This window comes from Salmo salar, chromosome ssa19 (assembly GCF_905237065.1).
Source record: "Salmo salar chromosome ssa19, Ssal_v3.1, whole genome shotgun sequence".
Lineage (NCBI taxonomy): Eukaryota > Metazoa > Chordata > Actinopteri > Salmoniformes > Salmonidae > Salmo > Salmo salar.
This window is the reverse complement of record NC_059460.1, coordinates 67,114,835-67,403,192: the sequence shown is the minus strand read 5'-3', so window position 1 is coordinate 67,403,192 and position 288,358 is coordinate 67,114,835. Positions and strand designations below refer to the sequence as shown.

The 288,358-nt window shown below is 42.2% G+C and overlaps 3 protein-coding genes and 1 pseudogene across 11 annotated transcripts; 2 read left to right on the top strand and 2 right to left on the bottom strand.

Annotated features, from left to right (window-relative positions):
• Positions 1-39,930: 39,930 nt before the first annotated feature.
• LOC123728971 (uncharacterized) lies at positions 39,931-40,855 on the top strand (annotated as a pseudogene).
• Positions 40,856-53,713: 12,858 nt separating this feature from the next.
• Positions 53,714-57,114, top strand: LOC106579425 (gamma-crystallin S-1). Of its 3 annotated transcripts, XM_014159328.2 has the most exons (4): positions 53,714-53,807; positions 54,974-55,028; positions 55,458-55,700; positions 56,165-57,114. In XM_014159328.2, exons 2-4 carry the CDS (start codon positions 55,017-55,019, stop codon positions 56,450-56,452), a joined length of 543 nt encoding a protein of 180 aa, XP_014014803.1. In that variant the 5' UTR covers positions 53,714-53,807; positions 54,974-55,016; the 3' UTR covers positions 56,453-57,114. The 3 variants fall into 3 exon arrangements, with proteins under 3 accessions (XP_014014803.1, XP_045558580.1, XP_045558579.1); XM_045702624.1 differs by lacking the exon at positions 53,714-53,807 and having other exon boundaries at positions 54,974-55,023; XM_045702623.1 differs by lacking the exon at positions 53,714-53,807 and having other exon boundaries at positions 55,005-55,028; positions 55,443-55,700.
• On the bottom strand, positions 56,850-78,823 carry p5cs (Delta-1-pyrroline-5-carboxylate synthetase). Of its 2 annotated transcripts, NM_001173831.1 has the most exon segments (19): positions 56,850-57,026; positions 62,752-62,989; positions 63,237-63,332; positions 63,583-63,769; positions 65,452-65,573; positions 71,021-71,216; positions 71,524-71,661; positions 72,560-72,780; positions 72,936-73,035; positions 73,195-73,268; positions 73,546-73,690; positions 74,003-74,127; positions 74,218-74,308; positions 74,778-74,936; positions 75,678-75,782; positions 75,887-76,036; positions 76,327-76,478; positions 76,842-76,952; positions 78,549-78,638. In NM_001173831.1, coding segments are annotated over 17 exon segments (2,343 nt in total). In that variant the 5' UTR covers positions 76,942-76,952; positions 78,549-78,638; the 3' UTR covers positions 56,850-57,026; positions 62,752-62,807.
• A 36,749-nt stretch (positions 78,824-115,572) lies between these two features.
• LOC106579423 (actin-binding LIM protein 1) lies at positions 115,573-284,382 on the bottom strand. Of its 6 annotated transcripts, none has more exons than XM_045702618.1 (24): positions 283,954-284,382; positions 229,682-229,816; positions 208,181-208,364; positions 207,746-207,858; positions 199,068-199,194; positions 198,780-198,873; positions 166,723-166,810; positions 166,445-166,509; positions 164,257-164,334; positions 163,079-163,237; positions 162,635-162,679; positions 162,453-162,485; positions 162,189-162,315; positions 154,873-154,995; positions 153,369-153,473; positions 152,950-152,997; positions 138,875-138,963; positions 137,850-137,964; positions 125,204-125,256; positions 124,969-125,029; positions 124,636-124,643; positions 123,912-123,986; positions 117,062-117,142; positions 115,573-116,885 (listed from the first exon to the last, which is right to left on the bottom strand). In XM_045702618.1, coding segments are annotated over exons 1-24 (2,121 nt in total). In that variant the 5' UTR covers positions 283,955-284,382; the 3' UTR covers positions 115,573-116,771. The 6 variants fall into 6 exon arrangements, with proteins under 6 accessions (XP_045558574.1, XP_014014793.1, XP_045558573.1 ...); XM_014159318.2 differs by lacking the exon at positions 283,954-284,382 and adding an exon at positions 259,632-259,824; XM_045702617.1 differs by lacking the exons at positions 162,453-162,485; positions 283,954-284,382 and adding an exon at positions 259,632-259,824.
• Positions 284,383-288,358: the final 3,976 nt, after the last annotated feature.

The following is a 288,358-nucleotide window of genomic DNA, read 5'->3' as shown; positions in this document are numbered from 1 at the left end:
ATTGATTGTTTATGCTTTCATTCCTTTGACACTTAGCAAGTGATAGAGCCATAAACAAGTTCCCCATACAACCATCACTTAGTGCCACAATGCCGCTCATTTGGGAAGAAATGTAATTATGTACTTAATGAGTGTGCATGCGTTGTTAACATCTGCCTAAATTACTGCCTAGATCCACCAGACTGGACGACCAGATGAAGGGTCTGGAACGGCAATCCCAATCCGGACAACCGCTGCCCATCCTTGTGGTAGCCTGCTTCTTTTGCAGAAAACCTACCTGGGTCAACCACCAGAGGGGGACCGCAACGACGATTCCCAACTAGGACATCCCCTGACCATTCTTGTGGTGGTTTGCAGCTTTCAGAGAGCCTACCAAGGTAAACCACCAGAGGGGGACCACAACGTTGATCCACAACCAGCACTTCACGTGGTCGTTATTTGTGTGTTGGCTTGCAACTTACAGGATAATCACAAGATTGAACCCACCAGAGGAGGACTGTCACGATGCGCCATTTTTGGGTGAGGGTCATAGCCCTCTCTCTCTACAGTTTTATGACTTAACGTCCAGTCGTAAATTCTTAGAAAAGACCCTCTCCCTCTTTGGACATGCAGTAAGGGGAGAGAGCATTTTACAGTGGAACAAAGAGGCTGATCCCACAAACTCCTACATTCACAAAATTTGAGAATTAAACAATATTTCTAATATTGAGATTTTGGAACCGGTCGGTGGGAAATCAAGGAACAGTCATGTCGAGTTTGTTTCATGTGACTTTATCCTTCTAAATGATAGTATGGGTTTTCATATAAAGTTAACTAGTCAGTGGCCATGCCCCGTGAACATAGATATTACACGGCGTCATGGTACTCTGAAGTATCCATTCTAACAACCTACGACTTTGATCTCTGGTGGACAAACCAGAGGCCCTCTGTCGACTGACTCTTCAGCAGAGACCGGCAATCGCAGAGAGGGACAACAAAGGCAGACACTCGTAAATTGCAATTTTTTTTCGAATGAGCGGTTGTTCATGTTCAAAGTATTAGCAATTTCTATGAGTGTAGTAGTCCTCTATGAGTTTCCCGCTCTTGAGCGGTCCCCAGCACCTTTCCTTTGTCTACCAAGCCGTCATATCGGTTTCGTCCGTTAGGGACTTTCTTTGTATCATGTAGTAACCCATGTATGAACTATTTGTGTGTGTGTTTATGTAATTCTGTGATTGATTAAGTTAGTTAGTAAATAAATAATTAAGCCAATTTGTACATCCGCTAATTAATGATTCTATGCTAGGGTTTGTGCAGATATCCAGGCTGTTAGCCAGCCTGCCAGCTTAGTGGAGTCTGCCACTAGCACAGTCAGCGTAGTCAGCTCAGCTTTCCCCATTGAGACCGTGTCTGTGCCTCGATCTAGGTTGGGCAAAATTAAAAATGGCGGTGTTCGCTTTAGCAATCTCACTAGTATAAAGACCTCCTCCATTCCTGCCATTATTGAAAAAGATTGTGATACCTCACATCTCAAAATTGGGTTACTTAATGTTAGATCCCTCACTTCCAAGGCAGTTATAGTCAATGAACTAATCACTGATCATAATCTTGATGTGATTGACCTGACTAAAACATTGCTTAAGCCTGATGAATTTACTGTGTTAAATGAGGCCTCACCCCCTGGTTACACTAGTGACCATACCCCCCGTGCATCCGGCAAAGGCGGAGGTGTTGCTAACATTTACGATAGCAAATTTCAATTTACAAAAAAAAAAACAATGACGTTTTCGTCTTTTGAGCTTCTAGTCATGAAATCTATGCAGCCTACTCACTCACTTTTTATAGCTACTGTTTACAGGCCTCCTGGGCCATATGCAGTGTTCCTCACTGAGTTCCCTGAATTCCTATCGGATCTTGTAGTCATAGCAGATAATATTCACATTTTTGGTGACTTTAACATTCACATGGAAAAGTCCACAGACCCACTCCAAAAGGCTTTCGGAGCCATCATCGACTCAGTGGGTTTTGTCCAACATGTCTCTGGACCTACTCACTGCCACAGTCATACTCTGGACCTAGTTTTGTCCCATGGAATAAATGTTGTGGATCTTAATGTTTTTCCTCATAATCCTGGATTATCGGACCACCATTTTATTGCGTTTGCAATTGCAACAAATAATCTGCTCAGACCCCAACCAAGGAGCATTAAAAGTCGTGCTATAAATTCTCAGACAACCCAAAGATTCCTTGATGCCCTTCCAGACTCCCTCTGCCTACCCAAGGACGTCAGAGGACAAAAATCAGCTAACCACCTAACCGAGGAACTCAATTTAACCTTGCGCAATACCCTAGATGCAGTTGCACCCCTAAAAATTAAAAACATCTGTCATAAGAAACTAGCTCCCTGGTATACGGAAAATATACGAGCTCTGAAGCAAGCTTCCAGAAAATTGGAACGGAAATGGCGCCACACCAAACTGGAAATCTTCCGACTAGCTTGGAAAGACAGTACCGTGCAGTATCGAAGAGCCCTCACTGCTGCTCGATCATCCTATTTTTCCAACTTAATTGAGGAAAATAAGAACAATCCGAAATTTCTTTTTGATACTGTCACAAAGCTAACTAAAAAGCAGCCTTCGCAAATGGAGGATGGCTTTCACTTCAGCAGTAATACATTTATGAACTTCTTTGAGGAAAAGATCATGATCTTTAGAAAGCAAATTACGGACTCCTCTTTAAATCTGGGTATTCCTCCAAAGCTCCATTGTCCTGAGTCTACACAACTCTGCCAGGACCTAGGATCAAGGGAGATACTAAAGTGTTTTAGTACTATATCTCTTGACAAAATGATGAAAATAATCATGGCCTCCAAACCCTCAAGCTGCATACTGGACCCTATTCCAACTAAACTACTGAAAGAGCTGCTTCCTGTGCTTGGCCCTCCTATGTTGAACATAATAAACGGATCTCTATCCACCGGATGTGTACCAAGCTCACTAAAAGTGGCAGTAATAAAGCCTCTCTTGAAAAAGCCGAATCTTGACCCAGAAATTATAAAAAACTATCGGCCTATATCGAATCTTCCATTCCTCTCAAAAATTTTAGAAAAAGCTGTTGCGCAGCAACTCACTGCCTTCCTGAAGACAAACAATGTATACGAAACGCTTCAGTCTGGTTTTAGACCCCATCATAGCACTGAGACTGCACTTGTGAAGGTGGTAAATGACCTTTTAATGACGTCAGACCGAGGCTCTGCATCTGTCCTCGTGCTCCTAGATCTTAGTGCTGCTTTTGATACCATCGACCACCACATTCTTTTGGAGAGATTGGAAACCCAAATTGGTCTACATGGACAAGTTCTGGCCTGGTTTAGATCTTATCTGTCAGAAAGATATAATTTCTCTCTGTGAATGGTTTGTCCTCTGACAAATCAATTGTACATTTCGGTGTTCCTCAAGGTTCCGTTTTAGGACCACTATTGTTTTCGCTATATATTTTACCTCTTTGGGATGTCATTCGAAAACATAATGTTACATTTCACTGCTATGCGGACGACACACAGCTGTACATTTCAATGAAACATGGTGAAGCCCCAAAATTGCCCTCGCTAGAAGCCTGTGTTTCAGACATAAAGAAGTGGATGGCTGCAAACTTTCTACTTTTAACCTGTTAGGGCTAGGGGGCAGTATTGACACGGCCGGATAAAAAACGTACCCGATTTAATCTGGTTACTACTCCTGCCCAGTAACTAGAATATGCATATAATTATTGGCTTTGGATAGAAAACACCCTAAAGTTTCTAAAACTGTTTGAATGGTGTCTGTGAGTATAACAGAACTCAAATGGCAGGCCAAAACCTGAGAAGATTCCATGCAGGAAGTGGCCTGTCTGAGAAGTTGTGTTTCATCTTGGCTCTTTTTATTGAAGACTGAGGATCTTTGCTCTAACGTGACACTTCCTACGGCTCCCATAGGCTCTCAGAGCCCGGGAAAAAGCTGAACGATATCGAGGCAGTCTCTGGGTGAAACACATTATCGCTTTTGGCAAGTCAAATCAAATCAAATGTATTTATATAGCCCTTCGTACATCAGCTGATATCTCAAAGTGCTGTACAGAAACCCAGCCTAAAACCCCAAACAGCAAGCAAAGCATGTGAAAGAAGCACGGTGGCTAGGAAAAACTCCCTAGGAAAAACTCCCTAGAAAGGCCAAAAACCTAGGAAGAAACCTAGAGAGGAACCAGGCTATGAGGGGTGGCCAGTCCTCTTCTGGCTGTGCAGGGTGGATATTATAACAGAACATGGTCAAGATGTTAAAATGTTCATAAATGACCAGCATGGTCAAATAATAATAATCATAGTAGTTGTCGAGGGTGCAACAAGCACGTCCGGTGAACAGGTCAGGGTTCCATAGCCGCAGGCAGAACAGTTGAAACTGGAGCAGCAGCACGGCCAGGTGGACTGGGGACAGCAAGGAGTCATCATACCAGGTAGTCCTGAGGCATGGTCCTAGGGCTCAGGTCCTCCGAGAGAAAGACAGAAAGAGAGAAAGAGAGAATTAGAGAGAGCATATTTAAATTCACACAGGACACCGGATAAGACAAGAGAAATACTCCAGATGTAACAGACTGACCCTAGCCCCCCGACACATAAACTACTGCAGCATAAATACTGGAGGCTGAGACAGGAGGGATCAGAAGACACTGTGGCCCCATCCGATGATACCCCCGGACAGGGCCAAACAGGCAGGACATAACCCGACCCACTTTGCCAAAGCACAGCCCCCACACCACTAGAGGGATGTCTCCAAACACCAACTTACCGTCCTAAGACAAGGCCGAGTATAGCCCACAACGATCTCCGCCATGGCACAACCCAAGGGGGGGCGCCAACCCAGACAGGAAGACCACGTCAGTGACTCAACCCACTCAACCCACGCAAGTGGCCGATCAGAGTATTATGGGCTTAGGCGCGTGCCCGAGTCAACCGAATGCTTTATTTTCTTTCGTCTGTTTACCTAAACGCAGATTCCCGGTCGGAATATTATCGCTTTTTTATGAGAAAAATGGCATAAAAATTTATTTTAAACAGCGGTTGACATGCTTTGAAGTACGGTAATGGAATATTTACAATTTTTTTGTCACGAATTGCGCCATGCTCGTCACCCTTATTTACCCTTTCGGATAGTGTCTTGAACGCACGAACAAAACGCCGCTGTTTGGATATAACTATGGATTATTTTGAACCAAACCAACATTTGTTATTGAAGTAGAAGTCCTGGGAGTGCATTCTGACGAAGACAGCAAAGGTAATAACATTTTTCTTATAGTAAATCTGACTTTGGTGACTGCTACATTTGCTGGGTGTCTAAATAGCTAGCCCTGTGATGCCGGGCTATCTACTGAGAATATTGCAAAATGTGCTTTCACCGAAAAGCTATTTTAAAATCGGACATATCGAGTGCATAGAGGAGTTCTGTATCTATAATTCTTAAAATAATTGTTGTGCTTTTTGTGAACGTTTATCGTGAGTAATTTAGTAAAATCACCGGCAGTGTTCGGTGGGAATGCTAGTGGCGCGATATTCAAATACCTCAAAAATGCAAAAACTTCAATTTTTCAAACATATGACTATTTTACACCATTTTAAAGATAAGACTCTCGTTAATCTAACCACACTGTCCGATTTCAAAAAGGCTTTACAACGAAAGCAAAACATTAGATTATGTCAGCAGAGTACCCAGCCAGAAATAATCAGACACCCATTTTTCAAGCTAGCATATAATGTCACATAAACCCAAACCACAGCTAAATGTAGCACTAACCTTTGATGATCTTCATCAGATGACAACCCTAGGACATTATGTTATACAATACATGCATGTTTTGTTCAATCAAGTTCATATTTATATCAAAAACCAGCCTTTTACATTAGCATGTGACTAGCATGTCACTAGCATTCCCACCGAACACTGCCGGTGAATTTACTAAATTACTCACGATAAACGTTCACATGTTGGTTTGGTCCAAAATAATCCATCGTTATATCCAAACAGCGGCGTTTTGTTCGTGCATTCTAGACACTATCCTAAAGGGTAAATAAGGGTGACGAGCATGGCGCAATTCGTGACAAAAGAATTCTAAATATTCCATTACCGTACTTCGAAGCATGTCAACCTCTGTTTAAAATCAATTTTTATGCCATTTTTCTCATAAAAAAGCGTTAATATTCCGACCGGGAATCTGCGTTTAGATAAACAGACAAATGAAAAGAAAGCATTCGGTCGAAGCGGGCACGCGCCTAAGCCCATAGTACTCTGAGTGGCCACTTGCCAAAAGCGATAAAGTGTTTCAGCCAGAGCCTGCCTCGATATCGTTCAACTTTTTCCCGGGCTCTGAGACCCTATGGAAGACGTAGGAAGTGTCACGTTATTACACAGATCCTGAGTCTTCAATAAAAAGAGCCAAGATGAAACACTACTTCTCAGACAGGCCACTTCCTGCTTGAAATCTTCACAGGTTTTGGCCTGCCATAGGAGTTCTGTTATACTAACAGACACCATTCAAACAGTTTTAGAAACTTTGGGGTGTTTTCTATCCAAAGCCAATAATTATATGCATATTCTAGTTACTGGGCAGGAGTAGTAACCAGATTAAATCGGGTACGTTTTTTATCCAGCCGTGTCAATACTGCCCCCTAGCCCTAACAGGTTAAACCACATTAGGAGACCACTTTTGAGGTCTGGGAAAAAAACTGAGATATTTCGATTTTATGGGTGTAGTTACCCTTTAATTCAAATGAGCACCTAACAAGAAGCTGTTGTTTAGAGGTGTTTGTAGCGCATATGTGATGGTAGAGTTGCATAACAAATACCCAATGAATTGATTAAAATAATGTTATTCGGCCAAGTAAGCAAAGGCTACTTTGCAGTTAACATTTAATTGAGAAGGTTTTGGGAAAGCCTTTCCATCTACCAGAAGACTGTTTTCATTAGCATCATGGCTAACGGCTACACAAAGTGGTAGATGCGAGCACTGCACACACAGACATCCTCGTTGCCTTTTCAGAAAGTTGCAGGAAATACAAATCACTCATTCTGTGTTCCTGTCATGATAAACTTGGGCTTATTAATTTCAGTACATTTAGTTGATTCTCTACTAAGGTCAATAAAAAAAATATATTGTTGAATTCCATTTTAATGCCTGGATTCCGTGAGGGCCTTATCATATTTGGACCAGAATGAGGCTTCCACAATATACAGTGGTTCCTCCTTTAAAAGTTGAGAGTCTACACAGCGGGACTTAGGGATACACAGCGTCATGGCTTCATTGCGCCAGACTACCACAAGGGGGAGTTAAAGCACTCAATATGCATTTGGGTCCCAAGGTTTTTATATGACCAATCATATCGAGTGGTTCCAGTGACGAATTTGACGCGGGCCACCCGTCCCTGGTGACTTCAGCAAAGATGGCTGACAAAACATTACGGGGAAGCAAATGTATGTACAGTTGAATTTGGAAGTTTACATACACCTTAGCCAAATACATTTAAACTTAGTTTCACAATTACTGACATTTAATCGTTGTAAAAATTCTGTCTTAGGTCAGTTAGGATCACCACTTCATTTTAAGGATGTGAAATGTCAGAATAATAGTAGAGAGAATGATTTATTTCAGCTTTTATTTATTTCATCACATTCCCAGTGGGTCAGAAGTTTACATACACTCAATTGGTATTTGGTAGCATTGCCTTTAAATTGTTTAACTTGGGTCAAACATTTCAGGTAGCCTTCCACAAGCTTCCAGCAATAAGTTGGGTGAATTTTGGCCCATTCCTCCTGACAGAGCTGATGTAACTGAGTCAGGTTTGTAGGCCTCCTCGCTCGCACATGCTTATTCAGTTCAGCCCACAAATATTCTATAGGATTGAGGTCAGGGCTTTGTGATGGCCACTCCAATACCCTGACTTTGTTGCCCTTGAGCCATTTTTCCACAACTTTGGAAGTATGCTTGGGGTCATTGTCCATTTGGAAGACCCATTTGCGACCAAGCTTTAACTTCCTGACTGATGTCTTGAGATGTTGCTTCAATATATTCACATAATTTTCCTTTCCTCATGATGCCATCTATTTTGTGTAGTGCACCAGTCCCTCCTGCAGCAAAGCACCGCCACAACATGATGCTGCCACCCCGTGCTTCACGGTTGGGATGGTGTTCTTCGGCTTGCAAGCGTCCCCCTTTTCCCTCCAAACATAACGATGGTCACACATTTCTCAAAAAATTACTATCTTTGTCCACATGTGTAGTTGCAAACCGTAGTCTGGCTTTTTTTTATGGTGGGTTTGGAGCAGTGGCTTCTTCCTTGCTGAGCGGCCTTTCAGGTTATGTCGATATAGGACTCATTTTATTGTGGATATAGATACTTTTGTACCTGTTTCCTCTAGCATCTTCACAAGGTCCTTTGCTGTTGTTCTGGGATTGATTCACACTCTTAGCATCAAAGTACGTTCTTCTCTAAGAGACAGAACATGTCTCCTTTCTGAGCTGTATGACGGCTGCGTGGTCCCATGGTGTTAATTCTTGCGTACTATTGTTTGTAAAGATGAACGTGGTACCTTCAGGAATTTGGAAATTGCTCCCAAGGATGAACCCGACTTGTGGAGGTCTACAACTTTTTTTTCGGAGGTCTTGGCTGATTTCTTTTGATTTTCCCATGATGTCAAGCAACGAGGCACTGAGGTTGAAGGTAGGCCTTGAAATACATCCACGGGTACACCTCCGATAGGCTAATTGACATAATTTGAGTCAATCAGAAGCTTCTAAAGTCATGACATAATTTTCTGGAATTTTCCCAGCTGTTTAGGCACAGTCAACTTAGTGTATGTAAACTTCTGACCCATTGGAATTGTGATACATTGAATTAGAAGTGAAATAATCTGTCTGTAAACAATTCTTGGAAAAATTACTTGTGTGATGCACAAAGTAGATGTCCTAACCGACTTGCCAAATCTATAGTTTGTTAACAAGAAATTTGTGGAGTGGTTGAAAAATGAGTTTTAATGACTCCAACCTAAGTGTATGTAAACTTCCGACTTCAACTGTAGTTATAAGGTCATAACAGTCAAGCAAAACATTTACTATTGAGAGGAATATGTTAGTTAATTTGGAGACAAGCGATTATGCATATATTTTTTGTCATAAAGTTCATTTCTGAAAATCGCTAGTTAGCAAAATTTTTTTCAGCCATATCCAATACCAGGTGTATCAAACTTATTCATTATAGCAAGCAGGGAGCAGGTTTTGAAACCTCAACATTCTAGCCCGAAGTCCAGCACGCTATCGACTGTGACCAAATGTATTAATTGGGGTTGGGAACCGTATTTTATCTAAATATTGCTATTAGATTGCACAACCTTCAATGTCATGTCATAATTACGTAAAATTCTGGAAAATTAGTTCGCAATGAGCCAGGCGGCCCAAACTGCTGCATATACCCTGACTCTGTGTGTAATGAACGCAAGAGAAGTGACAATTTCCCTAGTTTAATATTGCCTGCTAACCTGAATTTCTTTTAACTAAATATGCAGGTTAAAAAAAAATATACTTCTGTGTATTGATTTTAAAAAAGGCATTGATGTTTATGGTTAGGTACATTCGTGCAACGATTGTGCTTTTTTCGCAAATGCGCTTTTGTTAAATTAAATCATCCCCCGTTTGGTGAAGTTGGCTGTCTTTGTTAGGAAGAAATAGTCTTCACACAGTTCGCAACGTGCCAGGCGGCCCAAACTGCTGCATATACACTGGACTCTGTTGCACAGAACGCAAGAGAAGTGACAATTTCCCTAGTTAAAATAAATTAATGTTAGCAGGCAATATTAACTAAATATTCACGTTTAAAAATATATACTTGTGTATTGATTTTAATTAAGGCGTTGATGTTTATGGTTAGGTACAAATTGGTGCAACAACAGTGCTTTTTTCACGAATGCACTTGTTAAATCACCCGTTTGGCGAAGTAGGCTATGACTCAATGATAAATTAAGAGGCACCGCATTGATTATATGCAACGCAGGACAAGCTAGATAAACAAGTAATATCATCAACCATGTGTAGTTAACTAGTGATTATGTTAAGATTGATTGTTTTTTATGAGATACGTTTAATGCTAGCTAGCACCTTACCTTGGCTCCTTGCTGCACTCGCATAACAGGTAGTCAGCCTGCCATGCAGTCTCCTCGTGGAGTGCAATGTAATCGGCCATGATCGGTGTCCAAAAATGGCGATTACTGATAGTTATGCAAACTTGAAATCGGCCCTAATTAATATTCTCCACAATGTGTGGGTGAAGCTCTTAATTTGGCATTGGGGAAAACAGTGGATGAACTGCGACAAAAAAATACTTGTTAATGCTAAAGAACACTCTGTAATGTTCACAACTATATATACTTTGAACTCGCGAAAAGTGGGAGATGCGGTCAAGAAACACTGGCATGTTTTATTTACACGATAAATTGGTCCATGCCAACTGCCAGCCACAAAAGGAAATCACCCAGAATGTTTTGGGATTTTCACCCTCCAGACATTATTTCCTAAAGGTCTTAATGATGAAATGCCTATGTATGTTATGTTGTAAATTTGAACATGAATTATGCCCTTATTTCAGATTACTCTGATGTTTTTCTAACACTGTACCCAATGATTTATGAAAACTTGCTTGGTAGGTCATGTCCTCATTGTGGTTTTACAGACGTCTTTAATACGTTTTATGTACACTATTTTAATATTTATGAAATGCATATTAAAAATAAATTTAGAAATCTATATTATTCAATTATTGCACCCATACTGCTCGCGTGTGCCAACGAGCGTCTGCATGCCAAGGGCTAAAATAGAAGTCAGTTCTATTTGTGACGCAGATCGCGCTACAAGTCCTGCCTCTCCCATCTCATTGGTTTATACCCACGTGCCATCTCCTCATTGGTTTTACCCACATGGGTGACTGAAAGACAAACGAGGACAGTGGCGGTAATGCACCTAATTTATAAAAGTTGCCAATCGCAATATAAAGTCAAGAGAAGAAAAGGCCTGGAAAGAGGAGAGATGACTAGAAACGATTCGGTTGACGGTTTTATGTGTGGATTCATTGGCGGAGGACCTTGTGCATTTCAGGTAAAATAATAACTCAATGTTAATATCCCAGGACAAATGATCTAGAACAGCAAGCTAGCTAGCTAAATGCAAGCAAGCTAGCTAGCTAAATTGCCATAAATGTTTAATGTTTTTCGACCTGTCCCCAAATTAATATAATTGGTCCAGAGTTTGTTTTGATATTTTAACCTGCGTGTCGTGATCACATTTGGTGGGTGGGGGACAAAATACATTTATGCACAATGGCGCACGCACGCAGTCGGTTTGGGTTCCGTGTAAGAGTGCTAATTTAAAAAAACTCACAAAAGCTCTGACGAAGGCCGATATGTAAAGCTTATTAAAGATCAGTGATACGATCAAGAGCAGTGTGCAAGTTTCTTCTTATTTTTCCTCATCTTATTCGGTTGTTGCCATGCACCTGCAAAAAAGATAGCTCAGATGTGCGAGTGCCTTTTGAATTTCGTTTTACAAACAACAAGCGGGCTTAATTGGAGTCTATTTCTTCAGAGCCTAGACCTATATAAAATTACTTAACTGGCTGAGGTAGGCTATGAGGTTTAACAGCCTAATAGAAGTAGGATTTTTTTATTAGACCTACTTACAATTGCAACTGGTAAAAAATGTAGCATCCTACATAAAACAATCATTTAAAGAAAAAAAGTCTGCACGTTCGAACTAAAACAATGTAACTAAAAAGAAAGCACACATTTGTAATTTCCAAACTCTAAAAGTAATTGGAAAGGTTGATACAAATTATGTATGACATTGTGGTTACAATAAACAATGGAGCCCATCATGCAAATTATTCCTATTAGCAGGACAATATTTTTTATAGCCCGGCTACTGTTGTGAAAATCCCTCAAATTGCAATGCATTCGATGCTTAAAACCTCTCTAGGGTCGGCGGGACGAAATCGTCCCACCTACGTAACAGCCAGTGGAATCCTGTGGCACGTTATTCAAATACCTTAGAAATGCTATTACTTCAATTTCTCAAACATATGACTATTTTACACCATTTTAAAGACAAGACTCTCGTTAATCTAACCACACTGTCCGATTTCAAAAAGGCTTTACAACGAAAGCAAAACATTAGATTATGTCAGCAGAGTACCCAGCCAGAAATAATCACACACCCATTTTTCAAGCTAGCATATAATGTCACATAAACCCAAACCACAGCTAAATGCAGCACTAACCTTTGATGATCTTCATCAGATGACAACCCTAGGACATTATGTTATACAATACATGCATGTTTTGTTCAATCAAGTTCATATTTATATCAAAAAACAGCTTTTACATTAGCATGTGACGTTCAGAACTAGCATACCCCCCGCAAACTTCCGGTGAATTTACTAAACATTTACTAAATTACTCACGATAAACGTTCACAAAAAGCATAACAATTATTTTAAGAATTATAGATACAGAACTCCTCTATGCACTCGATATGTCCGATTTTAAAATAGCTTTTCGGTGAAAACACATTTTGCAATATTCTCAGTAGATAGCCCGGCATCACAGGGCTAGCTATTTAGACACCCAGCAAGTTTAGCACTCACCAAAGTCCGATTTACTATAAGAAAAATGTTATTACCTTTGGTGTTCTTCGTCAGAATGCACTCCCAGGACTTCTACTTCAATAACAAATGTTGGTTTGGTCCCAAATAATCCATTGTTATATTCAAATAGCGGCGTTTTGTTCGTGCATTCAAGACACTATCCGAAAGGGTAAATAAGGGTGACGAGCACGACGCATTTCGTGACAAAAAAGTCTAAATATTCCATTACCGTACTTCGAAGCATGTCAACCGCTGTTTAAAATCAATGTTTATGCTATTTTTCTCGTAAAAATGCGATAATATTCCGACCGGGAATCTGCGTTTAGGTAAAAAGACAAAAGAAAATAAAGCATGGGGTCGACTCGTGCACGCGCATAAGCCCATTGTCCTCTGATCGGCCACTTGCCAAAGGCGATAATGTGTTTCAGCCAGAGGCTGCCTCGATATCATTCAGCTTTTTCCCGGGTTCTGAGAGCCTATGGGAGCCGTAGTAAGTGTCACGTTACAGCAAAGATCCTCAGTCTTCAATAAAAAGAGCCAAGATGAACAAGAACTTGTCAGACAGGCCACTTCCTGTTCAGAATCTTCTCAGGTTTTTGCCTGCCATATGAGTTCTCTTATACTCACAGACACCATTCAAACAGTTTTAGAAACTTTAGGGTGTTTTCTATCCAAAGCCAATAATTATATGCATATTCTAGTTTCTGGGCAGTAGTAATAACCAGATTAAATCGGGTACGTTTTTATCCGGCCGTGTAAATACTGCCCCCTACCCCCAACAGGTTAACCTGTTAGGGCTAGGGGGCAGTATTTGCACGGCTGGATAAAAAAATGTACCCGATTTAATCTGGTTACTAATCCTACCCAGTAACTAGAATATGCATATACTTATTATATATGGATAGAAAACACTCTAACGTTTCTAAAACTGTTTGAATGGTGTCTGTGAGTATAACAGAACTCATTTGGCAGGCAAAACCCTGAGACATTTTCTGACAGGAAGTGGATACCTGATGTGTTGTATTACCTTTAAACCTATGCCATTGAAAAACACAGGGGCTGAGGAATATTTTGGCACTTCCTATTGCTTCCACTAGATGTCACCAGCCTTTACAAAGTGTTTTGAGTCTTCTGGAGGGAGATCTGACCGAACAAGAGCCATGGAACAATGATGGCCCATTAGACACCTGGCGCGCGAGTTCATGTTGGGTACCCTCGTTCCAATACGTTATAAAAGAGAATGCATTCGTCCACCTTGAATATTATTCATGTTCTGGTTAAAAAAGGCCCTAATGATTTATGCTATACAACGTTTGACATGTTTGAACGAACGTAAATTTATTTTTTCCCCTCGTTCATGACGAGAAGTCCGGCTGGCTTAGATCATGTGCTAACAAGACGGAGATTTTTGGACATAAATGATGAGCTTTTTTGAACAAAACTACATTCGTTATGGACCTGTGATACCTGGAAGTGACATCTGATGAAGAGAATCAAAGGTAATGAATTATTTACATAGTATTTTCGATTTTAGATCTCCCCAACATGACGGCTGGTCTGTATCGCAACGCGTATTTTTCTGGGCGCAGTGCTCAGATTATTGCAAAGTGTGATTTCCCAGTAAGGTTATTTTTAAATCTGGCAAGTTGATTGCGTTCAAGAGATGTAAATCTATAATTCTTTAAATGACAATATAATATTTTACCAATGTTTTCTAATTTTAATTATTTAATTTGTGGTGCTGACTTGACTGCCGGTTATTGGAGGGAAACGATTTCCTCAACATCAATGCCATAGTAAAACGCTGTTTTTGGATATAAATATGAACTTGATAGAACAAAAAATGCATGCATTGTCTAACATAATGTCCTAGGAGTGTCATCTGATGGAGATTGTAAAAGGTTAGTGCGTCATTTTAGCTGGTTTTATGGTTTTGGTGACCCTGTCTTTGAATTGACAAAACATTACACACAACTCTTGTAAATGTACTGTCCTAACATACTCTAAATTTATGCTTTCGCCGTAAAACCTTTTTGAAATCGTAAAACGTGGTTAGATTAAGGAGATGTTTATCTTTCAAAGGGTGTAAAATAGTTGTATGTTTGAAAAATTTGAATTTTGACATTTATTTGGATTCAAATTTGCCGCTCTTGAAATGCACCTGCTGTTGATGGAGTGCACCACGGGTGGGACGCTTGCGTCCCACCTAGCCCATAGAGGTTAAGTACTCTAAAGTGTTAAATTTCTAACTCAAAACAGCATTTCTTCATCAAATCTTTATGCTTTCGTTAATCCTCTTTATCTTCTTCCTTTTTTTCTGTAGCAATTTTGAGCAAATTGCTCAAGGGCCACGGTTGATTTATCTGTGAAGATTACGTTATTGAATGTCTCGCCAGCTTTGATCCATGCCTGGGCCGGCAGGATGCAAAGTTCTGTTTGTCAGACGAATCATTGGGTCGAAACTACAGAACAGTACAAAACAAGCGAGCACACATGGTTAATGTTCTGAGAATTTAAAATATATATATATATATATATAAAAAAAAAACATTTCTTACCGAGCCGTGTTGCCCGCAGATTACAGATTGCCTTTGCCGATCGCTCATCATCTTCATTCATCAGTGAGTCAATGGCTTGAATAGTCATTGACTCACTCACGCGTTGAAAAAGAACGAGATGGCGTCACAATCCATGCCAGGCATGCCTGTGAGCTCTGGAACTCCACCCCCTCCGACGAGGCAAAGTCAACATACAGTACGTGGCAGGTTCATCAGGTTTTCGTTTCACCCTAACATTTCCATTCCTCTTCTGACAACACAACTTCACCAACTGCTCACCAGGCACAGCAAGGGCCGCCCGGACCGTTATGCTGTTTTGCTATTCCAAGGATGTGTAATCGAAGAGATACCACGAGTGGGTACAGAATGCATAGCCTTCCCGCTGTGGCCGTCTATTTCAGCACTGTTTCGCGTTGCTCTAAGACAAGCATGGAGAAACAAAAATGTTCAAATATCCCATGATATTCTTAAGATATGTGTTGACTAAATATAAGCAAGTGATGTCTGCTAAATAATCATTTTAGATTTCTCCAGAAATAAATAATTTAAAATAACCGGCTTTATTTACAAATGAATGTCTCACCCCATGTTCAAGAACTGCCTTTTTCCTCACTCACTCTAGGTTAAATGAAAACGAAATCTCCAAAATGCCGTTACTTTTTAAACAATGCAATTATTTTTTGAAATTAATTTAGAATGATATAAAAGCCCCTGAGATATTCTCACAGATCCTAATGGAAAATGCCCCTTAGTTATTAATATAGAGTCCTCCAATCCTCTAAATGTAATTATTGGCGGGCTACTGTTGTGAAAATCCCTAAACTTGCAATGTATTCATTTACATTACATTTCTGTCATTTAGCAGACGCTCTTATCCAGAGCGACTTACAAATTGGTGCATTCACCTTATGATATCCAGTGGAACAACCACTTTACAATAGTACATTTATATCTTTTTTGGGGGGGAGGGTAGGGGGGTTAGAAGGATTACTTAATCCTACCCCAGGTATTCCTTAAAGAGGTGGGGTTTCAGGTGTCTCCGGAAGGTGGTGATTGACTCCGCTGTCCTGGTGTCGTGAGGGAGCTTGTTCCACCATTGGGGTGCCAGAGCAGCGAACAGTTTAGACTGGGCAGAGCAGGAACTGTGCTTCCGCAGAGGTAGGGAGGCGAGCAGGCCAGAGGTGGATGAACGCAGTGCCCTTCTTTGGGTGTAGGGACTGATCAGAGCCTGAAAGTACGGAGGTGCCGTTCCCCTCACAGCTCCGTTGGCAAGCACCATGGTCTTGTAGCAGATGCGAGCTTCAACTGGAAGCCAGTGGAGTGTGCGGAGGAGCGGGGTGACGTGAGAGAACTTGGGAAGGTTGAACACCAGACGGGCTGCGGCATTCTGGATGAGTTGTAGGGGTTTGATGGCACAGGCAGGGAGCCCAGCCAACAGAGAGTTGCAGAAATCCAGACGGGAGATGACAAGTGCCTGGATTAGGACCTGCGCCGCTTCCTGTGTGAGGCAGGGTCGTACTCTGTGAATGATGTAGAGCATAAACCTACAGGATCGGGTCACCGCCTTGATGTTAGCGGAGAACGACAGGGTGTTTTCCAGGGTCACGCCAAGGTTCTTAGCACTCTGGGAGGAGGACACAAGGGAGTTGTCAACCGTGATGGCGAGATCATGGAACGGGCAGTCCTTCCCCGGGAGGAAGAGCAGCTCCGTCTTGCCGAGGTTCAGCTTGAGGTGGTGATCCGTCATCCACACTGATATGTCTGCCAGACATGCAGAGATGTGATTCGCCACCTGGTTATCAGAAGGGGGAAAGGAGAAGATTAATTGTGTGTCATCTGCGTAGCAATGATAGGAGAGACCATGTGAGGATATGACAGAGCCAAGTGACTTGGTGTATAGCGAGAATAGGAGAGGGCCTAGAACTGAGCCCTGGGGGACACCAGTGGTGAGAGCACGTGGTGCGGAGACGGATTCTCGCCATGCCACCTGGTAGGAGCGACCTGTCAGGTAGGACGCAATCCAAGAGTGAGCCGCGCCAAAGATGCCCAACTCGGAGAGGGTGGAGAGGAGGATCTGATGGTTCACAGTATCAAAGCTAGCAGATAGGTCTAGAAGGATGAGAGCAGAGGAGAGAGAGTTAGCTTTAGCAGTGCGGAGAGCCTCCGTGACACAGAGAAGAGCAGTCTCAGTTGAATGACCAGTCTTGAAACCTGACTGATTTGGATCAAGAAGGTCATTCTGAGAGAGATAGCAAGAGAGCTGGCCAAGGACTGCACACTCAAGAGTTTTGGAGAGGAAAGAAAGAAGGGATACTGGTCTGTAGTTGTTGACATCGGAGGGATCGAGTGTAGGTTTTTTGAGAAGGGGTGCAACTCTCGCTCTCTTGAAGACAGAAGGGACGTAGCCAGCGGTCAAGGATGAGTTGATGAGCGAGGTGAGGTAAGGGAGAAGGTCTCCGGAAATGGTCTGGAGAAGAGAGGAGGGGATAGGATCAAGCGGGCAGGTTGTTGGGCGGCCGGCCGTCACAAATCGCAAGATTTCATCTGGAGAGAGAGGGGAGAAAGAGGTCAAAGCATAGGGTAGGGCAATGTGAGCAGGACCAGCGGTGTCGTTTGACTTAACAAACAAGGATCGGATGTCGTCAACTTCCTTTTCAAAGTGGTTGACAAAGTCGTCCGCAGAGAGGGAGGAGGTGGGAGGGGGAGGAGTATTCAGGAGGGAGGAGAAGGTGGCAAAGAGCTTCCTAGGGTTAGAGGCAGATGCTTGGAATTTAGAGTGGTAGAAAGTGTTTTTAGCAGCAGAAACAGAGGAAGAAAATGTGGAGAGGAGGGAGTGAAAAGATGCCAGGTCCGCAGGGAGGCTAGTTTTCCTCCATTTCCGCTCGGCTGCCCGGAGCCCTGTTCTGTGAGCTCGCAATGAGTCGTCAAGCCACGGAGCAGGAGGGGAGGACCGAGCCGGCCGGGAGGATAGGGGACATAGAGAGTCAAAGGATGCAGAAAGGGAGGAGAGGAGGGTGGAGGAGGCAGAATCAGGAGATTGGTTGGAGAATGATTCAGCAGAGGGAAGAGATGATAGGATGGAAGAGGAGAGAGTAGCAGGAGAGAGAGAGCAAAGGTTGCGACGGCGCAATACCATCTGAGTAGGGGCAGAGTGAGTAGTGTTGGAGGAGAGCGAGAGGGAAAAGGATACAAGGTAGTGGTCGGAGACTTGGAGGGGAGTTGCAGTGAGATGGGTAGAAGAACAGCATCTAGTAAAGATGAGGTCAAGCGTATTGCCTGCCTTGTGAGTAGGGGGGGGGGGGGGGGGACGGTGAGAGGGTGAGGCCAAAAGAGGAGAGGAGTGGAAAGAAGGAGGCAGAGAGAAATGAGTCAAAGGTAGACGTAGGGAGGTTAAAGTCACCCAGAATTGTGAGGGGTGAGCTATCCTCAGGAAAGGAACTTATCAAGGCATCAAGCTCATTGATGAACTCTCCAAGGGAACCTGGAGGGCGATAAATGATAAGGATGTTAAGCTTGAATGGGCTAGTGATTGTGACAGCAAGCTTAAGTACTCTAAAGTGTTACATTTCTAACTCAAAACAGCAGTACAGGAGTACAGTATTTCTTCATCAACATCTTTATGCTTTCATTAATAAAATAAAATAACGAGAAAAAAGGACATTCAAATGTTTATATTTCATATTCACATTTAATCTCCATTTGGGTATTGGTTAGACAAGAATTAGAAAATTAGGGTGCAGAAATGTTATGCTCTTAGTGTAACCTTTATTTAACTAGGAAAATCAGTTATAAACAAATTCTTATTTACAAGGACAGCCTACTCCTTCCTCGTAAATAGCTCAGTACTGTACCGCCGACCGTCATTTTCCGTTCCAGCAAGTACCAGTCAAAAGTTTGGACACACCTGCTCATTCCAGGATTTTTGTTAGGCTACTGCACAGTCTACAATACATGTAGTTAACATGGGAAAGTGCCTAATTCCTTACATAAGGGAGAGCAGGCCATGTCTGTACTACAGAATGCAGGGCACGTGGGAGTCCGGTGTTATTTCATAGTTGATGTCTTCAATATTATTCTACAATGCAGAAAATAGTAAAAATAAAAATCCTGGAATGAGTAGGTGTGTCCAAACTTTTGACTGGTACTTGCTTAAAACCTGTTGGGGCTAGGGGGCAGTATTTTCACGGCCGGGTAAAAAACGTACCTGATTTAAACTGGTTACTACTCTTACCCAGAAACGAGAATATGCATAGAATTAGTAGATTTCGATAGAAAACACTCTAAAGTTTCTAAAACTGTTTGAATGGTGTCTGTGAGTATAACAGAACTCATAATGGAAGGCCAAAACCTGAGAAGATTCCATGCAGGAAGTGCCCTATCTGACAATTTGTTGTCCTTCTAGGGCATCTCTATCAAAAAAACAGGAGTGTTTGTGAGTGGTCAGGCAGGGAACACTGACACTGGAGCGCGCGTGCACGAGAGGACTCCATTTTTTTCTTTCTCTCTTTGAACGAATACAACGTCGCCCGGTTGGAATATTATCGCTATTTTACGAGAAAAATCGCATAAAAATTGATTTTAAACAGCGTTTGACATGCTTCGAAGTACGGTAATGGAATATTTTTTTGTCACGAAATGCGCCCGCGCGTCACCCTTCAGATACTGACCTCATCGCACGAACAAAACGGAGCTATTTCAATATAACTATGGATTATTTCGAACCAAAACAACATTTGTTGTTGAAGTAGAAGTGCATTCTGACGAAGAACAGCAAAGGTAATCCAATGGTAATCCAATTTTTCTAATAGTAAATCTGAGTTTGGTGAGGGCCAAACTTGGTGGGTGTCAAATTAGCTAGCCGTGATGGCGGGCTATCTACTCAGAATATTGCAAAATGTGCTTTCGCCGAAAAGCTATTTTAAAATCTGACACCGCGATTGCATAAAGGAGTTCTGTATCTATAATTCTTAAAATAATTGTTCTGTATTTTGTGAATGTTAATCGTGAGTAATTAAGTAAATTCACTGGAAGTTTGCTAGTTCTGAACATCTAATGCTAATGTAAAAAGCTGGTTTTTGATATAAATATGAACTTGATTGAACAAAACATGCATGTATTGTATAACAATGTCCTAGTTTGTCATCTGATGAAGATCATCAAAGGTTAGTGCTGCATTTAGCTGTGGTTTTGGTTTTTGTGACATATATGCGTACAGTACCAGTCAAACGTTTGGACACACCTACTCATTCAAGGGTTTTTCTTTATTTTTACTATTTTGTGCGTTGTGTAATGGTGGTGAAGACATCGGGACTGTGGAGCAACACATATGGAATCATGTTGTGACCAAAAAAGTGTTAACAAATCTAAATATATTTTACATTTGAAATTCTTCAAAGTAGTCACCCTTTGCCTTGATGACAGCTTTGCACACTTGGCATTCTCTCAACCAGTTTCACCTGGAATGCTTTTCTGAAAAGTCTTGAAGGAGTTCCCACATGCTGAGCACTTGTTGGCTGCTTTTCCTTCACTCTGCAGTCCAACTCATCCCAAACCATCACAGTTGGGTTGACGTCGGGTGATTGTGGAGGCCAGGTCATCCGATGCAGCACTCCATCACTCTCCTTCTTGGTCAAATAGCCCTTACACAGCCTGGAGGTGTGTTTTGGGTCATTTTCCTGTTGAAAAACAAATGATAGTCCCACTAAGCGCAAACCAGATGGGATGGCGTATCGCTGCAGAATGCTGTGGTAGCCATGCTGGTTAAGCGTGCCTTGAATTCTAAATAAATCACTGACAGTGTCACCAGCAAAGCGCCATCACACCACCTCCTCCATGCTTTACGGTGGGAACCACACATGCAGAGATCATCCATTCACCTACTCTGCGTCTCACAAAGACACAGCGGTTGGAACCAAAAATCTCCAATTTGGACTCATCAGACCAAAGGACAGATTTCCACCGGTCTAATGTCCATTGCTCATGTTTCTTGGCCCAAGCAAGTCTCTTCTTATTGGTGCCCTTTAGTAGTGGTTTCTTTGCATGAATTCGACCATGAAGGCCTGATTGACACAGTCTCCTCTGAACAGTTGATGTTGAGATGTGTCTGTTACTTGAACTCTGTGAAGCGTTTATTTGGGCTGCAATCTGAGGTGCAGTTAATTGCCTCATGTCGTAAAGTAATGATGGACTGTCTTTTCGTTTTGCTTATTTGAGCTGTTCTTGCCATGCTATGGACTTAATCTAAATAGGGCTATCTTCTGTATACCGACCCTACCTTGTCACAACACAACTGATCGGCTCAAACACATTTAAGAATGAAAGAAATTCCACATGGCCTTCCCTGTGGCTCAGTTGGTAGAGCATGGTGTTTGCAACGCCAGCATGGTGTGTGCAACGCCAGGGTTGTGGGTTCGATTCCCAGGGGGGCCAGTACAACAAAAAATGCATGAAATTGTATGAAATGTATGCATTCACTACTGTAAGTCGCTCTGGATAAGAGCGTCTGCTAAATGACTAAAATGTAAATGTAAATATGCATGCTTTGAAAATGGCTGTGTGATTATTTTTGGCAGGGTACTCTCCTGACATAATCTAATGTTTTGCTTTCGCTGCAAAACCTTTTTGAAATCGGACAGTGTGGTTAGATTAACGAGAGTCTTGTCATTAAAATGGTGTAAAATAGTCATATGTTTGAGAAATTGAAGTTATAGCATTTATGAGGTATTTGTATTTCGCGCCACACGATTCCACTGGCTGTTGACTAGGTGGGACGTTGCCCAGGGAGGTTAATTAATTAGAATAATATTATGGTGTTTCTATTCCACTAAAAATGAAACCTTCCGGGTTTCCGTTAGGATGGAATGGAAAATATCTGCATTTTGAAAGAGTATTTTTTTATCATTATTTTATTTACGAAATGTGTTTATTTGTTTATTAGGCTACTGTGCAGTCTACAATACATACTGTAGTTAACTTGGGACTCTTTCAAAATGCAGATGTTGATTTAGTTATGGATCCATAACAAATTACTATGGGAATAAATATCACTGATTTACAGAAATATTGGAAGAAAGTTCTCTAATGAAGGCAAACAATTTAGAATCCTCCAATCCCGTAGCTTACTCCCAACCTGTCACGACTTCCGCCGAAGTCGGTCCCTCTCCTTGTTCGGGCGGCGGTTGACGTCACAGGCCGATCCACTTTTCATTTTCCATTTGTTTTGTCTTAGTCTTACACACCTGGGTTCACTCACCCAATTACCTGTTTATTATTTAACCCTCTGTTCCCCATGTTTGGTTGTGAGTGATTGTTTGTTGTATTTTCGGTCTGTCATGGTGTGTGTGTATTTGTTACTTTGTATATTTGACATTTTGAGTAAAAGTATGTTGATTACTCATATCTGCTGTCCTGCGCCTGACTCTCTACACCACCTACACCTAGGACCCTTTACACAACCATGATGCTGTACATCGCCATATTTTCCATTCTATCCTAACGGAAACCCTGAGGTATTTGTTTTTCTCTGAATAGAAACACCATAATATTAAATCAAATTAATCCCATATACTATGTTATTACAAAAAAAAATTACATTCTATGGTAATGCCAATACAGAATACTATCAAATGCTTCTCAAAGATGCCCTCTGGTGGTCAAACTAGCAATGACTTGCAGTAAAAGAAAAAATGTCAAAATTAAATGACGTGCACAGAATGCTGCGGCAGCACGCAAGGTGTGCCGCAGTATGACGCAACTTTTAAAGGAGGAACCACTGTATTGTTTCTGCAGTAACGATTTACCATCTTCACCAAAAAGCCTACCAAAATTAGGGAGCCAATTGCCAAATGAACGGCTCTCACGGACACGATTCAGAAGGCTACACTGACTGATGATGGTCATTCACTTTAGCATCACTAGCTGGCAAACCCTGACATCCTAGGAAAGGAAACCTAGGAAATCCTTTGGTTTCCTGATGCAATACCATGGACACAGTGGTTCCTCCTTTAAAAGTTGCATCATACTGCAGCACAACTTGCGGGCTGCTGCAGAATTCTATGGCACATTATTTAATTGTCAGTCATTGTTGCCATTAATGCTAGTTAGTGCAAGTTTGACCACCACAGGGCATCTGAGAAGCATTTAGCCTTCTATAGTGGCTGTACTCGAGAATGTAAAACCTTTTTTTTAAGAACATAGTATATGGGATTGATTTTAAGAAATTTTGCTTAATTAATTTGCTTAATATTATGGTGTTTCTACTCCAAAAAAAACGAAACCATGAGGGTTTCCATTAGGATGGAACGGAAAATATGGTACTGTACAACGTGACGGTTGGGCTACAGTACTAAGAGCATACCATTTCCACACCCTAATTGTAGTCTAACCCAACACCCAAACGGAGATTGTGAAAATAAAAATCTCATTGATTTATCAAGACCAGTCCCCATGCTTGTCTGAGCAGCGCGAAACGGTGCTGCAATAGTTGACCACAACGGGTTGGCTATTGCTTCAAATCCTATTGTTTCTAACTTCAATATGCTTTTTAAATAAACAAGATCTACACCACTAATCAGCACATTACTCAACACCAGTGAGACTCATGTCGCCAACGGTAGGCCTACAGTATATCGAAGAAAGAAATCCAATGACGTGACTCTCTGCCAATAATTACATTTAGAGGATTGGATTAATATCTAAGGGGCATTTTTCGTTAGGGCAAATCTGATCTGAGAATATCTATGGGGCTTTTATATAATTCTAAATTAATTAATCAGAATCACTTTGTTTAACCTCTTGGCGTTCCCCTAGGATAGGGGGCGCTAAAGCGATTTTTGAAAAAAATTTATGCCCATTTTAAACGGCCTCCTACTCAAACTCAGAAGCTAGGATATGCATATAAGTAATACTTGTGGATAGAAAACACCCTAAAGGTTCTAAAACTGTTTGAATGGTGTCTGTGAGTATAACAGAACTCATATGGCAGTCAAAACCCCGAGACCGATCGTAACAGGATGTGGAATTCTGAATTGTGGACTCAACTTCACATCTTTGCCTATTAATCACACCGTGAGCTATGGTTCATTGAGCACTTCCTATTGGTTCCACTAGATGTCCCCAGTCTTTACAAAGTGGTTTGAGTCTCCTACTGTTAAAACTGAATGAATGAGACGCTGTTGAAATTGGTCACATGAGGAGGGCCATCACTTTTATCACCATTATGACGCCGGCGGCCCTGTCTACCCTCCCCTTTCGAAATGTTTTGAAACACAATGCAATCGTCCCCCTCGAATCTTATTGGCTCTCTTGTTGAAACAGGCCCTGAAGATTTATGTTATACAACGTTTGACATGTTTGAACGAACCTAAATGGAAAAAAAATGCTTTTTCTCAAAATAGCTGTCCCGTGGCCGACGGAAGTTTTGGAGCAGCCCTCAGACGCGCTAACAAGAACAAGCTCTTGGAACATAAAGGAGTAATTTTTTCGAACGAAAATACATTTGTTATGGACCTGGGATTCCTGGAAGTGCTTTCTGATGAAGACAACCAAAGGTTAAGGGATTTTTGACAATAGTATACAAGACTAGATGTGATATGCGATTGTTCCAAGATGGCGCAGACCTGTATTTACTAGGTAATTTTCTGAGTATCGCATCCCCTTTTATCGCAAAGTGTGATTACCCAGTAAAGTTATTTTTAAATCTGGTATTACAGGTGCTTTCAAGAGATATTCTTCTATAAATCTTAGAATGACAATATTACATTTTAAAAATGTTTTCGAATAGTAATTTAGTAAATTGTAGCACTGTTTCACCGGATACATTTGAGGGAAAATAGTTAGTCAACGTTACGCACCGATGTAAAATGCTGTTTTTATATATAAATATGAACTTTATCGAACAAAAGAATGCATGTATTGTGTAAGCCTTTTTGAAAATCGGACAACGTGGTTCGATTCAGGAGAGGTGTATCTATAAAACGATATAATTTTTTGAATTTTTTTTTATTATTACATTTTTGTTTTGCTAATGGCGATATGATTTTTCGCTGGATGTCCGTCCCGAGGCCGCACAGGGGTTAAAAAATAACTATTTTGTAGATGAGCAACAAAAAAGGCCATTCTTGAACATGTGTGCAGAATTCACAGCCTGCTTACACTTGTGAAATACAGGGTTAACTTCTCTGGGGTACGTGGGACGCTAGCACTCGACAACAACCAGTGAAATTGCAGGGTGCCAAATTCAATACAACAGAAATCTCATAATAAAAATTCCTCAAACATACAAGTATTATACACCATTTTAAAGATACACTTCTTGTTAACCTGTTAGGGCTAGGGGGCAGTATTGACATGGCCGGATAAAAAATATAAGATAAAAAACGTACCCGATTTAATCTGGTTACTACTCCTGCCCAGTAACTAGAATATGCATATAATTATTGGCTTTGGATAGAAAACATCCTAAAGTTTCTAAAACTGTTTGAATGGTGTCTGTGAGTATAACAGAACTCATATGGCAGGCCAAAACCTGATAAGATTCCATGCAGGAAGTGGCCTGTCTGAGAAGTTGTGTTTCATCTTGGCTCTTTTTATTGAAGACTGAAGATCTTTGCTATAACGTGACACTTCCTACGTCTCCCATAGGCTCTCAGAGCCCGGGAAAAAGCTGAACGATATCGAGGCAGCCTCTGGCTGAAACACATTATCGCCTAGCCCATAGAGGTTAATCCAGCCACAGTGTCTGATTTCAGAAAGGCTTTACGGCGATAGCATACCATATGATTATGTTAGGTTAGCGCCTAGTCACAAAAAGACATATAGCCATTTTCCAGCCAAAGAGAGGAGTCACAAAAAGCAGAAATAGAGATAAAATTAATCACTAACCTTTGATGATCTTCATCAGATGGCACTCATACACAATACATGTATGTTTTGTTAGATAAAGTGCATATTTATATCCAAAAATCTGTTTACATTGGCGCGTTATGTTCAGTAATGTTTTGCCTCTAAAAAACATCCGGTGATTTTGCAGAGAGCCACATCAATTTACAGAAATACTTATCATAAACTTTGATGAAAGATACAAAGGTTATGCATAGGATTATAGATACACTTCTCCTTAATGCAACCGCTATGTCAGATTTCAAAAAAGCACACCTTGCGATAATCTGAGTACAGCGCTCAGCCACCAAAACAAGCCATACAGATACCCGCCATGTTGTGGAGTCAACAAAAGTCAGAAATAGTGTTATAAATATTCACTTACCTTTGATGATCTTCATCTGAATACACTCCCAGGAATCCCAGTTCCACAATAAATGTTTGTTTTGTTCGATAAAGTTAATCTTTATGTCCAAATACCACCATTTTGTTCACTATTCCAAATGCACAAGGTGCACGCACTAAGTCCAGACAAAAAGTCAAAAAAGTTATATTACAGTTTGTAGAAACATGTCAAACGATGTATAGAATCAATCTTTAGGATGTTTTTATCATAAATATTCAATAATATTCCAACCGGACAATTCCTTTGTCTTTATAAATGAAAAGGAACGGAGCTCGTGCACACGGCTGCGCACGATAAACTCATAGCTTTCAGCTGGTCCACTTACGCAAGGTGGTCTTATTCTCTCCCCCTTTAACCTCTCTGGGCTAGGCGGGACGAATTCGTCCCACCTACGTAACAGCCACTTGAAGCCTGTGGCGCGATTTTCAAAACCTTAAAAATCCTATTACTTCAATTTCTCAAACATATGACTATTTTACAGCTATTTAAAGACAAGACTCTCGTTAATCTAACCACGCTGTCCGATTTCAAAAAGGCTTTACAACGAAAGCAAAACATTAGATTATGTCAGCAGAGTACCAAGCCAGAAATAATCAGACACCCATTTTTCAAGCTAGCATATAATGTCACAAAAACCCAGAAGACAGCTAAATGCAGCACTAACCTTTGATGATCTTCATCAGATGACAACCCTAGGACATTATGTTATACAATACATGCATGTTTTGTTCAATCAAGTTCATATTTATATCAAAAACCAGCTTTTTACATTAGCATGTGACGTTCAGAACTAGCATACCCCCGCAAACTTCCGGGGAATTCGCTAACATTTTACTAAATTACTCACGATAAACGTTCACAAAAAGCATAAGAATTATTTTAACAATTATAGATACAGACCTCCTCTATGCACTCGATATGTCCGATTTTAAAATAGCTTTTTGGTGAAAGCACATTTTGCAATATTCTAAGTACATAGCCCAGGCATCACGGGCTAGCTATTTAGACACCCGGCAAGTTTAGCACTCACCATAATCATATTTACTATTATAAAAGTTTGATTACCTTTTGTTGTCTTCGTCAGAATGCACTCCCAGGACTGCTACTTCAATAACAAATGTTGGTTTGGTCCAAAATAATCCATCGTTATATCCAAACAGCGGCGTTTTGTTCGTGCGTTCCAGACACTATCCGAAATGGTAAAGAAGGGTCGCGCGCATGGCGCAATTCGTGACAAAAAGATTCTAAATATTCCATTACCGTACTTCGAAGCATGTCAACCGCTGTTTAAAATCAATTTTTATGCCATTTTTCTCGTAGAAAAGCGATAATATTCCGACCGGGAATCTCCTTTTCGGCAAACAGAGGAAAAAAATCACAAAGACGGGGGCGGTCAGGTCACGCGCCTAAGCCCAGAGTCCCTTGATCGGCCACTTGAGAAAGGCGATAATGTGTTTCAGCCTGGGGCTGGGATGACGACATTCAGGTTTTTCCCGGGCTCTGAGCGCCTATGGACGACGTAGGAAGTGTCACGTTAGAGCAGAGATCCTTAGTAAAAGATAGAGATGGAAAAGAAGTTCAAGAAATGGTCAGACAGGCCACTTCCTGTAAAGGAATCTCTCAGGTTTTGACCTGCCATTTGAGTTCTGTTATACTCACAGACACCATTCAAACAGTTTTAGAAACTTTAGGGTGTTTTCTATCCATATGTAATAAGTATAAGCATATTCCAGTTACTGGGTAGGAGTGGTAACCAGATTAAATCGGGTATGTTTTTTATCCAGCCGTGTCAATACTGCCCCCTAGCCCTAACAGGTTAAAATAGAAGCCTGAAACAACGTTCTAAAGACGGTTGACATCTAGTGGAAGCCTTAGGAAGTGCAATATGACTCCACAGACACTGTATTGGATAGGCAATCACTTGAAAAACTACAAACCTCAGATTTCCCACTTCCTGGTTGGATTTGTCTCAGGTTTTCGCCTGCCAGAAAACCAGCTAAAATTATGCACTAACCTTTGACGATCTTCATCAGATGACACTCCTAGGACATTATGTTAGACAATACATGCATTTTTTTGTTATATCAAGTTCATATTTATATAAAAAAAAAACATTTTACATTGGCGTGTGACGTTCAGAAAATGTATTCACCCCAAAATTGCCGGTGAATGGGCACATCAATTTACAGAAATACTCATCATAAACGTTGACAAAATATATAACAATTAATTAAAGAATTATAGATAAACTACTCCTTTACGCAACTGCTTTGTCAGATTTCGAAATAACTTTACGGAGAAAGCACATTTTTCAATATTCTGAGTACTGAGCCACATCATCAATCCAAGCTATACAGTTAGTGGTCCAGCCACGGCATCCACAAAACTGAAATATGTTTAAAATATTTTCTTACCTTTGCTGATCTTCGGCTGAATGCACTCGGAAGGACTCCCACTTCCACAAGAAATGTTCATTTGTTCGATAAAGTCCATCATTTATGTCGAAATAAATCCGTTTTGTTGGCGCGTCCTGATCACATTCCAAAATGCATGAAGCGCGTCTATCCACCGTCGACGAAAAGTTATAAAGTTCCCTCAGCGTTTGTAGAAGTATGTCAAACCATGTTCACAATCAATCTTTAGGTATTTTTTTTACGTAGAATTGCGATAATATTAAAGCCAGACAATAGCACATTCATTACAGAAGAAAAAGAAAAATGGCTAACCCTTCGTGACCGCGCATGAGGTAATGAAGTGACTCCAGCCAGACCACTTACTGTTCCGGGTATTATTAAATCAAATTGCATTGTAGAAGCCTCAAACAAGGTTCTAATCACTGTTGACATCTAGTGGAAGCCTTAGGAAGTGCAATATGACATCACAGACACTGTCATTTGAATAGAACATAATTTGAAATGACTACAACCCTCAGAGTGCCCACTTCCTGGCTGGATACCTCTCAGGTTTTTGCCTGCCATATGAGTTCTGTTATACTCACAGACAGCATTCAAACAAACTTTAGAGTGTTTTCTATTTAAATCTACTAATAATATGCAAATATTTGACTCTGGGCCCGAGTAGTAGGCTGTTTAATTTGGGTACGTTTTTCATCCAGCAGTGGAAATACTGCCCCCTATACCACAACAGGTTAAACAATGATGTATACCGGTAAAATAGTCTACCTAGCTACATTTTCAGATATGACACATTTCTAATTTTGACAGAAAGTGGTTTAATTTCAAGTGTACTGTTAGCTAGCCAACGCTAGCTAACATTGTGTATGATCGTATTCTTCATCTCTCAGACACATTTGCTTGACTAGTTATAGCCATAGAACCTGGTTGGTTACCCACCTGCAGATTCATGAGTTGTGATTATGGTCCATTGTTTAGCCTGTTAGCTTGGGTGCTTTACTGTCATTGTGAGGTCAGAGCTTTCGGAACAACCCTACTTATTGGTCAGAGCATACGGTGTGCGCTCTGAACGCGAAACGCTCTGAATTTACGAATGGAAAATCTGACAGCACAGTCACTAACCCTCTGAATAACATACTGTAACAGCCTAACCAGCTCTGCTAGGGCTAGTAATGTTCAGTGAGCTGTCCTCGCTCTCTTAGATGTCTGGAAGTAGCTGGCAAGTTGGTACGGATCAACCCTTAAAAGAGATGGGTGGGGCTAAGGCTTAAGAGGGTGTGAACAATGCTGAATGGGTGTAGACAAAGAAGGGCTCTCCAATAGTAGTATCAAAACATTGAAAGACGGTTTTCTCAAAAGTAAGTTTACAACTTGATCAACTTTCAAAGCAGAATTATTTTCCCATTGTTTCCTAAAATGCAGTGTATGATATACCATTTTGTAGCTCTGAGTCTCTACCTTTAGCCAATGTAAAAACAGAAATTCAAATGTTGCAACATAAGACCAAATCCACGTGGTGAGTCACATATGAGTTTAATCACAATATTTGGTGTATTATTTGTTCTGTCTTTTCTGGTGGATTAAACTGAAATTGTAACCAATCATGTCCGGTTGTGATACAGCCAACCTAACTAATACATTTGACGATAGAATTCTCCCCCTACCCTCATTCTAGGCAAGTCTATTGTCCTGCTAATAGCCCTGCTAATACCCATAATGGCGCTGTACAACGTGACCGTGTGTGTGTTTGAAAAAGTATTTTCCAGTAAGCAACAATTTGTTGACCTTCATTAGCCTACTTTGTTCCAATATTTCCGTCATTCAGTGATATTTATTCCCATAGTAAATTGTTATGGATCCATAACTAAATAAACATCTGCATTTTGAAAGAGGGTTTTTATCATCATTTTATTTTAAAAAAGAATAAAGATGCTGATGAAGAAATACAGTAAGTATATGCTTTATCCGACATTTTGTGGTTGCATGAGTTCACCCACACGGACTTTAAACATTTGGATAATATAGCATTTAAAACATTTTGAAGGTAGAAGCCACCTGCATTTGTTAATTAGGCTATTGGCAATTAAGATGGTGCCGGAGAAGGCGGCGGACGTTTTACGTGCCGCCAACCGATTGTGTTTTTTTTTGTTCATTTATTTGCGTTGTTTGTAACTTATTTTCTTACTTATTTTGTACATAATGTTACCGCTACCGTCTCTTATGACCTAAAATAACTTCTGGACATCAGGACTGTGATTACTCACCACGGATTGGCAGAAACCTTTTTTCTTTTAACGAGGCTGACGCGAACGATATACTGCTTTCTCGGGAACAGGCCCACATCCCCGTGATTTGCATGAAGAGGAGGCGGAGAAAAAGAGGCCGGAGGGTGGCTGCCTTCTGAGAATTCGTAGGCAATCGAATAAACCCCCACTTCTTTCCATTCTGCTAGCAAACGTGCAACCTTTGGAAAATAAAATAGATGACTCCACGGAAGATGAAACTACCAATGGGACGTTCAAAACTAATGTCTTATGCTTCACGGAGACGTGGCTGAACAACAACACTATCAACATACAGCTGGCTGGTTATACACTGCACCGGCAGGATGGGGCAGCAGACTATGTATTTCTGTAAATAACAGTTTACAGTTCAATTTTTTCAAATGAAGCAGATGATAAACTACAGGACTGTTTTGCGAGCACAGACTGGACTATGTAATCTCATAAACTTCTGAGATTACTAATGAACACCCAGAGGTTCACTGGTAAGACACATTTGCCTCTGGATCCATCCCAGTTGGTATTCTGTGTCCACTCGTGGTATCTCTCTTCGGTTACACATCCTTGGAATAGCAGAACAGCATAACGGTCCAGACAGCCCTTGCTGTGCATCGTGAGAAGTTGGTCAAGTTGTGTTGTCAGAAGAGGAATGGAAATATCAGGGTGAACTGACTACCTGACGAACCCGCCAGGTACAGTGAGGGAAAAAAGTATTTGATCCACTGCTGATTTTGTACGTTTGCCCACTGACAAAGAAATGATCAGTCTATAATTTTAATGGTAGGTTTATTTGAACAGTGAGAGACAGAATAACAACAAAAAAATCCAGAAAAACACATGTCAAAAATGTTATAAATTGATTTTCATTTTAATGAAGGAAATAAGTACGTTACCTGTATAAAAGACACCTGTCCACAGAAGCAATCAATCAATCAGATTCCAAACTCTCCACCATGGCCAAAACCAAAGAGCTCTCCAAGGATGTCAGGGACAAGATTGTAGACCTACACAAGGCTGGAATGGGCTACAAGACCATCGCCAAGCAGCTTGGTGAGAGGGTGAGAAGGTGACAACAGTTGGTGCGATTATTCGCAAATGGAAGAAACACAAAAGAACTGTCAATCTCCCTCGGCCTGGGGCTCCATGCAAGATCTCACCTCGTGGAGTTGCAATGATCATGAGAACGGTGAGGAATCAGCCCAGAACTACACGGGAGGATCTTGTCAATGATCTCAAGGCAGCTGGGACCATAGTCACCAAGAAAACAATTGGTAACACACTACGCCGTGAAGGACTGAAATCTTGCAGCGCCCGCAAGGTCCCCCTGCTCAAGAAAGCACATATACATGCCCGTCTGAAGTTTGCCAATGAACATCTGAATGATTCAGAGGACAACTGGGTGAAAGTGTTGTGGTCAGATGAGAGCAAAATGGAGCTCTTTGGCATCAACTCAACTCGCCGTGTTTGGAGGAGGAATGCTGCCTATGACCCCAAGAACACCATCCCCACCGTCAAACATGGAGGTGGAAACATTATGCTTTGGGGGTGTTTTTCTGCTAAGGGGACAGAACAACTTCACCGCATCAAAGGAACGATGGACGGGGCCATGTACCGTCAAATCTTGGGTGAGAACCTCCTTACCTCAGCCAGGGCATTGAAAATGGGTCGTTTATGGGTATTCCAGCATGACAATCACCCAAAACACACAGCCAAGGCAACAAAGGAGTGGCTCAAGAAGAAGCACATTAAGGTCCTGGAGTGGCCTAGCCAGTCTCCAGACCTTAATCCCATAGAAAATCTGTGGAGGGAGCTGAAGGTTCGAGTTGCCAAACGTCAGCCTCGAAACCTTAATGACTTGGAGAAGATCTGCAAAGAGGAGTGGGACAAAATCCCTCCTGAGATGTGTGCAAACCTGGTGGCCAACTACAAGACACGTCTGACCTCTGTGATTGCCAACAAGGGTTTTGCCACCAAGTACTAAGTCATGTTTTGCAGAGGGGTCAAATACTTATTTCCCTCATTAAAATGCAGATAATTTTATAACATTTTTGACATGCGTTTTTCTGGATTTTTTTGTTGTTATTCTGTCTCTCACTGTTCAAATAAACCTACCATTAACCTGTTAGGGCTAGGGGGCAGTATTTACACCGCCGGATAAAAAACGTACCCGATTTAATCTGGTTACCACTCCTACCCAGTAACTAGAATATGCATATACTTATTACATATGGATAGAAAACACCCTAAAGTTTCTAAAACTATTTGAATGGTGTCTGTGAGTATAACAGAACTCATTTGGCAGGCAAAAAACTGAGAAGGTTTCATGCAGGAAGTGGCCTGTCTGACAAGGTGTCGTTCTTCTTGTCTCTGTTTATTGAAGAGTGAGGATCTTAGCTGTCCCGTGACACTTCCTACGGCTGCCATAGGGTCTCAGAAGGCGGTAAAAAGCTGAATCGTGGCTTTGCAGGCTCTGGCTGAAAAAAAGTAGCGCGTTTGGGTAGTGGCTGGTTACAGTACTGTGAGACTCAGGCTCGTGCCCGCGTCGACCGAAAGCTTTGTTTACTTTCCTCTGTTTAGCTAAATGGACATTCCCGGTCGGAATATTATCGCTTTTTTACGAGAAAAATGGCATAAAAATGGATTTTAAACAGCGGTTGACATGCTTCGAAGTACGGTAATGGAATATTTAGATTTTTTTGTCACGAATTGCGCCATGCGCACGACCCTGATTTACCATTTCAGATAGTGTCTGGGACGCACGAACAAAACGCCACTATTCGGATATAACGATGGATTATTTTGGACCAAACCAACATTTGTTATTTAAGTAGCAGTCCTGGGAGTGCATTCTGACGAAGACAACAAAAGGTAATCAAACTTTTATAATAGTAAATCTGATATTGGTGAGTGCTAAACTTGCCGGGTGTCTAAATAGCTAGCCCGTGATGCCTGGGCTATGTACTTAGAATATTGCAAAATGTGCTTTCACCAAAAAGCTATTTTAAAATCGGACATATCGAGTGCATAGAGGAGTTCTGTATCTATAATTCTTAAAATAATTGTTATGCTTTTTGTGAACGTTTATCGTGAGTAATTTAGTAAATTGTTAGCGAATTCCCCGGAAGTTTGCGGGGGGTATGCTAGTTCTGAACGTCACATGCTAATGTAAAAAGCTGGTTTTTGATATAAATATTAACTTGATTGAACAAAACATGCATGTATTGTATAACATAATGTCCTAGGGTTGTCATCTGATGAAGATCATCAAAGGTTAGTGCTGCATTTAGCTGTCTTCTGGGTTTTGGTGACATTATATGCTAGCTTGAAAAATGGGTGTCTGATTATTTCTGGCTTGGCACTCTGCTGACATAATCTAATGTTTTGCTTTCGTTGTAAAGCCTTTTTGAAATCGGACAGCGTGGTTAGATTAACGAGAGTCTTGTCTTTAAATAGCTGTAAAATAGCCACGCGCTATTTAGACACCCGGCAAGTTTAGCACTCACCATAATCATATTTACTATTATAAAAGTTTGATTACCTTTTGTTGTCTTCGTCAGAATGCACACCCAGGACTGCTACTTCAATAACAAATGTTGGTTTGGTCCAAAATAATCCATCGTTATATCCGAATAGCGGCGTTTTGTTCGTGCGTTCCAGACACTATCCGAAATAGTAAAGAAGTGTCGCGCGCATGGCGCAATTCGTGACAATAAAATCATTTACTAAGGAGCAGAGATCCTTAGTAAATGATAGAGATGGAAAAGAAGTTCAAGAAATGGTCAGACAGGCCACTTCCTGTAAAGGAATCTCTCAGGTTTTGACCTGCCATTTGAGTTCTGTTATACTCACAGACACCATTCAAACAGTTTTAGAAAATTTAGGGTGTTTTCTATCCATATGTAATAAGTATATGCATATTCTAGTTACTGGGTAGGAGTGGTAACCAGATTAAATCGGGTATGTTTTTTATCCAGCCGTGTCAATACTGCCCCCTAGCCCTAACAGGTTAAAAAAAAGATATCAATTTTATCACGCAGTATTACTACACATTGATAGGCTAGATACATATTTTTTAAAGAATATGCACTGAAACCAAAATATCTTTAGTTTTGGTGATCCTCTCAGCTCCGGCTCATTTTCAAGTCCTCTGGTGGTTACGGTCCTAACCCTGGAGCGGGTAGCACCATAGAAAGAAGCTAGCTAGCTTGATAAAAACAAATGTCCATTTCGTCTGTTCTCTTTGGTCGCAATGTCTTTTTTTTTTAGATAAACAGCTCGTTTTTGAATGGTAACTGTTAAGGATGGAGTTTGGGGCGGGTGAGGAGTACTGGAAAGGTGTGACTTTCAGCTTACAATAGGCCATAAGTATACAGCAGATTGATTGTCCTCACTTTGATGATTATGCTGTAACAACATACTGTAGCACCATGACCAGGATCTCTATTCATTTGAGTGAGCAGATTAGGGCTTTCAGGAGGAACAGAAAATCTAATGGAGACATTTCAAAAATACTAGTAGACTTGGGGATTTTGGTCACGGACAGTGCTCTTCGCAAACAATATCATCAGATGCCTGTGTTACGCCGAAAGCGCAAGCCCAGGAAAATGAACAGGTACAGTAGGCGACAATACTATAAAGAAGGCCTGATAATGCAAAAAATAATGCTTAAAGAAATCGACTGCTGGTATTTACTATGTGCTGCACATTTTTTACATTGTATTCCATTTCCAGTGAGACTATTCAAGCCATTGACTCACTGACGAATGAAGATAAGCGATCGGCAAAGGCCATCTAATCTGCTGGCATCACGGCACATCAACATCGCTCTAATCACAGTCAGAACACAGTTTAAGAAACTTGCGTGGATTTATGAAAGGCTCGCTAAGACATGATACAAACACACACGTTTGGGGTCACTTAGAAATGTCCTTGTTTTTGAAAGAAAAGGAAACTTTTTTGTCCATTAAAATAACATCAAATTCATCAGAAATACAGTGTAGACATGGTTAATATTGTAAATGACTATTGTAGCTGGAAACTGACAATTCTTTTAATGGAATATCTACATAGGCGTACAGAGGCCCATTATCAGCAATCATCACTCCTGTGTTCCAATTGCACGTTGTGTTAGCTAATCCAAGTTTATCATTTTAAAAGGCTAACTGAACGTTAGAAAATCCTTTTGCAATTCAAATCAAAGTTTATTTGTCACGTGCGCCGAATACAACAGGTGTAGTAGACCTTACAGTAAAATGCTTACTTACAGGCTCGAACCAACAGTGCAACAAATGTATTAGGTGAACAATAGGTAAGTAAAGAAATAAAAACAGTAAAAAGACAGTGAAAAATAACAGTAGCGAGGCTATATACAGTAGCAAGGCTACATACAGGCACCGGTTAGTCGGGCCAATTGAGGTAGTATGTACATGAATGTATAGTTAAATTGACTATACATATATGATAAACAGAGAGTAGCAGCAGCGTAAAAGAGGGATTGGGGGGGGGGCACACAATGCAAATAGTCCGGGTAGCCATTTGATTACCTGTTCAGGAGTCTTATGGCTTGGGGGTAAAAACTGTTGAGAAGCCTTTTTGTCCTAGACTTGGAAGTCCGGTACTGCTTGCCATGCGGAAGTAGAGTGAACAATTATGTTAGCACAGCTAAAAACCTTTTATTGCTTCTTTAAATCAGTACAACTGGCCTTTAGACTGGTTGAAAATCTGAAGCATCAGCATTCGTGGAAAATGGCCAGAAACAAAGACCTTTCTTCTGAAACTCATCAGTCTATTCTTGTTATGAGAAATGAAGGCTATTCCATGCGAGAAATTGGCAAGAAACTGAAAATCTCGTACAACGCTGTGTACTACTCCCTTCACAGAACAGCGCAAACTGGCTCTAACCAGAATAGAAAGAGGAGTGGGAGGCCCCGGTGCACAACTAAGCAAGAGGACAAGTACATTAGAGTGTCTAGAAACAGTCGCCTCACAAGTCTTCAACTGGCAGCTTCATTGAATAGTACCCGCAAAACACCAGTCTCAACGTCAACAGTGAAGAGGTGACTCCGGGATGCTGGCCTTCTAGGCAGAGCTGCAAAGAAAAAGCCATAACTCAGACTGGCCAATAAAAAGAAAAGATTAAGATGGGCAAAAGAACACAGACACTGGACAGAGGAAGATTGGGGAAAAAAGTGTTACGGACAGACAAATCTAAGTTTGAGGTGTTCGGATCACAAAGAAGAACATTCGTGAGACGCAGAAAAAAAGAAAAGATTCTGGAGGAGTGCTTGATGCCATCTGTCAAGCATGGTGGAGGCAATGTGATGGTCTGGGGGTGCTTTGGTGGTGGTAAAGTGGGAGATTTTTACAGTGTACAAGGGATCTTGAAGAAGGAAGGCTATCACTCCATTTTGCAATGCCATGCCATGCCCTGTGGACTGCGCTTAATTGGAGCCAATTTCCTCCTACAACAGGACAATGACCCAAAGCACAACTCCAAACTATGCAATAACTATTTAGGGAAGAAGCAGTCAGCTGGTATTCTGTCTATAATGGAGTGACCAGCAGTCACCGGATCTCAACTCTGTTGAGCCGTTGTGGGAGCAATTGACCGTATGGTACATAAGAAGTGCCCATCAAGCCAATTCAACTTGTGGGAGGTGCTTCAGGAAGCATGGGGTGAAATCTCTTCACGTTACCTCAACAAATTGACAACTAGAATGCCAAAGGCTGTAATTGCAGCAAATGGAGGATTCTTTGACGAAAGCAAAGTCTGAAGGACACAATTATTATTTCAATTAAAAATCATTATTTATAACCTTGTCAATGTCTTGACTATATTTCCTATTCATTTTGCAACTCATTTCATGTATGTTTTCATGGAAAACAAGAACATTTCTAAGTGAGCCCAAACTTTTGAACGGTATTGTGTATATATACAGTTGAAGTCGGAAGTTTACATACACTTAGGTTGGAGTCATTAAAACTCATTTTCAACCACTCCACAAATGTCTTGTTAACAAACTATAGTTTTGGCAAGTCGGTAAGGACATCTACTTTGTGCATAACAAGTCATTTTTATAACAATTGTTTAGACAGATTATTTCACTTATAATTCACTGTATCACAATTCCAGTGGGTCAGAAGTTTACATTCACTAAGTTGACTGTGCCTTTAAACAGCTTGGAAAATTCCAGAAAACTATGTCATGGCTTTAGAAGCTTCTGAAAGGATAATGGACATCATTTGATTCAATTGGAGGTGTACCTGTGGTTGTTTTTCAAGGCCTACCTTCAAACACAGTGCCTCGTTGCTTGACATCATGGGAAAATCAAAAGAAATCAGCCAAGACCTCAGAAAAAAATGTGTAGACCTACACAAGTCTGGTTCATCCTTGGGAGCAATTTCCAAACGCCTGAAGGTACCACGTTCATCTGTTCAAACAATAGTACGCACGTATAAACACCATGGGACCACACAGCCGTCATACCGCTCAGGAAGGAGATGCATTCTGTCTCCTAGAGATGAACGTACTTTGGTGCGAAAGTGCAAATCAATCCCAGAACAACAGCAAAGGATCTTGTGAAGATGCTGGAGGAAACAGGTACAAATGTATCTATATCCACAGTAAAACGAGTCCTATATCGACATAACTTGAAAGGCCGCTCAGCAAGAAAGCCACTGCTCCAAAACCTCCATAAAAAAAGCCAGACAACGGTTTGCAACTGCACATGGGAACAAATATTGTAATTTTTGGAGAAATGTCCTCTGGTTTGATGAAACAAAAATAGAACTGTTTGGCCCTAATGACCATCGTGATGTTTGGAGGAAGAAAGGGGAGGCTTTTGCAAGCCGAAGAACACCATCCCAACCGTGAACATGGGGGTGGCAACATCATGTTGTGGGGGTGCTTTGCTGCAGGAGGGACTGGTGCACATCACAAAATAGATGGCATTATGAAGAAAGGAAAATTATGTGGATATATTGAAGCAACATCTCAAGACATCAGTCAGGAAGTTAATGCGTGGTCGCAAATGGGTCTTCCAAATGGACAATGACCCCAAGCATACTTCCAAAGTTGTGGAAAAATTGCTTAAGGACAATAAGTCAAGGTATTGGAGTGGCCATCACAAAGCCCTGACCTCAATCCTATAGAACATTTGTGGGCAGAACTGAAAAAGCGTGTGCGAGCAAGGAGGCCTACAAACCTGACTCAGTTACACAGGCTCTGTCAGGAGGAATGGGACAAAATTCACCCAATTTATTGTGGGAAGCTTGTGGAAGGCCACCTGAAACATTTGACCCAAGTTAAGCAATTTAAAGGCAATGCTACCAAATACTAATTGAGTGTATGTAAACTTCTGACCCATTGGGAATGTGATGAAATAAATTAAAGCAGAAATAAATCTTTCTCTATACTATTATTCTGACATTTCACATTCTTAAAATAAAGTGGTGATCTTAACTGATCTAAACAGGGAATTTGTACTTGGATTAAATGTCAGGAATTGTGAAAAACTGAGTATTTGGCTAAGGTGTATGTAAACTTCAACTGTGTGTGTGTGTGTGTGTGTGTGTGTGTGTGTGTGTGTGTGTGTGTGTGTGTGTGTGTATATATATATATATATATATATATATATATATATAAAATCCCGAACATTAATCTTGTGTGTTCGCTTGTCTTGTCCTGTACTGTAGTTTTGACCCGATGATTCGTCTGACAAACAAAGAACTTCGTATCCTGCAGGGCCAGGAATGGATCAAAGCTGGCGAGACATTCAATGATGTCATCTTCACAGATGAATCAACCGTGGCCCTTGAGCAATTTGCTCAAAATTGCTACTGACAAAAAGGAAGATCAAGGAAGCCGAGTCCCAAGCATCCGCTCAAACTCCATGTGTGGAGGGTAATTTCTCGCCAGGGACCAGGACCATATTTGATTTTTGATGCTAAGTTTGGCTATTTACAAAGCAAAAGGTACATAAAATATTGTAGCCTACACCTCACAGACTGCTATGTGTTCAACAATAATTCACTGTTGCCTCTGTTTTCAGGTATCATGGCTCGAGATTTGAGGAAGAAATCATCAAGAGATATGCTGGACCCTATGTCAGCGAGGGGTTTCTGTGACCACATCGTTTCGTTCAAGGTAGGATTATAGCAATATTTTGTTATGTTTAGGCCTATTTACATGTATATTTCTAGTATTGCACCTAATGTTGGCTGTTAGGCTAAATGTATTTTTTTCCTTCTCCAAATGTAGACAATGACCCAAAACACACTGCCACACGGGTTTGCATTGCAAATGAGGGCATAAACTGGGTCAAGATGCCAGCAAAGTAAGTAGACATTTATGTAGTAAAATAAAGGTTAAATAAATATAAAGACCTACAGTAGGCCTCGAGTATATCTAAAAATGTTTTTTTCATCTCTACATGTAGGTCTCCTGATTTAAACGAGATCGAACTTGTTTGGCATCAACTGAAAATATTAATCTGTAACTCTGCCAAGCCGACAAGCAAAGATTTTGGCTAGAGAAATTGACGATACAACAATGCAACAAATACATTGATCATCTCAGCAAGGTTTTACCCATGGTCGTGGAGCTGGTTGGAAGTGCAACTAAAATGTAGTTTAAATGAACATCTGCATTTTGAAATACTTTTTTCTCGTTATTTTATTAATGAAATCATAAAGATGAAGAAATACAAAATTCCTTCAGCTGTCCATCACTACTGTAAATAAAAACAGCATCTTGTTTACATTCTTTATTGTAACCACTTTACAAATAATTTGTATCTACCTTTCCAATTACTTTTAGAGTTTGGGCTTCACAAATGTGCGCTTTTCATGTAATTTTTCATTAAATCCAGTTTGGATTTAAGTATAACTTTTGACTGACGGCTTTAGTGAGAGGTCCAACGCTTTAATATTTAATCATTTCTGCCCTCCAAATTCATGTCTATGGGACACTTTTCACGACATTATTAGTTACATTGTTTTAGTTTGAACGTGCAGACAGGCACTAAAAACAGCGGGAATGTTTCCCTAGGCAGCACCATTATTAGTACAATGCCCCTTAAAGTGTTGCTCTGTGCTACCCAGTGGCGCAGGGTTGAAAAACCCTAATGATGAAAAACACTAGATCAAGAACTGAATAATTAACATAGGCCTACTTAATTTTTAACAGCCTAGCATAACTTTCTGTGAAAGACGGTATTGTTCTCGCTTAGTTGATTAAATGCTGTAGCTAACTACCTTCATCGTAATGATGCCTTAGCTAAGGAGCTAACTATAAAATAGTGGTTGTGTGCTTGACTAACATACAATTTTGGGAAAGTATTTGGCAAATAGGGTAGAAAAAAATGTAGAACAAACTTTTCTTACACATCAGTGGTATCAAAGTGGAAGTGGAGAGCTGCCATCCAGCTCGAGGGAGGAAAATACGTCAACGGGGGGGGGGGGGGGGAGCTATTATTTTTCTGCGTATTTTAGGGTTGTTTTTTTGTACCAGCGTAAAATTGCATGCATGGTACACAAAATGTGTGTAGATTGGTAGGCCTGTGAATGAATACTGACGTCCATGGGCGGGGCTAAATGTGTAGCCCCGTCCACATTGAAGCATGCACATGTTCTACGGCTCTGCAGTGAGGTGAACTTGGTTCTTGTACTCATGCCCATCCCTAGTACAGGGAAGCCTACCAAATATAAATGTGACATTTATTAGACAGCTTTTCAAAAGAAAATATTCTCTTACCATCGCCCTGTTCCATTGGTATCTCCCCTTTGAACAGAAACTTGCACATCTTCTTCAGGATCTTCTTGTGGGTTTTGGATGGCTGAAAGTTCAACGAATGACACCTTCACAGAGAGAACAAATCATGTATTAGTGAGTTAGTGGACACCTAAGGTGTGGATGGTAAGTTGGTGGTTGGAGATATCCCTCCAGTGGTGTGGGGGCTGTGTTTTGGCAAAGTGGGTGGGTTTATATCCTACCTGTTTGGCCCTGTCCGGGGGGTTCATCGGATGGGGCCACAGTGTCTCCTGACCCCTCCTGTCTCAGCCTCCAGTATTTATGCTGCAGTAGGTTATGTGTCGGGGGGCTAGGGTCAGTCTGTCACATCTGGAGTATTTCTCTTGTCTTATCCGGTGTCCTGTGTGAATTTAAATATGATCTCTCTAATTCTCTCTTTCTCTCTCTCTCGGAGGACCTGAGCCCTAGGACCATGCCTCAGGACTACCTGGCATGATGACTCCTTGCTGTCCCCAGTCCACCTGTCCGTGCTGCTGCTCCAGTTCCAACTGTTCTGCCTGCGGCTATGGAACCCTAACCTGTTCACCGGACGTGCTACCTGTCCCAGACCTGCTGTTTTCAACTCTCTAGAGACAGCAGGAGCGGTAGAGATACTTTCAAAGATCGGCTATGAAAAAGCCAACTGACACTTACTCTTGTGTTGCTGACTTGTTGCACCCTCGACAACTACTATGATTATTATTATTTGACCATGCTGGTCATCTATGAACATTTGAACATCTTGGCCATGTGCTGTTATAATCTCCACCCGGCACAGCCAGAAGAGGACTGGCCACCCCTCATAGCCTGGTTCCTCTCTAGGTTTCTTCCTAGGTTTTGGCCTTTCTAGGGAGTTTTTCCTAGCCACCGTGCTTCTACACCTGCATTGCTCGCTGTTTGGGGTTTTAGGCTGGGTTTCTGTACAGCACTTTGAGATATCAGCTGATGTAAGAAGGGCTATATAAATACATTTGATTTGATTTTATTGCTTATAACGGAGTAAAGCAGGGGTGTTAAATTCATTCCACGGAGGGCCGAGTTAAAAAAAAGAAATTCAATTAAGAACTAGACAACCAGATGAAGGGAGTTCCTTACTAATTAGTGACCTTAAATTCATCAATCTAGTACAAGGGAGGAGCGAAAACCCACAGACACTCGGCCCTCCATGGAACGAGTTTGACACGTGGAGTAAAGGGTCATCTGGGTCAAGTTCATTAGGCATCAAATGAAAGAAATCGATAGTTACCGGAGTGTAACTCCAGTTCTGAGTGGAGCGGAGCCCCATAGGGGAGCTCTGCTCCTAGTGGTTTACCCCGCTGCCTAGGCAGCGAATAGCCTGAGAGAAAATTATGCACACACCTGCAGCCAATAGGAGTATATAAGGGTACGCTTCCCCTCAATCAGCCTCCCGAAAAATTATCTTCAGCGAGACTAGGGGTCGGCAGGGCCTTAAGCCCTATGGGGCTCCGCTCCACTCATAGAACTGGAGTTACACTCTGGTAACTATCGTTCTACATCGTGGAGCTCCGCCCCATAGGGGAGCTCTGCTCCTAGTGGTCTAAGGCGGAGCGAAACGCTCCCAAAATGTACTCCCTGCCAAGCCAAACACTTTCCACTTAAGAAAAGGTCAGCTCAGCAATGGCTGCAACCAATTCCCACAGTACTGTAACTTACTGTGAACCACACTAAGTTACAATGTGCTGTGTCTTTGATCTAATCCGCTCACTCAGTCTAAAGGCAAAGCCAATGACTAGTGAGCAGATCATAGAATATGAGTCATACTAACTGTACCACAGATAGATGAACTCAACTCTATTGATATTCAGATTGGTCTAATAGTACTGTAATATCAATTACAAAAATATATCCCTAATCCCTCTGCCCAACACAGTCATAGACTGGTGGGCAAGATATAACACATGACTCAACTGTGCCATTCAGCCAGGAGTCATGTCCTGCAGTCCTTCTAATAAAGGAAAAAACGGACCTGATGGAAACCCTGTCCATTAATCCTGTGTTTTCCCGCCTTAATTCTAGCCTTCACGTCAGCAAAGCTGAGTACAGGCTGAACCAGTTTAGAAGACATGCTCACTGCTTTCTCAGTGTAACCCACCACACTCAATCCATAGGCAGAGCCAATGATTCGTGGGCAGACAATAGAATTTAGGCCAACTATTCTGCCTCAGCAGATGGATGATGCCTCAATATTCCCTCAACTTTAGTGACCGGTCTAATAGTCAAGTAACACTAGGTTACAGTACTATTTCCCAGCACAATGACAGTGTCAAACAAAGGCTGTTACACGTGTCTCTCTCTCTTCTGTCAAAAAAGAGCGGACCTAATGGGAACACAGCCCATTAGTCCTGCAACCTTTCTTAACTCAAGTTCTGCCCTCAACTACGCTGAGTACAGAACGAGCTAGAGAGTTAGACGACATGTCCAATAGGTAGAATCGGATAAAAGGAGACGGTGACGACCACGATGCCGCTGCACAAATATCCTCTACCCCAATTCCTCTGAAAAGTGCCGTAGACGCCGCTACTCCACGAGTGGAGTGGGCTCTTACGCCATGAGGCATTGGTCGCCCTGCCGTCTCATAAGCCGTCTCAATGCCTTCGCAAAGCCAATGAGACAGCCGCTGTTTTGAAAGTGGTCTACCCAGTGCATTAGCACCGTGACACACAAACAACTGAGGTGATGACCTAATCATCGCCGGGCGCTGCACGTAGCACGCTAAGGCGCGCACCGGGCACAGGCGATGAAGTCTCTCCTCTCTTCGCTCCTCATGAGGAGGGGGGAGAAAGCCCATAGCTTAACAGTCTGTGACCTGTATGAGCTCTTAATAACCTTCGGCTTAAACGCCAGGTTAGGACGTAATACCGCTCTGCTCAAGTCACCATTTATGGCAAGGCAGTCGGGTCTCGTCGAAAGAGCACAAAAATCATTGACACGCTTGGCTGTAGTCAAGGCAAGCAACAGTGGTTGATGCTAATTTATGAAACCTTCTTAGGCCTCACTCCCCCCTATCTGAGATATCTACTGCAGCCCTCATCCTCCACATACAACCCCCATTCTACCAGTCACATTCTGTTAAAGGTCCCCAAAGCTCACACATCCCTGGGTCGCTCGTCTTTTCAGTTCGCTGCAGCTAGCGACTGGAATGAGCTGCAACAAACACTCAAACTGGTTAGTTTTATCTCAATCCCTTCATTCAAAGACTCAATCATGGACAGTCTTACTGACAGTTGTGGCTGCTTTGCATGATGTATTGTTGTCTCCACCTTCTTGCCCTTTGTGCTGTTGTCTGTGTCCAATAATGTTTGTACCATGTTTTGTGCTGCTACCATGTTCTGTTGCTACCATGTTGTTGTTATGTTTCTACCATGCTGTGTTGTCATGTGTTGCTGCCTTGCTATGTTCTCGTCTTAGGTCTCTATGTAGTGTTGTGTTGACTCTCTTGTCGTGATGTAAGATTTGTTCTATATTTGTGTTGTATTTATTTTTTATTTTTAATCTCAGGCCCTCGTCCCCACAGGAGGCCTTTTGGTAGGCCGTCATTGTAAATAAGAATATATTCTTAACTGACTTGCCTATTTAAATACAAGGTTAAATAAAATAACTATATAGCTATGTGTCATCATCTAAAATAACCCTAATTTATAAGACAGTTCTTATTTGATTAATGGTGGTCGGACCCATCTATGTGAAGCTAGCCACAATAAGGATAAGCTACAATAGTGGACTTGGCGATCAGCCTTCAAAATAAAAGTATGGCATTCTCCTATTTGTGTTAATTTGCATCACTGTCAATGACACTTATTTTGTAGGCTAACCGCAAATTCCACTATTGTGCCTAATCCTTATTGTGGCTAGCTCCAAAACACATAAACCGGTCCGGTCGAGCGTCACTAGCCAGATTAAGCTAGCTGGCTGCAAATAATGTTAGCTTTGGGCAACAGGGTTAAGTAGCTGGCTAGCTATTTATTTTCATGAACTGAAGTTCAATTTCAATAGGCGAACAACAAGTGGCAACCTAACTAATACTTACTCACAAGGATTCCTAAATCATTGCTAAGAATAATGAAAATGACTGCAGTTCCTACATTGTTTTCAGGCTGATTGTATTGGTGCTAGCTAGGTAGCAAACTAAAGCTAGCTACCTCAGAAGTTGCGGTCAAACAAATTATGCTTTATTACCAACGCGGTATTGTAAGCACATCGTTTGTGGCCGGTGTTTGCTTGTTTGCAGACTTTTTTGTACAGCTTTGACAGTGCTACTGTATCTTTTTTGACACGCAAAGACCCAAACGGCATTCCATAGTATGTATGTCGTGAAGCTAATAGCAGTAACGCTATTACTGTGTAACTCTGGTAGGACAACATCTGAAAAATAGCGCACTTGGTAGTGTTTACCGGTGCTCGACCAGTCAGCGAAAGCCAACATCACCCACGACAGAGAACGGTTGATTGTCAAGGGCAATTAATTCCATTATCTTGGATTTAATGGATTTCACCTTTGAGTTGTCTCGCTGAAAATGTCTTACTCTTTCAAATGACTGCTCAATCCACACAGCAGACATTGTGTGGGCTAGGTTAGGAATGCTGTGTTGCACGTGTAGCACAAAATTTTACGGGGCGTCATTATGTCATGTACCTACATTATATAGGTATGCACGGTAGCTTTGATGTCGGCATTAAACTAGACATCGGGCCGATACCGATGTTGCCATTTTTAGCTAGTCGCTCTGGCTAAGAGCGTCTGCTAAATGACGTAAATGTAAATGTAGCTAATATCGTCCGATTCTGATATGTTCACCGATATATCATGCATCCCTCATTCAGACCGACTTTTTCCACTTTGTTACGTTACACTCTGATTCTAAAAATTGATTAAATTGACAAAGAAAAAATACAATCTACATAATACCCCTTAACGACCAAGCAAAAAACAGGATTAGACATTGCAAATTCATGAAAAAAAAGAAACTGAGCATTCTGGAGCACGTTTTCATCAAGGATCTCTGCTCTCTTCATCTTTCCCTCGATCCTGACGAGTCTCCCAGTCCCTGCCACTGAAAAACATCCCCACAGCATGCCGCCACTACCATGCTTCACCATAGGGATGGTGCCAGGTTTCCTCCAGATGTGACGCTTGGGATTCAGGCCAAAGAGTTCAATCTAGGTTTCATCAGACCAGAGAATCTTATTTCTCATTGTCAGAGTTTTAAGCTGCCATTTGGAAGTGTGTGCCTTCCATCTGGCCACTCTACCATAAAGGCCTGATTGATGGAGTGCTGCAGATATGGTTGTCCTTCTGGAAGGTTCTCCCATCTCCACAGAGGAGCACTGTCAGAGTGACCATTGGGTTCTTGGTCCTCCCTGACAAAGGCCCTTCTCCCGTGATTGCTCAGTTTGGCAAGGCAGCCAGCTCTAGGAAGAGTCTTGGTGGTTCCAAACTTCTTCCATTTAAGAATGATTGAGGCCACTATGTTTTTGGGGACCTTCAATGCTGCAGACATTTTTGGTACCCTTCCCCAGATCTGTGTCTCGATGCAATCCTGTCTCGGAGCTCTACGGACAATTCCTTTGACCTAATGGCTTGTTTTTTTTCTGACATGCACTGCCAACTGTGGGGCCTTATATAGACAGGTGTGTGCCTTTCCAAATCATGTCCAATCAATTTAATTTACCACAGCTGGACTCCAAATCATATTGTAGAAACACACAGGATGATCAATGGAAAAAAGGATGCACCTGAGCTCAATTTCACATCTCATAGCAAAGGGTCTGAATACTTACGTAAATAAGGTGTTATTTTTAATACATTTGCAAAAATGTCTAAAACCTGTTTTTGCTTTGTCATTATGGGGTGCTGTGTGTAGATTGACATTTTTATTTAATCCATTTTAGAAAAAGGGAAGGGGTCTAATACTTTCCAATTGCACTGTATAACAGATTCAATAAATTAAGTAAAGTATGATGGGGAGAAAGGGTGAGTTGAAAGAGGGGAAGCGAATGATGCATAATTATGTAATCACCAATTGTGAATGAAGAACAGGGCAGGCCATTCTACACTGAACAAAAATATAAAAATGCAACAATTGCAAAGATTTTACTGAGTTACAGTTCATATAAGGAAATCAGTCAATTGAAAGGAATTTATTAGTCTCTAATAAATCAGTCAACTGAAAGGAATTTATTAGTCTGTAATAAATGTATTAGTCTCTAAATGACTGGGAATACAGAGATGCAACCATTGGTCACAGATATCTTTAAAGGGTAGGGGCATGGATCAGAAAACCAGCCAGTATCTGGTGTGACCACCATTTGCCTCATGCAGCGTAACACATCTCCTTCGCATAGAGTTGATCAGGCCATTGACTGTGGCCTGTGGAATGTTGTCCCACTCCTCTTCAATGCTTATGGTTGAGAAATTACACTTTCAATTCTCTGGCAAGAGCTCTGGTGGACATTTCTGCCGTCAACATGCCAATTGCATGCTCCCTCAACTTAAGACATCTGTGGCATTGTGCTGTGTGACAAAATTGTACATTTTTAGAGTGGCCTTTTATTGTACCCAGCACAAGGTGCACCTGTGTAATAAACATGCTGTTAAATCAGTTTCTTCATATGCCACACCTATCAGGTGGATGGATTATTTTGGCAAAGCAGAAATGCAAACAATTATGTGCAAAACATTTTAGAGAAATTTGCTTTGTGTGTGTATGGAAAATGTCTTGGATCTTTTATTTCAACTTATGAGACATGGGACCAACACTTTACATGTTGCCTTTATATTTTTGTTCAGTGTACCTATAGCCTACAGTAAAAAACGAATGAAATTGCTAGTGTTATACAAAAAATACAAAATAAATTAGTATTCTAATGGCCTTCTTAAACACAACCATTTTTAAAATCATTTTAGAATGTTGCCATTAGAATGACTGCCCAGTGGTTCTAGTGCTAAATTATATAACCATTTATCTTTTCCACTGATGAAGACATGGATGTCTCATGGTATGGTATGCAAAATGGGTCAACTTTGACCACCTTTATCCCTTGTAGGGCTGACCCCATTTAGTCGACTGGTAGATTGTTTGGGCAATAGGCTGTTGGTCGCCCGAGATTTCTTTAGTTGATATATATATATATATACACACATGGTGTACAAGACACCTGTCTGATTTGCGCATGTCTGAGTGGACTGATCCATTGTGTAGGCTGTTGGGATGCCACAGTCAATCGGTCTAAGACATGTGCTATTGAAATAGTATATGGTTATATTATGTAAGAACAACAATGGTGCAATACAAATTATATTTTATAACAGTATGCGCTTTCTCCTGCATCGGATAGTGGTCGCTGTCAGAGGTTCAGAAACAGTGCGCTGTTGAATTGGATCCTTTTCCTAGACCTTGTTGCAATATGAATAATAAACAGCATATTGGTGTTGAGAACAATGTGGCGGAGGTAGCAGCAGAATTAGGAGACGAGAAAACAGCTCAGCTTAAATTGTCTAAGAAAAGTGAGGAAACCAACTTAAAATTAGGTCTCTAATCAATAGCCTAACTGTTATGTGCCAGGTTTTATAAATCATCCATATATCTATCTACAGAAATAAGACAGATCCTGCTTCTGTTTGAGTGTTTGGTTGATAGCCTACTGATTCCGTGAGCATCAAGCCTCACGCAACAATTTCACAAAAATCGGCTGTTTTAAATATCTTTGCAATGCTGTAAAGGTTTCGTTAGACCAGCCTTACTGGTATTATTTAGAATGTGTTTAGCATTGTTTACACTGTTCCAAATTGTCAAAAAAATTATATTTATAGGGCCTCCCGAGTGCTTTCATCTGTGAAGAGCACAGGGCGCCAGTGGCGAATTTGCCAATCTTGGTGTTCTCTGGCAAATGCCAAACGTCCTGCACGGTGTTGGGCTGTAAGCACAACCCCCACCTGTGGACATCGGGCCCTCATACCACCCTCATGGAGTCTGTTTCTGACCGTTTGAGCAGACACATGCACATTTGTGGCCTGCTGGAGGTCATTTTGCAGGGCTCTGGCAGTGCTCCTCCTGCTCCTCCTTGCACAAAGGCGGAGGTAGCGGTCCTGCTGCTGGGTTGTTGCCCTCCTACGGCCTCCTCCACGTCTCCTGATGTACTGGCCTGTCTCCTGGTAGCGCCTCCATGCTCTGGACACTACGCTGACAGACACAGCAAACCTTCCTGCCACAGCTCGCATTGATGTGCCATCCTGGATGACCTGCACTACCTGAGCCACTTGTGTGGGTTGTAGACTCCGTCTCATGCTACCAATAGAGTGAAAGCACCGCCAGCATTCAAAAGTGAGCAAAACATCAGCCAGGAAGCATTGGAACTGAGAAGTGGTCTGTGGTCACCACCTGCAGAACCAATCCTTTATTGGGGGTGTCTTGCTAATTGCCTATAATTTCCACCTGTTGTCTATTCCATTTGCACAACAGCATGTTAAATGTATTGTCAATCAGTGTTGCTTCCTAAGTGGACAGTTTGATTTCACAGAAGTGTGATTGACTTGGAGTTACATTGTGTTGTTTAAGTGTTCCCTTTATTTTTTTGAGAAGTGTATTTAAGTACATAACTATAGAGAACATCGAAAAAATAGATATATTTTTTACATTTATACACTCCCAGGAAGGTCATACATGGATAATTAGCTTCCCTACAGGAAAAACACTAACCTTCCCACATCTAGATAGCCGGGCAGGGTGAGGCCAGAAACAGCAGGGGTTCAAACTATAAAACCCAGTTCGTACATTTGAATATAAAAATGGATAACAAATCAGAGCAAGATTACTGAATGTAAATACATTATTTACCTTTACTGGTGAATGTCTCAAACCAGTTGCCGTGATGTGTTTTGCAGTTTTATTGCTTCTTTAATCAGAACAGTTTTCAGGTGTGCTAACATAATTGCAAAAGGGTTTTCTACTTATCAATTCACCTCGTAAAATGATAAACTTGGATTAGTTCACACAATGTGCCGTTGGAACACAGGAGTAATGGTTGCTGATAATGGGACTCTGTACGCCTATGTAGATATTCCATAAAAATAAAAAGCAGTTTCCAGCTACAATAGACATTTACAACATTAACAATGTCTACACTAATTCTGATCAATTTGATGTTATTTTAATGGACAGAAAAATGTGTTTTTCTTTTAAAACAGGACATTTCTAAGGGACCCCAAACTTTTGAACGGTAGTGTATACCAGGAGCTGTGCCAGGCCCGCCACGTCTGTTGACTCATCTAGCTGGTTTGAGAATTGAGTACGCCTACGAGGCTGAGCTGGCCAGCATTTATCTCTCTCAGGGAGTCCATCTATATACCTTCCCTGCTTTTAACTTACTATTTATAAATCAGCCATTGCTTTAAAACCAACCTAGCTCCGTAAAGGTTCCATCATAAGACTTCAAACTCACTATTAAAGTGAAACTCCAGTCTAGCCTAGTTTAAATCTGGTGTTTCTAAGGTCAGTTCTCTGAACAGGAAATAAGGCCTAAACTGGCTAGCTCTTCTCTGAATTATACCTCAGAGGATATAGATTGCGCAAGTTTCTGACCGTCATCATGTCGCTCTAAGCCAGACAGAGGGTGTTAGATGTTCAGGGTTGGCTTAGTGCCATTGTCACCCATGACAGTATGTAGCAGTTGGCAGTGTCAATTAGCCTGGTCCTCAGATGACCAGACCAACCTTTCGGTTCTGGTGACATGCATTGAAACGTGCATCTTTCTTGTGGCTTTTTTTGCGGAATAACTGAGTTCTAAGACTTATTTGCAAATAATGATCAACATAACATTAATGTGTAGGACATTTACTGTATTACAGAGAAGAATAGCAGGTCTATTTTGCTCCAGAGAAGTAGCTCATTGTTCCCTCGTTAGTGCAGACGCTAGCCTAGCTTCTAACTAACGTAAGCTAGATTTCAAGCTAGCCAGGTTTCCTTAGCAGCTTGAGGAGTAAGAGTAGCCTACATTACTTCCATGACCAAAGCTGGTGGGAGTACCGTTAAGGGCAGTGGTGTCTCGCTATCACAGTTGAAGGTTCTTTTAAAATATCAAAAAGAGTTCTACAAGCAGTTGTTACAAGAAAATACACTACATGACCAAAAGTACGTAGACACACGCTTGGCAAACATCTCATTCCAAAATCATGGGCATTAATATGGAGTTGGTCCCCCCTTTGCTACCATAACAGCCTTCACTCTTCTGGGATGGCTTTCCACTAGATGTTGGAACATTGCTGCGGGGACTTGCTTCCATTCAGACACAATAGCATTAGGGAGGTTGGGCACTGATATCAGGCGATTAGACCTGGCTCGCAGTCGGCGTTCCAATTCATCCCAATGGTGTTCAATGGGGTTGAGGTCAGGGCTCTGTGCAGACCAGTCAAGTTCTTCCAAACCGATCTCGACAAACTATTTCTGTATGGACCTCGCTTTGTGACCGGGGGCATTGTCATGCTGAAACAGAAAAGGGCCTTACCCAAACTGTTGCCACAAAGTTGGAAGCACAGTATTGTCTAGAATGTCATTCTATGCTGTAGCGTTAAGATTTCCCTTCACTGGAACTAAGGGGCCTAGCCTGAACCATGAAAAACAGCCCAGACCATTATTCCTCCTCCACCAAACTTTACAGTTGGCATTATGCATTGGGGCAGGAAGTGTTTTCCAAACTCTGTAGAGTGTTGCAGAGAGGACAGACAATTTTTACACACTACGGCACTTGGCGAACCCATTCTGTGAGCTTGTGTGGCCTACAACTTAGCAGCTGAGCAGTTGTTGCTCCTAGAAGTTTCCACTTCACAATAACAGCACTTACAGTTGAGCAGGGCAGCTCTAGTAGGGCAGACATTTTACAAACTGACTTGTTGGAAAGGTGGCATCCTATGATGGTGCCACATTGAAAGTCACTGAGCTCTTCAGTAAGGCCATTCTACTGCCAATGCTTGTCTATGGAGATTGCATGGCTATCTGCTCGATTTAACACACCTTTCAGCAAAAGGTGTGGCTGAAATAGCCGAACCCACTAATTTTAAGGGTTGTCCACATACTTGCGTGTATATTGGCTCTGCCATTAGCTAGCTTGATGCAGTGACATTTTTATAAACATTTTTACGCTGGGGAAGTCCCAGTCCCTATGTAAACAGACATTGATTTCACATAGGCCTAACTAACGGAAAGGCTATACTTTGAAGGTCCGCTGTCAAAGTAGCCAACTTGGCTGCCAAGTCACCACAGTGGTACCAAAGATTTTTACAACTAGCCCAAGATAGATCAGAGCCTGTCGTTTCCAATGGGAGTAAATTAATTATAGTGGGCAGAATAAACAAGGTGGGCAGAGGAAGCATGAGGTAGTGACATCCTATCAGCACGTTCTAGCATTTATTTGCATATTTCCATTAGGGAACACCTACTCTGAAGTGCCTTGTGCAGCAACTCGATTCGCCCTTGCACTCCTAAACAGCGAAATGTACAGAACTTTAGCAAAGGGTAATGTCTACAAAATGCAGTCCACTCTGTTACAGATTATAGTTTAGAGAACAGAAAACTGTATGGAGATCAAATGTTTCATAAATTAGAAAATTTGCAGAATGTCAGCCATAATCCATCTTGCGCCATCTTCTCCCACTGCAGGCCACTGTGATTCCTCGCACCATCATATTCAGTTGTAAGCGAAAACGCCAAATGGATGCTTAAGAGTTTAACATCTGGTGAAATATCTGGCTCATTGTTCCATCTGCGGTGGTAACACAGGTAGAAGAATGATTTACATTTTTGGGGGGTGCTACCGGCGTTAGCTAACTAATAAGGTTAACTTGGTGTGCTTGACTAGCTAACGTTAACAATATGTTTAACTATGAAGTTGTAAACCATGTGTCAAATAACTTGCCAAATATTTCAACTACGTAAGGTTAGCTATGTGTCTAGCTAAAATTATGTGATGGCTAGCTAACATTAGATAGCCAGCCATTTTCCACTAGCAAAGAGTCCGCTAAGAGTTAGTAAGCTAACTAGCCAGCTGTCAACGACGAGGCCTTCACGAAGGACAGTAAAATAAAGTTGACCCAGCAATTTTACAAATCAACACCTACAATGAGAGAAGTTCCCCTTCTAATTTTTACAATAACCACAGCGGTAGCCGTCATCGCCCCCGAAATATTCCACTAATGTGTAGGACCTACCCGCTGACATTTCTGACAATAGATTTGCAGCAAACCACCCGCCGTTTTTAGGAGCGACAGAGCGAGCTGAGCGTGAACACCATAGAAGACTGGAATTATTACAAAGATGGAAAAGGCCTATTGCACCCCGTCTCCTAAAGTGGGAATGCACTTTAGGACTATAATAAACATATTACAGTATGGATAAAATATAGTACTCTGTCTCTACTTTTGTTTGACGTTCTAAATCAATAGAGTCCCGAGATTCAAGTTCAATTATTACATTTTCCACAAAGAGGAAGAACCCATAATGGTTTATTGTATATGTACAGTAACAGAAATATGTAAATGCAGTATATGAGGATATTCCAAGACGGAACCTGAAAACTGTTTACTTGAACAAAGATTATTATACATCCGAGCCCATCATTAAGAATTATTTTTAAAAATATGGCTGTGAGAGTAAAACAGGTGGGGGGCAGACGGGGATGTTTGTGAAGTCCAGTTTTCCAACTAACCTTTTTCAAACCTGTTCTGAGCAATGTTTTCCTCGGGACCAAACACCAAGTGTGCAACTCTATTGTCCGGACCTAGTAAATAGTCTGAATTCCATTGTTATGCAAATACAGTTAATCTAAAGGGAGCATGAGGTTGACATGTGCTCAGTGTCATAGGGGCAGATAGAACAGTTTGTGCTGACATGATAACTCACCTGATTTTAATAACAATGCTCTATCCTTTTTCTCTGACACATAAAAGGCTCTGGGATGAGGACAGGCCTGTCCTGTTGACCTCCACAGTCATGATGGGTAAGGTAAGCAGAACATATCATTTTCCAAAGAAAAAAAACATTACAGACCGCCTTTTCAAGTCTATTGCCGTTCCATTTCAGATTTAGTCATGAGTTTTGTCTGAAATCATAATTGTAGTATGATCCCAGATATTTTTTTGCCTGGTTCTAGATCTGATTGTGCTGTATAACCAACTCCTATGGCCGTTGTTTGGCATGACAATGACGATAGGTGTTGGTGAGACAGCACATTCAGAGCTGGGACCAAGGCTAGGAAAATAGGTGTTCTCCTATCCTTTGTGCCATTCTCAAATATATTTGCAGAGTCAATTTCATGTGTAAACCCAAACACAGCGGTGTTTTTCACCCAGAAAGGTTCTAAGCTAGGTTGATTAAAATGTAGAGATGTGCTTCTGCCTGTATTCCCATTAACTTTAGAAGCTCTCTGTTCAGATCATCTTCTACGAGGGCAGGAATTTTGAGGGACGCCACTATGAGTGCAGTGGTGACTGCGCTGACATGCACTCCCACTTCTCCCGATGTAACTCCATTCGGGTGGACAGTGGGTGCTGGATGGCCTATGAGAAGCCTAACTTTTCTGGGTACCAGTACATGCTGACAAGGGGGAAGTACCCTGACCACCATCGCTGGTCCGGCTTCAACGACTGCATCCGCTCCTGTCGCATAATCCCAGCTGTGAGAACGGCTATATCTTGACCGTCATGACACAACATAACACAAACAAATGCTCTTGAATCTGTTTTACCTTTGTAAACATTTATAACAGCTGGTATAAGTTTTACATGGTAATAGGCAATTGACTTGACACAAACCACTATTTAGGAATGTTTGTAGGAGGTATGCCTTGCCAATTGACCAAAACAACAGTTGTTTTGTTAGCCCTCCATAACATTGCAGGAGATGTCTTTCAGGTGGAAGCTGTCAGATGTTCTCAGATTCAAGATTCCCATAAGCTTACATCAGCTGTCATGACAGTTTACAACAGCTGTTAATTGTTATGACAATATTCTGTGTAGCTAGGGAGTTCATGTAAAGTTTCCCAAACTTTCCAAGCCTTCATACAAAGTTCAGGCCTAAAAGTCACATTGAAAAAACATTATTTCAGTTCTATGAAGTGAATACATTTTCTCCTCGCACAGTACAACGGAAACTACAGGATGAAGATCTTTGAGAGATCAGACTTTGGGGGAAAGATGATGGAGCTGAGCGACGACTGCCCCAACCTGCAGGACCGCTTCCACCGGAGAGACATTTCCTCCTGCAATGTTATGGAGGGCTACTGGATCCTCCACGAGCACCCAAACTACAGGGGCCATCAGTACTTCCTGCGCCCTGGCGAGTACAACAAGCACAGCGACTGGGGCAGCATGAGCTCCACCATCGGCTCAGTGCGTCGCGTCACAGAGCTGAAGCAAAACAACCAATAAAGCTGGCTCTAGATCGCTCTGTCTAGCCAGGCTAGATCTGTCTGACAGCCTGCAGAAGTCTATACATATGTAGAGGGGATGCCAACATGAGTCAATCTCAGAATATGGTTGATATCAGGGAATAATGAGATTGTCCTTCAGTAATTAGACCACTTACTGAGAATATGGCTGGGCTGAAGAAAGCAAGCATTGGATTGGAATCCTGGTGTAGATTTGTATACAAGAACATTTAAAGGGCTTTATGCAGACATAAGTCAATTTATACATACCATCCCCTCACATTGAATAATAAACCAGTGGACTGCAGGGACAGTATATTTCATTGTGTCACTAATGCAGCATGCAGCAGCAAAGACAGTTGCAATTTCTTCCAACTGAGCCTGCTTAAATTGAGGTGTTTTTTTTTTTTTTTTTTACATTATTCTGACCTATATCGAAACAAGTGAACTTCATGTGTCTATGACAAAGTAACTTTGTTAACTTGTCAATGTAGCACTGTTTGGAATATAACAAAAATCTTACCAGTTGATGTTTGAAGTGTGAGGCAATTCAATGTTGGTGTTTTTGACGTTCACTAGAAGTAAATCAAGTTTGAGCAATCAGATATCAATCACAATAATTAATCATATCAACAAAAAAACAAATAAAGGGGTACAAAAATATTTTTTCCAACTGTGATTGTGAAACAAACATGATTGAGAACGTCAAGTACCAAACTGTACATCAGATTTATTATTCAAAGATTTGTGGCATGAGGAACCAAAGATAACAAACTCTCACTATGGACCTGTACTGACACCAAACACGTGACCATAAACATGAAAAACAGAAGGGGGAAAAAGTTTATATAATTTTTTTTTGTCAAAATCAATCAAGGGCCAGATACCAATCATGATTACAAATAATTTTACCATAAACATTTGAGTGGAGGGGGGAGGCATAAATTGCACAAAACGTCCAACCTCTGTGGTCACTATACAAAACCTACTGCCGAGACCTAGTGCAGGGGATTGTCAGACACACACAACGAATGGATGTGTATATATACACTGAACAAAAATATAAAACACGGCATGTAAAGTGTTGGTCCCATGTTTCATGAGCTGAAATAAAAACTCCCAGAAATGTTCTATACACACAAAAAGATTCTCTCAAATTGTGCACAAATTTGTTTACATCCCTGTTAGCGAGCGTTACACCCTTGACAATATAATCCATCCTCCTGACAGGTGAGGCAGATGAAGAAGCTGATTAAACAGCATGATCATTACACAGGTGCACCGCACCTTGTGCCGGGGAAAATAAGGCCAACGCTACAGATGTCTCAAGTTGAGGGAATGTGCAATTGGCATGCTGACTGCAGGAATGTCCATCAGAGCTGTTGCCAGAGAATTGAATGTTAATTTCTCTACTATACGCCGACTCCAAAATCGTTTTAGAGAATTTGGCACTACGTACAACCGGCCTCACAACTGCACACCACGTGGAACCACGCCAGCCTAGGACCTCCACATCCGGGATCGTCTGAGACCAGCCACCTGGACAGCTGATGAAACTGAGGAGTATTTGTCTGTACTAAAGCCCCTTTGTGGAGAAAAAATAAATAAAAATTCTGATAGGCTGGGCCTGGCTCCCCAGTGGGTGGGCCTATGCCCTCCCAGGCACATCCATGGCGCCACCCCATCCCAGTCATGTGAAATCCATAGATTAGGGCCAAATTTATTTATTTCAATTGACTGATTTCCTTATATGAACTGTAATTCAGTAAAATCATTGTGTTTATATTTTTGTTGAGATAAATGTGTTTTCACATACACATACAGTACCAGTTAAAAGATTGGACACACCTACTCGTTGGAAGGGATTTTTTTTATTTTTACTATTTTGTGAAGACATCAAAACTATGAAATAACACATACTGAATCATGTAGTAACCAAAAAAAAAAAGTGTTAAACAAATCAAAATATATTATAGTTTAGATTATTCAAGGTAGCCACCATTTGCCTTGATGACAGCTTTGCACACTCTTGGCATTCTCTCAACCAGCTTCATTGAGGAATGCTTTTCCAACAGTCTTGAATGAGTTCCCACATATGCTGAGCACTTGTTGGCTGCTTTCCTTTACTCTGCAGTCCAACTACAGTCCCTGGTTCAAATCCAGGCTGTATCACATCCGGTCGTGATTGGGAGTCCCATAGGGCAGCGAACAATTGGCCCCGCGTCGTCCGGGTTTGGCCGGGGCAGGCCGTCATTGTAAATATGAATTTGTTCTTAACTGACTTGCCTAGTTAAATAAAGGTAAAAAAAATAAATAATTATAAATAAAAAGTGCAATCATAAAAACCATCAAGTGCTTTGATGAAACTGTCTCTCATGAGGACTGCAACAGGAAAGGAAGACCCAGAGTTACCTCTGCTGGAGAGGATAAGTTCCTTCGAGTTACCAGCCTCAGAAATTGCAGCCCAAATAAATGCCTCACAGAATTGTAATAACAGACACATCAACATAAACTGTTCAGAGGAGACGGCATGAATCAGGACTTCATGGTTGAATTTCTGCAAAGAAACCCCTACTAAAAGGACACCAATAAGAAGAAGAGACTTGCTTGGGCCGAGAAACATGCAATGGACATTAGACCGGTGGAAATCTGTCCTTTGGTCTGATTAGTACAAATGAGGTTTTTGGTTCCAACCACCGTCTCTGTGAGACACAGAGTAGGTGAACGTATGTGTGGTTCCCACCATGAAGCATGGAAGAGGATGTGTGATGGTGCTTTGCTGGTGACACAGTCAGTGATTTATTTAGAAATTGAGGCACACTTAACCAGCATGGCTACCACAGCATTTTGCAGCAATATGCCATCCCATCTGGTTTGCGCTTAGTGGGAATATAATTTGTTTTTCAACAGGACAATGACCAAACACACCTCCAGGCTCTGTAAGGGCTATTTGACCAAGAAGGAGAGTGATGGAGTGCTGCATCAGATGACCTGACCTCCACAATCACCCAACTTCAACCCAATTGAGATGGTTTGGGAGGAGTTAGACAGCAGAGTAAAGGAAAAGCAGCCAACATGTGCTCAGCATATGTGGGAACTCCTTCAAGACTGTTGGAAAAGCATTCCTCATGAAGCTGGTTGAAAGAATGCCATGAGTATGCAAAGCTGACATCAAGGCAAAGGGTGGCAACTTTGAAGAATCTAAAATATATTTCAATTTTTTTATTACTACATGATTCCATATGTGTTAGTTTTGAGGTCTTCCCTATTATACAATGTAGAAAAAAGTAAAAATAAGGAATTATTAGGTCTGTCCAAACTTTTGACTGGTACTGTATGCATGCATGTAAAGTTCAAGTTGGAAGTTTACATACACTTAGGTTGAAGTCATCAACCACTCCACAAATTTCTTGTTAACAAACTATAGTTTTGGCAAGTCGGTTAGGACATCTACTTTGTGCATAACAAGTCATTTTTCCAACAATTGTTTACAGACAGATTATTTCACTTATAATTCACAGTATCACAATTCCAGTGGGTCAGAAGTTTACATACACTAAGTTGACTGCGCCTAAACAGCTTGGAAAATTCCAGACAATTATGTCATGACTTTAGAAGCTCCTGATAGGTTAATTTACATAATTGGATGTATTTCAATGTCTACCTTCAAACTCAGTTCCTCTTTGCTTGACATCATGGGAAAATCAAAAGAAATCATGGTTCATCCTTGGGAGCAATATCCAAACGCCTGAAAGTACCACGTTCATCTGTAAACCATAGTACGCAAGTATAAACACCATGGGACCACGCAGCCGTCATACCGCTCAGGAAGGAGACGCATTCTGTCTCCTAGAGATGAACGTACTTTGGTGCGAAAAGTGCAAATCAATCCCAGAACAACAGCAAAGGACCTTGTGAAGATGCTGGAGGAAACGGGTACAAAATAATCTAAATCCACAGTAAAACGAGTCCTATGTCGACATAAACTGAAAGGCCACTCAGCAAGGAAGAAGCCACTGCTCCAAAACCGCCATAAAAAAAAGCCAGACTACGGTTTGCAACTGCACATGGGGACAAAGATTGTACTTTTTGGAGAAATGTCCTCTGGTCTGATGAAACAAAAACAGAACTGCTTGGCCATAATGACCATCCTTATGTTTGGAGGAAAAAGGGGGATGCTTGCAAGCCGAAGAACACCATCCCAACCGTGAAGCAACGGGGGTGGCTGCATCATGTTGTGGGGGTGCTTTGCTGCAGGAGGGACTGGTGCACTTCACAAAATAGATGGAATCATGAGGGAGCAAAATGATGTGGATATCTTAAGACATCAGCCAGGAAGTTAAAGCTTGGTCGCAAATGGGTCTTCCAAATGGACAATGACCCCAAGCATACTTCCAAAGTTGTGGAAAAATGGCTTAAGGACAACAAAGTCAAGGTATTGGAGTGGCCATCACAAAGCCCTGACCTCAATCCTATAGAAAATGTGTGGGCAGAACTGAAAAAGTGTGTGCGAGCAAGGAGGCCTACAAACCTGACTCAGTTACACCAGCTCTGTCAGGAGGAATGGGTCAAAATTCACTCAACTTATTGTGGGAAGCTTGTGGAAGGCTGCCCGAAACGTTTGACCCAAGTTAAACAATTTAAAGGCAATGCTACCAAATACAAATTGAGTGTATATAAACTTCTGACCCACTGGGAATGTGAAGAAATAAATCCTTCTCTCTACTATTATTCTGACATGTCACATTCTTAAAATAAAGGTGGTGATCCTAACTGACCTAAGACAGGATTAAAAATTCAGGAATTGTGAAAAGCTGAGTTTAAATGTATTGGGCTAAGGTGTATGTAAACTTCCGACTTCAACTGTGTGTATATTTTCACACACACACTACATGACCAAAAGTATGTGGAAAACTGCTCGTTGAACATGGGCATAAATATGGAGTTGGTCCCCCCTTTGCTACTGTAACTGCCTCCACTCTTCTGGGAAGGCTTTCCACTAGATGTTGGAACATTGCTGCAGGGATTTGCTTCAATTCAGCCACAATAGCATTAGGGAGGTCGGGGCACTGATGTTGGGCGATTAGGCCTGGCTCCCAGTCTGCGTTCCAATTCATCCCAAAAGGTGTTCGATGGGGTTGAGTTCAGGGCTCTGTGTAAGCCAGTCAAGTTCTTCCACACCGATCTCAACAAACCATTTCTGTATGGACCTGGTTTTGTGCAAGGGGGCATTGTCATGCTGAAACAGAAAAGGGCCTTCCTCAAACTGTTGCCACAAAGTTGGAAGCACAGTATCGTCTAACGGGGGGTGCGTATTCTGGTTCCCCCCGGAACTTGAATCCGGCCCGCAAGACATAAAAATTCTCACCAATTTCGTGGTATCCAATTGTTAGTTATAGTGTTGTCCCATCGCTGCAACTCGGGAGAGGCGAAGGTCGAGAGCCCTGCGTCCTCCGAAACACGACCCAGCCAAGCCACGCTGCTTCTTGACACAATGCCCGCTTTACCCGGAAGCCAGCCACACCAATGTGTCGGTGGAAACACCGTACACCTGGCGACCGTGTCAGCGTGCATGCACCTGGCCCACCATAGGAGTCGCTAGAGCGCGATGGGACAGCGAAATCCCAGCCTACCAAACCCTCTCCTAACCTGGACCACACTGGGCCAATTACCACGAACAGTGCTTGTGCAGACATTGCTTCAAGAGCCAGTTTGGAACTCGGTAGGGAATGTTGCAACCGAGGACAGACGATTTTTACGTGAGGCCTACCACTTCACGGTTGAGCCGTTGTTGCTCCTAGAAGTTTCCACTTCACAATGACAGCACTTACATTGCTCTAGCAAGGCAGAAAGTTGATGAACTAACTTGTTGGAAAGGTGGTATCCTATGACGGTGCCACGTTGAAAGTCACTGAGCTCTTCAGTAAGGCCATTCTACTGCCAATGTTGGCCTATGGAGATTGCATGGCTGTGTGCTCGATTTTATACACCTGTCAGCAACGGGTATGGGTGAAACAGCTGAATCCACTCATTTGAACAGGTCTCCACATACTTCTGTATATATAGCGTACACACACACGTATACTTTGACCATTCGCTTTCCTGTGCAACCGTTCACCACCTCTTCATTCATTTCCAAGTCATCTTAATGCTTTACACGCTCCGATACTGTAGCAGATACAAAACAGCCTCCTGCTGCTTTCATGTATGTGGTTTGTTGACCTCCACAGTCACATACAGATCCATATATAAGGTTGCAATTTAAGCACTACTAATAAAAATGAACTTTAAGGTTCTCACTTCCCACTTTACATGACAGTTCCTGTATTGGAGGGTTCTATGACTGACTGTGGTTCCTAGCTGGGGAATCTCTGAGGAACAGGGATGTTCTCATGAAGGTACTTCATACTGCCCGCCTCTGAGAACTCTGCCACTGTGTGCCCCTCACCCCGGAGGACCCACTTGGTGGTCAGCAGCCCCTCCAGACCCACTGGGCCCCTCGCATGGATCCGAGCTGTGCTGATGCCAACCTCCGCACCTGCAACACCACAATACGGATCAGTATGTGCTGGACTAGACACACTTTATAATAACTGTTTATCATGAATATGAATTAATAAACGAATATAATTAAATACTGTACTCAACATGAATACACATTTATAAGCATTATAACAAACTAAGCATTACAATTCATAAGTATACAACATTTATAATTTTTTTAAAAAGCATTTATAATTAGATTTACGGTTATGTTTTTGTATGATAAAATTATTTGTACTCACCAAGACCAAATCTGTATCCATCAGCAAAGCGAGAGCTAGCGTTCCAGAAAACACAGGCACTGTCCACCTGCTGCATGAACTGTTCAGCTGTCTTCTCTGTGCAGAAAAACATTACAATATATATATTTCTAGGAAGCAGTTACTGTATTTTAAATAATTTGACATCAACGTTATTTTTTTGGGACCCTATAGTGTAAACATAAAGGCATTTGTTGTAAATAAATGCATGGTAGGCCTATACACTAGGACAGGACAACATTGGAACGTTGACATGCAGTGCTACAGAACTCATTGAAAACTGTGTGTGTATATACATGTGTGCATGTGCGTTGCAGGATTTGCTCACCGTTATCTGTAACAATAACATCTGTGTGGGAGCTGCCGTATTTGTGGATGTGGTCCACGGCGTCCTGCATACTATCCACCACCTCAATGCAGCACTCCAGGTCCCCGTACTCTGTCCTCAGAGACTTCACCTCAGACGGGCTAAAGGTCAGGTAGGAGGCAAACCTGGGGCCAGCATGGATCTTGACCTGTGGGATGACACAAGACATTACATTTTCAATGATGACTGTATTTGACCATGTACACATATCTCTACTGTGTAGTTAAAGGGACATAACATTTCAAATCAAAGAAGGATGTGCACATACAGTATCTCAACATTAGAATACTTTTTACCAATATCTCATTAAACTGACCAGGTAGATGCTTCACTGATTTAACCCTTTCACGTGTGAGTTCCAAATATCTCTAACGGTCGCCCCAGCGTGAGTTTTTTTATGCACGTGATGTTCGAACGTTCTCTCCATTCCAGAATGTGATTGTTACATAAAACAACAACACTGAATGGCTCAGAGTGGGAGTGAGAGGTTACCGTGATTGACTGCCTGCACGCACCATTTGTATCAATAAATCACTATCAGAAAGTGTTGTGTGGTATTATTGATATATTTACTATTTTATTCACGTTTTTCAATTACCGGTGATAACTCATGCGTTCCGATTTTTGCATAAATTGTAATGGGCACATAGTATGTGTGTAAAATAATGTTTTGAAGGTTGTACTGATTATGATGAGCTAAGCTAATTCCAGCTATGTGTATGGAGCCATGTTTGTTGACATACAATGCATTCTGGGTTTCAAGAAATCATCTGTTTGACCTAAGATGTTATAACAAAATGAGGTGAGTAGGAGTTCACTCATTTTTTGAGGACTTCTGGAAATGAATGGTGGGATGTGAACGACAGTAGATGACACACCCCTTCAACATGCATACTATAAACAGACCAAACTCATCTTGTCTTCTCTTATCATCTTTGGTTTCTGTGAGGAACAAAATGCATGGCTGCGCGCTGAAACTAATCGACGGATTACTTTCAATTTCTAGAAAGTGTTTTACCTAATTATTTCGATCAATGGTGAGCTCACCCGTGATGTGATTAATTATACATAGTAATTGCTATTAGCTAATTCATATTGCAGTTTATGTCAGCCGAGAGTTAGAAAATATGACTGCTTGTGTTGGGTCAATCTTTCCTCAGTTAGCGCTAGGACAAATGTAGCCTACATTTTTCCGGTTAGGATGATCGTGTTGTGCTATATATACAGTTCTGTGAATATCTGAACATTGCATCCAAAAATAAACTGCTAACATTCTGGACATAACTTTGTAAGGACTGTGTTTGTGTAAATAGTTTCTGAAAAAAAGTGTGGCCAGCTCAAATGCTAATTGTTGCGTCATTCGAAACTATGGCGTTCTAAATGAGCGTTCTAAATGAGTGTTCTAATCACAAGGGGTGTGATCATACGCTTCAGGGACCACTGTAGAATGATCACACCCCATGTGATGGTACGTGTGAAAGGGTTAAATAAAAAAGACAGTAAGCCTTCCCCCATTACAATTGGTCAGATAGGGTGGCAAGGTACTACATGAATAAGTTATTGTTGGAATTATTAACTATTCTGCTGTGGGGTTCTCCGGTAAGTTTATGAATGGCTGCTTTAGAGATGACAATGCTTTGGATGACAACACCAAAAAGGTCTAACAGAGTGTTGGCCTGGTCTCTCCCTTTATAAATGATGTCTCTATATAGTGCATTAATGCTCTGGGTTGTGTAATGTCTGTCATCTGTATAAGTTACTGAACAAGTCTCAGTATGAGTATGTGTATCGTCTACATGGAGAGATGGTGGGTGTGTATGCACGTCTCACCTGTTCCACTCTAAGCATGTCTATAATCTGGTCAAACAGAGGTGTCCTCAGTAGATCTCTGTGGAGGAGTAGGGTCTCCATGGCATTGCAGGCCGCAGGGTAGTCACATTTAGAGTCTTTGACTGCAGAGAGAACATTTATTAGACTACCGTTCACTTAGAGCAGGTATTCCCAGCAGTACGCGTAATGCCGTAGGGGGTACGCCAAATAAAAATGTGATGCACATAAAAAAAACTTTTTTTTTTCTTTCACATTTTCAAACAGTACATTTATATTTTCCAACGGGGCTATACATTTGGGTGAGTTCCCCCCCCTCACCTGATTAGCCTTGTTTCACTGCCAAAGATTTTATTAAAACCACCTAGTGTAGAGCGAAATAACAACAATGTCAAATACAAGTAGCCTAGTCAAATAATTAACATCCAATCACATTAATCATAACTCTTCAGCAGGAAACCTGAACTTTTGCTCAGACATTTAGAAATGAAACATGACAATTTGAAAAATAAGCAACGGGAGTTTGAGTGAGAATAAAGACAACTTTCGAGTAGTAAGACATGTATAAAAGCAACAGACCATTAAAAAGAAGGGGCTAGAAGCATCTTATATGGTGAGCTACCGAGTGGCTAGGACAGGCAAGCCCCATACTATCGTAGAGGATTTAATTCTTCCTGCTGCTGCGGATATGGCTGGGACAAAAGGCCAAAAAAACTATACAGACAATGGCTTCCTCAAACAACACTGTTTCCTGATGCATCAGTGACACGGCGGGAGATGTTTTGAAACAATTACTGCTTTGCATACAAGCCAGTGAATTATATGCGTTACAGCTGGATGAGTCAGACGTGGCGGGCCTGGCACAGCTCCTGGCATATGTCCGTTACGTTTATGGGAGGTCAATTAAGGATGACATCCTCTTCTGTAAACGAGGACAACATGAGGATATTTTTAAAGTACTGGACAGCTTTGGGCCATCAAATGGACTTGTGATCAAGATGTGTTGGTATCTATACTGATGGCGCAAAAGCCATGACAGGAAGACATAGTGGAGTGGTAACGAGCGTGCAAGCAGTTGCTCCCGGTGCCACTGAAGCATCCACCGAGAGGCTCTTGCTGCCAAGGGAGTTTCTCACACGACTGGCCTATCTAGGTGGTGTTTGTTCTCGCTGAACGATCTGAATCTAGGATTACAGGGACTCTCCGCAACTATATTCAATGTGCGGGACAAAATTGAGGCTGTGTTTAAGAAGTTGGAGCTCTTTTCTGTCTGCATTAACAAGGACAACACACAGGTCTTTCCATCATTGTATGATTTTTTTGTGTGCAAATTAACTCAAGCTTACAGAAAATGTCATATAGCGAAGCACCCGATTGAGCTGGGTGCGCAATTACGCAAGTACTTTCCCGAAACGGACGACACAAACAACTGGATTCGTGTTCCCTTTCATGCCCTGCCTCCAGTCCAGTTACCGATATCTAATCAAGAGAGCCTCATCAAAATTGCAACAAGCGGTTCTGTGAAAATGTAATTTAAATCAGAAGCCACTGCCAGATTTCTGGATTGGGCGGCGCTCAGAGTATCCTGCCTTGGCAAATCACACTGTTAAGACTGATGCCCTTTGCAATCACGTACCTATGTGAGAGTGGATTCTCGGCCCTCACAAGCATGAAAACTAAATACAGGCACAGAATTATTTAAGACAGACTCTCTCCAATACAACCCAACATTGGAGAGTTACAGTTGAAGTGGGAAGTTTACATACACTTATGTTGGAGTCTAGAGGTTGACCGATTAATCAGCATGACCGATTAATTAGGGCCGATTTCAAGTTTTCATAACAATCGGTAAACGGCATTTTTGGACGCCGATGATGGCCGATTACATTGCACTCCACAAGGAAACTGCGTGGCAGGCTGACCACCTGTTACGCGAGTAAAGCAAGGAGCCAAGGTAAGTTACTAGCTAGCATTAATCTTATAAAAAAAACAATCTTAACAATCACTAGTTAACTACACATGGTTGATGATATTACTAGTTTAACTAGCTTGTCCTGCATTGCAAATATTCAATGCGGTGGCTGTTAATTTATCATCAAATCACAGCCTACTTCGCCAAACGGGTGATGATTTAACAAGCGCATTCGCAAAAAAGCACTGTCGTTGCACCAATGTACCTAACCATAAACATCATTGCCTTTCTTAAAATCAATACAAAATTAAATAATGTTTTAAACCTGCATATTTAGCTAAAAGAAATTCATGCTAGCAGGCAATAATAACTAGGGAAATTATGTCACTTCTCTTGCGTTCTGTGCAAGCAGAGTCAGGGTATATGCAGCAGTTTGGGCCGCCTGGCTCATTGCGAACTGTGTGAAGACCATTTCTTCCTAACAAAGACCGTAAATAATTTGCCAGAATTTTAGATAATTATGACATTTTACATAATTATAACATAATTCAAAAGGCACTCGCACATCTGAGCAATCTTATTGCAGGTGCATGGCAACAATTGAAACAGGATGAAGGAAAAAGGAAACCGCACACTGCTCTTGATAGTATCACTGATATTTAATATTTAATAAGCTTACGTATCGGCCTAACGGCCAATCTCAAATTCACTATTGAAAGTGACACTCAACGCGTTCATTACCTCGATATGTGGATTGAGAAATCAAATGGAACCCTGTTTACAACTCTGTATAGAAAAGAAATGGACAGAAATACTCTATTACACGGGGACAGCTTCCATCCTGAGCCATTAAAAAGACGACTTCCAAGAAGCCAATTGTTCAGAGTGCGCCGTATATGCTACTCCACAGATGATTATCTAGAAAAAGCAGCGGAGATGCGCATTATGTTTCTAAGAAGAGGCTATTCGCCACAATGTGTGGATGAAGCTCTTAATTTGGCATTGGGAAAAACACTAGATGAATTGTTACAAAAAAGACCCGCTAAAGCAAAAGAACACTCCGTAATGTTCACAACCACATATACTTTGAATTCGCGAAAAGTGTGAGGTGTGGTCAAGAAACACTGGCATATTTTATCATCGGACCCAGCTTTGCCGGCTGAATTTAAAAATCCACCACTTATTGTGTATAGGAGAGGTCGCAATTTACGCGATAAACTGGTTCATGCCAACTGCCAGCCACGAAAGAAAATCAGCCAGTGAATATTTCTGCCACCCCCACAGAGGAAAACGGTTTCAAATAAATGTTATCATTACGTGTACCACCACCCATGTTATTTACATTATTAAATGTCCATGTGGGCGCTGCTATGTCGGTAAGACATCCCGCTCTCTCAAACAGAGAATTAGTGAACATAAAATTTCAATCAGGCGAAACGACAGGGATTATCCAGTCGCAGTACATTTTAATGACCTAAAACATGACATTTCTACCTTTTACATTTTGTGGCATAGAGAAAGTCAAGATATCAGACAGGGGAGGTGATATTAACAATACTCTGAGCAAAAGAGAATGTTTTTGGATTTCACCCTCCAAACATTATTTCCCAAAGGACTTAATGATGAAATGCCTATGTATGTTATGTTGTGAATTTGAACATGAATTATGTGCCTATTTAAGATTACTCTGATGTTTTCGTATGATGTACCCAATGATTCATGAAAACTTGCTATGTCCTCATTGTGGTTTTATGGACGTATTCAATGCGTCTTATACACTTTTGAAGTGTTTGTGAAATGCATATTGTTATGTTTGGTAGCACTTATTTTTCCTTTGCCTCCAACCCCTTTCCATACGTGGAATGGATGTGGGTGGGGCTAGGTCTACATAGAGGTGCTGTTTTCAGAAAATTCACAAAAGCTCTGACGATACGTAAGCTTATTAAATATCAGTGATACTATCAAGAGCAGTGTGCGGTTTCCTTTTTCCTTCATACATAATTATGACATAACATTGAAGGTTGTGCAATCTAACAACAATATTTGGACTTATGGATGCCACCCATTCGATAAAATACGGAATGGTTCCGTATTTCACTGAAAGAAATAACTTTTTGTTTTCGAAATTATTGTTTCCAGATTTGACCATATTAATGACCCAAGGCTCGTATTGCTGTGTTTATTATAATTAAGTCTATGACTTGATATTGACAGAGCAGTCTGAGCGGTGGTAGGCAGCAGCAGGCTCGTGTGCATTCATTCAAACAGCACTTTCCTGCGTTTGCCAGCAGCTCTTCGCAATGCTTGAAGCACAGCGCTGTTTATGACTTCAAGCCTATCAACTCCCAAGATTAGGCTGGCAATACTATAGTGCCTATAAGAACATCCAATAGTCAAAGGTATATGAAATGCAAATGGTATAGAGAGAAATAGTCCTATAATTCCTATAATAACTACAACCTAAAACTTCTTACCTGGGAATATTGAAGACTCATGTTAAAAGGAACCACCAGGTTTCATATGTTCTCAGCAAGGAACTTAAACGTTAGCTTTTACATGGCACATATTGCACTTTTACTTTCTTCTCCAACACTGTTTTTGCATTATTTAAACCAAATTGAACATGTTGCATTATTTATTTGAGACTAAATAGATTTTTATGTATTATATTAAGTTAAAATAAAAGCGCCAAAATTCATCCAACTTATTGTGGGAAGCTTGTGGAAGGCTACTCGAAACGTTTGACTCAAGTTCAACAATTTAAAGGCAATGCTACCAAATACTAATTGAGTGCATGTAAACTTCTGACCCACTGGGAATGTGATGAAAGAAATAATAGCTGAAATAAATCATTCTCTCTACTATTATTCTGACATTTCACATTCTTAAAATAAAGTGGTGATCCTAACTGACCAAAGACAGGGAATTTTTACTAGGATTAAATGTCAGGAATTGTTTAAAATGTATTTGGCTAAGTTGTATGTAAACTTCCGACTTCAACTGTAAGCACACCCTTCTCATTAACCTGTGGTGAGTTTGTTCCTCAAATTGTGAATAATAAGGTTTTATATGTAAGATGGCTAAATAAAGAAAAAAAGTATTATTATATTATTATTTGTGCCCTGGTCCTATAAGAGCTCTGTCACTTCCCACGAGCCGGGTTGTGACAAAAACTCACACTCACATTCTCATGTTTAATAAATGTATCGTATAGTGTGTGTGGTAGGCTTACAATGGCGGAAAAAACAACATTTGAGAGTGCGCTGACCCTGGTGCTAGATGGGGTACGCATCTGGAGGTTGAATGTTTGAAGGGGTACGGGACTATAAAAACTTTGGGAACCACTGACTTAAGAGGACTGGGTGTATGAATGAGTTCATAATTTAATGTTAACTAAAGCCGTCTGCTGGTTTTTGGTTTTTAAGACCTAGACAACCAGTTGAGGGGAGTTTCTTACCAATCAGTGACCTTAACTCATCAATCAAGTACAAGGGAGGAGCGAAAACCGGCAGACACTCTGCCTTCCGCGGAACGAGTTTGACACGTGCCATAGACACAAGGACTGACAGTTCATGACATCCACAAGATAGCTTCACCATAAGTTTAAAACTACACATTGTACATTGTTGCTTATAAACAATGGGGTAATGAAGCACTCACTGATGTCAATAGCCTTTTCGATGCAGGCCTCAGAGTCGATGTAGACATGGCAGATGCCCTCACTGTGTCCCAGCACAGGGATGCCCTTGGCAGCTCTCTGGATGTCTCTGACCAGCTGGGATGAGCCTCGAGGGATGATCAGGTCTATCATCTTATCTAGTCTACACAGGTCCTCCACCTCCTCACGGGTACTCACCTACAGCACACACGTTAATAACATACTTTACTACGATGCAAACTAAAATCATATGTACCTACAACAGGGCTGGGGTCAATTCCATTTTAATTCAGTCAATTCCAATTATCTTCTCATAGAGAAGGATTGAGGGAAAAGTGAATTTCAGTTTACTTCCTAAAATGACTGAATTAAAATGGAATTTACTCCAGCCCTGACACAAATGATTTCTCCTCTCTGTAACATAAGTGTATCTAATAAGTGTTATGCATAACCTAAAACTCAACTCCTGCCTCAAATTTCCCATTGATTTGGATCAAGCTCTTACCAGCTGAATAGCATCCTTCACCCCGTGGAGAGAGAGCGCCTCCTGGGTCAGTTGATGCAAGATACGGTTGGTGTTGGCCGCTTCTTTTCCCCCCTTCAGTAACAGAGCATTTCCACTGGCAATAGCCAGAGCTGACACCTGTATTTCATATCGGTACATGTCCATACGACACTTTAGTCACATCAGTACTATCATGTCTCTGAAAATAAAAGACAATAGGGTGCAATCTCAAATCAACCCTTAGACCATATGTCCTGTGTACTTAAAATCTGTGAGGATTTGAGGCCTCCCGAGTGGCGCAGCGGTCTAAGGCACTTTTGCAGTACTGATGCACCACTACAGCCTCGGGTTCGATCCCAGGCTGTATCACAGCCTGGCCGTGACCGGGAAACCCATGGGGCAGCTCACAATTGGCCCAGCGTCGTCCGGGTTAAGGGAGGGTTATGCCGGCCGCGATTTCCTTGTGTCATCGTGCTCTAAATCAAATAAAATTTTATTGGTCACATACACATATTTAGCAGATGTTATTGCGGGTATAGCAACTGCTTGTTGCGGGCCAGGCGCCTGCAAGCTGACTTCGGTTGTCAGTTGGATGGTGTTTCCTCCGACACATTGGTGCGGCTGGCTGCGGGGTTAAGCGAGCAGTGTGTCAAGAAGCAGTGCGGCTTGGCAGGGTTGTGTTTCGGAAGACACGTCTCTCGACCGTCGCCTCTCCCAAGTCCGTAGGGGACATGCAGCGATGAGACAAGATCGTAACTACCAATTAGAAAAAGGGGGTAAAGAAAAAGGGGGTAAAATAAAACAAATGTTTAGATAACTAATAAATTAGAGGATTTAACAAATGTAAGCAATATGGTAATAGCTTCACCTTGCCCTCTAATAGGCTATGTTAAAGTTTCACCATATTGCTTATTTTCCAATCAAATCCTCTCAGATCTCCACAAGTGCCTAGGGTGAAGGGTCTAGTGGTCCATTTGGGATTGGGCCCAGGATGAGCTTTGTGGTTTAGCAGCATGGCCACCATCAGGTGACTGACCTGAGGAAGGCAGTCGGGCCGGGACTCAAAGATGACCAGCAGGACCCCGATGGGCACAGTGATCTGTTCGAGCTCCAGGTTGTTGGCAACTCTGGTCCTGCGGAGCACCTGCCCCACGCTGTCCCTGGATGATACAGCAATCTGACGCAGGCCTATGGCTAGGCTGTTCAGCTTCGATGTGGACAGACTCAACCTTGCCAACAGGGGTTGGGAGAGACGGCCTAGAGGGAAATCACACTAAAATATAAGACCAAAATTCTTATGCCTTATATCAATTGCTGATATCGACAGACAGCTTGTGTCAGCAATATTAACAATATCTGGTGTGATCCTAATTTGTGAGGCCATTGTGACCTGATGAAGCTGCATTGAGTACCTGATGATGCTGCAGTCTCCATGTCTCTCTTGTTGGCACTGAGGATCTCATCCTTCTTCTCTGTCAGCAGGTCAGCCAGACGGCAAATTATCTCTCCTCTCTGGTTGAGTGTGAATGAATACAGACGTCTTAAAAAGATTACTAAAGTACAGCAGAGATAGATCACACATCAGCTCAGATGGGCACTCTATAACCAGGCCAGTCAGTACAGCTCGGCACAGCTCTGTAGGGTGAAAAGGGTAAAAAAGGGAACGCTCACCTCATCTGGGTGAAGAGTGGCCAGAGTCCTGCCTGCCTGCCTGGCCATTTCTGTCTGCTGCTCCACAGTGGGACCTGTGTGTCACATCCCACAACAACATGAACCTGAGTGGGGCATCTCACCAACTTAACTGTTTCAGTGACTCTTTATAACCACTTTCATACATGAGCCATTATAAATGCTTTTTGAAATGTTTATAAATTTGTTATATATATTATTATAAATGCTCATGAATTGCAATGTAATGAACTGCATTTTTACAAATAATGTAGTTTATTAATGAGTGTAACTACTGCTTCTAATCTACTGTAGGTTGGAGTTTATTTCTCTACAAAGCTATCAGTGACTCACCAGCAGGCTTGACCTCAGAGAAGAATGTGCCCACTTTCTTTCCCTCCACTATGTCTGTGATGACGTGGCCCGTGACTTTGGGGTCTGTGCCATTGGCAATGACGACCGACGTGCCACCCTGAAGCGCCCACAGAGCAGACTTCACCTGGGTGAGACAACATGGTTGTAATAAACATTTATAATGAGACATACCCAGTAGCCAGTGGAGGGTGTGTCCCCCTTCTGACCCTGGTTCCTCCCTAGGTTTCTTCTATTTAGGGCGTATTTCCTTGCCTCTTTATTTCTGCTTGCTTTTGACGTTGGGGCCCTAGTCCGAGTTACTGTAAAGGCACTTGTGATAACTGCTGATGTAAAGGGTTTTATAAATGAAATTGATTGATTGATAAAACCTTCTTTCAAATGGCCAACCACACTATTTTAACACCTGGAGTGTAGATGGTGGTTGCTTGCCACTAACCTTTGCCTCCATGCCCCCAATGCCCACTTTGGACTTTGAGCCATATCTGATAGACTGCTGGTCTCCGGGGTAGAAGATATCGATGAGTTTAGCGTCATCTGTTCCTGGGGGGCTGTCATACAATCCTGAGGGATACAACATGGTCAACGCAAATAATTTTTATTTTAGCTGAGAGTAAATGAACAACGTAGCTCATTTCGAAATGCATTACATACCTTCAACATCAGATAGAGCAATAAGAAGGTCTGCTTTCATTTCAACAGCCAGTCTTGCAGCCAAGCTGTCGTTATCCTTGATGTGTATTACCTAAAATGCAAGAAAAAAAACATAAAACAGCATGACCCCATTTAATACATGCTAACAGCTCATCGTAGCCATGTATCATAACTATGCAGTGTACCCTAGCCTAGGATGTAATTTTAAAGTAAGAGCAGCTTGCTGAATAAAACTTGCTACAATAGGCCCCTCTACACTAGCATTGGCTCTGACTTCAACATAAGTCATATCCTAACTTCCACATTAGCCAAGTTTTCACTTAGGTTTGCATTGGCATCAATGGAGGACTAAGTGGAAGTCCGGATTCGCCCCTCAGATGCATGAAGAAGCACTAATAAAAGTAGAAATGATCAAAGCTAATTACATTTAATTTCAAACAGATGCTAAACCAAAATGAAACATTTGTGTGGGTGGAGAAAGTAAAATAAAATATGCCTTATGTAATAAACCATCACAACCACACTATGCATTCCCAGCATGCCCTTCACAATATACCTACATTTACCCCCTGAAGGTCACTGTTTGGAACAGGGGGCGGTACAACTGCGTCATTGGTGTTGATGATGGGCACTATGTTCATGCGCAGCAGCTCGTGGAGGGTGCTGTTCAGGTTGCGACGCTTCTGCTCATCGTGGAAGTCGAGGTTCGTCACCAGGATCTATTGAAGAGGCATACGAAAGATCTCAGATTGAGGGTTTAACGTAGGCATATAGTCATTCTAAAAACATGTACTGGGGCCAAGCTTCCTGCCATCCAAGACCTATATACCAGGCGGTGTCAGGGGAAGGCCCTAAAAATTGTCAAATACTCCAGCCACCCTAGTCAGATTGTTCTCTCTGCTACCGCACGGCAAGCAGTACCGGAGCGCCAAGTCTAGGTCCAAGAGGCTTCTAAACAGCTTCTACCCCCAAGCCATTAGACTCCTGAACATCTAATCAAATGGATACCCAGACTATTTGAATTGCCCCCCTCCCCCCCTCTTTTACCCCACTGCTACTTTCTGTTGTTATCTATGCATAGTTACTTTAATAACTCTACCTACATGTACATAATACCTTAACTAACCGGTGCCCCCGCACATTGACTCTATACCGGTACCCCCCTGTATATAGTCTCACTATTGTTATTTTACTGCTGCTCTTTAATTACTTGTTACTTTTATTTCTTATTCTTATCTGTATTTTTTAAAACTGCATTGTTGGTTAGGGGTTCGTAAGTAAGCATTTCACTGTAAGTTCTACATTTGTTGTATTCGGCGCATGTGACTAATAACATTTGATTTGTCAATACAACTTTGGCTAAGAAAAGGCATACAATAAATGAATGTAGTGAAATCAGACACTATGCAATTCCATCTGCAAAGAATGATACAGTAATACTTTTGTAAGTGTGTTTGTACCTGTGCAGTGCAGGTGCTGTACTGGGTGAACATAGCTTCATACAGAGCCATCAAGCCACTCTGTCCAGCAGCTGCACACGCCCGGGCCTCCAGAACTGGAAGTGACTGAAGCGCAGAGAAATAAAAATCATGAGTAAAAGCCAATATGCCAATAGTTATTGATCGATTGTCCATTATCATCCAATCTGTTGTGAAGTGACTTGGTATACCATTTCTTTGAGTTGGTTCTGTCCAGAGTGCAAGGCTTGTCTGACGCTCTGAGATAGCAGGATCTCGTGTCTCAGTCTCTGCCTTCCGAAAGCAACAGCCCCACTGGTGACAATCATCATCTCCCTGCCTTGGTTCTGCAGCACGGCCACCTAAGGGGCACACACAACAATGAGCTCTTCTTACACACCACTTATTCATCAACTTAATTCTATCTTCAACAAGTATTCTCTAAAGACCCACCCAAAATATAACTGAACATTACCTCAGGAGTTTCTCCCTTTAAATTTTAGAAGATACCTTCAATGCCAATCAAAACCCACATAATCATGTCTTGAATTTCAATATTCTGGAGTCTTCTATTTCTACATTATTTCTGGTTCTCGTTAGTAGTTCCTGGTCATTACAACCTATATCATCAATGACCGGGTCGTGACCTCACCTGCTCCACAATGGAGGCGAGACGCCCGAGGGCCAAGCCACACTCATCTCCCCGCGTCACCACAGCACTGCCCAATTTCACCACAATGCGCTTGGCCTGTCTGAGCTCACTGCGGTGCGCTGCTGACTTCCCAGGAGAATGGGTGACAGGGACTGCAACAGATAACAGGACATTCATTTAACACCAGTCATGTTCATTAGGGCACACCGTAACGAAACATTATGCAACGAAAAACTAAAATTAAAGTTTCTTAGTTCAGATAGTACCCTCATATTTAACTTGTTTGCGTCCGTTTCATACCTACTGAACATGACCCAAAATACCTTTATCCAAAATGTACTGAACAGCAGTTCTCGTCGTAAACCTTGGGTTGTCTGACAACAGCATATGTTAGGCTATTATATGGACAAACGTCTGAGACTGCCAAAGAGGTGTGTTAAGTGCCAAGTGTCATCTGTAGTGGGGTGCACCAGTGCAGTGTGTTTTGGAATGGTGGAATGAGGTTGGCTACTTACACTTGGTTTGGGACACTGCCCTGGCAAAGCGTGGGCAAACATTTGCTTGCAGGCTCCTGGACCGTAGACTGGAACACAAGGCCAGCCTCTGCAACATCATGGCAATGTGACCTGAGGACAGTACACAGCTATTTATAAATCACAATAAAGTGGGCATCCTTTAGGCTGATATACAGGTGTACATCTGCTTGTGAGTAAGCTAAACCAAATTGTCTCGTTGTTGTAGATAATTGGTAGAAAATAGCTGTCAACAGTCTCAAGCGCTGAAGTTAACCAGCTATACTACACACAACAAAAATATAAAATGCAACATGCAAAGTTTTGGTCCCATGTTTCATGAGCTGAAATAAAAGATCCCAGAAATGTTCCATTCGCACATACAGCTTATTTTGTGCACAAATTTGTTTACGTCCCTGTTAATGAGCATTTCTCATTTTCCAAGATAATAAATCCACCTGACAAGTGGCATATCAAGTATATGATTAAACAGCATGAGCATTACACAGGTGCCCCTTGTGCTGGGACAATAAAAGGCCACTAAAATGTGCAGTTTTATCATACAACACAAAGCCGCAAATGTCTCAAGTTGAGGGAGCATGCAATTGGCATGACTGCAGTAATGTCCACCAGATCGGTTGCCAGAGAATGTAATGTTCATTTCTCTACCATAGCCGCCTCCAACGTGTTTTCGAGAATTTGGCTATACCTCCAATCGGCCTCAGACCACATGTATGACGTGTGGGCCAGCAGTTTGCTGATGTCAACGTTGTGAACAGAGTGCACCATGGTGGCAGTGGGGTTATGAATGGTATGGGCAGGAATAAACTACAGACACAATTGCATTTTATCGATGCATAGAAATACCTGAGGCCCATTTTTTTTAAAGGTATGTCTGTGACCAACAGATGCATAGCTGTATTCCCAGTCATGTGAAATCCATAGATTAGGGCCTAATTTACTTATTTCAATTGACTGATTTCCTCATAAGAACTAACTCAGTAAAGTATTTGAAATTGTTGCGTTTATATTTTTGTTCAGTATAGTTACTTGTGGTGTTTTGCTAAAAATTGATAGCTGTAGTTACAGAAATAGTGCCAATTCAGTGCCCACTGCTTTATCCTACGACTAGCTAGTTCGTCCATGGATATCACAAATCGGCCAGGGTTACCATAAATGGAAGCTAAGCTGTCAATTTTGTACAACTGGACAGGGTCATTATGATAACTAACGTAACTAACTAACTATAGTACTGTCATAAATCAAATGTGTAACGTTGGCTAACGAAGTTCTCATGTTAGTCTGTTGATGTGGCTGCTGAAATGTCTAGCTAGAAAATGTTCGTTAAATCAAGCTGTAGGCTACTAGTACAAGCTAGGCTGGGCATAGACCTCCACTATCGTCTGGGCTTGATGTGGCCAGCCGGTAATACACGTGACCCCTTGACCAGTTCGTACTTAACACTTTATCTATTCAGGCTGCAAATGTTTCGATTTCCGCAGCAACTTTACTTAATGACGAGAAAACTGGGGGGAACGATAAAATATGCGGCTAACGTTACTTCAATATGGCCGCTTCTAGCTAACGTTACTATAGTCGATAGAGAACGCTAGCTACAGCAGGCTAGGATCTGACTAGCTAGCAATAGACTAACGTTGAGGCAGCCAAATAGAGAAACACAATAGAGAATTCATTCAAAAGATGTCTCACCAACAGTCAGTACTTATAAAAGGCGAAGGTTCCCGCTGCAGCAAAATTGACAACTGCTGAGTAAAGACACGTCGTCAGAATGCCACATCCACAGACAGCCATAGGCCGTGTTCCCGAAACGTGTGGGTTGTGTTGTGAACAACATAACCGTGAATCAGCGGTTCGCTTTCAAAATAAAGGTACCCCATTGAAAGTGATTCAAACGGATAAAAAAAAAAGTAGAATCCTCCAAGAGCCATAGTTAAGGCTGTACATAGCAATATGAATGTCCGATAGACTGAATAGTGAGGTGATTTATCACGGTTAAAGTCCCGCTATAAGAGCTACGACGCTAATATTTGTGTAAAGTCTTTATAATTGTAATCTGTGTGGCACTGAGTTAGCTAATAAATGTAATGGACCCAAAACCCATACAGTAGCTTGCAATATTAGTATGCCCCCAATGCAATTCTGAAGTCTAATACATCCACAGTGCCATTTCAACAGATGTTTTACTTTATATCAAATTAACTAATTGCTGTCTTTTGATGAATCCAGTGGCGGTCTGTGCCGTTTAAGATTAGGGTGGATGATACATTTTTTTATGAGCACAGCCTTATTTCTATTGCAGCATATGGGATGACTGTCAATCATATTCCATTCACCCAGCTCAATGTAACATTGATAGGTTTAGGCTACTGATACTCGAATTTGCCCTATAACCCCTCATGAGGTTGCTACAACCGAGCCTACAAATTAAAGTTTATAACGTAGGTGCACAGATCGAAAGAAAAATTGGAGTAATCAAGGTGACAGAAACTGAAACATTCAATACCACCTAGCACACTCTTGCCTACATCTAGCTGATCTAGGGTGTAATCATTAGTCCAAACGTTATGTTTTGCAACTAAAAAGTGAGATTCTATTGGACAAATTCAGGTAGGTCCATTCCAGTTTCGCTCCATTTGCTTCTGTTTAAAAAACATTTCTCAACTGAATGAATACACCCCTGATCACCCGCACACACAATTCACTTTCATAGCAGCCATACAAATAGCATAATCACATCTACGTGCTCTCCTCCTCTCACATTTTCCCTTCACTTTTGGAATTCAATGCACAACACAACAGTGGTCTGATCAGGTGAAAAAACTTCTACACACAGCCTACATTGTTGTCACCATATTAGCTAACGTAGGGTGACCATATTTTAGTTTTCAAAAAAGAGGACAGTGGAGGCAGTGGCAGACGGACACAGTGGGCGGTAAATACAAATGCGTTCACAACCATGCAACTATGTTATTGAACTTTAATACATAAAGTAATACATCCTTTCCATTCAACTGTTGGCCCTCAACAATAGAATAATAAAAAAATAAAAATAAATAGTTTAGCTTTTAACACCTTTCTTTTCATGGCCATAGGCTAAAATAAAATAAAAAAACTGTTATAAAAATCCACTATTTCAGTCAAAAATAATGTCAGTCCTCCTGATGCTCTCTGGTATACTTTCCCGAAGATCGAATCTTTCCCAACAGTCCTTGATTACCAATCAAGTAGGCATGAAAGTCTTTGCAAGACATGTTTTTAAAGTTGTATTGTGTACACAGAAGCCCCTTCAGTGACTCAAAGTGATTCCTTTCCTTTGTCCACTGGCTTTGCATTAGTGAAAAAACTCTCTCTACATTTGCATTGTGAGAAGGGATAGCAAAGAAAAACTGTGCAATCTTCAGTAGCTCTGAATGAAAATCTATGCTTTTGGACCTTTCAAAATATTTGGTCCACTTCTTGTGTGCTTGCAGATTACTGAACTCTCCATCACTGTTACACCTTTCTGTGAATTTCTTCAGGTTGGTGACCTGATCAAAGCACTTTGCATCATCAATTGGCACCCCCTTTTCTCCCAGGTGTTTTATACAGGCTTCTATGTCATTCCAGTCAGGTGTCTCACTCAGATCCATCCACATGAAAGAGGAGAACTCCTCCATGGGTGCCATCCATTTCTCCAGATACTTCAGGCATGAACTGTACAGACCCTGTACTTGAGCACTGAAATGGTCACAATTCTTACCAAGTCCATCCTTGTGCTTTTGTGCCAATAGTCCCTTAACTTTAAGGGACATGAAGTTATTGGTCTTGCATTCAAGAAGCATGGTGTGGACTTTGTTCAAAAGTTTCTTCACTTCCACAATTGAATTACTCTCCCTTTCCATCTCCTGAATGTGTGAATGAAACACACACATGAGTGAGTGCATGTGCCAGAGGTAAATTTCACTGAACTCATCTTCAAAAAACTTCTTGATCAAGGAGGGTGTTTTTTCCTGTGACAAAAATAATGCTTTCAAGGCTGGAAACATCTGTAGCAGCCTCTCAATACCTGGGAATAATGACAGCCATCGCGTCTTGCTGTGAGAAAGGAGACTTTTGTATTCAACATTAACAAATTCACAGTACTCCTTCAGATTCTCTGTGCGCACAGTGTAGATGTGAAAGTATTGACATATTTTGAAGATGATGTTCTCAATATCGACATCTAGTGTGTCTGCCCCGTAATGAACACAATTGTTCAAGACGTGTGCTGGGCAGCCCACACCGATTAAAGACTTGTTCTGCAATGACTTCTTTAAGTTTGCGAAAACATTCTTTCCTTCTTCATCACCCCGAACATTGTATTGCAGTTGTCACCTGTAAATGCAATACATTTGGAAAAAATCCCATTATTTTCCAGTGTTTCTTTGATGTATTGTGCGATCGTATCAGCTGTCTCATTTGGAGTGTTTTGAACTTCGACTAATTTACTTTGCACGCCACCATTCTTCCAATCAAAATACTGAATAAGCAGAGGGAATATTTTCACAGCACCGTGATTGCTCCCATCAGTAGAAACACCACAGTAAGGTATGTCTTCTAGTGCTTTCTGAGCAATGTCGACAGAATGCGGTGCTATCACAGCGTTAACAATTGCTTCGGTCTTAGTATGAGCGCTTGAAAATTTTCACGCAGTCTCGGAATCAGGGAAAGCCTTTTTTAATAACAAGGCAGACGTGCAGTCCATTGATCTGTAGCTATTGTGATGCTTTGTGTTGTGGAATGCAAAAACTCCCTCCGCAGCAGTAACAGCATCTTCTGTTTTACCTGCTCTCACAAAATAGTCAGTTAATTTACCTGACGAACTCTCTCCTTTAGCTGCAATTTTGTGTTTTGCGGAGCTTATGTGGGCTTCTAGGTCACTAGCACCTTTATTTGACACTGACACGTACGTGTGTAACGTCTGTTGAATGGAGTAGACCAAGGCTCAGCGTGGTTAGTGCTCATCATGAAATTTTATGGAAAATGAGAACACTTTACAACTAAATAAAAGACAACAGCCAAACAGTTCTGTCAGGTAACAAATGACTAAACAGAAAATAACCACCCACAAAACCCAAAGGAAAACAGGCTGCCTAAGTATGGCTCCCAATCAGCAACAACGATATACAGCTGTCCCTGACTGAGAGCCATACCCGGCCGAAACAAAGAAATACCAAACATAGAAAAAAGGACATAGAATGCCCACCCCAACTCACGCCCTGACCAACCCAAATAGAGACATAAAATGATCTCTAAGGTCAGGGCGTGACAACGTGCCAGCTTTGCAGGTCATGCATTCTGCTTCACATGGATCCCGACCAAGACGAAAACACAGGAATTTTCTCTGTAAATCGTCTGTGAATTTACATTTGAGTTTGGGCATTTTTACGCTGTTCTGGAGCCATGTACCAGTGTTGACGAGCAAGCTGCTGCTCTGTCTCTTGGCTGTTGCCATGGTGAGGGTAATGATTGAGATGCAGTTTGACCACTGTTTGCGTAGCATGACCGACCAATGGTGGCGTGTGAGAAGGCGGGACCTAAAGAGAAAGGTCGAAGCAATGCAAAACCCCAAAAACGCACACAATGAATGGCGACTGTAGAAAGCAAAAGCCGAATCCCGGACATTTTGGGCGATTTAGAAATCCCGGCCGGACGCATTTTTTTAGGTCCAAAAAGAGGACATGTCCGGGAAAAAGAGGACGTATGGTCACCCTAGCTAACGTCATAGTCAACATATAGCTACTAGAACTAACGTGTTAGTAAACTCACAATTCATTCCATTTGTACAATCACTCAGTACAGTGTAAAGCAAGAAGTTTAGCAGTTACACAGATGAGCCCCAGAGGTAATAAATTAATAAAACCAAAAGCCTTACCTTGACTTGGAAGAGTTTGAGTGCTGGATAGACTTAGCCAGCTAGCTAACATAAATGTCATTGCTCTCTGTTTGAGTCAGGTTGTTGAGTAGGCTAAAATGTGACTCGTTTCAGGAAACTAGGCGTATGTTACGGGTCACTACTTCAGAGGAGAGCCATTTGAACGAAAACCTTTTTAACTTAATGAAAATGCGTTTTTTGGTAGAAATGCTTTGTGGAAAATGTGAACTTTCATGTTCCTTAATAACAGACTTGTAATGCCATCTGTAAATACAAAAATAATTGTTAAATTACGAGCCTAGTTGGTTAAGCCACAGAAAAAGTCAGCAACCTTCCCGCTAGCCATGGGGCGGCAGGTAGCCTAGTGGTTAGGGCGTTGGGCCAGTAACCGAAAGGTTGCTCAATCGAATCCCCGAGCTGACAAGGTAAAATATGTCATTCTGCCCCTTAACAAAGCAGTTAACCCACTGTTCCTAGGCCGTCATTGTAAATAAGAATTTGTTGTTAACTTACTTGCCTAATAAAATGAAGGTTAAATAAAAAAATAAATAGCCATGATTGGCTGAGATAATGAGTGGGCTGGACATGCCGAGAGACGAGTTCAGATTGGTCTGCCATGTAGAAGGCTTCTGTATATTTGAGCGGCTCAGTATGTGTATGTAATCCTGTCTAACGCATCTTTTTCAGAAATGTATCGCATAGTAGAACTGCATCATTGTTGCTCTCCACTTTCTGGAATTAGAGTATGATAGCTAAGGAAATGGAGAAAACACCTGTCTCCGGATTAGATCTTCAAACTCAGGGCAACCATGGCATCCGTGACAGGGAGAAGCGTCCATCCATGATGTACAGTACCAGTCAAAAGTTTGAACACACCTACTCATTCTAGGGTTTTTTTCTTTATTTTTACTATTTTCTACATAGTAGAATAATAGTGAAGACATCAAAACTATGAAATAACACATATGGAATCATGTAGTAACTGTCACGTTCTGACCAGTATGAGGGTTATTTTGTTAGTGTAGGCTGGTCAGGACGTGGCAGAGGGTATTTGGTTTATGTGGTTCGGGGTGTGTGTATTATGTAGAGGGTAGTTGATTTATGTATTCCGGGGTTTTTTGGTCACTGCTCTATGTTAGTCTATTTCTATGTTCTTTCTAGTTAGTCTGTTTCTGTGTTTAGTTAATTGGGGTGTGGACTCTCAATTGAAGGCAGGTGTTGTCTAGTTGCCTTTGATTGAGAGTCCTATGTCATGATGTTGGCCTGTGGGTAAGGTTTATGACCCCCCCATAAATACCTTTCTCCCTTCCCCTCTCTTTCTGACCCTACTGAAGGACTTGAATAGCCTGTGTTAAATATAGAGAGTCTGGGAACATCAAACAAATGGGGAAAAGGAACCATATTTTGGTAATAAAACCAGTTGGAAATATGCTTGGGAACGTAATGAGTATGGATGTCAGTTCGGTTGTCATCTGAGACATTATGACTGATGACAGGACGACATAAACTGTAGAAAGTATACACCCTCTAGTTATCAGAGTAACATGGAATTGTTATGCAATTGAAATGTTTGATATTGAAATTGTTTGTTAGGAGATTAAATGTAATTTTAGCTTCCAAATGAGAGAATTGGGTTTTCATAAGGAAAGTGCCCTGCTTGATCAGTGGCCCACCCCTGTGAAGAGATAGGGGTTATAAACGATGAAACACATCCTTCCCCCTCTCCACTATATACGCCTTTGACGAAAAGATAACCACAGGTACCAGTACGTGAGGTCTGCAGCCTCTACGTTAGAAGGACACACGTCAAGTACAGAACTAAGCCAACCTCGGCGTGAGCTTTGGTGGCGAATGGTATGAACTTTGAGCTTATTCACTACAGAAGTGATACTTCCTAGCCGTTGAGTTAGCAGCGGCCGCTGTAGACGGGGGCTAGGAAAGGACGGACGACGGATCCAGTCTAACAGACAGACAAAGATACCACCACGTATCCAATTTACCACCAGAGACATTCTTCCGAGGACAGGAAGATCTGTTGGCCAACCCGGCCAGCATCTACGACCAATCTACCGAAGCGCAGCTCAGAGTAAATATTTATTGCATTTTCCTTTTCCAAATGGGCGGTAATTTAGAATGCATAAGATAATGTATTTACGATAGCATAGCTGCTGTTTCTTTGTTCCTAAGTCTTCCCGCTCTTTCATTCAAGCCCAACCCCCTTTCCTTTGTGTAACCAGCCATCATGTATGACATCATTTGTATTCAGTGTATTTGTAATTCTGTGTGATTAGTTTAGGTATTTAGTAAATAAATAATTAAATCCAATTTTGTATTGCTGATTCAACTTGTTAGCCAGGGTTCGTGAAGATAACCAAGAATTTACAACTTTCATTATGAGACTGAAAATAAGATAAGGGTTAATATTGACTGCTATCGATGTAAAATATTACTAAGTATTTTAAGAGTTTATTCGGAAGATAACGGCTCTATAAACGTTCTTCCGTGGTGCCCCGACTTTCTAGTTAATTACATTTACATGATTAGCTTAATCAGGTAATATTAATTACAGAGAAAGGATTTTATAGGTTAGCATGTCATATCACTTAATCCGGCATAGCCAAAGACACGACACCTATATATTAGGGTGTGTTTGTAAATTGTGGGAGGTTGTCTCTTGAATTGCTGTCTGTGCCTTCAAGTCTGTATTCGTCGTCCATCGGTTTATTTTGTTTAGTGTTTTTCTCATTAAAGTTTATTATGAGCACTCAACCCGCTGCGCCTTGCTCCTCCATTCCAGACGACAACCGTTACAGTAACCAAAAAAGCGTTAAACAAATCAAAATATATTTTATATTTGTGATTCTTCAAAGAAGCTAGCCTTTGCCTTCATGACAGCGTTCCACACTCTTGGCATTCTCTCAACTAGCTTCATGAGGTAGTCACCTGGAATGCATTTCAATTAACAGGTGGGCCTTGTTAAAATTTAATTTGTGGAATGTCTATCCTTCTTAAAGTGTTAGCGCCAATCAGTTGTGTTGTGACAAGTTAGGGGTGGTAAACAGAAGATAGCCCTATTTGGTAAAAGACCAAGTCCATATTATGGCAAGAGCAGCTCAAATAAGCAAAGAGAAACGACAGTCCATCATTACTTTAAGACATGAAGGTCAGTCAATAAATAAAAAGTCCAGTCGCAAAAACCATCAAGCGCTATGATGAAACTGGCTCTCATGAGGACCGCCACAGGAAAGGATGACCCATAGTTACCTCTGCTGCAGAGGATAAGTTAATTAGAGTTACCAGCCTTATAAATTGCAGCCCAAATAAATGCTTCACAGAGTTCAAGTAACAGATACATCTCAAAATCAACTGTTCAGAGGAGACTGCGTGAATCAGGCCTTCGAATTGCTGCAAATAAACCACTACTAAAGTACACAAATAATAAGAAGAGACTTGCGTGGGCCAAGAAACACGAGCAATGGACATTAGACTGTTGGAAATCTGTCCTTTCGTCCGATGAGTCCAAATGTTAGATTTTTGGTTTCAAACTCGTGTCTTTGTGAGACACAGAGTAGGTGAACGGATTATCTCTGCATGTGTGGTTCCCACCGTGAAGCATGGAGGAGGATGTGTGAGGGTGTGGAGCAGGTTTTCATCAAGGATCTCTGTACTTTGCTCCGTTCATCTTTTTCTCGATCCTGACTAGTCTCCCAGTCCCTGACGCTGAAAGAAATCACCACAGCATGATGCTGCCACCACCATGCTTCACCGTAGGGATGGTGCCAGGTTTCCTCCAGGCGTGACACTTGGCATTCAGGCCAAAGAGTTAAATCTTGGTTTCGTCAGACCGGAGAATCTTGTTTCTCATGGTCTGGAAGTCTTTAGGTGGCTTTTGGGAAACTCCAAGCGGGCTGTCATGTGCCTTTTACTGAGGAGTGGCTTCCGTCTGGCCCCTCTACCATAAAGGCCTAATTGGTGGAGTGCTGCAGAGATGGTTTGTTCTTCTGGAAGGTTCTCCCATCTCCACAGAGGCACTCTAGAGCTCTATCTGAGTGACCATCGAGTTATTGGTCAAATCCTGACCAAGGGCTTCTCCCCCGATTGCTCAGTTTGGCCGGGCGTTCAGCTCCAGGAAGTCTTGGTGGTTCTAAACTTCTTCCATTTAAGAATGATGTAAGCCACTGCGTTCTTGGGGACCTTCAATGCTGCAGAAACACCCACTGACGTCACAGTGATCCCACAGCAGCTTCCGGCCTGTTCCTATGAAGCACCATGGCTGAGTGTCACCATCTGGGTTTCTGGACCAGAGTCAATACACGACATTTAACAGTTGTAGGTGTATACAACAATATGTTTGAATGTGAGAAAGTTAAGTATATAAGGTGTCTTTTTATACAGATACTCTATGTATTCTGTGCCAAATTTGTATTTGTCTTAAAGGCTATTTAAATGTAGGAGTGCTGTTCTAGGATCAGCCCCCCCCCGTCCATATAATCAAATGAATTATCTAAAAGGCCAAATTTATCACATATCAGTACTGGTACTCTGATACTCATAGTGAATATGAGTCCTGACCTGAATAAGTTATGAGGGCCCAGTCCATCGGCATCCTCAAAGTCATTGAAGGGATCAGCGCCTTTCTCCAGCATAAAATGGGAGTTCCAGTGGAGACATTAATCTCCATCGTCTTTCTCACTCACCTTGATGCGATACGACATCCTGTCATACTTAAGCTTGTAAAAGTTGTTGTGACTTTTACTTTAATTTATCTGATGACTTATTTATCTGATCAACTTACTATGTTTAATTGTTACCCAATTAAATTAATAATGTAATAATTAACTAATTAGGATTTGGGGCACCACGAGAGCGGTTCTTTAAAGGCTTACCTTCTCCCGAATTAAACTCTTGAGGTCTTTACCTATCACATTCATAGTCAATGTATTAATCATAACCTCGTATCATATTATCATTCTGAACAGTCAAAACCTCCTGCATCTGCAGAAAACCCAGCCTTATGATTCAGTACTACACAAATTGGTTTAATTATTTATTTCCTAGCTAACAAATTGATAAGACAGAATAAACATACACACTTAATACATGACAAAAGGTCCCTAGTGGACTGACACAACATATGGTGGCTTGTTACAAAGAAGATGAAGGGGAGGGAGAGAAAGAGACAGTTATTAGTGATACATTTGTGACCCAATTCATGAAACTAGGCATATGTCTCAAGTCACGACTTCACAGGACAGCCGTTTAAACGTAAATATTTTTTTTAATCAAAATGCATTTGTTGGCAGAAATGCCTTCTTGAACATGTGAACTTTCATGTGCCTTAATTACAAACTTGCATGCCATCTGTAAATAGGAATAAAAATGTTAAATTACAAGCCTTGTTGGTTGAGGATCAAGGTCAGTTGATCCTGAAATCAGTTGAATTATAGTATGATAGCTAATGCCGTACCCTAACTGGCAGCGCGCCATCATGCGCAAATTGATTTTGTCCCCCCACACCAAACGCGATCACGACACGCAGGTTAAAATATCAAAAAAACTCTGAACCAATTATATTCATTTGGGGATAGGTCAAAAAGCATTAAACATTTAAGGCAATTTAGCTAGCTAGCTTGCAGTTGCTGGCTAACTTGCCCTATTTAGCTAGCTTGCTGTTGCTAGCTAATTTGTCCTGGGATATAAATGTTGAGTTGTTATTTTACCTGAAAAGGACAAGGTCCTCTACTCCGACAATTAATCCACACATAAAACGGTCAACCGAATCATTTCTAGCCATCTCTCCTCCTTCCAGGCCTTTTCTTCTTTGGACTTATATGGCGATTGGCAACTAACTTTCATAACGTGTATTACCACCACCGACCTCCGTTCGTCTTTCAGTCACCCACGTGGGTATAACCAATGAGGAGATGACATGTGGGTATCTGCTTCTATAAACCACTGAGGAGATGGGAGAGGCAGGACTTGCAGCGCGATCAGCATCACAAATAGAACTGACTTCTATTTTAGCCCTTGGCAACGCAGACGCTCGTTGGCGCGCAATAATTGAATAACATTTATGTTTGAATTTATTTTGCAACGCAAGTGCATGCAATGCGAGCGGTGTAGTCAGCATGTAAAGAGATGGAGAATACACCTGTCTCCGGATTACATCTTCAAACTAAGGGCAACCGTGGTATGGCATTCCTGACAGGGAGATGCATCCGGCATCATGCATGATGATGTATACAGGTAAGATTGTCTAGCGTTAACTAGCTACATTTTCAGATATTACACGTTTCTAATTTTGACAGAAAATATACTGTTAGCTGGCTGGCTCCCTAGCTGACGTTATTAGTTATTTCCCAGAGCCGTTTGCTTTTCTAGTTAGAGCCTAATGTTAGCTAGCTAATATTGGACCTGGTTGGTTAGCTTCCAGCACTGTGGCATTGTTGGCACTTTGTTCATTGTTGTTTAACTAGCTAACGCTACATGACTTGTGTGATCTTAAATGTTGTTTACCTAGCTGGGTTCATTGTTTACCTAGCTAGCTACATGTCTTAAGCTAAAGTGTACTGTTTAGCTAGCTAGCTAACGTTAGATGGCTGGCTCCCTAGCGGACGTTATTATTCATTTCCCAGAGCTGTTTGCTTTTCTAGTTAGAGCCTAATGTTTGGCATTGCTGGCACTTTGTTCATTGTTGTTTAATTAGCTAACGTTAGCTGGCTGGCTCTTTAGCTAACGTTACGTGACGTGTGTACAACACCCATTGAATATGGCTGGTGTCAGTAAACGTCTGAAAAAAAAAGTGTAATGAAACTGTTGCCCGCAGAGCTGGTTAGGCTGTTTTCATGTTATCCAGAGGTAAACTAACCATCAGCCAGAGCGTCAAGTGTGCACTCCGAGAGCAAAACCAGATGGGTGGGGCGGCGGTACCAAAACATTCAAAGGCGATTTTCTCAAAAGTGAGTTTATAAGTTGATCAACATTGAAATCAATATTACTTTCCCATTGTTCCTCAAATGCAGTGTATGATATACCATTTTGTAGCTCTGAGTCTCTACTTTTATCCAATGTAAAAAATCTAAATTCACATTTTGCTACATAAGACCGAATCCAGGTGGTGAGTCACATTTTAGGAATTATTCTCACAGTAATCATTATTTTGCACATGAACTGCCGCCCGTTTGGAGTAAGAAATCATGAATGTATTTACTTTTAAATGTCTTCGCTCACCGTGGATCTCTGTTGGAACCAGCCCTCCTTAGGAAGGGTGTTGGGACTTTCAGCGGCACGGTTGTAAGGCTCTGATTGTCCAAAAGGGGTCCCCCCTCCCCAGTCTTCTACTGTTGTTTACTCTGGAAGATGCTCCTTGGAAGATAGGCTAGCCAGCCCTGTCGACAGTTCCCATTGGTGATAAGAGTAGTAGAATACGGTGATTCGAGAAGAGTAGTAGAATAGGATGGTTTGAAGAGTAGTAGAATGGTCCTACTTAAATTCATTTTTCTAGATATTTAACTAAGGACAGCTAATCAGCCATACCAGTGATTGTCCGGGAGGGGAGCTTTTCGCGTCTTTCGGGGCTTGGCTACTTACTGTGCAAATTTTATAGGAGACAAATTATCTCTTAAAATCACATTCTTATCTTAACAAAAATACTTTCAAAATGTTTCATTTTTCATATACGAAGTATAGGATGGAGACTTTGTACATGTAGTGTATACTGTCTATACAGTATTTCATTTATAACCTTTAATGACATCACAAAATAACAACCTATATGACATTATTATTATTTAGATTACCCCTGACCATTCCCCACGTTCTTATGTTAGAAATATTGTTCCAGTATTCGCTTTAGAATGTGTTACATTTTCGGGTAGACAAAGGAACATTCTGGTGTGGATTTGGAGAGGGATGTTCTCAGGATTTCCTCTCCTTTAATTTACAACAGGGCGGAAGGTGTCAACCCTCCACCAGCTCCCTCCTCTATGGGTGAGAGAGAGTCTGGTTACTGTCATCCATTGCCCAGCTGATCTGACCCATTCGGAACATCACAGGACAGTCATGACAGTCCCCTTCTGGTAGGTTCAATCTTGGAAGGATTCTGCAAGTTGAAATTAACACAAAAATGACCACGGGATGTCCTGGCTTGTGGATCATCGTGGTTTACCCTGATTGGATTTCTGCAAGCTGCAGACCACCACAAGAATGGCCAGGGGATGTCCTGGTTGCGGATCGTCATTCTGGACCCATCGTCCGGTTGTCCAGGCTGGTGGATCTAGGCAGTAACTTAGACAGACGTTAATAACGCACAACACTCAAGCAATACATCATTACATTTCTTCCCCAAATGAGTGGCGTTGTTGCACTAACTAGTGGTTATATGGGGAACTTGTTTGTGGCAGTATCACTTCCTAAGTGTCAAAGAAAATGAAACAAAAATGAATAAAAATACAGAGAAAATATATACAAAATATAGTTACCACACCCTAATTATGTAATTGGACTATATTCTATATACGTCCACGGTCGTGGCTAAATTCCATTTTCATGGCATTTAATCTCATGTCACATCTACAGTACAGCGACCCTACTTAGTGGTGTGTTGCTGAGGGCACTATCCTAAATTGATAAATACATGATAAGTCTACAGCTGTAAGGCATTAGCTTCAGACAGTCTACAGGGATGACCTATGCACCTCTGGGAAGAAATTGGTGATTCATGTAGCTGTTGAGTCAAAGGGGCGTCAGGGTAAATGTTCAACTTTACCAAGGCTGGTATTTTGCTCGTACCCTTAAGTGATCCTAGTATAAATCCTCATTAAATGTTCCGTTGTGCATGTGTGTTTATGCTTAGACAAGTGCACATGCCAAGGGAAAGAAAACCAAGTATCCTGGTAAGCTGCTACCTGTTCAGAATGAGTCTGACATCATCAGATAATTTCCATGCCAATGACCGTGTGTCAGTAAGAATTGGTGCCGACCTTAAGCCATATGCCAAGGGGAGCTGTAGTGGTTTTACTAGAAGTCAATGTGTCTTACACCATTGTAGTGGCGATAGGTATGAAGGAGTCTATTTCATAGCTATGTTTTCCACTAAGTGATCACGATGATCATGACTTCTAAGAACTTTCCTCCTGAATGGAGGGTTCTATTTATTAGCGGCACGTGTGTTAACCATCAGAAGAGTGTTTTGGAGATTCACTTCCACGTGTTGCAATCTGAGTGACTACTACATCCTCTGTTGCTGTTGTCAAGGGCAATTTGAATTGTTAGGTCTAGTTGCATTGAAGTTGAGACTGCACATGGCAAGGAATGATTATTGTTAAAACATTTTGGGGGAGAGATGGAAAGTCCACTGGACTTCTTTTACGACTAGTGTGGGACACCACAGTGATATCTCAGATGTATTCTAAGGTTATCCCCATCGAGGGGCTTGTCCACTCCTCTCTGTTATCATGGGGAAGTTTACAACGTGATTTGTTTCCTGATCGGGCGGCCTTGTACATTGTTGCATGTTGTCTCGACTCCCCCACTGGCCTCGATGAGGCTCATCATGGGTCTGGGCTAATATTCCCCCTTTGTGTTTTGGGACCTCCCCACCAGTGGTTGTTGTTGGTGTCTGAGGCACAAATGAAAAAGGTCGGACCCTTTGTACGAGTTGTCAGCAGCTGCGTTGTTAGTAGATTGGTTGTAACCTTTCAACCAAATCTCCTGGTGTTTGTGCTTCAAAACGCTCAGTGGCTGTCGTGGCCTGCCATTCACCACAGCGTCCTTGTGTGGCAAGCGTTTCTGTACCTGCGAACTGAGACAAGGATATCTTTCTGCGATATCGCACAGTTTCACCAGTGGGAGTCATCCAGTCAGTGGCGGGACTGATGCCGTTAGTTTCATTGTAAGGGGTTTCAGTCCCCCTTAAAGCAGAAAATGTATCATCGGAAGCAGAGACCAGTCTGAACGTTGATACAATATTTCCTGAGACGACCGTGGTGCTTGCGGAAGTGTCTGAAGGACAAGAGAAGTTCATCTTAGCTACAGTATTGCATGACTCCAAGGAGGAGGGAAGTTGCTCACTCACAGAGACTACTTGCTCGAAATCATGAGAAGAATAGTCAATCAGGTTTGAATGTGATGAGATGTCGTAATATCTGCATGAATCAGATTCTGCAACAAGAGGTTTTCGAAAAGTAATTTTCCCAAGGGGTCCTTTCGACAGATACTCCTTGTGGATGACTGTGTTTCAGCCAGCGAAGTTACTTGTGACCATACTTAGTGAGATCAAACGATCCATCAAGTCTGCTCCGAGTAGCAGGTGTTCAGTTTCGAGGCTGGTAACATACACAGGGTGAACAAGCGATACGTTTTGGAAGTGTAGATTTAGATGCACTATTGTAAAGTGGTTGTTCCACTGGATATCATAAGGTGAATCCACCAATTTGTAAGTCGCTCTGGATAAGAGCGTCTGCTAAATGACTTAAATGTAAATGTAATTGTGAGAGAGGAGGTAGTCTGAGTGAAACCTCAAAGTTTAGTGTCGCATCGTTTTGTGGTAGAGACCGTTGTTGTGCAACATCTCTCAACGCTCCTATCCCTGATAACACACCCCCTACCTGGAGTGAGTGCTTCTGTTCAATCTTCAAAACTGAGATGTCAGGGCTCTTAGCGTGGCTCACTTTAGATGCCTCAAAAGCTGTGCTCGCAAGCTCTCTGAGTTTTGAGATTGACAAACCAACGTGGGCCGTAGGGCCCAAGTAGTTAATGAAGTGGGGATACATGTTCGACTGAAACATTTTTTGAATGGCAATCGCTCTTCCATTCCTGTTTCAGTGAGTAGGCCAAAGTAAGCTGAACGAGCCTATGATAGTATGCTTGTGGGTGTTCATTCCAAGCTTGTTTGACAGTGTTAGCCAGCGAGCTGTTGTGTTTGGGAGTCGCAGAACCACTGAATTCTATTTTCAAAGCCGTGGCAAGTTTCGCATAGTCGTTTTGCACGTGCTGCTGTTGTACACGGATTAACCTTGTCACATGTCTATTTGACATTTGCTTCAACAGGTAAAGCCTGTCAGTACCAGTAGCGTTTGGGTAGCCATCCAAGGCGTACTCTGTCTGCTAATAACGTCTCCGTGTCATTTGGCTTCCCTGAAATGGGGTCAAAGGTGTGGAAGTTTTTGACGATTTTGTCAAGGCGTTTCTTGCAAAGTGCACAGAGAGGGTTGGCTTCATCCTGTGGGGAAGTATGGGCCGAAAGGCCAAGAGGTGAAGCCAAGCTTTGGCTTTGTTGGCAAGGAGGCGCCATATTACTCTGTGCCGAATGGCCAAGAGGAGAAGACTGAGGGACACCTGAGAGAAGCAAAGTCTGAAACCTTCCATTGTCTACACTCCTTTTTGTACCGAGCTCCGGTTGCGAGCTTGATTGGGTAGGGTAGTCATGCTGTAGCACGTGACTGTTCTGGAATTCCTACAGATGGTACCTAAGGGTGGTCTTCTGCTGCATCGCAGAGTCCACTTGGGTGCTTAGAGTACTTATTTTAGACACGTGAGTGTCGCAGTTGCTTCGTTCGGCCTCATACTTATCTGTCATGGTTTGCAGGTAGAGGTCTTGAGTGCGGAGCGAGAGATTCAGTGATGAGATTTTCTCTGCTTGCTTAGAGATCATTTTGTTCACCTGGGTTCTCTCATCGTTCATTTGGTCAGCGACTTCAATGAGTTCTGCGGTTTAGTCATCCAACTTGGTAATAGTGTTCATAAGCTGATCGTCTTTGGTCTGCAGCATTTGGACTAGAACATTATTGCTTTGAGTGTTGTTTATCAAAACTGCATGCATGCTATCAAGTTGCGTGCCCCTGTTCATAGATAACTCAACAGATTTATCTAGTTTGAGGATTGTGTTCCTGCAGAAGATGATTTTGTTGAAGAGTTTGTGCTCGTTCGTTGTCATAAGTTTTTGCTATTTCTTTTAAATGTTCCGTTTTCAAACAGAGTTCCTCAGTTAGCGGTATTTTTCCCTTTACTGCGGTTGTCATTAGTTTCCTGGTTCTCTCCACCTGTCCCTTCATGTCAACTGTGTTTTTCTTTTGCTTCTGCTGTGCACTGTGGTACTGGAACGATGTCAATCTCTGCTGGCGGCCATATATCAGGGCTGAACTGGAGAGAACCATTACAAGGCTTGCGCCTTGTAAGAGAGAGATGTACTCCTCCCACCGGGGTCCATCCGTTAGCACTCAGAACTTACCAATAAAGCATGGAGCTCACCCAACCTCTTCATGGAAGTAATCGCTACCAAGAAAGCCACCTTCATAAAGAGGTGTTTCCAACGTTTCGAAAGGCAGCTTTGCCAAAGCTGAAAAGACCACATCCAAATCCCAGCTCGCCATTGACCGGGTCCTAGCTGGACGCAGGCGACGAACCCCCTTCATAAACCTGGAGACCAAGGGATGGTGCCCCACTGGCATGTCCATCCACCCCACATGGCAAGCAGATATTGCAGCCAAATACCCTCAGTGTAGAGGCTGCTAAGCCCTCATCCAAGCGAGACTGCAGGTATTGGAGGACATACTGCACCCTGCATGACTCAGGCACCACCTCAATACCAGTGCACCAAGAGCAGAACAATCGTCAGCTCAACTGGTATGACGCGGTTGTATCCGGTGCCCTTGCACTGCATGGAGTTCATTACACCCTCCTGTAGTCCTAACATGGACCATTGGTGCCGTTTAGTGGCCAAGCCCACCAACTGAGACAGCAGGTCCGGTCTCAGGGGAAGTTGCCAAGGTGTCCCAGACAACAGGGACAGGAGAAGGCTGAACCAGGGTCGTCTGGGCCAGTATGGGGCCACCAGAAGCAGATGATGCTCTGCCATCCTGGTCCTGTCCAGCACAGCCTGGAACAGGGGAAAAAGGTGGGGGGGAATGCGTAAACCTCCAGCCCTCGCCAATCATGAGCCAGAGCATCCAAGCCCAGAAGCCCAGGTGGCTACAACATGGAGTACCTCAGGGGGCAGTGCGCATTGTCCAGGGAGGCAAACAGGTCCACCTGCGCCCTCCCGAACTTGCTGCACCACCTGGGGATGTCGGCTCCAGTCCCAAGGTGGTGGACCCTCCCTTGAGAGCACATCCGCTGCCACATTCAGGATGTCAGGTATGTGCGCTAGACATCCCTGGGCCCAGAGAAGGAGCTCACGTGCCATAAGATGTAGGCAGTGGGACCTCAGTCCACCCTGATGGTTGATGTAAGCCACCACTGTGGTGTTGTCTGTTCTCACCAGGACATGTCTTCCCTTCAGATGTGGAAGGAAAGACTGCAGGGCCAGCAGTACAGCTCAGAGCACTTGTGTATTGATGTGCCTGCCGCTCCAAGGGGGTAGCCAACAGCTGCTGGCTGACCTGCCCTTGGTCACACACCCCTAGCCGATCTGGGAGGCGTCTGTGCTGACCAGCTCCCGGCAGCACATCCTCAGCATCTCCACCCCACCTGAGAGAAAGGAGTGACAGTGCCACCTCAACAATGCCCTGAGGCACTGTGTGGTCATCCGCAGCTGGCGGTGACAGCTGTGCTTCGGTTGCAGCCGGTGGTAGTTGAAACACTGTTGAAGAGGCCGGAGATGGAGAAGGCCCAGGGGATCAACAACGAGGCTGCTGTCAGCAAGCCCAACAGGCGTTGGCAGGTTAGGGCGGATACCACCCGCCCCTGCCAAAAGTGATCGAGGCAAGGTGAGATTGCCTGAACCCTTCTGGTGGACAGGCGTGCTCTCATGAGGACTGAGTCCAGCTCCATGCCAATGAAGGCCACCCTCTGGGTGGGCGTCAGACAACTGTTCTTGTCGGTTACAGTAATACCCAGCCCGCCGATGTGGGTCAGGAGCATGTCTCTGTCTGATAGGACCTGTGTCCTGGTCAGGGCACAAATCAGTCAATCGTCCAGGTAATTGAGAATCAACACTTTGTGAAAGTGCGGGGTGCCAAGGAGAGGCTGAAGGGAAGAACTGTCCCTTCGAAAGCGAATCGGAGGTACTGCCACTGAGCTGGGTGAACAGGAACATGGAAGTACGCAACCCTCAGGTCCAGCGTCACAAACCACTGGTCCCTGGACACGGCCTGCAACACATGGCTGGGGACAGCATGTGAAACCTCAGTACCTTCAAGGTTGAGGTTGCAGAGGTCCAGAATTGGTCAAAATCCTCTGTCTCTTTTTGGGACCACAAAATAAGTGGTCAGAGTGGGGTGTTCTCTCATTATGTGTCTGGAAGTAGCTAGCAAGCTAGCCAATGTTAGCCAGTTAGTTTGGGTGATTCACTACTGTGAGGTCAGAACGTTCTGATCAACACTACTCATCGGCCATAGCGCCAGTGTGCGCTCTGAACGCTCCGAGAGCGAAACGCTCTGAAGAATGGACAATGTGACAGCACAGTTGCAGTCACCAAAGCTCTGGATAACATAACAGCCTAACCAGCTCTGCTAGGGCGAGTAATGTTGAGTGAGCTGTTCTCTCATTTGTGTCTGGAAGTTACTAGCAAGTTAGCTTGGGTGCTTGATTGCTGTTGATAATACAGGAAGCTTGGATCAACCCTTAAAACTAGTTGGGGCTAGGGGGCAGTATTGAGAATTTTGAAAAAAATATGTTCCCATTTTTAACTGCCTCCTACACCAACTCAGAAGCTAGGATATGCATATTATTAACAGATTTGGATAGAAAACACTCTGAATTTTCTAAAAACTTTTTGAATGGTGTCTGTAAGTAAAACAGAACTCATATGTCAGGCAAAAACCTGAGAAAAATACAAGCAGGAAATGAGAATTTTGTGGCTGTACTATCTTCGAGTCATTGCCAATAGAACACACAGTGACAAAGGATTCATTTTGCACTTCCTACGGCTTCCACTAGATGTCAACGATCTTTATAAAGTTGTTTGAAGCGTCTATGATGAACAGAGACCGGATGAGAAGGAAGGGAAGTTGATGTCCCTGGGATGTCGTCACTTCATTATTGCGCTGCACATGCGCGTTCATGTGAGATGAGACTTTGTATTTCAAACGTTTATCAAGACACAAGAGAGGTCCTGTTGAAATATTTATCCGTTTCACGTTCTCAAGGCCCTAAAGCTTGATGCTAAACAACGTTTCACATGTTTGAACGAACGTAAATATATATTTTTTTTACTTTTCGTCGTGACTTTTCCCTCCCCCGCCCTACATTTTGAGTAGCCTACCGAACGCGCTAACAACATGGAACAACTTGGAGTTATTTGGACATAAATTATGAACTTTGTCGAAAGAAACAACATTTGTTGTGGACCTGGAATTCCTGGAAGTGCCTTCTGATGAAGATTATTAAAGGTAAGGGAATAGTTCTAATGTGATTTATGATGTTAGATGACTCCAACATGCCGGCTAACTGTATAGCCTAGTGTATTTTTCTGAGCGCAGTAGTCAGATTATTGCAAAGTGTGCTTTCCCAGTAAAGTTATTTTGAAATCTGTCCATGCGGTTGCTTTCACGAGATATTAATCTATAATTCTTTGAATAACAGTTTAATATTTTATCAACGTTTTATAATGAGTATTTTTTTTAATTCACCGGCAGTTTTTGGGGGAGATACATTTTCTGAATGTCACACGCCGATGTAAAATGCTGTTTTTAGATATAAATATGAACTTGATGGAAAAAAAAATGCATGTATTGTCTAACATAATGTCCTAGGAGTGTCATCTGATGAAGATTGTCAAAGGTTAGTGCATAATTTTAGCTGGTTTTCTGCTTTTGGTGACGCCTGTCTTTGCATTGACAAAACATTACACACAGCTATTTTCAATGTTCTCTCCTAACATAACCTAACTTTATGCTTTCGCCATAAAGCCTCTTTGAAATCGGAGAATGTGGTTGGATTTAGGAGATGTTTATCTTTCAAATGGTGTAAAATAGTTGATTGTTTGAGAAATTGAAATTATTAGAGTCTTGCAGTTTTGAATTTCTCGCCATGGTATCTTGTCAAGCAATCCCGTTAACGGGATCAGAGCGGGAAGGGGTCCCCAACAGGTTTTAAAGAGATGGGTGGGGCTAAAGCTTAAGAGGTTGTGAACGATGCTGAATGGGTGTTGATAAAGAAGGGCTCTCCAGTAGTAGTTCCAAAACATTCAAAGGACATTTTCTCAAAAGTGAGTTTACAAGTTTAGCAACTTTCAAAGCAAATTTACTTTCCCATTGTTCCTCAACTGTTGTATATGTCTTCCCAAGAGGTGCAGGGGATGCCTTAAACAACGTCATCGGCACCCAGAGAGCAATTGTTGTTGGGGTTTAACTGCCTTGCTCAAGGGCAGAATGGCAGATGTGTTGTTATTAAGCCTACTGACAGTCAATACTGATAGTGGCTAATATTTAACATAATAGAAATAGGAAACAGAGAAAGTTGGGGTAGCCTATAATTAAGATATTTGAGAGGGCCCATCACTGCAAGTTAAAAGGCTGTACAATTAAAATTCAGCATAATGCATTTCATAATCTTTACTGTGAGAAAGTTGATATGTCGATATGCTTCATTTTGCTGCCATATGGTTTCACAATTGTCTCCAGTGATTATAAGATAAAATATATCTAAAACAAGTATCATTAATATTTACAATCCCCTTATCCAAATGGATTACTAATTTATCTAGCTCTTATCAATAGCTCTCATGAAATGGTAAATTACACTGCATGGAGAAGGGTGTTATTTCTATCGGAAAATATTAAGTAGATGCTTTTTCCTCTTGCGTAAAGGTGGCTGAATTATTAGGACATTAAGTCGAGGTCAGAATACGGCGTATCTGTAGACACCTCTGCCACACCTTCATTAGATATTAGATATCCACCCCAAAACAAAAGCGGGTGAATAGTGTGCTATTCTCATGCCTAAATTCAAGGTCAGAATACGTGTTAAGAGAAAATCGCTTAAAAAGGGAATCATCCCCTTTGAGTATCATAAGGAGCAGAGTCAGCATTCTTGGGCATTCTGGAAAGAACTAGGAGTTGGAGGTGCGTTACAGATCAAAATGGGTTTGGCGTTCGTACCGTTGTGGTCGTGACCTGGGCACAACGCCAGATGGAGACAGTCCTTGAACGCCCCCACACAAAACGAGAACAGAGGGGTCATGCTGTCCGCCCCCAGAAAAGACACTAGGCCCGCTGGGAAACTACACAGGACCCCAATACGGCTTAAGTGTTTCGTGACAGGCAGCTGGTGGGGCACCCCACCGTGCCAGGCTGTGTACTCCCCGTCAAAGAATTCCATGGCCCAGGAGTCAGAGCCGCGGCCCAGCCAGCAGTCCTCAGCCCGGCCCTTGCGGGAGATGGTGGGGTAGGTGAGGCCCAGCTCCCAGTAAGTCTTCCCAGCCACATCTATTTCCCAGTAGTGACGCCCGGAGCTGAAGCCCTGCAGGCTGATCACGTTGAGGGTGGTGTCAAAGCGTCCTGGGAGCTCTGGTAGTTCCTGCCAGGTGTCTGTGTAGGTGGCACTGTCACCGCGCAGGGAGATGACCAGCTTGGGGTGCGCTGTCTCTGGGTCCAGGGACACCTCTGTAGAATCTGTTGACAGAGGTGTAATTTTCCATGAGAAAATACTATATTTAAAATAGTATATTATAATTGGCTGGATGTTTCAAGGCATAACCACTTTGTGCTGTGAGTTTTAATAACATGCAGCATGTTTTTAAGTACAAAAACATGCTGTATGTTATAACGGCTTACCTTCACTTATAAATTATAGATGTAACAAATGTACCTATAATGAAATACACTTTTTGAATTGTTTTAGAATTTCTATAGTATTCTGATAGACCACTAGGTGTAGAGGATCCATGGTACAAAAAGAAGACCTGCCTATCTCTCCACTTCCAGTTGTACTTAGCTATGTTTCCATTAACCTCTATGGGCTAGGTGGGACGCTTGCGTCCCACCTACTCAACAGCCAGTGTAATCCCGTGGCGCGATATTCAAATACCTCAAAAATGCAAAAACTTCAATTTTTCAAACATATGACTATTTTACACCATTTTAAAGACAAGACTCTCGTTAAGCTAACCACACTGTCCGATTTCAAAAAGGCTTTACAACGAAAGCAAAACATTAGATTATGTCAGCAGAGTACCCAGCCAGAAATAATCAGACACCCATTTTTCAAGCTAGCATATAATGACACATAAACCCAAACCACAGCTAAATGCATCACTAACCTTTGATGATCTTCATCAGATGACAACCCTAGGACATTATGTTATACAATACATGCATGTTTTGTTCAATCAAGTTCATATTTATATCAAAAACCAGCTTTTTACATTAGCATGTGACTAGCATGTGACTAGCATTCCGACCGAACACTGCCGGTGAATTTACTAAATTACTCACGATAAACGTTCACAAAAAACATAACAATTATTTTAAGAATTATAGATACAGAACTCCTCTATGCACTCGATATGTCCGATTTTAAAATAGCTTTTCGGTGAAAGCACATTTTGCAATATTCTAAGTAGATAGCTCGGCATCACAGGGCTAGCTATTTAGACACCCAGCAAGTTTAGCACTCACCAAAGTCAGATTTACTATAAGAAAAATGTTATTACCTTTGCTGTTCTTCGTCAGAATACACTCCCAGGACTTCTACTTCAATAACAAATGTTGGTTTGGTCCCAAATAATCCATTGTTATATCCAAATAGCGCCGTTTTGTTCGTGCGTTCAAGACACTATCCGAAAGGGTAAAGAAGGGTTACGAGCACGGCGCATTTCGTGACAAAAAAATTCTAAATATTCCATTACCGTACTTCGAAGCATGTCAACCGCTCTTTAAAATCAATTTTTATGCCATTTTTCTCGTAAAAAAGCGATAATATTCCGACCGGGAAATAGTTTTTTATTACAAAGAGAGTGAAAGTAAAAGCATGCTATCCCCTCATGCACGAGCCTCAGTCTAATGGCCCTTTGATAGAGCACTTGCCAAACGCGCTAATGTGTTTCAGCCTGGGGATGGAATTACATCGTTCAGCTTTTTCCCGCCTTCTGAGAGCCCATGGGAGCCGTAGGAAGTGTCACATCATGCCAGAGATCCCCTGTGTTTGTTAGAGATGATCAAGGAGGGCAAGAAATGGTCAGACAGGCCACTTCCTGTAAGAAATCTTCTCAGGTTTTGGCCTGCCAAATGAGTTCTGTTATACTCACAGACACCATTCAAACAGTTTTAGAAACTTTAGGGTGTTTTATATCCAAAGCCAATAATTATATGCATATTCTAGTTACTGGGCAGGAGTAGTAACCAGATTAAATCGGGTACGTTTTTTATCCGGCCGTGCAAATACTGCCCCCTAGCCCCAACAGGTTAACTTGTCCAGTATTTTTTATTTTTTGACATGTAGAAAGCTTGCATTGAAAATAGATGCAACAATTGCCTGCTACGGTGCGTTTCCATTGAACTATCATGTGTCAATAAAAACAGCTGGATGTAATGATGTCGTCCGTCCCCCCCACCACGAAAGCCACATTTGACAAATTATAATAATTCTCATGTGCCACTTATTGTCACGGTCCGTGCCATGGTGAAACTTGCACTCCTGTAGATCTGAAATAATTGGATCGTGAAACTTGCATCTAGCCAACAAGAAAAGCAAGGAGAAGTAATTCAGATATTCTTGAAAGTCAGGACTATCCTTGTCCTGCAAAGAAACATATTATTTTTTATAGTTTACAGCAGTAGACATTTAGAATGAAATGTGGAGTGGAGCTTTATAATTACATGATGGCATCATGTATTCCGAATACCTTAAAAATATTTGGCAATCATCATTTATTTGAAAAACTTTTTCAATCATTATTTGTCACAATAAAGAAAGTTAATAAAAATCCCCCCTGTCGAATGGATACAAATGTTGTATCTTTAGAAAATGTCTCCTATATCTGCTGTTTACATTACACATGTCACAAAGATTTGTTTTGCGACATTGCTTTTGTTGAAAAAACATGTGTCAATGGAAACCTGCCTAGTGACATCATAGCATCTTGAGATTTAAATAACAAAAATGAAAAGACGTCATGGAATACTAAGGGTACTCACAGCTCTTGATGAGTCTCTTGGTAATGGGGGTCTGGGAGTGGATGAGTAGCAGCATATTGTTGGTGAGGCTGAGAATTTGGTCAGCTTTAGGCTCATCCAGGTTCACTTTCCTGGGGTCTGTCCTGCTCAGCAGATCCACCACTCTGAGTGAGAGAGAGGACAATTACCAACATTTAAAGCCAGGTCTCATAGACTAAATGTAACATAGTAAATGAAATCAAATCAATCAAATGAGTATGATAAGTTTACGTTTGGTATGGTTAAACAAGACAGATGGTTACTTAAAACCTCTTACAGCCCTTTGGGGATAGGAGGCAGTATTGACAATAAAAAAAAAGCCCATATTAAACTGCCTCCTACTCAAACTCAGAAGCTAGGATATGCATATTATTAGTAGATTTGGATAGAAAACACTCAGAAGTTTCTAAAACTGTTTGAATGATGTCTGTGAGTATAACAGAACTCATATGGCAAGCAAAAACCTGAGAGAAATCCTACCAGGAAGTGGAAATCTGGATGCATGGGCTCTCTTCAAGCCATTTTCTATTGAACACACAGTGACGTAGTAATAATTGTGCACTTCCTAAGGCTTCCACTAGATGTCAACAGTCTTTAGAAAGTTGTTTGAGGCATCTACGATGAACAGAGACCGAATAAGAAGGCTGGGAAGTTGGTCACCCAGGGAAGGACATCACTTCATTGGCGCACATTCACGAGAGAGGTAGCTCTGTTCCAAAACATTTTTCAAGACACAGGAATGGTCCGGTTGAAATATTACTGAATCTTCACGTTCTAAAGGCCCTAAAGATTGATGTTTTACAACGTTTGACATGTTTGAACGAATGTAAATACAACTTTTTTTAACTTTTCGTCGTCACATTTGCTGCGTGTTTCCTACATTTGGAGTAGCTGAACTGAACGCGCGAACAACAAGGAGTTATTTGGACATAAATTATGGAGTTTATCGAACAAAACAACATTTATTGTGGACCTGGGATTCCTGGAAGTGCCTTCTGATGAAGATCATCAAAGGTAAGGGAATATTTCTAATGCAATTTATGATTTTAGATGACTCCAAAATGGCGGCTAACTGTATTGCCTAGTGTATTTTTCTGAGCTCAGTACTCAGATTATTGCAAAGAGTGCTTTCCTCGTGAAGCTTTTTTGAAATCTTTCACAGCGTTAGCATAAAGGAGATGTTCATCTATAATTCTTTGAATGACAGTTTAATATTTTATCAACGTTTATGACGAGTATTTTTGTAAATTGTGGTGCTGATTCGCCGGCAGTATTTGAGGGAAAATATTTTCTGAACGTCACGCGCCAATGTAAAATGCTGTTTTTATATATAAATATGAACTTTATCGAACAAACAAGGCATGTATTGTGTAACATGATGTCCTAGGAGTGTCATCTGATGAAGATCGTCAAAGGTTAGTGCTTCATTTAGCTGTGTTTTGGGTATTTGTGATGCATGTAGTTGCTTTGAAAATGGCTGTGTGGTTATTTGTGTCGATGTACTATCCCAACATAATCTAATGTTTTGCTTTCGCTGTAAAGCCTTTTTGAAATCGGACAACGTGGTTCGATTCAGGAGAAGTGTATCTATAAAATGGTGTAAAATAGTCCTATGTTTGAGAAATAGAAATGATTCGATTTGTGGTTTTGAATATGGCACTCAGATTTTTTACGGGATTGTTGTCGCAAGAGGATTTATTAATTAACCCTTTTAGCTAACCCTTGTCACGATTGTCGTAACGATTGGACCAAAATGCAGCGGGAATATGTATACTCATCTTCTTTTTATTTGAAGAAGGAGAAACAACTAAATACGTATACAAAAAAAGAACAAAACGAAACAGTCCTGTCAGGTGCAACAAACACTAAACAAGGAACAACTACCCACAAAATCCCATAGAAAAACACCCCTCTTAAATAGGACCTTCATTTAGGAGCAACTAGGAGCAGCTGCTTCCAATTGAAGGTCAACCCAACAAACACAACATAGAAATAGATATACTAGAACTAACATAGAAATAGACTAACAAAGAACATAGCCCAACAAACCCCGAAACACTCAACAACAAAAAAACACCCCCTGCCAAGTCCTGACCAAACTTCAATAACAAATAACCCCTTATACTGGTCAGGACGTGACAACCCTTCCCCTAACCCTTTCACCTAACTCCTAAACTTAACCCTAACCCATAGCCTAGCTAACTTTAACTAGCTAGCTAACATTAACCAACTAGCTAGAATTTGTAACATATCATATGTTTTGCAAATTCGTAATATATAACACAAATTGTAATTCCTAACATGTCATATGAAATAGGTAATGGACATCCACAAATTAATACATACCATGCCATACGAAATGTAACATATCATACTAAATCGAATGTTCCGGATATACATTTAGAATAATACGAAATGCTCTGAGACCAGGTTGACATTTACTGTAGTGGCCCTCACATGAACAGTAGGCAGGTTTCCATTGACCCAAAAAGAATAATAGCGACATGTGTAATGGAAACAGCAGATATATGATAAATGTTTTAAAGATTGATAACATTTGTATCTGTTCAACAAGGGTGGATTTTTCTTTTGTAGAACTTTATTGCGACACAATGATGGAAATGGTGTTTTTCGAATAACTGATGATTGCCGAATGAATCATTTTGAAGGTATACGTTGTCATGACGTTGGCCTGTGGGTAAGGTTTATGACCCCCCCCCATAAATACCTTTCTCTCTTCCCCTCTCTGAATCTACTGAAGGACGTGAATAGCCTGTGTTAAATATAGAGAGTCTGGGAACATCAAACAAATGGGGAAAAGGAACCATATTTTGTTAATAAAACCAGTTGGAAATATGCTTGATAACGTAATGAGTATGGATTTCATTTCAGTTGTCATCTGAGACATTATGATTGATGACAGGACGACATAAACTGTACCTGGGAAAGTATCCACCCTCTAGTTATCAGAGTCACATGGAATTGTTATGCAATTGAAATGTTTGATATTGAAAATGTTTGTTAGGAGATGAAATGTAATTTTAGCTTCCAAACGAGAGAATTGGGTTTTCATAAGGAAAGTGCCCTGCTCGATCAGTGGCCCAACCCTGTGAAGAGACAGCGGTTATAAACGATGAAACACCTCCCTCCCCCTCTCCACTATATAATCCTTTGACGAAAAGATAACCACGTTGTTCCAGTACGGGAGGTCTGCAGCCTCTACGTTAGAAGGACACACATGTCAAGTACAGAACTAAGCCAACCTCGGCGTGAGCTCTGGTATGAACTGGTATGAACTTTGAGCTTATTCACTACAGAAGTGCTACTTCCTAGCCGTTGAGTTAGCAGCGGCCGCTGCTAACGTGGGTTAGGAAAGGACGGACGACGGATCCAGTCTAACAACCAGACGAAGATACCACCACGTATCCAATGGACCACCATTGACATTCTTCCGAAAACAGGGAGATCTGTTGGCCAACCCGGCCAGCATCTACGACCAATCTACCGAAGCGCAGCTCAGAGTAAATATTTATTGCATTTTTCTTTTCCAAATTTCGGTAATTTAGAATGCATAAGATAATGTACTTACGATAGCATAGCTGCTGTTTCTGTGTTCCTAAATCTTCCCGCTCTTTCATTCAAGCCCAACCCCCTTTCCTTTGTGTAACTAGCTTTTATACAGGTTCCGTCCACCAGGACGTTTTCTGTATGACATCATTGTATTCTGTGTATTTGTAATTCTGTGTGATTAGTTAGGTATTTAGTAAATAAATAATTAAACCCAATTTTGTATTGCTGATTCAACTTGTTAGCCAGGGTTCGTGAAGATAACCAAGAATTTACAACTTTCATTATGAGACTGAAAATAAGACAAGGGTTAATAGTGACTGCTACCGATGTAAAATATTACAAAGTATTTTAAGAGTTTATTCGGAAGATAACGGCTCTATAAACGTTCTTCCGTGGTGCCCCGACTTTCTAGTTAATTACATTTACATGATTAGCTTAATCAGGTAATATTAATTACAGAGAAATCCTTTTATAAGTTAGCATGTCATATCACTTAATCTGGCATAGCCAAAGACACGACAACGTAATTATAAAGCGCCACTTCACATTTACTAAATGTCTACTGCTTGCAAAATCAGATTTTTTCAAGTATACAAATAATGTTTCTTTGCAAGAAAAGGATTGTCCTGACTTTGAAAAATTCCTGAATTTCTTGAAGGTATATTTGTCAATTATTGAATTCTGTCCATGCTGGCTTTCGCAGGCTACTTGAGACATGAAACAGATAGGTGGGAGGGCATACAGGCTGTCGCCAATTTACTAATCCGCAATTTGCCTAAATTGGTAATGGAAATATTTCAACCACTACATTTTTATTTGACAGGCTTTTGCAGAAAAGTTTTTGGGTTGTTGATGTAACTTCATTAGATCCAACTGTTTTTATTGACACAAGTTAGTTAGATAATGCATCTATTTTCTATGCAAACTTTCTACATGTTGACAGAAAATCGCCGGACAAGTTAATGGAAACATAGCTATTGGCAGTTTATGATCAATAATGATGATTGTAAACATCTTTGTCAATAAAATGTTTTATAAAAAATATACGTGCATGCGGTATTAGAAACAACACATGTATTTGGATCAAATTACATACCTGCCTTCTATCTCTGTGTCCTAGAGTCGATGTGGAGGAAATACAGACAGTGATAGTGAATTCAACAGCATCAATATCCATTAAATTACTTTATGTTGAATAGAACTGAAGAGCCAAATCACCATTGTATCAGGCAGAAGAATGTCCTTCTGGGCCAGCTCAGCGGTGAGCCTAGCCAGATTCTGCTCTATCTCCTGGATCATGATACAATTATTTTCCATCAGGTCCTCCAGGGCTGTGACTGCAGCTCTCTCCTCCATCTCCAGATGGGTCAGAGTTATCCTGAGGTCCTCATTCAGAACCCTCTGGATGTCCTCATACTTCTTCTTTATACTCTCCCTCATCGCTAAGGACTTTTTCTGTTTGTGGGACACAGAACCAGTCAATGCGAAAGTCATTGCAACATTTCACATCTTAGAGTTTATATGCTACCATGTTGTGCATGTTTTACACCACAAATAGATGCCATAGAAATATAAATGTCAGATGTGACCATAGAAATATAATTACTAGAAGGGCCAAAGCCCCTCAGATTACTTCAATTTGACTGGAACACTCATGTGTGCATTCAATATGTCTGACATGTTATTGTGATGCTTGTGACCACTGTTCACACAGATGAAGCCCCATGCTGTTTACTTACAATGATTTCAGTTTGCTTTGCACTTAGTTTCTTCATTCGGAGCTTCACAGACTCTCTTTGCCTTTTCAGACATTCCTGGTGCTTCAACTGCATCTCCTGAGGAGTGAAAAAAAAGTAGCACACACCTGATCCTGAGTCTTCATCTTCAAGGCCTTATTCTAAGTGAGATGATCAGTTATACCAATGAAGAAAAGCTGACGAAATTGCAAAGGGAAGTTGTAATAAACCAAAGACTTCTAGTCCTGTGTCAATGAGTCTTAAATCAATATAGACTACATAGACTACATTCACATACATTCCCTCACTACATTCACTTGTGTCTGTCTGCTTGTCTCTCTTCCTCTGTTTATAGAATGGCCTGTCTCATACAGTACATACCATACCTATATACACTGCTCAAAAGAATAAAGGGAACACTAAAATAACACATCCTAGATCTGAATGAATGAAATAATCTTATTCAATATTTTTGTCTTTACATAGTTGAATGTGCTGACAACAAAATCACATAAATAAATCAATGGAAATCCAATTTATCAACCCATGGAGGTCTGGATTTGGAGTCACACTCAACATTAAAGTGGAAAACCACACTACAGGCTGCTCCAACTTTGATGTAATGTCCTTAAAACAAGTAAAAAATGAGGCTCAGTAGTGTGTGTGGCCTCCACGTGCCTGTATGACCTTCCTACAACGCCTGGGCATGCTCCTGAGGGATCTCCTCCCAGACCTGGACTAAAGCATTCGCCAACTCCTGGACAGTCTGTGGTGCAACGTGGCGTTGGTGGATGGAGCGAGACATGATGTCCCAGATGTGCTCAATTGGATTCAGGTCTGGGGAACGGGCGGGCCAGTCCATAGTATCAATACCTTCCTCTTGCAGGAACTGCTGACACACTCCAGCCACATGAGGTCTAGCATTGTCTTGCATTAGGAGGAACCCAGGGCCAACCGCACCAGCATATGGTCTCACAAGGGGTCTGAGGATCTCATCTCGGTACCTAATGGCAGTCAGGCTACCTCTGGCGAGCACATGGAGGGCTGTGCAGCCCCCCAGAGAAATGCCACCCCACACCATGACTGACCCACCGCCAAACCGGTCATGCTGGAGGATGTTGCAGGCAGCAGAACGTTCTCCACGGCGTCTCTGTCACATGTGCTCAGTGTGAACCTGCTTTCATCTGTGAAGAGCACAGGGCGCCAGTGGCGAATTTGCCAATCTTGGTGTTCTCTGGCAAATGCCAAACGTCCTGCACGGTGTTGGGCTGTAAGCACAACCCCCACCTGTGGACGTCGGGCCCTCATACCTCCCTCATGGAGTCTGTTTCTGAGTGTTTGAGCAGACACATGCACATTTGTGGCCTGCTGGAGGTCATTTTGCAGGGCTCTGGCAGTGCTCCTCCTGCTCCTCCTTGCACAAAGGCGGAGGTAGCGGTCCTGCTGCTGGGTTGTTGCCCTCCTACGGCCTCCTCCACGTCTCCTGATGTACTGGCCTGTCTCCTGGTAGCGCCTCCATGCTCTGGACACTACGCTGACAGACACAGCAAACCTTCTTGCCACAGCTCGCATTGATGTGCCATCCCGGATGAGCTGCACTACCTGAGCAACTTGTGTGGGTTGTAGACTCTGTCTCATGCTACCACTAGAGTGAAAGCACCGCCAACATTCAAAAGTGACCAAAACATCAGCCAGGAAGCATAGGAACTGAGAAGTGGTCTGTGGTCACCACCTGCAGAACCACTCCTTTATTGGGGGTGTCTTGCTAATTGCCTATAATTTCCACCTGTTGTCTATTCCATTTGCACAACAGCATGTGAAATGTATTGTCAATCAGTGTTGCTTCCTAAGTGGACAGTTTGATTTCACAGAAGTGTGATTGACTTGGAGTTACATTGTGTTGTTTAAGTGTTCCCTTTATTTTTTTGAGCAGTGTATCAGTAGGCATGGGATTGTTAAAGAGGGCACCTGGCACTCTTTAACAATCCCATGCCTCTAGTTTCACAAGCTCAGGTGCTAGAGTATAGTGGGTAGGGTTGTGTCCATAGAAATATAGTCACTAGAACGGTGATGGCCCATTCAATGAGCCACCTTCATTCTCCCCTAGAAAGTATTCACCTTGACTCCAGACAGACCATGCAGGTCATCAGGCATCTGTCTTCCAAGTTCCAGTGTCATTGCTGTCAACTCTTTTCCATGATTTTAGTTTTGGATTGGTCAATATTTACCAATGAAAATCACTAGATGACAATGTGACATCCATCATGATGACACAGCTCTCCATTGAGCATTCTATTTAGTCCAGGACTAGAATTAATCTGTGTCCGGGAACCCTACATATTGTATAACATTTTCTATACTTGTGTGAACGGATCCCTGGCAAATTACTAAAACATCTTGTTATGAGGTGCTGTAAGCAGGCTATAAGCTAACATAGGTTTATTTACTTATTGGTCCTTTTTGGTATTTGTTTTATGGGGGGGTTACAGGTACATTATCCATTAGGGAAAGGGGGTTTTCGAGTCAGTTGTACAACTGAAATGTGTCTTCTACATTTAACCCAATCCCTCTGAATCAGAGAGGTGCGGAGGGCTGCCTTAATCGACACCCATGTCTTCAGCACCTGGGGAACAGTGGGTGCCTTGCTCAGGGGCAGAACGACAGATTTTTACCTTGTCAGCTCGGGGATTCGATCCAGCAACCTTTCGATTACTGTCCTAACGCCCTAACCACTAGGCTACCTGCCACCCCATTATGTACCTGTAGGCTGCCACTCAAAAGAAGAAGAAAACAACCCCAGTAAGAAATACATACAGAGTTTAAGTGATAATAAATTCTGTATCAACAGGAAAAGAAAACCCTCCCCATACCCCCCCTTCCACATGGGCCTGAAAGCAAAGAACGTAAAAATATTAAAATAGGTATATTTATATATACACAGCACCAGTCAAAAGTTGGGACACACCTCCTCATTCATTCAAGGGTTTTTCTTTATTTTTACTATTTTCAACATTGTAGAATAATAGTGAAGACATCAAAACTATGAAATAAAACATGGAATTATGTAGTAACCAAAAGTGTTAAACAAATCAAAACATATTTTATATTTCAGATTCTTCAAATTACCCACCCTTTGCCTGGATTACAGCTTTGCACACTCTTGGCATTCTCCCAACCAGCTTCACCTGGAATGCTTTTCCAACAGTCTTGAAGGAGTTCCCACATATGCTGAGCACTTGTTGGCTGCTTTTCCTTCACTCAGCGGTCCAACTCCTACCCAAACCATCTCAATGGGGGTGGCAGGTAGCCTAGTGGTGAGACTGTTGGCCTAGTAACCAAAAAGTTGCAAGATCAAATCCCTGAGCTGACAAGGTAAAAATCTGTTGTTCTGCCCCTGTTCCTAGGCCATCATTGAAAATAAGAATTTGTTCTTAACTTACTTGCCTAGTTAAATAAAGGTAAAATAAAAAAAATGGGTTGAGGTTGGGTGATTGTGGAGGACAGGTCATCTGATGCAGCACTCTATCATCCTTCTTGGTCAAAGAGCCCTTACACAGTCTGGATGTGTGTTTTGGGTCATTCTCCTGTTGAAAAACAAATGATAGTCCCACTAAGCGCAAACCAGATGGGATGGCATATCGCTGCAGAATGATGGGATGGCATATCACTGCAGAATACTGTGGTAGCCATGCTGGTTATGACTAAAGGACAGATTTACACCTGTTGAATGTCCATTGCTCGTTTTTCTTGGTCCAAGCAAGTCTCTTCTTCTTATTGGTGTCCTTTAGTAGTGTTTATTTTTCAGCAATTCGACCATGAAGGCCTGATTCACACAGTTTCCTCTGAACAGTTGATGTTGAGATGCATTTATTTGGGCTGCAATCTGAGGTGTAGTTAAGTCAAATGAACTTATCCTCTGCAGCAGAGGTAACTCTGGGTCTTCCTTCCTGTGGCGGTCCTCATGAGAGCCAGTTTCATCATAGCGCTTGATGGTTTTTGTTGATGGCACTTGAAGAAACTTTCAAAGTTCTTGAAATTTTCAGGATTGACTGACCATGTCCTAAAGTAATGATGGACTGTCGTTTTTCTTTGCTTATTTGAGCTGTTCTTGCCCTAATATGGATTTAATCTTTTACCAAATAGGGCTAACTTCTGTATACCACCCCTACCTTGTCACAACACAACTGGCTCAAACGCATTAAAAGGAAAGAAATTACACAAATTAACTTTTAACAAGGCACACCTGTTAATAACCTCTTACATCTACACGTTCCGCTAGCGGAACACCTGCTCCAATATCCAATGATAGGCGTGGCGCGAATTACAAATTCCTCAAAAATACAAAAACGTCAATTTTTCAAACATATGACTATTTCACAGCATTTTAAAGACAAGACTCTCCTTTATCTAACCACACTGTCCGATTTCAAAAAGGCTTTACAGCGAAAGCAAAACATTAGATTATGTCAGCAGAGTACCAAGCCAGAAATAATCAGACACCCATTTTTCAAGCTAGCATATAATGTCACAAAAACCCAGAAGACAGCTAAATGCAGCACTAACCTTTGATGATCTTCATCAGATGACACACCTAGGACATTATGTTATACAATACATGCATGTTTTGTTCAATCAAGTTCATATTTATATCAAAAAACAGCTTTTTACATTAGCATGTGACGTTCAGAACTAGCATACCCCCGCAAACTTCCGGGGAATTTGCTAACAATTTACTAAATTACTCACGATAAACGTTCACAAAAAGCATAACAATTATTTTAAGAATTATAGATACAGAACTCCTCTATGCACTCGATATGTCCGATTTTAAAATAGCTTTTTGGTGAAAGCACATTCTGCAATATTCTAAGTACATAGCCCAGCCATCACGGGCTAGCTATTTAGACACCCGGCAAGTTTAGCACTCACCAATATCAGATTTACTATTATAAAAGTTTGATTACCTTTTGTTGTCTTCGTCAGAATGCACTCCCAGGACTGCTACTTCAATAACAAATGTTGGTTTGGTCCAAAATAATCCATCGTTATATCCGAATAGCGGCGTTTTGTTTGTGCGTCCCAGACACTATCCGAAATGGTAAATCATGGTCGGGCGCATGGCGCAATTCGTGACAAATAAAATCTAAATATTCCATTACCGTACTTCGAAGCATGTCAACCGCTGTTTAAAATCCATTTTTATGCAATTTTTCTCGTAAAAAAGCGATAATATTCCGACCGGAATGTCCATTTAGCTAAACAGAGGAAAGAAAACAAAGCTTTCGGTCGACGCGCTACTTTTTTTCAGCCAGAGCCTGCAAAGCCACGATTCAGCGTTTTGCCGCCTTCTGAGAGCCTATGGCAGCCGTAGGAAGTGTCACGGGACAGCTAAGATCCTCACTCTTCAATAAACAGAGACAAGAAGAACGACACCTTGTCAGACAGGCTACTTCCTGCATGAAATCTTCTCAGGTTTTTGCCTGCCATATGAGTTCTGTTATACTCACAGACACCATTCAAACAGTTTTAGAAACTTTAGGGTGTTTTCTATCCAAAGCCAATAATTATATGCATATTCTAGTTACTGGGCAGGAGTAGTAACCAGATTAAATCGGGTATGTTTTTTATCCAGCCGTGAAAATACTGCCCCCTAGCCATAACAGGTTAATTGAAATGCATTCCAGGTGACTACCGCATGAAGCTGGTTGAGAGAATGCCAAGAGTGTGCATAGCTGTCATCAAGACAAAGGGTGGTTACTTTGAAGAATCTCAAATATAAAATATTTTAACACTTTTCTGGTTACTACATGATTCCCTATGTGTTATTTCCTAGTTTTGATGAGGTGAGATGGGATCACCTTGCCTGTTACTTCTAGTTATTCTGAACGGAACAGAGCCGGTATTGCCTGTTATTACTTTTGCTGAGGGATTGGCATATACTGTTGTATTTCAATCATATTAATAAAAACAGAGCCAAGTACCATATGTCACAAAACCGGCCAAAGATATGACGATTCTAGTCTATCAAAAACTTTTTCTGCATCGAGAGATAGAAGCGCCCAAGGAGCTTTGGTTTCTGATGAAGCATGTAAAATATGTATTAGAAAATATTTTTATATCTGTGTTTATCAAAGAAAGAGGGTGATACTGAGAGCACTGAATGGTTTTTACCTTAAAAAAAAAACGAAATTAGTCCTGCATTTACATCCCTTCCAAATGAACCTTTGTGAATGGCTTTGTTAATCATTGCAAGTATGACGTAATTGGTTCCACATTTTTAAATAGACCTCAGGAGGAACCAGGTGATTTACCTTTATTCATGTTATCCAATGACCTTTAAAGTTCATGTAGAGGGATTTAGGCTCCCAGCAAGCTGGCTTCCTCAGTTGCGAGAAGAGGAGAAATCTTTTAAAAAGGACTCGATCTGGCTTGGTGTTTGATTTACAACCAGAGGTGTACAATTCTTTATAGAAACTGGATAATTTTTGGTTGATTCATTTGGATTCAACAGTTGCAATATTCACTAATTGATCATTACTGAAAAACTTTTAGCCAATAGACGACTGGGTCGATTACCATGGAAGTAATTGTTAAGTCTAACCCGATGGCTGGCAAATTCTCCTCTCTGTCTTGTCAATAGATTTAGTTATATATTTTAGTTCTCTTCTGACTTTGAAGAGAGTAGTTGCTACCTCGTCTGAAAAAAGTGTTTGTTGACAACTTTTCCAATTCTGATATATTCTTTGTGATTTATTCAGCCCAGATGCAAATGCAGTTGCATTGGGGTTTTTTTACCTTTAATGGCATCCCATAAAAATCAGAGGATCAGATATAATTTTTGTTAATCATTATAAATTCAAATTGTACACAAAGTAGGATTTTGTAGTAAGGAAACGTTAAAGCGCCATCTTGTGGTTATTTTAGGAAATTATGACATTTGTATCTGTCAGTAATAAGCATGACAATCAGATTCATATGTCGAATTTGTATTTTCTTGATTAAAGAAAATAGAGTAGATTCTAGTACGAAATCGATTCGGGAGAATGTTTTGTGCCTGTTTGAATAGAAAGTGTGCTCTTTTGCTTTAGGGATATGAGCTCGCCAGGCATCAAGGGTTGTAATCAGAGAGCATATGTTGGAGAGCCTTGGTTGCCTTTGGATTGTAGTTGGTCTTATTAGATTCATCCCGCATATCCAGAATGGCATTCATGTCTGTCCCGATAACCAGTTGAAATTCTTTTAATTCTAATAATAAGCTAAGAGAAGTTATCCAATTTGATACATAGATGTTTAGCAATACTTTATTTCCTCCATTCATACTTTGATTCATTCATTGACCATACTTTAAAACTATAGGCCTACTATAAACCTGTGTGTTTGTGTATCAGTATGTGCGTGTTTGAGAGAGAAAGAGACAGTTCCATGGGTGTTTGCCTCTTTATTGGCTGAAGTCCAGGAAGTCAACGGAACACACTGTCTGATTTGTTCCATAAAACTTGACATGAGTCCTCATATTACATTACACACTGTAGTTCCTTGAACAACATATATGAACCACAGTGTTTATTATAGTTTAATAGCTGAGAGGAGAACAGGTAAACTAATACAGGCGATACCTTTGGAGTAGCCGAGGATTATTATACAGTGATTTAAAGCTTTATTTTTTGCTTATATTTCAATACAACAAATGGCAGTGTGGGTTTCATTTATAAAACATTCATTTCAAATACTATTATTTTTTTTTACATTTAATGTGTTTGTTAGTAAAATAGGAATTGCTACTCCAATGGGAGCCTGAGAGGCGAAACTGAGTCGTGATTTGGCATCAAACCAAAGAAAACAGACTGTAACAGGGAGGGACTACTTGGACTCGTCCAATAAGGAAGGCTCATTTCCGTTTTCTGTTGAAAAGCGGTTTAAAATGTTTTCCGTTTCATGCCCTAAAGAATATGACCCGGATCTATATGTAAACCACATTATATTGTTTTGAATAGCAGCTTTTCCAGACTCTGATGCCAGTGAGAGTAACATAGTTAGGTGCTTAGGCTAGCTGGTATGTACTAGAGCCATAAAGAAATGGCAAAACCCAATATTTCCCATGATGAAGACTGAGCCATTTGATTTGACTTGATAGCCCAAATGAGGGCAAGCTGACCATTGACATGTGAAGCTGACAGACATTCAATTTTTGCATGTGAACAGCATGTTTCATATGGTGCCATGAAATTCTACTAACAAACTTCCACAGGAATCAACAGCAACAAATATGAGGAAACAAGCAGGTCAAGGAAAGCAGTTCCATTCAAAGCAAAGCCAGAAATTAAATTAAAACAAGCGCAGCAGTCAAAAAGAACATGACTTAATTCATAATTCTCTCATTTTTGAACATGGAAGAAATTGTTTTATTTTCTTTCCTTGTAGCCTTTCAAATGTATCTATTAGTTATTAAACCATCTATTCAGTCTGTAGCGGAGGCATCGTGAAAAAAAAGAGTCCATTGCTTTCTTGAACATGTCAGAAAAAAGGTTGCCAAAACTCTAAACAAATCTTACATCTATGTTACAGTGTTAGAGTAGAGTGCTATCTGAAAGGATGGGATGAGTGCATTCTGCTCTGACTGCTAGAAGAGATTGGCCTTCTTTTTCATGTTGTTGCGTTTCCACAGTGGAAGCCTGTCAAACTCCTGGATCTCCATCCCAAAGATGTCAAAGAACGTTTCTGGGGCTAAGTGGCACTAGAGTGAGAAGAGAGGTTGAGAAAAGAAGGAGGGGAAGGGGGGGGTGTTGTGGTTAACATTTCCGCTCCTATATGGTCATTGAAAAATTCTCAAGAAGCTATATGGATTCTGTACTTTCCTCGCTAAGTATTTGTGTAGCATTCATGCACACACATGCAGAAATCAAATGATACCTCCAGTCTTGTTCTGTCCACCTCCCTGGGCAGTTTAGCTCGCCCTCTACTGGTTATCATGAGCATTTTATATGGTACAACCTTCAAAAGGGATACACTCGTCAGTAAAGGATGTCAATACTGAAGTAAGCTTCAAAAGGAGACTGTTGAAAGATAGCCCAAGGGGCCATCAAAATGGACTGAGGACCCAATTCAATCAAACCTGGATACTAGGTTTTAAGATACAGTGCATTCGGAAAGTATTCCGACCCCTTGACTTTTTCCACATTTTGTTACAACCTTATTCTAAAATGGATTAAATAAAACATTTTCTACATCAATTTACACACAAAATACCCCATAAAGCAATTTTTTTTAATGCTTGTACATTTATTAAAAATGAAACATAAATACCTTATTTACGTAAGTATACAGACCCTTTGCTATGAGACTCGAAATTGAGGTCAGGTAATCCTGTTTCCATTGATCATCTTTGAGATGTTTCTACAACTTGGAGTCCACCTGTGGTAAATTTAATTGATTGGACATGATTTGGAAAGGCACACACCTGTCTATATAAGGTCCCACAGTTGACAGTGCATGTCAGAGCAAAAACCAAGCCATGAGGTCAAAGGAATTGTCCATAGAGCTCAGAGACAGAATTGTGTCGAGGCACAGATCTGGGGAAGGGTTCCAAAACATTTCTGCAGCATTGAAGGTCCCCAAGAACACAGTGGCCTCCATCATTCTTAAATGGAAGAAGTTTGCAACCACCAAGACTCTTCCTGGAGCTGGCAGCCTGGCCAAACCGAGCAATCAGGGGAGAAGGGCCTTGATCAGGGAGGTGACCAAGAACCCGATGGTCACTCTGACAGGGCTCCAGAGCTCCTCTGTGGAGATGGAAGAACCTTCCAGAAGGACAACCATCTCTGAAGCACTTAACCAATCAGATGGAAGCCACTCCTCAGTAAAAAGCATGACAGCCCGCTTGATGTTTGCCAAAAGGCATCTAAAGGACTCAGACCATGAGAAACAAGATTCTCTGGTCATGATGAAACCAAGATTGAACTCTTTGGCCTGAATGTAAAGTGTCACGTCTGGAGGAAACCTGGCACCATCCCTACGCTGAAGCATGGTGGTGGCAATATCATGCTGTGGGGATGTTTTTCAGTGGCAGGGACTTGGAGACTAGTCAGAATTGAGGCAAAGAAATGGAGTAAAGTACAGAAAGATCCTTGATGAAAACCTGCTCCAGAGCGCTCAGGACCTCAGACTGGGACCAATGTTCACCTTCCAACAGGACAACAACCCTAAGCACACAGCCAAGACAATGCAGGAGTGGCTTCTGAATGTGCTTGAGTGGCCCAGCCAGAGCCCGGAATTGAACCCGATCGAACATCTCTGGAGAGACCTGAAAATAGCTGTGCAGCGACGCTCCCCATCCAACCTCACAGAGCTTGAGATGATCTGCAGAGAAGAATGGGAGAAACTCCCCAAATACAGGTGCCAAGCTTGTAGCATCATTCCCAAGAAGACCCGAGGCTGTAATCACTGCCAAAAACTGTTTTTGCTTTGTCATTACAGGGTATTGTCTGTAGATTGATGAGGGGAAAAATAATAATTTTACAATAAGGCTGTAACGTAACAAAAAGTTTGAAAAAGTCAAGGGGTCTGAATACTTTCTGAATGCACTGTATATCCAAAAAGGGGAAAGAAAAATACTTATGCTGTAATTATTTTATTGAGTACATGAATCCACATATTCATCGCTGCAGAGAGCGCATTATCATATTTTTGAGATCCCACAGAAACCGGGTATCCAAGTTTGATTGGATAGGGCATTGTTTTTACAGTTACAGCATGTTCAAAACTTAGTCTTGTCTGAGACAGGGGAACACTGGGTAGGGACAACAAGTGTGACAGGAGATTGTGAGTGACGGCTGATGGGGCTATAGACCCTGGGAGCTTAACTATAAGGGTATCAGTTGATAGGGAGGTGCATGATGCCAGTATCGTTGTGTAGGTACGTGCATTAGTGCTCTCATTACTACCAAAACATCTACACTGAGTGTACAAAACATTCAAAACACCTGTTCTTTCCATGATATAGACTGAACAGGGGAATCCAGGTGAAAGCTATGATCCATTATTGATGGTCACTTGTTAAATCCCCTTCAGTGTAGATGAAGGGGATGAGACAGGTTAGAGAAGTATTTAAGCCTTGAGACATGGATTGTGTATGTGTGCCATTTAGAGGTTGAATGGGCAAGACTACATATTTAAGTGTTTTGAACGGCGTATAGCACCGGTTTGTGTCACGCTCAACAGTTTCCCGTGGGGGGGGTATATATCAGTTACAATGTGAATATGTTGGAATATCTGACTAGACAAGATTAGGCAACAGATCGACATTGTCAAAGAACTGTGGCCGTAAAATAATGGTAAGTAAGTTACAGTACTGTAAGTGTTGAACAATTAATTTAAATGAAATTGTCAATTCATAGATCGAGTCCTGGAAAGCAGCTATACTGTGGGCTTTACAGCAAACGTATGTTAGGCCCAGTACCCAAACACACCTAGATGAGATCGATTGAAATTTAGAGGAAGAGTTTTGCAAGATCTTACTGAAATGCTCTAATAAGCAACAGGGGGAGTGATTTGTGCTTTTTTCCCGCCCTCTATCTGACCAACTCATAGTAGTCAAACCAGTCATGAAAATCCAACAATGAAGGTGTCTCTCCTTCATTAAGTTGTATCAAAGACATTTGGTGTTGGATTTTCCACTGTATGTTACATACAGTCTGTATTGAAGCCATGTGCGAATGAGCATGGAGAAGCCAGCATGCTAAGCGAGAGGTGACTCAATTCCCTAGCGCCTGTCTGGACTGCAGCACAGCCATAGCCTCATGGGAGATGTAGTACTTTAGAGGGGCTGCTTTTGGTTACAGGAACCCATGAAGGGACTGACTACCAGCTGCATGCTGTAGGTAGTTAGTGGTGATATGAGACACCAATCACATACAGTTGAAGTCATTAAAACTCTTTTTTCAACCACTCCACAAATGTCTTGTTAACAAACTATAGTTTTGGAAAGTCGGTTAGGACATCTACTTTGTGCATGAAACAAGTAATTTATCCAACAATTGTTTACAGACAGATTATTTCACTGTGTCATAATTGCGGTGGGTCAGAAGTTTACATACAGTGAGTTGACTGTGCCTTTAAACTTCTTCAGGCTAGGGTCTATTTTTCTCCAGTTCCTGTCTGACTGACGTGCCCAAAGTAAACTGCCTGTTACTCAGGCCCAGAAGCCAGGATCTGCATATAATTGGTACCATTGGATAGAAAACACTTTGAAGTTTGTAGAAATGTTAAAATAATGTATGAGACTATAACAATTGATATTGTAGGAGGAAATCCAAAGAAAATCCAACCAGGATATTTGTTTTGAGAGCCATGCTCTTTCAATGGAGAGCTATGGGTCCTATGCAATTCCAGCTCCCAGATTGCAATTTCTATGGCTTCCACTAGATGTCAACAGTGTTTGTTCAAGCTTTCAGGCTTGTTTCTTCCCAAACGAGGAAGAATGAGTTTTGGTACTGGGAGTCTGAGTTGGAAATCAGTCTGCTAATTTTACTTTTCCGTATGAAATATTATAGTTTAATTACATTTTAGGGTACCTGAGGATTAAATAGAAATGTATTTGACTTGTTTGAAGTTTAGTGGTAGCTTTTTGGATTCCTTTCTCTGCACGTTGAATGAGTGGATTACTCAAATCGATGGCGCCAACTAAACTGACGTTTTGGTAAATAAAGGATTTTATCAAACAAAACGACCATGCATGTTGTAGCTGGGACCCTTCGGATTGCAAATCAGAGGACGATTTTCAAAAAGTAAGTGAATATTTAGTCGCTATTTGTGATTTTACAAAGCCTTTGCTGGTTGAAACATATTTTGATATGGGGCGCCGTCCTCAAACAATCGCATGCTTTTGCTGTGAAGCCTATTGTAATTCGGACAATGCAGTTAGATTAACAAGAATTTAAGCTTTTAACCGATATAAGACACTTGTATGTACCTAGATGTTTAATTTCTTCCAATTTCACCGGAAGTTGCCATCAGGTGTCCCGCTGGCGGGACGCCTATCCCAGAGAGGTTTTAAACAGCTTGGAAAATTCCAGAAAATGTCATGGCTTTAGAAGCTTCTGATAAATGATGTCAATTAGCCTGAGTCAATTGGAGGTGTACCTGTGGATGTATTTCAAGGCCTACCTTCAAACTCAGTGCCTCTTTGCTTGACATCATGGGAAAATCAAAAGAAAATCAACCAAGACCTCAGAAAAAAGATTGTAGACCTCCACAAGTCTGGTTCATCCTTGGGAGCATTTTCCAAACACCTGAAGGTACCACATTCATCCGTACAAACAATAGTACGCAAGTATAAACACCATGGGACCACGCAGCCGTCATACCGCTCAGGAAGGAGACGCATTCTGTCTCCTAGAGATGAACGTACTTTGGTGCAAAAAGTGCAAATCCCTCCCAGAACAGCAAAGGACCTTGTGAAGATGCTGGAGGAAACAGGTACAAAGGTATCTATATCCACAGTAAAACTAGTCCTATATCGACATACTCAGCAAGGAAAAAGACACTGCTCCAAAACCACCATAAAAAAGCCAGACTACGGTTTCCAACTGCACATGGGGACAAAGAGTACTTTTTGGAGAAATGTCCTCGGGTCAAACAAAAATAGAACTGTTTGGCCATAATGACCATCATTATGTTTGGAGGAAAAAGGGGGAGGCTTGCAAGCCGAAGAACACCATCCCAACCGTGAAGCATGGGGGTGGGAGCATCATGTTGTGGGGGTGCTTTGCTGCAGGAGGGACGGGTGCACTTCAAAATAGATGGCATCATGAGGTAGGAAAATTATGTGGATATATTGAAGAAACATCTCAAGACATCAGTCAGGAAGTTAACCCTTTCACGCGTGAGTTCCAAATATCTCTAACGGTCGCCCCAGCGTGAGTGTTTTTATGCACGTGATGTTCGAACGTTCTCTCCATTCCAGGATGTGATTGTTACATAAACAACAACACTGAATGGCTCAGAGTGGGAGTGAGAGGTTACCGTGATTGACTGCCTAAACGCGCAATTTGTATCAATAAATCACTATCAGAAAATGTTTTGTGTGGTATTATTGATATATTTACTATTTTATTTACGTTTTTCAATTACCCGTGATAAATCATGCGTTCCGATTTTTGCATAAATTGTAAAGGGCGCATAGTATGTGTGTAAAATAATGTTTTGAAGGTTGTACTGATTATGATGAGCTAAGCTAATTCCAGCTTTGTGTATGGAGCCATGTTTGTTGACATACAATGCATTCTGGGTTTCACTTGATCGTCTGTCGGACCAAAGATGCTATAACAAAATGAGGTGAGTAAGGGTTCACTCATTTTTTGAGAACTTCAGGAAGTGAATGTGGGATGTGAATGATGGTAGAAAACACCCCTTCAACAATTCATCTTGTCTTCTCTTATTATTTTCGGTTTCTGTGAGGTAAAAAAGCATGGCTGCACGCTGAAACTAATCGTCGGATTACTTTCGATTTCTAGAAAGTGTTTTACTCAATTATTTTGATCAACGGTGAGCTCACCCGTGATGTGATTAATTGTACATAGTAATTGCTATTAGCTAATTCATAGTGTAGTTTATGTCAGCCGAGAGTTAGAAAATATGACCGCTTGTGTTGCGTCAATCTTTCCTCAGCGCTAGGACAAATGTAGCCTACATTTTTCCGGTTAGGATGATTGTGTTATGCTATAGATACTTCTGTGAATATCTGAACATTGCATCCAAAAATAAACTGCTCACATTCTGGACTTAACTTTGTAAGGACTGTGTTTGTGTAAATAGTTTCAGAAAAAAGTGTGGCCAGCTCAAATGTTGATTGTTGCGTCATTCGAAGATGAGCGTTCTAAATGAGTGTTCTAATCACATGGGGTGTGATCGTACGCTTCAGGGACCACTGTAGAACGATCACACCCCGTGTGATGGTACGTGTGAAAGGGTTAAAGCTTGGTCGCAAATGGGTCTTCCAAATGGACAATGACCCCAAGCAAGCTTCCAAAGTTGTGGCAAAATGGCTTAAGGACAACAAAGTCAAGGTATTGGAGTAGCCATCAAAGCCATCACAATTTGTGGGAAGAACTGAAAAAGCATGTGCGAGCAAGGAGGCCTACAAACCTGACTCAGTTACACCAGCTCTGTCAGGAGGAATGAGCCAAAATTCACCCAACTTATTGTGGGAAGCTTGTAGAAGGTACCCGAAATGTTTGACCCAAGTTTAGCAATGCTATGAACTACTAATTGAGTGTATGTAAACTTCTGACCCACTGGGAATGTGGTGAAAGAAATAAAAGCTGAAATAAATCATTCTCCACTATTATTCTGACATTTCACATTCTTAATATAAAGTGGTGATCCTAACTGACCTAAAACAGGGATTTTTTTACTAGGATTAAATGTCAGGAATTGTGTGAAAAACTGAGTTTAAATGTATTTGGCTAAGGTGTATGTAAACTTCTGACTTCAACTGTACCTCCTGTTATAGGTGCTGAGGTTTACCTCACTATTCCTTCTTTAATATCACCCAATGTGTGCGGTGGTTCCGATGTGCCAAGCTCACTTGAAGCTCTCTCTACTGACTCAGCATATTTGTTTTTGTAGCATACACATTTTTGTAGTAAAGTATAAGCTATAAAAAAACTTGGAATGTCAGTCAAATATACTAATACATCAGGTAAATTTGAAATCTTTTTAAAGAAATGATATAAAAAAGAAAATAATAATAATAAATACTTGCTTTTGTTTCCAACATATTAGGCATAGATACTCCCCTGTCCATTCTTGTTACTGCAACACTGCCATCCCTTATGTGCTACAGGATAGAACATACAGTACACACACACATGTAATATAGTGGTATGGAACTGATATATATCTACCAATCGCTATCTACTACTACCCCAGTTACTATATCTTATTCCTATCATATAGAGCAGCATACTAGTACTTATGGTCACTGCAGTACTTTTGTCTGTCGGTAATAGGTCATGGCACTCAAAGATTGGCATTATTTTAATACAATTACTATCAATAGCATCTTAGGTTACCTACACTTGTGACACCTTGACCTCACAGTCAAGAGGACTGTGACAGTTTAAAATTGAATATGTAAATAAATGAGACATTTAGTGACAACTGGAGACATTTCGCAACAATAAAAACAGGCAATGATACAAAGATCATTCTACATTGCATGTACAGTACAGTGGTTCGATCTAGTCACAGTGAGACTGAACATGTCTGAGCAATGTTGTATGTGTTCCTTGACAAGAGCATGCAGGGTCACTGCAATGCATTCACTACAGTTTGGGATATCTAATCGTGATGCAGGCATTTAGCAGGAGTGGGTTGACATTCAGGATAACATGGAGTTTGCGATCCTGGGTATAGAGTGAGCAAACGCATGCAAAATGAAATCGCATAATGAAAGATATTTGTGGATAAGCAAATGAGTGACATACCTGAAACTCTGCAAGACAACATGGGACAGAAAACGACTCAGTTAGTTTTTCCTGTACTATTTAAATCTGAAAGAAATACTACATTATTTCCAAGTCTGACTGCTCAATAATTGGGTTGCTTATTTACAATGTATTATCAGTTAAAGGTACAATCTGGGAGGGGTTACATTTCCCAAGCCCCATTCCTCAACTGTATACCAAAAGTAGTGTCAGGGCTGTCATTTTGCTGAAAAACGAATTTCTAGATTGTAGCTTTAAGAATATTGAAATTGTATGTAGATGTAGAAGTAGCTGTGAACACAACCACAGCTGTATTTGTTGAGCAACACTCACCTCTTCCTCCCCCACACATGTTGCCATGGCTGTTGTACGGAGTGAAATCTGTGGACTGAGGCTGTAGGGGCAGAGACAGTATTGTAACAACGATCACACGTGTCTATGAACAATATGATCAACAACACTTTGTCAATCAAAGCCTATAAGGGGAAACCATCCACATTAATCAATAAGTTAGATTTTATTGTTGGAGTGAATCAATAGTTGTGATATCTGAAGCATCTCATCTTACCCTACGTAATCCATTCCGTCCATAACCAGGCAGCGATGAGGTTTTGGAATCATCTGAAAAGTTGAAATTACAGTAAGCATAATTTCGATGAAACATCTAAGATCGATTTGGCTGTCCTATAGTTTGAATGGTTCATGCTGTTTATTTGATAGGGTTGCTTTTGAGGTTGGATCTGACCAGGATGGTATTTATTGGTTCACGCAATATCAAAAGGTTTCAAAACGGTTTATGGTGGAAAACAAAAACATTTGTTTGTTATGTTGATAGGGGTGGGTATTGAGAGGGGTGGAAGATGCAACCATCACTCTTAACTACGTCTTTAAACATCTTGAGGGAAGTAAGACCCATGCCAGACTACGATCTGTTGACTTCTCTTCTGAAGTTAATTGTATACAACCTCTAAGCAGAGAGGCTTGATTTTAAAATACAGTACAGTAGTCAGCTGGTTGATTGACTTTAACCAACCAAACTCAAAGGGTGAGAGTCAACGGTTCCCATCTGCCACAGTATCCTCCTGGGGGTGTCTTTTCCCTCTGTTGTTTGTATTGTGCACGTATGATTTTCAGAGTAATCATGACTCTAGACATATCATTATGTTTGCAGATGACTTGGTTATCGGGAGTCTTTTACAGGATGAAGAGGTGAGCCATGGCCCAGTGGTGGAGGACTATGTTGGATGGGGTGACTGCTCCTTTTAAGAACTTAATGTCAAGAAAACCAACGATACGGCTAGGAGCTCCCTGACACTAATGCAGACTGATTGATGGTGAACCAGTGGAGATTGTTGATCAATACAAATACTTTGGCACTTCCCTTGACAGCAAACAGAGTTGAGGCCAATGTGGACGCTATCTGTGCGACGGGAAATCAGCACCTGTTCTTCCTGAGGAAACTCAGCAGTTTCAGGGTGGATAGGAAGCTGATGACCATCTTTTACAGATTGTTCATTGAATCCATTTTAACATCCAATATGACCTGCTGTTTTGGTAATCTTAGGATAATAGGCTGGATAACTTTTTTTTATATATTTCACCTTTATTTAACCAGGTAGGCCAGTTGAGAACAAGTTCTCATTTACAACTGCGACCTGGCGAAGATAAAGCAAAGCGGCAAAAACAACAAACACAGTCAATAACACAATAGAAAAATCGATGTACAGTGTGTTCAAATGTAGAAGAGTAGGGAGGTAAGGCAATAAATAGGCCATAGAGGTGAAATAATTACAATTTAGCATTAACACTGGAGTGAGATGTGCAAGTAGAGATACTGGGGTGCAAAAGAGCAAGAGGATAAATAATATGGGGATGAGGTAGTCGGGAGTGCTATTTACAGATTGGCTGTGTACAGGTATAGTGATCGGTAAGCTGCTCCGACAGCTGATGCTTAAAGTTAGAGAGGGAGATATAAGACTCAAGCTTCAGAGATTTTTGCAATTAGTTTCAGTCATTGGCAGCAGAGAACTGGAAGGAAAGGCGGCCAAAGTAAGTGTTGGCTTTGGGGATGACCTGTGAAATATACCTGCTGGAGCGAGTGCTAAGGGTGGGTGTTGCTATGGTGACCAGTGAGCTGAGATAAGCGGGGCTTTACCTAACAAAGACTTAGATGACCTGGAGCCAGTGGGTTTGGTGACGAATATGTAGTGAGGGCCAGCCAACGAGAGCATACAGGTCGCAGTGGTGGGTAGTACAGTGGGGGAAAAAAGTATTTGATCCCCTGCTGATTTTGTACGTTTGCCCACTGACAAAGAAAGGATCAGTCAATCATTTTAATGGTAGGTTTATTTGAACAGTGAGAGACAGAATAACAACAAAAAGATCCAGAAAAACGCATGTCAAAAATGTTACAAATTGATTTGCATTTTAATGAGGGAAATAAGTATTTGACAGGTAACGAGCTGAGATTAGGAGCACACTCTTAACCTCTTACATCTAGACGTTCCGCTAGCGGAACACCTGCTCCAATATCCAATGATGGGCGTGGCGCGAAATACAAACTCCTCTAAAATCCGAAAACTTCCATTTTTCAAACATATGACTATTTTACAGCATTTTAAAGACAAGACTCTCGTTAATCTAACCACACTGTCCGATTTCAAAAAGGCTTTACAGCGAAAGCAAAACATTAGATTATGTCAGCAGACTACCCAGCCAGAAATAATCAGACACACATTTTTCAAGCTAGCATATAATGTCACAAAAAACAAAACCACAGCTAAATGCAGCACTAACCTTTGATGATCTTCATCAGATGACAACCCTAGGATATTATGTTATACAATGCATGCATGTTTTGTTCAATCAAGTTCATATTTATATCAAAAACCAGCTTTTTTACATTAGCATGTGACGTTCAGAACTAGCATACCCCCCGCAAACATCCGGTGAATTTACTAAATTACTCACGATAAACGTTCACAAAAAGCATAACAATTATTTTAAGAATTATAGATACAGAACTCCTCTATGCACTCGATATGTCCGATTTTAAAATAGCTTTTCGGTGAAATCACATTTTGCAATATTCTCAGTAGATAGCCCAGCCATCACGGCTAGCCATTTAGACACCGACCAAGTTTAGCCCTGACCAAACTCCGATTTACTATTACAAAAGTTTGATTACCTTTGGTGTTCTTCGTCAGAATGCACTCCCAGGACTAATAATTCAATAACAAATGTTGGTTTGGTTCAAAATAATCCATAGTTATGTTCAAACAGCGGCGTTTTGTTCGTGCGTTCAAGACACTATCCGAAGTGTAAATAAGGGTCACGAGCATGGCGCATTTCGTGACAAAAGATTTCGAAATATTCCATTACCGTACTTCGAAGCATGTCAACCGCTGTTTAAAATCAATTTTTATGCCATTTTTCTCATAAAAAAGCGATAATATTACGACCGGGAATCTGCATTTAGGTAAACAGACGAAAGAAAACAAAGCATGGGGTCGACGCGGGCACGAGCCTGAGTCTCACAGTACTGTGACCAGCCACTACCCAAACGCGCTACTTTTTTTCAGCCAGAGCCTGCAAAGCCACGATTCAGCTTTTTTGCCGCCTTCTGAGAGCCTATGGCAGCCGTAGGAAGTGTCACGTAACAGCAGAGATCCTCTGTAATGGATAGAGATAATCAAGAAGGGCAAGAAATTGTCAGACAGGGCACTTCCTGCATGGAATCTTCTCAGGTTTTGGCCTGCCAAATGAGTTCTGTTATACTCACAGACACCATTCAAACAGTTTTAGAAACTTTGGCGTGTTTTCTATCCAAAGCTAATAATTATATGCATATTCTAGTTTCTGGGCAGGAGTAATAATCAGATTAAATCGGGTACGTTTTTTATCCGGCTGTGAAAATACTGCCCCCTAGCCATAACAGGTTAACCTGTTTGGGATAGGGGGCAGTATTTTCACGGCCGGCTATAAAAAACGTATCCGATTTAATCTGATTATTACTCCTGCCCAGAAACTAAAATATACATATAATATAACAGAACTCATATGGCAGGCCAAAACCTGAGAAGATTCCATACAGGAAGTGCCCTGTCTGAAAATGTGTTGTCCTTCTGTAGCATCTCTATCAAAAATACAGCATCTGTGCTGTAACGTGACATTTTCTAAGGCTTCCATTGGCTCTCAGAAGGCGCCAGAAAGTGTAATGGGGTGTCTGCTGTCTCTGGGTGAAGAACAGCAGGAGAATTTGTTAGTGGTCAGCCTGGGAACAGTGAGACTGAGAGGCGCGTTCACGAGAATTCTCAATTTTTTTTCTTTCAGCCTTTGAATGTATACAACGTCGCCCGGTTGGAATATTATTGCTATCTTACAAGAAAAATAGCACAAAAATGGATTTTAAACAGCGTTTGTCATGCTTCGAAGTACGATAATGGAATATTTTGAATTTTTTTGTCACGAACTGCGCTCGAGCGTCACCCTTCGGATAGTGACCTGAACGCACAAACAAAACGGAGCTATTTGAATATAACTATGGATTATTTGGAACCAAAACAACATTTGTTGTTGAAGTAGAAGTCCTGGGAGTGCATTCTGACGAAGAACAGCAAAGGTAATCCAATTTTTCTAATAGTAATTCTGAGTTTAGTGAGCACCAAACTTGGTGGGTGTCAAATTAGCTAGCCTGTGATGGCCGAGCTATCTACTCAGAATATTGCAAAATGTGCTTTCGCCGAAAAGCTATTTTAAAATCGGACACCGCGATTGCATAAAGGAGTTCTGTATCTTTAATTCTTAAAATAATTGTTCTGTATTTTGTGAACGTTTATCATGAGTAATTTAGTAAATTCACCGGAAGTTTGCGGTGGGTATGCTAGTTCTGAACATCACATGCTAATGTAAAAAGCTGTTTTTTGATATAAATATGAACTTGATTGAACAAAACATGCATGTATTGTATAACATAATGTCCTAGGAGTGTCATCTGATGAAGATCAAAGGTTAGTGCTGCATTTAGCTGTGGTTTTGGTTTTTGTGACATATATGCTTGCTTTGGAAATGGCTGTGTGATTATTTTTGGCAGGGTACTCTCCTGTCATAATCTAATGTTCTGCTTTCGCTGTAAAGCCTTTTTAAAAACGGACAATGTGGTTAGATGAACGAGAGTCTTGTCTTTAAAATGGTGTAAAATAGTCATATGTTTGAGAAATTGAAGTTATAGCATTTTTGAGGTATTTGTATTTCACGCCACGCTCTACCATTGGATGTTGGTGAGGCGTTCCGCTAGTGGAACGTCTGTCACTAAAAGGTTAAAGGGAGTGCTCCTAACCACAGCTTGTTACCTGTAAAAAAGACACCTGTCCACAGAAGCAATCAATCAGATTCCAAACTCTCCACCATGGCCAAGACCAAAGAGCTCTCCAAGGATGTCAGGGACAAGATTGTAGACCTACACAAGGCTGGAATGGGCTACAAGACCATCGCCAAGCAGCTTGGTGAGAAGGTGACAACATTTGGTGCGATTATTCGCAAATGGAAGAAACACAAAAGAACTGTCAATCTCCTTCGGCCTGGGGCTCCATGCAAGATCTCACCTCGTGGAGTTGCAATGATCATGAGAACGGTGAGGAATCAGCCCAGAACTACACGGGAGGATCTTGTCAATGATCTGAAGGCAGCTGGGACCATAGTCACCAAGAAAACAATTGGTAACACACTACGCCGTGAAGGACTGAAATCCTGCAGCGCCTGCAAGGTCCCCCTGCTCAAGAATACATATACATGCCCATCTGAATTTTGCCAATGAACATCTGAATGATTCAGAGGACAACTGGTGAAAGTGTTGTGGTCAGATGAGACCAAAATGGAGCTCTTTGACATCAACTCAACTCGCCGTGTTTGGAGGAGGAGGAATGCTGCCTATGACACCAAGAACACCATCTCCACCATCAAACATGGAGGTGGAAACATTATGCTTTGGGGGTGTTTTTCTGCTAAGGGGCCAGGACAACTTCACCACATCATTTGACGGGGCCATGTACTGTCAAATCTTGGGTGAGAACCTCCTTTCCTCAGCCAGGGCATTGAAAATGGGTCGTGGTGGGTATTCCAGCATGACAATGACCCAAAACACACGGCCAAGGCAACGAAGGAGTGGCTCAAGAAGAAGCACATTAAGGTCCTGGAATGGTCTAGCCAGTCTCCAGACCTTAATCCCATAGAAAATCTGTGGAGGGAGCTGAAGATTCGAGTTGCCAAACGTCAGCCTAGAAACCTTAATGACTTGGAGAAAATCTGCAAAGAGGAGTGGGACAAAATCCCTCCTGAGATGTATGCAAACCTGGTGGCCAACTACAAGAAACGTCTGACCTCTGTGATTGCCAACAAGGGTTTTGCCACCAAGTACTAAGTCATGTTTTGCAGAGGGGTCAAATACTTATTTGCCTCATTAAAAAGCAAATCATTTTATAACATTTTTGACATGCATTTTTCTGGATTTTATTGTTGTTATTCTGTCTCTCACTGTTCAAATAAACCTACTATTAAAATTATAGACCGCTAATTTCTTTGTAAGTGGGCAAACGTACAAAATCAGCAGGGGATCAAATACTTGTTTCCCCCACTGTATATGGGGCTTTGGTTATAAAACGAATGACACTGTGATAGATTGCATCCAGTTTGTTTAGTAGAGTGTTGGAGGCTATTTTTAAAGATGACATTGCCTAAGTCAAGGATCGGTAGAACAGTCAGTTTACGAGGGTATGTTGGGCAGCATGAGTGAAGGAGGCTTTGTTGGCAAAATAGGAAGCCGATTCTAGATTTAATTTTGGATTGGAGATGCTTAATGTGAGTCTGGAAGGAGAGTTCAGTCTAACCAGACACCTAGGTATTTGTAGTTGTCCACATTATAGGTCAGAACCGTCCAGAGTAGTGATGCTAGTCGGGCAACAATCGGTTGAAGAGCATGCACTTAGTTTTACTAGCATTTAAAAGCAGTTGGAGGCCACGGAAGAGGTGTTGTATGGCATTGAAGCTTGTTTGGAGGTTTGTTAACAGTGTCCAAAGAAGGACCAGATGTATACAGAATGGTCTCATCTGCGTAGATGTGGATCAGAGAATCACCAGCAGCAAGAGCGACATCATTAATATATACAGAGAAAAGAGTCGGCCCGAGAATTGAACCCTGTGGCACCCCCATAGAGACTGACAGAGGTCTGGAGAACAGGCCCTCCGATTTGACACACTGAACTCTGTCTGAGAAGTAGTTGGTGAACCAGGCGAGGCACTCATTATAGAAATCAAAGCTATTTAGTCTGCCGATAAGAATGCAGTGATTGACAGAGTCGAGAGCCTTGGCCAGGTCGATGAAGACTGCTGCTCAGTACTGTCTTTTATCAATGGCAGTTATATCATTTAGGACCTTGAGCACGGCTGAGGTGCACCCATGGCCAGCTCTGAAACCAGATTGCATAGTAGAGAAGGTCCAGTGGGATTCGAAATGGTTGGTGATCTGTTTATTAACTTGGCTTTCGAAGATTTTAGAAAGGCAGGGCAGGATGGATATACAGTTGAAGTCAGAAGTTTACATACACTTAGGTTGGAGTCATTAAAACTCGTTTTTCATCCACTCCACAAATTTCTTGTTAAAACCTCTTACATCTAGACGTTCCGCTGGCGCGAATTACAAACTCCTCGAAAATCCGAAAACTTCAATTTTTCAAACATATGACTATTTTTCACCATTTTAAAGACAAGACTCTCCTTTATCTAACCACACATTCCGATTTCAAAAAGGCTTTACAACGAAAGCAAAACATTAGATTATGTCAGGAGAGTACCCAGCCAGAAATAATCACACACCCATTTTTCAAGCTAGCATATAATGTCACAAAAACCAATACCACAGCTAAATGCAGCACTAACCTTTGATGATCTTCATCAGATGACACTCCTAGGACATTATGTTATACAATACATCCATGTTTTGTTCAATCAAGTTCATATTTATATCAAAAACCAGCTTTTTACATTAGCATGTGACGTTCAGAACTAGCAAACATACCGAAAACTTCCGGTGAATTTACTAAATTACTCACGATAAACGTTCACAAAAAACATAACAATTATTTTAAGAATTATAGATACAGAACTCCTTTATGCAATCGCGGTGTCCGATTTTAAAATAGCTTTTCGGTGAAAGCACATTTTGCAATATTCTGAGTAGATAGCCCGGCCATCTTGGCTAGCTATTTTGACACCCACCAAGTTTGGTACTCACCAAACTCAGATTTACTATAAGAAAAATTGGATTACCTTTGCTGTTCTTCGTCAGAATGCACTCCCAGGACTTCTACTTCAATAACAAATGTTGGTTTGGTTCCAAATAATCCATAGTTATATCCAAATAGCAGCGTTTTGTTGTGCGTTCAAGACACTATCCGAAGGGTAAAGAAGGTTGACGCGCCCGGCGCGTTTCATGACAAAAAATGTAAAAATATTCCATTACCGTACTTTGAAGCATGTCAAACGCTGTTTAAAATCAATTTTTATGCGATTTTTCTCGTAAAAAAGCGATAATATTCCGACCGGGAAACCGTGTTTTCGTTCAAAAACTGAAAATAAAAACATGGAGTCGTCTCGTGCACACGCGCGCCAGTCTCATTGTTCTCAGATCGACCACTTACCAAATGCGCTATTGTTTTTCAGCCATGGCCTGCAAAGTCATCATTCAACGTTCTGGCGCCTTCTGAGAGCCTATGGGAGCGTTAGAAAATGTCACGTTACAGCAGAGATCCCCTGTTTTGGATAGAGATGATCAAGAAGGCCAAAAAATGGTCAGATAGGGTACTTCCTTTACGCAATCTTCTCAGGTTTTGGCCTGCCAAATGAGTTCTGTTATACTCACAGACACCATTCAAACAGTTTTAGAAACTTTGGAGTGTTTTCTATCCAAAGCTAATAATTATATGCATATTCTAGTTTCTGGGCAGGAGTAATAATCAGATTAAATCGGGTACGTATTTTATCCGGCCGTGAAAATACTGCCCCCTATCCATAACAAGTTAACAAAACTATAGTTTGGTAAGTCGGTTAGGACATCTAATTTGTGCATGACACAAGTAATTTTTACCAAAAAAATTTCCAGACACATAATTTCACTGGATCACAATTCACATACACTAAGTTGACTGTGCCTTTAAACAGCTTGGAAAATTCCAGAAAATGTCATGGCTTTAGAAGCTTCTGATAAATCGTGTCAATTAGCCTGAGTCAATTGGAGGTGTACCTGTGGATGAATTTCAATGCCTACTTTCAAACTCAGTGCATCTTTGCTTGACATCATGGGAAAATCAAAATAAAACTGCCAAGACCTCAGAAAAAAAAATGTAGACCTCCACAAGTCTGGTTCATCCTTTGGAGCAATTTCCAAATGCCTGAAGGTACCACGCTCATCTGTACAAACAATAGTACACAAGTATAAACACCATGGGACCACGCAGCCGTCATACCGCTCAGGAAGGAGACACGTTCAGTATCCTAGAGATAAACGTACTTTGGTGTGAAAAGTGCAAATCCCTCCCAGAACAGCAAAGGACCTTGTGAAGATGCTGGAGGAAACAGGTACAAAGGTATCTATATCCACAGTAAAACTAGTCCTATATCGACATACTCAGCAACCTGAAAGGCCACTCAGCAAGGAAGCAGCCACTGCTCCAAAACCGCCATAAAAAAGCCAGACTACGGTTTGCAACTGCACATGGGGACAAAGATTGTACTTGAGGAAATTGCTGTTTGGCCATAATGTTTGGCCATAATGACCATCGTTATGTTTGGAGGAAAAAGGGGGAGGCTTGCAAGCCGAAGAACACCATCCCAACCATGAAGCAAGGGGGTGGCAGCATCATGTTGTGGGGGTGCTTTGCTGCAAGAGGGACTGGTGCACATCACAAAATAGATGGCATCATGACGTAGGATAATTATGTGGATATATTGAAGCAACATCTCAAGACATTAGTCAGGAAGTTAAAGCTTGGTTGCAAATGGACAATGACCCCAAGCATACTTCCAAATTTGTGGCAAAACGGCTTAAGGACAAGAAAGTCAAGGTATTGGAGTGGCCATCACAAAGCCCTGACCTCAATCCCATAGAAAATTTGTGGGCAGAACTGAAAGTGTGTGAGAGCAAGAAGGCCTACAAATCTGACTCAGTTACACCAGCTCTGTCAGGAGGAATGGGCCATAATTTACCCAACTTATTCTGGGAAGCTTGTAGAAGGCTGCCCAAAGCATTTGACCCAAGTTAAACAATTTAAAGGCAATGCTACCAAATACTAATTGAGTGTATGTAAACTGACCCACTGGGAATGTGATGAAAGAAATAAAAGCTGAAATAAATCACTCTGATTATACTGACATTTCACATTTTTAAAATAAAGTGGTGATCCTAACTGACCTAAAACTGGGAATTTTTACTAGGATTAAATGTCAGGAATTGTGAAAAACTGAGTTTAAATGCATTTGGCTAAGGTGTATGTAAACTTCCGACTTCAACTGTAGGTCTAACAGTTTGGGTCTATAGTGTCTCCCCCTTTGAAGAGGGGGGTGACCGTGGCAGCTTTCCAATCTTTGGGGATCTCATACGATATGAAGGAGAGGTTGAACAGGCTAGTAATAGGGGTTGCAACAATTTTGGCGGATCATTTTAGAAAGAGAGGGTCCAGATTGTCTAGCCCAGCTGATTTGTAGCGGTCCAAATTTTGCAGCTCTTCCAGAACTTCAGCTGTCTGGATTTGGGTGAAGGAGAAGCGGGCGGCTTGGACAAGTTTCTGCAGGGGGTGCCGAGCTGTTGGCCCGGGTAGGGGTAGCCAGGTGGAAGCATGGCCAGCCGTAGAAAAACGCTTATTGAAACTGAAGATAGATGGGGTCGATCAATTCACATTTGGTGTCCAAGACAGTTGGGGGCTGAACGGGGCCTATAACAAGCAGCAACGGTGAGAGACTTGTTTTTGGAAAGGTGGAATTTATTAAAGCAGAAGCTCGAATTGTTTGGGCATAGACCTGGATAGTATGACAGCTTGCAGAGTTCTCTGCAGTCGATTGCAACTCTGCCCCCTTTGGCATTTCTATCTTGTCGGAAGATGTTATAGTTAGGGATGGACATTTCTGGATTTTTGTTAACATGCATGAAACCAAGGCTTTTACGGTTACAGAAGTCAAGAAATGAGAGCGCCTGGGGAATGGGAGTGATGCTGGGGGCTGCAGGGCCTGGGTTAACCTATACATCAGCAGAGGAACAGAGGAGGAGTAGGATAAGGGTACGGCTAAAGGCTATAAGAACTGGTCGTCTAGTGTGTTCGGAACATTGAGTAAAAGGAGCAGGTTTCTGGGCATGGAAGAGTAGATTCAAGGCATAATGTACAGACAAGGGTATGGTAGGATGTGAGTGCAGTGTTGGTAAACCTAGGTATTGATTGACGATGAGAGGTTGTCTCTAGGGGCACCAGTTAAGCCAGGTGAGGTCACCGCATGTGTGGGGGGTGGAACAAAAGGTCTAAGTCACATTGGGCAAGGCTAGCGGCTCTACAGTGAAATAAGATTATAATCACTAACCAAAACAGCAATAGACAAGGCATTTTGACATTAGGGAGAGACGTGTGTAACCGAGTGATCATAGGGTCCAATGAGTAGCACTAGATGAGTCAGGGAGACAGATTTCGTAGTCGCTGCTACGCTAGGCGAGCTGGAGACATGGCGATTCAGAGAGATGGGAGATGGGCCTAGCTCGAGGCTAGCTCCAAGCTAACTGGTTAGAGAGAGACGTTAGCCAGGAGTAGCCACTCTGATAGCAGCTAGCTAGCTGCGATGAGCCGGTGTAAAGGTTCAGAGCTTGTGGTAGGAATCCGGCGATGTGGTAGAGAAAAAGCAGTCCGATTTGCTCTGGGCTGATATTGCGCTGTGCAGACTGGCAGGAATTGACCGGGTTGAGGCTGGCTGATGTCCGAGTTAACGGTGAGGACCACTAGCAGTGGCTAACTGACTACTAGCTAGTGGCTAGTTAGCTGGCTAGCTTCTGAAGGGGGTTCCGGGTTCTAAAGTATAAAAATAGCAGATCCATACCACATTGGGTAAGGCGGGTTGCAGGAGAGTATATTCAGTCCGTAGATGGAAAGTGAGATTAAAATATATATACGAAGAAAACAATATATACATGGGACAGGACAAGACAGACACACGTCTGACTGTTACTCCATCTTGGAAGTGGCGTTGTGAAATAAAGTAGCAGGATCATTGGTATGACTGAACTCTGAAACAATTATATTAATTTGGGGACAGGTTGAAACATTCATGGACATATAGCTAGCTAGCTTGTTATTTTACCCGAAATGCACAAAGTGTTTTTTTTCTGGATCGTTGTTGAATTTGGACCTATTTTGCGTCACACAAAATTGTATGTTCTCTTCTCCGAAGATTGATCCACAGATTAAAAGGGACACCAAGTTAGTTTCTAGTAATCTCTCCTTTGGTCTTCTCCTCTTGTGGACTTTATATGGTGGTTTGCAACCAACTTTAAGGTGCATTACCGGTACTAACTGGACTGTGGACCTTGTTTCATCTTTCAATCACCCACATGAGTTTATGCTCCTAAAAAAACAATTAGGAGATGGGACTTTCAGTGAGTCAAATATCAAAAATAGAACCTAGTTCTATTTTAGTGCCTGGCTACGCAGACGCTCGTTAAAGTGTGCAAACTAATTAACGTGGGCATTATGGTCAGTATGTTAGGCACAAGTCAGACTCAAGGTGCAATCCATTCGGAGAAACTCCCAGCATGCCTTATTTGATGAATTTACAATGCTCAGAGCGCAGATACAGGCTCCCTAAGTTTAAAACGAACAGGTCTAAACTCTGTCATCCCAGCTGCTGTCAGCTTCCTCAAACAAGCTGTAGTAGTATTGTGTGCTGTGTACATATGGCTGTATATACTGGTTTTGTTTGTGGAAATTTATTGTCATGTGTTCATTGTGTTTTGTTAACTACGTGCTGCAAAATGAATTGCACCTCAGGGATAATAAAGACTCTACTCTATAGATAGAGATACTATTTCAATTCGCTTTCTTTCAATTTACCATAATTAGCAGCTCATTTGATGTGGTTCTTATAAACAATGTGCTAGTTACTATATGATGAGGTTGGTTAGAACATACCTCCATCACAGTTGGTCTGCTGGGGGTCATAGCGCTGAGCTGATTGGCTGCGTTCCCTGATCTGCTCCTTCTCATTCTCCTCCTTCATTATCAGCTTCCCCAAACCAGACTGGATCTGTGGACCCACAGAACATTATGGTAAAATGTAACTTAAAGAGCAACTGTCTATAAAAAGCAATGAATCCTTTTGAAAACAGCCTACGTGGCATCAATATGAGTCAGAGAGAGTTATTCTAGTATGTACAATGTACTAAAGTGTAAATAGGATAATTTGGGTCATACAGTCAGTCTTGTCTAAAATGGAGTTTGGAACATCCGTGTGTCACAACAGGTAAGGTAAATGAAGGTTGGGTTTTGATTTGACGTACATTTATATTTGCCCACTAAGATGGGATGAACAGCTGCGGTGATTGCTCTCTATCCAATAGCATAGATAGAGAGACAGACCTGCCCAGCAGCCTGACTTTGTTTACACAAGACAACACATCGTCGCACATTTTGTACTTGAGAAATACTGCACCAAACACCTTAGTTAGATGTCCATTCTGGATTTTGAGTAAGTGAAATAAGCTTCTGTGTCTACAGTGCCTCATGGGGGAGAAAGATCATTAACCAGACGCGGAATCGGTCAGGAAACACACCTCCAAGACTGAAATATCGATTTTCAAATGAGCAACAGAAAAATACACATGCCAAACGGCGTGTTCAGTGCCTTTTTAAAGCCTGTAGGTATAATGCATTATGATCAAGTTATAACGCACTGTAACACTGGTCCTGAGCATGTATGACCATCTTATGTTTTTTGATCCTTACTAAATACCAGCTATTTTGAGTCAGTTAAAATGTTGAAACATAATGTAGTGTAAACATTATTATGAGACAGTATGAAGGCTTGATCATGCTTCTAAGCATTATACCTGCAGGAATACAATTTTACAAACATACTGTACAATAGTAGAGCAGAGCTGCCTATCTGGGCCAGTGTGTGTTTGTGGGAACAGGTGTATTAATGTGCCTTCTCTAACCTTGTTGATATGCTCCTCCTGGAGCAGCTTTCTCTTCAGGGCCTCCTCTTCCTCCTCTTCCCTAGACCGTCTCCTTCCTCCTTCTGATCCTAGGACAGCGTACACAACCCACAAATAAGCCAACAGAAAAACATGCACACACACCCAGACTCACAGGTCCATATCTATCAAGGCACAAGGTGAGACCCAGATGCAGACACAGGAGGCAGATGGTTGGAGTTTTACAATGTTTATTAATCCAAAGGGGTAGGCAAGAGAATGGTCGTGGACAGGCAAAAGGTCAAAACCAGATCAGAATCCAGGAGGTACAGAGGGGCATACAGGCTCGTGGTCTAGGCAGGCAGAAAGGTCAGGCAGGCGGGTACAAAGTCCAGAAACAGGCAAGGGTCAAAACCTGGAGGACTAGAAAAAGGAGAATGCAAAAAGCAGGAGAACAGGAAAAACGCTGGTTGACTTGGAAACATACAAGAGGAACTGGCACCGAGAGATAGGAAACAGGGATAATTACACTAGGCAAAATCAGCAACACCTGGTGGGGGTGGAGACAATCACAAGGACAGGTGAAACCGATCAGGGAGTGACAGCACCTCCTCCCCCCCCCCCCAGGGACGCCACCAGGCGTCCTACCTGGGCGCATACCTGGCTGACCGGGGTGGAAATCGGCGATGAGGGCCGGGTCCAAGATCTCTTTAGCAGGAACCCAGCACCTCTCCTCCAGGCCATAACCCTCCCAGTCAACCAGGTACTGGAAACCCCTGCCCCGAGGTCGAACCTTCAGGAGGCGTCTCACCGTATACACTGGCTGGCCATCGATTACATTTACATTACATTTACATTTAAGTCATTTAGCAGACGCTCTTAACCAGAGCGACTTACAAAATGGTGCATTCACCTTATGATATCCAGTGGAACAACCACTTTACAATAGTGCATCTAAATCTTTTAAGGGGGGGGGGGGTTAGAAGGATTACTTTATCCTATCCTAGGTATTCCTTAAAGAGGTGGGGTTTCAGGTGTCTCCGGAAGGTGGTGATTGACTCCGCTGTCCTGGCGTCGTGAGGGAGCTTGTTCCACCATTGGGGTGCCAGAGCAGCGAACAGTTTTGACTGGGCTGAGCGGGAACTGTGCTTCCTCAGAGGTAGGGGGGCCAGCAGGCCAGTGGTGGATGAACGCAGTGCCCTTGTTTGGGTGTAGGGCCTGATCAGAGCCTGAAGGTATGGAGGTGCCGTTCCCTTCACAGCTCCGTAGGCAATCACCATGGTCTTGTAGCGGATGCGAGCTTCAACTGGAAGCCAGTGGAGAGAGCGGAGGAGCGGGGTGACGTGAGAGAACTTGGGAAGGTTGAACACCAGACGGGCTGCGGCGTTCTGGATGAGTTGTAGGGGTTTAATGGCACAGGCAGGGAGCCCAGCCAACAGCGAGTTGCAGTAATCCAGACGGGAGATGACAAGTGCCTGGATTAGGACCTGCGCCGCTTCCTGTGTGAGGCAGGGTCGTACTCTGCGAATGTTGTAGAGCATGAACCTACAGGATCGGGTCACCGCCTTGATGTTAGTGGAGAACGACAGGGTGTTGTCCAGGATCACGCCAAGGTTCTTAGCACTCTGGGAGGAGGACACAAGGGAGTTGTCAACCGTGATGGCGAGGTCATGGAACGGGCAGTCCTTCCCCGGGAGGAAGAGCAGCTCCGTCTTGCCGAGGTTCAGCTTGAGCTGGTGATCCGTCATCCACACTGATATGTCTGACAGACATGCAGAGATGCGATTCGCCGCCTGGTTATCAGAAGGGGGAAAGGAGAAGATTAATTGTGTGTCATCTGCATAGCAATGATAGGAGAGACCATGTGAGGATATGACAGAGCCAAGTGACTTGGTGTATAGCGAGAATAGGAGAGGGCCTAGAACAGAGCCCTGGGGGACACCAGTGGTGAGAGCGCATGGTGCGGAGACAGATTCTCGCCACGCCACCTGGTAGGAGCGACCTGTCAGGTAGGACGCAATCCAAGCGTGGGCCGCGCCGGAGATGCCCAACTCGGAGAGGGTGGAGAGGAGGATCTGATGGTTCACAGTGTCAAAGGCAGCAGATAGGTCTAGAAGGATGAGAGCAGAGGAGAGAGAGTTAGCTTTAGCAGTGCGGAGAGCCTCCGTGACACAGAGAAGAGCAGTCTCAGTTGAATGCCCAGTCTTGAAACCTGACTGATTAGGATCAAGAAGGTCATTCTGAGAGAGATAGCAGGAGAGCTGGCCAAGGACGGCACGTTCAAGAGTTTTGGAGAGAAAAGAAAGAAGGGATACTGGTCTGTAGTTGTTGACATCGGAGGGATCGAGTGTCGGTTTTTTCAGAAGGGGTGCAACTCTCGCTCTCTTGAAGACGGAAGGGACGTAGCCAGCGGTCAAGGATGAGTTGATGAGCGAGGTGAGGAAGGGGAGAAGGTCTCCGGAAATGGTCTGGAGAAGAGAGGAGGGGATAGGGTCAAGTGGGCAGGTTGTTGGGCGGCCGGCCGTCACAAGACGCGAGATTTCATCTGGAGAGAGAGGGGAGAAAGAGGTCAAAGCACAGGGTAGGGCAGTGTGAGCAGGACCAGCGGTGTCGTTTGACTTAGCAAACGAGGATCGGATATCGTCAACCTTCTTTTCAAAATGGTTGACGAAGTCATCCGCAGAGAGGGAGGGGGGGGAGGAGGATTCAGGAGGGAGGAGAAGGTAGCAAAGAGCTTCCTAGGGTTAGAGGCAGATGCTTGGAATTTAGAGTGGTAGAAAGTGGCTTTAGCAGCAGAGACAGAAGAGGAGAATGTAGAGAGGAGTGAGTGAAAGGATGCCAGGTCCGCAGGGAGGCGAGTTTTCCTCCATTTCCGCTCGGCTGCCCGGAGCCTTGTTCTGTGAGCTCGTAGTGAGTCGTCGAGCCACGGAGCAGGAGGGGAGGACCGAGCCGGCCTGGAGGATAGGGGACAGAGAAAATCAAAGGATGCAGAAAGGGAGGAGAGGAGGGTTGAGGAGGCAGAATCAGGAGATAGGTTGGAGAAGGTTTGAGCAGAGGGAAGAGATGATAGGATGGAAGAGGAGAGAGTAGCGGGAGAGAGAGAGCGAAGGTTGGGACGGCGCAATACCATCCGAGTAGGGGCAGAGTGAGAAGTGTTGGATGAGAGCAAGAGGGAAAAGGATACAAGGTAGTGGTCGGAGATTTGGAGGGGAGTTGCAATGAGATTAGTGGAAGAACAGCATCTAGTAAAGATGAGGTCAAGCGTATTGCCTGCCTTGTGAGTAGGGGGGGAAGGTGAGAGGGTGAGGTCAAAAGAGGAGAGGAGTGGAAAGAAGGAGGCAGAGAGGAATGAGTCAAAGGTAGACGTGGGGAGGTTAAAGTCACCCAGAACTGTGAGAGGTGAGCCATCCTCAGGAAAGGAACTTATCAAGGCGTCAAGCTCATTGATGAACTCTCCAAGGGAACCTGGAGGGCGATAAATGATAAGGATGTTAAGCTTGAAAGGGCTGGTAACTGTGACAGCATGGAATTCAAATGAGGAGATAGACAGATGGGTCAGGGGAGAAAGAGAGAATGTCCACTTGGGAGAGATGAGGATTCCAGTGCCACCACCCCGCTGGCTCCATGCTCTAGGGGTATGCGAGAAAACGTGGGCAGACGAAGAGAGAGCAGTAGGAGTAGCAGTGTTATCTGTGGTAATCCATGTTTCCGTCAGCGCCAGGAAGTCTAGGGACTGGAGGGTAGCATAGGCTGAGATGAACTCAGCCTTGTTGGCTGCAGACCGGCAGTTCCAGAGGCTGCCGGAGACCTGGAACTCCACGTGGGTCGTGCGCGCTGGGACCACCAGGTTAGAGTGGCAGCGGCCACGCGGTGTGAAGCGTTTGTATGGCCTGTGCAGAGAGGAGAGAACAGGGATAGACAGACACATAGTTGACAAGCTAAAGAAGTGTTGTTTCTTGTATTATTGTCTCCTGTGTCTTTAGAGAACTGTTTCACTTTGATATCCTTTTTCTTCTGTCCTGATTTTCTCTTTCTTTTCTTCTGTTAGGATTACCCAGGGGGGCGGGATGGGCCTGGAAACAGAAGACAAAGGACAGTGAGACGGGCTTAATTCTGGACAAATGGAAGGTAGGGTGGATATGGAGGGTACGGGGTAACAAGACGGACAGCAGTGGAAATCAGGACAGTGGAGATGGGAAAAGGACCAATGAACCGGGGAGACAATTTGCGGGACTCTACCCGCAGGGGCAGGTTCCGAGTGGAAAGCCATACCCTCTGCCCAATGTGGTAGCGGGGAGCTGGGGTCCGGCGACGGTCCGCTTGTCGACGATAGCTGGAGTTGGTCTTGAGAATAGCCGCCCTGGCTCTTCTCCAGGTACGTCGACAGTGTCGGACAAACATCTGGGCCAGGGGTATGCTGACCTCCTGCTCTTGTTCTGGGAAGAGTGGAAGCTGGGAAGGGTGTTCCGGACATACGCCACCCAGACCAGTTGGCTCCAGGTAGTGGGATTGTTTGAGACTAGGCATCTAAGTGTGGTTTCCAGGTCTTGGTTGGCTCGCTCGCTCAGACTGACAGTTGGTTTGGGGATGGAATCCAGATGACAGGCTGGCCGATGACCCAATAAGGGTGCAGAATGCCTTCTAGAGCTGAGATGAGAACTGAGGACCCCGATCAGAGACCATGTCTACTGGGAGTCCATGGATCCAGAAGACATGCTGCACCATAAGCTGGACCATCTCCTTGGCAGAAGGTAGTTTGGGGAGAGGGATGAAATGGGCAGCCTTGGAAAACCGGTCGACTACTGTCAGAATGACAGTGTTGCCATCAGACGGAGGAAGCCCAGTGACAAAGTCCAGAGATATGAGACCAGGGACGATTAGGGAACGGTAGTGGATGCAGGAGGCCAGAAGGAGCTTGCCATGGAGTCTTGTTTTGTGCACACACTGGGCATGCGGCGATGAAGGCAGAGATGTCAGGAACCATTGTGGGCCACCAGAAGCATTGTCGAAGGAAGGCTAGTGTTCAACGGGACCCTGGATGACAGGTCAGCCTGAAGGAATGAGCCCATTCCAGGACCGGACTGGATTAGGGACAAACAGCTGGTTTGCTGGGCCCCCCTTCAGGTCCAGGCTGGGAGCGTTGTGCCTCACGGACCAGGTTCTCAATACCCAAATCCAGTGGCAGCAAGGCATGAGGTAGGGAGAATGGTTTAACCTGTTGGGGCTAGGGGGGAGTATTTTCACGGCTGGATAAAAAAACGTACCCGATTTAATCTGGTTACTAATCCTACCCAGTAACTAGAATATGCATATACTTATTATATATGGATAGAAAACACCCTAACGTTTCTAAAACTGTTTGAATGGTGTCTGTGAGTATAACAGAACTCATTTGGCAGGCAAAACCCTGAGACATTTTCTGACAGGAAGTGGATACCTGATGTGTTGAATTACCTTTAAGCCTATGCCATTGAAACACACAGGGGTTGATTAATGTTTTGGCACTTCCTATTGCTTCCACTAGATGTCACCAGCCTTTACAAAGTGTTTTGAGTCTTTTACTGTGAGATCTGACCGAACAAGAGCCATGGAACGGTGATGGCCGATTAGACTCTGGCGCGCGAGTTCATGTTGGGTACCCTCGTTCCAATACGTTATAAAAGAGAATGCATTCGTCCACCTTGAATATTATTCATGTTCTGGTTAAAAAAGGCACTAATGATTTATGCTATACAACATTTGACATGTTTGAACGAATGTAAATATATTTTTTCCCCTCGTTCATGACGAGAAGTCCGGCTGGCTTAGATCATGTGCTAACAACACGGATCTTTTTGGATATAAATGATGAGCTTTTTTGAACAAAACTACATTCGTTATGGACCTGGGATCCCGGGAAGTGACATCTGATGAAGAGAATCAAAGGTAATGGATTATTTACATAGTATTTTCGATCTCTCCAACATGGCCGTTTGTCTGTATAGCAAAGCATATTTTTCTGGGCGCAGTGCTCAGATTATTGCAAAGTGTGATTTCCCAGTAAGGTTATTTTTAAATCTGGCAAGTTGATTGCGTTCAAGAGATGTAAATCTATAATTCTTTAAATGACAATATAATATTTTACCAATGTTTTCTAATTTTAATTATTTAATTTGTGGTGCTGACTTGACTGCCGGTTATTGGAGGGAAACGATTTGCTCAACATCAATGCCATAGTAAAACGCTGTTTTTGGATATAAATATGAACTTGATAGAACTAAAAATGCATGCATTGTCTAACATAATGTCCTAGGAGTGTCATCTGATGGAGATTGTAAAAGGTTAGTGCATCATTTTAGCTGGTTTTATGGTTTTGGTGACCCTGTCTTTGAATTGACAAAACATTACACACAGCTATTGTCAATGTACTCTCCTAACATAATCTAACTTTATGCTTTCGCCGTAAAACCTTTTTGAAATCGGACAACGTGGTTAGATTAAGGAGATGTTTATCTTTCAAAGGGTGTAAGGTAGTTGTATGTTTGAAAAATTTGAATTTTGACATTTATTTGGTTTCAAATTTGCCGCTCTTGAAATGCACCTGCTGTTGATAGGGTGCACAACGGGTGGCACGCTAGCGTCCCACATAGCCCCAAGAAGTTAAGAGGGCTTCAGGCTTCACATTCTATGACCCTGGACGGTAGGAAATGGTGAAGTTAAATCCGGTGAACATGAGGGCCACCGGGCCTGCCTGGAGTTGAGGCACTTGTCTGTACGGAGATATTCCAGGTTTTTATGGTTGGTCCAGACCAGGAATGGCTGTTCTGCTCCTTCCAACCAGTGCCTCCACTCTTCCAACGCCATCTTCACCGCCAGGAGTTCATGGTTGCCAACATCGTAGTTCCTTTCAGCAGGATTGAGACGATGGGACAGGAAGGTACAGGGATGAAGCTTCTGGTACTGGGCAGATCGCTGGGACAGGATGGCCCCCACTCCAACTTCTGAAGCATCCACTTCCACCAGAAATTGACGCGAGGGTTCTGGATGGATGAGGATGGGTGCTGTTGTGAACCGATGCTTCAGATCCACAAAGGCTTTGTCGACAGCTGGAGACCATGTAAACGGAACCTTGGGAGAGGTGAGTGCCGAGAGGGGGGCCGCCAGGGTGCTGTAGTCCTGAATGAAACGGCAGTAGAAGTCTGCAAAACCAAGAAACCATTGCAACAGAACCCTGGACGTTGGGGACTCCAACCCAGGATGGAGCTTGTGGTCCAGTCAATCACAGGTTTGTGCTTTTGTAGCCAGGAAAATCCCAAAACAACCAGAACATGGGGAGATGCAATGAGGAGGAACTGTATGGTCTCACTCTGGTTACTAGAAACCCGTAATTGAACGGGCACAGTACTATGGGTGACTCCCCCTAGAGAGCGGCCATCCAGTGCCCTAGCATCCATGTGAACAGCGAGAGGCTGAGTGGGAATACCAAGCTCCGAAGCAATAGTGGCATCCATAAAACTTCCATCAACCCCAGAGTCAATGAGCACTCAGACTTAGATTGGTCTCCCCACAGTACAAGCACAAAAAAGGTGTGCAGGTGATGGGAATTAGGGAAATCCTAGTCTGATTCACCATGGTGCTGGTACCCATTAGAGACAAGGGTTTCCTAATAGGGTAGCTATAAAATGTCCTGCCCCTCCACAGTACAGACAACAGTTACTGTTCATCCTCCGTGAGCGTTCCCCAACTGATAACCTAGCTCTTCCCAACTGCATAGGCTCAGGAGTATCCAACTCACCCAGACGAGAGGTCTCGGGTGGCTTCGAATCCTCTCGGAAGAGCTGCCTTTGGAAACTTAAGGATTCCCTTGGAGGTGAACGCACTATAGCGGATGCACGAGTGTGCCCGAGACCAGACCTCCTCTCACTCTTGCGTTCCCTTAGGCGTCCATCAATTTTAATGGTTAGGGCGATAATGGAGTCGAGATCGATCGGCAATTAACCGAGCAGCTAGCTCATCCTTTACCTCAGATAATCCGTGCAAAAAAAGTATTGAAAAAGAGACTCTGGATTCCAGGCACTCTTGGTGGTCAACGTGCGAAAATCAACTGCGTAGTCTGCCACTCTACTAGAGTTTTGACATAAGTCAAGGAGTTTACTGGCCGCCTTTCTCCCGGAAACCGGAGATTCAAATACCTTTCTCACTTCTGCCATAAATTCCTCCAGATGACCACAAATGGCAGATTGTTGCTCCCAAACTGCCGTAGCCCAGAAGAGTGCCCTTCCCGACATTAGCGTAATAATATACGCCATCTTCGATCGGTCTGAAGGAATCGAAGATGGCTGTAGCGCAAAAATAAGCGAGCACTGAAAAAGAAAACCCTGGTAGGTACCAAGATTCCCCGAATATCGCTCCGGAGATGGTAAGCGGGGTTCCCGGGGAGCCGGGATAGGCTGTACAAACTCACCACAGATAAGAGAAAAAATTACTGGGTGATTGAGGTTTTTCCAGAGTTGGCAGTCAACCTCTGAGCTAACTCCCCGATTTGCTCCATAATAGCTTTTAACCCATGGTCGTGGCGTTCCGTCAAGGACTTGAGCCCTTCCAAAAGGCGCTGTACCAACTCCTCATTTCTCCTAATGGTGGCTTCCTGCAGGGAGACCGCGTGGTGGAGCTGGTCCAAGTCTGCTGGGTCTGTCATGGCCAGTTCTTCTATCAAGGCGAGACCCAGATGCAGACACATGAGGCAGATGGTTGGAGTCTTACAATGTTTATTAATCCAAAGGGGTAGGCAAGAGAATGGTCGTGGACAGGCAAAAGGTCAAAACCAGATCAGAATCCAGGAGGTACAGAGTGGCAGATAGGCTCATGGTCAAGGCAGGCAGAAAGGTCAGGCAGGCGGGTACAAAGTCTAGAAACAGGCAAGGGTCAAAACCGGGAGGACTAAATAAAGGAGAATGCAAAAAGCAGGAGACCGGGAAAACCGCTGGTTGACTTGGAAACATACAAGAGGAACTGGCACAGAGAGACAGGAAACACAGGGATAAATACACTAAGGAAAATCAGCGACGCCTGGAGGGGGTGGAGACAATCACAAGGACAGGTGAAACAGATCAGGGCGTGACACTTATCACTGTATGTGAACTACGGACATCTTGACCGAGGAGCAGTGCTAGAAACAGTAAAATGAGACTGTCCAAAACTATAACAGAATGCATAATATAATGCTTCCATCTCTGGTCATCACAGTCACAAAAGTACTGTCCAGGATTTTAAAATGGATTTACAAAAGTACTGGAGGATTTATCTTTCCAGCCATTTCAGTGGAATTGAAGAACAGGGGTGTGGGAGAACACAAATGAGAGACATAGTTGACTAGACATACACACAGACAACACCAGGGCAGTACAACTACTCAGCTGCACTGAATGTTAATGCAGACATTACAACAGTGTTCACAAGATGAGCTTTGTACTATTAGTTTAATACACAGAAAAACACAGTGTAGGAAAACAGGTCAGTTTGAGGCCAGTCTCAGTCACAGTAGCTCTGTCCAAGTCATTTGTGAATGGTGTAGATACAGGTAACTGCCAAAATAAAGGAAACACCAATATAAAGTGCCTTAATAGGGCGTTGGGGCACCACGAACTGCCAAAACAGTTGTAATGCGCCTTGGCATAGATTCTACAAGTGTCAGGAACTCTATTGGAGGGATGCTACACCATTTTCCCATGAGAAATTCCATAATTTGGTGTTTGGTTGATGGTTGATGGTGGTGGAAAATGCAGGCGCCGCCCCAGAATTTACCATAAGTATTCAATTGGGTTGAGATCTGGGGACTGAGACAAACACAGCCCCTTCAACAACAAAAAAATACAAAACTGATAATGTGCAACTGGGTATTTTTATACATGACCCTAAGCATGATGGGATGCTAATTTCTTAATTAACTCAGGAACCACACCTGTGTGGAAGCACCTGCTATCAGTAAACTAAAAGTGGTTCCATTATTTTGGTAATTACCTGTATATCAATCAATTGATTGATTGTATAGGTAGCTGTAAACGAAAGTAAAACTGAAGATCTAGTAAGCAAAAAGTGACATGACGCCAACAACAACAGCCTTTCAAGGAGACACTATTCAGCATCAGCAAAAATAATTGTAAAAGTCTGTGTTCCAGAGTCAAATTCTAGTAAGAACAGGGATGCAATAAAACTTAGTGGTGGGGTTAAGCTACAAGTGCATAAAAGTGATATTCTGCCCTATTCATAAAGAACCCCAACCACTACATCCTAGACACTTGTTGAAATCTGAGAGAACATGGCAGAAATTACACCTATTCTATCAGAGTGAGCTATTGGCATATTACTCAAACCTATCAAATCCTCTTGGTTCTCCACAAATGTCTAGGGGGTTGTGAGCCTCTAAGCGGTGGGAGGTAGGGCAGTGCAAGCATGCTCATAGGGAGCCTACTGTACCTAAGGTAACCAGGGCCAGTGAGAAAGCGCAGGGGGGCCAGTGGACGCTCTGGCTCGGTGATGTGTCATGGGCAGCAGGAAACGTAGCGGATCTGATGATTTCATCAGCAGACTTTCTTTTTGGTGCGGGTGAATCTAGGTTGGTAACCAGGGGAACTGGACTATCAGTGTCTGAGTAAGTCCTTTGAAACACAGCTGAACATTTCAACATCTGTCTGAAATGTTGTGTGACGATTTCTACATGGTAAAGATCAAAATAATCCCGCAACCTTACACTTACACCTATTACTCAGAATTGTACATAGATTATATACAGCGCATTCGGAAAGGAGTCAGACCTCTTGACTTTTTCCATATTTTGTTACGTTACAGACTTATTTTAAAATGGATTAAATAGTTTTTCCCCCTCATCAATCTACACACAATACCCCATAATGACAAAGCAAAAACTGTTTTTTATACATTTTGCTGATTTATAATAAAAAATAAAACAATATAACACATTTACATAAGTATTCAGACCCTTTATTCAGTACTTTGTTGAAGCACCTTTGGCAGCGTTTACAGCCTCGAGTCATCTTGGATATGATGCTAGAAGCTTGGCACACCTGTATTTGGGGAGTTTTTCTAATTCTTCTCTGCAGATCCTCTCAAACTCTGTAAGATTGGATGGGGAGCTTTGCTGCACAGCTATTTTCAGGTCTCTCCAGAGATGTTAGATCAGGTTCAAGTCCAGGCTCTGGCTGGGCCACTCACGCACATTCAGAGACTTGGACCAAAGCCACTCCTGCATTGTCTTGGCTGTGTGGTTAGGGTCGTTCTCCTGTTGGAAGGTGAACATTCACCCCAGTCTGCGGTCCTGAGCGTTCTGGAGCAGGTTTTCATCAAGGATCTCTCTGTACTTTGCTCTGTTCATCTTTCCCTCGATCCTGAATATTCTCCCAGTCCCTTCCACTTAAAAACATCCCCACAGCATGATGATGCCACCACAATGCTTCACCATAGGGATGGTGACAGGTTTCCTCCAGACGTGAAGCTTGACATTCAGGCCAAAGAGTTCAATCTTGGTTTCATCAAACCAGAGAATTTTGTTTCTCATGGTCTGAGAGTCATTTGGGTGCCTTTTGGCAACCTCCAAGTGGGATGTCATGTGCCTTTTACTGAGGAGTGGCTTCTGTCTGGCCACTGATTGGGCCTGATTGGTGGAGTGCTGCAGAGATGGTTGTCCTTCTGGAAGTTTCTCCCATCTCCACAGAGGAACTCTGGAGCGCTATCAGAGTGACCGTCGGGTTCTTGGTCACCTCCCTGACTAAGGCCCTTCTCCCCAGATTGCTCAGTTAGGCTGGGAGGCCAGCTCTCGGAAGAGTCTTGGTGGTTCCAAATTTCTTCCATTTAAGAATGATGGAGGACATTGTGTTCTTGGGTACCTTCAATGCTGCAGACATTTTTTGGTACCCTTCAACAGATCTGTGCCTCAACACAATTCTGTCTCTGAGCTCTATGGACAATTCCTTTGCCCTCATAGCTTTGTTTTTGCTCTGACATGCACTGTCAACTGTGGGGCCTTATATAGACAGGTGTGTGCCTTTCCAAATCATGTCCAATCAATTGCATTTACCACAGGTGGACTCCAATCAAGTTGTAGAAACATCTAAAGGATGATCAATGGAAACAAGATGAATAATTATGTAAATAATGTAATTCTGATTTTTATTTTTAATACATTTCCAAAAATGTTTTCTGTTTTCGCTGTAACATAACAAAATGTGGATAAAGTCAAGGGGTCTGAATACTTTCCAAATGCACTGTAGATAGTTGTAGTGTGCACCGCTGAAGGGGTGCTCCGTCCTAGGAATGTTAAAATGAAATCTTGAAACATGGTTCAGGATGGCAATCAGATTGAGCGTTAACCTGTGTTGGCTGACATCTGAATTGCGGATGTTTTGGCGGTGTTAGTGAGCGGCTGCTCTTGTGTGTCATCAACCACTCCCTTCCTTATTATCCCTACTGTGTTAGAAGTTCTAAAGGGCAATATAAAGTGTAGGCTCTATTGATGATAGAAATAATGATAGGGGGATTTATAACTTATCAGTGTAATCGAGGTGTAGACAATAGAAGATCACGTATTTGAGTGTTTGAACTTGTAACACGGCTGCATGGGATTTGTCTGATATAAAGTTGGATGTGGTTTCGCTGCATTCAATGATAAGGTAATGCAAGGAGCCGTTTGTTGATTTGACAGCTCTAACGCAGTTCCACCTCAGCCACCATTAAAACAACCTCCATGCAGAGGTCGGCTAGCGCGGATCTGATAAAATCTAGACCTTATTTCCATTAAATATTTATTAGTGACATGTTTCGGAGCATTCTCCTTTGTCAAAGCACCACTAGTGGGGAAGGAGCAGGCTTCAAAACATGTCAGGATTAAGTATTATTGAAGGGAATTAAGTTGCCATCCTGAAACTTCTTTTTAGATTTTTGGATATGCTGTAGTCACATGCCTTGATATTTTGCTTAGGCATTAGATGCTCAGAAAGTGTTCAGAAATTGTTTGGTCAGAGAGAGACTTCAAACAGTATTAACACATTGACATTGGAGGTGGTTACAGTAAGGTGGTGTACAATCAGAGATCAACGTGGTGATCACACGATTTCAATCCAAACAAATAAACCATAATTGAAAGGACCCTATACCTTTAAAAGTTTAGGTGCTGCTTTGTATAGCTTAGTCAGGTGTTTGTTCACCCACACCCGCCCGCAAATTGTTAATAACACATTCGCAACCGCCCGACTATGTGTGATAAAGTGAAAATCTGAGGCCTGCACCCAACCCTAACCCGTAAATATAGAAAATGCATTGTACAGTCAGAGATGTCTTTACTTTTTTTTGACAGGCATTTTTAGAGAGGCCCATGTTTCTGCTTATAATTTCAAACATTTTGGTTGGCTATTTGTCAGTCAACTTGTCTATAATTAGATACGTGCAGCTTCTCTTCGGTCATTAGTTTTTGCCCTAGAAGACTAAATAAACCCTACGTCAAAAATTGCTAGAATGAATGCTTCAATCTAGTTGACATCGGTAAAGTTTGTTTTCTCTTTCATCTCTGCAAAGATGTTTATAGGTACTGAAGAGAAAATGCACAAAAAAAAAAACAATGGGAAAGATCTTTCGTGCTAAATTTCAAAATTACAACAGTTTGACCAGTTTTAAGGAAAGTCAAAGCTGTTAAAATGACCCAACATGTTTTTGATAAAATGTCAGTTTGGCTTGGATACATATTTTATGTGGTTGATACTATCAGCTTTTAGCCTACATTTAGCCACATTTTCTATATTAGCGGGTAAGGGTTGGGTGTGGGCCTCAGATTTTAACTTTATCACATATTTGTGCAATAGTTGCGGGCGGGTGAAACAAACAGCTGATCCACACAGTATTTCATGACCCTAAACCCGCCCCGCAGATATAACCACGGGGACTGAGGGTTATGAGTCAACCCGCGCATCAATAAGCTAAGCTTATCGATTTGTTATAGCCAATGAGGCTCATGACACTATTTGGGAATAATAGTATCAGTATAAGTATTCATAACAATAATGATGCTGTTAATACTGGTGAAACCAGGTCGCGGAGAGTGAATGTACCGTGTTGTTTGTAGATGGGTGGTTTCCTGTAAATGTTGATCCCCTGATCTGAAAGGATAAAGGGAGAAAGACAAAACTCAGTCTTTTGCATTTCTTGTATACGTATCAAACACTTTTCCTGTGACACAGAGGGCATTGTGAAATGACTAATGAAAAATACCACAGAGGGAGGGTGTCTTCACAATCACACACTGTAAACCAATAAACATCAGCATTTACATTAAAATTGACATTAAAATCAATTATTATTTTATACAGAGAGTCTTATATTCGTGATGTCTGAATCAAAAGCATTATTGAAATGGAAAAAGTGGTAGACAGAAGTGAAGTGAGAAAGCGATAAGAGAGAGAGAGATATAAAAGATCTCAGGTGACCTATAGCAGTGACAGTGACAGGGTACGCTCCGTGTGTCTCCTACCTGGGAGGTGGAAATGTTTAGGGGTCAGAGAGAGAGGCGGTGTGACAGGCCGGCTGTCTGGCCTTTGGGGTATCGGGGAGCTCCGCCCGCTATGTGGATCAGTGCCTCCAATGAGAAGAACCAAGAACAAAACATAAGCAGGGCAACGATACGGAAAACATAAGTTTGGAAAAAGCTAATCTCGCAGAGCCAGACGAGGGACTATTGCATATAGCTGTAAAGTCTGGCATGTGAGATTAGGATAAAGCATAAAAATGGACGCAAGGGGATTGAAAGAGTAATCTAATTTGGAGAATTATTGAATAATCCTGTGTTAGCAAATCAGTTAGTCACACTATAGAGGTCAGTTACATCTAGAGCTGTTACGGTGACCGTATTACCGCCACACCGGTGGTCACGAGTCATGACGACAGTCAAATTCCATGTGACCGTTTAGTCACGGTAACTAGGCTTCTCCAAATCTGTGCTCTGATGCCACTGATGGTCATTAATAGCCTACCAAACTTTCTAACTGCAAGTCGCTAATGGCCTGGTACTCAGCACTCTATTTAAGCAATAAGGCACAAGGGATTTTATTACCAAAGGTCCGCATCTGTGGCTATTGTGGAAGCCAGGAGATGCTAAATGTGTTTATGTTAATTAATGGGCAATTACCATAGCCTAGTGTATCCACGGCAGGTAGCCTAGTGGTTAGAGTGTTGGGCCAATAACCGAAAGGTTGCTGGATCGAATCCCTGAGCTAACAAGGTAAAAATATGTCATTTTGCCCCTGAACAATGCAGTTAACCCGCTATTCCCCATTAGGCTGTCATTGTAAATAAGAATTTGTTCTTAACTGACTTGCATAGTTAAATAAAGGTTAAACAAAAAAAATATATATCTTTTTTTAAATACAGTGAGACCAGCAGTTATTTGCATGACAATCACCGGCTGATGAAATGTAATGACAGCCCTAGTTACATCCTGTAGCCATGAGGTAATATGAGACCTATCCAAAGTATGCAGCCAGACATAATGGACATTGATCATTAAACCGGCAGAATGCCAGTAATGTGACTTGGGTGACATTTAGGTGCATGCATGGCCATCACTACTGCCAAATACAAACACTCAGAACAAAAATAGAATATTACATGGGCCAAAATGTCCAGAGGTCCAGTAAAGGTCTCTGGACATTTGATTGGTGTAAGTGAGCTGGGCTGCATGTCTATGTCATCTTATGACTTTGACAGCAGATGAGACGTCTCTAGCTTGGTCCCAGATCTCTTTGCCAGCCTATGGTCAGTTGGCAAGAAAAGCACAAACAGATTTTGGACAAGGGTACTCAGCTTCTGACAGCCGTTTTACATCAAATGTGCATGACTAAAGTATATAGGGGCTGGAGATGAGGGTAGAGACATGAGTTAAGCCATAGTCTGAGGCAGTAAGACTTGAATGAGGTGACATAGCTTGCCTGGGGAGTGGGGACAGTGGAGCGACGATGGGGTCTAAGGCCATGTCTTACCTTGGCTATGGGGAAAGAAGTGGTGTCTGAAAGGTGAGGTGGGACGGGAGTCACTATGGCTGGAGGAGCCCACACTGTTACTGCACAGGGCGGAGCAGAGCTTCTGCATGCCTGTCAAAGCTTCTGCAGGGGAGAGGGAGGGCAGGTGGGACAGAGCTGTTAGGAAGACATCATTACAGATGATGTGGAGGGGAGTTGGAGGAGGAAGACGGAGGTGTGGATGTGAAAAGGGAGTGAGACAGTCGGTAGACACACCATCACAGATAGACACAAGGAGGCAGGGAGGGAGGAACATAGGGGGGAAGAGTTAAAGGATAGGTAAGAGAGGAGACAGAGCCAGTGGATACACACCACCACAGTTAGGGAGGGAGAGGAGGTGAAAGAGGGTGAAGAAAAGAAGGGGATAAGGGAGAAAATCGGAATCATGTCAAAACTAGAAATTAAGAAACTTGAAATGAGGAGGAAGGACCATTTGAGTGAGATGGGGATAAGGAATAATGGACAAATTTGTATTATCGCTACATTAAAGTGGAACTGACAGCATTTTAGCAACATGAAATCTTATTAAAAATCTGTCCAGGAAGAATGACACATTTTTCTTTAAAAAAAAATGACAAGCGAACACTTACATGGTCATTTTCACATTTTCATACTTTCATAGAATGTTTGGTAATGACAGAGTAAGTCATTTGAGAAAATTTGATAGCAATATAGAGTGGGAAAGCAGACGTGTGTTTGGACAATTAACAGACATTGCAGTAAATAAAAGCTAATAAAAACATCTGTCTTGTCTAGGACCGGACTCAGACCGGTGCACCATAGCCAATCAGAGCTACAGTAGGCCTATATGCAAATAAGCCATTTCCCACATGGGGCTGCCATCAATCACTTTGAACTGGACTGTGTGTTCACAGGCAGTAGCAACAGCGTGACTTTAGATAATTAGAAAGCATTCGCCAAAAGCCACAAAATAAATTTACTGTAAATTCCGGACTATAAGCCGCAACTTTTTTCCCAGCTTTGAACCTCGCGGCTTAAACAATGACGCGGCTAATATATGGATTTTTCCCGCTTTCAATTTTTTTTCTTCCAAAAAAACACATTCTGTGACGTGCTCAGTTTTTGGGCGGCATGAAGCTTTAATTAGACCAATGAAATTGCTGAACGGGTTAAGGTCAAAGAACTTTTTTGTTTACTGTTTAGATTAAATCGAGCGCTCTCAAACTTACCATCATTCTGATTACGGTAGTCATTTTGTCACCCTTATCATGGAAAAGACACGGAGAAATGCATATGATGCAGCTTTCAAGTTGAAGGCGATTGATCTGGCTGTTGGAAAAGGAAATAGAGCTGCTGCACGGGAGCTTGGTCTTAATGAGTCGATGATAAGATGTTGGAAACAGCAGCGTGAGGAATTGACTCAGTGCAAAAAGACAACTAAAGCTTACTGCTAATTTTTAGTTACAAGCCGTGTTTCGTTAAAGCCTATTTATTTTTGTTACAAGCCGTGTTTCGTTAAAGCCTGTTGTCACGGCTCCTCCTCTGCAGTGCAGGGGCGGTTCCTCATGCAGGCAGAGGAGAGTCATTAGTGATTGGAGCCACCCGGGCTCAGGGTATAAAACTGCGCCGCCACCTCTCTCCCTCTCTCCCTCTCTCTCTCACTCCCTGTATGATCCTGTTTTGTTTGTTCCTTTGTAGGTTTATTTAGTTTCCACTCAGTCATGTCCACACACACATATTCACGCATCCATGCACCTTACATACACCTTACATTATGACATTTCCACACCTCATTCCTTCTTCTTTGTTTAGAGTTAATAGTTTTGTTTTACAATAAAGAACCTTTTGAATTGGCCTATACCTGTTGTTGATGTCCCCTCATTTTTGCCACAGGCTATGAGCCGGCCTGTGACACTGTGTAAAGTTCATTTGTTTCAATGTACCGGTAGGCACCTGCGGCTTATAGACATGTGCGGCTTATTAATGTTCAAAATAAAAAAAAATTACATTCAGTGGGTGCGGCTTATATTCAAGTGAGCTTAATAGTCCGGAAATTACGGTAATACCCTTGTTAGAACCAAGTATTTTGTTTATTTGTTATAATTCATTGGTAATGTATAAGTGAATAGGTTGGTTTACTTTTAAGTTTAAGTTTTGACCAATGAGGTCGCTTGTTAAGATGTGGTCAATGGGAGTTGACCTGGTTAACGGAAGGCCTGGGGAAAAAAGAGAGGGAGGGAGACGTTGAAAAGGATGGGCATTACATTATGACCGTTGGTGAAGAAAAATTATAAAATAAGAAAAATAGAACAAAACCCATACCTACCGAGTTTTGAAGGGAAATACCGATTTTATTTTATAAGAGAGTTGTTATAATTTTGTTAAGAAAGACTTAGTAAAGACTGAAGCTACCGTCTCACCGTGGAGGTATTTGACAGCCTCGAGGTTAGCCTAGCATCATGTGACACCGAGAGAGAATTGCTTGGGAAAGTTAACAAGTTCATGTTCCCATGGGATATCAGTTACTGCTAAGGAGTACTGTCTGCATTGATAGCTGTGCTTGCTGTGGATCTTGTGAGGAAACCTTCACGGAACTGCCATACTTCGCTGAGGGAATATCTACGAGTAGTGAGTAACCACAACGGTTGCTTTGGGACTTTATGCGTGTCGTAATTTTTTTTTTTAGCTCCAACGCTCGCCAATGGTGTCAGGGCTTTCAGAAGGATCGGAACAATACGCAGCGTGATCGTAGTCCCACATCTTTTATTAAATCGTGAAACTAATGCAATAAACAATAAACTTGAACTACAAAAACAAGAAAACTGTGACGCAGAGCAGGCATACACTACTCACAAAATTAATCACCCACAAAATACCAGTGGGACAAACATCAACTTAAATATGGCCTCCAATTAGAGACAACGACAACCGGCTGCCTCTAATTGGAGGTCATGCCAAACAAAAACTAACCTAGAAATAAAAAACTAGAAACTAAACATAGAAATACAAAAACAGACAAACACCCCCTGTCACGCCCTGACCCACTCTACCATAGAAAATAACAACTTACTATGGTCAGGACGTGACAAATGGGTTAAGCAAGTTCAAAATAATTTGGGCATGGGTTGTGCACGACTCATTGGGGTTTTATTAATTTTTTTTATTTTGATGTGGTGCTTTGAAAATGTAAAAATACACATCTTGAACCTTATGAATGTTGCCTTGGTGGAGTAATTTCCTGTTTAAATTACATTTAATGCATGGGAAAGCATATCCTTATACAATAACAAAAATCTATAATCATTCTATCTGAAGTTAATACCCTAGTTGTCATCACCCTAGATAGTTTACAATAGGGATTCTTATTGGAGATGTCCTTCTCACCTAACATCCCATGCGGTTGAGATATTCTATGTAAGGTAATATCGTGAGAGTCAAGTTTGAGCCTGGTGAGAGGATTACATACACATAGATTTCTGCAAATATGTAAATACCACAGGAGTCCTTGGAAACTTTACAGTCCTATTGATCAAACAACCATGAACAGGTAGGCTATCTATCTCTGTTACCTATGCACATCAACAACAGCAAGATCAACAACTAATGCTAGCAAGAGTGAGATTCGCTCAAATCCAACAAGGGAAGAGTAGATAAACTCTCTCAAACCTTTACGGCATGCTGACCGATAAATGATGAGAATTGCAGCCTGCTCGCCCTTCTGCAGCTTGCCTGCCAATGCATGCTTGTCCCAACTCACATTTTGACAACTAGGTGGGAAATTTCCTGCCCGCCCATTTGATCAATGCCAAATACATTTGACTGACAACTAAGAGATATGCTAACTGTGGATGACAGTTGTTCAAGTTCAGCATAGCTACCTAACAAAGTGATTCACATTTCTTGCAAGCTAACCAATTGACACCTGCATCTCTAGCTGTAGCCAACAAAAAACAATATGGGGTGGGCACTCACCCACTCGTCCAATGACATGACATCCTCCCAGCAGCTAGCTTGCTAACGTTAGGCTCTGTGTTTTCAGCTTGCTAAATAAAAGCTAGCCTATTAGCCACGTTATGACTGGCTTATGATCATTGCAACAAAGCCTCCTTCACTCACGCCGCCAAACTTACCCTAGTAAAACTGATTATCCTACCGATCCTCGACTTTGGCGATGTAATTTACAAAATAGCTTCCAATACTCTACTCAGCAAACTGGATGCAGTCTATAACAGTGCCATCCGTTTTGTTACCAAAGCCCCTTATACCACCCACCACTGCGACCTGTATGCGCTAGTTGGCTGGCCCTCGCTACATATTCGTCACCAGACCCACTGGCTACAGGTCATCTATAAGTCTATGCTAGGTAAAGCTCCGCCTTATCTCAGGTCACTGGTCATGATAACAACACCCACCTGTAGCACGCGCTCCAGCAGGTATATCTCACTGGTCATCCCCAAAGCCAACACCTCCTTTGGCCGCCTTTCCTTCCAGTTCTCTGCTGCCAGTGACTGGAACGAATTGCAAAAATTGCTTAAGCTGGAGACTTATATTTCCCTCACTAACTTTAAACATCAGCTAACCGATCGCTACAGCTGTACATAGTCCATCTCTAAATAGCCCACCCAATCTACCTACCTCATCCCCATATTGTTTTTATTTACTTTTCTGTGTCACGTCCTGACCAGCAGAGGGAGCAATTGTATTAGTTTTGGTCAGGACGTGGCAGGGTTGTGTGTTAAGTGTTGTGTTGGTGATTGGACTCCCAATTGAAGGCAGGTGTGTTGAGTTGCCTTTGATTGGGAGTCCTATATAGTAGTGTGTGTTTTTCTTTGGGGTTGTGGGTAATTGTTTCTTGTTTAGTGTGGTTGCACCTGACAGGACTGTTGGCTGTCAGTTTCCTTGTTTTTGTTTTTGTATAGTGTTCTTTCTAATTAAATTGAAGGAGGAATACTAACGCTGCTGCATTTTGGTCCATTTCTGAAGACAGCTGTGACATTCTGCTCTTTTGCACACCAGTATCTCTACTTGCACATCATCATCTGCTAATTTATCACTCCAGTGTTAATCTGCTAAATTGTAATTATTCCGCTACTATGGCCTATTTATTGCCTACCTCCTCACGCTGTATATAAACTCTTTTTCTCTGTTGTGTTATTGACGCTTGTTTATTCCATGTGTAACTCTGTTGTTGTTTGTGTCGCACTGCTTTGCTTTATCTTGGCCAGGTCGCAGTTGTAAATGAGAACTTGTTCTCAACTAGCGTACCTGGTTAAATAAAGGTGAAATAAAAAAAATAAAAATAAACAAATTGCCCTTGCTAGTTTGATTGTATTGACATTCTCAGTCTTCTTTACATTTGTCAGATTTTGTCCAAAATATTGAGTCATTGAAACTGAAACAGTGTATCCCGAATGGCTAGAGGCAGCAAACAATGTACCAGGACAGCTGTGATTTCTTTGTATTGCTGTGTGAGCCTACAAGACTGTTTGTCGTCCGTTATTAGTTTTCTTGTTTTTTGTTTCGTGTTAAATAACATGAGCATTCACATACCCGCTGCGCCTTGGTCCATCCATTACGACGACCGTGACAGAATCTCCCACCAACCACGGACCAAGCAGCGGAGGAAGGAGCAGCAGGTGGACTATCGGGAGTCGTGGACCTGGGAGCAGATTATAGCCGGAGGGGGCCCATGGAGGAAGGTTAAAGAGGACCGGGAATGTTACTGGGGTACACGGTTGGCGTTTAAACCTGAGAGGCAGCCCCAATAATTATTTTTGGGGGGGCACACGGGTAGTTTGGCGGGGCCAGGATTAAGCCCCAAGCTAAATCCCTGTGCTTTTTGGAGGCAACCTATTACTGGACAGGTCCCGTGCTTCGGAGTAATGCGCACTGCGTCGAGGCCAAGTATTTACAGGCCGGTGTGCGCGGTGCCAGCGCCCCGCATTTGCCAGGGGGAAGCGGGCATCCAGCCAGTAAGGGTGGAGCCAGTGCTGCGCTCGAGTCCGCCAGTGCATCAGCCCAGTCCAGTATGTCCTGTTCCCGTTCCTCGCACTAGCCTTGAAGTGCGTGTCTCCAGTCTGATACCTCCGGTACCAGCACCACGCACTAGGCTTCCAGTGCGTCAGGCCAGTCCAGTACGTCCTGTTCCCGCTCCTCGCACTAGCCTTGTGGTGCGTGTCCCTAGTCTGACACCTCCAGTACCAGCCCCACACACTAGGCTTCCAGTGCGTCAGCCCAGTCCAGTACGTCCTGTTCCCGTTCCTCGCACTAGCCTTGAAGTGCGTGTCTCCAGTCTGATACCTCCGGTGCCAGCACCACGCACTAGGCTTCCAGTGCGTCAGGCCAGTCCAGTACGTCCTGTTCCCGCTCCTCGCACTAGCCTTGTGGTGCGTGTCCCTAGTCTGACACCTCCAGTACCAGCCCCACACACTAGGCTTCCAGTGCGTCAGCCCAGTCCAGTACGTCCTGTTCCCGCTCCTCGCACTAGCCTTGGGGTGCGTGTCCCTAGTCTATATTTGTTTTATATGGTTTTGAGTGTGTGTTTATGTAGAGGGGCGTTTTATTTATGTTTCCGGGGTTTTTGGTTTAGTTCTATGTTGTACAGTTCTATGTCTGTTTCTAGGGTGTTTATTTCTATGTTTAGTATTTGGGATTGGGGCCTTCAATTGGAGGCAGCTGGTTATCGTTGCCTCTGATTGAAGGTCCTATAATTAGGAGTTTGTTTGTTTTGGGGATTGTGGGAGATTGTTCTTTCTATTGCTGTGTGAGCCTACAAGACTGTTTGTCGTCCGTTATTCGTTTTCTTGTTTTTTGTTTCGTGTTAAATAAAATGAGCATTCACATACCCGCTGCGCCTTGGTCCATCCATTACGACGACCGTGACAGGTAGGCTGTCATTAAAAATACGAATTTGTTTTTAAATGACTTGCCTAGTTAAATAAAGGTTAGATAAAATAAAAATAATAAAATAAATATAATGGCTTATTCATGACAGTTATTATAAAGTGTTACCAGAGTGGTCAGTGAAGAGTAAAGATATAGGAGGACAGCAACAGAGCAGCTGCAGTGGGGAGTTAAGATTAAGGTGGGGTTAAGAAAGAGTGACAGGCATGAATGATACTCCTGTGAGATGTGAACAAGTGGTATTATGTTCTTGTTAAAATAGTCAAGGAAGAGTGTTGAGGCAGTGCCTACTGTACATCTCAGACTATTTTAAATTATTTCACCTGTGTAACCTGTAAAGACTAACAATACAAACCATACATGCATGCATGCGCGCACGCACACAAACATGCGTTTGCACACACACCTCTCACCTGGTCTGTGAAAATGCTGTGGTGAGCGTGACAACGGGGTGTAACTATGACGATTGTAGACAGGCGAGCCGATGGAGCCCTGACTGGTAGACCTCTGAAGGATGTGTTCCCTCATGTCATAGCAGCTCTACAGGGACAACACAGTTACATCACCTGTCAATCACTATCAACCCATAGTCAAGAGCTTCCTTTCATTGTAATTCGATCTGAACGTTTGCAGCTAAACATGTACAGTGTATTACTGTGTAATGCAGTACCACCTACAGCGGATGATGTAGGTGACATGTTTCTTGAGGACTGAAAGAAAAAAATGTTTTGTCTTTATTTCAAGCTAACTTAGCTAACAATCCTGACCATACTGTAAGCAAAGAAACACCATACAACATACTTTAAGCACACACCAACACCATGTTATCATCAATGAGAATAGTTGGTGGCTGTCTTACCTTGTCATCTGGCATGGGGGAACGCTCCCTTCTCGCAGTATGGAGCTGTAGACACAGAAAAATGACTGAGCACTCTCGTGTCAATAATAGGTTTCCTTTATAAGGGTGAGTTTGCCATGAACCTGAGTGTGACATTAACACTAGACTTTGGATCCTTGAAAAAGCACTGTATAATTATAATGTATTATTATTACTAAATACGGAATGTACACAAAGTGTTAGCCTTCCACCCTGCAACAACAGACATATTTATTGCCTGACACATGACTCTCTGGGGGGGAGAGATGGAGAAAATTGATATGATTTAGGATAATATAATTTATGCATCACAGCTGTTTTCTCTCAAACCAATACTTACCCGGCACAGCTTGCAACTTCAGAATGAGGCCTTGTTCATTTCAACATGACACGTCACACACGCACATACACGTTCATGCAAATTACCTCTCCCACACTCTCCCTCCTCTCCTCCCTCTCATCAAGGGACAAGGTGTACAAAGGCTCATAGGTAATCAGATCAGGGCGGTCTATGTCATAAATGGCTTTGACTTTGGGAATGGCGGCTAGGTCCCTGTATTCAAGGATCTCATTGTCTACTTTTGCCTAGGGACACAGACAGACAGACCGACACATACATAGAGACAGAGCGAGAGAGGTTATACACAACTAAAAGCACACATCTACTGCAAAGAGTTAACACTAGCCAGTATTAGGGCAGCTAAAAAGTTCCTCTATAGACCCTGACCACTGGGTCTATAGGGTTAGAAGGATTACTTTATTATTTATAATATTATTTATTATTTTATATTTATTTATTATTATTACTTTACTTTAGATGTAAGGCTGAACAGAAAATGTATGTATCGGTAAGAATAAAGTCTACGACTAACATGCTGACCAGACCGGACGCGTCGCGTGCGCGAGCGTTGCAAAATAAATGTATACATGTTATTCAATCATTGCACTCACACTGCTCGCGAGCGTCTGCGTGGTAAGGCGCTAAAATAGAACTTGGTTCTATTTGTGACACTGGACCGCTGCAAGTCCTGCCTCTCCCATCTCCTCATTGGTTTTTAGGAACATATACCCACGTGCCATCTCCTCATTGGTTTTTAGGAGCATATACCCACGTGGGTGATTGCAAGATGAACTGAGGTCCACACTCCAGTCGGTTGTGGTAATGCACCTTTTAATGTCCAAAGAAGAAGAAGCCTGAAGGAGGAGCAATTACTAGAAAACAAACGTTAACCCTTTATTCTGTGGATTAGTCTGTGCTTTTCTGGTAAAATAACAACCCAATGTTTATATTCCAGGACAAATTAGCTAGCAAATTTGCCATAAATGTTTAATGCTTTTCAACCTGTCCTCAAATTAATATAATTGGTTCAGAGTTTGTTTTAATAATTCAACCTGCGTGTCCTGATGGCGTCTGGTGTGGGGGGACAAAATCAACATGCGCGCAATGCCACACGCGATCTGGTCAGCATGTTAGACAAAGTTTACACATGGAATGACGATTTATCTTAAGCTTCCCTAGGGAAGATGTGGCCTATAAAAAAATATAAGCAGTACATCCAGCCCAGTATGTGTGTGAGGGTAGTTGTATGGTAGACAGAACTCACATATATGGTATGACCTGGTGAGCCATGTATGCTTGAACCAGGTCTGGAACAGATACTCTCAGATGACGACCTTGAAGGCTGCAAAAGGAGAACAGAAAAGGAAGTCAAGACAACATCCCAACAACCTCTTGATGAGTTTTATAGGTGTTGGATCAAAGTTGCTACAGTATTGTGTTCGCCTCAATTTGCAAATGAGGAATGAAATTTGTCCACTCAATCACTGCTTCGTCAAAAGGAGGGGAAAATAAGAATTCATCAGGCCGTCATTTTAAAGAAAAAAATGTCTTAATTGACTCGCCTGGATAAATAAAGGTTCAATAAAGAAAAGACAGTTTAACACCTAACTTTGTTTTTGAAATTCCACCACATTGTCACATGACAAGTAGATTCAATCTTTAAATAAAATACAAACACATTATCTTGCAATGATGTCATTCATTTGCCTCTTGCAAAGTGATTGAGGGCATTTGCATTGTGACTTAGTAATGTCCTTAACACTGTAAATACCACATGCATTCCCATGGGAAATTAATTTCAGATGAAAACAACAGTCCTGAATTAATGTATTGATTGACATGAATCATGTTTTCACAACCACATGGTTACTATAAATGGGGGCTTTGTAAAGAGTTTTAGGGTGAAAACAACCATCACTTTATATCGTTTGATATTTATCTTCATGGCTCAAATTACAGGGGTGGCTGGGTGCCCCCATAACAAATTGGGTGTCCTCAAGAGACATTGGGGATCCCCAAAAGTAAATGTATAATTTGAACCATTTTTATGTCTACTTCTCAAATATGTCCTTGTCTTTAGCCCTTACTCCTTCCACATGAGTGTGTCAGAGAGGGGGCTGTGCTTTGCCTCCTCTCCAACCTGACTTAGATGGAGCCCATTCAGCGGTCCAAGTCTCAGCTCACCAGGGATGGGGTCAATTCCATTTCAATTCAATCAATTACGGAAGTGAACTGACATTTTAATTCCAATAAAAATTAGAATTTTTCATTTGGAATTTCAGTTAATTCAATACCTCATGAATTGACTGAAATGAAATGTAATTGACCCCAAACCTGCAGCTCACACGCACACAACCACCACAGAGTGTGGGACACACACTACATACAGAGGTAGACATAAGAAAGACAAAGGTTAAAGGGGAGGTGTCTGTAGGTGTCTGTGCAGCCTAAAGATACATTTTAGCCGCCTAAAAACCAGTAACACAGACACAGCCAATCTCGGTTTGCTCCCTACCCCTTCTTTTTAGCCCCAACTCTTTGATGTTTGCAGATCTGAGAGGTCTGGTAGGTATAGGCCGTGTAGTGGTGGAGCTTCCACCATACTCTTCTGTAGGGCTGCATCACCACCTGTTATGGCAACTGCATCGCCATCAACCACATGGCTCTCCAGAGGGTGGTGCATCACCGGGGGCACGCTGCCTGCCCTCCAGGACATTTACAGCACTCCGTGTTGAAGGAAGGCCAAGCAGATCTTTAAATACCTCAGGCACCCAAGCCACAGTCTGTTCACCCTACTACCATCTAGCAGACAGAGACGGTAGAGGCGCGTCAGCTGGGACAGAGACTGAGAAACAGCTTTCATGACCAGGCCATCAGACTATTGAACAACCATCACTAGCCTGTCTGGTACTCAGTCCTGCACATTGAGAATAATGTCCCATGTATAAAGTCATTGAATACTGGTCACCTCATTCTTTTTATATACTGTTGTTTACTCACTGTGTCTGTATATACTGTATTCTCGACATATCTCATCCTAATATACTGTACATACCATTTTCTTTTCAAAATTATATACTGTCTATAGCCACCACGTATTTATATTCTCAAACATGCTCACTCTAATATATCTACTTTGGATTGTTATTTCTTGATTTTTTTGTTTGGATTTTTTATTTTTGTGTGTATTTGCGAGACATTCTACTGTACTTTTGGAGCTAGTAACATAAGCATTTCGCTGCACCTGCTATAAGACCTACAAATCTGTGTAAGCGACCAATCAACTTCAACGTTTTGATGTATTACTTACACATCTGCACACATCGAAGGTTTAGGTCCAATGGGAAGGGGTATGGGGAGCAAATTGGGACTGGCTGACACAGAAGAGACACTTGCACAATGCAAACAAGGTAAAGGTACAAGAGGTCATTCATGTCCAGATAGATTCCTACCTGTTCCCTCTGTTGCTCCTCTGTTCTGGTTGTGTTCTTACAGCCAGGGTGCCATACGGTTGATCCTGTGGAACAGAACAGAGACAGATGGTCTTAGAGAACAAAGACATCCAAACCTAACCTGGTCCCAGATATGTTTGTGCTATCATGCCAACATGTATGTTCAAACCTAAGAGTTGGCAATACAGCAGATCTGGGACCAGGCTAAACCAACCCAGCTATACTGTAATAACCCTCAAAATGCTTCAATCATAACGTCAGCCCATCTAGCTACTTACCTTGCAGGTACATCTCTTCCCCTTCTGTGAACATCTGGTTGCACCTGCTGCATCGTGCACAGCTGGGATGGTAGTGTTTGTCCCCTGCCTAGAAACAACACACACACAAAACACACGCTCAGATATCATTAAGGACTTCAGGTAAAAGTAGGTATTGGAAAAATAGTTAAGGACACACAGAGAGAACAGAACATAGTGAAAAGTATATCAAACAATAAGACCAGACCAATGCCCAAAATATTAATTCAAAAATAAAGAAAACAATATTCAGAATGCAACTTACTTTCAAATATCTATGCCCAGAGAATCACAAACTACATAGTTCACTCACCACATAAATAATGAAATACAATAAAATCTGGAAATAAGTTACTGAACACAAAATCATATACAGTTGAAGTCGGAAGTTTACATACACTTAGGTTGGAGTCAATAAAACTCATTTTTCAACCACTCCACAAATTTATTGTTAACAAACTATAGTTTTGGCAAGTCGGTTAGGACATCTACTTTGTTGTGCATGACACAAGTCATTTTTCCAACAATTGTTTACAGACAGATTATTTCACTTACAATTCACTGTATCACAATTCCAGTGGGTCAGAAGTTTACATACACAAAGTTGACTCTGCCTTTAAACAGCTTGAAAAATTCCAGAAAATGATGTCATGGCTTTAGAAGCTTCTGATAGGCTAATTGACATCATTTGAATCAATTGGAGGTGTACCTGTGGATGTATTTCAAGGCCTACCTTCAAACTCAGTGCCTCTTTGCTTGACATCAAGGGAAAATCAAAAGAAACACCTCAGATAAAAATATGTAGATCACAAGTCTGACTCATCCTTGGGAGGTACAAAAGTATCTATATCCTGTCACGTCCTGACCAGCAGAGGGAGTAATTGTATTAGTATTTGGTCAGGATGTGGCAGAAGGGTATTTGTTTTGTATGGTTTAGGTTGAGTGTGAATTTTGTAGGGGTGTTTGATTTATTATTTCCGGGTTTTGGTTTATGTTCTATGTTTTGTATTTCTAGGTTCATTCTAGTTCTTTGTATTTCTATGTCTAGGTAATTGGGTGTTGGACTCTCAATTGGAGGCAGGTGTTTTTATTGCCTCTGATTGAGAGTCCTATATATAGGTATGTGTTTTGTTTGTAGTTTGTGGGTAGTTGTATTTCGCACTGCTGTGAGTATTAGCCTGTGAAACTGTCGGTCTGTCATTCTTTGTTTTCTTGTTTTTCTGTGTTCACATCTATTTAATAAAATATAATGATGAACATGCAACCCGCTGCGCCTTGGTCCTATCTACATAACGACAGCCATTACATATCCACAGTAAAATGAGTCCTATATCGGCATAACCTGAAAGGCCGCTCAACAAAGAAGAAGCCACTGCTCCAAAACCGCCATAAAAAAGCCAGACTACGGTTTGCAACTGCACATGGGGACAACGATCGTACTTTTTGGAGAAATGTCCTCTGGTCTGATGAAACAAAAATAGAACTGTTTGGCCATAATGACCATCGTTATGTTTGGTGGAAAAAGGGGGAAGTTTGCAAGCCGAAGAACATCATCCCATCCGTTAAGCACGGGAGTGGCTGCATCATGTTGTGTCGGTGCTTTGCTGCAGGAGGTAATGGTGCACATCACAAAATAGATGGCATCTTGAGGTAGGAAAATGATGTGGATATATTGAAGCAACATCTCAAGACATCAGTCAGGAAGTTAAAGCGTGGTCGCAAATGGGTCTTCCAAATGGACAATGACCTCAAGCATACTTCCAAAGTCAAGCTTTTGGAGTGGCCATCACAAAGCCCTGACCTCAACCCTATAGAAAATTTGTGGGCAGAACTGAAAAAGCGTGTGCGAGCAAGGAGGCCTACAAACCTGACTCAGTTACACCAGCTCTGTCAGGAGGAATCGGCCAAAATTCACCCAACTTATTGTGGGAATTTTTACTACGATAACATGTCAGGAATTGTGAAAAACTGAGTTTAAATGTATTTGGCTATGGTGTATAAAAAACTTCTGACTTCAACTGTATAAACATGTATTTCTAGTACTTATAGTACCAGTCAAAAGTTTGGACACACCTACTCCTTCCATGATTTTTCTAAATGTTTTACTATTTTCTACATTGTAGAATAATAGTGAAGACATCAAAACTATGAAATAACACATATGGAATCATGTAGTAACCAAAAAAAGTGTTATTATATTATATATTTGAGATTCTTCAAAGTAGCCACCCTTTGCCTTCATGACAGCATTGCACACTTGGCATTCTCTCAACCAGTTTCATGAGGTAGTCATCTGGAATGCATTTCAATTAACAGGTGTGCCTTGTTAAAAGTTCATTTGTGGAATTTCTTTCCTTCTTAATGCATTTGAGCCAATCAGTTGTGTTGTGACAAGGTAGGGTTGGTATACAGAAGATAGCCCTATTTGGTAAAAGACCAAGTCCATATTATTGCAAGAACAGCTCAAATAAGCAAAGAGAAATGACAGTCTCTCATTACGTTAGGACATGAAGTTCAGTCAATACGGAAAACTTCAAGAACTTTTAAAGTTTCTTCAAGAGCAGTCACAAAAACCATAAAGCACTATAATGAAACTGGTTCTCATAAGGACCTCCATAGGAAAGGAAGACCCAGAGTTACCTCTGCAGCAGAGGATAAGTTCATTAGAGTTAACTGCACCTCAGATTGTAGCCCAAATAAATGCTTCACAGAGTTCAAGTAACCGACATCTCAACTGCGTGAACCAGGCCTTCATGATCGAGTTGCTGCAAAGAAACCACTACTAAAGGACACCAATAAGAAGAGACTTGCTTGGGATACCTCTTCTTTTTATCTGCGCATTCCTGAGAGGATTCTCTTGGTAAAAGCTCTATGTTAGAGTGTATACGTGCAGATGTATACCCAGATATCAATAGCATAGAGAACCTTGCTAGCTAGCCTCTCTATCTGGGTGCTCTGCTGTCCCTCCACTCGGTTTGGTATGTGGCATCTTGTTTGGCTTTAATGACAGTGTACCAACCTGGGTGATACTCGTATTGCGGTGTGGAGGGCTTGTTCTAGTTGTCTTTGTCTTGGTTTGTCCACCGGTACTCTCCCGGTTTTCATTTAGCCCTCGGGCTCCACGCCTACCCTTGCCAAGATCGGGAGCCTTTGTATGTTTCCCTCTGGCGGACTTGCAGTTCTCCCCTTGAGAGTGAGCAACGTGACGCAAGGCGCACCACGTTTATCTCTAACAGGGCGCAGCCATTGTGTCTAGAATCTTATGTGTTCCACGGTGAACAAGCTATGCAAAGTAACTAACTTAATGAGAGTTGACCATTGCAGGACTAAGTACTAAGTTGCTAAACACACTTCCCTTACATCCTGCCAACTTAAACCCCAACAAATAAGCAAGAATAAGCTTATACGTGGTGTGAGTTACAGCCGACCCACACATATAAAGATAGGACTAAGCTATAAACGTGTGCGAGTTCCCATGCTCTCCCCGCACTGTCAGGCAGTTCACACTCCATTTACATCTCCTATGCTTCTGATAGTGTATGACTCAAGGCAGATACTGTAGGTACGTAGTAATTTTCACTATTATACAATATTGCGCAGTGTGTCCTATAGACATAGTATATTACACTGTTGGCTTAACATTTCTAACTTTGGATCACGCGCAGAGAGCGGTTAGAGAACCCAACAGTTATCTGGCCTGCATCGCTTTTGGAGAATGCATGCACATAGCACGCCTGGAGGGGATGAGGGCCACAGTACAGTCCTCCTCCACTGATGATTGCATTCCCCCCTCTGGGTGTGGTGCGTCGTCGCAGTGGCACCCCTTTGGCCACTTTTGGCTTCAGTGGTGATCTCACACCGCCATCTCTGGCTGGCACAGTCTAAACTGCCACCGCCAGTTCAGGAAACATTCTTGGAGCTCCCCCTCACACCAGGTTCACCCTTTGGGCCAGGGGTTGTCAACATCATACAGCAGACTACAAAACTGCCAGCCCTAACGCCGCGCCTCGGAGGAACTGAAAGACAAGGCCGCATGTCTCGAAAGCTCTCCAGCAACATCTTGGCCCTCCTCTTCCCCCGCCGAAACAGCAGGGGCAGGGAAATGGGAGCCAACGTTTTACACCCCGACAGCGCAAGGACAGGGGCCATGACCACATTTACAAGCAGTAGACATTGCTAAAAGGGGTGCGCCTCAGCAGCTCTTTTGATGTGCTGGCGGTCGGCCTCAGCCGTCTCTCCCAGGCCCAAAGGGCAAACTGGGAGAAGTGGGTCGAGTCCCCCTGGGTACCAGACACAGTCCTGGATGGGTACAAACTCCAGTTCCGATGCTGACAGCCGCCATACAGGGGTGTCTCTGTGACAGACGGAGTGAGGAAGGAGGCGTTCCGGCCTCACTTCTGAACATGGACGCAATCAGAAAAGTAGAGGCGTTAGAACGGCTAAGTGGGTTCTGCTCCACGTATTTCATAATTCCGAAAAGGGTGGAAGTTTCCGGCCGATCCTGGACCAGCAAATGTTTAAAGGAGCACAGGTTCAAGATGCTCTCACCAGCGCGGGTGATGCAGGCCATCTCGAGCGGCCTATGGTTCACCACGCTCAACCTGAAGGATGCGTACTTCCATGTTCCTGTTCACTGAAATCACTGGAAGTACCTCAGATTGGCCTTAGAAGGAGAGGCTTACGAATTCCCGTTCACATTCACAAAGTGCATGGACGCAGTTCTAGCGCCTCCCGCGTCCCAGGGAATTCTAGTGCTGAACTACTTGGATGACTGGCTGGTGTGTGCTCAATCAAGAGAGCAAGCCACAACAGACAAGGATAATCTTGAAGCACATTTAAGACCTGGGCCTCACCCTAAACAGGGAGAAGAGCAACTTGACTCCCTCACAAACGGTGGTCTTCCTGTGAATGTTGATCGACTCAACTCTTATGAGAGCACGACTCCCTCAGGTGAGAGTAGAAAAGATACAGACCAACCCCAACCGTTTCCGGTTCGGACGAGCCGTGTCTGTGTTAGCGTGCCAGAAGTTACTCGTCCTACTCACTTCGGCATCTCTGTTAATTCCACTAGACCTTCTCCAGCTCAGGCCAACCCAGCTACGGTTCAACTCTCACCATCTGCACCAGAGACGACATATATTGTCATCTGTCGGTGACGAATGCATGTGTGAGGACTCTGTTGAAGCGACACTCCCACTCCTTCCTGTCAGAGGGAGTGATACTGAACAGTCCACCGCAGGGAGCTAGTGTGCACCGATGCCTCGGTAGCGGGTTGGGGGGCAGTGTTCAGAGGCATGACAGCAAGTGGACGCAGGAGCCCCCCATAGAGTGGCTAGCACATCAATGTGCTGGAGCTCAGGGCGGTTGGCCTGGCCTTCCAACAGTTACCGCCCTACTTGGAGAGGAAGTATGTCCTGGTTAGATCAGACAACACCACAGTAGTGGTGTATATCAATCACCAGGGGGACTAAGATCACGGCACCTCCATGAAATGGCTCGGGAGCTCTGGCTGTGGGCCCAGACCCACTTAGCATCACTGTGAGCAGTACACATCCCCGGGTCCTGAAACATGTGGCAGACATGCTCTCGAGAGATGCCCCACTGGAGGGGGACTGAAGTCTACACCCTCAGTTGGATCTGTTTGCATCTCAGGAGAACACTCATTGCCCCAGTTGGTTCTTGATGTTGGACCCTCAGGCTCCTGGGTCTGGACGCCCTCTCTCACGATTGGCAGGCAATGAGACTGAGTTCCCACCATTTCCCCTGATCAGGACTTGGCCTCTGAGAGGTATAAATTGACCAATCTAGGCATTCAGGACAATGTGGTGAACACGTTGCAGAATGCCAGGGCTTCCTCCACCAATGCGTCATATCAAATGCAGTGGGCATATTCTGTACTTGGTGTGAGGGTCATAATGTTGCCCTCGAGTCATGTGATGTACAAACAGTTTGACATTCTTTACAATCACTGCTTGATGTGGGCAAGCAGCATCCACTTTGAGAGTTTATTTAGCTGCAATCTCGGCATGGCATGACGATGGCCACCCTTAGCTCTTTATGAAGGGAGTTCGATGCCTGCGTCCAGGGAAGGCCTGTTCCATGCCAAGCTGGAACCTTGAAGTAGTGCAACGGCAGCTATTTAACAAGGGACTAATCTTACTCGGAATGTCTCGTGCTGCGTGGAAGGTTACCATTTTGGAGTGCTCTGAATGGCACACATAACCAGGGTTACAAACGTAACCTTCGATGTAGTATACTGTATAATGTGTAGTATACCGTATAATGTAAGTATAAGGAGTTTAAATTTCCATTAACATATTGCAGGTGCATACAGTAACTTGTGGGGGTTCATGCAACTTGCGGGGGTTCAGTAACTTGCGGGGGTTCCCTCAATTTTAGAAACAGGTCAATTTGACCACCCGCAATAATAAAGCTTCTTTTCTCACTCCTCTCTTTTTTAACAAAACCCTTAATTCTGTGAGATAACTTGTAACAAATAAATAAATATGTTCATATTTAACACGGTCAATTCATGAGCACAAATAAGAATTACATAGAAAAGGATAGCCTATTTTTCAAATTGAGGTTTCTGTGACGAGATGCGCTGTCACGATCACTGTCCTCGAACTCCCTGTCATAGATCAGCCAAGGCGCAGCGTGCTGGTAATTCTACATACTTTATTTGTGAACCCGAACAAAACAAGAAACAGGTGAAAACAGAAAGAAATGTGTCGTTCTGGGGCTGCTCAAAGGCAGCTACACAAAAACAAGATACCACAACACAAGGAGGGGAAAAAAGCTGCCTAAGTATGGTTCCCAATCAGAGACAACAATAGACAGCTGCCTCTGATTGGAAACCATACCTGGCCAAAACACAGAAACAAAATACATAGAATGCCCACCCCATATCACACCCTGACCTAACTAAACAGAGAAAAACGTCTCTCTCAGGTCGCATCTAGCTTGTGAGCGCGAAAAACAAGTAATAATTGGTAACGGTTATATTGGGCTCATATTTGTGAGTTCAAAGAGAACTTTAGTAGTATTATAAATATTGGAACAACTGGTTTATAGTAGGCTACAGAATTAGAGAAGGTATGTTAATCTGAACCTCAGGCAATAGGCTTAAACAAGCCTGTTTCTCTTTCCCAGTCAGAGGTAGCCTGCCTGTCTCACAGACTGACCAGCAGCAGCAACCTATCTTCCTTATTTATGTTTAGAAAACAAATGTGAAGGCCAAAATTGTGAGGGGAAAGCTCTTTTTTTTGCAACCTAATAATCACCCTAAGAATACTTCCAGAACTACCTTTATTATCGTCAAGTCTATATTAGGTTATGAGCCAGCAATGTTAAGGGGCGTTTTTCCCCTCGTCATTTCTCCGTCAACACTCCATATTACAGAACAAAATTTGGCACACCGGTTGAGAACTCAATTCCCTAAATGGTTAGCAGATGGCTCTGTGATCCACTCGCTAGAAATGTAGAATTCACCCACTCTTTGTTATTTGTTTCGTTAGTTGACGTTGTAACATTACTTGCTAGCTAGCCAGGCTCCTGTGTTCACGTCTCGTCCGACCAGCCCAGCTATTGCACAAGTTGGCTAACTGTTAACGTTAGCTGGCTAGCTAACTAACTCGTTGTGACAACATTGGCCCTCAACATACTTCTTTTGTTCTATTATCTCAGACATATTCACAATTAAATTCAAGACATGAACTATTTAACATGAAGGCATGAGCACAGATCAGCTACATTCATTTAGTTGCATCAAATCGACCTCTCCACCATAGCTAGCTAATGTTAGTTACGTTAACTAATCAAACCAATGATGCCTCAAATGACATACAATAGCATAATGCCGCAACATGTTCATCAAACAGAAGTAGAATGTTATAGCTATGTCTATTCTTACCTTGATTGTCGGTATTACCTACTCCTTGGCCATATCTTCAATATTATTAGGAGTCTCATCACAAAATCATACAAGTATCTATGCAATGTTGGTCTGCACTAAGATGGCTGTTGACTGATGTTGCCTGATTTAGGCTCACTTTCTGACAATTGTGTAATTAATAAACAACTTCACTATTGAAATGCAAGCAACAGATGAGACCAGTTACAGGAAGTATTACAATACCAAAACATAAATAACATAACAATATTTCACTTAAGTCAACCTTACCAACATGATTGTAATACATTTACATTTAAGTCATTTAGCAGACGCTCTTATCCAGAGCGACTTACAAATTGGTGCATTCACCTTATGATATCCAGTGGAACAACCACTTTACAATAGTGCATCTAAATCTTTTAAGGGGGGGGTTAGAAGGATTACTTTATCCTATCCTAGGTATTCCTTAAAGAGGTGGGGTTTCAGGTGTCTCCGGAAGGTGGTGATTGACTCCGCTGTCCTGGCGTCGTGAGGGAGCTTGTTCCACCATTGGGGTGCCAGAGCAGCGAACAGTTTTGACTGGGCTAAGCGGGAACTGTGCTTCCTCAGAGGTAGGGAGGCGAGCAGGCCAGAGGTGGATGAACGCAATGCCCTTGTTTGGGTGTAGGGCCTGATCAGAGCCTGAAGGTACGGAGGTGCCGTTCCCCTCACAGCTCCGTAGGCAAGCACCATGGTCTTGTAGCGGATGCGAGCTTCAACTGGAAGCCAGTGGAGAGAGCGGAGGAGCGGGGTGACGTGAGAGAACTTGGGAAGGTTGAACACCAGACGGGCTGCGGCGTTCTGGATGAGTTGTAGGGGTTTAATGGCACAGGCAGGGAGCCCAGCCAACAGCGAGTTGCAGTAATCCAGACGGGAGATGACAAGTGCCTGGATTAGGACCTGCGCCGCTTCCTGTGTGAGGCAGGGTCGTACTCTGCGAATGTTGTAGAGCATGAACCTACAGGATCGGGTCACCGCCTTGATGTTAGTGGAGAACGACAGGGTGTTGTCCAGGGTCACGCCAAGGTTCTTAGCACTCTGGGAGGAGGACACAAGGGAGTTGTCAACCGTGATGGCGAGATCATGGAACGGGCAGTCCTTCCCCGGGAGGAAGAGCAGCTCCGTCTTGCCGAGGTCATCAGCACTATTCATATTAACCTAATGGACCTCCTTAGCCTGTTGGGGCTAGGGGGTAGCCTTAATCCCCCAGTTGGGATTGCTAGCAAGGCATAAATTCAAAACATCAAAAATCTAATAATTTCAATTTCTCAAACAATCAACTATTTTACACCATTTAAAAGATAAACATCTCCTTAATCTAACCACATTGTTCGATTTTCAAAGAGGCTTTACGGCGAAAGCATAAAGTTAGATTACGTTAGGACAGTACATAGCCAAAAAAGTACAAACATCCATTTTCAATTCAAGGACAGGCGTCACCAAAAGCAGAAAACCAGCTAAAATGATGCACTAACCTTTGACAATCTTCCTCAGATGACACTCCTAGGACATTATGTTATACAATACATGCATTTTTGTTCCATCAAGTTCATATTTATATCCAAAAACAGCATTTTACAGTGGCAGAATTTTTTTTCTCCCTCAAATGCTTCCGGTAAATCAGGTTACAATTTATAAAAGTACTATTCGAAAACATTGGTAAATTATAATATTGTCATTCAAAGAATTATAGATTAACATCTCGTAAATGCTACCGCATTGCCAGATTTCAAAATAACTTTACTGGGAAATCAGACTTTGCAATAAACAGGGTCCTATGCTAAGAACATGCTAAGAACAATAGGCTAGGATATACAGGTTAGCACCATCTAATATCAAAAATACTATTGTTAATAATCCCTTACCTTTGATTATCTACATCAGAAGGCACTTCCAGGCATCCCAGGTCCACAACAAATATGGTTTCTTTTGACAAAGTTCATAATTTATGTCCAAATAACTCCAAATTGTTCCATGTTGTTAGGCGTTCAGTAGGCTCCTCAAAAGTAGGGCGGGGGGGGAAGTCAAAACGAAAAGTAAAAAAAAAAAATATCTATTTACGTTCGTTCAAACATGTCAAACGTTGTTTAGCATCAATCTTTAGGGCAATTTTTAACGTGAAACATCAGTAATATTTCAACCCGACCTCTCCTATGTCTTGAAAACCGTTTTTGATAAATGTCTCGCCTCACATGCATGCGCAGGTGCGCACAATAATGAAGTGACGACATCCCAGGGACGTCAACTTCTCTTCCTTGTCATCCGGTCTCTGTTCATCATAGACACTTCAAACAACTTTATAAAGATCGTTGACATCTAGTGGAAGCCGTAGGAAGTGCGAAATTAATCCTTTGTCACTGTGTGATCTATTAGCAATGACTCGAATATAGTACAGCCACAAAATTCTCATTTCCTGCTTGTATTTTTCTCAGGTTTTTGCCTGCCATATGAGTTTTGTTATACTTACAGACACCATTCAAACAGTTTTAGAAAATTCAGAGTGTTTTCTATCCAAATCTGTTAATAATATGCATATCCTAGCTTCTGAGTTGGTGTAGGAGGCAGTTAAAAATGGGCACATATTTTTTTCAAAATTCTCAATACTGCCCCCTAGCCCCAACAGGTTTTAACACAAACAAGTAATTTTTTTCTCTCACTTTATTTTAAATGATCATGTAATGGTGAATGAATCACACATTGTTTATGTGGTAGCTACAAGCTGTCTGTGTTTACATCCCTCTCAGTCCATAGGGCAGCTCACAATTGGCCCAGCGTCGTCCGGGTTTGGCCGGTGTAGGCCGTCAATGTAAATAATAATTTGTTCTTAACTGTCTTGCCTAGTTAAATAAAGGCTACATTACCAAAGATGGCTATAGAAGAGGGAGATAAGTTACAAAAAAAGGGTGGGTGGGACTAGGTGGAGTTTCAGATCTCTTGGAGAGTTACCCTCATGTAGCTTATCCACCCACTAGTTATTAGAATCAGGTGCACTACATTAGGGTTGGAGAAAACCTACAAGACGGTAATCTGTATCTGATTATGCTGGATCTTATGTCGAGTCTGTTGATTCCATCTTCTTCTGGTCATCCTCATCATGGTACTCAGGGGCCTGATTGGTGTCACACTTTTTCCCCAGCTAACACATCTGATTAAACAAATTGCATTCCGAGAACTAGAGTTACCCATCTCTAGTAGACCATCACCATGATCACTTGAAAAACAAAAATATTGTCACAATTACTTCGTTTGCAAACTGTAGCAACACTGAAACTTTTTTAAAACCGGTAAATAAAGCAAACAGGTACAAACATCCTTTGAAGTATAGTCAATGTGTTCACAGAGTTGGATCATTTTTACATATGGTAGCCAGGGAGAGGTGAGGCGGATAATGTGATTAGTCTAGATCAGTTGTCTCCAACCTTTTCTTAGTCAAGATCACTTTCGCAATCAAAAAGCAAGCCGAGACCATAATTTATTTAAACATGACTTATTTTTTTTACATTAACCTAATAAAAACTTATGTAGGAATGAGGTTTGTGCAGTAGCCCTAATAAATTATCACAGCATATTGGCTATATGCCTGGCCTACCAATATTGTTCTTCTCAGACCATAATATATTTCAAAACTCTAGCTTTGATAACAAAATTTATCAGATGGTGTAGCACTTGCGAGGCACAGCTAAGCATACATTTTAATAATTTGCAAATAATTATCTGTTTTATTTTACTGGACTGGTGGTACCTGCATCTGATGGTCATGGTGCTTTCATGGTGCTGGGAACTCTGGGATAAAGGTAAAATCATGAAGTCAGTGATCATCAGGTCGGAAAGTCAGAGCTCTAGAAAGATTCCAGAGTTTCAGGCTTGGAATTCCGAGTCGGATGACCCTTCAAAACGATTTTTTCCAGTCAGCTGCTAATAATAATAAAAACACAGGTCTATCGATACACTTCGCTAATCATTCATTGCAGCTGCAGCGCGAGTGGAAGTAAGGAAAGTGTGTTTTATGTTCTATGAATTGAGCTATCCGATTGGCCAGAGCATTAAGCGCACTCAATTTAGCCACAGATCTCCCGGTCTGCCGGGTAGGTGAAGTGTCTTTTCAGACAAATTAAATGGTTTAAAATGGGAAAACTTTGCCTACCTGGTTGCTTTGTCTTCTGAATCAAGTGCACCTACACTGCCGATTCAAATGATCCACTTATTATCATGTGTTGATGATTTGAATCAGGTGTGTAGTGCTAATGCAAAAACAGTACATCTTCCTCCACTGTCCCACACTGGGCACAAACCAGTGATCCTCTGCTCGCAAACACACAACTGTCCTCCTTGACAATGTACCAACGGTTTGAGCCACAAATTGGATGGCTTCATCCGCAACATTTCAAGCCAGCTGCGGAGTGAGCTTACAGCACATTCTTAACACTGTTACACGTTTGTATGTGATCACGTATTAGTGTAAGTCTGCAATTCCTCTCGTGACCCATCTGCCCTCGGCACTACTCATTCATGTCGCCTCTCTCTTAGACCATGGTACTGTACTTGTACTCAGTCTTGCCTTCTTGCCCTTGGACCTACTCATCCAAGGCAGGCCTCTCCAGAGGAAAAGTGAGGGGGGAGAGAGGGATAAATTGACATTAGAGGTCGACCGATTAATCGGCATGGCCGATTAATTAGGGCAGATTTCAAGTTTTCATAACAACCGGTAATCGGCATTTTTGGATGCCGATTATGGCCAATTACACTGCACTCCACGCCGAGACGAGGAAACTCCAGTTTGGGCCACCTGGCTCTTTGCAAACTGTGTGAAGACCATTTCTTCCTAACAAAGACCGTAAATAATTTGCCCGAATTTGACATTATTATGACATAACATTGAAGGTTGTACAATGTAACAGCAATATTTAGAATTATGGATGCAGTATTTCACTGAAAGAATAAACGTTTTGTTTTCGAAATTATAGTTTCCAGATTTGACCATATTAATGACCTAAGGCTCGTATTTCTGTGTGTTTATTATATTATAATTAAGTCTATAATTTGATATTAAATAGAGCAGTCTGACTGAGCGGTGGTAGGCAGCAGCAGGCTCATAAGCATTCATTCAACCATCACTTTCTTGCATTTGCCAGCAGCTCTTCGCAATGCTTGATGCACAGCGCTGTTTATGACTTCAAGCCTATCAACTCCCAAGATTAGGCTGGCAATACTATAGTGCCTATAAGAACATCCAATAGTCAAAGGTATATGAAATACAAATGGTATAAAGAGAAATAGTCCTATAATTCCGATAATAACTACAACCTAAAACTTTTTAAATGGGAATATTGAAGACTCATGTTAAAAGGAACCACCAGCTTTCATATGTTCTCATGTTCTGAGCAAGGAACTTAATAACCTTTCTGGCGCAGGGGTCCCGCAGGTGACCCACCTCGACAACATCCGGTGAAATTGCTGAGCACCAAATTCAAAATACAGAAAACGTAATATTAAACCTTCATGATAATACAAGTGTCATACATGATTATTTAGCTTAGAATCTTGGCAATCTAACCGCATCGTCAGATTTCAAAAAGGCTTTACGGCAAAAGCACAGCATTCGATTATCTGAGGTCAGCGCCCCACAACAGCATATTATTCAAACAAGCACAGGCGTCACAAAATCCCAAATAGCAATAAAATAAGTGACTTACCTTTGAAGATCTTCCTCTGATCGCAATCACAAGAGTCCCAGGAACACAATGAATGGTCGTTTTGTTCGATAAATTCCTTCTTTATATCCCAAATAGTCCGTTTAGTAGGCGTCATTGAGTTCAGTAATCCACCCGTTCAGAATGCAGACATAGGAGTTCCAAAAGTTACCAGTTAAGTTTATCCAAACAAATCAATCAATGTTTCGAATTCATTATTAGGTACTCTAATATCTAAATAAATGATAATATTTCATACGGAGCAAACTATTTTCAATAGAAAATGAAAAGAACGCAGCGCGCTCCCTCGGTAATAAATACCGCTACAACTTTTACAACACTGTTTTTGCATTGTTTAACTTCTTGCGGATCAGTGGGATGCTAGCTTCCCATTTCGAAAACTTCCGGTCAAATTGCAGAGCGCCAAATTCAAATTATATTACTATAAATATTAAACTTTCATGAAATCACAAGTGCAATACATCAAAATAAAGCTTAACTTGTTGTTAATCCAGCCGCCATGTCAGATTTCAAAAAGGCTTTACGGCAAAAGCAAACCATACGATTATCTGAGGACAGCGCCCAGCACACAAATGCATAACAAATCATTTTCAACCAGGGAGTTGTGACCCAAAAGTCAGAAATAGCGATATAATATATGCCTTCCCTTTGAAGATCTTCTGTTGGCAGTCCAAAAGGTCCCAGTTACATTACAAATTGTCCTTTTGTTCGATAAAGTCCTTCTTTATATCCATAAAAACTCAGTTTAGCTGGCGCGCTTCAGTCAATAATCCACGCAGTTTCCCTCCTTCAAAATGCTTTCAAAATGTATCCCAAACGTTACCAAATAAACTTTTCCAAACAAGTCAATCTAAGTTTATAATCAAACCTTAGGTACCCTAATACGCAAATAAATGATACAAATGTAAGACGGAGAATCGTTATTGTCTTTATCGGAGAAAAATACCAAAGAACGCGCTCTCATTCACACACTTGGAAACACTACAGCCAAAATGGGAGCCAATTTCTGGCTCATTTTTCCAAAAACCAGCCTGAAACTCTTTCTAAAGACTGTTGACATCTAGTGGAAGCCCTAGGAACTGCAACGAGTTTTATAAAAGTGCCAGCCATTGAAATCAGTGGTAGGATGATTTGTTTTGGGAGGGGGATGGTTTGTCCTCGGGGTTTTGCCTGCCATTTCAGTTCTGTTATACTCATTATTTTAACAGTTTTAGAAACTTTAGAGTGTTTTCCAATTATATGCATATCCTAGCTTCTGGGCCTGAGTAGCAGGCAGTTTATTTGGGGTATGCTTTTCATCCGGACATCAAAATACCGCCCCCTATCCCAAAGAAGTTAAACCAAATTGAACATGTTTCATTATTTATTTGAGACTAAATTGATTATGTATTATATTAAGTTAAAATAAGTGTTCTTTCAGTATTGTTGTAAATGTCATTATTACATGAATATAAAATTGACTGATTTAATCGGTATTGTCTTTTTTTGGTCCTCCAATAATCGGTATCGGTGTTGAAAAATCATAAATCGGTCAACCCCTAATTTGCATGGTCTTATCAGTAAGGCATACCAGTATAAATACAGGTATTCTGTTTTGAAATGGGGTGCTTGTCGAAGCAAAGAATGCAAAACTAAACCTTTGAGGACATTGAGGAGCTGATGGGAGGATTTTCATGTCTACATGGAGAGGAAGCCATAGGTGGAGTTGACCCCGTACGTCTCCGAGTTGAACATATCACTGGCATCCCAGCCATTAGACTAACACAAGCCATTAGACTAACAGAGAGATACAAGGGAATGGTGGTAATTATGTGTGTGTGTCACCAGAGTGGTATACTACTCAGGCTTTTATAAAGCTAATCGAGCTTGTTAATGTCACATTCCAGGTCAGGCTTCATCCATTCTACGACAGTGGATATTGCTTGCCCGCCTGCCGTTAACTCTAGCAGGCTTGTAACTGCGTATGCATGTCGCACATGGCTAGTCGGATGACAAACTCTTCTTCATTGAATCCTCAATCCATGGGCGAGTCAGCGCCACATTTTTATTTGTCAAAAAATCTTATTGAAAGAAAAGTTATCTTGCAAATTCAGCAGGCTATGGTGTGAAATAGGCTTTTAGAAGTGACATCTTTATCTTATTTATTTTTAATGCAGTCTTTGGTGTGGTTATTAATACTCTATCACCTTTCCCCACTCTGATTGCTCCTATCTGTAGAACTGCTTGTTGCGTTGTGACTATTGACATATAATCCATACAAGGGTTTTGGAATCTTTAACCCTGGCAATTTGACTATTAAACTCATGGGTACACCAGCAATAGCTGCCAGTCTTGACTTGAATGGGACCTGCCATCTATGGATTATACTGTATGTCTGATTGGTTGCAGCTGTCAGTTTTCCTTTTGCAAATTTCAAAACACAATCTCTCAAAAACACACAGTTTAGAAAGCAAATGCTGTCCTTACTAAATGTTTAATGTGATAGGTATTTCAACAAACATTTTTACACAAAGAAACATTTGATTAGTTACATTTTGAATCAGTTGTCTTCCTCAAATGAAGGGATGGTGACTCAATCTTAGCGAGAGGGAAGGTATCTGATTTCATTGGTCCTCAACTCGTGGCTCAGACATTTCATTCAGGATAAATTAAGTCAGTGTCACGTCCTGACCAGTATGGGGGTTATTTGTATTTGTAGGTTGGTCAGGACGTGGCAGAGGGTATTTGTTTTATGTGGTTCGGGGGTTATGTGTATTGTAGAGGGGTGTTTTATTTATGTATTCCGGGGTTTTGGTGTATGTTCTGGTTTTTGTATTCTAGGTTTTTCTAGTGTGTGTATTTCTTTGTTGGTCCGTGTGGCTCTCGATCAGGAACAGCTGTTCATCGTTGTTCCTGATTGAGAGCCATATTTAAGAGCTTGTGTTCACCTGTTTGTTTGTGGGTAGTTGATTTTTGCACTGCTAGTATTCAGCCTGTAAAACTGTCGGTTTGTCGTTGTTTGTTTTCCATGTTCACATTTATTTAATAAATTATAATGATGAGCACGCAACCCGCTGTGCCTTGGTCCTCTCTACCCAACGACAACCGTGACAGTCAGCCCTTAGTTAGCCTGCCCCGGAGCAGGTTAGTCCTGAAGGATTCGTTGCCATAGAAATTGACCTAGCTAAAAGGTGAGCCCTTTCATGCTAGTTCAACTTTGCCTGGAAACCCGACGTTGAATTGCATTGATTTCTGCGTCGGGCAGAAATTTGCGTTTGAATCAAGATGAATTTTTATCTTGTGCGCATGCTTCAGGGTATAGAAATCTGATCGCACTTTGAAAGGTTGATGTAATTATACTTCCCTGTGGATACTGTATATTGTCTCACATTCCTACCTGCAAAAGGACCAACCGGAAATGTTAATGTAATTTTATTTAACATTCTGGCTTGTAGAGGTTGTGAGAAGAAACTTTCCTGATTCAAACGCTAATTTCTGCCCAACGTAGAAATCAATGCAATTCAACGTCAGGTTTCCAGGCAAAGTTGATCCCAGAGTTAACTAAAGTTAACTTGCTAACTCTTCAAACCTGATTCGTAGTATAGGGCTCAGGACGAAGCCCTCTCTGTTGTCGTCTCCTCTGTCACACCGATACAGCACTGTGCTCCCAGTTCACCCCCAACAAGCTGATTGCTGTGTCTGTGAATGCATCCCCACACACACACACCTGTAAATCAACCATACACTAACTCTGTCTACAAATAATTAACAAACCAATTAGGTGCGGACTCGCACCTAGGGGTATCACATTGGAGGGAGATGTACACATTATTAAACACACCCACATACATGGATAATGGAAGGCTTCCAGTAGAACACCGTGTTATTACAATATTGTGAAAAGGGTAAATGTACTTACCTTGATTGGGGTTGTACTGTACTTTCAAATATGTTGGCGGATTACAGCTGGATATATCCTTGATCTAGAAAATGTGGTAAAAAAACTCAGGTCTACACTGAAACAAATAACGCGTTGTAAATTAGACATTTACTCATAGGCCTGGATGGTTTCAAACATTCACTTTAATTAGCTAGCTAGTTATTTTACTCACCTAGGCCTTTTTAAAATAAGACATCAACTCGGATGTCTACAGCTAGCATTAGCTACGATCCCTAGCTAGTTGTCTAAGACTTGAATGTCTCTCTGGTTGATAACGTTAACTAGCTGATATGTCAAAGCAATGTATTTCTGGCCTAGCAACAAATAATATCTATCTAAATAACTGGCTAGGTAGCTGACATAACTTTTAGGATCTAGGAGTGTTAGCTGACATAAAAAAATATTATTGGTAACATCAGCCAACAGGATAGCCTCTTTTCTCCGGGAGACCTGTAAGTTGCACATTGGTGTATCCATTGTGTACAGGTCTCCCGGATCAAAGAGGCTTGTAGCAGAGGAATGTAACGCTAAATAGCAAGCCTGTAGCTAGTTAACGGTGTCGCAAGTCTGTAGCTAGCTAGCCAGGTAGCGAGAACTTAGCTCGCATTAGGTCACATACATCAAACTAGCCAGCTATCTAGCTAAATGTAGTGTCTGCTAATATTGGTGATACAATAGCACCACAGACAGAAGAGGTAACCCAGGCACGTCACAAGGGCTATAAAGCATCCATTTAGAATGTTCTCACCAGGATGTAACTAGTTGAAACTGGGCTGGCATTCTGAAAATGTTCTCATTGATGAAACATCTGATCTCAATACATTCTTCCTAAAACTAGAGTCTGTTACGAACACAGCGCAATAAGTTTTGCCCATGTTTTTTTTTTATTATTGCGTTGTTTAGAAGGACTGCAAGGTCGAATTGGTATAGTTATATTTTATGAAATAGTTTGCTTGCTAGCTATCAATGTTCAAACATTACCTAACCTAGCTAGCTATGTAGCTAATGTTAGCTAGCTAGGTGGCTACTTACTACCGCTAAATTCAACGTTTAACGTTGTTAGCTAAACAAACAGAACGATGCATAGAATGATCTGCACAAAAAGTCAACCAAGCAAGGTCTATTAGCTGACTAACCCCCATTAGTCTAGCTAGCAAGCTAACGTTAACAACAGTCACCTCCCAGAGACAGTTTCAAGAAACAAAGCAACACCTTTTTACCTTAGATAATTCTTACCTTAACAGAATAGCTAGTTAGTAGTGATGTTACATTTGATACTGGAACTCCTAGGCATGCGTTGAAATCACTAAGCAGCTAACTTCGAAGCAGTGTGCCTCCTTCGTGTGGCTTTTCAGCAGCCTAGACACTGTTGCGTATTGCTGCCTTTCGCAGTTCGGATTGTACATTTTGGTCACCCCAAAAAAAGGGGAAAGGGAAAAACTTAAAATTGCACCACCATTTAACCCTACACCTGTACACTATGCCCCAAAATCCACTGAGAGGATGGAACCCCTTCTCTCAAACCTTCCTGTAGATCTTCTGCACAAAAATCTCTCACACCCAAATATTTCTGTGCTGCTGCAACAACCACATCTATCTTCTTTGGTTTCCGCTCCATTAGTGCAGTGCAGTTGATCACCATGGCTATAAACGCAAGAAATCCAACCTTACTAAAATCATCCTCTCTGGCTCCTTTCTTTTCAGGCCTACTCAGTGGGGGCCTCCCAATCGACTCACTCACCCTTGGGCTATTCTCTACTTCACTGCCTCAGCATAGGCCACTTCCTGCCCCACTCGAATTCTGGCAATCTCAACTTGTCTCTTTCAAGGTACTTCGGATCCCCAGCTGCATGGGCATCCCACAGTTAACACAGTGCTTTCTCTATTCCAACTCTATACTTCCTTTAACTATGCCCTCCTACACATTTCTGACGTTGTGGGACCTCCCTTCTACACACTGCTGCAACATGTCCGATTCCTTAGCACCTAAAGCACCGAAGCGGGTTCGGAACATAGGCCCTAACAGAATAACAAATATTACCTAACCCGACCTTATCAGGACAAAACTCTGTGTCAAAGCTCAACAAGACAGTCTCGCCATTGCCACTAGGTTTACGTCTCACCAAATGGCAGGCTTCACAAACAAATATTCCTTTTCATTTGATCCACCACTACACTCAACGCTACCTCACAAAGCACACCACAGGTTGACCCCGGGCCGCGTGACTCGAAGCACACGTTTCCTCGGAGTCGGATAGACAAAGAAATCTAAACAATTCCACTCCTCAAAATGCCGCCACCTACTGTACTGTAGTCAATCACACCATACAGACTAAATTAATAAAAAAACAAGCATTAAGAAAAGCTACCCACCTACCTAATCCTGTACTACTACCTTTTTAAAAAGAGCCCTACTTACTTTCTCTAACAAACTCTCTCTTCCACATATCGGTACTTATAACAACACATCAACACATGCTTCATGGTTTCATCAACCATACACTCTGTACACCAGGCCTTTTCAACTATATTCTTACAGAGGCCAGATGTAAACAAGGTTAATTGCAGGGAGGACAAACATTTTCTACGTGTGATTATTCTTCGGAAGAACTGTATAAAAAAAGCAGCGCGCGCACACACACCAATAAAGCACTTTTATTAAAGTTAAATGCTGCTAAAAGTAATTAGGAAACCAACATGAGTCAAACAAATTTGATAATCATTGAAAAGGAAAATGCTCTATTTAAAAGCTCTATCTATTTAAAAGCTTCTTAACAGTAATTGGGTGATTTTAAATCATCAAAAAACTAAGCATCTCAGTAAATAATACAAAGATATGTAAAATCAGGTAATGCCAAATTCCAGTATGAAGAAAGTATGTTTTGAATTAATTTCCCTCAGTCATTAGGTCCTTGTGAGCATCAGAGAGGAAAACAGAAGGCACGGAAGTGTTCCTGACAGTCATAGCTTTCAGGAATGGGGTCATAATATTTTGTAGCTTAAAGCGTTTAAACGCTAGAGCCAAATTCAACAAACCACATATTCGCTTGAAACCCAGGGCCGGCACCAGAACAAATCAGTTGGACAGGCCTTTGATTTCCATAGGCGGGCACGTTTTTTTCATGAAACCTCCTTTGTGCATGGGATGGCGCTTTCACAACTTTAAGGTGTGTAATAGTAAAGACCATAGGCAGCTGGTGAGTTTTTCAAGATTGGGGAAGCTTACAATTTGTCCCGATCTGAGTGCCAGTTATGACTATTTTTATATGCGCATTTCCGTGGAACAGTTTCATTTTAATTATGTTTTTGTTTGTCAAAATCATTGTCACGTGGTTAATCATTAAAATCTGAAGTACAATGATGAATCTAAAAGTAAAAATTCATCAGCATCTGCCATATGGACACGGTGATACACTGTGATCCATTGGCGGCAAAAAAAACGAGAGCATAGAACTCAGAGATTGCCTATAGGCAAAGGCAGCAGTGGGCCTATAACTTCCATTGTCAACTAAGGAAAATACATAGGCCTAAAGCCAAAAAATAAAAACAGAAAATATCCTAATTTTAAAATTCGGCTTCTTTCAATCACATTCATCTCTGTGCCTCCCTTTCTCTGTCTTGACTTTAGCTATTGCTAGTGAAGTGCAACGTATCACATAATCCCTGGGTCCAGCACAAAGCAGGTCGGTAGCGAACTTGCCACATTGAATCAACTAGCCTATTCCGGGCCTTCCGAAATTTCTGCGCTAATGAGTTTGGGACAGTTTTTAGATGTTTCCACTGGATATATGATATCATCAGATCAGGGTATTTTGCTCTAGGTGACTATCGAGGCCGGGAGTTCTGGAAAGGTTTTTGAAATACTGAGGAACTATCAATCGCAATGGATGTTAAAAAAACAGACTTCGTTGACTTGTGTGAGGGGAAGATAACATGACTGAGAAGCTCAGGTTATTAGTGGTGTACGTGGTGAGTTAAGACAATCAGAAATCAGACATTGTCAAATGTCCACTTTCCTACATATGCATGTATTCTGGAGAGACGCACCATATCTTTGCCACACATCACTCTTCTTGATGCAACATTATAAGTTATACTCGAGACACATTATCTTCGCACATATTATAGACGCGTTTCACTGACAACCACAACTCAATCAGCTAGACCTATTGCCAGGTGCACTACCCAAATTGCAGGCTTCCCAAATAGGCATAGGCTTACACACTTCTGATTTTGAAACAATCTACAGCAAAACATTTTTAAAGAAGCTAATGATCCTCAGATCATTACTTATTTCCCTCATTAAAATGCAAATCAATTTATAACATTTTTGACATGCGTTTTTCTGGATTTTGTTGTTGTTATTCTGTCTCTCACTGTTCAAATAAACCTACCTTTAAAATTATAGACTGATCATTTCTTTGTCAGTGGGCAAATGTACAAAATCAGCAGGGGATCAAATACTTTTTACCCTCACTGTATACCCTGACTCTGCGTGCAATGAGCGCAAGAGAAGTGACACAATTTCACTTGGTTAATATTGCCTGCTAACCTGGATTTCTTTTAGCTAAATATGCAGGTTTAAAAATATATACTTCCGTGTATTGATTTTAAGAAAGGCATTGATGTTTATTATTAGGTACAGTCCTGCAACGATTGTGCTTTTTTCGCAAATGCACTTTTGTTAAATCATTCACCGTTTGGCGAAGTTGGCTGTCTTTGTAGGAAGAAATAGTCTTTACACAGTTCGCAACGAGCCAGGCGGCCCTAACTGCTGCATATACCCTGACTCTGTTGCAAGAGAAGTGACACAATTTTCCTAGTTAAAAGAAATTCATGTTAGCAGGCAATGTTAATTAAATATGCAGGTTTAAAAATATATACTTGTGTCTTGATTTTAAGAAAGGCATTGGTGTTTATGGTTAGGTACACGTTAGAGCAATGACAGTTACTAGATAAACTAGTAATATCATCAACCATGTGTAGTGATTTTGATTGATTGATTGATTGTTTTTTATAAGATAAGTTTAATGCTAGCTAGCAACTTACCTTGGCTTCTTACTGCATTCGCGTAACAGGCAGGCTCCTCGTGGAGTGCAATGTAAGGCAGGTGTGTCACGTCCTGACCATAGAAAGCTGTTATTTTCTATGGTAGAGTAGGTCAGGGTGTGACAGGGGGTTTTTGTAGTTTAGATTTTCTATGTTCTAGTTTTTGTATTTCTATGTTGGGCTTTTTTGGGATGATCTCCAATTAGAGGCAGCTGGTCAACGTTGTCTCTAATTGGAGATCATACTTAAGTAGTTGTTTTTCCCACCTGGGTTTGTGGGAGATTGTTTTTGAGTTAGTGTATGTTGCACCTCTTCGTCACGGTTTGTTGTTTTTGTTCTTTAGTTTATTTGTGTATCTTGCATAGTTTCACAGTTCAATAAAATATGTGGAACGATACACATGCTGCACTTTGGTCCCATTCTTCAGACAGCTGTGACAAGGTGGTTAGAGCGTTGGACTAGTTAACCGTAAGGTTGCAAGTTTGAATCCCCGAGCTGACAAGGTAAAAATCTGTCGTTCTGCCCCTGAACAAGGCAGTTAACCCACCGTTCCTAGGCTGTCATTGAAAATAAGAATGTGTTCTTAACTGACTTGCCTAGTTAAATAAAGGTGTACATTTAAAATATATATATTTTTTAAATCGGCCAAATCGGTGTCCAAAAATACCGATGTCCGATTGTTATGAAAACTTGAAATCGGCCATTCCGATTAATCGGTCGACCTCTAATAAGTAATAAAGAACATTTATCATAATTTGGTTTTAATCCAGAGAGGATAGCAAAAGTATCTAGATCCTCTGAGGCTGTGGAGAGATTCTAATTGTGGTTTTAAAAGAAAACATCAATCATCAGCGTACAATGATACCTTAGTTTTTAAGCCACGGATGTCTAATCCCTTAATATTATTGTTTGATCTAATTTTAACAGCTAACATTTCGATGGCAATAATAAATAGATATGCCAATAGTGGACAACCTTGTTTTACTCCTCTAGATAGTTGAAAACTTTCTGAGATGTAGCCATTATTTACATCTAGGGTTACTATACATAATTTTAACCCATTTCATAAGAGATTCCCCAGAAATTGAAATATTCTAGGCATTTATATATAAACTCCAGTCGTACTTTATCAAAAGCCTTTTCAAAATCAGCTATGAAAACCAGGCCTGGTGTCCCCGATATTTCATAGTATTCCATTGTTTCCAGTACTTGTCTTATATTATCTCCAATGTATCGTCCATGTAAAAAACCTGTCTGATTAGGATGAATAATATCTGACAATACTTTATTAATTCTATGCGCCAAGCATTTTGCTAGGATTTTTGCTTCACAACACTGAAGAGTAAGAGGTCTCCAATTTTTTAAATGGACTTTATCTTTATATGTACCATTTGGGTCCTGTTTCAGTAATAATGATATCAGACCGTCTTGTTGTGTGTCTGATAATCTAACATTTATATAGGAGTGGCTAAAACATGCTAATAATGGTCCTTTGAGTATATCAAAAAAAGTTTTGTATAATTCCACTGGTATGCCATCCAGCCCTGGAGATTTCCCATCCTTAAAGGCCCCAATTGCATCAAGAAGTTCCTCTGTCATTTGGCCTTCACATGAGTCTTTCTGTACAGATGTTAATTGTACATTATTTTACAAAATACAATTAATTTCAGTTAGTGGAGATGGAGGAGACTGAAATGAAAACATATTCTTAAAGTACTTCCTCTTTCAAAATATCATTCGGTGAATCATGCGTGACTCCATCATTTGTAACAAGTTTTAATACATTTTTTTGGTAGCATTTCTATATTGAAGATTGAAAAAGAATTTGGTGCATTTTCCCCCATATTCCATCCAGTTCGCTTTATTTTTATAATATATTACACTGGATCTTTCTTGAATAAGTTCCTCCATTTCTTTTTGTTTTTCCTCTAACTTATTCTGTGCCTCTGGTACAGTTTTTTTTATTGCTATCTAACTGTACTGTTAGTCCTTCAATTTCCTTTTATTAATATGGACTCTTTTGATCTAAATTGCTTTTGTTTTATAGATGAGTACTGAATTGCATGGCCTCTAAAGGCACACTTAAAAGTGTCCCATACAATATGGGGATCTGCTGTACCTATGTTATGTCTGAAAAAGTCAGTTATAAATTATTCTGTCCTAGTTCTAAACAATTTATCATGTAGTAGGCTTTGATTAAATTTCCAATATCCTCGCCCACGTGGAATTTCTGTAAGAGTAATATATATGCCAATTATGTGATGAATCGACTGCATTCTGTCCCCATCAACACTTTTTAAAACTTTTGGTGCCAGAGAGAATGGCATAAGAAAGTAGTCAAGACGACTAGCTTGATTAAGCCTCCGCCATGTATATCTCACTAAGTCAGGGTATTTAAGTCTCCACATATCCACTAATTCCAATATATCCATGACATTCATGATTTCCTTAAGTGCCTGAGGGTGATTTTCCTTTCTGGTCCGTAGAGGTATTTAAGACCGTATTAAAATCTCCCACCATAATAGAGTCTAGTCTTGCTTGTAGAGTTAATAAATTCTTATATATTTTCAAAGAAGCTCGGATCATCATTATTAGGATCGTATAGGTTAATAAGCCATATCTGTTTATTGTCCAATAACATATTTAAAATAATCCATCTACCTTGATGTGTTTGGACAATTTGCACATTTGGATCAAAATTACTGTTAATTAAAACCATCACCCCTGTCGTGTCTTTGGCTATGCCGGATTAAGTCATATGACATGCTATTCTATAAAATAATTTCTCTGTAATTAATATTACCTGACTGAACTAATCATGTAAATGTAATTAACTAGAAATTCGGGGCACCACAAAAGAATGTTTATAGAGCTGTTATCTTCCAAATAAAGACCTAGTAATATTTTACCTCAATAGCAGTCAATATTTAATCGTCACTTTATTTAGTCTCATCTGAAAGTTGTAAATTCTTGGTTATCTTCACGAACCCTGGCTAACAAGTTGAATCAGCAATGCAAAATTTGGTTTAATTATTTATTTACTAAATACCTAAACAATCACACAGAATTACACATACGCAGGATGGGATATACATTGAATACTAATTATGTCATACATGAAAAACGTCCCTGGTGGACGGAGCCGATATGATGGCTGGTTACACAAAGAAAGGGGGTTGGGTTTTGAATGAAAGAGCGGGAAGACTGAGGAACAAAAAGATTTTGTGTCTCTATTGTAAATACAGTATCTAATGCATTCTAAATAACCGCCCATTTGAAAAAGGAAAATGCAAGAAATATTTACTCTGAACTTCGCTTTGGTAGATTGGCCATAGATAGAAGGCCGGGTTGTCCAGCATGGATCTGTTGTCCTCTGACGAATGTCTAGTGGTAAACTGGAGCGTGGTAGAATGGATACTCTGTCCGTCCTCTCCTAGCCCACGTTTACAGTTGCTGCGGCTAACTCAATCGGCTAGGAGGTATCACTTCTTTAGTGAATAAGAGTTCAAAGTTCATACCAAGTTGCCTTACTTTAACTTCACTAGGGTAGGGGGCAGCATTCTGAATTTTGGATGAAAAGCGTGCCCAAATTAAACTGCCTGCTACTCAGGCCCAGAAGCTAGGATATGCATATAATTGGTGGATTTGGATAGAAAACACTATAAAGTTTCCGAAACTGTTAAAATAATGTCTGTGAGTATAACAGAACTGATATGGCAGGCAAAAACATGAGGAAAATCCATCTAGGAAGTACTATTATTTTGAAAGGCTGTTTTTCCATTGAAAGCCTATCCACCATACAAAGACTTAGGACCCAGTTCACGATCTCTATGGCTTCTTCTACATGTGGCCAGTCTTTAGGCATTGTTTCAGGCTTTTACTCTGAAAAATTAGGGAGATACAGCACTTTCAATGAGTGGACAGTGGACATTTCCAGACATGAGTCCAGCGTGTTATCGGGAGCACACCTTTCTTGTTTCTCCTTTTCTATTGAAGAAGTTTTTGTCCGGTTGAAATATTATTGATTATTTATGACAAAAACAACCTGAGGATTGATTTTAAACAACGTTTGACATGTTTCTACAAACTTTTATTGTACTTTTTTGACTTTTCGTCTGGATGTTGAGAGCGTGCTTTGTGCCTTTGGATTACTGAACTAAACGCACCAACAAAACTGAGGTTTTTGGACATAAAGAGGGACATTATCAAACAATACGAACATTTATTGTGTAACATGGAGTCCTGGGAGTGCCACCAGATGAAGATCAAAGGTAAGTGATTCATTTAATCGCTATTTCTGACTTTTGTGAGTCCTCACCTTTGCTAGAAAATGTCTGTATGGTGTTTTGTGGCTAGGCGCTGTCCGAACATAATCGCATGGTGTGCTTTCGCCGTAAAGCCTTTTTGAAATCGGACACTGTGGTTAGATTAACAAGAAGTTTATCTTTAAAATGGTGTATAACACTTGTATGTTTGAGGAATTTTAATTATGGGATTTCTGTTTGAATTTGGCGCCCTGCAATTTCACTGGCTGTTGTCGAGGTGGGACGCTAGCGTCCCAATGATACCAGAGAGGGTAAGCTCATGCTATATTCTGTCTGGTATAGTCAAAATTCATCCTTTCGGCGTGTTGATCGTCATCTTCACATTGAAATTCGATGCTAATTTCGTTAGGTTCTTGTCGTTCAACCAGAGCTCATGCTGAGGTTGGCTTAGTTCTGTAGGTGATCTTGTCCTTTTAACGCAGGGCCCGCAAGTCCTCACGTCCTTGGAACAGAAAGTTGAATTTTCGTCAACAGGATTATATAGTGGTGAAAGAAGGGCGTGTTTCATAGTTTACAAACAATGTCTGTTCACTTGGGCGGGGCCTCTGAGTGAGCAGAGTTTACTCTATGACAAACAATTCTCTCCTTTAGAAGCTATAATTAGTTTTAATCTTTTCACAAATAGTTTCATATTTAAACATTTAAATTGCACAACAATTCCATGTGTATCTGATAACTAGAATGTGTAGACTTTCCAAGATACAGTTTGTCATCCTATCATCAGTAATAATGTCTCAGACGCCAACTGATCTGACATCATATTCATTAAGTACCAACGCATATTTCCAACTGGTTGAATTACTGAAATATGGTTCCATTTCCCACCTTTTGATGTTACCAGACGCTCTATGTCAACAATGTCTTTCTTTAGACAGTCAACCAAACACTTTGGCAGTTATTGCTTTGTGTACAATGCATTCTTGTAATGATTTTAACAAAAACTATCAGCAGCATTGGAAAGGACAGAGCGATTTTCAATAGTCACATCGGTAGAGAGAGGAAAAAGGGGGTGGATTTTTATGGGGGTCATAAACCTCCCCCAACAGGCCAACGTCATGACACCCCTTTTGAATTTCTTTGCCCATGGGAGAAATATACACTGCTCAAAAAAATAAAGGGAACACTAAAATAACACATCCTAGATCTGAATGAATGAAATATTCTTATTAACCTGTTATGGCTAGGGGGCAGTATTTTCACGGCTAGATAAAAAACGTACCCGATTTAATCTGGTTACTACTCCTGCCAAGTAACTAGAATATGCATATAATTATTGGCTTTGGATAGAAAACACTCCAAAGTTTCTAAAACTGTTTGAATGGTGTCTGTGAGTATAACAGAACTCAAATGGCACGTCAAAACCTGAGAAGATTCCTTTACAGGAAGTGGCCTGTCTGACCATTTCTTGAACTTCTTTGCCATCTCTATCTTTTACAAAGGATCTCTGCTCTAACGTGACACTTCCTACGTCTTCCATGGGTGCTCAGAGCCCGGGAAAAACCTGAATGTCGTCATCCCAGCCCCAGGCTGAAACACATTATCGCCTTTCTCAAGTGGCCGATCAAGGGACTGTGGGCTTAGGCGCGTGCCCTGGCTGCCCCCGTCTTTGTGATTTTTCCTCTGTTTACCCGAAAAGGAGATTCCCGGTCGGAATATTATCGCTTTTTTACGAGATAAATTGCATAAAAATTGATTTTAAACAGTGGTTGACATGCTTCGAAGTACGGTAATGGAATATTTAGAAATTTTTTGTCATGTACTTAGAATATTGCAAAATGTGCTTTCACCAAAAAGCTATTTTAAAATCGGACATAGAGTGCATAGAGGAGTTCTGTATCTATAATTCTTAAAATAATTGTTATGCTTTTTGTGAATGTTTATCGTGAGTAATTTAGTAAATTGTTAGCAAATTCCCCGGAAGTTGCGGTATGCTAGTTCTGAACGTCACATGCTAATGTAAAAAGCTGTTTTTTGATATAAATATGAACTTGATTGAACAAAACATGCATGTATTGTATAACATAATATCCTAGGTGTGTCATCTGATGAAGATCATCAAAGGTTAGTGCTGCATTTAGCTGTCATCTGGGTTTTTGTGACATTATATGCTAGCTTGAAAAATGGGTGTCTGATTATTTCTGGCTGGGTACTCTGCTGACATAATCTAATGTTTTGCTTTCGCTGTAAAGCCTTTTTGAAATCGGACAGTGTGGTTAGATAAAGGAGAGTCTTGTCTTTAAAATGCTGTGAAATAGTCATATGTTTGAAAAATTGAAGTTTTTGTATTTTTGAGGAATTTGTAATTCGCGCCACGCCTATCATTGGATATTGGAGCAGGTGTTCCGCTAGCGGAACGTCTAGATGTAAGAGGTTAAATACTTTTTTCTTTACATAGTTGAATGTGCTGACAACAAAATCACACAAAAATAATAAATGGAAATCCAATTTATCAACCCATGGAGGTTTGGATTTGGAGTCACACTCAAAATTAAAGTGGAAAACCACACTACAGGCTGATCCAACTTTGATGTAATGTCCTTAAAACAAGTCAAAATGAGGCTCAGTAGTGTGTGTGGCCTCCACGTGCCTGTATGACCTCCCTACAATGCCTGGGCATGCTCCTGATGAGGTGGCGGATGGTCTCCTGAGAGATCTCCTCCCAGACCTGGACTAAAGCATCCGCCAACTCCTGGACAGTCTGTGGTGCAACGTGGCGTTGGTGGATGGAGCGAGACATGATGTCCCAGATGTGCTCAATTGGATTCAGGTCTGGGGAACGGGCAGGCCAGTCCATAGCATCAATGCCTTCCTCTTGCAGGAACTGCTGACACACTCCAGCCACATGAGGTCTAGCATTGTCTTGCATTAGGAGGAACCCAGGGCCAACCGCACCAGCATATGGTCTCACAGTTGGTCTGAGGATCTCATCTCGGTACCTAATGGCAGTCAGGCTACCTCTGGCGAGCACATGCGGCCCCCCAAAGAAATGCCACCCCACACCATGACTGACCCACCGCCAAACCGGTCATGCTGGAGGATGTTGCAGGCAGCAGAACGTTCTCCACGGCGTCTCCAGACTGTCACATGTGCTCAGTGTGAACCTGCTTTCATCTGTGAAGAGCACAGGGCGCCAGTGGCGAATTTGCCAATCTTGGTGTTGGCAAATGCCAAACGTCCTGCCCGGTGTTGTGCCACCAGGGCCACAATAATATACCCCCTTTCTGAATGTCCGAGTGTGACCCCCTCCCCATGGGTTACTGCAGCTAGTGTTGCCAGCACTGCCACTGCCTGGGTGGGGGCACCCCACCGGAATCCCCACCGGCTAGGTACAAGGTCGTCAAGGTTCTCATTAGCAGCTTTGAGAATGTCCTTGTATAGTATACTCTCCCTTTAGGGGTCTTGGCTTTGCAGGACCAACCCTGCCAAGTAGGATCAGAATCTTGAGGGGTCAGTGCTGCTCTAGGTCTCTGACCGCATTTTGGCTGCATACAGGCCGCTTACAGCAGGCCCATAAAACAGTTACGGACTTCTCCTTAGTATCATTCAGGTGGGTGTCTACGGTAAAGGGTTGTGGACCGTTCCATCAATATAGGATCAGAAATAAATAAATTAGGTCATTTATTTAAAAAATGTAGTTCCCCATGATAGGACAATAAATAAAATAAATGTATAATTTATTTTAAAACTGTTCCACCACGATAGGACAATAAATAAATAAATAAATAAATAAGTGTATAATTCATTATAAAAGGTATATCCATCATCTGAACAACATTGAAAGCTCTCTCACACCCCCGCTCACAGCAATACATTGGTTCCGGGATATGCAACCATTTCATTTCTCACTCAAAGCCACACTTTCCCAAACATAACAAATAAAAATAAACACACACCACACCATCCACACATACTGTGCCTTCTGCTTACTGAGTTTTTATCTTCACCATGTTGAATTAGTGCTTGTGTGTTCCAATTAGTTATATTTGAAGACATATAGAAAAGCTATATTTTTTTATTGTATTGTTACAATCCATAACCGGGCTAAAATTGTGTTTCATTATTTTCCTCATCTATGAGAACTTTGTAATTTTTAAAATAACCATAGAGTAGTCTTTGTCTCTGAACAACTGGTTATCAATATATAGTTTATCGACGATGAGAGCTACTCGTTTCACTTTCAATCCATTTTCTTTCAAAATTGGATACAGAACTTTACGCCGTTCTGCAATTTCCTTCGGGAACTGATCATTCATGCCAATTTTGGTCCCAGCAAGTCTTTTACCCAGGCTTTTAAACATTTATTTTATCTTTAAAGGAAGCAAAATTGGCAACGATTGGGCATTCATATCTTTGCCCTCTCTGTCCGAAGCGGTGTACATGTTCGAGTTGGATTTTGTCGATAGCTTCGCGTGGAATCTGAAACGGTGTAAGGAGGAACTCTCTAACTACAGATTCAGGAACTTCTCCTTTCTCTTGGATACCTGTAAGTACCAGATTCTCTCTCATGGATCTAGTCTGTATGTCAAGTAAGGCTTCTCTCAGAACAGTGTTCTCCTTTTTAAGTTAATTCACTTCGGTTTCAATCTTATTGACTGTCCCTTTTTAGGTTGTGTGTTTCCTTCTCCAATGTCGCAGCTTTTTCATCACTCATCTCGAGGCTTGCCTTCAACTCTTTTATATCCTTACTGACTAATTCAAGTATACCCAGTTTGTCATTTATTGATTTTAACAGATCGGTTTCGACCTTCACCATTCCCGGTGGTGAAAATATTAAATCGTCTATCTGTAGAAGAGTCAAATTTTTCGTTTAGAAATCGGTTCCCCTGTCTTACACTCCGTCATGTTTGGGTGTTGCTTGTTTTCGTAATATTTGTCGATAAATGTCTTAAGATTTGTTTTGTGTTATTATCCAGATTGAAGGTTATCACCCACCAGATTGTGTAGTGCTAACATTTAGTCTAACTTGCCGATATTGAATATTATATTTTTATCTTGAGGTGCTCTACATAACTTCGTTCAGTCCGCCATTAACTTTCTCAGTCACGTCTCCTCCTCTCTCTCCTCTCTCATGATGAATGTTAGGTGATTGGTGATTGGCTTACCTCCAGCACTTTGCCTGTGATAAACTGCTGGCATGCCTCGCACTGGACCCCAAAATGGATCTGGTAGTCCTTCTCACAATAGGGTGCGCCATCCCTGGGCAAAGCGATAGAAGAATATAGAGAGACTGCATTAATAAAGGATAAAATAGAATAGTATATTTCACTGTGTCTGCAAGTATGTTGTGTGTATAAAATAATAGAATAGTGGGTTTTACTTTGTCTGAAAGTACACTGTGTATTTCATTATGTGTGTAAGCATTTAATGTGTATAATAGTTGTTAGACTTACTTGCTGATGTACTCCCCTGTGAGGACTTTTTGACAGGCCTTACACTTGAAGCAGCCCAGGTGCCACTGTCTCTCCAGTGCTAAGAGAGCCTGACCATTCTTAATGTCTCTACCACAGCCCGTACAGCCTGTAAAACACACGCACGCACACATACACAAACAATAGTTTACATCTATTCAAAACTTATACGCTAGATGGTGGCAGAGGCTCAATAGCCATGGCTTATTTGTGGGTGCTTTAATCTTCCGTTAAGGTATATTTAAGTGATAATGCCGAGAAGTCGGTGTTTGTTGGATATATTGGCACCAAAGCCCATCTCATTCCTTGTAAAAACAGACGAGAATGGTTTAAGGTATGTTGTTCATAGCCTGTTTGTGTTATTTCTAAGTTCACTCTTAATTAGGCTACTGGAAAACAATATAACAATGACTTCGTCTCGGGACCAACACCCGTGGCAATAGATCCAAACAAACACCGGCTTCTCGCGCATTATACGCCATTATCACTTAATTACCAAAAGCTTATCCAGGCGATCTACAAAGAATTAAATCACCTCTTCCTAAGCTCCCAGTCATGTCATAGGATCCCAGTGTCATCCCATTACATGTGTGATGACACACTGAGTATAAAGAGCTTGAAATGATGACATGAGGAAAATCAGCACCCCTTATTTATGGCTAACCCTGTATATCCTCTCTGGGGTATGTGGGACGCTAGTGGGACACACTTGCCAACAGCCAGTGAAATAGCAGGGAGCCAAATTCAAAACAACAAAAATCTCATAATTCAAATTTCTCAAACATACAACTATTGTATCCCATTTTAAAGATACACTTCTCGTTAATCCAACCACAGTGTCCGATTTCAAAAAGGCTTTACGGCAAAAGCATAACATTAGATTATGTTAGGACAGCGCCTAGACAAGAAAAACCACACAGCCATTTTCCAAGCAAGCAAGCCTTCCTTCATGAACTGGCCTCTGTAAAATGGTATAGAATCAGCTTGGTGCCCTTTGTCGAAGACGCTTGGACCTTCTTTTTTTATATTTTCAATGGTATTGTTAACAAACACACCCCCATAAAGAAAATTAGAATTAAAAACAGGTTCAGCCCGAGGTTCGACCGTGATCTTGCAGAGTTACTCCACCTCAAGAATTGCATTTGGCAAAAGGCTCAGCACACCCATACTCAGGCTGACTGCCTCTTGTTCAAGCAAATGAGAAATAAGTGCACTCAGGCTATCCGGAAGGCCAAAGTTAGTTACTTTAAGGAGCAGTTCTCTCTGTGGGTCTAACCCCAAGAAGTTCTGGAAAACAGTTAACTTTTTAGTGACAGGGGGCAGTATTCGGAAATTCGGATGAATGACGTGCCCAAATTAAACTGCCTACTACTCGGGCTCAGAACGTAGGATATCCTCTTCAGCGTCTCATCCCGTCAGCGGGATAAAAATCCAGCGAAAAATCATATCGCCATTAGCATAACAAAATTTAATAATTTTTTTTCTTCGTTTTATAGATACACCTCTCCTGAATCGACCCACGTCGTCCGATTTCAAAAAGGTTTAACAGGAAAAGCAAATCATTAGATTATGTTAGAGGAGTCCATCGTAAAAAGCAGCAACATAGCCATTTTCCGACCAAACACATGCATCACAAATAACCAAAAAACAGCTAGATGCAGCACTAACCTTTTACAAACTTCATCAGATGACACACCTAGGACATCATGTTACACAATGCATGCATTCTTTTGTTCAATAAAGTTCATATTTATATATGAAAACAGCATTTTACATCGGCGTCTGACGTTGACTAACTATTTTCCCGTCAAAAGCATCCGATGAAACAGTGCTACAATTTACTGAATTACTATTCGAAAACATGTTTAAAAATGTAATATTGTCATTCTAAGATTTATAGATGAATATCTGTTGAAAGCACCTGTCATACCAGATTTAAAAAGAACTTTACTGGGTAATCACACTTAGCGATTAAAGGGGATGCGATACTCAGAAAATGAGCTAGTAAATACAGCTCGGCGCCATCTTGGAACAATCGCATATCACATCTAATGTTGTATAATATTGTCAATAATCCCTTACCTTTAGTTGTCTTCATCAGAAAGCACTTCCAGGAATCCCAGGTCCACAACAGATGTATTTTCGGTCGAAAAAGTCCATCCTTTATGTTCCATTAGCTTGCTGATGTTAGTGCGTCCGAAGGGCGTAACCAACTAATCTGCCTTGCGCGCCACAGTGGTTTCGATATAATACTTTTTTTCACATTTAGGTTCGTTCAAACATGTCAAACGTTGTATAACATAATTCTTCAGAGCCTGTTTCAACAAGAGAGCCAATAAGATTCGAGGGGGACGATTTCAATGTGTTTCAAAACGTTTCCAAAAGTGGGGGTAGACAGACATCATAATGGTGATGGCCCTCCCGCTGTGACCAATTTCCAACGCGTCTCATTCACTGAGTTTCGACAGTAGAAGGCTCAAAACACTTTGTAAAGACTGGCGACATCTTGTGGAAGCAATAGGAAGTGCTCAATAAACGATATCTCACGGTGTGAATTATAGGCGACGACGTGAAGTTGAGTCCACAATTCAGAATTCCACTTCCTGGTTCAATCGGTCTCGGGGTTTTGACTGCCATATGAGTTCTGTTATACTCACAGACACCATTTAAACAGTTTTAAAAACTTTAGGGTGTTTTCTATCCACAGGTATTAATTATATGCATATCCTAGCTTCTGAGTCTGATTAGTAGGCCGTTGAAAATGGGCACTAATTTTTTCCAAAATGCGCTGTGGCGCCCCCTATCCTAGGGTAACGTCAAGAGGATATGCATATCATAGTAGCCATTTTCCAAGCAAGGAGAGGAGTCACAAAAACCAGAAATACAGCTAAAATTAATCACTAACCTTTGATGATCTTCATCAGATGGCACTCATAGGACTTCATGTTATACAATACATGTATGTTTTGCTCGATAAAGTTCATATTTATATCCAAAAACCCCATTTTACATTGACGTGTAATGTTCAGAAATGTTTTGCCTCCCAAAACTTCCGGTGAATGTGCACATCAATTTACAGAAATACTCATCATAAACGTTGATAAAATATACAACTGTTATTCAAAGAAATAAAGATACACTTCTCCTTAATGCAACTGCTGTGTCAGATTTCAAAAAAGCTTTACGGCGAAAGCAAATTTTGCAATAATCTGAGTACAGCGCTCAGACTTCAAAACAAGCCATACAGATACCCACCATTTTGGAGTCAACAGAAGTCACAAATAACATTATAAATATTCACTTACCTTTGATGATCTTCATCAGAATGCACTCCCAGGAATCCCAGTTACAGAATAAATGTTAGTTTTGTTCGATAAAGTTCATCTTTATGTCCAAATACCTCCATTTTGTTTGTGCTTTCAGTCGAGTAACCCAAATGCACAAGTCAAAAAAGTTATATTACAGTTCGTAGAAACATGTCAAACGATGTATAGAATCAATCTTTTGTTATCATCATAAATCTTCCATAATATTCCAACCGGACGATTCCTTTGTCTTCAGAAATGAAAAGGAACACACCTAACTCTCACGGGAATGCGCGCGATTGGGCTCATGTCATTTTTTCAGTCATCTGACTCCATATGCTCTTATTCTCTCCCCATTCACAATAGAAGCATGAAACAACATTCTAAAGACTTCTGACATCTAGTGGAAGCCTTAGGAAGTGCAAAATGACCCCACATACACTGTGCATTAGATAGGTAATCACTTGAAAAACTACAAACCTCAGATTTCCACACTTCCTGGTTGGATTTCTTCTCAGATTTCTGCCTGCCATATGAGTTCTGTTATACTCACAGACATAATTCAAACAGTTTTAGAAACTTCAGAGTGTTTTCTATCCAAATCTACTAATAATATGCATATCCTACCTTCTGAGTAGCAGGCAGTTTACTACGGGAACGATTTTCATCCGGACGTCAAAATACTGCCCCCTACCCAAGAGAGGATATAAGCTAACTGGCAACACAGAGAGAAACCAGGGTCGTGTTCATTTGACACCTAACAGAAGAAAACAAACTGAAACAGGAACTTGACTTGGTACACTCAGCTCTTTTTAAAGTTCCAATGCAGCCTTTTTTTTATCTCAATATCAAATCATTTCTGTGTAACAATTCGCTTTATGCATGCCCACTAGCCTATGTATTTTGGCAAAAATTACAGCTAGCCCTTGATTACCAGTATTGCGCACTCATCATCTTTGATACAATAGCTAGCTAGCAGGGAAAGCATAAATTGTCAGTCAAACAAATCATATTTTTATTAGTACATTTTTGTTATATTTTTTGTTCCATTATAGCCTAACCTCAAATTAGTTCAAGCAAGGTTTTTACAATTTTACGACATGAAGGTAGCAGTACAGCTGAGCATTGCTGTGTCCCACTGTGTGCGGCTTCCTCCAAGATCAACTCCATGTTGAGCTTTCACACCTGCACTGGAAAAATTGATGTGAGATTCAAGAACACCTCCCATACAGGGGTCTGCAGCTGCCACTTCCAAAGTAATGACTAGATCGAGCCTTTACCTCCCACTGGACGTCGGCTGCTCAAGAAGGGAGCTCTCCCCACCCTGTTCCAGTGGAATGACTATTCTGTTACAGCGCCAAGACCTGGGGTATGGCAAAGGAGAGAGCAACCAACTTATGAAGTGGCTCAGGTGGATGAACGACTTCCTCCACCTGTATCATGATTATTGTTCAGCTGCTGACCTGGCACTGGAGCCAGGCGAAGATCTTCATAAGGAGGTAGTGAAACTGAGGAGACAGGTGGAGGAAATATCTGTCTGTCGGCAAATTCTGTTTGGAACGATTTTGCTGCTTCTGACACACGGTTCTAGACAACAATGATAACGGTAATGATAATAATATAGAGAGGATAAAGAGTGCTGCTTTGCTTCTATAAAATGAATACTAAATGGTATCAAAAGGTCATTTAAAACAAGGTCTAAATAGACTGAGACCAAAACTGTGTTGTGGCTTGAGTAGAAACAATGTGTAAAAATAAGCAAAAATAAATGCTTTGTTTAATAAAGGCTTTAAAATGTTTGCACAAAAGCATTGCCTTAATCTTTGTTGTAGGTAACAATAATAACAATAACAATAATATTTTCTTTTCTCATCATTCCTTAATTTATCTGCATTTGTCTGGTGTTATTTTGTTACCCTGGTGGCAATAAAAGGGTCTTGTGTCTTACGCCTCAATCACACCGACAGTGTCATTGCGTTTTGGTACACCAGAAGTACATTCATTTCCAATGGAACAATGCGTTTGCTTTGCAGCATTGCGTTGCAGTGTGTTCTGTGTGGTGCATACTGTACGTTGGATTTATAGAACGTACAGTATGCATCAAATTGTATGTGTCAATGAGTTGACAGAAATGGTAGCAGAATGTGAATGTTCAACTTTTGTGGTACACATATCCAGATGATGCTGCGTACCATTTTGCGCAATGACGCTGTAGGTGTTATTGACGCGTTATATACTCCTGGGTAGTACTTCCCTCTGGAGGCAGTAACAGCACCTAGGATTAGATATCAATTACGTCATTCTCCTCATTCATCATATTTCCCACTTCTGACATACACTCACCGGCGAGTTTATTAGGTACACCACCCCGTTCACGAAAATGCATCGCATGACAACAAGTTCCATTTACTTGAGTGGCCTGCACAGTCCCAGACCTCAACCCAATAGAGGATCTTTCGGGATGACATAGAACGGGCTGTTTGCAGCATGAATGTACCACCGTCCAATCTGGACCAACATCCCAGTGGAACATTTCCGACACCTTTTAGATGCCCCAAATCATTCAGGCTTTTCTGGAGTCAAAGGAGTGTCCGACCCAGTACTAGATGGGTGTACCTAATAAACTGGCCTTTGAGTGTAGGTTTGCGAAGTATGCCCACCTAATGGCCTCCCGGAAGCTCATCGAACTGGCATCCCATAACATGGTACGTGTGACCATAGCAAGGGCAGCTGCAAAGAGGAATGAGGTCACACTACTTGAATTTACCTTTGCATTTCCTGGTAATGTTAATCATCAAAGCTACAACTGACCTTAGACAAACACAGAAGGGCTAAATGCCACTTTGACAAGCTTGATTCTACTTGAATCTACTTTAAGCCATTAAACCAATCATGATAATGCATCTTTCTGGGTTAGGGAGGGAAGATAAATGATTCACCGTTATAGGTGCATGATTTATCTGCCCTCTGGAGGGTTGATCATTTTAGTTAAAATTTTGCATATTCATGCATCATATTCCTTTTTTCTCTTCATAATCCTTTTTTCCTGCAGTCCATATACATGTTTTTCCTTTTCCTGACCCATCTTTCACTAAGTCTGAAGTAGGGATCTGGCCCACAGATTCAACATCCACCAGTCGACTGTGAGACACATCGTGACAACATGGGGCAACTTTCCTTACACAGTTCTTGGTTCAGTGTGTATCTGGATGTCCGAGGAAGCAGTAAGGCTCACCTGTGAGAGGAATTCAAGGAATACCCAGACACACATGGTGATAGACTGCACAGAGTTGTGTTGCCAAACACGATCTTCTCTCCTGCTTCAGAATGAAGTCCCACTGCACTTTCAAGGCGATGATTGGCATGGCACCACATAGTAAAGGGCTGAAACAAAGGTGTTTGCACTGAGGTTCTGTAAGTGACAAGGAGATCCTGAAGCAGCCTGGCATCGTGTCTGTGCTGAAAGCAGGGATGCCCATAATCGTGGACGACTGTGTGCCCTGCAAGGTCTTAAAACCGTCTTTCCTCTCAGAGGGTACAGATGCCAGCAGCAGAAGTCAAGGAGACGCAAGCCATTGCTCGGCTGAGGGTCCATGTGGAGCGACAGATTAGCAGAGTGAACGAGCACAAGCTGTTTGACATGGTCATCCCTCTCTTCATCACTGGGCGCATCAACCAGCTCTACACCGTTGCCTGCCTCCTCGTCAACTACCGGAATGGGCCCTTGGTCTAAGCACTGGCAAAGGACTAGTGATGCTGTCAATTTCCGTACTATTAGACTGGTAACTGATTGCCCTGTTTTTGCCTCTGCTTCAGTATACAGTGCATTCGGAAAGTATTCAGACCCCTTCACTTACTCCATTTTGTTACATTTTTTTATTATTTTTATTTCACCTTATTTAACCAGGTAGGCTAGTTGAGAACAAGTGCTCATTTACAACTGCAATCTGGCCAAGATAAAGCAAATGGAACAGTTACACATGGAATAAACAAACATAGTCAATAATACAGTTGAAAAAGTATATATACAGTGTGTGCAAATGAGCTAAGATAAGGGAGGTAAGGCAATAAATAGGCCATGGTGGCGAAGTAATTACAATATACCAATTAAACAATGGAATGATAGATGTGCAGAAGATGAATGTGCAAGTAGAGATAATGGGGTGGAAAGGAGCAAGATAAATAAATACAGTATGGAGATGAGGTAGTTGGATGGGCTATTTACAGATGGGCTATGTACATGTCTATGATGTGTGTACTGGGAGCGGAGTCAGGTGCAGGAGAGCAGAGAGTTGTGAACAGGCAACACTTTATTTAGGCAGGAGAAACCAACAGACGGACGCCACTGTGTGGAATCCTCCAACCAATATGCTAAAGTTCAAAACGCGCAACCTGTCACAATAATTATGTACAAACAAATAAACATACTTCGTGAAATAAAACAGAATAAACGCACACCAGAATAGCCAGTCAAACATGACGCGTAACACGAAACAATCTCACACAAAGAAACAGAGGAATAAATACATGTAGTGTGATTGGGGAATGAAAACCAGGTGTGCAGGGAACAAGACAAAACAAATGGATAAATGAAAAATGGAGCGGCGATGGCTAGAAAGCCGGTGACGTCGACCGCCGAACGAACAAGGAGAGGAGCTGACTTTGGCGGAAGTCGTGACAGTACAGGTGCAGTGATCTGTGAGCTGCTCTGACAGCTGGTGCTTAAAGCTAGTGAGGGAGATATGAGTCTCCAGCTTCAGTGATTTTTTTTTTGCAGTTCGTTCCAGTCAGACAATTTTAAAGCTGTCAAAATTTACAAAAATAGCTTCTTAGCAGAGAGCAATTTCTCAAACAAGAATTTTGCTTGGACTGTCTGGGAGTGGTCCGAGTGTGGAGATGTTATTGGCAGAGGTTTGGAACGCTCTAACTAATTTACCAAAACTCCAGCCAGTCAGTAGTCTCCCCTCCTTTCTCATCCCCTCTCAGAGTCAGTAGTCTCCCCTCCTTTCTCATCCCCTCTCAGTTAACGTACTGTAGAACTAGGTTAGAGTAGAATGATTGTGAAAATATTGCTCAGCTAAACTGATCCCAGATTTGCCTATACAGCACAAACAGATCTAGGACCAGGCTATGGCTGAGCTGCAGTATAGATGGAATATTGCTGTACTTATTACTGAATACTTTATAATGGTTACTAGTAGTTTACAGAGTTCTGGTGGCTATCACAGACAATGGGTTACACACATCATATGAACTCAAATAAATTGGTTGGTAAATTTTTTGGGTACTTGAGATGAAGTATTAGTTCAGTGTAACTACAGTACTGTAAGTATAGTGGAGACAGAGGCTACTTACAGTTGGAGTCCATGAGGTCTTTGCCAGGTCCTGGGGACGTGGGCTGGACACAGTACTGACACAGACAGTCTTTGCCATTGAAGGTGACCCTATCCCCAGCAGGAAATGGTTGTCTGTGGGAGAGACAGAAAGATACATGGACTAATGATCAGACACCAGACGGATATAGACAGATGTGTAGCACAGGTCACATTAGGGTACATCAGTTTGGGAATTATTCAGTGTATTGATTAACAGTGTATGATGAGGTGAATGTGTGTCAGCATTGTTGGAGTGAGCCAATTGACCCATTTCAAGACCAACGCAATCAATGCAGACGAGGATGCAGGCATGATGATAAGAGGAAAATGAATGTGAACAATAAGAGTAATGAGATGGATAATGAGTAATTCTGCTAGCTCTTGACCAGGGCTCATTTGAAAAAGAGATTCTTACTTGCAGATGGTGCAGACAAAGCAGGCAGGGTGGTAAGTCTTGCCTAGGGCAGTGACCACCTCTCCCTCCACAAAGTCCCTACAGCCGTTGCAGCGTGTACCATGCATTCGCTGGTAGTCCAGGGTACACAGGTAGTCTTCATTTTTCATGAAGAAGCCTCCCTGAGCCAGGTCACAGCCACACACTGCAGGGTCGCAACAGAAGTCAGTAAGTCATGCTATTCATCTATCCTCCTTGCATATATATATATCTCGCAGTTGTAAATGAGAACTTGTTCTCAACTGGCCTACCTGGTTAAATAAAGGTGAAAAAAAAAATATATCCATCCAATCATCTGTGGTAGAATTACAACATTATGTTAAGCACATTACTTTTATATTAAAATGTATTCTTACATTACATTCTCACTGTCTGAGAGGAGCCTTAGAGGTTTAACACTGACAGTCGATTTATGATGGTTTGGTGAGAAGACAACATTCCATTCGATGAGTAGTGTCTGTGAAATGCTGATCTGTCTGCCAGAGTGAGGAGAACCCTCCCTCTAGGTTATTAATGAATACTGGACTTCATAAATTAAGGGAAGGACCTAGTGTCCCATGTTGCATTAGTATGTTTGGATATTCAAGTAGTAAATGACCTAGAGATGGTTATTTGGCGACATGTAAATCTTGCTGTCTGTTGTATGAGCGCACAATGTACCTGTGTATAATTTCACATATGTTCTTTGTTACGAGGACTAAGGAAGACTATAAAGAGTTGTAACCGAACCCTGCTTATTTGGGCTTTAACGGTCACCCAATGGTGTAGAGTTAACGCTCCATTACTGCAGTAATTATTAATAAAGTTTGATGGTTTTGAGGAAATCTGAAAATCCATTTGTTGATCTTCCATGTGTATGACTGCAGAAATGTGTGTTTGTGTCTCCAGTAGATTAGGCTACTTACTGTATGTCACTTTGACAAGGGGTATGACAACAAAACAATTAAAAAAGTCAAATGCCAATACCTCTGTGGATATGTAAGGTTAAGTATTGATTGTATTTCCAGAGACAAGAACAATATCTTCCACCTTCAAATAAATCAATTATTAAGATGGCCCTTCCTGAGGTCTTCCCCTATGGGATTGCTGGCACTGCTGTATTTTGCACTTGTAAATAATGAATGTATTTTTCCACATGTATGTTTTGGGATGTACACTAGTGTCTATTAATAACAAACTGTTGTAGCCCTTTCCTGCAGTCAATAACCAAATACACCCTCTTTTGTTATTTATATGTTTCATTCTTTCATAATTAATAAAGATTTTTTTTTTTAACTGACAAATCTGGTGTTTCTATGTCAAACTGTTTTGTTATATTTCAGTCTTCTGTGATGTATATAAAGTGTAAAATTGGGATGCTAATTAATAATGTAATACATTTCAACTATATATCTGACAAGGTACAGGTCTGTTCTTTTTTTAAAGCCCATAACCATGTGTGTGAGGTGTATACTTTTGTTTCAAAGTACAGATTTGTAGAAACTCTGTGTGACCCTGATTTAGTCCACTGCAGCTAAAGGTTAAGTGAGATGTAGGCATTGGTCTGATACACATTGTTTGAAGTACAATAGGCCAACATAGCTACTGTAGTAGGTCAAAGCTTTGTGCTGGAAAACCTTGAGGTCCTGGGTGGGGCAGCTGTCAAAAGCATTGCACTGCAATGCAGAGGCACTACTACAGCGAGGCTGTGTCACAACCGACCTGGAGCCCCATAGGGGTAGGACGGCGCACAATTGGCCCATTGAGGATTTGTAGAGATGAGCCAAGGGACCAAATTCAGGGAGAAAATGAGGTTAAAAAAAAGGTGTCAAGTGTCAAGGCCAACAGTTTACACAGATGACTTCATCCATGTGAAAAACCTTCCATAGCAAAATAAAGCTAGCTTCCTTTCCTTGTAGTTTGACTCTAATCCGACTGGTGTTAGCTGGGTTCTAGCACTGTTGCTGTGCAACCCAAGTGCTTTGGTCCAGTTTTAGAACTCTTGAGATTCAGCTGAAAATATGTTAGCATTGTCAGAAATGCTACGAAAACGTAGCACATCATTGGTTCTTAATGGACGGAAATGTGCATGTGAGATCGATAAATGAATAATGTAATAAAAACTGTTGCACCTACAAACGTATTCAGTCCAAATGGATCCAAGTCTAATTGTTACCTTATGGACGCTGTAGCCTCGTTTTAATCCGACGTCTAGAATTTGAGCTTGGTTCGGGCAAAGCATTGTCTGACGACTCTAATGCTAACGACGCTGTCAAAAAATACAGTATAGTGGTTCTCGGTAACGGCGGGACTGATCATGACGAGAGGTGGGGAGTGTGTTGTGTGGGTTATCGTCTATCGACGATGATTGACAGCCATCGTCGATGGTGACGACATCGTGATGTGACATGATGACACACAAGAACGGAGTCGGGCAGCACACGAGTGGCATTCCGAGTAATTTTAATATTTCTATTTGCTATGGCCTATTTCAATAAATATGGTATACCGAATGTAGTCTAGACAGAGCGGAGAATTCCACCAAAGCAGAGCAAAAGGTCTCGTCAAAAAATATTATATCTCTCGGCCTTATTCGGACACTTCCTAACTATCTTGTGTTTAGCTGTTTAAAAAACAGAGACTGTTTTCTCTCTCCCTTCGATAGGTTTTGACTATATCTTGGGACTATATGCTTTCATCGTTTTATGCATCGAAGCAATGAATGAATCTGGAGTTCCATCTCAAAAAGTTGTTTGAATAGCCTAAAAACCTAAGGTAGCAAGGGGACTAATAATAAGAGAACAAACATCAATAGCCGAAAGAAAAATCTATTGTGAAGTTTAAGCAGATTGCAAAATATACAGTGCATTCGGAAAGTATTCAGACCCCTTCACTTTTTCCACATTTTGTTACATTACAGCCTTATTCTAAAATTGATGAGAAAAATATATATTTAATCCATCTACACCCAATACCTCAATGACAGAGCGAAAACAGATTTTTTTAATTATAAGAAAAACATACGTTTTCAGATCCTTTGCCATGAGGCACAGTTGAGCTCAGGTGCATCCTGTTTCCTTCGATCATCCTTGAGATGTTTCTACAACTTGATTGGAGTCCACCATATGGTAAATTCAATTGATTTAATATGTTTTGTAAAGGCACACACCTGTCTATAAGGCCCCACAGTTGACAATGGATGTCAGAGAAAAAAGCAAGCAATGAGGTCGAAGGAATTGTCCGTAGAGCTCCGAGACAGGATTGTGTTGAGGGACAGAACTGGGGAAGGGTACAAAACAAATTCTGCAGCATTGAAGGTCCAAAGGAACACAGTGGCCTCCATTGTTCTTAAATGGAAGCATCATGCTGTGGGGATGTTTTTCAGCGGCACGGACTGGGAGACTAGTCAGGATCGAGGGAAAGATGAAAGGAGCAAAGTACAGAGAGATCCTTGATGAAAACCTGCTCCAGACTGGCGTGAAGGTTCACCTTCCAACAAGATAACGACTAAGCACACAGCCAAGACAACACAGGAGTGGCTTCGGGACAAGTCTCTGAATGTCCTCGAGTGGCCCAGCCAGAGCCCAGACTTGAACCCGATCGAACATCCCTGTAGAGACCTGAAAATAGCTGCGCAGCGACGCTCCCCATCCAACCTGACAGAGCTTGAGAGGATCTGCAGAGAAGAATGGGAGAAACTCCCCAAATACAGGTGTGCCAACCTTATAGCGTCATAGCTAAGACTCGAGGCTGTAATTGCTGCCAAAGGTGCTTCAACAAAGTACTGAGAAAAGGGTCTGTATACATATGTAAATGTAAAAAATGTTTTGCAAAAATGTCTAAAAACCTGTTTTTGCTTCGTTATTATGGGTTATTGTGTGTAGATTGATAAGGAGGGGAAAACAATTTAATCCATTTTAGAATAAGGCTGTAATTTAACAAAATGTGGAAAAAGTGAAGGGGTCTGAATACACTGTACCTTGACATTCGGGGGTCTTTATGCTTTAAACAGGACATCCTGTGTGTGCAGGCCCTTACACTTTTTTATGGGCCTAATGGTAAAGACATGTAATTTAACAATAATCTTAATAATAATAATAATCTTTCGTCATGATTCGTCCAGTTGTAGCGAGCAATTTTGCGCTATAGCTCAACGCTGCTTTTAGCAGAGTTTTTTTAATTAAATTTTCTTAAAAATGTGGGGAGCGGTTGGCCAATAAGGGGCAATACCATTGTATATCACAATGTTTTCTGAGTACATAACCATAATGGGACAATGGTTGACATCACCCAACCCTATATTGTACTATGCTCTACTAAAAGCAAAGTGTCAATAATCTGAATCCAAATATTTCCCATATGAGGAAAGTTAATTCCAGAATATCAAGGTTCCTTCGCTAACAATTTACAGATATTGCTTATTGTATTTGTAATTAGAGAACTCTAAGTCTGCATTCCAATTGGCCTCCATTACTTATTTAGTGCACTATTTTTGACCAGGTTCCATGTCAATGTAGCCTACATAAACACATCCTCACTCTGAATTTACTTACACATACAGCTTAGTCACTTTCAACTAAAGTTAGTTACATTCAACTAGTCAATGTTATTTAGGTAGTCTACGCAAATGAGTATGGACGATGATCAATGTCTAAATGTGTTGACCTGATATCTCAGTTGAAACGAACACAGCTTGTTTCCAAAGCTAAGCAGGGCACATAGAGGTAGGTATCTGGATGGTAGACTTGTTCTCACTGAAGTACAGTACATTATCGCTCATTATCTCTCACTGTTCAGGCAGAAATCATTGGACTGTGGCTTCACATTCTATTTCAATATACCTCTTTATTTAGGTTGATAGTATGACGTTGTTTCAAACATACCATTTTACTATCAACATAGGAGAGAAAAAAGAGGAAACCCACACATTGCTCTTGATAGTATCACTGCTCTTTAATAAGGTTTGCGTATCGGCCTCACTTTATGCTCTGACGAAGGTCGTGAGGCCGATACGTAAAGCTTTTTCTCATTTTATTAAACTGTTACCATGCACCTACAAAAAAGATAGCTCAGATGTGCGAGTGCCTTTTGAACAAGGTCAAATAAAATGCCTACAGTGCCTTGCAAAAGTATTCATCCCCTTCGGCGTTTTTCCTATTTTTTTGCATTACAACCTGTAATTCAAAAACATTTTTATTTGGATTTCATGTAATGGACATACACAAAATAGTCCAAATTGATGATGTGAAATGAAAAAAATGTGGTGCGTGCATATGTATTCACCCCTTTTTCTATGACGCCCCTAAATAAGATCTGGTGCAAACAATTACCTTCAGAAGTCACATAATTAGTTAAGTCAACCTGTGTGCAATCTAAGTGTCACATGATCTGTCTCATGATCTCAGTATATATACACCTGTTCTTAAAGGCCGCAGAGTCTGCAACACCACTAAGCAAGGGGCACCATGAAGACCAAGGAGCTCTCCAAACCGGTTAGGGACAAAGTTGTGGAGAAGTACAGATCAGGGTTGGGTTACAAAAAAATATCCGAAACTTTGAACATCCCACGGATCTAATTTTTTTAAATGGAAAGAATACGTCACCACAACAAACCTGCCAAGAGAAGGCCGCCCACCAAAACTCACGGACCAGGCAAGGAGGGCATTATTCAGAGAGGCAATAAAGAGACCAACGATAACACTGAAGGAGCTGCAAAGCTCCACAGCGGAGATTGGAGTACCTGTCCATAGAACCACTTTAAGCCGTATAATCCACAGAGCTGGGCTTTACGGAAGAGTGGCCAGAAAAAAAAAATTGCTTAACTTCTATGGGCTAGGTGGGACGCTTGCCTCGCCTACTCAACAGCCAGTGTAATCCCGTGGCGCGTTATTCAAATACCTTAGAAATGCTATTACTTCAATTTCTCAAACATATGACTATTTTACACCATTTTAAAGACAAGACTCTCGGTAATCTAACCACACTGTCCGATTTCAAAAAGGCTTTACAACGAAAGCAAAACATTAGACTATGTCAGCAGAGTACCCAGCCAGAAATAATCAGACACCCATTTTTCAAGCTAGCATATAATGTCACATAAACCCAAACCACAGCTAAATGCAGCACTAACCTTTGATGATCTTCATCAGATGATAATCCTAGGACATTATGTTATACAATACATGCATGTTTTGTTCAATCAAGTTCATATTTATATCAAAAACCAGCTTTTTACATTAGCATGTGACTAGCATGTGACTAGCATTCCCACCGAACACTGCCGGTGAATTTACTAAATTACTCACGATAAACGTTCACAAAAAACATAACAATTATTTTAAGAATTATAGATACAGAACTCCTCTATGCACTCGATATGTCCGATTTTAAAATAGCTTTTCGGTGAAAGCACATTTTGCAATATTCTCAGTAGATAGCCCGGCATCACAGGGCTAGCTATTTAGACACCCAGCAAGTTTCGCACTCACCAAAGTCAGATTTACTATAAGAAAAATGTTATTACCTTTGCTGTTCTTCGTCAGAATGCACTCCCAGGACTTCTACTTCAATAACAAATGTTGGTTTGGTCCCAAATAATCCATTGTTATATCCAAATAGCGGCGTTTTGTTCGTGCGTTCAAGACACTATCCGAAAGGGTAAATAAGGGTGACGAGCATGGCGCATTTCGTGACAAAAAATGTCTAAATATTGCATTACCGTACTTCGAAGCATGTCAACCGCTGTTTAAAATCAATTTTTATGCCATTTTTCTCGTAAAAAAAGCGATAATATTCCGACCGGGAAAGCCTGTATACGTACAAAGAGAGAGAAAATAAATATATCTCGTGCACGAGCGTGAGTCTCAGAGTACTCTGACCAGCCACTATCCAAACGCGATAATGTGTTTCAGCCAGAGGCTGCCTCGATATCATTCAGCTTTTTCCCGGGTTCTGAGAGCCTATGGGAGCCGTAGGAAGTGTCACGTTACGGCAAAGATCCTCAGTCTTCAATAAAAAGAGCCAAGATTAACAACAACTTGTCAGAGAGGGAGCTTCCTGTTTGGAATCTTCTCAGGTTTTTGCCTGCCATATGAGTTCTGTTATACTCACAGACACCATTCAAACAGTTTTAGAAACTTTAGGGTGATTTCTATCCAAAGCCAATAATTATATGCATATTCTAGTTACTGGGCAGGAGTAGTAACCAGATTAAATCGGGTACATTTTTTTATCCGGCCGTGTCAATACTGCCCCCTAGCCCTAACAGGTTAACTTCTTTGGGATAGGGGGCGGTATTTTGACGTCCAGATGAAAAGCATGCCCAAAGTAAACTGCCTGCTACTCAGGCCCAGAAGCTAGGATATGCATATAATTGGTATATTTTGATAGACAACACTCTAACGTTTCTAAAACTGTTAAAATAATGTCTGTGAGTATAACAGAACTGAAATGGCAGGCAAAACCCCGAGGACAAACCATCAACAACAACAAAAAATTCAGCATTCCACTCATTTCAATGGCTGGCACTTTTATAATCGTCCTCGATTGCAGTTCCTAGGGCTTCAACAGTCTTCAGAAAGAGTTTCAGGCTGGTTTTTGGAAAACTGAGGGGGAAGTTGTAGTTTTTCTAAGTGGCTCCCATTTTGGCTGTAGTGTTTCCAAGCGCATGGCCGAGGGAGAGCGTTCTTTTTGTTTATCTCCGGTAAAGACAATAACGATTCTCCGTCTTAAATTTTATCATTTATTTGCGTATTAGGGTACCTAAGGATTGATTGTAAATGTTGATTGACTTGTTTGGAAAAGTTTATTGGTAACGTTTGGGATTCATTTTGCATGCATTTTGAAGGAGGGAAACTGAGTGGATTATTGACTGAAGCGCGCCAGCTAAACTGAGTTTTTATGGATATGAAGAAGGACTTTATCGAACATTTGTGTCACGATTCCTACCGACGGTGGCGCCCCCTCCTGCTCGGGTGGCGCTCGGCGGTCGTCGTCACCGGCCTATTAGCTACCACCGATTCCCTTTTTGTTTTTCCCTTTTTTAATGTTTTCTCACCTGCCCTGAGTTAGGCAATTAAGAGGGCTATTTAGTTCAGCTGGCCCGCACCCTATTGTGCGGGATTGTTTTTCTGTGTGTCGACTGAGTTTTGTTCGACTGTGCTTGTCGATTGTATTTTTCCCTGTTGTTGGGAAACTTTTTATTTTGTACATGTGGTTTATTAAAATTACCACACAGTGTTCGCTGCCTCCTGCGCTTCTTTCCGCCACACAACAGAGAAGCCGTTACAATTTGTAATGTAACTGGGACCTTTTGGAGTGCCAACATTAAATATTAAAATATTTTAAATATTCTGCAATTTCACCGGATGTTGGCCAGATGGGACGCTAGCGTCCCAATGATCCGCAAGAAGTTAAAGAAGAAAATAAGCAAATACATTTGGTGTTCACCAAAAAATATGTAGGAGACTCCCCAAACATATGGAAGAAGGTACTCTGGTCAGATGAAACTAAAATTTAGCTTTTTGGCCATCAAGGTAAATGCTATGTCTGGCGCAAACCACCTCCTCTCATCACCCCAAGACACCATCCCCACAGTGAAGCGTGGTGGGGGCAGCATCATGCTGTGGGGATGTTTTTCATCAGCAAGGATTGGGAAACTGGTCAGAATTGAAGGAATGATGGATGGCGCTAAATACAGGGAAATTCTTGAGGGAAACCTGTTTCAGTCTTCCAGAGATTTGAGACTGGGACAGAGGTTCACCTTCCAGCAGGACAATGACCCTAAGTATATTGCTAAGCAACACTCAAGTGGTTTAAGGGGAAACATTTAAATGTCTTGGAATGGCCTAGTCAAGCCCAGACCTCAATCCAATTGAGAATCTGTGGTATGACTTAAAGATTGCTGTACACCAGCGGAACCCATCCAACTTGCTGGAGCAGTTTTGCCTTGAAGAATGGATAGATGTGCCAAACTTATTGAGACATACCCCATTGCAGCTGTAATTGCTGCAAAAGGTGGCTCTACAAAGTATTGCATTTGGGAGGGTGAATAGTTATGCACACTCAAGTTTTCATTGTTTAATTTCTTGTTTGTTTCCCAGTAAAAAATATTTAGCATCTTCAAAGTAGTAAACATGTTGTGTAAATCAAATGATACAACCCCCCAAAAAATCTATTTTAATTCCAGGTTGTAAGGCAACAAAATAGGAAAAATGCCAAGGGGGTGAATACTTTTGCAAGCCACTGTAATTAAATCTAAAATTCAACCACCCACTTGAATTATATTTCTATTTGGAATTTAACACAATTTCAATGGTTACATAGTTCTGATGATTATGTTGAAATTATATTGATGAAACAACCTGTTAGTCAAGTTAAAGGAAGACTCAGCAAAATGACGTTGCCATAGCAGATATTGAGATGAGCAAGATGCAAGACTTCGCTCACACACACAGTATCTGCGCATGTGCATGGGTTCACTTCAAACTGTTCACATCGTGATAGACACTCGACCAAAACAGCAGTGAAGTTGAGCCTCATGCTTTAACGCTCTTAGTTGTTGTGGAAATGTACCCACTACGCTGTTCACTTTCTGCATCTATGCCATATAACTGAATGTACATTTAAGTCAATGTATTTAAGTTGAAGTTTTACCCTAATTTCAATGTTTACAACACTGGTTGAAATTACATGAAAACAATACTGGTTGATGACTTTTTCAAATCCAATGTATTTACCATGATGATTCCACATCACAATACATTGACAAATTATGTTGAAACAACGTTGATTCAACCTGTGTGTGCCCAGTGGGAATTGAGCCTGGGGACGAGGTTATCTCCAACTAGGAATGTCACAACTGCCGCCATTCACTTTAATGAATGACAGTTAAACCTCAAAGTATTTATCTTGGACCAGCAGCTCTGCAGACTCAAAATAGACTATCTGTGGCTGGGGATTTACCATGGCTTGTTAGTTCTCAGTCAGTCAGCACAGCCCAGACCCCTACAGTCAATAGTGTGAATGAAGATCTATGGCCCCGCACACACTCAGGTTTCACAATTGGATGTACAACTGATTTTTTGTTGTTGATACAATAGAGAGTAGGTCTGCACAAAAATCTTTACACAACCATTGTGTGGTGTCTCCACAACATTTATGTAATTATTTGTGTGCAGCTCTGTTGTATGAAAACAGTTGCGTCAAATGCTGTATATGTCAGTGGTACAAACAATGTGTGGGACTAGATCATCCATAGCTCTCCAACTAGTCTCTTTCCAACAGACGTCTTAAAGCAGCACGCTCTGAGACTGCATGCAAGGCTACTCTCTACCAGCACCTATACCCAGATATCCTTAAATGGCTTTAGTCCGTGGATTTGGATGGATGATTTCAAAGAGGAAGTTCGATTGCCCATATCACTCCCATAGATTTTTAGCTAGCGGTGGCTGAAGTTAGCTGAAGTTTGTAGTGGTTGTTTTAGGTGGTTCCTTAACCTAACATCAAGTTGTAAAACCCTGAACTTCCCCTTTAAATGGTCCAACCACAGAGGTCTGAGTCTCACCTGTCTCACTTTATATTGAACTTCGTTTTGCATATTTCATTAGTATGCAGAGAGGTTGAGTTGTATAAATGTGACAGAATAACAGTTCTGTGTTTAATAAAACTCTTTCAGTTTAAAGAGACAGTGTTTTGGCAGGTCGGAGACAACTTAATCATAGCCATACAATTACCATATGAGTAATGTACGATACATTGTGCAATTACAAAAGAGAGCATAACAAAAGTCCTACAGTATTGGAAAAAGCCAGAGAATTGAGGACTAGGAGCCTGGGACGGTTCAATGCTTGAGATAACTAGGTCTAATCGTCCTTATGCAACGAGCCACATTCAATCCCAGGGATGAATAGGACAGAGAGAGAGAATAATGTTTAATTGGATCAAGGCTTTGAGTTGCGGGTGTGACAAGATTAGTTCTTTACCATAATCGATTTCAGCCAGAGATACAGTATATGTGTGTGCCAAATGACATCCTATTCTCTAGTGCACTACTTTTGACCAGAATCCATAGGGCTCTGGTCAAAAGTGGTGCACTATGTAGGGAATATGGTGCCATTTGGAACGCAGCTATATTTTATTGGTCCTCAGACCACCTCATCTAAAGTAGGTTAAGGCCACACAAGCCAGGCTGGTTTGCATGCCAGGTAACGGTGTTTGGTGTTGTCATGGCTTGTATTTGTCTCCCTATGTGAGAAGCTGCGAGCTATAAGCCATTCGTAATTGAAAGTGAAATGCATGCACAGTGCCAAGATGAGCTTTTCTCTGAGCGTAGCATGGAATGAGTTCCTTTATAGACAGTCACACACAAATACCATCTGGGGTTTGTGTGCTGTGTCTGTGTGTACTTGTACACGTGTGCATGTGAACAATATTTGTATGTGCAGGATTGGCACTGTGGGAGTATGTTACAACCAATTTTTCTGGAGACAACACATTAGAAAGTACTCTATCACAGAGATTTCAATAGGACCATGCACACATTTTTAGCATAATGAGTATGCCTGGCTGACATATGTGAGGGAGGGAGCATGTTGCAAAAACAATGCAAATTAAGTTAAAGTGGGTGTCCCAAATGGTACCCTATTCCATATATAGTACACTACTTTTGGCTAAGGCTCATAGGGCTCTGGTCAAAAGTAGTGCACTGTGAAGGGAATAGGGTATCATTTAAAGAGAACAGAATCTACAAAAGTGCTATATGATGACAGTTGCTCTTTCACTTTTTAAGAGGAAAGCTCTAATGTATGCTTTGATAGCTGCCAGCCAGCCCACACACACACACACACACACACACACACACACCGCCTGTGAGGACTGCAGCACCAACAACACTTGACAGGGACAGATTCAGGGTCTAATGTGTGAACCAACTGTACTTTGAGGCAGTGGTGAGCGAAGCCAAATCTAAAACAGTTGCCGCATCAGAGATGAGCCTTAACAACCTCAACAGTAGAGGTTCAGCCAACACAGTCAATCTGTAGGCTGGCTGGCACCTCTGTGGGTGGCCAAGGCCAACTGGAGGTTCATCTGAAATAAGATAACTCTAAATGAACAGATTTACTGTAACCACTGCCAGTTCATACTGTTGAAATTATATTATAGCTATGTGGCTCTGAATGCCACAGTAATTGCTTTCATGTATTTTTTATTTTATATTTAACTAGGCAAGTCAGTTAAGAACAAATTCTTATTTACAGTGATGGCCTACCAAAAGGCTGCTGGGACGGGGGCTGTTATAAAAAAAAATTTAATACAAAAAAAATAGGACAAAACACACATTACAACGAGACAACACAACACTACATAAAGAGAGACCTAAGACAACATAGCATGGTAGCAACACATGACAACAACATGGTAGCAACACAACATGGTAGCAGCACAAAACATGATACAAACATTATTGGGCACAGACAACAGCACAAAGGGCAAGAAGGTGGGGACAATACATCACGCAAAGCAACCACAACTGTCAGTAAGAGTGTCCATGATTGAGTTTTTGAATGAAGAGCTTGAGATAAAACTGTCCAGTTTGAGTGTTTGTTCCAGCTTGTTCCAGTCGCTAGCTGCAGCAAACTGAAAAGATGAGCAACCCAGGGATGTGTGCGCTTTGGGGACCTTTTACAGAATGTGACTGGCAGAATAGGTGTTGTATGTAGAGGATGAGGGCTGCAGTAGATATCTCAGATAGGGGGGAGTGAGGCCTAATACGCTGACTACACCGCTCCCATCGTGTGAACGAGCATTGCAAAATAAATGTAGAAATCTATGTTATTCAATTACTGCACCCACACTTCTCGCGCGCATCAACGAGCGTCTGCGTTGCCAAGGGCTAAAATAGAAGTCCTTTCTATTTCTGACGCAGATCGCGCTGCAAGTCCTGCCTCTTATGAAAGACAAACTGTGTTGCCGGTTGTCGTGGTAATACTATGAAAATGTAGATACCAATCACTATATAAGTTCAAAGATGAAAAAGCCTGGAAGGAGGAGAGATGACTAGAAATGATTCGATTGACTGTTTTCTGTGTGAATTAATTGTCAGAGTAGAGGACCTTGTGCATTTCAAGTAAAATAACAACCTAATGTTTATATCCCAGGACAAATTAGCTAGCAACAGCATGCTAGCTAAATAGGACAAATTAGCTAGCAAATGCAAGCTAACTAGCTAAATTGCCATTAATATTTAATGTTTTTCGACCTGTCCTCTAGTTCAGAGTTTGTTTTGATATTTTAACCTGCGTGTCGTGATCGCGTTTGGTGTAGGGGGACTCTGGTGCGGGGATTGTCGCCGGAAGCTCCCGACCTTGGATCGTCGCTGAAGGAACCGGACTGTGGGTCGTCGCTGGGGACTCCGGACCGTAGATCATTGCCGGAGACTCCAGACTGTAGATCATTGCCGGGGACTCCGGACCATAGATCGCCGCAGCAGGCTCCAGACTGGGAACCCCCGCTGGAGGCTCCGGACTGGGAACCCCCGCTGGAAGCTCTGGACTGGGAACCATCGCCGGAGGCTCTGGACCGCCGACCGTCGCCGGAGGCTCTGGACCGCCGACCGTCGCCGGAGGCTCTGGACCGCCGACCGTCGCCGGAGGCTCTGGACAGCCGACCGTCGCCGGAGGCTCTGGACAGCCGACCGTCGCCGGAGGCTCTGGACCGCCGACCGTCGCCGGAGGCTCTGGACCGCCGACCGTCGCCGGAGGCTCTGGACCGCCGACCGTCGCCGGAGGCTCTGGACAGCAGACCGTCGCTGGAGACTCTGGACTGCAGACAATTGCCGGGGACTCCGGACCGTAGACCGTCGCCGGAGACTCCGGACCTTAGATCGCCGCCGGGGACTCTGGACCGTAGATCGCCGCCGGGGACTCCGGACCGTAGATCGCCGCAGAAGGCTCCGGACTGGGAACCCCCGCTGGAGGCTCCGGACTGGGAACCGTCACTGGAAGCTCCGGACTGGGAACCGTCATAGGAGGCTCTGGACAGCCGACCGTCGCTGGAGGCTCTGGACCGCCGACCGTCGCTGGAGGCTCTGGACCGCCGACCGTCGCTGGAGGCTCTGGACCGCCGACCGTCGCTGGAGGCTCTGGACCGCCGACCGTCGCTGGAGGCTCTGGACCGCCGACCGTCGCTGGAGGCTCTGGACCGCCGACCGTCGCTGGAGGCTCTGGACCGCCGACCGTCGCTGGAGGCTCTGGACCGCCGACCGTCGCTGGAGACTCTGGACCGCAGACCGTCGCTGGAGACTCTGGACCGCAGACCGTCGCTGGAGACTCTGGACCGCAGACCGTCGTTGGAGACTCTGGACCGCAGACCGTCGCCTGGAGACTCTGGACCGCAGACCGTCGCCTGGAGACTCTGGACCACAGACTGTCGCTGGAGACTCTGGACCGCAGACCGTCGCTGGAGACTCTGGACCGCAGACCGTCGCTGGAGACTCTGGACTGCAGACCGTCCCTGGAGGCTCCGGACCGCAGACCGTCACAGGAGGCTCCGGGCCATGGATCTTCACCGAAGGCTTCGGCCATGGATCATCACTGGAGGCTTGGTGCATGGAGCCGGCACAGGGCTTACCAGGCTGGGGAGATGCACTGGAGGCCGGGTACGTGGAGCAGGCACAGGTCGTATCGGGCTGGGGAGACGCACTGGAGACCGGGTGCGCGGAGCTGGCACAGGATATACTGGGCCGTGGAGGCGCACTGGAGGTCTGGAGCGTAGAGCTGGCACAACCCGTCCTGGCTGGATGCTCACTTTAGCCCGGCAAGTGCGGGGCGCTGGCACATGACACACCGGGCTGTGAATGCGCACTGGAGACACAGTGCGTATCACCGCATAACATGGTGCCTGAACGGTCACACGCTCCTTAAAGCGAGTGCGGGGAATTGGCTTTGGTCTGAAACCTGGCCCCGCCAACCACCGTTGACAAGGTTATAAATAAGAGATATGAAAGCCTGCCGGGGAAGCGTTTGGAAGCAGCGAAGGAGGATCAACGACGACTCCGGGTTCGCAACCACGACGCAAATACTTATTTCCCTCATTAAAATGCAAATCAATTTATAACATTTATGACATGCGTTTTTCTGGATTTTTTTGGTTGTTATTCTGTCTCTCACTGTTCAAATAAACCTACCATTAAAATTATAGACTGATCATTTCTTTGTCAGTGGGCAAACGTACAAAATCAGCAGGTGATCAAATACTTTTTTCCCTCACTGTAGTTAGCAAACCAGGCCAAAGAACCCTCAGAGACACCAATAGTCCTTAGGAATGGAGTGGTCTACCATATCAAAAGCTTTGGCCAAGTCAATAAAAATAGCAGCACAATATTGCTTAAAATCAAGGGAAATGGTGACATCATTGAGGACCTTTAAGGTTGCAGTGAAACATCCATAACCTGAGCGGAAATCAGATTGCATACCCGAGAGAATACTATAGACATAAAGAATGCCAGTCAGTTGATTATTGATAAGTTTTTCCAACACTTTTTATAAACAGGGCAAAATAGAAATAGGCCTATAACAGTTAGGATCAGCTTGATCTCCCCCTTTAAATAAATTATGAACCATGGCTGCATTCCAAGCAACAGGAACCTCCCCAGAAAGGAGAGACATGCTTGGCGATGATATGGTCAGCAACCTTAAAGAAGCAAGGATCTAAACCATCTGACCCAGATGTGTTTTGGGGTCAAGTTTCAGGAGATCATTTAGCACCTCAGACTGCCTGCAGGGAGCAACTTTGTTGCGGGACACGGGACAATGAGGGAAAATCATCGGGGATAGTCGCATTAGAAGGGGTGGGAGATGAGGAAATGTTGGACGGGCAAGGAGGCATGGCTGAGTCAAATAGCAATCCTGACTTAATGAAGTGGTGATTAACTTAATCGGGGTAGGAGGCAGTATTTTGACGTCCGGATGAAAAGCGTGCCCGTAAGTAAACTGCCTGCTACTCAGGCCCAGAAGGTAGGATATGCATATTATTAGTAGATTTGGATAGAAAACACTCAGAAGTTTCTAAAACTGTTTGAATGATGGCAGGCAAAAACCAGAGAAAAAAATCCAACCAGGAAGTGGGAAATCTAAGGTTTGTAGTTTTTCAAGTGATTGCCTATCCAGTATACAGTGTCTGTGGGGTCATTTTGCACTTCTTAAGGCTTCCACTAGGTGTCAACAGTCTTTAGAACGTTGTTTCATGCTTCTACTGTGAATGGGAAGAGAATAAGAGCCATTGGAATCAGATGACTGAGAAAATGACATGAGCTCAGACAGGCGTGCGCCCGTGAGAGTTAGGTTTGTTCCTTTTCATTTCTGAAGACAATGGAATTGTCCGGCTGGAATATTATCAAAGATTTATGATAAAAACATCCTAAATCTTGATGCTATACATCGTTTGACATGTTTCTTCGAACTGTAATATAACTTTTTTGACTTTTCGTCTGAACTTACTGCGCGAGCACAGTGCATTTGGAATGCTGGACTGAACGCACAAACAAAAAGGAGGTATTTCAACATAAATATGGACTTTATCGAAACAAAACATTTATTGTGGAACTGGGATTGTGTGCATTCCGATGAAGATCATCAAAGGTAAGTGAATATTTATAGTGTTATTTCTGTCTTTTGTTGGGTCCGCAATATGGCGGGTTTCTGTATTGGTTGCTGTTGTTGCTGAGCGTTCTACTCAGATTATTGCAAAGTGTGCTTTCGTCGTAAAACTTTTTTGAAATCTGACACAGTGGTTGCATTAAGGAGCAGTGTATCTATAATTATTTGAATAACAGTTATATATTTTATCAACGTTTATGATGAGTATTTCTGTAAATTGATGTCCTCATTCACCGGAAGTTTTGGGAGGAAAAACATTTCTGAACATTACACGCCAATGTAAAATGGGGATTTTGGATATAAATATGTACTTTATCGAGCAAAACATACATGTATTGTGTAACATGAAGTCCTATGAGTGCCATCTGATGATCATCAAAGGTTAGTGATTAATTTTAGCTGTATTTCTGGTTTTTGTGACTCCTCTCCTTGCTTGGAAAATGGCTACTATGATATGCATATCCTACGTTCTGAGCCCGAGTAGTAGGCAGTTTAATTTGGGCACGTCATTCATCCGAATTTCCGAATACTGCACCGTCACTAAAAAGTTAACTGTTTTCCAGAACTTCTTGGGGTTAGACCCACAGAGAGAACTGCTCCTTAAAGTAAATAACTTTGGCCTTCCGGATAGCCTGAGTGCACTTATTTCTCATTTGCTTGAGTATGGGTGTGCCGAGCCTCTTGCCAAATGCAATTCTTGAGGTGGAGTAACTCTGCAAGATCACAGTCGAACCTCGGGCTGAACCTGTTTTTAATTCTAATTTTCTTTATGGGGGTGTGTTTGTTAACAATACCATTGAAAATATCAAAAAAGAAGGTCCAAGCCTCTTCGACAAAGGGCACCAAGCTGATTCTATACCATTTTATAGAGGCCAGTTCGTGAAGGACGGCTTGCTCATTAAAGTTTTTTTAGCAAGCGTCTATGACAAATCAGGACAGGTCGTTTCACTGAGCAGCCATTACGAACACAGGCTGTAAAACAGTGATCACTAAGGTCATTACAGAAAACACCAGACTGATACCTATCAGGATTATTTGTGAGGATAACATCAAGAGTAGCCTTTTCTTGTGTTTGGAGTCATTCCTTAGGGGGTCCCATTGCTTTAGGACTTGGTCAGGTGGTTTAAGCATGTCCCAGTTTAGGTCACCTAGCAGGACAAATTCAGACTTAGTGTAAGGGGCCAGGAGAGCGCTTATGGCAGGAGAATCTGATGACCTGGCTAGCTAACTAACTAATTGGTAGTCTCGCTTTCCGGACTCAGTGCGCTCCATCCCCAGTCTGAGATGATACAGCAGTTGTGGGAAAAAAGTAACTAATTGGATGATCAATCTGTTTAGTATGAGATTCACATCAAGGCACTTGACACCTTTACACAATATGGGATAACAGGCCATCACACACTGCATTCCTCTGGGCCTTGGGTGAACAAGCACACACTGTGATCCATTGGGAACAGGCTTTAGTGACGTCACTTGCACTGGGCTCACACTTGGGGCTGTAGTCAGTGACCAGACAATTTTGATGGAAGGAGGAGACACAAGGACACACAGAGGGCAACCATAATTGAAAATGTCCTAATATTATTCACTTCTGTAACACAACCACACGACAGCCGATCGGGAGAGGGAAGCTTGTGCTTGTTAGCTTTGACATTGGCTAATAGTGCTGAGCAATAATTTTGGGATTCTTAAACAAGCAATTCACCGACATCGGTTCAATTATTTGATTTCAATTTTTTTTGTGAGCTCAATGCATAGTTTCTCTAGAGATAAATCAGATCAAGCCCAAACAGTGATTTAGTAGGGAGTTGGTTTCCAACAGGCCAATATTCTAAATAGTTTAGAGAAGAAAATGTGGTAATTAACTACAATAACCATAATCCATTGTGCACACACTTGTCTGGTCTGTGTGTCTTTCACACCTGCTACATAAAAGAGACAGAAGAATGAATGGATCAAGAGGGATAGAGATCAGTTGCTGCTCGGGGTATGTCTACCTGAAAATACTTGATCTACATGATTGATAGTTGGTAATCAGCAGTCATAAAAGTATGCCTTATTTACTTAGAAAAACTACTAAAATAGTGATTTTGTCAGACAGCATAGGCAGCAGCTCTATTAAGATGAGATGATGAATTGGAATTAAATAATAAAGTAATCAAATAAAACAAATGTAATATACACAACTTCAATATTTTATTAAAGTAATGCTGCATTTAGTCTAGGGACGCAAAACACTTCATACTAGTTGGTATAGCGGGACAAGAAAACAAGAAAGAGGTTAATGGCAAAACCAAGCCTGCACAACGATATGCATTGCTATGGGGATTTCAGTAAACGAACAGTGCAAATTAACATCCGATAGAAAACAACGCTACAGCAGACAGCAAAAGTTTAAATGAAATGAAATCTAATTTTATTTGTCACATACAACAGGTGTAGTAGACCTTACAGTGAAATGCTTACTTACAAGCCCTTCACCAACAATACAGTTAAGAAAATACCCCAAAAAGTAGGAAATAAAAGTGACAAATAATTAAAGAGCAGCAGTAAAATAACAATAGCGAGGCTATATACAGCGGGTACCGGTACAGAGTCAATGTGCGGGGGCACCGGTTAGTCGAGGTAATTGAGGTAGTACAGTGGGGGAAAAAAGTATTTGATCCCCTGAAGATTTTGTACGTTTGCCCACTGATAAAGAAAGGATCAGTCTATAATTTTAATGGTAGGTTTATTTGAACAGTGAGAGACAGAATAACAACAAAAATATACAGAAAAACACATGTCAGAAATGTTATAAATGAATTTGCATTTTAATGAGAGAAATAAGTATTTGACCCCCTCTCAATCAGAAAGATTTCTGGCTCCCAGGTGTCTTTAATACAGGTAACGAGCTGAGATTAGGAGCACACTCTTAAAGGGAGTGCTCCTAACCGCAGCTTGTTACCTGTATAAAAGACACCTGTCCACAGAAGCAATCAATCAATCAGATTACAAACTCTCCACCATGGCCAAGACCAAAGAGCTCTCCAAGGATGTCAGGGACAAGATTGTAGACCTACACAAGGCTGGAATGGGCTACAAGACCATCGCCAAGCAGCTTGGTGAGAAGGTGACAAGATTTGGTGTGATTATTCGCAAATGGAAGAAACACAAAAGAACTGTCAATATCCCTCTGCCTTGGGCTCCATGCAAGATCTCACCTCGTGGGGTTGCAATGATCATGAGAACGGTGAGGAATCAGCCCAGAACTACACGGGAGGATCTTGTCAATGATCTCAAGGCAGCTGAGACCATAGTCAACAAGAAAACAATTGGTAACACACTACGCTGTGAAGGACTGAAATCCTGCAGAGCCCGCAAGGTCCTCCAGCTCAAGAATACATAGACATGCCCGTCTGAAGTTTGCCAATGAACATCTGAATGACTCAGAGGACAACTGGTGAAAGTGTTGTGGTCAGATGAGACCAAAATGGGGCTCTTTGACATCAACTCAACTCGCCGTGTTTGGAGGAGGAGGAATGCTGCCTATAACCCCAAGAACACCATCTCCACCGTCAAACATTGAGGTGGAAACATTATGCTTTGGGGTGTTTTTCTGCTAAGGGGACAGAACAACTTCACCGCATCAAAGGGACGATGGACGTAGCCATGTACCGTCAAATCTTGGGTGAGAACAACCTTGCCTCAGCCAGGGCATTGAAAATGGGTAATGGATGGGTATTCCAGCATGACAATGACCCAAAACACACGGCCAAGGCAACAAAGGAGTGGCTCAAGAAGAAGCACATTAAGGTCCTGGAGTGGCCTAGCCAGTCTCCAGACCTTAATCCCATAGAAAATCTGTGGAGGGAGCTGAAGGTACGAGTTGCCAAACGTCAGCCTCGAAACCTTAATGACTTGGAGAAGATCTGCAAAGAGGAGTGGGACAAAATCCCTCCTGAGATGTGTGCAAACCTGCTGACCAACTACAAGAAATGTCTGACCTCTGTGATTGCCAACAAGTACTAAGTCATGTTTTGCAGAGGGGTCAAATACTTATTTCCCTCATTAAAATGCAAATCTTTTTATAAAATTTTTGACATGCGTTTTTCTGGATTTTTTTGTTGTTGTTCTGTCTCTCACTGTTCAAATAAACCTACTTTTAAAATGATAGACTGATCATTTCTTTGTAAGTGGGCAAACTTTCAAAATCAGCGGGGGATCAAATACTTTTTCCCCCCACTGTATGTGCATGGTAGGTAGAGTTATCAAAGTGACTAACAGAGAGCAGCAGCGTAGAAGGGGGGGCAATGCAAATAGTTTGGGTTGCCATTTGATTCGATTTTTAGGAGTGCTATGGCTTGGGTGTAGAAGCTGTTTAGAAGCCTCTTGGACCTAGACTTGGGGCTTCGGTACCACTTGCCGTGCGGTAGCAGAGAGTACAGTCGATGACTAGGGTGGCTGGAGTCTTTGACAATTTTTAGGGCCTTTCTCTGACACCGCCTGGTATAGAACTCTAAATTATTTGAACTCTGGCGGGAAGTTCCATCTACTGAGGCGGCTGACGGCCTTTACCGTTGTGCTCTCATTGAAAATCCATTTTTTTTCTAAATCTAAATTAAAAAAAACATAAAAAATAATCGTACCGAAACCGAACCGAACTCAAAAAGCACTAATCGCTCAGCACTATTGTCTAACAACAAAACTGCCATTATGCATGCTGTTTGAAGGCTACACACACCCTGGGAGAGCTCAATGACTTGAATATGGATTATCGCTAATTCGGAGTCCCCCGTTACTGTACTTAAACCCTCAATTGATCTCCAAGGTTTGGTACTGTACTTACCTTTACAGCTGAAACACTTCAGGTGGAAGTGCTTGGACTGCACCCGCAGCACCTCACCCTTACATGGCTCCCCACACTTGTAGCACTGAATCAGAGGCTTCTCATTGGAATGGTGTGTGTCCTGCGCATGTGCCACTAGAATAGAACAGAGATAGACATGAACCACTATAAATCACACACATTATAGGTCTGGTTTCCAGCACACAGATTAATCCTAGACTTAGATTTAGACGCATGTCTAATGTAGATTCTCCATGTATACTGCTTTTTAGTCCACACGTATGAAGCGTCTCAGAGTGCTAAAAGTGCTTTGATCTAAAAGGCAAAACTGATCCTACATAAGCACTCCTACTATGAGATGCTTTAAGAATACGAGCCCTGGACTATCAAATTGATCAGAAATACAGTGTAGACATTGTAACTGACTATTTTAGCTGGAAATGGCAGATTTTTGATGGAATATCTACATAGGCGTACAGAGGTGCATTATCAGCAACCATCACTCCTGTGTTCCAATGGCACGGTGTGTTAGCTAATCCAAGTTTATCATTTTGAAAGGCTAATTGATCATTAGAAAACCCTTTTGCAAATATGTTAGCACAGCTGAAAACTGTTGTCTGATTAAAGAAGCAATAAAACTGGCCTTATTTAGACTAGTTGAGTGTCTGGAGCATCAGCATTTGTGGGTTCGATTACAGGCTCAAAATGGCCAGAAACAAAGACCTTTCTTCTGAAACTCGTCAGTCCATTCTTGTTCTGAGAAATGAAGGCTATTCCATGCGAGAAATGGCCAAGAAACTGAAGATCTCGTACAACGCTGTGTACTACTCCCTTCACAGAACAGCGCAAACTGGCTCTAACCACAATAGAAAGAGTGGGAGGCCCCAGTGCATAACTGAGCAATCGGACAAGTACATTAGAGTGTCTAGAAACAGACGCTTCACAAGTCCTTAACTGGCAGCTTAATTAAATAGTACCCGCAAAACACCAGTCTCAACGTCAACAGTGAAGAGATGACTCCGGGATGCTGGCCTTCTAGGCACAGTTGAAAAGAAAAAGCCATATCTCAGACTGGCCAATAAAAATAAAAGATTAAAATTGCCAAAAGAACACAAACACTGGACAGATGAACTCTGAATCAAATGCCTGTATCGCAAGAATCAAGATTTTACATTTTTTGGTCTCCTCTCCTTGTCTCCTTCAGTGCTGTTTACACTGTGCACCTTCCTACTCACTCAGACACCCCTCCACCTGCGACCCACAACACAGATGAAAGATCACTTCTTCCTCTCTGACAACAAGCAGTTTCAGCTCAAGAACTCCAAAGTAACTTGTTTAAATGACTATTACCCTGTAGCACTCACATCTGTAGATGAAATGCTTTGAAAGGCCGGTCTTGGCTTACATCAACACCATCATCTCAGAAACCCTGGACCCACCCCAATTCGCATACCACCCCAACAGATCCACAGGATCCTGGACTTCCTGGCAGGACGCCCCCAGGTATTTTGTATTTATTATGGATCCCCATTAGCTACTCTTCCTGGGGTCCAGCTAAATTAAGGAAGTTTATACAATTTTAAATACATTACAATACATTCAGACTGTGTGTCCTCAGGCCCCTACCCACCACTACCACATATACAGTACAAAATCCATGTGTACGTGTGTGTATAGTGCGTATGCTATCGTGCATATGTGTGTGTGTGTATGCATGTGTCTGTGGCTATGTTTGTGTTGCTTCACAGTCCCTGCTCTTCCATAAGGTGTTTTTTAATCTGTTTTTTAAATCTAACTGTAATGCTTGCATGAGTTACTTGATGTGGAATAAAGTTCCATGTAGTCTTGGCTCTATTTAGTACTGTGCGCCTTCCATAGTCTGTTCTGGACTTGGGGACTGTGAAGAGACGTCTTGTGACATGTCTTGTGGGTTATGCATGAGGGTCCGAGCTGTGTAGTTCAAACAGACAGCTCGGTGCATTCAACAACCTCTCATAAATATAAGCATTGATGAAGTCAATCTCTCCTCCACGTTGAGCCAGGAGAGATTGACAGGCATATTATTAAAAATATCCAGGTGATGAGTAGGCAACAACACATTTGCCATGCTGACCCTCAACATGGGGGCCCCTCAGGGCTGCGTGCTTAGTTCTTTCCTGTACTACCCATTCACCTACAACTACGTGTCCACACACAAGTCCAACACCATCATTAAGTTTGCTGACGATGCGAAGGTGATAGGCCTGATCACTGACGATGATGAGAGAGCCTATAGGGAGGTCAGAGACCTGGCAGTGTGGTGCCGGGACATCAACCTTTCCCTCAACGTCAGCAAGACAAGGTAGCTGATCGTGGACTAGAGGAAACGGAAGGCTGAGCACACCCCCATTCCCATCTATGGGGCTGTAGTGGAGTAGGTCGAGAGCTTCAAGTTCCTTAGGATCTATCATGGGAAAAACACAAAACGGTTGTGAAGCGGGCATGACAACACCTCTCCCCCCTCAGGAGACTGAAAAGATTTGGCATGGGCCCTCAGATCCTCAAAAAGTTGTACAGTTGCACCATTGAGAGCATCTTGACTGGCTGTATCATCGCTTGGTATGGCAACTGCTTGGCATTCGACCTGTAGTGCGGACGGCGCAGTACATCACTGGGGCCAAGCTCCCTGCCATCCAGGACCTCAATGCCAGGCGGTGTCAGAGGAATGCCCTACAAATTGTCAAAGACTCCAGCCACCCATCCCTCTGCTACCGCACGGAAAGTGGTACCGATGCAGTCTGGAACCAACAGGACCCTGAACAGCTTCTACCCCCAAGCCATAAGACTACTAAATAGTTAGTCCGTGTAGCTATTTGGTTAACTATTTGCCTGTGTTCATTGTCTATAATGCCTGCTGCCAGAAGTTGGTCATTATTAGTGAATTGTGGATGGTTTTGGTTAAATATGTAACACAAATGACATTTTCATAGACAGACTTGAAAGCCAGATCAGTTATTATTGCAAAAAAGCAGGTTAAACTATTTTGATAAAATAATTACATTATTAGTGGGTCTTATGTTTGTGGAAGCCTTATACTTAGACAATTTCACAAGCCCTGAATTCATTCGATTATTCCTGTTTGAAATGCATTGTATTGACCTTTAATTGTGCAACAAAGCTTATTTAAAGAAAACGTTAAAGGAAACCAAGATATACAGTACCAGTCAAAAGTTTGGACACACTTACTCATTTAAGGGTTTTTCTTTATTTTTACTATTTTCTACATTGTAGAATAATAGTGAAGACATCAAAACTATGAAATAACACATATGGAATCATGTAAATAACCAATCAAAACATATTTTATATTTGAGATTCTTCAAAGTAGCCACCTTTTGCCTTGCTGACAGCTTTGGATGAGTAGATGTGTCCAGACTTTTGACTGGTACTATATATGGTGAATCGCCCATAAATTAGAAAAATTCTAGGTCTGATTTTTAGGCAATATCACGTAGCCCTAGACTAGGCTCAATCAATGTCCGGAAAATATGCCCTATGAAATAAAAATACGTTAATCATTTGTAAGCTGTGGCTTTTGCCCTCCTATGACTATTGAAGTGGGTAGATGGGCAGGCAGAGACTCTCTCTGTATTTGTGTCTCCATGTGGGTCATGGATAAGAACCAACTGCTGAGAAACAATGACTGCCTTAAGAACAGCACACACACACAGCAGTAACATGAAAGGAGCCCTGTACGCAAACCCACACAGACACACACTTTGCCTCTGTCTCCCCCGCAATGGACCATTAGAGTGAAACACTAACAAAATACATTACTGAGGGTACAGGAATAGCATTATGACAAATTGATCGTCTGCTGCAAAAGTGAGACACTTTGGATTGTTAATGAAATTGTTCTATCTCGACAGATGGTGTGACTTCTCCTTTTACAGTGTCCATCAAATCATATGGTGAGCATACCTTTTACTAAACTATTCAGTTACCCTTTACAGCCGGCAGGTTTAATGTATTTTGATGCCTTGCTAAGCATGTACGTCACCTTTTTAATGTATTTTAGTCATCTAATAATGATCCTGACAAAAATACAGCAATTTGAGTCAGTTGAAATGTTAATACATAGAGGCATAACGTATAATTAGCCTTATTATAAGAGTTTATAAAGGCTCATACATGCTTATAACAAATTAAAAAGCATTATACCACAGCATTGTTGAATACTCGTTTCTGATTGGCGAAAAGGGCATTCTAGAATGGACATTAAAACCAGATAACGGGACCGTTGGAAAAGATAATTGGGACACCTTATAATCATGACCCAATATGCGCCTACACATGCTTGCTACAAAGTTACAGAAAGCTAAACCAACAGCTACACAACCTGAAATTGGATACATTGTAAACGCAGGTCAAATGAAGAAAAATCTGAATTAGCTAGCTAGCATTGATTTGTCTTTCCAGAGACATTTTTTTTTTGTTGCATTTGATGACCTGACGTGGTGAGTGATGAAGATGAATTTCTCCGGTCCCCTCTGCCGCTAAAGCTGTCAAATCCTCCCACGTTTCTAGTTTGATCAGCTATTTTCAGCAACTGATCTTTTTTAATTTGGTTGTCATATTGGCAGGTTTGGTAGCAACAAAGTATTTACCGAGCTTCTAGCCTAGTGTTTGATATGGAATGTGATCTCCTCGTAATTAACAGTCAGTGTTGATGAGTGTCCTGACGAGAAGGCAAACTTTTCCAGCTATGCCAGGCAAAATCGGCATTATCAGCTCATTGTTATGGATGGAACCAAATGAATGTCAATAGAAAAACAGCTACTTATTCTGGCTGCAGAGGTTGTGACTGTGTTAGCTGTAGCTATCTGGATAGTTAACAAGCAAGGGATAAGAATGTTGCCAGCGAGCATGGCAACGGAACATAAAGAACGAACGACTGGGTCGTGTCTCCAGCAACCAAAAGATGAGAAAGTATGAATTGAACATTTTTAAAATGACAAATATATACAGTTGAAGTCGGAAGTTTACATGCACCTTAGGCAAATACATTTAAACTCAGTTCTTCACAATTTCTGACATTTAATCCTAGTAAGAATTCCCTATCTTAGGTCAGTTAGAATCACCACTTTATTTTAAGAATGTGAAATGTCAGAATAATAGTAGAGAGAATGATTTATTTAAGCTTTTATTTCTTTCATCACATTCCCAGTGGGTCAGAAGTTTACATACACTCAATTAGTATTTGATTGGCAGTGCCTTTAAACTGTTTAACTTGAGTCAAACGTTTCAGGTAGCCTTCCACAATTAGTTGGATGAATTTTGGCCCATTCCTCCTGACAAGCTGGTGTAGCTGAGTCAGGTTTGAAGGCCTCCTAGCTCGCGCAAACTTTTTCAGTTCTGCCCACAACTTTTCTATAGGATAAAGGTCAGGGCTTTGTGATGGCCACTCCAATACCTTGACTTTGTTCTCCTTAAGCCATTTTGTCACAACTTTGGAAGTATGCTTTGGGTCATTGTCCATTTGGAAGACCTATTTGCGACCAATATTTAACTTCCTGACTGATGTCTTGAGATGTTCAAGTCAAATCAAATTTTATTTGTTACATACACATGGTTAGCAGATGTTAATGAAAATGTAGCGAAATGCTTGTGTGTCACGTGCTGACCAGTAAAAGGGGTTATTTGTTATTGTGGGTTGGTCAAGGCGTGGCAGAGGGTGTTTGTTTTGTGTGGTTCGGGGTTTTTGGTTTATGTTCTACATTTTATATTTCTATGTGTTTATCTAGTTTTTCTATTTCAATGTTGGGGCTTTGGTAGGACCTCCAATTAGAGACAGCTGGTTGTCATTGGCTCTAATTTGAGGCCATATTTAAGTGGGTTAGTTTTCTCTTGTGTTTGTGGGTGTTTGTTTCCTGGATAGTCTGTGTACCTTACGGGACTGTTTTCGTCGTTTGTTTTGTGTAAGTGTTTTTCCTTCAATAAATTAAGAAGATGATAAATATACCCGCTGCGTTTTGGTCTACCTACAACGACGCATGTTACATTGTGCTTCTAGTTCCGACCATGCAGTAATATCTAACAAGTAATCTAACCTAACAATTTCACAACAACTACCTTATACACACAAATGTAAAGGAATGAATAAGAATATGTACATAAAAATATATGAATGAGCGATGGCCGAACGGCATAGGCAAGATGCAGTAGATGGTATAGAGTACAGTATATACATATGAGATGAGTAATGTAGGGTATGTAAACATTGTATAAAGTGGCATTGTTTAAAGTGGCTAGTAATACATTTATTACATACATTTTTCATTATTAAAGTGGCTAGCGATGAGTCAGTATGTTGGCAGCAGCCACTCAATTTTAGTGATGGCTATTTAACAGTCTGATGGCCTTGAGATAGAAGCTGTTTTTCAGTCTCTCGGTCCCAGCTTTGATGCACCTGTACTGACGTCGCCTTCTGGATGATAGCAGGGTAAACAGGTAGTAGCTCGGGTGGTTGTTGTCCTTGATGATCTTTTTGGCCTTCCTGTGACATCAGGTGGTGTAGGTGTCCTGGAGGGCAGATAGTTTGTCCCCAGTGATGCGTTGTGCAGACCTCACTACCCTCTGGAGAGCCTTACGGTTGTGGGTGGAGCAGTTGACGTACCAGGCGATGATACAGCCCGACAGGATGCTCTGGATTGTGGATCTGTTAAAGTTTGTGAGTGTTTTTGGTGACAAGCCGAATTGCTTCAGCCTCCTGAGGTTGAAGAGGCGCTGCTGCGCCTTCTTCACCACACTGTCTGTGTGGGTGGACCATTTCAGTTTGTCCATGATGTGTACGCCGAGGAACTTTCCACCTTCTCCACTACTGTCCCATCGATGTGGATAGGGGGCTGATCCCTCTGCTGTTTCCTGAAGTCCATGATCATCTCCTTTGTTTTGTTGACATTGAGTGTGAGGTTATTTTCCTGACACCAAACTCCCAGAACCCTCACCTCCTCCCTGTAGGCCGTCTCGTCGTTGTTGTTAATCAAGCCTATCACTGTAGTGTCATCTGCAAACTTGATGATTGAGTTGGAGGCGTGCATGGCCACGCAGTCATGGGTGAACAGGGAGTACAGGAGAGGGCTGAGACCGCACCCTTGTGGGGCCCCAGTGTTGAGGATCAGCGGGTGGAGATGTTGTTTCCTACCCTCACCACCTGGGGGCGGCCCGTCAGAAAGTCCAGGACCCAGTTGCACAGGGCGCGGTCGAGACCCAGGGTGGGTACTATGGTGTTAAATGCTGAGCTGTAGTTGATGAACAGCATTCTTACATAGGTATTCCTCTTGTCCAGATGGGTTAGGGCAGTGTGCAGTGTGATTGCGATCGCGTCGTCTGTGGACCTATTGGGGCGGTAAGCAAATTGGAGTGGGTCTAGCGTGTCAGGTAGGGTGTAGGTGATATGGTCCTTGACTCTCAAAGCACTTCATTATGACAGAAGTGAGTGCTATGGGGCGATAGTCATTTAGCTCAGTTACCTTCGCTTTCTTGGGAACAGGAACAATGGTGGCCCTCTTGAAGCATGTGGGAACAGCAGACTGGGTTAAGGATTGATTAAATATGTCCGTAAACACACCAGCCAGCTGGCCTGCACATGCTCTGAGGACGCGGCTGGGGATGCCGTCTGGGCCGGCAGCCTTGCGAGGGTTAACACGTTTAAATGTTTTACTCACATTGGCTGCAGTGAAGGAGAGCCCGCAGGTTTTGGTAGCGGGCCGTGTCAGTGGCACTGTGTTGTCCTCAAAGCGATCAAAGAAGTTGTTTAGTTTGCCTGGGAGCAAGACATCGTGGTCCGCGACGGGGCTGGTTTTCCTTTTGTAGTCCGTGATTGACTGTAGACCCTGCCACATACCTCTCATGTCTGAGCCGTTGAATTGTGACTCTACTTTGACTCTATACTGACGCTTAGCTTGTTTGATTGCCTTGTGGACGGAATAGCTACACTGTTTGTATTCGGTCATGTTTTCGGTCACCTTGCCCTGATTAAAAGCAGTGGTTCGCGCTTTCAATTTTGCACGAATCCTGCCATCAATCCATGGTTTCTGGTTGGGGAATGTTTTAAGAGACGCTGAGGGTACAACATCACCGATGCACTTGCTAATAAACTCGCTCACCGAATCAGCATATTCATCAATGTTATTGTCCAACGCTATGCGGAACATATCCCAGTCCACGTGATCGAAGCAATCTTGAAGCGTGGAATCCGATTGTTGCTTCAATATATCCACATAATTTTCCCTCCTCATGATGCCATATATTTTGTGAAGTGCACCAGTCCCTCCTGCAGCAAAGTACCCCCACAACATGATGCTGCCACCCCTGTGCTTCACGGTTGGGATGGTGTTCTTCGGCTTGCAAGCGTCCCCCTTTTTCCTCCAAACATAATGATGGTCATTATGGCCAACCAGTTCTATTTTTGTTTCATCAGACCAGAGGACATTTCTCCAAAAAGTACCATATTTGTCCCCATGTGAAGTTGCAAACCATAGTCTGGCTTTTTTATGGCGGTTTTGGAGCAGTGGCTTCTTCCTTGATGAGCGGCCTTTCAGGTTATGTCGATATAGGACTCGATTTACTGTGGATATAGATACTTTTGTACCTGTGTCCTCCAGCATCTTCACAAGGTCCTTTGCTGTTGTTCTGGGATTGATTTTCACTTTTTGCACCAAAGTACGTTCATTTCTAGGAGACAGTTCGCGTCTCCTTCCTGAGCGGTATGACGGCTGCGTGGTCCCATGTTGTTTATACTTGCGTACTATTGTTTGTACAGATGAACATGGTACCTACAGGCGTTTGGAAATTGTTCCTAAGGATGAACCATATTTGTGGAGGCCTACAATTCTTTTTCTGAGGTTTTGGTTGATTTCTTTTGATTTCCCATGATGTCAAGCAAAGAGGAACTGAATTTGAAGGTAGGACTTGAAATACATCCACAGGTACACTTCCAATTGACTCAAATGATGTCAATTAGCCTATCAGAAGCTTCTAAAGCCATTACATCATTTTCTGGAAATTTCCAAGCTGTTTAAAGGCACAGTCAACTTAGTGTATGTAAACTGCTGTACCACTGGAATTGTGATACAGTGAATTAAAAGTGAAATAATCTGTCTGTAAACAATTGTTGGGAAAATGACTTGTGTAATGCGCTAAGTAGATGTGCTAACCGACTTGCCAAAACTATAGTTTGTTAACAATAAATGTGTGGAGTGGTTGAAAAACTAGTTTTAATGACTCCAACCTAAGTGCATGTAAACTTCCATCTTCAAATGTATATTTCTACCAGTAAATGTGTGCTTTCATATTGTTTTATTTGGCAAATGTGGTATAAGCGGGATAAATGCCTCTGTTCTGTCCAAAATGAACTATGCTGCATTGTCCATTGTTTCCATTATACCTGGAGGATGAAGTACCAGGCATTCTCTGTGTTATAAGCCAGGGAACTACTATCACAACAGATACGAATAACTTAGAGAAACACAACACACCTCCACATTCAATTGTTTCTGACAAAGGAACACCTTCAGAAAACCTTGAGCAAACATTCACTTTTCCTTCAGTTTCTGATGTAGGAACATATTCAACAAATGCTATCAATCCATCCCCAAATGAAATGTCACAAAGCCACTTTAATTCTTTATTTCATATGCTACAACACACTTCAGGAATATTTGTGACTCGACAGAAACCTATTCAAGGTTGGTCTGGATCTGAATTGAAAGTGGTGGGCATGACATTGCAATAGAGAGATCACACCCATTCATGGTTTAAGAGATGAGGTTAGAAATGAAGGCAAAATAAAGGAGTAATTGAGCATGGGCAGAGGGAGGGAGAGAGCACGAGTGGGAGAGGAAGTGAGAACAAAAGAGAGAGAGAGTGAGGGAGGGCGTCTGTCTCCCTCATGTTCCCAATATGATTCCCACAGAGATGTGGTTATCCCTAAATGACAAAGGTGTTAGACAAGAGTGGCAGTGAACTGAGACTAACAGCAGTGGTGGTGAGGGCTCAGTACTCAGCACTGGTATTTAACTAAACAGCATCTTACTGGAACTAAGGAGTAATGAATACTCCAAACCAACTGAAGTCTCTTGCAAGGTTTGGTTCTGGGTTCTGAGATTTAACCAACTGTGACAATATTACCTCAGTAATAGTGAATATGCAGGGCAAGCCCAATACTGTGATGGTGCTATCCCTAAAGTAAGTCTAACTGTTTATACCATGCTCTTACTGAGGAATTGCTCAGTAGCAGCCACTATCATCACACACTCTACCCTCCAGACTATAAACTACTGCATTGATATCTTAGTCTATAGAGGATGTGACTGTAAGCTCTACTGACAGAGAGAGTCAGATCAAAGGATAGATGGGACTATGTACACTGGGCAAGTTCAGCAGGGCAGAATATTGTATAACAATCAGATATAAATATGTTGCCCTGAGTTATGGAGTCATGGCCACTCTATTTAGGAAGTACTATTTGCATGGTTCCACAGGGTCTGCCTACTGAACGTGGCCCTGATCATCACCCAGGCCTCCCCTCACACTCACAGCCCACACCATAAAGGGTTCTTCGGCTATCCATCAGAGAACCCTTTTTCTGGGTCACCCCTTTTTGTCTGAGTGCATTCTTTCTAAAATGCACAAAATAGTAGTAGTGTTTTGAAAATGGATTGAGAATATGATTACTCCAAAGATTAAAAGGAAATGTTCTAATTAGTGTATTTTCACTCCACTGTTTTTTTTCTGTAATTAATTTAAGTCTGAGACTGAAGAGACTGCTTCCTATGGAGCGTAGCAGAAAAACAGGACCCTTGTGCCGTGTCTGGGACACTCCACTGAAAAGATATAGAAGATACAGCACATACAAGAAAGACACATAATGTGTTCACCCATAAAATGATTATTTCATTCAATGGGGGCTGCAGGGTAGCCTAGTGGGTAGAGCATTGGACTAGTAACCGAAAGGTTGCAAGATCGAATCCCAGAGCTGACAAGGAAAAAATCTGTCGTTCTGCCCCTGAACAAGGCAGTTAACCCACTGTTCTTAGGCCATCATTGAAAATAAGAATTTGTTCATAACTGACTTGCCTAGTAAAATAAAATTGTTTATGAAAATTAACTCAGCAAAAAAAGAAACATCCCTTTTTCAGGACCCTGTCTTACAAAGATAATTCGTAAAAATCCAAATAACTTCACAGATCTTAATTGTAAAGAGTTTAAACACTGTTTCCCATGCTTGTTCAATGAACCATAAACAATTAATGAACATGCACCTGTGGAAAGGTCGTTAAGACACTAACAGCTTACAGATGGTAGGCAATTAAGGTCCTTGTTATGAAAATTCAGGACACTAAATAGGCCTTTCTACAGACTTTGAAAAACACCAAAAGGAAATGCCCAGGGTCCCTGCTCATCTGCGTGAACGTGCCTTAGGCATGCTGCAAGGAGGCATGATGACTGCAGATGTGGCCAGGGCAATAAATTGCAATGTCCGTACTGTGAGACGCCTAAGACAGCGCTACAGGGAGACAGGACGGACAGCTGATTGTCCTCGCAGTGGCAGACCACGTGTAACAACACCTGAACAGGATCGGTACATCCGAACATCACACCTGCGGGACAGGTACAGGATGGCAGCAACAACAACTGCCTGAGTTACACCAGGAATGTACATTCCCTCCATCAGTGCTCAGACTGTCTGCAATAGGCTGAGAGAGGCCCAGACTGAGGGCTTGTAGGCCTGTTGTAAGACAGGTCCTCACCAGACATCACCGGCAACAACGTCGCCTATGGGCACAAACCCACAGTCGCTGGACCAGACAGGACTGGCAAAAAATTCATCTGATCACTCTTCATAACATTCTGGAGTATATGCAAATTGCCATCATACAAACTGAGACAGCAGACTTTGTGAAAATTATTATTTGATCATTCTCAAAACTTTTGGCCACGACTGTACATACTGTAATAAACCTGGTAAAGTGCCAAATTCCTTATATAAGGGAGAGCAGGCCATGTCCAGACTTTCTCGGTGAACGCAAGTACTCATTAACTCTGTCTTTAGTGCTTTTCGAGTTGTATCAGCCATGGATAGAAACTTCTGAGAATAAGGATGAAAACCCAGAGGTTCACTGGTAAGCCACATTTGCCTCCGGATCCATCCCAGTTGGTATTCTGTGTCCACTCGTGGTATCTCACCTCGGTTACACATCCTTGGAATAGCAGAACAGCATAACGGTCCGGACAGCCCTTGCTGTGCCTGGTGAACAGTTGGTCAAGTTCTGTTGTCAGAAGAGGAATGGAAATGTCAGGGTGAACCGACGACCTGACAAACCCGCCAGGTATGTTGACTCTGCCTGTTGGAGGTGAAGTTCCAGAGCTCACAGGTGTGCCTGGCATGGATTGTGACTCCATCTCATTCCTTGCCCTCTTCAACGTGTCATTCTCCGCCTGACTCTCCACCAATGCCACCTGACTCTCTGGCAATAACGAATGACTCTCTGCCAATAACGAATGACTCTCTGCCAATACCGCCTGGCACTGGACCAACGCATCAGCTGTCGCCCATATCTCTGCCCTCAGACAATGTTTCTCTTTCTGCTGGTCTGCCTTCAATAACTCGATCTCGTTCTTCAAAGTTTGAATCTGATCCATGTGCACCTTCATCAGATGAGCAGAATGGTACCGCCCTGAGCCCCCATTGATTACAGTGGCCTATGATAGAAACGGTAGATCAGTTAAGAATTAAAAGTGACTTCAACACTCAAATGCTGTGTACACATTAAAAATAAATAAGACCTACACCACTTCTAATAGCACATTACTCAACACTAGTGAGAGTCATGTCGCCTACAGTAGGCCTACAGGTATATCTAAAAATATTATTTTCAATGACTTGACTCTCCGCCAATAATTACATTTAGAGGATTGGAGGAATCAAAATGAATATCTATGGGGTATTTTATCAATTAGTATATTTGAGTTTAACAACAGAATTTGTTGTATTATTTGTTCTGTCTTTTCTGGTGGATTAAACTGAAATTGCAACCAACTTTCTATGGCTTGTTAAAAATTAACGATATTTTGGAGATGATTTTGTTTTCAAATAACCTATAGTGAGCGCGAAAAAGGACATTCTTTAACATAGGGTGAGACATTGTTACTAATTTGTAAATAAAGCCGGTTTGTTATTAAGAATAATTTATTTCTGTTTTTAGAGGGAGAGAAACCAAAAGCCTACTGTCGCCTCATGGGTCTCCCAGTCGCGGCCGGCACAGGTATTAAACCAGCATCTGTAGCAACGCAGTTTGCACTGCAATACAGTGTCTTAGACTGTGGTGCCACTCGGGAGCTGTACAACATGACCGGTCAGGAGTAGGCTACAGTACTACAGTAAGAGCAAAATAATCCTAACATTTCCACACCCTAATTTTAGTCTAAGTTTCTCTTAGAATAAAAACCTTAGTGTAACAACAGTTTTAGTAAGTAAGTGCACAATTATCAGTTTCTATTTGGTTTGTGTCGGCCATTCACTGTCATACACAATAGTGCCTTGGGACCCAAAAGCATAATCAGTGCTCTAAATCCCCCTTGCGCTGGTCTGGAGCAATGAAGTAGTGACACAGTGTACCATACTAAACCACAAATGACCTCTAAGTCCCGCAGCATAATCACAAAACTTTTAGTTGAGCAACCACTGTAGGCTTGTGTCACTGGGCAGCTCTCGGCTGTGCTTCCCTCTGTCGTCTGTAATAGTTTGCAAGCCCTGCCACATCCAATGAGCATCGGAGCCGGTGTAGTACGATTCGATCTTAGTCCTGTATTGACCCTTTGCCTGTTTGATGGTTCATTGGAGGGCATAGCCGAATTTCTTATAAGCTTCCGAGTTAGAGTCCCACTCCTTGAAAGCAGCAGCTCTACCCTTAGCTCAGTGCGAATGTTGCCTGTAATCCATGGCTTCTGGTTGGGGTATGTACGTACAGTCACTGTGGGGACAACGTCATCAAGGCACTTATTGATGAAGCCAGTGACTGATGTGATGTACTCCTCAATGCCATTGAAAGAATCCCGGAACATATTCCAGTCTGTGCTAGCAAAACAGTCCTGTAGTTTAGCATCTGCTTCATCTGACCACTTTTTTATTTTATTTAACCAGGCAAATCAGTTAAGAACAAATTCTTATTTACAATGACAGCCTACCAGGGAACAGTGGGTTAAAACGACAAATGTTTACTTTGTCAGCTCAGGGATTCCATCCAGCAACCTTTTGGTTACTGGTCCAACCCTCTAACCACTAGGCTACCTGCCACCCCTTTATAGACTGAGTCACTGGTGCTTCCTGCTTAAATGTTTGCTTGTAAGCAGGACCAGGAGGATAGAATTATGATCAGATTTCCAAATGGAGGGAGAGCTTTGTACGCATCTTTGTGTGTGGAGTAAAGGTGGTCTAGAGTTTTTTTCCCTCTGGTTGCACATTTAATATGCTGATAGAAACTTGGTGAAACTGATTTAAGTTTCCCTGCATTAAAGTCGTTTTTCTTGGGCACTGGCACATTGATGGTCTCCTTAAAGCAGGTGGGGACTACAGCCTGGGACAGACAGGTTGAAGATGTCCGAGAAGATGCCCGCCTGCTGGTCAGCACACACTCTGAGGACGCGGCCAGGGATGCCATCTGGGCCGTAGGGCTGGAAATTGCCAATACGATAAGTATTGCGATTCTCACGATTCTATATACAGTACCAGTGATAAGTTTGGACACACCAACTCATTCAAGGGTTTTTCTTTATTTGTACTATTTTCTACATTGTAGAATAATAGTGAAGACATCAAAATTATGAAATAACACATATGAAATCACGTAGTCACTAAAACATAATTAAAAAAATAAAAATATATTTTATATTTGAGATTCTTCAAAGTTGCCACCCTTTGCCTTGATGACAGCTTTTTGGCATTCTCTCAACCAGTTTAACCTGGAATACTTTTCCAACAGTCTTGAAGGAGTTGCTGAGCACTTGTTGGCTGCTTTTCCTTCACTCTGCGGTCCAAACCATCTCAATTGGGTTGAGGTCAGGTGATTGTGGAGGTCAGGTCATCTGATGCATCACTCTCCTTCTTGGTCAAATAGCCCTTGGACAGCCTGGATGTCTGTTGTGTCATTGTCCTGTTGAAAAACAAATGATAGTGGGACTAAGTGCAAACCAGATGGGATGGTGAATCGCTGCAGAATACTGTGGTAGCCATGCTCGTTAAGTGTGCCTTGAATTCTAAATAAAATCACAGACAGTGTCACCAGCAAAGCACTCCCACACCATCACACCTCCTCCTCCATGTTTCACGGTGGGAACCACACATGCGGAGATCATCCGTTCACCTACTCTGCGTCTCACAAAAACACAGAGGTTGGAACCAAAAATCAAAAAATTTGACACAACAGACCAAAGAAAAGATTTTCATCGGTCTTATGTCCATTGCTTGTGTTTCTTGGCCCAAGCACGTCTCTTCTTATTATTGGTGTCCTTTAGTAGTGGTTTCTTTGCAGCAATTCGACCATAAAGGCCTGATTCACACAGTCTCCTCTGAACAGTTGATGCTAAGATGTGTCTGTTACTTGAACTCTGAAGCATTTATTTGAGGCTGGTAACTAATTAACTTATCCTCTGCAGCAGAGGTAACTCTGGGTCTTCCTTTCCTTTGGCAGTCCTCTTAAGAGACATTCATCATAGCGCTTGATAGTTTTTGCAACTGCACTTGAAGAAATGTTCAAAGTTCTTGAAATGTTTTGGATTGACTGATCTTCATGTAATGATGGACTCTGCTTATTTGAGCTGTTCTTGCCTTAATATGGACTTGGTCTTTTACCAAATAGGGCTGTCTTTTGTATACCACCCCTATCTTGTCACAACACAACTGATTGTCTCAAACACATTTAGGAAAGAAAGAAATTCCACAAATTAACTTTAAACAAGGCACACCTATTAATTAAATGGATTCCAGGTGACTACCTCATGAAGCTGGTTGAGATAATGCCAAGAATGTGCAAAGCTATAGTCAAGGCAAAGGGTGGCTACTTTGAAGAATCTCAAACATAAAATCTATTTAGATTTGTTTAACACTTTTTTGGTCACTACATGATTCCATATGTTTTCTTTAATAGTTTTGATGTCTTCACTATTATTTTACAATGTAGAAAATAATAAAAATAAATTAAAACCCTTGAATGAGTAGGTGTGACCAAACATTTGACTGGTACTGTATATTGCAATTCAATTCTGTGATTTCATTGTGTTTCAATGTTCTAAAAGTATTGCTCACCATATTTTTTATTTTTATTTTATTTCACCTGTAACCAGGTAAGCTAGTTGAGAACAAGTTCTCATTTACAACTGCGACCTGGCTAAGATAAAGCAAAGCAGTGCGACACAAACAACAACACAGAGTTACACATGGAATAAACAAGCGTACAGTCAATAACACAATAGGAAAAAAGGCTATTTACAGTGTGTGTAAATGGTGTGAGGAGGTAAGGCAATAAATAGGCCATAGTAGCGAGGTAGTTACAATTTAGCAAATGAACACTGGAGTGATAGATGAGCAGATGATGATGTGCAAGTAGAAATACTGGTGTGCAAAAGAGCAGAAAAGTAAATAAAAACAAAATGGGATGAGGTAGGTTGATTGGGTGGGCTATTTACAGATGGGCTATGTACAGCTGCAGCGATCAGTTAGATGCTCAGATACAGTGGGGCAAAAAAGTATTTAGTCAGCCACCAATTGTGCAAGTTCTCCCACTTAAAAAGATGAGAGAGGCCTGTAATTTTCATCATAGGTACACTTCAACTATGACAGACAAAATGAGAAAAGAAATCCAGAAAATCACATTGTAGGATTTTTTATGAATTTATTTGCAAATTATGGTGGAAAATAAGTATTTGGTCAATAACAAAAGTTTATCTCAATACTTTGTTATATACCCTTTGTTGGCAATGACACAGGTCAAACGTTTTCTGTAAGTCTTCACAAGGTTTTCACACACTGTTGCTGGTATTTTGGCCCATTCCTCCATGCAGATATCCTCTAGAGCAGTGATGTTTTGGGGCTGTCGCTGGGCAACACGGACTTTCAACTCCCTCCAAAGATTTTCTATGGGGTTGAGATCTGGAGACTGGCTAGGCCACTCCAGGACCTTGAAATGCTTCTTACGAAGCCACTCCTTCGTTGCCCGGGCGGTGTGTTTGGGATCATTGTCATGCTGAAAGACCCAGCCACGTTTCATCTTCAATGCCCTTGCTGATGGAAGGAGGTTTTCACTCAAAATCTCACGATACATGGCCCCATTCATTCTTTCCTTTACACGGATCAGTCGTCCTGGGCCCTTTGCAGAAAAACAGCCCCAAAGCATGATGTTTCCACCCCCATGCTTCACAGTAGGTATGGTGTTCTTTGGATGCAACTCAGCATTCTTTGTCCTCCAAACACGACGAGTTGAGTTTTTACCAAAAAATTCTATTTTGGTTTCATCTGACCATATGACATTCTCCCAATCCTCTTCTGGATCATCCAAATGCTCTCTAGCAAACTACAGACGGGCCTGGACATGTACTGGCTTAAGCAGGGGGACACGTCTGGCACTGCAGGATTGGAGTCCCTGGCGGCGTAGTGTGTTACTGATGGTAGGCTTTGTTACTTTGGTCCCAGCTCTCTGCAGGTCATTCACTAGGTCCCCCCGTGTGGTTCTGGGATTTTTGCTCACCGTTCTTGTGATCATTTTGACCCCACGGGGTGAGATCTTGCATGGAGCCCCAGATCGAGGGAGATTATCAGTGGTCTTGTATGTCTTCCATTTCCTAATAATTGCTCCCACAGTTGATTTCTTCAAACCAAGCTGCTTACCTATTGCAGATTCAGTCTTCCCAGCCTGGTGCAGGTCTACAATTTTGTTTCTGGTGTCCTTTGACAGCTCTTTGGTCTTGGCCATAGTGGAGTTTGGAGTGTGACTGTTTGAGGTGTGGACAGGTGTCTTTTATACTGATAACAAGTTCAAACAGGTGCCATTAATACAGGTAACGAGTGGAGGACAGAGGAGCCTCTTAAAGAAGAAGTTACAGGTCTGTGAGAGCCAGAAATCTTGCTTGTTTGTAGGTGACCAAATACTTATTTTCCACCATAATTTGCAAATAAATTCATAAAAAATCCTACAATGTGATCTTCTGGATTTTTCTTTCTCATTTTGTCTGTCATAGTTGACGTGTACCTATGATGAAAATTACAGGCCTCTCTCATCTTTTTAAGTGGGAGAACTTGCACAATTGGTGGCTGACTAAATACTTTTTTGCCCCACTGTAGCTGATGTTTAAAGTTAGTGAGAGAAATATAAGTCTCCAGCTTCAGCGATTTTTGTAATTCGTTCCAGTCATTGGCAGCAGAGAACTGGAAGGAAAGGCGGCCAAAAGACGTGTTGGCTTTGGGGATGGCCAGTGAAATATACAGTGAGGGAAAAAAGTATTTGATCCCCTGTTGATTTTGTACGTTTGCCCACTGATAAAGAAATGATCAGTCTATAATTTTAATGGTAGGTTTATTTCAACAGTGAGAGACAGAATATCCAGAGAAACGCATGTCAAAAATGTTATAAATGAATTTGCATTTTAATGACAGAAATAAGTATTTGACCCCCTCTCAATCAGAAAGATTTCTGGCTCCCAGGTGTCTTTTATACAGGTAACGAGCTGAGATTAGGAGCACACTCTTAAAGGGAGTTCTCCTAACCGCAGCTTGTTACCTGTATAAAAGACACCTGTCCACAGAAGCAATCAATCAATCAGATTCCAAACTCTCCACCATGGCCAAGACCAAAGAGCTCTCCAAGGATGTCAGGGACAAGATTGTAGACCTACACAAGGCTGGAATGGGCTACAAGACCATCGCCAAGCAACTTGGTGAGAAGGTGACAACAATTGGTGCGATTATTCGCAAATGGAAGAAACACAAAATAACTGTCAATCTCCCTTGGCCTGGGGCTCCATGCAAGATCTTACCTCGTGGAGTTGCAATGATCATGAGAACGGTGAGGAATCAGCCCAGAACTACACGGGAGGTTCTTGTCAATGATCTCAAGGCAGCTGTGACCATAGTCACCAAGAAAACAATTGGTAACACACTACGCCGTGAAGGACTGAAATCCTGCAACACCCGCAAGGTCCCCCTGCTCAAGAAAGCACATATACATGCCCGTCTGAAGTTTGCGAATGAACATCTGAATGATTCCGAGGACAACTGGGTGAAAATGTTGTGGTCAGATGAGACCAAAATGGAGCTCTTTGGCATCAACTCAACTCGCCGTGTTTGGAGGAGGAGGAATGCTGCCTATAACCCCAAGAACACCATCCCCACCGCCAAACATGGAGGTGGAAACATTATGCTTTGGGGGTGTTTTTCTGCTAAGGGGACAGGACAACTTCACCGCATCAAAGGGACGATGGACAGGGCCATGTACCGTCAAATCTGGAGTGAGAACCTCCTTCCCTCAGCCAGGGCATTGAAAATGGGTCGTGGATGGGTATTCCAGCATGACAATGACCCAAAACACACGGCCAAGGCAACAAAGGAGTGGCTCAAGAAGAAGCACATTAAGGTCCTTGAGTGGCCTAGCCAGTCTCCAGACCTTAATCCCATAGAAAATCTGTGGAGGGAGCTTAAGGTTCGAGTTGCCAAACGTCAGCCTCGAAACCTTAATGACTTGGAGAAGATCTGCAAAGAGGAGTGGGACAAAATCCCTCCTGAGATGTGTGCAAACCTGGTGGCCAACTACAAGAAATGTCTGACCTCTGTGATTGCCAACAAGGGTTTTGCCACCAAGTACTAAGTCATGTTTTGCTGAGGGGTCAAATACTTATTTCCCTTATTGAAATGCAAATGCACTTTTTTGACATGCGTTATTCTGTCTCTCGCTGTTCAAATAAACCTACCATTCAATTTATAGACTGATCATTTCTTTGTCAGTGGACAAACGTACAAAATCAGCAGGGGATCAAATAATTTTTTCCCTCACTGTACCTGCTAGAGCTTGTGCTACGGGTGGGTGTTGTTATCGTGACCAGTGAGCTGAGATAAGGCGGAGCTTTACCTAGCATCAACTTATAGATAACCTGGAGCCAATGGGTCTGGCGACGAATATGTAGTGAGGGCCAGCCGACTAGAGCATAGAGGTCACAGTGGTGGGTGGTATAAGGGGCTTTGGTAACAAAATGGATGGCATTGTGATAGACTGCATCCAGTTTGCTGAGTAGAGTATTGGAAGCTATTTTGTAAATGACATCGCCGAAGTCGAGGATCGGTTGGATAGTCAGTTTTATAAGGGTATGTTTGGAGGCGTGAGAGAAGGCGGCTTTGTAGGAAGCCGATTCAAGATTTAATTTTGGATTGGAGATGTTTAATATGAGTCCTGAAGGAGAGTTTACAGTCTAGCATGACACCTAGGTATTTGTAGTTGTCCACCTGTTCTAAGTTAGAACCATCCAGAGTAGTGATGCTGGTCGGGCGGGCGGCTGTGGGCAGCGAATGGTTTGAAAAGCACGCATTTAGTTTTGCTAGCATTTAAGAGCAGTTGGAGACCACGGAAGGAGTGTTGTATGGCTTTGAAGCTCGTTTGGAGGTTAGTTAACACAGTGTCCAAGGAAGGGCCAGATGTATACAGAATGGTGTCATCTGCAAAGAGGTGGATCAGGGAATCACCCGCAGCAAGAGCGACATCATTGATATATACAGAGACAAGAGTCGGTCCCTCCGATTTGACACACTGAACTCTGTCTGAGAAGTAGTTGGTGAACCAGGTGATGAGAAACCAAGGCTGTTGAGTTGGCCAATAAGAATACGGTGATTGACAGAGTCGAAAGGCTTGGCCAGGTCGATGAACACGGCTGCACAGTACTGTCTTTTATCGATGGCGATTATGATATCGTTTAGTACCTTGAGCGTGGCCGAGGTGCACCCGTGACCAGCTCGGAAACCAGATTGCACAGCGGAGAAGGTATGGTGGGATTTGAAATGGTCAGTGATCTGTTTATTGACTTGGCTTTTGAAGACTTTAGAAAGGCAGGGCAGGATGGATATAGGTCTGTAACAGTTTGAGTCTAGAGTGTCACTCCCTTTGAAGAGGGGGATGACTGCGGCAGCTTTCCAATCTTTAGGGATCTCAGACAATATGGAAGAGAGGTTGAACAGGCTGGTAATAGGGGTTGCAACAATGGCGGCGGATAATTTTAGAAAGAGAGGGTCCAGATTGTCTAGCCCAGCTGATTTGTACGGTCCAGGTTTTGCAGCTCTTTCAGAACATCGATTTGGATTTGGGTGAAGTAGAAGCTGGGAAGGCTTGGGCAAGTAGCTGCGGGGGCTGCGGAGCTGTTGGCTGGGGTTGGGGTAGCCAGAAGGAAAGCATGGCCAGCCATAAAGAAATGCTTATTGAAATTCTCGATTATCGTGGATTTATCGGTGGTTACAGTGTTACCTCGCCTCAGCGCAGTGGGCAGCTGGGAGGAGGTGCTCTTGTTCTCCACGGACTTTAGAGTGTCCCAACACTTTTTGGAGTTAGAGATGCAGGATGCAAATTTCTGTTTGAAAAAGCAGGTCTTTGCTTTCCTGACTGACTGCGTGTATTGGTTCCTAACTTCCCTGAAAAGTTGCATATCACGGGGACTATTCGATGCTAGTGCAGTCCGCCACAGGATGTTTTTGTGCTGATCGAGGGCAGTCAGGTCTGGAGTGAACCAAGGGCTATATCTGTTGTTAGTTCTACATTTTTTAAAGGGGCATGCTTATTTAATATGGTGAGGAAATTACTTTTAAACGACCAGGCACCCTCTGCTGACGGGGTGAGGTCAGTATCCTTCCAGGATACCCGTGCCAGGTCGATTAGAAAGGCCTGCTCACAGAATTGTTTTAGGGAGCGTTTGACAGTGATGAGGGGGGGTCATTTGACCGCGGACCCATAGCGGATGCAGGCAATGAGGCAGTGATCACTGAGATCCTGATTGAAAACAGCAGAGGAGTATTTGGAGGGCAAGTTGGTCAGGATAATATCTATGAGGGTGCCCATGTTTACGGATTTAGGGTTGAACCTGGTGGGTTCCTTGATAATTTGTGTGAGATTGAGGACATCTAGCTTAGATTGTTGGACTGCCGGGGTGTTAAGCATATCCCAGCTTAGGTCACCTAACTGAACGAACTCTGAAGATAGATGGGGGGCAATCAATTCACATATGGTGTCCAGGGCACAGCTGGGAGCAGAGGGGGGTCTATAACAGACGGCAACAGTGAGAGACTTATTTCTGGAGAGATTAATTTGAAAAATTAGAAGCTGGAACTGTTTGGGCATAGACCTGGAAAGTATGACAGAACTTTGCAGGCTATCTCTGGAGTAGATTGCAACTCCTCCCCCCTTGGCAGTTCTATCTTGATGGAAAATGTTGTAGTTGGGTATGGAAATCTCAGAATTTTTGGTGGCCTTCCTAAGCCAGGATTCAGACACGGCAAGGAAATCCGGGTTGGCGGAGTGTGCTAAAGCAGTGAGTAAAACAAACTTAGGGAGGAGTCTTCTCATGTTAACATGCATGAAACCAAGGCTTTTTCGGTTACAGAAGTCAACAACTGAGAGTGCCTGGGGACACACAGGGCCTGGGTTAACCTCCACATCACCCGAGGAACAGAGGATGAGGGTACGGCTAAAGGCTATCAAGACTGGTCGTCTTGTGTGTTGGGGAGAGAGAATAAAAGGAGCAGATTTATCGGCGTGGTAGAATAGGTTTAGGGCATAATATGCAGACAGGGGTATGGTGGGGTGCGGGTACAGTGGAGGTAAGCCCAAGCACTGAGTGATGATAAGAGAGGTTACATCTCCGGACGCGCTAGTTATGGGTGAAGTCACCGCATGTGTGGGATGTGGGACAAAGGAGGTGTCTGAGACATGTTGAGTGGGACTAGGGGCTCCACAGTAAACCAAAACAATGATAACTATCCTAAACAACAGTATAAAAGGCATATTGACATTTGAGAGAGACAAAGCGAGGCATAAAGCAGTCACAGGTGTTGATTGGGAGAGCTAGCTAAGACAACAACAGCTAATCAGCTAAGACAACAATAACAGGTAAAATGGTGATGAATGGGCAGAGAGGGTCGGTTAGCTACACACAGGGCCTGTTCGATAAACAAAAATGAACAAAATGGAGTACCGTGATCAATGAACAGTCCAGCAGGAATCAGCTATGTAGCCAAGTGAGCATAGGGTCCAGTGAACAGCAATAGATGGAGCAGGGAAGCCGCGGGGTAGTTGTTACTGCGCTAACACGCGGGAAACACAGCGATTAAAGTTAGCAGGCCGGGGTTAATAGTAGCTTCTGCTTTGACGTCCGGCAAAGGCCGGTTGAGGGCACAGTGGATAGCTGACCAGTCTTGGTGGTATGGCGGGGTGCCGTGTCGACAAAGGGTCAGGGACAGATGGCAAAAGAGGTATTGTAGTTGTAGTAATTTTGTTTGCTAGCCGGGAGATGCGCCTGGCTCGCGGCTAACTGGTGCTAGCTTCAGGGCAGGGGCATTAGCCACTATAGCCACTCGGTAGCATCTAGCTAGCAGCGATGAACCGATGTAAGGGACCGGAGCTTATGGCAGGATCTGGTGGAGTGGTGGAGTTCAAGCCGTGTTGGGGTAGGGTCCGGGAGGTGATCACTGAGTAGGCCGGGATGTGGGCCTGGCTCAGGGCTAGCTTCAGGGCTGGGTCACTCGGTGGCAGCTAGCTAGCTGTGATGATCAGGGGTAAAGGTCTAGGGCTTATGGCAGGAATCCGGTGTCGTAGTGAGAAAACAGTCCGATGCTGGCAGGCTGGCAAGTAATATCCAGGCTAAAAAAAACAGCTGGTGTCTGTGCAGAAGGTAAAGGCCGCTAGCAGTGGCTGACAATGACTAAATAGCTAGTAGCTAAATTAGCTGGTTAGCTTCTGATGGCTAGCTTCTGATGGAGGTTCTGGCTATAAGGTATATTAAAAAAAGCGGATCCGTATCACATTGGGTGAGGCGGGTTACCGGAAGTTATATTTAATTTAAAAATGGAAAAGAGATTGAAAATAAATTGAAATATATACAAAAAAGACGAAAAATACAAAAAGCACACGAGAGGATGACAAAACCACGTCTGCACTGCTACGCCATCTTGGATAAAGTATGTTTTCTGCAAAGGGGCAAGAAAGAGCCATGAGAAAACGAGATTTGATCAGTCATGGAAATAATAGTAATGAAAACAAATTGGCTACGTATATTAAAAGAAGATGGAAAATAAGCTTTGAAGGAAGAATACTGGAGTTTTGATGCAGGTACATCCAACGCAAAAACAATATTGTGATGTAATATTGTCAAAAAGAATCAATACTGCTCAAAAAAATAAAGGGAACACTTAAACAACACAATGTAACTCCAAGTCAATCACAATTCTGTGAAATCAAACTGTCCACTTAGGAAGCAACACTGATTGACAATAAATTTCACATGCTGTTGTGCAAATGGAATAGACAACAGGTGGAAATTATAGGCAATTAGCAAGACACCCCCAATAAAGGAGTGGTTCTGCAGGTGGGGACCACAGACCACTTCTCAGTTCCTATGCTTCCTGGCTGATGTTTTGGTCACTTTTGAATGCTAGCGGTGCTTTCACTCTAGTGGTAGCATGAGACGGAGTCTACAACCCACACAAGTGGCTCAGGTAGTACAGCTCATCCAGGATGGCACATAAGGCGAGCTATGGCAAGAAGGTTTGCTGTGTCTGTCAGCGTAGTGTCCAGAGCATGGAGGCGCTACCAGGAGACAGGCCAGTACATCAGGAGATGTGGAGGAGGCTGTAGGAGGGCAACAACCCAGCAGCAGGACCGCTACCTCCGCCTTTGTGCAAGGAGGAGCAGGAGAAGCACTGCCAGAGCCCTGCAAAATGACCTCCAGCAGGCCACAAATGTGCATGTGTCTGCTCAAATAGTCAGAAACTGACTCCATGAGGGTGGTATGAGGGCCCGACGTTCACAGGTGGGGGTTGTGCTTACAGCCCAACACCGTGCAGGACGTTTGGCATTTGCCAGAGAACACCAAGATTGGCAAATTCGCCACTGGCGCCCTAATGAAAGCAGGTTCACACTGAGCACGTGACAGACGTGACAGAGTCTGGAGACGCCGTGGAGAACGTTCTGCTGCCTGCAACATCCTCCAGCATGACCGGTTTGGCGGTGGGTCAGTCATGGTGTGGGGTGGCATTTCTTTGGGGGGCCGCACAGCCCTCCATGTGCTCGCCAGAGGTAGCCTTACTGCCATTAGGTACCGAGATGAGATCCTCAGACCCTTGTGAGACCATATGCCGGTGCGGTTGGCCCTGGGTTCCTCCTAATGCAAGACAATGCTAGACCTCATGTGGCTGGAGTGTGTCAGCAGTTCCTGCAAGAGGAAGGCATTGATGCTATGGACTGGCCCGCCCGTTCCCCAGACCTGAATCCAATTGAGCACATCTGGGACATCATGTCTCGCTCCATCCACCAACGCCACGTTTCATCACAGACTGTCCAGGAGTTGGCGGATGCTTTAGTCCAGGTCTGGGAAGAGATCCCTCAGGAGACCATCCGCCACCTCATCAGGAGCATGCCCAGGCGTTGTAGGGAGGTCATACAGGCACGTGGAGGCCACACACACTACTGAGCCTCATTTTGACTTGTTTTAAGGACATTACATCAAAGTTGGATCAGCCCGTAGTGTGCTTTTCCACTTTAATTTTGAGTGCGACTCCAAATCCAGACCTCCATGGGTTGATAAATTGGATTTCCATTGATTATTTTTGTGCGATTTTGTTGTCAGCACATTCAACTATGTAAAGAAAAAAGTATTTAATAAGATTATTTCTTTCATTCAGATCTAGGATGTGTTGTTTAAGTGTTCCCTTTATTTTTATGAGCAGTATATTTGTATGCATATATTTTTTTTTCACATTGCTACAGGGCCGAAGGCTTTTTGAGTATTTACTCTTTTGAGAGTTTTCCTCACATCAGCCTCAGAGAGTGAAAGCACCTGATTGTCCGGAGCAGCGAGAGTCTTCCAGGATGGCTCGTTATTGTCTGCCTTGAATCGAGCGTAGAATGTGTTAAGCTCGTCTGGGAGGGAGGCTTCGGTACGCAAGCTTGCGTGTGTGGATGTGTGTTATGGTGTGGGGTACTTTTCATCACACAAACGTAACAAGACGTCCTTAAACTTCCCTCTTATAAATATGTATGATTTGATTCACAACCCCTACCCCCATCCACCCACCAGCCCCTGCACCATCTTCCCTGACAAAGCACTTTAAACATTGGGGGGAACGTATCTCCCTCTACCAGGCCCCCAACCCCTGACAAACTAATCCCTCGGGACCTAACACAGAATAATGATTGTTTCTAAATGGGTGGCTGTCATAGAACAACCCAACAACAATAACTCTGGTCTAACTAAAACAGGTACCTGCCATGTACTGAATGAACGCAGAATGACTTTCAATTTACCAGATGGTGGTACACACCATATGTAGAGACAAAGCCTGTCTTGTAAACATGTGTATTTGTCAAGTGTGTAATGTATAGTGTTTTTTTTATACAGAGGACTGTGTCCAATACCATTTGCCCCCTATTCTATTTCAAACAATACAAATCCTTGTATCTGAAATTCATTAAAATTACCTTATAAATGCATGGTTCTCTCCATCTGAAAGACAGTCCATTTAAATCCATTACAGGATCCAAAATAATACCCAAATCTAGACTATCTGTTCTATTTAGAATTTTGTGTCACATTTCCTATAATAATCAGAATAGTGGTTCAGTTTTAGCACAGAGCAAATGGCAATAGTGAGGATGATTGTCACTTAGGAGAGAGAGAGAGAGATACAGATGGAGAGAGGCGCACCGTCCAAAGAGGAGGCACTACTGCAGTGTCTGCAGTACTCTGCAAAATCAGAGATGCTGGGAGAGGCATACAAATATAAAAGTGAATGTGGTGATGATAACCTTGGGGATTATGTGTATCATTGATCCAACATAAGATTAGACACAGAGACTGTACAGTGCACCCACATGTGCACGCACACAGACACACACTACTGACAAAGACAAAACTGAAGCAAACATTGAAGATGTGATGTGGTAAAGAGGACAAATAGCTCAAGGTAAGTAGATCAGTCTGTCTCCTCGGGTGTATGTGGGATACCCTGTAAATTGCCAAGTATATCTAGAGCATTCTTAGTTTAATAGGGAAATCCACAAACAAGTACAATCACTCTGAGTGTAGTCATTGTTTAGCTTATTTTTTCATGTGTCACACATTCAGCTCAGACACCAAAGCTCAGTGGGTCTCAGATAGACCATGTCATGTGGTCTGTTTGTCAGTCTGCCTGTCTGTGATTTAGTGGTTCATGGCAAGCTCTTTGGAAAAACATGCTGGCCATTTAGTACCACAGTATGAGTCATTATACCCATAAAACCTAGCGGTCAAACGGAAATGCTTCCAATCGTTTTTTCACCATTCATTTTTGCCATAGGAGATTTTAGAAAGACTTAAAATAAGTGACTTATTTCAGGAAACTAGCCGTATGTCGCACGTCACTACTTCACAGGAGAGCCATTTAAACATGAACGTTATTTTTTTATATCAAAATGCACTTTTGGCAGAAATGCAACCTGGAACATGTGAACTTTCATGTGCCTAAATAACAAACTTGTATGCCAGCTGTAAAGACAAATGAAATTGTTATATTACGAGCCTAGTTGGTTTAACCACAGAAAAATACCGGAACCTTCCCACTAGCCATGATTGGCTGAGATAATGCACTCATGTCGAGAGATGAGTACGGATTGGTCTGCCATGTAGCACGCTTCTGTCTCTATTACACACACATACACAGCTGTCACTGTCTGTTCATACACTCTTAGAAAAAAATTGTTCCAAAAGGGTTATTCAGCTGTCCCCATAGGAGAACCCTTTTGGTTCCATGTAGAACCCTCTGTTAGAGCCCTGCACAGGCATACATTTCAAGCCCGAGCCCTACCCATGCCTACTCATGGCGGCTCTCTGAGTCTGAGTATCCATAGCAATGGCTCCGCTTGGGCTGCTCTGCTCAATAAAGAGACATGAGAGAGCAGTTTGATACTTTTCGTCAGACTAAACTCCGACAAAACTCAAGGAACATTATTATTTTCTGTGAAATAATCTCTCATGTTTTATTTTTTATGAGGTTGAAGCACTTCTGACACCATGTTATGATCTTAGTTAGATATGACTGTACTGCACAGCAGAGCACTCGCAAATTGCTTGGCTTCAAAATGTTAGCAATCAATTTAGTTATACCCGAACCCTGACCGTACCATAGTTATTGATGAAAAAGCAGGCCCTACCCAGCCCTAACCCGACGTATAATGTCAGCGCCCGTCGGGCTCGGTTCGGGGTAGCAAAGCTCTACCCTCTGTGGAAAAGGTTCTAACTGGAACCAAAAGGGGTTCTTCAAAGGGTTTGCTTATGGGGACAGCTGAAGAACCCTTTTAGGTTCTAGACAGCACTTTTTTTTCTAAGAGTGTATGATTTAAAATAATTTATTGATATGACTAATGTGATGACTGTGATGCATTTACACTGACACACACACAATCACCATACACATTTACATAGATACAAGCATGCACGCACACAGACCCGCACACACATTTACATTTAGTAATTTTGTAGACACTCTTATCCAAAGCGACTTACAGTTAGTGCATTCATCTTAAGATAGATAGGTGAGACAACCACATATCACAGTCATAGTAAGTAAATGTATCCTTAATAAAGAAGCAAAGTCAGTGCTAGTAGGAAAAGACAAGTGCAAGCTTCCTTTTTTCTTTACACACTTGATACATTATAGTAGGACATGGATTGATTTTAGTAAGAAAGAGCTCTCTATGAATGAGTCCACGGCAGATAACAATGGCGTGTACCTTTTAACCAGTTGCCATGGTTACAGTTGCAGACTGATGAGTGTGTGTGCAGTCCAACTGGGGCTGCTCTGCGCAGTATAGATCCCTACCACAGGAGGTTGGTGGCACCTTAATTGGGGAGGACAGGCTTATAGTAATGGCTGGAACAAAGTAAATAGAATGGTATTGAACTCATCAAATGACACCATTCCATTCCATCCATTATTATGAGCTGTCCTCCCCTCAGCATCCTCTTGTGACCTCTACACTAGTGCTCCACTTTCCACTCTGTACACAAATGTACATTACCTTACCACAAACTCACCACTCAAACTGGCCATCAAGCCTTTAATTAACTGTTTTGCCAGGAAAAGCATCACTGTCCAACCCAAATATCAACAGGCATATTTCAGCATAAGGAACTGTACTGTATGATTGCGTATCAGCAGAGCGCTACGCTTCAGATAACTCCTTGATAGCAAAAAGAGATCTTCTAACCCAGGGCTCTCCAACCCTGTTCCTGGAGAGCTACCCTCCTGTAGGTTTTTGCTCCAACCCCAGTTGTAACTAACCTGATTCAGATTATCAACCAGCTAATTATTAGAAACAGGTGCCCTTGATTAGGGTTGGAGCGAAAACCTACAGGACGGTAGTTCTCCAGGAACAGGGTTGTAGAGCCCTGTTCTAACTATTGTAGATTGGTTATGCTTTGATATGCTCCTTCAAAAAAAGAATCCTTACAAAATGTGGTTGCTGATCACTAATACTGGTCCCCAACTTACATCAGCAATACATGTACAATATACATGTACAATTCAAACCAGGACAGACCCACAAAACACACTCCACATCAGAACCGACTGCGGACAATAAAGCTGACAAACAAAAACCGCACAGACACAGCAACTCCAATACGATTCAGTTACCTTTTTCTTTCACCATGACCATTGATATCCAGGTAAAACTGATCAGAAAATGAGGGGTGATATGTAAAAAATGTGTCCAGGGAGATGGTGTGTCCTTGAGTGAAAAATTAGCTATGCAAGCTAGACAGAGGTGAAACATGCAGGAGAAAAGCTCTTCTCCGTAAACCAATACGGCAGCATGGGGTATGCCTCCTGCCAGCCTATTTTCTACCCCCACCTCTCCCCCCACACTCCCCTTGTATCCCCCTCCCCTCGCTCATCACCTCTGTTGTGTCAGCCCTCTCCTCATTGCAGTGTCTAGGTGGCAGCTGCTGCCGTTTTACAATTATATGACCGACCGGCTCGATTCGGTTCTATGCAGCAGTGGTGTTTCTTACATTGGATAAAAGTTGAGACACAGAGCTAGAAAATGATATCATACACTACACTTGAGGAACAATGGGAAAGTAATTCTACTTTAAAAGTTGATCAACACATACTGGAGAGGTCTTCTTTGTCTACACCCATTCAGCATCGTTCACACCCTCTTAAGCTTTAGCCTTATCCCGTTAAGGATTCACATATGAGGCCATGTACTAAACAACCAAAGATTTCAAGACTAAAGGCTGGTTTATACCATGGGTGTGTTCATAAATTTAATCTGGAGTGTTTTCTGGGCGTTCGTAGACTCAGAGCGTTGTCAGATTATCCGTTTGTAAATTCAGAGCATTTCGCTCTGGCCGAGGAGTAAGGTTGATTGGAGCGTTCTAACCTAACAGCAGCAGTCAAATACCCAAGTTAACTGGCTAATGTTGGCTAGCTTGCTAGCTACTTCCACACACAAATGAGAGAACAGCTCCTTCTGACCATTTTACTCATCCTAACAGAGTTGGTTAGGCTGTTTTTATGTTATCCATAGTATTGTTGTCTGCAACTATGCTGCTGGTAACAATCGAATCACACTTGTTTTTTACCAACTTTTACTGACACCGGCCGTATTCAACGGGTGATGAGCAGTTCTGCTCTCTGGCACACTCAGACGAGAGTGCTCTGAAATTGGAGTAGATAACCAGAGCGAATTTACCAGCTATGTCTAGCTGGTAAATTCTATAGAAATGGTTACTTGCATAGTGGAGTCTTTTGTTTATACATATACAGTTGAAGTCAGAAGTTTACATACACCTAGGTTAGAGTCATTAAAACTCGTTTTTCAACCACTCCACAAATTTCTTGTTAACAAATTATAGTTTTGGCAAGTTGGTTAGGACATTTACTTTGTGCATGACACAAGTAATTTTTCCAACAATTGTTTACAGACAGATTATTTCACGATAATTCACTGTATCACAATTCCATTGGGTTAGAAGTTTACATACACTAAGTTGACTGTGCCTTTAAACAGCGTGGAAAATTCCAGAAAATTATGTCATGGCTTTAGAAACTTCTGATGGGCTAATTGACATCATTTGAGTCAATTGGAGGTGTACCTGTGGATGTATTTCAAGTCCTACCTTCAAACTCAGTGCCTCTTTGCTTGACATAATGGGAAAATCAAAAGATATCAGCCAAGACCTCAGAAAAAAAATTGTAGACCTCCATATGTCTGGTTCATCCTTGGGAGCAATTTCCAAATGCCTGTAGGTACCATGTTCATCTGTACAAACAATAGTACGCAAGTATAAACACCATGGGACCACGAAGCCGTCATACCACTCAGGAAGGAGACGTGTTCTGTCTCCTAGAGATACTTTGGTGTGAAAAGTGCAAATCCATCCCAGAACAACAGCAAAGGACCTTCTGAATATGCTGGAGGAAACAGGTACAAAAGTATCAATATCCACAGTAAAACAAGTCCTATATCAACATAACCTGAAAGGACGCTCAGCAAGGAAGAAACCACTGCTCCAAAACCACCATACAAAAGCCAGACTACGGTTTGCAACTGCACATGGGGACAAAGATCATACTTTTTGGAGAAATTTCCTCTGGTCTGATGAAACAAAAATAGAACTGTTTGGCCATAATGACCATCGTTATGTTTGGAGGAAAAAGGGGGAGACTTGCAAGCCGAAGAACACCATCCCACCCGTGAAGCACAGGGGTGGCAGCATCATGTTGCGGGTGTGCTTTGCTGCAGGAGGGACTGGTGCACTTCACAAAATAGATGGCATCATGTGGCTGGAAAATTATGTGTATATATTGAAGCAACATCTCAAGACATCAGTCAGGAAGTTGAAGCTTGGTCGCAAATGGGTCTTCCAAATGGACAATGGCCCCAAGCATACTTCCAGAGTTGTGGAAAAATGGCTTAAGGACAACAAAGTCAAGGTATTGGAGTGGACATCACAAAGCCCTGACCTAAATCCCATATAAAAGTTGTGGGCAGAACTGAAAAAGCGTGTGCAAGCAAGGAGGCCTACAAACCTGACTCAGTTACACCAGCTCTGTCATGAGGAATGGGCCAAAATTCACAAAACTTATTGTGGGAAGCTTGTGGAAGGCTACAAGAAACGTTTGACCCAAGTTAAACAATTTAAAGGCAATGCTACCAAATACTAATTGAGTGTATGTAAACTTCTGACCCACTGGGAATGTGATGAAAGAAATAAAAGCTGAAATAAATCATTCCCTCTACCATTATTCTGACATTTCACATTCTTAAAATAAAGTGGTGATCCTAACTGACCTAAAACAGGGATTTTTTGGTAGGATTAAATGTCAGGAGTTGTGAAAAACTGAGTTTAAATGTATTTGGCTAAGGTGTATGTAAACTTCCAACTTCAACTGCAGCTAGCTAGCTAAACAATTAACCATAATCCCAATTTATGACGTTACTACCCTGCATGAATCTGCAACCAGGTTCTGCAACCAGGTTCAATCTAACCAACCAGGTTCAATGTTAGCTAACATTAGGCTATAACTAGCAATACAAATGAGATATGAATAATATTACTACACAGCTGACGTTAGCTAGCTAGCTAACAGTATACTTTTAACTTGAAATAAAAAAGACTTTCTGACAAAATTAGAATAGTGTAATATACTTTTACCCCTTTTTCTTGATATCCAATTGGTAGTTACATGCTTGTCCCATCACTGCAACTCCCCTATGGCCTCGGGAGAGGCGAAGGTTGAGAGCCATGCGTCCTCTGAAACATGACGCGGCCAAGCCGCACTGCTTCTTGACACACTGCTCGCTTATCACGGAAGCCAGCCGCACCAATTTGTGGCAGGAAACACCGTCCAGCTGGTGACCGAGGTTAGCTTGCAGGCACCTGGTCTGCCACAAGGAGTCGCTAGAGTGTGATCGGACAAGGAAATCTTAGCCAGCCAAACGCGGACAACACTGGGCCAATTGTGCGCCACCTCATGGATCTCCCGGTCACGGCCGGCTGTGACAGCCTGGGATCGAACCTGGGTCTGTAGTGACGCCTCAAGCACTGCGATGCAGTGCCTTAGACTGCTGCGCCACTCGTGAGGTCAAGTGAGACTATCTTACCTGTATACATGGATGAACACTTCTCCCTCTCTGTCACGGATGCCAAGGTTGCCGTTAGTTTGAAGATTACAACAGCCTTCTGTGTGTTCTCTTTTCAACTCTGCATATTTGCAATCAAACACCAGAATTTTCTTCATCTCCTTAACTATCCTAATCTAATTCCACTTATTTCAAAACCCAATCCTCCAAAATGTGGAGAGCAACAATTATGCAGCTCTACTACGTGATATCTTTAAAAAAAAGCCATGTTAGAAAGGATTACCTGCACATACGAACCAGCTCATGTTATGGACAGAAGCCAGCTACATGGCAGACCAATCCAAAGTCATCGCTTGGCATGTCCAGCCCACTCATTATCTCAGCCAATCATGGCTAGCGGTAAGTTTCCAGTCTTTATCTGTGGTTAAACCAACTAGGCTCGTAATTGAACAATTTTATTTGTATTTCCAGATGGCATACAAGTTTGTAATTAAGGCACATGAAAGACACATTTCGATAAAATAAAACAAGTTTATGTTCAAATGTCTCTCCTGTGAAGTAATGCTGTCTCTAGTACTCAGTCATTCAAATACTTTCTTGGCCTGCCTCTTTTTATCTCTCTTGTTGTGCTCTCATAGTAAATTCACAGCTATTGATCCCAGTCTCAAACTAGACAACATAGGACTAAGGACTCCTGGGGGAGACATGAGTTTTGTTTGCTTGTCAGCCTATGAAAGACAGGCAACACCCTAATCAGTTGACTAAACACACAATTCTCCATGCAGGTGTGCTTTACTTCTGTCCAGAAACTCATGTATTACTACTAGTGCACACAAAAAGGACTGATGTCAGCTATTTCTCTTAAGGGGGAAAGAGACTGGCAGCGAAGAGTATTAGACAAGTGGTTATAGTCAATGTACAGTATATTGTACACAAACATGATCTATGGAAAATACGTTTCTGAGCAGTGTGTACATATATACACTGCTCAAAAAAATAAAGGGAACACTTAAACAACACATCCTAGATCTGAATGAAAGAAATTATCTTATTAAATACTTTTTTCTTTACATAGTTGAATGTGCTGACAACAAAATCACACCAAAATAATCCATGGAAATCCAATTTATCAACCCATGGAGGTCTGGATATGGAGTCACACTCAAAATTAAAAGGGAAAACCACACTACAGGCTGATCCAACTTTGATGTAATGTCCTTAAAACAAGTCAAAATGAGGCTCAGTAGTGTGTGTGGCCTCCACGTGCCTGTATGACCTCCCTACAATGCCTGGGCATGCTCCTGATGAGGTGGCGGATGGTCTCCTGAGGGATCTCCTCCCAGACCTGGACTAAAGCATCCGCCAACTCCTGGACAGTCTGTGGTGCAATGTGGCGTTGGTGGATGGAGCGAGACATGATGTCCCAGATGCTCAATTGGATTCAGGCCTGGGGAACGGGCGGGCCAGTCCATAGCATCAATGCCTTCCTCTTGCAGGAACTGCTAACACACTCCAGCCACATGAGGTCTAGCATTGTCTTGCATTAGGAGGAACCCAGGGCCAACCGCACTAGCATATGGTCTCACAAGGGGTCTGAGGATCTCATCTCGGTACCTAATGGCAGTCAGGCTACCTCTGGCGAGCACATGGAGGGCTGTGCGGCCCCCCAAAGAAATGTCACCCCACCATGACTGACCCACCGCCAAACCGGTCATGCAGGAGGATGTTGCAGGCAGTAGAACGTTCTCCACGGCGTCTCCAGACTCTGTCACGTCTGTCACTTGCTCAGTGTGAACCTGCTTTCATCTGTGAAGAGCACAGGGCGCCAGTGGCGAATTTGCCAATCTTGGTGTTCTCTGGCAAATGCCAAACGTCCTGCACGGTGTTGGGCTGTAAGCACAACCCCCACCTGTGGATGTCGGGCCCTCATACCACCCTCATGGAGTCTGTTTCTGACCGTTTGAGCAGACACATGCACATTTGTGGCCTGCTGGAGGTCATTTTGCAGGGCTCTGGCAGTGCTCCTCCTGCTCCTCCTTGCACAAAGGCGGAGGTAGCGGTCCTGCTGCTGGGTTGTTGCCCTCCTACGGCCTCCTCCACGTCTCCTGATGTACTGGCCTGTCTCTTGGTAGCGCCTCCATGCTCTGGACACTACGCTGACAGACACAGCAAACCTTCTTGCCACAGCTCGCATTGATGTGCCATCCTGGATGAGCTGCACTACCTGAGCCACTTATGTGGGTTGTAGACTCCGTCTCATGCTACCACTAGAGTGAAAGCACCGCCAGCATTTTAAAGTGACCAAAACATCAGCCAGGAAGCATAGGAACTGAGAAGTGGTCTGTGGTCTCCACCTGCAGAACCACTCCTTTATTGGGGGTGTCTTGCTTATTGCCTATAATTTCCACCTGTTGTCTATTCCATTTGCACAACAGCATGTGAAATGTATTGTCAATCAGTGTTGCTTCCTAAGTGGATAGTTTGATTTCACAGAAGTGTGATTGACTTGGAGTTACATTGTGTTGTTTAAGTGTTCCCTTTATTTTTTTGAGCAGTATATTTTTTGATGTTTTTATATATTTCACCTTTATTTAACCACGTAGGCCAGTTGAGAACAAGTTCTCATTTACAACTGTGACCTGGCCAAGATAAAGCATAGCAGTGCGACAAAACCAACAAGACAGAGTTAAACATGGGATAAACAAACATACAGTCAATCACACAATAGAAAAATCTGTATACAGTGTGTGCAAATGAAGTAAGGAGGTAAGGCAATAAATAGGCCAATAGCGGCAAAGTTAATTACAATTTTGCAATTTACACTGGAGTGATAGATGTGCAGATGAGGATGTGCAAGTAGAAATCTGGTGTGCAAAAGAGCAGAAAAACAAAAACAAATATGGGGATGAGGTAGGTAGGTAGTTGGATGGGCTATTTACAGATGGGCTATGTACAGCTGCAGTGATCGGTAAGCTGCTCAGACAGCTGACACTTAAAGTTAGTGAGGGAGATATAGGTCTCCAACTTCAGCGATTTTTTTCAATTCGTTGCAGTCAATGGCAGCAGAGAACTGGAAGGAAAGGTGGCCAAAGGAGGTGTTGGCTTTGGGGATGACCAATGAAATATACCTGCTGGAGCACGTGCTATGGATGGCTGTTGCTATGGTGACCAGTGAGCTGAAATAAGGCAGAGCTATACCTAGCAACGACTTATAGATGACCTGGAGCCAGAGGGTTTGGCAATGAATATGTAGCGAGGACCAGACAACGAGAGCATACAGGTCGCAGTGGTGGGTAGTATATGGGGCTTTGGTGACAAAACAGATGGCACTGTGATAGACTGCATCCACATCGCTGAGTAGAGTGTTGGAGGCTAATATGTAAATGACATAGCTGAAGTCAAGGATCAGTAGGATAGTCAGTTTTACGAGGGTAAGTTTGGCATCATGAGTGAAGGAGGCTTTGTTGCGAAATAGGAAGCCGATTCTAGATTTAATTATGGATTGGAGATGTTTAATATGAGTCTGGAAGGAGAGTTTACAGTCTAGCCAGACACTTAGGTATTTATAGTTGTCCACAAGTCAGAACCGTCCAGAGTAGTGATGCTAGTAGGGCGGGCGAGTGCGAGCAGCTATCTGTTGAAGAGCATGCATTTCATTTTACAAGCATTTAAGAGCAGTTGGAGGCCATGGAAGGAGTGTTGTGTGGCGTTGAAGCTCATTTGGAGGTTTGTTAACCTCTATGGGACCGGCGGGACGAATTCGTCCCACCTACGTAACAGCCAGTTGAATCCTGTGGCGCGATTTTCAAAACCTTTGAAATGCTATTACTTCAATTTCTCAAACATATGACTATTTTACAGCTATTTAAAGACAAGACTCTCGTTAATCTAACCACACTGTCCGATTTCAAAAAGGCTTTACAACGAAAGCAAAACATTAGATTATGTCAGCAGAGTACCAAGCCAGAAATAATCAGACACCCATTTTTCAAGCTAGCATATAATGTCACAAAAACCCAGAAGACAGCTAAATGCAGCACTAACCTTTGATGATCTTCATCAGATGACAACCCTAGGACATTATGTTATACAATACATGCATGTTTTGTTCAATCAAGTTCATATTTATATCAAAAACCAGCTTTTTACATTAGCATGTGACGTTCAGAACTAGTAAATTCCCCGCAAACTTCCGGAGAATTCGCTAACAATTTACTAAATTACTCACGATAAACATTCACAAAAAGCACACCAATTATTTTAAGAATTATAGATACAGAACTCCTCTATGCACTCGATATGTCCGATTTTAAAATAGCTTTTTGGTGAAAATTTTGCAATATTCTAAGTACATAGCCCAGGCATCATGGGCTAGCTATTTAGACACCCGGCAAGTTTAGCACTCACCAATATCAGATTTACTATTATAAAAGTTTGATTACCTTTTGTTGTCTTCGTCAGAATGCACTCCCAGGACTGCTACTTCAATAACAAATGTTGGTTTGGTCCAAAATAATCCATCGTTATATCCGAATAGCGGCGTTTTGTTCGTGCGTCCCAGACACTATCTGAAATGGTAAATCAGGGTCGCACGCATGGCGCAATTCGTGACAAAAAAAATCTAAATATTCCATTATCGTACTTCGAAGCATGTCAACCGCTGTTTAAAATCCATTTTTATGCCATTTTTATCGTAAAAAAGCGATAATATTCCAACCGGGAATGTCCATTTAGCTAAACAGAGGTCGACGCGGGCACGAGCCTGAGTCTCACAGTACTGTAACCAGCCACTACCCAAACGCGCTACTTTTTTTCAGCCAGAGCCTGCAAAGCCACGATTCAGCTTTTTACCGCCTTCTGAGACCCTATGGCAGCCGTAGGAAGTGTCACGGGACAGCTAAGATCCTCACTCTTCAATAAACAGAGACAAGAAGAACGACACCTTGTCAGACAGGCCACTTCCCGCATGGAACCTTCTCAGTTTTTTGCCTGCCAAATGAGTTCTGTTATACTCACAGACACCATTCAAACAGTTTTAGAAACTTTAGGGTGTTTTCTATCCATATGTAATAAGTATATGCATATTCTAGTTACTGGGTAGGAGTGGTAACCAGATTAAATCGGGTACGTTTTTTATCCGGCGGTGTAAATACTGCCCCCTAGCCCTAACAGGTTAACAAAGTATCCAAAGAAGGGCCAGATTTATACAGAATGGTGTCGTCTGCGTTGAGGTGGATCAAAGAATCACCCGCAGCAAGAGTGACATCATTGATATATACAGAGAAAAGAGTCGGCCCGAGAATTGAACCCTGTGGCAACCCCATAGAGACTTCCAGAAGTCTGGACAGCAGGCCCTCCAATTTCACACACTGAACTCTATCTGAGAAGTAGTTTGTGAACCAGGCGAGGCAGTCATTAGAGAAACCAAGGCTGTTGAGTTGGCCAATAAGAATACGGTGATTGACAGAGTCGAAAGCCTTGGCCAGGTTGATGAAGACGGCTACACAGTACTGTCTTTTATCGATGGCGGTTATGATATCGTTTAGGACCTTGAGCGTGGCTGAGGTGCACCCATGACCAGCTCGGAAACCAGATTGCATAGCGGAGAAGGTACGGTTGGATTCGAAATGGTCAGTGATCTGTTTGTTCACTTGGCTTTCGAAGACTTTATAAAGGCAGGGCAGGATGGATATAGGTCTGTAACAGTTTGGGTCTAGAGTGTCTCCCCCTTTGAAGAGGGGATGACTGCGGCCTCTTTCCGATCTTTAGGAGTCTCAGATGATACGAAAGAGGTTGAACAGACTAGCAATAGCGGTTTCAACAATGGCGGCAGATAATTTTAAGAAGAGAGGGTCTAGATTGTCTAGACCAGCTAATTTGTAGGGATCCAGATTTTGCAGCTCTTTCAGAACATCAGCTGTCTGGATTTGGGTGAAGGAGAAGTGGGGGGGGGGGCTTGGGCCAGTGGTGACAGTGTTTCCTAGTCTCAGTGCAGTGGGCAGCTGGGAGGTACTCTTATTCTCTATGGATTTTACAATGTCCCAAAACTTTTTGGAATTAGTACTGCAGGATGCAAATTTCTGTTTGAAAAAGCTAGCCTTTGCTTTTCTAACTGACTGTGTGTATTGGTTCCTGGCTTCCCTGAAAAGTTTCATATCGTCGGGACTATTCGATGCTAGCGCAGTACACCACAGGGTGTATTTGTGCTGGTCAAGGGCAGTCAATTCTGGAGTGAACCAAGGGCTATATCTGTTCTTAGTTCTACATTTTTTGAAAGGGGCATGCTTATTTAAGATGGTGAGGAAAGCACTTTTAAAGAATAACCAGGCATGCTCTATGAGGTCAATATCTTCCAGGATACCCGGGCCAGGTCGATTAGAAAGGCCTGCACACATAAGTGTTTTAGGGAGCGTTTGACAGTGATGAGGGGTGGTCGTTTGACCGTGGACTCATAGCGGACGCAAGCAATGAGGCAGTGATCGCTGAGATCCTGGTTGAAAACAGCAGAGTTTTATTTAGAGGGGTAGTTGGTCAGGATGATATCTATGAGGGTGCCCATGTTTACGGATTTGGGGTTGTACCTGGTAGGTTCTTTGATCATTTGTGTGAGATTGAGGATATCTAGCTTAGATTGTAGGACAGCCGGGGTGTTAAGCATATCCCAATTTAGGTTACCTAGCAGTACGAACTCTGACGATAGATGGGGTCAATCAATTCACTTATGGTGTCCAGGGCACAGCTGGGAGCTGAGGAGGGTCTATAAAAAGCGGCAACAGTGAGGGACTTATTTAAAAGTAGAAGCTCGAACTGTTTGGGCATAGACCTGGATAGTAGGACAGGCTATCTCTACAGTAGATTTCAATTCCGCCCCTTTAGCAGTTCTGTCTTGACGGAAAATGTTGTAATTGGGGATGGAAATTTCTGCATTTTTGGTGGCCTTCCTAAGCCAGGTTTCAGACACAGCTAGGACATCAGGGTTGGCGGAGTGTGCTAAAGCAGTGAATAAAGCAAACTTAGGGAGGAGGCTTCTGATGTTAACATGCATGAACCCAAGGCTTTTATGGTTGCAGAAGTTAACAAATGAGAGCACCTGGAGACACACAGGGCCTGGGTTAACTTCTACATCACCAGAGGAACAGAGGAGGAGTAGGATGAGGGTACGGCTAAAGGCTATAAGAACTGGTCGTCTAGTGCTTTGGGAACAGAGAATAAAAGGAGCAGATTTCTGGGCATGGTAGGATAGATTCAGGGCATAGTGTACAGACAAGGGTATGGTAGGGTGTGAATACAGTGGGGTAAACCTAGGCATTGAGTGACAATGAGAGAGGTTGCATCTCTGCAGGCGCCAGTTAAGCTAGGTGCGGTCTCCGCATGTGTGTGGGGTGGGACAAGGGGTAAATCTGAGACATGTTGAGCAGGACTAGTGACTCCGCAGTAAAACAAAACAATGAGAGCTGCCCTAAACAACAGTATACAAGGCATATTGACATTAGAGAGAGGCATAAAGCAATCACAGGTGTTGATTGGGAGAGCTAAGACAACAGCGGGTGAGACAACAACAGGTAAACAGCGAAGACAACAACGTGTAAATGGCAATAAATGGGCAGAGAGGGTCAGTTAACTACACAAAGGGCCTGAGTTTGAGGCTGGGGCTGACAAATAAAAAAAATGAAGTACCGTGTTAATGAACAGTCCAGCAGGCATCAGCCGTGTAGCCGGGTGATCATAGAGTCCAATGAGCAGCAATAGATGAAACAGGGAGCTGTTTGGTAGTCGATTACGACGCTAGGTGAGCGGGAGACACGGCGTTCAGGAAGCTAGCGGGCCGGGGCTAGCAGATGGATCTTCACCATATCCACGACGCAGAGGCCGGTTGAGAGCACATTGGCCGAATTACGTCAGCAGATCAACAGACCAGTCGTGATGGATCGGCGGGGCTCCGTGTCAACAAAGGGTCCAGGTCAATTGGCTAGAGAGGTATTGTAGTTGGTGTACTTTGTTTGCTAGCCGGGAGATGGGCCTAGCTCGAGGCTAGCTCGAGGCTAACTGGTGCATGCTTCTGGACAAGGGCGTTCGCCACAATAGCCACTCGGTAGCAGCTATCTAGCTGCGAATATCCAGTGTAATGGTCCAGAGCTTGCGTCAGGAATCCGGTGATGTAGTGGGGGGGGGGGAAGCAGTCTGATATGCTCAGGGCTGATATCGTGCTGTGCAGACTGGCAGGTATTATCCGGGCTAAAGCGGCTGGTGTCCGAGCTAAAGGTAAAGACCGCTAGCAGTGGCTAACAATGACTAAATAGCTAGTAGCCAATTAGCTGGCTAGCTCCTGATGGCTAGCCTCCGATGGAGGTTCCAGTTATAAGGTCTAAAAAATAGCAGATCCGTACCACATTGGGTGAAGCGGGTTGCAGGAAGGTATATTTAATTTGAAAATGGAAAAAAAGAGATTGTATACATTTTACAATATTTACATAGGACAAAAACAAATATGTCTTTCTGCTGCGCCATCTTGGAGATATTCAAATACTGTATACAGTAAATCCCTCATACATAACTTAACATGGTAACAAAATAATATCAAGCTCATATGTATCAAGCATCTCAGAATAGGAGCAGGTCTTCCATGTCCATGTAACCTTATGTATTGTAATCGAGTGGCAAAACTGATCCTGAATCAGCATTGTACTTTGAGACGCTTGATATATACAGCCCCTGGTGTAACATGTTAGGCCCTCATAGCTTACATGAACCCTTCCATGTTACAACAGCATTAGCAACACCTATACTCAAACCCTATTACAGGCCATAAGTTGCCAGCTTTCTAAGACTCACTTGTAAGGAGTGGGGTGGAGCTAGGGGTTAATATATGACCTGGGGAAAAGGGTCCTGTACGAATTCCTTAAAAGTGCATAATTCCTGATGATATACAGACATTTATTCTTGAAGAATATAATGTCTTAATGTCTCATGAGCTTAGTTTAACCTTCTTACTCTATCACAACCAAAATAAAGGTGCCCGATTGCTCCTTTAATAAAGAATAAAAAAGGATCCAGAAACTCCTACAGCTTTTCTCCATTCTTCCATAGCTAATAAGGCCCTGCGATAGACTAGTGCCCTGTCCAGGGGATGTACTTGTACATCAAGCTGCCTCACGCTACAGAAACAAGAGATGACAGGAGCTCCTGGCTTATGGGCTGTTATGGTGGCTTGGCTTTGGACAAGGCTTCTTACTATAGCCAAGCCCATGTGTTTCTAGGGCAGGTAATATAGGTTCATCTGAGGACATGCTAGAGACTTGGTCTTGATGTGACCTTGTCTAATCCTCATGTAAATATCTTTGTGTTGATCTTTTCAGATACTATTATGAGTGTCATGGTACAGTATGGTAGGACCGTTACCTGGCTAACTCAAGGCCAAGGGATCAATAACAAAAATACCTTAGATGACCTTTTGACATGTTGCATGTTACACCCAATACCTGACAGTGAGGACCTAACATGACAGTACTACATAGAGCCATGACTACATGGAACTCTATTCCACATCAAGTAACTGATGCAAGCAGTAAAATTAGGTTTAAAAAACAGATTAAAAAATGACCTTATGGAACAGCGGGGACTGTGAAGCAACACAAACATAGGCACAGACACAGGTACACACACGTACACATGGATTTTGTACTGTAGATATGTGGTAGTGGTGGAGTAGGGGCCTGAGGGCACAGTGTGTTGTGAAATCTGTGAATGTATTATGTTTTTAAAATTGTATGAACTGCCTTAATTTAGCTGGGGATCCATAATAAATACAAATTACATGTATTTAGGACATGTACTTTGTGTAAAGTGACAATAATTATTATCCATCATGTCACCTTTGATAGCTTACATTCCAAATGATATGATATTATTCCAAAACAAATGCATGATGATGCATTCAAATAATTAACTTATGCCTTATCTATATTCAGCAACTAGTATATTGGTTACCATTTCTCAGTTTTATACTGTATATCACATAGGCCTAGCATGGTTTGTAATTGTAAAACAGCTTGGAAAGACCCACCCTCACAGTTCATTGGCAAATGTGATGCAATGTCATGTAACTACCACAGTGTCCATGAATACAGGGCCGGTTCCAGACATAAGCGGTCGCTTAAGGCCCCAGGAACTCAGTCGGGGTATCAACTTACCATTGAGAGTAAGAATAGTACAATACACCAAGTGCAATTTCGAAATTTGGTTGTGCGTTAGCAGTTTTTCTCTTGTTATGGGTCACTGACAGTCACTCAATTAGCCATGTCAGCTAACAAAACTTTTATATTGGTAGTATACTAGTCGTTACAAAATGTGTAGAATTGCAGGAAATTAGCTTTAAACTAAACAAATTGTATCTTTGCCCCACGGCAAAATTTATAGAATTGTTTGAAATGTGTTATATAATTGCTGTTTTCTCTCTGCCCCATGGAAAAATGTGTACAATTACAGAAAACATGCTTTAAATGGTCCAATGCAGCTGTTTTTTTTATCTCAATATCAAATCATTTCTGGGTAACAATTAAGTACCGCAATTTCTGGACTATAAGCCGCAACTTTTTTCCCACGCTTTGAACCTCGCGGCTTAAACAATGACGCAGCTAATATATGGATTTTTCCCGCTTTCAATTTTTTTTGAAAGGAGATGACTTCAGTGGTTTCAGTGCACAGGAAGAGGAAGATAGTGACCAATGACTTTCTTGGTAGGCTACTGTTTACTGCTAATTTTTTATTTTTTGTTACAAGCCGTGTTTCGTTAAAGACTATTTATTTTTGTTACAAGCCGTGTTTCGTTAAAGCCTATTTATTTTTGTTACAAGCCGTGTTTCGTTAAAGCCTATATATTTTTGTTACAAGCCGTGTTTCGTTAAAGCCTGTGTAAAGTTCAACTGTTTCAATGTACTGGTAGGCACCTGTGGCTTATAGACATGTGCGGCTTATTTATGTTCAAAAAAATAATAATTCAATTCAGTGGGCGCGGCTTATATTCTGGTGCGCTCAATAGTCCGGAAATTACGGTACCTTACTGTGATTGTTTTCAAAGAGCATTTTCTCAAGCAAGATTTTTGCTATCTGGGAGTGGTCTGGATGGAAAAAAATTGCTGTTTTTGGCAGAGAGGTTTGTAAGTCTTTCATATTGATATATTAACTAATTTACCGCATGATGTCACAATGGAAGGCCAAAACTCCATCCCACCAAAATAGGCAGAACTTTCAGGTGGCCTTTTCAAACAGCTCTTACAATAAAAGGGCATTCTCATCATGCTCATAATTTCAAAGTATTATTCCAGCCTCATAGTGTGGAAATATATACTCACCGGCCAGTTTATTAGTTACACCAATCTAGTACCGGGTCGGACCCCCCTTTGCCTCCAGAACAGCCTGAATTATTTGGGGCATTCTACAAGGTGTCGGAAACGTTGCAGAGGGATGTTGGTCCATTCTGACGCGATGGCATCACACAGTTGCTGCAGATTGAATGGAAGTACATTCATGCTGCAAACAGCCCTTCCATCTCATCCCAAAGATGCTCTATTGGGTTGAGGTCTGGCGACTGCGCAGGCCACTCAAGTAAACTGAACTCGTTGTCATGTTTCAGGCAATGTTTTCCCACTCCTCAATTGTCTAGTGTTGGTGATCACGTGCCCACTGGAGCCACTTCTTCTTGTTTTTAGCTGATAGGAGTGGAACCAGATGTGGTCATCTGCTGCAATAGCCCATCCATGACACGGCTTGACAAGTTGTGCATTCCAAGATGCCGTTCTGCACACCACTTTTGTACTGAACCGCTATTTGTATCCCGCCTGTTAGCTTGCACAATTCTTGCCATTCTCCTTTGACCTCTCTCATAAACAAGCTGTTTTCATCCACAGGACGACAGCTGAATGGATGTTTTTTGTTTGTCGCCCCAGAGTGTGGCCGTTTCTGAGGTACTGGATCCGGCGCACCCGGCACTGATGATCATACCACATTCAAAGTGGCTTAGGTCATTTGGGGCTCCTGAGTGGCACAGTGGTCTAAGGCACTACATCTTAGTGCAAGAGGCATCACTGCAGTCCCTGGTTAAAATCCAGGCTGCATCACATCCGGCTTGATTGGGAGTCCCATAGGGCAGCGCACAATTGGCCTAGCATTGTCTGGGTTTGGCTGGGGTAGGCTGTCATTGTAAATAAGAATTTGTTCTTAAATGACTAGCCTAGTAAAATGTTCAATCAAACAGAAACTGAATGTCTAGATGTCTGCTTTATATAGCAAGCCACAGCCACATGACTCACAGTCTCTACTCCCCATGGCAAAATGTGTAGAAGTGCAGGAAATGTACTTTAAACCTTCCTTTTTTTCTTTCCACCGTCAAGAGGGGGGGTTCTAAAATGATCATGTATTACAAAACAGAGATTGTCAGCCATTAGAAAAAGCAGTCTGGGCATTATAGCTCATGTGATAAGAGTGAGTTAGTTATCATGCACACTTTCAATCTGAAGTGCATGCTAAATGGCATAATTTTCCCAATTTAGTGCACTATATACAGTACCAATTGGCCCTGGTCATAAGTAATGCACTAAAATAGGGAATAGCCTGCCATTTGGGACAGAGTTATTCTAGTCTTATGCCCCCCATGTAGTCATCCTTTTCTTGATGTAAACTGCTTTTCAGGTTGAGAAGACATCCTAACCATATTAATCAACTAGTCTCTGTTATAACCAGGTAAAGAGTTCTTAGAAAGTCAATACATGATATTTGGGTTGTTTTATGGTTAGATAACCAGATTACAACCACCTAAAGACATTTATCTGTCTGTGAAATATGTTGACTAAACGTCTTCAAACAACCAAATGACCATAACATAAAATACATTAGTTCTCCCCGCGGGGGCTAGATGTGCATGCCTACTTTTTTTTTTGTTAACCCCCTTTGGTATCCAATTAGTAGTAGTTACAGTCTTGTCTCATCGCTGCAACTGCCGTACGAACTCGGGAGAGGCGACGGTTGAGAGCCATGCGTCCTCCGAAACACAACCCAACCTAGCCGCATTGCTTCTTGACACAATGCACATCCAACCCGGAAGCCAGCCACACCAATGTGTCGGAGGAAACACCATACACCTAGCGACCTGGTCAGCGTGCACTGCGCCCGAGTCGCTAGTGCGTGATGAGACAAGGATATCCCTGCCGGCCAAACCCTCCCTAACCCGGACGATGCTGGGCCAATTGTACGCCGCCCCATGGGCCTCCCGGTCGTGGCCAGCTGCGACCAGGAGCCTGGGCTCGAACCCAGAATCTCTGGTGGCACAGCAAGCACTGCGATGCAGTGCCTTAGACCACTGCGCCAACCGGGAGGCTGTGCATGCCTACTTAAAGAAAACACTGTACACCACCAAGGATGGACCAACAATCAATCCGTTTCAACTGATCAACTTAAAATCCAGAGAATAGAGGGGAATGTTTTTTGTAACTTCAATGCTCAAACATCAAGGCCCTATGGGTCCTGGTCAAAGTAGTGCATTATATAGGGAATAGGGTGGCATTTGGGATGCAACCCATATCTCACAGCCTGGCATGGAGTCAGTGGATGAATAATTTCTGGCTAGTCCTCATGCTCACTGTAATCCTGATGTAAACCACCATCTCGGTTCCTTGCTTGGCAAACTGTGGCCCCTTTGCCTGCATAATTTTGATATTACATACCCTGATCTCTCTTTTGACGAAAATATCAAGAATGTTTCAAGCTTTTTTCCATCTTCATAACATTGCAAAAATCAGAAACTTTTTGTCCAAAAATTATGCAGAAAAGCTAATCCATGCTTTTGTCACTTCTAGATTAGACTGCTGCAATGCTCTACTCTCCAGCTACCCGGATAAAGCACTAAATAAGTTAATGCTAAACACGGCAGCTAGAATCCTGACTAGAACCAAAAAATGAGATCATTTTACTCAAGTGCTAACCTCTCTAGATTGGCTTTCTGTTATGGCTAGGGCTGATTTTAAGGTTTTACTGCTAACCTACAAAGCATTACATGGGCTTGCTCCTACCCATCTCTCCGATTTGGTCCTGCTGTACATACCTACATGTACGCTATGGTCACAAGATGCAGGCCTCCTTATTGTCGTTAGAATTTCCAAGCAAACAGCTGGAGGCAGGGCTTTCTCCTATAGAGCTAAATTTTTATGGAATGGTCTGCCTATCCATGTGAGAGACGCAGACTCGGTCTCGACCTTTAAGTCTTTATTGAAAACTCATCTCTTCAGTAGATCCTATGATTGAGTGTAGTCTGGCCCAGGGGTGCGAAGGTGAACGGCAAGGCACTGTATTGACAAAATGCCCTTGTTGTCTATGCCTGGCCGGATCCCCTCTCTCCACTGAGATTATCTTCCTCTGACCCTATTACTGGGGCTGAGTCACTGGCTTACTAGTGCTCTTCCATGCCCTACCTAGGAGGGGTGCGTCACTTGAGTAGGTTGAGTCACAGACATGATCTTCCTGTCTGATTTTGCGCCCCCTCGGGCTTGTGCGGTGGAGAAGATCTTCGTGGGCTATACTCAGCCTTGTCTCAGGGAAGTAAGTTGCTGGTCTGTTGATATTCCTCTAGTGGTGTGGGGGCTGTGCTTTGGCAAAGTGGGTGGAGTTATATCCTGCCTGGTTGGCCCTGTCTGTGGGTATCGTTGGATGGGGCCACAGTGTCCCCCGACCCACCCGTCTCAGTCTCCAGCACCTTTACTGCAACAGTCTGTGGCGCGGGGCTAGGGTCAGTCTGTTATATCTGGTGTAATTGTCCTGCCTTATCTGGTGTCCTGTGTGAATTTAAGTATAATCCCCCTAATTCTCGCTCTCTCCCTCCCCTCTCAGAGGACCAGAGCCCTAGGATCATGCCTCAAGACTACCTGGCCTGATGACTCCTGGCTGTCCCCAGTCCACCTGGTCGTGCTGCTGCTCCAGTTCCAAGTTTTCTGCCTGTGGCAAGGGAACCCTGACCTTGTCCCGGACCTGCTGTTTAAGACTCTCTCTCTCTACCGCACCTGCTGTCTCTAACTGAATGCTCGGCTATGAAAAGCCAATTTACTCCTGAGCTACTGACCTATTGCACCCTCTACAACCACTGATTATTATTTGACCCTGCTGGTCATCTATGAACATTTGAACATCTTGAAGAACAATCTGGCCTTAAATGGCCATTTACTCTTATAATCTCCACCCGGCACAGCCAGAAGAGGACTGGCCACCCCTCAGAACCTGGTTCCTCTCTAGGTTTCTTCCTAGGTTCCTGCCTTTCTAGGGAGTTTTTCCTCCGGGCTTCTACATCTGCATTGCTTGCTGTTTGGGGTTTTAGGGTGGGTTTCTGTATAGCACTTTGTGACGTCTGCAGATGTAAAAAGGGCTGTATAAATAAATTTCATTGATTGATGACAGCATATCAATCAATTGCACTTCTAGAGGCCTTAACAAAGACTTTGAAATTGGCAGCAACTACAGGGCCAAACAAACCAAAAGGACATGGCAAAATTCTCAACCTGTAACGGTTGTCGTCGGGAATAGAGGACCAAAACGCAGCAGGAATGTGGATGCTCATCTTGTTATTTATTTTTAAATAAAGAGAACACCAAAATAACAAACCGAAAAACGCACAAACAACAAAACAGTCTTGTCAGGCTCACACAGGCAAAACAAGAAACAATCTCCCACAAACACTTAACCAAACACATACCCATATATAGGACTCTCAATCAGAGGCAACTAGAAAACACATGCCTCCAATTGAGAGTCCAACCCCAATAAACTAGACAAAGAAATACAAAAGACTAGAGACCACATAGAAATACAAACCTAGAACATAACCCCAAAAACCCAGAAATAATAAATCAAACACCCTACTACATAAAACACCACCCCGAACCACAAACAAAATACCCTCTGCCACGTCATGACCAAACTACAATAACAAATAACCCTTATACTGGTCAGGACGTGACACAACCATTAAAGGTTTAAGGTTTGCTGCCGCTCCAATCTGGCCCCTATACATTTTAAATTGATAGGGCACAATTATCACATAGGAGGTAAATTGATACAGGACTCTCACAAAAGGGTGCGACAAACATAGCCTCTTACAAGTCACACCTCAAAATATGATAATGAGACAGAAACAACAGTACCATGCACTAGTGCTCCAAAAAAGGATTGGAACTGGATCGTATTGTATTCTGTGGAGTGAAATTACAGTACGGTTCAAAAGATAGCAATTGTTTCACCATAATTGACAGTATGCTCCAGTAAAACGTTTCACAGTATTTACTGTTGATAATACACAAATGTACCGTATAAATTACAGTTTTCCTTTATGGTGTGTCATTGCCACACTCATTGGCTCTTGCACCTGATGGGTGCTCTGGGACAGTGATGTTAAAAAAGAGACATGCCACTGGTCACAATCATTTACTGGCACAGGTCACTTTAAGAATATTAATAACGGCATCCTGCTTTTGTTATGATATTAGATTTTCCATTACACTGCAGTTTCAGATTTGCTCCACAACCATTCATGGATGAGTCTGTTGTTCATGATCAAATCTGTCCAATTAAGGTTGGGGAATTGTGAGGTTTACAATATTAGAATAGAACTAAACCCTCTGTCCTGTCTTGTCTATTAAATACCATTAAATAAATCATTGTCTGTTTAGTAAGGTCTCAGAACAGGATCACAGAAATACAGTTGAAGTCGGAAGTTTACATATACCTTGGCCAAATACAATTAAACTCAGTTCTTCACAATTCCTGACATTTAATCGTAGTAAAAATTCCCTGTCTTAGGTCAGTTAGGATCACCACTTTATTTTAAGAATGTGAAATGTCAGAATAATAGTAGAGAGAATGATTTATTTCAGCTTTTATTTCTTTCATCACATTCCCAGTGGGTCAGAAGTTTACATACACTCAATTAGTATTTGGTAGCATTGCCTTTATTAAATTGTTTAACTTGGGTTAAACGTTTCGGGTAGCCTTCCACAAGCTTCACACATAAGTTGGGTGAATTTTGGCCCATTCCTCCTGACAGAGCTGGTGTAACGGAGTCAGGTTTGTAGGCCTCCTTGCTTGCACATGCTTTTTCAGTTCTGCCCACACATTTTTCTAGGTCAGGGCTTTGTGATGGCCACTCCAATAACTTGACTTTGTTGTCCTTAAGCCATTTTGCCACAACTTTGGAAGTATGCTTGGGGTCATTGTCCATTTGGAAGACCCATTTGCAACCAAGCTTTAACTTCCTGACTTATGTCATGAGATGTTGCTTCAATATATCCACATAAGTTTCCTTCCTCATGATACCATCTATTTCGTGAAGTGCACCAGTCCCTCCTGCAGCAAAGCACCCCCTCAACATGATGCTGCCACCCCCGTGCTTCACAGTTGGGATGGTGTTCTTCGGCTCTCAATTCTCCCCCTTTTTCCTCCAAACATAACGATGGTCATTATGGCCAAACATTCTATTTTTGTTTCATCAGACCAGAGGACTTTTCTCCAAAAAGTACTATCTTTGTCCCCATGTGTAGTTGCAAACCGTAGTCTGGCTTTTTATGGCGGTTTTGGAGCAGTGACTTCTTCCTTGCTGGGCGGCCTTTCAGGTTATGTCGATATAGGACTTGTTTTGCTGTGGCTATAGATACTTTTGTACCTGTTTCCTCCAGCATATTCACAAGGTCCTTTGCTGTTGTTCTGGGATTGATTTGCATTTTTCGCACCAAAGTACGTTCATCTCGGCTGTGTGGTCCCATGGTGTTTATTGTCTGTACAGATGAACGTGTTACCTTCAGACGTTTTGAAATTGCTCCCAAGGAAGAACCAGACTTGTGGAGGTCTACAATTATTTTTCTGAGGTCTTGTCTGATTTCTTTTGATTTTCCCATGATGTCAAGCAATGAGGCACTGAGTTTGAAGGTAGGCCTTCCACAGGTACACCTCCAATTGACTCAAATGATGTCAATTAACCTATCAGAAGCTTCTAAAGCCATGCCATAATTTTCTGGGATTTCTCAAGCTGTTTAAAGGCACATTCATCTTAGTGTTTGTAAACTTCTGACCCACTGGAATTGTGATACAGTGAATTATAAGTGAAATAATCTGTCTGTAAACAATTGTTGGAAAAATTACTTGTGTCACTTGCCAAAACTATAGTTTGTTAACCAAGAAATTTGTGGAGTGGTTGAAAAACGAGTTTGAATGACTCCAACCTATGTGTATGTAAACTTCTGACTTCAACTGTATAATAGATGCATAAACCTGCGCGCACACACAAATAAATAAAGGAAATTATAATAGGTTAACTTATTCAGTCACATAGGGTGGCCCACAATTGACCCAGCATCGTCCGGGATTGGCCGGGGTAGGCCATCATTGTAAATAAGAATTTGTTCTTAACTGACTTGCCTAGTTGAATAAAGGTTAAATAAAATTTAAAAAAACGTGATTCTAGTTAATTGTTTATTTATAGTGTGCATTATTTGTAGTAAAAACAAAGTCCAATATCAGTGGACCATATCTTCCTACATGCTGCGTGGTTATATGAGATCTCAAGTAGCCAGGTTACACTATGCTCTAAAATGTTCAACATAGCAGGCGCTTTTATTTAAACCCTGCATGCATACATTTTTGTTATGTATGCAGTGGTGGACAAAGTATCCAATTGTCATACTTGAGTAAAAGTAAAGATACCTTAATAAAAAATGGCTCATGTAAAAGTTAGTCACCCAGTAAAATACTACTTGAGTAAAAGTATAAGGTTTTAAATATACTTAAGTACCAAAACTAAATGTAATTGATCAAATATACTTAAGTATCAAAAGTAAAATAATAAATTATTTCAAATTCCTTACAAAAAGTAAACCAGACAGCACCATTCTTTTGTTTTTTAGCCACGGGAACACTCCAACACTCAGACATCATTTACAGATAGCCAGGGGAACACTCCCGACACTCAGACATCATTTACAAACGTAGCATGTGTGTTTAGTAAGTCCACCAGATCAGAGGCAGTCTGTGAATTGGACCATTTTCCAGTCCTGAAGAGCATTGAAAATGTAAATGGAACTTTTGGTTGTCAGGAAAATATATGGAGTAAAAAGTACATTATTTTCTTTAGGAATGTAGTGAAGTAAAAGTTATCAAAAATATAAATAGTAAAGTAAAGTACAGATACCCCAAAAAACAACTTAAGTAGTATTTTAAAGTATGTTTAGTTAAGTACTTTACACCACTATGTATGTGATCCCTGAGAGAATTGAATGTACAACCTTGGTGTTGCTAGTGTCATGCTTTTACCAACTGAGGCACACAGGACCACATTGATCCAAGTCACAATTACAACAACTTGATTACAAATTAAGCCTTATTAGCAGATTACTTCCATTCTATTACTTTGCAGGTCACATTTGTTGCCTCTACTTCATTAAAACCATAAACACACACACAAACAGAGCCTCAGGATTAGGGGGATATAAACTATGTAGAGGGTCTTGGATTGGTCTTGTAATCTTGAAACCATTTAATGTTTGGGAGAAATGTATTATCACTAAGATTCCCAAAAAAGTATTTATAATAGAAGGAAAAACATCCAGATATAGCAGATGTCCCTCTAAAAGCCCCTTTCTTTCATCCATCTTTGGATTTGTGTGAGACTTCATGAATTAAAGATGACACCTTCCATCTCCTTGATTAAGGACTGGATTTTCCTTCCTAAGCCACATTTAGAAAATCATCAGGCTCTCCCGGTGAGAGGTAATATGCGAGATGAACAGGCAAAGAAAGTTAACTGTTTTCATACCAGTATGAATTGAGCAAAACCTACAGAGAGACACGCTTATAGGGAATGTTGATTTAAAATGATTGAATACGGCAGGTAGTCTAGCGGTTAAGAACATTGGGCCAGTAAGCGAAAGGTTTCTGGTTTGAATCCCCGAGCCAACTAGGTGAAAATCTGTTGATGTGCCCTTGAGCAAGGCACTTAACCCTAATTGCTCCTGTAAGTCGCACCGGATAAGAGCATCTGCTCAATGACTAAAATGTAAAGATGAACTATACGCTTTTTGGTCTGTAAGGTGAACCATTTTCAATTGAACACATTAACTGACGTGCTACTGCTACCTGCACAAACTGAACACAGTCACTTAAGGTCACACACACACCACTTCTATATAAACCAATATAATATTTTACTAATGCTCTCTTATAGTAACACTGTCCACAAAACAGATACAGTAAACACTGCAAACATCTACCTTACACTACCCACTCGAAAGCTTTTGAAAATCATGATACAAGCGAGGATGAAGACAGAGCAGAAACAGACTCTAGAGGAGAACAAGGGCTTATTACTGCAGAGAACTAGGGCTTATTACTGCTTATTGAGCATTTTACTACTGACATCAATGTTTTATTTATCGGTCTATTTCTCACCCATAAATCTATCCTACATCAATTTCTCACACATCCAATGTACAGTAAAGAGTCCAATAAAATGTAGATAAAAGGATATGGCATGATATAGAATAAGGCAGAGGACACACGCACGCACACACACACAGGCTGATGACCGAGGCTAACTCTGTTAGAGGACAGGCTGGTTAGTTCTGCTGCAGTGGGGCACGGCCCTGCTCGTCCTTGCTCCCCTATTCTACTGTCTATCTGTGGGTGCAGCTAGCTACACACCCAGTCAGCCCGGCACACATCGATACTAACACAAACAAATACACACACTCTCACAAACGCACCATGACTAGACACAAAAGACAACATTCCTATGTCAACCTAGACATCCGGATCATTGAGAGAAATTAATGTCATATATACTCAGTCATTGGTCTGTTCCTTCCAACCCTCCTCCACACTGTACAGGACAACCACCCCTCTCTGTTACCGTCCAGTCCGAAGCAGGAGATGATTTTCTGGGAATAGTTGCAAAGCCCACCATCGTAGGGAGGATGCTTGTGCTGCTGCACCGAACTCCTCTCCCCCATCTCTTCTATACACTCAAACACACAGTCCCGTCCCGGCACTGCTTTCAATCCTTCCTTCCTCTTCTCATCAATAATGCAGGCTCTTGCATGGAGTCACACACACACACACACACACACACACACACACACACGCAGAGAAAAAAATGTAGAGGTGAAAGGGTCTTCATGCTGCTGAGTGTGAGCAGGCAGCCCTGTCCTATGGTCAAACTTTGGAGAAGCCAGGGGATTGGGTTACTGCTGCGGTGCTGTGCGATGCCTTCCAATTCAGCACCGACTGAGTCGGACAGATTCTGCTGCAGTGCAACAGGTAAGTAGGGCGAGCTTGCTGGCCCTTCCCAGAGGAAGGGTGGTGCTTTGGACCAGAGGAAGAGTAGTGCATGACTGGTGCTTTAAAACCTGTTGGGGATAGGGGGCAGTATAAGCACGGCCTGATAAAAAACGTACCCGATTTAAATCTGGTTACTACTCCTGCCCAGTAACTAGAATATGCATATAATTATTGGCTTTGGATAGAAAACACCCTAAAGTTTCTAAAACTGTTTGAATGGTGTCTGTGAGTATAACAGAACTCATATGGCAGGCCAAAACCTGAGAAGATTCCATGCAGGAAGTGGCCTGTCTGACAAATTGTCTTTCATCTTGGCTCTTTTTATTGAAGACTGAGGATCTTTGCAATAACGTGACACTTCCTACGGCTCCCATAGGCTCTCAGAGCCCGGGAAAAAGCTGAACGATATCGAGGCAGGCTCTGGCTGAAACACATTATCGCTTTTGGCAAGTGGCCGATAATAGTACTATGGGCTTAGGCGCGTGCCCGAGTCGACCGAATGCTTTATTTTCTTTCGTCTGTATACCTAAACGCAGATTCCCGGTCAGAATATTATCGCATTTTTATGAGAAGAATTGCATAAAAATAGATTTTAAACAGCGGTTGACATGCTTCGAAGTACGGTAATGGAATATTTAGAATTTTTTTGTCACGAATTGCGCCATGCTCGTCACCCTTATTTACCCTTTCGGATAGTGTCTTGAACGCAAGAACAAAACGCCACTGTTTGGATATAACTATGGATTATTTTGAACCAAACCAACATTTGTTATTGAAGTAGAAGTCCTGGGAGTGCATTCTGACGAAGACAGCAAAGGTAATAACATTTTTCTTATAGTAAATCTGACTTTGATGAGTGCTAAACTTGCTGGGTGTCTAAATAGCTAGCCCTGTGATGCCGGGCTATCTACTGAGAATATTGCAAAATGTGCTTTCACCGAAAAGCTATTTTAAAATCGGACATATCGAGTGCATAGAGGAGTTCTGTATCTATAATTCTTAAAATAATTGTTATGCTTTTTGTGAACATTTATCGTGAGTAATTTAGTAAATTCACCGGCAGTGTTCGGTGGGAATGCTAGTCACATGCTAGTCACATGCTAATGTAAAAAGCTGGTTTTTGATATAAATATGAACTTGATTGAACAAAACATGCATGTATTGTATAACAATGTCCTAGGGTTGTCATCTGATGAAGATCAAAGGTTAGTGCTACATTTAGCTGTGGTTTGGGTTTATGTGACATTATATGCTTGCTTGAAAAATGGGTGTCTGATTATTTCTGGCTGGGTACTCTGCTGACATAATCTAATGTTTTGCTTTCGTTGTAAAGCCTTTTTGAAATCGGACAGTGTGGTTAGATTAACGAGAGTCTTATTTTTAAAATGCTGTAAAATAAAATGCTGTAAAATAGAAATTGAAGTAATAGCATTTCTAAGGTATTTGAAAATCGCGCCACGGGATTCAACTGGCTGTTGCATAGGTGGGACGAATTCGTCCCGCCTATCCCAGAGAGGTTAAAGACAAGACTCTCGTTAATCTAACCACACTGTCCGATTTCAAAAAGGGTTTGATCCAAAATAATCCATCGTTATATCCAAATAGCGGCGTTTTGTTCGTGCGTTCAAGACACTATCCGAAGTGTAAATAAGGGTCACGAGCATGGCGCAATTCGTGACAAAAGATTTCTAAATATTCCATTACCGTACTTCGAAGCATGTCAACCGCTGTTTAAAATCAATTTTTATGCCATTTTTCTCGTAAAAAAGCGATAATATTCCGACCGGGAATCTGCGTTTAGGTAAACAAAGGAAAGAAAACATAGCATGGGGTCAACGCGGGCACGCGTCTGAGTCTCACAGTACTGTAACCAGCCACTACCCAAACGCGCTACTTTTTTTCAGCCAGAGTCTGCAAAGCCACGATTCAGCTTTTTGCCACCTTCTGAGAGCCCATGGGAGCTGTAGGAAGTGTCACGTAACAGCAGAGATCCTCTGTAATGGATAGAGATAATCAAGAAGGGCAAGAAATTGTCAGACAGGCCACTTCCTGCATGGAATCTTCTCAGGTTTTGGCCTGCCAAATGAGTTCTGTTATACTCACAGACACCATTCAAACAGTTTTAGAAACTTTGGAGTGTTTTCTATCCAAAACTAATAATTATATGCATATTCTAGTTTCTGGGCAGGAGTAATAATCAGATTAAATCGGGTACGTTTTTTATCCGGCTGTGAAAATACTGCCCCCTAGCCATAACAGGTTAAGTATGCTCCCTCTAATTCTCTCTCTTTCTCTTCTCTCGGAGGACCTGAGCCCTAGGACCATGCCTCAGGACTACCTGGCCTGATGACTCCTTGCTGTCTGCCCCAGTCCACCTGGTCGTGCTACTGCTCCAGTTTCAACTGTTCTGCCTGCGGCTATGGAACCCTGACCTGTTTACCGGACGGGCTAACTTGTCACGGACCTGCTGTTTTCGACTCTTTCTCTCTACCACACCTGTCTCTAACTCTGAATGATCGGTTATGAAAAGACAAATTACATTTACTCCTGAGGTGTTTACCAGTTGCACCCTCTACAACCACAGTGATTATTATTATTTGACCCTGCTGGTCATCTATGAACATTTAAACATCTTGGCCATGTACTGTTATAATCTCCACCCGGCACAGCCAGAAGAGGACTGGCCACCCCTCAAATACTTTTTCCTCTCTAGGTTTCTTCCTAGGTTCCTTTCTTTCTAGGGAGTTTTTCCTAGTCACCATGCTTCTACATCTGCATTGGTTGCTGTTTGGGGTTTTTGGCTGGGTTTCTGTATAGTACTTTGCGACATCTGCTGATGTTAAAAGGGCTTTATAAATACAGCTGGTGCGCGATGTCTAATATTAAGGAAGTCTCAAGTTACTGCTCGCCTGAGGTAGAGTACCTCATGATAAGCTGTAGACCACATTATCTACCAAGAGAGAATATCTATATTTTTTGTTGCCATGTATTTACCACCACAAACCGATGGTAGCACTAAGACCGCACCCATCGAGCTATATAAGGCCATAAGCAAACAAGAAAATGCTCTTCCAGAAGCGGCACTCCTAGTGGCCAGGGACTTTAATGCAGGCAAACTTAAATCCGTTTTCTCTCATTTCTACCGGCATGTGCAACCAGAGATAAAAGACCACCTTTAGTCCACTCACAGAGACGCATACAAAGCTCTCCCCCGTCCTCCATTTGTCAAATCTGACCATAATACTATCCTCCTGATTCCTGCTTACAAGCAAATGCTAAAGCAGGTAGTACCAGTGACTCACTCAATACAGAAGTGGTCAGATGACGAGGATGCTATGCTACAGGACTGTTTTGCTAGCACAGACTGGACTATGTTCCGGGATTCATCCAATGGCATTGAGGAGTATACCACCTCATTCACCGGCTTCATCAATAAGTGCATTGACGACGTAGTCCCCACAGTGACCATACGTACCTATGCCAACCAGAAGCCATGGATTACAGGCAACATCCGCACCGAGCTAAAGACTAGAGCTGCCGCTTTCAAGGAGCGGGACACTAATCTGGACACTCATAAGAAATCCTATGCCCTCAGACAAACCATCAAACAAGCAAAGCATCAATACAGGACTAAAATTGTATCCTACTACACCGGCTCTGACGCTCTTTGGATGTGGCAGGGCTTGCAAACTATTACAGACTACAAAAGGAAACCCAGCCGCGAGCTGCCCAGTGACACAAACCTACCAGACAGACTAAATGCCTTTTATGCTCGCTTCAAGGCAAGGAACACTGAGGCATGCATGAGAGAACCAGCTGTTCCGGACAACAGTGTGATCACGCTCTCCGTAGCCAATGTGAGCAAGACCTTTAAACAGGTCAACATCCACAAGGCTATACCTACACATTT

Bases quoted from the DNA above. Each gene is read 5' to 3' on its own strand.
- LOC106579425 (XM_045702623.1), top strand. The intron at 55,701-56,164 runs GTGAGAACGGCT...CTCCTCGCACAG, and splicing joins CCTGTCGCATAATCCCAGCT to TACAACGGAAACTACAGGAT.
- p5cs (XM_014159244.2), bottom strand. From the start codon at position 76,941: ATGATGTTGCAGAGGCTGGCCTTGTGTTCCAGTCTACGGTCCAGGAGC. The intron at 74,937-75,677 runs GTACAAACACAC...CCTCTTCAATAG, and splicing joins ACAGCACCTGCACTGCACAG to ATCCTGGTGACGAACCTCGA. The intron at 71,662-72,559 runs GTCAGTCACCTG...TATGAAATACAG, and splicing joins GGCCCGACTGCCTTCCTCAG to GTGTCAGCTCTGGCTATTGC.
- LOC106579423 (XM_014159318.2), bottom strand. From the start codon at position 259,770: ATGTTTCACCTCTGTCTAGCTTGCATAGCTAATTTTTCACTCAAGGAC. The intron at 163,238-164,256 runs GTGAGTTCTGTC...CTGTGTCCCTAG, and splicing joins CACCAGGTCATACCATATAT to GCAAAAGTAGACAATGAGAT. The intron at 125,030-125,203 runs GTAAGATGAGAT...CTGCCCCTACAG, and splicing joins GACGGAATGGATTACGTAGG to CCTCAGTCCACAGATTTCAC.